Source organism: Pan troglodytes, chromosome X (assembly GCF_028858775.2).
Source record: "Pan troglodytes isolate AG18354 chromosome X, NHGRI_mPanTro3-v2.0_pri, whole genome shotgun sequence".
Lineage (NCBI taxonomy): Eukaryota > Metazoa > Chordata > Mammalia > Primates > Hominidae > Pan > Pan troglodytes.
The window spans coordinates 48,680,158-48,957,849 of NC_072421.2; the positions used below are offsets into that span (position 1 = coordinate 48,680,158).

Here is a 277,692-nt window from a genome sequence, read left to right on the forward strand (position 1 = left end):
AGCTGGGATCATGAGATGGGACGAGGGTAAGTTAAAATACCACAAAGCTTACTGTTCTTACGGAGACTCAGCTGGTCTGTCTGTCTTTCTTTCTTTCTTTCTTTCTTTCTTTCTTTCTTTCTTTCTTTCCTTCCTTCCTTCCTTCCTTCCTTCCTTCCTTCCTTCTTTCTTTCTTTCTTTCTTTCCTTCCTTCCTTCCTCCCTTCCTTCTTCCCTTTCCTTCCCTTCCTTCTTCTCTTCCCTTCTTCTCTTCCCATCTTCCCTTCCTGTCTTCCCTTCCCATCTTCCCTTCCCTTTCTTCCCTTCCTTCTTCCCTTCCCTTCCTTTCCCTTCTCCTTTCGCTTCCCTTCTCCCTTCCCTTCCCTTCCCTTCCCTTCTCCTTTCCCTTCCCTTCTCCCTTCCCTTCTCCCATCCCTTCTCCCTTCCCTTCTCCCTTCCCTTCTTTTTCTTTTTGACAGTTTTTCTCTGTCACCCAGGCTGGAGTGCAGTGGTGGGATCTCAGCTCAATGCAACCTCCCCTTCCCGGGTTCAAATCATTGAGTGAACCCAGGAGGTTGAGACCAGCCTGGGAAACATAGCAAAAGGCAGGGTGGTGCAGGCCTGCAGTCCCGAGGCCGAGGCGGGAGGATCACTTGAACCCAGGAGGTAGAGACCAGCCTGGACAACATAGCAAAACTGTCTCTACTAGAAAAATTAAAGATATTAGTGGGGGCTGGGTGGTGTGTGCCGGTGGTCCCGAGGCCGAGGCAGGAGGATTGCTTGAGCCCAGGAGGTCAAGGCCAGCCTGGCCAACATAGTGAAACCCCATTTCTACTAACAAGAAGAACAACAAAAAATAGCATGGGCAGGGTGGCTCACCCCTGTAGTTCCCAGGCTGAGGTGGGAGGATTGCTTGAGCCCAGAAGGTTGATACCAGCCTGGTCAACATAGCGAAAGCCTGTCTCTCCTAAAAAAAATTATCAGGGCAGAATGGCACACGCCTATGGTCCTGAGGCTGAGGTGGAAGCATTGCTTGAGCCCAGGAGGTAGAGGCCAGTCTGTGCAACATAGCAAAACCCGGTTTCTACTGAAAAACAAAAAAAATACCGTGGGCAGGGTGGTGCATGCCTGTGGTCCCCAGGCTGAGGAGGCGGGAGGATCCCTTGAGCCCAGGAGGTTGAGGCCAGCCTGGCCAACATAGAGAAACCCAGTTTCAACTAAAAAATAATAATAATAATAACAAAAACAAACCTGGGCAGGGTGGTGCATGCCTGTAGTCCCGAGAACGAGATGGGAGGATTGACCAAGGCGGATGTAACCAATACCACAATCACATCCCATAAGTAAATACATTTTCCTCTCTCCAGGGCTACAGGTAAAGGATGGTAATTGTGTGCACCACACTTAGATTCCCTTCCAAAAATGCGGCACTATTCACAATAGCAAAGACTTGGAACCAACCCAAATGTCCAACAATGATAGACTGGATTAAGAAAATGTGGCACATATACACCACGGAATACTATGCAGCCATAAAAAATGATGAGTTCATGTCCTTTGTAGGGACATGGATGAAATTGGAAATCATCATTCTCAGTAAACTATCGCAAGAACAAAAAACCAAACACCGCATATTCTCACTCATAGGTGGGAATTGAACAATGAGATCACATGGACACAGGAAGGGGAACATCACACTCTGGGGACTGTTCTGGGGTGGGGGGAGGGGGGAGGGATAGCATTGGGAGATATACCCAATGCTAGATGACGAGTTAGTGGGTGCAGCGCACCAGCGTGGCACATGTATACATATGTAACTAACCTGCACAATGTGCACAGGTACCCTAAAACTTAAAGTATAATAATAAAAGAAAAAAAAAAAAAGAAAACTACAAAAAAAAAAAAAAAGAAAAAAAATAAGAATAAAAGAGGTTGGAGGGCCTTGGACTGTTTTTTTAGTTCCAACAGATGTAGAAGCCACTGAAGAATGAACTCCACGACTAAGGACAGCAAACCTCCGCAAATGTGCTAGTTTGGAAAACATTGTGTCTTTCAAATAGAAAAATCACAGATCGACTATTTTTTCTTCCCACGGTTCAGACTAGAATCCAGATGTTTAACCCAAGATCCAGGGACGGTCTTCAGAGAGTTCAAAATCTCCTGATGGCGCCTGAGGACCACCCACTTTGTCGCACAAAGTGTGGCTGGAGGAGGCGACAACATTCTGCAATGTCACTGCCCAAGGATGATGGAGCAATCAGGGCAGTCAGTGAACTCCATCTGGCCAATTAGAAGTCAGAACAGTAGGCGGAACAAGCGAAGCTGATGTGGCGTCTGTCAGTCCAGGCTCTAGGGACAGAACCTTCCCAAGGCGGGGGGGAGGGGAGACTCTGATTTTCCCGCCGAAAGCGTCCCCTTGGATTGGCTACTTTAAATTCGGAGTACGCACACTCCGATTTGCTCTTTTGATTCTTCCACAATCAGGGTAAGCATGCGCTGATTTTCTCTTTCCATTCTTCCTACCCCTCCCCTCCCCCGTGGTGCATTTCTTATCTAATTTTAATAATGTATTTATGTGAGGCAGGTCGCCATCTCAAATTCTTCCTGTCAGTTTCTAACTTTTTCAGGTATGGGATTTTTCCTAGGAGCTCTGTAGTAACTTAAAAAATCTGGGCTGGGCGTGGTGGCTCACGCTTGTAATCCCAGCACTTTGGAGGCCCACAGGTGGTGGATCGCTTGAACCCGGGAGGCGGAGGTTGCAGTGAGCCACGATCGCACCACTGCAACACAGCCTGGGCAACAGAGCGAGACCCTGTCTCAAAAAAGAAAAAAAGCTCACTCAAATCATTCCTCCTGGGCTCAAGCGATCCTCTCGCCTCGGCCCCGGGACTACAGGGGTGCACCACCCCGCCCAGAGCACCAAAGGTCCTGAGGCTGGAAAGACTCAGGCTGTTTCTCTCGCAGGTGAGACTGCTCCCAGTGCCATGAACGGAGACGACGCCTTTGCAAGGAGACCCAGGGATGATGCTCAAATATCAGAGAAGTTACGAAAGGTGAGGTGACCTGGAGGGGGCAGGGTAGTGGCCCAGGAGACAGTGTGGGGTGACCAGGTTTCTGAGGAGGGGAGGACAGAGGTACTAGGGACAAGGAGCAGGGTCTCAGGGGAGATTTGGACCCTTGGGAGCCTCCCACCCTCGCTCTGTCATCACCTAGCATCCCTGGAGACAAGTCTCTGACCTTGCACTTCATTTGGTGACTCCCACTCCATTCTGGAAGGTGGGAAGAGAGCCAGCCAGCAGCATTAAAGCCCTACTGTGTGGCGGGGGAGAAGCTAGGGAAGTTCCCTCATGTTCTGTCAGTTAGCCATGGCATCAACCAGGACAGACTATCATCCCCACTTCTCAGATCCCGCACACAGGAAGCGGCTCCAGCTGAATGGCAGACATGCCTAGCTGAGTCACTGCCAGAATTCCTTTTTTTTTTTTTTTCCAGGCCTTCGATGATATTGCCAAATACTTCTCTAAGGAAGAGTGGGAAAAGATGAAATCCTCGGAGAAAATCGTCTATGTGTATATGAAGCTAAACTATGAGGTCATGACTAAACTAGGTAACAGAAAGTTCTAGAAACAGACAAGTCTGGGGACACATGAGCATCCCTTTTCCTGTTTTGGCTACTTCTTAGGCTGCAGAAAGTACCCCACATTTTCCTTTTGTGCAGGGAAAAATCACAAGGCAGCTTCTGGGTGTTCTCCTCTTCTGTATCCTGTCAGGGCTGAGGGCAGGGACTGGCCACAGTGGAGCTCATACCTGGATCCTGCACGTTTCTCTCCCATAGGCGTCTTTTCTGATGAGCCCAACTGTCTCTGTGGCATCCCGGCACCCCCCCACCCAACACGCACACCGTCCCTTCCTTCTCTTGGCTTGTCTCTCTCTCTCTCTCTCTCTTTTTAAGTCAGAGTCTCACTCTGTCACCTAGGGAAGAGTGCAGTAGTGCAAGCATAGCTCACTGCAGCCTCGAACTCCTGGGCTCTAGCAATCCTCCTGCCCAGCCTATGGAGTAGCTGAGGCTACAGGCACGTGCCACTATGCCCAACTAATTTTATTTTATATTTTGTAGATATGTGGGTCTCTCTATGTTGCCCAGGCTAGTGTTGAGCGCCTCGCCTCAAGCAATCCTCCAGCCTCAGCCTCCCAAAGGGCTGGTACTACAGACATGAGCCACCGTGCCAGGCCCAAGCTTGTCTCTTAAGAAATAAACATTTTGCTCCTTTCTAGGTTTCAAGGTCACCCTCCCACCTTTCATGTGTAGTAAACGGGCTGCAGACTTCCACGGGAATGATTTTGGTAACGATCGAAACCACAGGAATCAGGGTGAGTAGACTGGAAGGGGCTGGAAAGGGTCTCCTCAAGCCCAATTGCTTTTCAGCTCAGCTACCTGGGAAAGATCCTCAGGCATTTGTTCCCTCATACACATCGGGGCTGAGTGAAAAAAAAAAATTGCATGCAGAAAGTTAACTACAGAGGCCAATCACATAAAATTCTAAAACATGCAAAACAAGAAAATATATTTTTATGGATAATAAGTAAATGGTAAATGTATACAAACATGAATGTGAATAAAACGCCATCAAATTAAGGTGACTGGCTGTAAGTGGAGGAGGGAGGGAGGGCAGGGATTGACGAGTGCTGCACAGACAGCTTCAGCTGTGACTTGCTGATAGTGTGTTTTGTGTTTTTTGTTATTGTTATTTTTTTTTTGAGACAGAATTTCACTCTTGTCACCCAGCCTGGAGTGCAATAGCAAAATCTGAGCTCACTGCAACTTGCACCTCCCAGGTTCAAGCAATTCTCCTGCCTCAGCCTCCCGAGTAGCTGGGATTACAGGCGCTCGCCTCCACACCCAGGTAATTTTTGTATTTTTGGTAGAGACGGGGTTTCACCATGTTGGCCAGTCTGGCCTCAAACTACCTGACCTCAGGTGACCCACTCGCCTCAGCCTCCCAAAATGCTGGGATTACAGGCGTGAGCTACCACTCCTGGACTGTTTATACTATTGCTAATATTCTGAATAAATAAATCAGATCTAAGATAACTGTGGGGTAATGTTGAGACCCGACTGTACTCAGTTTTGTTCCCCATACTTTTCTGTGTTTTTGAAATATTTCTTTTTTAAATGACATGTTGTTCTTCCTAAGCACTGTTAATGAATCAAAGGACATTTAAGAAAATGTGAAAAGTGAAAAAATAAAAAAAAAGAAAATGTTAAAACTGTAGATCCGCCAAAAACTTCCAGAGTTTGTTTCATTAACAGCATGTAGGTATTGGATAAGTATCTTAGGAGTGAGGGTGATGAACACATTATGTAATAAGCACTGCTGTTTCCCTGTATTTTATCAAAACCAAATGGTCCTCACATTCCCCAACAACCCCAATTCTCCGTGATGAGCTTGGAAGAGAGTTTGAAAGAGTGATCCCTCATCCAACACACAGAGAGCTTTCCCACTTCTCAGTGAGCAGAGATAATATAGGGTGAAAAAAAGACAAGTTTCGCGTAGAGATCTTTGTGCATTTCAGGAATATAAAGGGGACATATGTGTTTACTTGCTCTTCTGCTCTGAGAACACAGTTACAAGACAAGGTCAGAATGTCCAAACTGTCTCCCATAGACCTATTACTTCCCAACTAAACAGGCCAGATTCTACGATCTCCCACAATCACTATAAGAGGTCTGAAAATCCAGTGCTTGAGTATCTGCCAAGTTTTTGACATTAAATGAGTGCCAAATATTTATACTGAAAATATTTCAGAGCCACTGGACTAAATCATCGATGGTTCATCACACAGTTAACAGCTTAATTGACATACCATAAGATTCACCCATTTGAAGTGTACAGTGATTTTTAGTTGTTGCACATCTTGAGTGATTACAGTTTAGATTCCCAACCAATCAATTTAACTATTTGGGAAAAAGTAAAAGATATGTAATGGAATAAGATGAGACTGTGATGGGGTTTAATACCCATGTGATAAACCACGAGATGGAAAATTCTGAATTGATGCCACAGATAAATGCACCAACCATGACTAAACATAATTCAGAAGCAAATCTCAAATAACTCCTCAACAACGAGTGGACTCACAACCTCTGCTGCAGAATGCCCTCATGCGACAGAAGTCTCTCTAGAGTTTGGAAATCTTTACCAACAAAGAAAAATTCTGATGTATTCTCTTTCAGTTGAACGTCCTCAGATGACTTTCGGCAGCCTCCAGAGAATCTTCCCGAAGGTGAGTGTCTCTCAAATCTAAAGGACCAGAGAACGTTTGTCCCTGCACGGATGCGAACACTGATAAGAGTGGGAGAATATCAAACATGCCCTCACTGCCTCCTTCTGCCCATGTCTATCACAACAACTTATGTGGCACCGACGGCTTGCTAATATTAACAGTTGTGATCCTTAATACTTCTTTGGTTTTCATAGTGATGCCAGATTACTATTTTAAGCAGTTCACATGGGTTAATTTATTTAATCCTTAAGAAGACCTCTATGACGATGTTTCTATTACTATCTCCAAATACTATCAAGCCACACACTTCAATTGTCACCCATATAAAAGACATGTAACTTGGTGCAAATCTTCTAAGTTCTCTGAGATCCAGACTCCTGGTCCATGAAATGGAAGTAAAGAATCATAGTTCATGTTTTAGATCATAGTTATCAGCAACATAATAATAAAATGAGGCTATCGGGGTACAGAGATGTTAAAGAATTTTCCTGAGGCACAGTGGCAGTGGTAGTCTAATCCAGAGCTCCAAGCCATTTAAAGCTCATTCACGTTTGCATTTGTTTATGAAGTTCAGATGTTGCTCACTAGGGCTTCACCCCATAGGGCCTCCTGGTGCTTCCATTGAGACACCCACTCTCGCAACAGGAAGGACCAGCTGGCCTCTCCTGTTACCGGGGCCACTCCCATGGCTTAGGAATCGCTTTGACTGTTGGCCCCTCCCTACTGTGAGCTCCTTGATGGCCTTGTCTGCACCTGGGGCATCCGGGCAGCCCCCGTCCCAGCCCAGGGGATCCCTCGAAGGCCCCTGAATGAGTGATCCCACAACTGCAGATCCAACTCTGGTTTGGAGGGTAAAGGGATCTGGGAGTTGGGTTGCCAGTGTGGAGACCAAATTCAAAGAAGGATCATGAAAAGTATTAGTTTTTTATTATTACTACATTTAAACAGTGTTTACAAGCTCAGAGAGCACTTTCTCTTAGCCTATTTTACATGTACTGTTGACTATTTCGTAAGTGAGGAAGCTGAATAAAAAGTAGCTTAAGGGCCGGGCGCAGTGTCTCACGACTGTAATCCCAGCACTTTGGGAGGCTGAGGCGGGTGGATCACGAGGTGAAGAGATGGAGACCATCCTGCCCAACATGGTGAAACTTTGTCTCTACTAAAAATAGAAAACTTAACGGTGCGTGTTAGAGCCTACCTGTAGTCCCAGCTACTCTGGAGGCTGAGGCAGGAGAATGGTTGAACCTGGGAGATGGAGGTTACAGTGAGCTGAGATCGCGCCACTGCACTCAAGCCTGGCAACAGAGCAAGACTCCGTGTCAAAAAAAAAAAAAAAAAAAGGAAAAAGAAGTAGCTTAAGGTTGTTGGTCAGTGACACATCCCAATGCAACCAGAGTTGGTATGGGTACCACCTCACTTAATTCCACATTCAATGTTGGCGCCTCGGTAGGGTAGTATGCCATGTCTGGTACTGCTTTCTTTGCTGCCTAGTTTAATTTCAGCAAACCATTTCTTTACCTCTCCTGTCCCTGTATTCATCTCCCCACACCACCTTTCCCAGCAGTGTTTTATCGCCTCTCTATGTTTTTACATTTACTCTCCCAGCAGCTGTCTACAAGCTTATATGGGATCCCTTGTATTTTATAGAAGCTCTTTCTTTTCTAGACCTTGTGAATTCTTAGAATGCTATTCTCCAAATCTTCTGTATACCAAACTCTCAATTAAATGGAGATTTTTGCTGTTTGCAAGAATGTGAGTCTTAAAAGAGTGTGAAGATAAGCATTCTAGCCCTGGAAAGCCCATTCATTTAGGCCACTCCTTTCCCTTCTAACCTCCCAGGTTTCTCCTAATTTAGGCCTGTGTAACTCTCCCAGTCTTGTTGAGAGCACTGAATAAGCTAATGCACGTGAAGACCCTTTGTAAGCTCTAAAGCACTGTAGAAATGTCACTGATACTGTTTATCTGCGACCTTCACATTGTAAAGATCATGCCCAAGAAGCCAGCAGAGGAAGAAAATGGTTTGAAGGAAGTGCCAGAGGCATCTGGCCCACAAAATGATGGGAAACAGCTGTGCCCCCCGGGAAATCCAAGTACCTTGGAGAAGATTAACAAGACATCTGGTAAGAGGAAAGAATTCGGGAACAACCCCTCTGGCTTCCCTGGCTGTGTTCGGGTGCGTGGACTGGGTGTGTGGCATGGACCCCAGACAAGCCAGGGTCCAGGCTGGGCTGAGGAGCTCGCCCAGCTCCAGATGAGATGTTAGACATGACTTCCAGAGACACAGACTGGAGTTGTCATCCATATAAAAAAAACCACGTGACTTGGGGAAAGTCTTCCAAATTTCCTCAGCTCCAGGTTCCTAGTCCATAAGATGGAAATAAAGAATCATAGTTCATAAATTGTTTGGAGACATTAAATTTAATCTAGAAGGCCTGATGACATGAAAGGTGCTCAAGCAATTCTATCTGTGATAACCTGGGATCATATCTTACTCAGCTCAATGCCTGTTACCCAATACAGGTGTGCTTCAGAGATATTGCAGGTTCGGTTCCAGACCACTGCAATAAAGTGAGTCACACACATTTTTTTTTTTTTTGTCTTGCAGTGCATGAAAACATTACGTTTACATTATACTGCAGTCTACTAAGTGTGCAATAGCATTAAGTCTGAAAATGCACATACCTTTATTTTAAAATAATTCATCGATAAAAAATGCTAACAATCTTCTGAGCCTTCAGTGAGTCACACTCTTTTTGCTGGTGGAGGGTCTTGCCTCGGTGTTGATGGCTGCTGGCTGATCAAGGTGGTGGTTGCTGAAGGGTGGAGTGGCTGTGGCAGTTTCTTAAAAGATGACAACAATGAAATTTGCCACATCGATTAGCTCTCCCTTTCATGAAGGATTTCTCTGTAGTATGTGACGCTATTGGATAGCATTTTACCCACAGTAGAACTTCTTTCAAAGTTGGAGTCAATCCTCTCTAGCTATGAAAGTTCTAGATGGCATCTCCTTCCAATAGAAGGCTATTTTATCTACACTGAAAATCTGTTGTTTCGTGTAGCCACCTTCATCAGTGACCTTAGCTAGATCTTCTGGATAACTTGCTGCAGCTTCTCCATCAGGGTTTGCTGCTTCGCCTTGCACTTTTATGTTATAGAGACGGCTTCTTTCCTTAAACCTCACGAACCAACCTCTACTAGCTTCACACGTTTCTCCTGCAGCTTCTTCACCTCTCTCAGCATTCATGGACTTGAAGAGAGTTCTGGTCTTGCTCTGAATTAGACTTTGGCTTAAGGGAATGTTGTGGCTGGTTTCACGTTTTATCCTGACCACTCAAACTTTCTCTATTTGAGCAGTAAGGCAGTTTTGCTTTCTTATTCGTGTGTTCACTGGAGTATTAGTATTATTATTTCCTTCAAGAACTTTTCCTTTGCATTATGTACTATTATTTCCTTCATGAACTTTTCCTTTGCATTCACAGCTTGGCTGTTTGGTGGAAGAGGCCGAGCTTTCAGCCTATCTTGGCTTTCAGCATGCTTCCTCACTAAGCTTAGCCATTTCTAGCTTCTGATTTAAAGTGAGAGACATGCGACTCTTCCTTTCATTTGAACACTTAGCGGCCATTGTAGGGTTCTTAATCGTCCTAATTTCAGTGTTGCTGTGTCTCAGGAAATAGGGAGGCCCAAGAAAAGGAGGAGAGATGGGGAAGAGCTCGTCGGTGGAGCAGTCAGAACACACACAACATTAATCGATTAAGTTTGTCATCTTCTATGGGTGTAGTTCATGGTACCCCAAAAACAGTTACATACAACAGGATGATTATAGTCAATAATAACTTAATCGTACATTTAAAAAAACTAAAAGAGTGTAAATGAATTGTTTGTAACACAAGGATAAATGTTTGAGGGGATGGATACCCTATTTTCCATGATGTGATTATTACGCATTGCATGCGTGTATCAAAACATCTCACGTACCCCATAAGTATATACACCTACTGTGTACCCACTAACATAAAAAACAAAAATTATTTTAAAAGACTAAAGAGCAACAAAACAATTGCAATAATAATGTCAAAGCTCACTAATGACAGATCCCTATAACAGATATACTAATAATGGAAAAGCATAAAATTGGTGAGAATTCTCCCCAAAAAATTGCAGTATCTGTGAAGCACTATAAAAACGAGGTGCAATAATACAAGGTATGCCTGTGTGCCCTTAACAAATACATGCTGAATGAAAGGAGGTATCGGTGAATGTTCCCATAAGTGAAGAGGTTGGGAATTTAACCTGACAACGGAAGGAGCCAGAAGCTAAAACTTTAATTTGCATTTGGCCTGTATTGGTGTGGATCTAAGGTCTCAGCCTCTCTAAACCAGGGAATGTGAAAAACTGGATAAAGAAGGTCCGGGGCACTTGGGAGGGGAGAGGCATCTCCTTCTTTTGAGAAAACAGAGCCTAACACTCTCCAATCTACCCAACCCTCATCTTCCAACTCTTCCCCATCATAGGACCCAAAAGGGGAAGACATGCCTTCACCCACAGACTGCGTGAGAGAAAGCAGCTGGTGATTTATGAAGAGATCAGCGACCCTGAGGAAGATGACGAGTAACTCCGTAAGTGAACCTTCGGCTCACCCCTCACATCCCTGCAGATGTGCTATTCTGTTATGGTACTGGTATCCCATCTTATCACTTGTTCCCCAAACCATTCCCTTCTCATAATTTTCTAGGGTACAGCATTGAGGCTGAATGATGAGATTTCCCATGCTCTTTCTTTCTATTTTTTTTCCTTTTTGAGAGGGAGTCTTGCTCTGTCGCCCACGCGGGAGTGTAGTGGCGCGATCTTGGCTCACTGCAACTTGTGCCTCTCAGGTTCAAGCAATTCTCCTGCCTCAGCCTCCTGAGTAGCTGGGATTACAGGTGCACACCACCACACCAGGGTAATTTTTGCATTTTTAGTAGAGACGGGGTTTCACCATGTTGGTCAGGCTGGTCTTGAACTCCTGACCTCGTGATCCACCTGCCTCGGCCTCCCAAAGTGCTGGGTTTACAGGCATGAGCCACCGTGCCCGGCCAATTTCCCGTGCTCTTTCTACTCCCTGCCCTGTATATCCAAGGTTGCTCCCTACCCAGGATGCTGTGGGTTCCCAAACCCCAGGTCAGCCCTGATATGCGGGCCACACCTTCCTCTAGCCTAGGAATTGAAAACCCAGGCGAAGAAGTCACTGTGGCATGAACAGACGGTTCACTTCGAGGAACCGTGGAAGGCGTGTGCAGGTCCTGAGGTAGGGCAGAATCAGAGTGTGCAGGGTCTGCAGGTCAGGAGGAGTTGAGATTGAGTTGTCACGTGGTGGGAACTCACTGCCACTTACTTTCCTTCTCTCTTCTTGCCTCAGCCTCGGGGATATGACACATGCCCATGATGAGAAGCAGAACGTGGTGACCTTTCACGAACATGGGCATGGCTGCGGACCCCTCGTCATCAGGTGCATAGCAAGTGAAAGCAAGTGTTCACAACAGTGAAAAGTTGAGCGTCATTTTTCTTAGTGTGCCAAGAGTTCGATGTTGGCGTTTCCGCTGTATTTTCTTGCAGTGTGCCATTCTGTTAGACATTAGCGTTTTCGTTGATGAGCAAGACATGCTTAATGCATATTTCGGCTTGTGTATCCATGCACCTACCTCAGAAAACAAGTATTGTCAGGTATTCTCTCCATAGAACAGCACTACCCTCCTCTCTCCCCAGATGTGACTACTGAGGGGAGGTCTGAGTGTTTAATTTCCGATTTTTTCCTCTGCATTTACACACACACCACACACGCACACACACACACACCAAGTACCAGTATAAGCATCTCCCATCTGCTTTTCTCCATTGCCACGCGTCCTGGTCAAGCCCCCCTCACTCTGTTTCCTGTTCAGCATGTACTCCCCTCATCCGATTCCCTTGTATCAGTCACTGACAGTTAATAAACCCTTGCAAACGTTCCCCAGTTGTTTGCACCTCTCATTATTGTGCACACAGCTCTGTGCACGTGTGTGAATATTTCTTTAGGAAAGATTCTTAGAAGTGGAATTGATGTGTCAAAGGAGTCATTTATTCAACAAAAAACTAATGAGTGTGTACTAGTGCTGAGAACTGTTCGAGGTGCTGGAGAGACATCAGGGAACAAGGCAGACAGATGTTCCTGACCACCATTCTAGAGGAAGATATTTCCAGTCGTTGGTATTGTTTGTTTGTTTGTTTCTTCTAGAGATGGGGTCTTGCTCTGTCCAGGCTAGAGTGCAGTGGCACGATCATAGCTTAATGCAGCCCTGAACTTGTGGGCTCAAGGGATCCTCCCACCTCAGCCTCCAGAGAAGCTGTGACTACAGCCACGCACCATCATGACCCACTAATTTTTTTAGGTTTTGTCAAGAAAGTCTCGCTATATTACCCAGGCTGGTCTCCAACTCCTGGGCCCAAGCAATCCTCCCACCTTGGCCTCCTAAAGTGCTGGGATTACAGGAGTGAGCCACTGCGCCTGGCCTCCAGTTTTTATTTTGATAGAGACTATACACTTCAGTCCTGGAGCAGGATTCTGCAGCAGGTGGTTGGGCATCTGGGCCTTTGCTCTCTGAATGATTTTCAAGTTCAAGGGCTGGGACGGTCCATTTGGGAGTATGTGGAAGGAGACACAGATGAAATCGTCATCTGGGGAACGTGGAGGAATGAGGAAGATGCGTGCACTGTAGACCGTGATGGACAGGGAATAGAAGAGTCCACTCAGTCTCCATGCAGGGGAGCAACGGTGGGAAAGTCCCCTGGACAGAAGCATGAGACTGCCCATCAAGGGTCTCACCAACCAAGGGCCTGGGGGCTGGGGTGGGGATGATGATTTCGGAAGGGGCCAGTTCTTTCTCACATGTACCATTGCACAGTGTGGAGGGGAAACAGGTCTGCGGAAGGGGAGCGCAGATGGGAGTCTATTTTCGAACCAACCATTGTGTGTGAATGGAGACATCAAGTCCTCCCGGTTCTCCCCAGCCTTGGAAGGAGGACACTATCATCTTTATGCTTATATGTTAGATGAGAGACGGAGTCCCAGCCAGATGGTAGGCGTCTTGTCTGAGGTCCCACAGCTGGCAGGTGCAGGAGGGGCTGAGTTTGGAGCTCACTGACTTCAGAAACATTAAGGAGGACAGGTGTGTGTGGTGGAGGGAGGGAGAATTGAACAAGCCCCGGCTTCTGTCCCCAGTCACAAGGTAGAGGTTGTGGGTTCATTTTCCCAAGACAAGGAGCCCTGGGAAAGAGAAAGTGCAGGCAGGGAGAGGCAGTCGTGATCACAGCAGGGACAGTGGGAGACAGAGATATGCAGGGTGGGCAGAAGAGGGGCAGGCAAAGAAGCAGGGGAGACCCAAGGCCAAGTGGGGGCTGCCACAGCCACCAGAGGGAGAGGGTGCCAGGAAGGAGGTTTTGGGGCTCCAGGAGCAGTAGAGGTTCCCCAGGTCTGTGAGCATGCCCTGCCTGGCACTGCAGGAAAAGGTGGCTGCCACTCAGGTCAGTGTGGACGTACCTCTACCTGTGTCTCAGAGGAAACAAATTCTATTTTATCCCAGTATAGTTCTGTATTACACAAATGTAACATTCGGCTACTAGATATTGAGTGCCTTATCCTCCATGCAAATACAGCAGAGGATACCCTAAAAGAGATACTGAAGCTTTTGATTTTTCTTTCTCCCTGGGATGATGGGATCCATAAGTTGGGTCCCCCAGCCCACAAGACAGGTGCAAGGAAGGGTGGTTGGAAGATTGTGAGTTATGACAGGGAACATTATTTCTTAGGTTCCTTGGGTATATAAAGCTCCCGACTATCTGTCTATCATGGATAAAGAGTGAACATGGTCCCCTCTCCACAAATGTGTTTTTCTCCTCGATTATTACTGTAAAGGGCTGAAGTTACACCAAGTTCTGATACATTACTTTTTCGTGTTATTTTTGAGACAGGATCACAGTCTGTCGCCCAGGCTGGAGTGCAGTGATGCAATTACAGCTCACTGCAGCCTCGATCTCCCAGGCTTAAGGGATTCACCCACTTCAGCTTCCGATCTAGCTGGGACTACAGGCACACGCCACCACACCCAGCTAGTTTTTGTATTTTTTTGTAGAGACGGCATCCACTATGTTGCCCAGGCTGGTCTCGATCTCCTGGCCTCAGGCAATCCTCCTGCCTCAGCCTCCCAAAGTGCTGGGATGACAAGTGTGAGCCACCTCGCCAGGCCTTCACTTTCTTTAATGAACAATTATCAGAGTTTCATCTTAGAGGCAAAAGTGGCTACTGCCAGCCAATCTGTCTGTGGTGTTGGAGGGGAATCTGGCTGATTCAGACGTTTCAGATGAACTTTTAAATTAACCTACATGATGATTATCCTAAGGCCGTTTCCTCCTCCGTGTTTTTCTGATTCAGGGTTTGGAGTTTTTCAGAGGCTTTGTTACAAAGAGCATCTCCTGGTCGGGCACAGTGACTCACGCTGTAGTGCCAGCACTTTGGGAGGCCGAGGCAGGCAGATCACTTGATGTCAGGAGTTTGAGACCAGCCTGGCCAACAGGGTGAAACCCCCGTCTCTACTAAAAATACAAAAATTAGCCAGCCGTGGTGGCGGGCTCCTGTGAATTCCAGTTACTGCAGGGGCTGAGGCAGGAGAATCCCTTGAATCTGGGAGACGGAGGGTGCAGTGAGCCGAGATCACGCCACTGCACTCCAGCCTGGGCGACAGAGTAAGTCTCTGTCTCAAAAAACAAACAAACAGCATCTCTCGCCTACAGTGATTTGAGCTGTGGTCTTGTCTCCTTGGGTTTCTCTATCAGTCTGACCCCATTTACTCTATCTCCCAGGAATGCCTCAATATTTCTGGTGGACCGCTGACACGCTTTCCTATTTTCCTCTACTGTCAAGAATTGACCCTTGAAAACCTTTTCTTTATTTTTTTTAATTTTTTTATTATTATACTTTAAGTTTTAGGTTACATGTGCACAATGTGCAGATTTGTTACATATGTATACATGTGCCATGTTGGTGTTCTGCACCCATTAACTTGTCATTTAGCATTAGGTATATCTCCTAATGCTTTCCCTCCCCCTCCCCCTCCCCCGTCCCCGCACCCCACAACAGGCCCCGGAGTGTGATGTTCCCCTTCCTGTGTCCATGTGTTCTCATTGTTCAAGTCCCACCTATGAGTGAGAACATGTGGTGTTTGGTTTTTTGTCCTTGCAATAGTTTGCTGAGAATGATGGTTTCCAGTTTCATCCATGTCCCTACAAAGGACATGAACTCATCATTTTTTATGGCTGCATAGTATTCCATGGTGTATATGTGCCACATTTTCTTAATCCAGTCTATCGTTGTTGGACATTTGGGTTGGTTCCAAGTCTTTGCTATTGTGAATAGTGCCACAATAAACATATGTGTGCATGTGTCTTTATAGCAGCATGATTTATAATCCTTTGGGTATATACCCAGTAATGGGATGGCAGGGTCAAATGGTATTTCTAGTTCTAGATCCCTGAGGAATCGCCACACTGACTTCCACAATGGTTGAACTAGTTTACAGTCCCACCAACAGTGTAAAAGTGTTCCTATTTCTCCACATCCTCTCCAGTACTTGTTGTTTCCTGACATTTTAATGATTGCCATTCTAACTGGTGTGAGATGGTATCTCATGGTGGTTTTGATTTGCATTTCTCTGATGGCCAGTGATGGTGAGCATTTTTTCATGTGTGTTTTGGCTGCATAAATGTCTTCTTTTGAGAAGTGTCCGTTCATATCTTTCGCCCACTTTTTGATGGGGTTGTTTGTTTTTTTCTTGTAAATTTGTTTGAGTTCATTGTAGATTCTGGATATTAGCCCTTTGTCAGATGAGTAGGTTGTGAAAATTTTCTCCCATTTTGTAGGCTGCCTGTTCACTCTGATGGTAGTTTCTTTTGCTGTGCAGAAGCTCCTTAGTTTAATTAGATCTCATTTGTCAATTTTGGCTTTTGTTGCCATTGCTTTTGGTGTTTTAGTCATGAAGTCCTTGCCCATGCCTATGTCCTGAATGGTATTGCCTAGGTTTTCTTCTAGGGTTTTTATGGTTTTAGGCCTAATGTTTAAGTCTTTAATCCATCTTGAATTAATTTTTGTATAAGGTGTAAGGAAGGGATCCAGTTTCAGCTTTCAACATATGGCTAGCCAGTTTTCCCAGCACCATTTATTAAATAGGGAATCCTTTCCCCATTGCTTGTTTTTGTCAGGTTTGTCAAAGATCAGATGGTTGTAGATATGCGGTATTATTTCTGAGGGCTCTGTTCTGTTCCTTTGATCTATATCTCTGTTTTGGTACCAGTAACATGCTGTTTTGGTTACTGTAGCCTTGTAGTATAGTTTGAAGTCAGGTAGTCTGATGCCTCCGGCTTTGTTCTTTTGGCTTAGGATTGACATGGCAATGCGGACTCTTTTTTGGTTCCATATGAACTTTAAAGTAGTTTTTTCCAATTCTGTGAGGAAAGTCATTGGTAGCTTGATGGGGATGGCATTGAATTACAGAGTAAGGCACCATGCCTGGCCTCTGCTACCACTTTGGGATTGTATGAAACACTATACTTCAAAGTGTGGGATCTGGCTTCCCAGACAGCTGTCAAAGGGGCAGATGATGCAGTCTAGAAGTGTGGGGGAGTTCATGCCTGTGGGGTAAATTTTGACCAATAAGAAAAGGAACCAGGAGTGAGAGTCAGTTACATAAATTGCCTCTCCTCTCCTCTCCCCCTGCACCATTCCAGGCATGGTTTCTCAGTATAGTCTGCCTAGATGTGTCCTGTATGGCCCAAAGCCTGTTTCCTTGGAAACCTGAGCTAAAAACAATGGGCATTCAAACACCCAAAGACAGTGTTAAGTGTTGTGGAGGACCTAGATCTGGGCAGAGGAAAATTATCCCAATAAGGAAATGGACAATTTGAGGATTTGGAATAGGGGGAAGGACTAGAAGAACCAGTGGTAATATAGCTTAGGGGTACTATTTTTGGAGAAAAAGGCAGTTCTGTTGATTTTTGCAGTGAACTGCTTAGCTCTGTAAAATATATACTTCTTTCTTTCCATCAGTCTCTCCTGTGAAATCTTTCATAAAGTATCCTTTTATAGCTATCTATTGCCTGTGATGTGAATTTTCTTTTTTCCTTTTTCTTTTCTTTTTTTTATTTTTTAGAGATAGAATTGCTGTCGCCCAGGCTGGAGTGCAGTGGGGTGATCTCGGCTTACTGCAATCTCCACCTCCTGAGTTCAAGTGATCCTCCTGCCTCAGCTGCCCTAGTAGCTGGGACTACAGGCGCGCACCAACAACGCATGGCTAATTTATTTTTTGTATTTTTAGTAGAGATGCGGTTTCACCATCTTGGCCAGGCTGGTCGCGAACTCCTGACCTCAGGTGTTCCACCCTCCTCAGTCTCCCAAAGTGTGGAATTACAGGCGTGAGCCACCGCTCCCAGCCTGTCAGTTTTCTTTTGGAGAATAAAACAGATTGAGTCTTGTGCCAAAATGCAGGGGAGGCTGCACCTAGACAGGTAACAAAATATTATATACAGTAATAGATAGGTTTTCTACATACCAATAATAACCACTTAGAAAACCAAATTGAGAAAAATTACACGTATATAGTGACAAAAGTACATACAATATCTAAAACCAGATGATTGGAGCAAGATGGCAGATAGATCCCGTGCCCTACTCAACATTCCATCGAACTGGGAAGAAAATGTTTTCAAGGGTCAATTCTTGACAGTAGAGGAAAATAGGAAAGCGTGTCAGCGGTCCACCAGAAATATTGAGGCATTCCTGGGAGATAGAGTAAATGGGGTCAGACTGATAGAGAAACCCAAGGAGACAAGACCACAGCTCAAATCACTGTAGGCGAGAGATGCTGTTTGTTTGTTTTTTGAGACAGAGACTTACTCTGTCGCCCAGGCTGGAGTGCAGTGGCGTGATCTCGGCTCACTGCACCCTCCGTCTCCCAGATTCAAGGGATTCTCCTGCCTCAGCCCCTGCAGTAACTGGAATTCACAGGAGCCCGCCACCACGGCTGGCTAATTTTTGTATTTTTAGTAGAGACGGGGGTTTCACCCTGTTGGCCAGGCTGGTCTCAAACTCCTGACATCAAGTGATCTGCCTGCCTCGGCCTCCCAAAGTGCTGGCACTACAGCGTGAGTCACTGTGCCCGACCAGGAGATGCTCTTTGTAACAAAGCCTCTGAAAAACTCCAAACCCTGAATCAGAAAAACACGGAGGAGGAAACGGCCTTAGGATAATCATCATGTAGGTTAATTTAAAAGTTCATCTGAAACGTCTGAATCAGCCAGATTCCCCTCCAACACCACAGACAGATTGGCTGGCAGTAGCCACTTTTGCCTCTAAGATGAAACTCTGATAATTGTTCATTAAAGAAAGTGAAGGCCTGGCGAGGTGGCTCACACTTGTCATCCCAGCACTTTGGGAGGCTGAGGCAGGAGGATTGCCTGAGGCCAGGAGATCGAGACCAGCCTGGGCAACATAGTGGATGCCGTCTCTACAAAAAAATACAAAAACTAGCTGGGTGTGGTGGCGTGTGCCTGTAGTCCCAGCTAGATCGGAAGCTGAAGTGGGTGAATCCCTTAAGCCTGGGAGATCGAGGCTGCAGTGAGCTGTAATTGCATCACTGCACTCCAGCCTGGGCGACAGACTGTGATCCTGTCTCAAAAATAACACGAAAAAGTAATGTATCAGAACTTGGTGTAACTTCAGCCCTTTACAGTAATAATCGAGGAGAAAAACACATTTGTGGAGAGGGGACCATGTTCACTCTTTATCCATGATAGACAGATAGTCGGGAGCTTTATATACCCAAGGAACCTAAGAAATAATGTTCCCTGTCATAACTCACAATCTTCCAACCACCCTTCCTTGCACCTGTCTTGTGGGCTGGGGGACCCAACTTATGGATCCCATCATCCCAGGGAGAAAGAAAAATCAAAAGCTTCAGTATCTCTTTTAGGGTATCCTCTGCTGTATTTGCATGGAGGATAAGGCACTCAATATCTAGTAGCCGAATGTTACATTTGTGTAATACAGAACTATACTGGGATAAAATAGAATTTGTTTCCTCTGAGACACAGGTAGAGGTACGTCCACACTGACCTGAGTGGCAGCCACCTTTTCCTGCAGTGCCAGGCAGGGCATGCTCACAGACCTGGGGAACCTCTACTGCTCCTGGAGCCCCAAAACCTCCTTCCTGGCACCCTCTCCCTCTGGTGGCTGTGGCAGCCCCCACTTGGCCTTGGGTCTCCCCTGCTTCTTTGCCTGCCCCTCTTCTGCCCACCCTGCATATCTCTGTCTCCCACTGTCCCTGCTGTGATCACGACTGCCTCTCCCTGCCTGCACTTTCTCTTTCCCAGGGCTCCTTGTCTTGGGAAAATGAACCCACAACCTCTACCTTGTGACTGGGGACAGAAGCCGGGGCTTGTTCAATTCTCCCTCCCTCCACCACACACACCTGTCCTCCTTAATGTTTCTGAAGTCAGTGAGCTCCAAACTCAGCCCCTCCTGCACCTGCCAGCTGTGGGACCTCAGACAAGACGCCTACCATCTGGCTGGGACTCCGTCTCTCATCTAACATATAAGCATAAAGATGATAGTGTCCTCCTTCCAAGGCTGGGGAGAACCGGGAGGACTTGATGTCTCCATTCACACACAATGGTTGGTTCGAAAATAGACTCCCATCTGCGCTCCCCTTCCGCAGACCTGTTTCCCCTCCACACTGTGCAATGGTACATGTGAGAAAGAACTGGCCCCTTCCGAAATCATCATCCCCACCCCAGCCCCCAGGCCCTTGGTTGGTGAGACCCTTGATGGGCAGTCTCATGCTTCTGTCCAGGGGACTTTCCCACCGTTGCTCCCCTGCATGGAGACTGAGTGGACTCTTCTATTCCCTGTCCATCACGGTCTACAGTGCACGCATCTTCCTCATTCCTCCACGTTCCCCAGATGACGATTTCATCTGTGTCTCCTTCCACATACTCCCAAATGGACCGTCCCAGCCCTTGAACTTGAAAATCATTCAGAGAGCAAAGGCCCAGATGCCCAACCACCTGCTGCAGAATCCTGCTCCAGGACTGAAGTGTATAGTCTCTATCAAAATAAAAACTGGAGGCCAGGCGCAGTGGCTCACTCCTGTAATCCCAGCACTTTAGGAGGCCAAGGTGGGAGGATTGCTTGGGCCCAGGAGTTGGAGACCAGCCTGGGTAATATAGCGAGACTTTCTTGACAAAACCTAAAAAAATTAGTGGGTCATGATGGTGCGTGGCTGTAGTCACAGCTTCTCTGGAGGCTGAGGTGGGAGGATCCCTTGAGCCCACAAGTTCAGGGCTGCATTAAGCTATGATCGTGCCACTGCACTCTAGCCTGGACAGAGCAAGACCCCATCTCTAGAAGAAACAAACAAACAAACAATACCAACGACTGGAAATATCTTCCTCTAGAATGGTGGTCAGGAACATCTGTCTGCCTTGTTCCCTGATGTCTCTCCAGCACCTCGAACAGTTCTCAGCACTAGTACACACTCATTAGTTTTTTGTTGAATAAATGACTCCTTTGACACATCAATTCCACTTCTAAGAATCTTTCCTAAAGAAATATTCACACACGTGCACAGAGCTGTGTGCACAATAATGAGAGGTGCAAACAACTGGGGAACGTTTGCAAGGGTTTATTAACTGTCAGTGACTGATACAAGGGAATCGGATGAGGGGAGTACATGCTGAACAGGAAACAGAGTGAGGGGGGCTTGACCAGGACGCGTGGCAATGGAGAAAAGCAGATGGGAGATGCTTATACTGGTACTTGGTGTGTGTGTGTGTGCGTGTGTGGTGTGTGTGTAAATGCAGAGGAAAAAATCGGAAATTAAACACTCAGACCTCCCCTCAGTAGTCACATCTGGGGAGAGAGGAGGGTAGTGCTGTTCTATGGAGAGAATACCTGACAATACTTGTTTTCTGAGGTAGGTGCATGGATACACAAGCCGAAATATGCATTAAGCATGTCTTGCTCATCAACGAAAACGCTAATGTCTAACAGAATGGCACACTGCAAGAAAATACAGCGGAAACGCCAACATCGAACTCTTGGCACACTAAGAAAAATGACGCTCAACTTTTCACTGTTGTGAACACTTGCTTTCACTTGCTATGCACCTGATGACGAGGGGTCCGCAGCCATGCCCATGTTCGTGAAAGGTCACCACGTTCTGCTTCTCATCATGGGCATGTGTCATATCCCCGAGGCTGAGGCAAGAAGAGAGAAGGAAAGTAAGTGGCAGTGAGTTCCCACCACGTGACAACTCAATCTCAACTCCTCCTGACCTGCAGACCCTGCACACTCTGATTCTGCCCTACCTCAGGACCTGCACACGCCTTCCACGGTTCCTCGAAGTGAACCGTCTGTTCATGCCACAGTGACTTCTTCGCCTGGGTTTTCAATTCCTAGGCTAGAGGAAGGTGTGGCCCGCATATCAGGGCTGACCTGGGGTTTGGGAACCCACAGCATCCTGGGTAGGGAGCAACCTTGGATATACAGGGCAGGGAGTAGAAAGAGCACGGGAAATTGGCCGGGCACGGTGGCTCATGCCTGTAAACCCAGCACTTTGGGAGGCCGAGGCAGGTGGATCACGAGGTCAGGAGTTCAAGACCAGCCTGACCAACATGGTGAAACCCCGTCTCTACTAAAAATGCAAAAATTACCCTGGTGTGGTGGTGTGCACCTGTAATCCCAGCTACTCAGGAGGCTGAGGCAGGAGAATTGCTTGAACCTGAGAGGCACAAGTTGCAGTGAGCCAAGATCGCGCCACTACACTCCCGCGTGGGCGACAGAGCAAGACTCCCTCTCAAAAAGGAAAAAAAATAGAAAGAAAGAGCATGGGAAATCTCATCATTCAGCCTCAATGCTGTACCCTAGAAAATTATGAGAAGGGAATGGTTTGGGGAACAAGTGATAAGATGGGATACCAGTACCATAACAGAATAGCACATCTGCAGGGATGTGAGGGGTGAGCCGAAGGTTCACTTACGGAGTTACTCGTCATCTTCCTCAGGGTCGCTGATCTCTTCATAAATCACCAGCTGCTTTCTCTCACGCAGTCTGTGGGTGAAGGCATGTCTTCCCCTTTTGGGTCCTATGATGGGGAAGAGTTGGAAGATGAGGGTTGGGTAGATTGGAGAGTGTTAGGCTCTGTTTTCTCAAAAGAAGGAGATGCCTCTCCCCTCCCAAGTGCCCCGGACCTTCTTTATCCAGTTTTTCACATTCCCTGGTTTAGAGAGGCTGAGACCTTAGATCCACACCAATACAGGCCAAATGCAAATTAAAGTTTTAGCTTCTGGCTCCTTCCGTTGTCAGGTTAAATTCCCAACCTCTTCACTTATGGGAACATTCACCGATACCTCCTTTCATTCAGCATGTATTTGTTAAGGGCACACAGGCATACCTTGTATTATTGCACCTCGTTTTTATAGTGCTTCACAGATACTGCAATTTTTTGGGGAGAATTCTCACCAATTTTATGCTTTTCCATTATTAGTATATCTGTTATAGGGATCTGTCATTAGTGAGCTTTGACATTATTATTGCAATTGTTTTGTTGCTCTTTAGTCTTTTAAAATAATTTTTGTTTTTTATGTTAGTGGGTACACAGTAGGTGTATATACTTATGGGGTACGTGAGATGTTTTGATACACGCATGCAATGCGTAATAATCACATCATGGAAAATAGGGTATCCATCCCCTCAAACATTTATCCTTGTGTTACAAACAATTCATTTACACTCTTTTAGTTTTTTTAAATGTACGATTAAGTTATTATTGACTATAATCATCCTGTTGTATGTAACTGTTTTTGGGGTACCATGAACTACACCCATAGAAGATGACAAACTTAATCGATTAATGTTGTGTGTGTTCTGACTGCTCCACCGACGAGCTCTTCCCCATCTCTCCTCCTTTTCTTGGGCCTCCCTATTTCCTGAGACACAGCAACACTGAAATTAGGACGATTAAGAACCCTACAATGGCCGCTAAGTGTTCAAATGAAAGGAAGAGTCGCATGTCTCTCACTTTAAATCAGAAGCTAGAAATGGCTAAGCTTAGTGAGGAAGCATGCTGAAAGCCAAGATAGGCTGAAAGCTCGGCCTCTTCCACCAAACAGCCAAGCTGTGAATGCAAAGGAAAAGTTCATGAAGGAAATAATAGTACATAATGCAAAGGAAAAGTTCTTGAAGGAAATAATAATACTAATACTCCAGTGAACACACGAATAAGAAAGCAAAACTGCCTTACTGCTCAAATAGAGAAAGTTTGAGTGGTCAGGATAAAACGTGAAACCAGCCACAACATTCCCTTAAGCCAAAGTCTAATTCAGAGCAAGACCAGAACTCTCTTCAAGTCCATGAATGCTGAGAGAGGTGAAGAAGCTGCAGGAGAAACGTGTGAAGCTAGTAGAGGTTGGTTCGTGAGGTTTAAGGAAAGAAGCCGTCTCTATAACATAAAAGTGCAAGGCGAAGCAGCAAACCCTGATGGAGAAGCTGCAGCAAGTTATCCAGAAGATCTAGCTAAGGTCACTGATGAAGGTGGCTACACGAAACAACAGATTTTCAGTGTAGATAAAATAGCCTTCTATTGGAAGGAGATGCCATCTAGAACTTTCATAGCTAGAGAGGATTGACTCCAACTTTGAAAGAAGTTCTACTGTGGGTAAAATGCTATCCAATAGCGTCACATACTACAGAGAAATCCTTCATGAAAGGGAGAGCTAATCGATGTGGCAAATTTCATTGTTGTCATCTTTTAAGAAACTGCCACAGCCACTCCACCCTTCAGCAACCACCACCTTGATCAGCCAGCAGCCATCAACACCGAGGCAAGACCCTCCACCAGCAAAAAGAGTGTGACTCACTGAAGGCTCAGAAGATTGTTAGCATTTTTTATCGATGAATTATTTTAAAATAAAGGTATGTGCATTTTCAGACTTAATGCTATTGCACACTTAGTAGACTGCAGTATAATGTAAACGTAATGTTTTCATGCACTGCAAGACAAAAAAAAAAAAAATGTGTGTGACTCACTTTATTGCAGTGGTCTGGAACCGAACCTGCAATATCTCTGAAGCACACCTGTATTGGGTAACAGGCATTGAGCTGAGTAAGATATGATCCCAGGTTATCACAGATAGAATTGCTTGAGCACCTTTCATGTCATCAGGCCTTCTAGATTAAATTTAATGTCTCCAAACAATTTATGAACTATGATTCTTTATTTCCATCTTATGGACTAGGAACCTGGAGCTGAGGAAATTTGGAAGACTTTCCCCAAGTCACGTGGTTTTTTTTATATGGATGACAACTCCAGTCTGTGTCTCTGGAAGTCATGTCTAACATCTCATCTGGAGCTGGGCGAGCTCCTCAGCCCAGCCTGGACCCTGGCTTGTCTGGGGTCCATGCCACACACCCAGTCCACGCACCCGAACACAGCCAGGGAAGCCAGAGGGGTTGTTCCCGAATTCTTTCCTCTTACCAGATGTCTTGTTAATCTTCTCCAAGGTACTTGGATTTCCCGGGGGGCACAGCTGTTTCCCATCATTTTGTGGGCCAGATGCCTCTGGCACTTCCTTCAAACCATTTTCTTCCTCTGCTGGCTTCTTGGGCATGATCTTTACAATGTGAAGGTCGCAGATAAACAGTATCAGTGACATTTCTACAGTGCTTTAGAGCTTACAAAGGGTCTTCACGTGCATTAGCTTATTCAGTGCTCTCAACAAGACTGGGAGAGTTACACAGGCCTAAATTAGGAGAAACCTGGGAGGTTAGAAGGGAAAGGAGTGGCCTAAATGAATGGGCTTTCCAGGGCTAGAATGCTTATCTTCACACTCTTTTAAGACTCACATTCTTGCAAACAGCAAAAATCTCCATTTAATTGAGAGTTTGGTATACAGAAGATTTGGAGAATAGCATTCTAAGAATTCACAAGGTCTAGAAAAGAAAGAGCTTCTATAAAATACAAGGGATCCCATATAAGCTTGTAGACAGCTGCTGGGAGAGTAAATGTAAAAACATAGAGAGGCGATAAAACACTGCTGGGAAAGGTGGTGTGGGGAGATGAATACAGGGACAGGAGAGGTAAAGAAATGGTTTGCTGAAATTAAACTAGGCAGCAAAGAAAGCAGTACCAGACATGGCATACTACCCTACCGAGGCGCCAACATTGAATGTGGAATTAAGTGAGGTGGTACCCATACCAACTCTGGTTGCATTGGGATGTGTCACTGACCAACAACCTTAAGCTACTTCTTTTTCCTTTTTTTTTTTTTTTTTTTGACACGGAGTCTTGCTCTGTTGCCAGGCTTGAGTGCAGTGGCGCGATCTCAGCTCACTGTAACCTCCATCTCCCAGGTTCAACCATTCTCCTGCCTCAGCCTCCAGAGTAGCTGGGACTACAGGTAGGCTCTAACACGCACCGTTAAGTTTTCTATTTTTAGTAGAGACAAAGTTTCACCATGTTGGGCAGGATGGTCTCCATCTCTTCACCTCGTGATCCACCCGCCTCAGCCTCCCAAAGTGCTGGGATTACAGTCGTGAGACACTGCGCCCGGCCCTTAAGCTACTTTTTATTCAGCTTCCTCACTTACGAAATAGTCAACAGTACATGTAAAATAGGCTAAGAGAAAGTGCTCTCTGAGCTTGTAAACACTGTTTAAATGTAGTAATAATAAAAAACTAATACTTTTCATGATCCTTCTTTGAATTTGGTCTCCACACTGGCAACCCAACTCCCAGATCCCTTTACCCTCCAAACCAGAGTTGGATCTGCAGTTGTGGGATCACTCATTCAGGGGCCTTCGAGGGATCCCCTGGGCTGGGACGGGGGCTGCCCGGATGCCCCAGGTGCAGACAAGGCCATCAAGGAGCTCACAGTAGGGAGGGGCCAACAGTCAAAGCGATTCCTAAGCCATGGGAGTGGCCCCGGTAACAGGAGAGGCCAGCTGGTCCTTCCTGTTGCGAGAGTGGGTGTCTCAATGGAAGCACCAGGAGGCCCTATGGGGTGAAGCCCTAGTGAGCAACATCTGAACTTCATAAACAAATGCAAACGTGAATGAGCTTTAAATGGCTTGGAGCTCTGGATTAGACTACCACTGCCACTGTGCCTCAGGAAAATTCTTTAACATCTCTGTACCCCGATAGCCTCATTTTATTATTATGTTGCTGATAACTATGATCTAAAACATGAACTATGATTCTTTACTTCCATTTCATGGACCAGGAGTCTGGATCTCAGAGAACTTAGAAGATTTGCACCAAGTTACATGTCTTTTATATGGGTGACAATTGAAGTGTGTGGCTTGATAGTATTTGGAGATAGTAATAGAAACATCGTCATAGAGGTCTTCTTAAGGATTAAATAAATTAACCCATGTGAACTGCTTAAAATAGTAATCTGGCATCACTATGAAAACCAAAGAAGTATTAAGGATCACAACTGTTAATATTAGCAAGCCGTCGGTGCCACATAAGTTGTTGTGATAGACATGGGCAGAAGGAGGCAGTGAGGGCATGTTTGATATTCTCCCACTCTTATCAGTGTTCGCATCCGTGCAGGGACAAACGTTCTCTGGTCCTTTAGATTTGAGAGACACTCACCTTCGGGAAGATTCTCTGGAGGCTGCCGAAAGTCATCTGAGGACGTTCAACTGAAAGAGAATACATCAGAATTTTTCTTTGTTGGTAAAGATTTCCAAACTCTAGAGAGACTTCTGTCGCATGAGGGCATTCTGCAGCAGAGGTTGTGAGTCCACTCGTTGTTGAGGAGTTATTTGAGATTTGCTTCTGAATTATGTTTAGTCATGGTTGGTGCATTTATCTGTGGCATCAATTCAGAATTTTCCATCTCGTGGTTTATCACATGGGTATTAAACCCCATCACAGTCTCATCTTATTCCATTACATATCTTTTACTTTTTCCCAAATAGTTAAATTGATTGGTTGGGAATCTAAACTGTAATCACTCAAGATGTGCAACAACTAAAAATCACTGTACACTTCAAATGGGTGAATCTTATGGTATGTCAATTAAGCTGTTAACTGTGTGATGAACCATCGATGATTTAGTCCAGTGGCTCTGAAATATTTTCAGTATAAATATTTGGCACTCATTTAATGTCAAAAACTTGGCAGATACTCAAGCACTGGATTTTCAGACCTCTTATAGTGATTGTGGGAGATCGTAGAATCTGGCCTGTTTAGTTGGGAAGTAATAGGTCTATGGGAGACAGTTTGGACATTCTGACCTTGTCTTGTAACTGTGTTCTCAGAGCAGAAGAGCAAGTAAACACATATGTCCCCTTTATATTCCTGAAATGCACAAAGATCTCTACGCGAAACTTGTCTTTTTTTCACCCTATATTATCTCTGCTCACTGAGAAGTGGGAAAGCTCTCTGTGTGTTGGATGAGGGATCACTCTTTCAAACTCTCTTCCAAGCTCATCACGGAGAATTGGGGTTGTTGGGGAATGTGAGGACCATTTGGTTTTGATAAAATACAGGGAAACAGCAGTGCTTATTACATAATGTGTTCATCACCCTCACTCCTAAGATACTTATCCAATACCTACATGCTGTTAATGAAACAAACTCTGGAAGTTTTTGGCGGATCTACAGTTTTAACATTTTCTTTTTTTTTATTTTTTCACTTTTCACATTTTCTTAAATGTCCTTTGATTCATTAACAGTGCTTAGGAAGAACAACATGTCATTTAAAAAAGAAATATTTCAAAAACACAGAAAAGTATGGGGAACAAAACTGAGTACAGTCGGGTCTCAACATTACCCCACAGTTATCTTAGATCTGATTTATTTATTCAGAATATTAGCAATAGTATAAACAGTCCAGGAGTGGTAGCTCACGCCTGTAATCCCAGCATTTTGGGAGGCTGAGGCGAGTGGGTCACCTGAGGTCAGGTAGTTTGAGGCCAGACTGGCCAACATGGTGAAACCCCGTCTCTACCAAAAATACAAAAATTACCTGGGTGTGGAGGCGAGCGCCTGTAATCCCAGCTACTCGGGAGGCTGAGGCAGGAGAATTGCTTGAACCTGGGAGGTGCAAGTTGCAGTGAGCTCAGATTTTGCTATTGCACTCCAGGCTGGGTGACAAGAGTGAAATTCTGTCTCAAAAAAAAAATAACAATAACAAAAAACACAAAACACACTATCAGCAAGTCACAGCTGAAGCTGTCTGTGCAGCACTCGTCAATCCCTGCCCTCCCTCCCTCCTCCACTTACAGCCAGTCACCTTAATTTGATGGCGTTTTATTCACATTCATGTTTGTATACATTTACCATTTACTTATTATCCATAAAAATATATTTTCTTGTTTTGCATGTTTTAGAATTTTATGTGATTGGCCTCTGTAGTTAACTTTCTGCATGCAATTTTTTTTTTTCACTCAGCCCCGATGTGTATGAGGGAACAAATGCCTGAGGATCTTTCCCAGGTAGCTGAGCTGAAAAGCAATTGGGCTTGAGGAGACCCTTTCCAGCCCCTTCCAGTCTACTCACCCTGATTCCTGTGGTTTCGATCGTTACCAAAATCATTCCCGTGGAAGTCTGCAGCCCGTTTACTACACATGAAAGGTGGGAGGGTGACCTTGAAACCTAGAAAGGAGCAAAATGTTTATTTCTTAAGAGACAAGCTTGGGCCTGGCACGGTGGCTCATGTCTGTAGTACCAGCCCTTTGGGAGGCTGAGGCTGGAGGATTGCTTGAGGCGAGGCGCTCAACACTAGCCTGGGCAACATAGAGAGACCCACATATCTACAAAATATAAAATAAAATTAGTTGGGCATAGTGGCACGTGCCTGTAGCCTCAGCTACTCCATAGGCTGGGCAGGAGGATTGCTAGAGCCCAGGAGTTCGAGGCTGCAGTGAGCTATGCTTGCACTACTGCACTCTTCCCTAGGTGACAGAGTGAGACTCTGACTTAAAAAGAGAGAGAGAGAGAGAGAGAGACAAGCCAAGAGAAGGAAGGGACGGTGTGCGTGTTGGGTGGGGGGGTGCCGGGATGCCACAGAGACAGTTGGGCTCATCAGAAAAGACGCCTATGGGAGAGAAACGTGCAGGATCCAGGTATGAGCTCCACTGTGGCCAGTCCCTGCCCTCAGCCCTGACAGGATACAGAAGAGGAGAACACCCAGAAGCTGCCTTGTGATTTTTCCCTGCACAAAAGGAAAATGTGGGGTACTTTCTGCAGCCTAAGAAGTAGCCAAAACAGGAAAAGGGATGCTCATGTGTCCCCAGACTTGTCTGTTTCTAGAACTTTCTGTTACCTAGTTTAGTCATGACCTCATAGTTTAGCTTCATATACACATAGACGATTTTCTCCGAGGATTTCATCTTTTCCCACTCTTCCTTAGAGAAGTATTTGGCAATATCATCGAAGGCCTGGAAAAAAAAAAAAAAAGGAATTCTGGCAGTGACTCAGCTAGGCATGTCTGCCATTCAGCTGGAGCCGCTTCCTGTGTGCGGGATCTGAGAAGTGGGGATGATAGTCTGTCCTGGTTGATGCCATGGCTAACTGACAGAACATGAGGGAACTTCCCTAGCTTCTCCCCCGCCACACAGTAGGGCTTTAATGCTGCTGGCTGGCTCTCTTCCCACCTTCCAGAATGGAGTGGGAGTCACCAAATGAAGTGCAAGGTCAGAGACTTGTCTCCAGGGATGCTAGGTGATGACAGAGCGAGGGTGGGAGGCTCCCAAGGGTCCAAATCTCCCCTGAGACCCTGCTCCTTGTCCCTAGTACCTCTGTCCTCCCCTCCTCAGAAACCTGGTCACCCCACACTGTCTCCTGGGCCACTACCCTGCCCCCTCCAGGTCACCTCACCTTTCGTAACTTCTCTGATATTTGAGCATCATCCCTGGGTCTCCTTGCAAAGGCGTCGTCTCCGTTCATGGCACTGGGAGCAGTCTCACCTGCGAGAGAAACAGCCTGAGTCTTTCCAGCCTCAGGACCTTTGGTGCTCTGGGCGGGGTGGTGCACCCCTGTAGTCCCGGGGCCGAGGCGAGAGGATCGCTTGAGCCCAGGAGGAATGATTTGAGTGAGCTTTTTTTCTTTTTTGAGACAGGGTCTCGCTCTGTTGCCCAGGCTGTGTTGCAGTGGTGCGATCGTGGCTCACTGCAACCTCCGCCTCCCGGGTTCAAGCGATCCACCACCTGTGGGCCTCCAAAGTGCTGGGATTACAAGCGTGAGCCACCACGCCCAGCCCAGATTTTTTAAGTTACTACAGAGCTCCTAGGAAAAATCCCATACCTGAAAAAGTTAGAAACTGACAGGAAGAATTTGAGATGGCGACCTGCCTCACATAAATACATTATTAAAATTAGATAAGAAATGCACCACGGGGGAGGGGAGGGGTAGGAAGAATGGAAAGAGAAAATCAGCGCATGCTTACCCTGATTGTGGAAGAATCAAAAGAGCAAATCGGAGTGTGCGTACTCCGAATTTAAAGTAGCCAATCCAAGGGGACGCTTTCGGCGGGAAAATCAGAGTCTCCCCTCCCCCCCGCCTTGGGAAGGTTCTGTCCCTAGAGCCTGGACTGACAGACGCCACATCAGCTTCGCTTGTTCCGCCTACTGTTCTGACTTCTAATTGGCCAGATGGAGTTCACTGACTGCCCTGATTGCTCCATCATCCTTGGGCAGTGACATTGCAGAATGTTGTCGCCTCCTCCAGCCACACTTTGTGCGACAAAGTGGGTGGTCCTCAGGCGCCATCAGGAGATTTTGAACTCTCTGAAGACCGTCCCTGGATCTTGGGTTAAACATCTGGATTCTAGTCTGAACCGTGGGAAGAAAAAATAGTCGATCTGTGATTTTTCTATTTGAAAGACACAATGTTTTCCAAACTAGCACATTTGCGGAGGTTTGCTGTCCTTAGTCGTGGAGTTCATTCTTCAGTGGCTTCTACATCTGTTGGAACTAAAAAAACAGTCCAAGGCCCTCCAACCTCTTTTATTCTTATTTTTTTTCTTTTTTTTTTTTTTTGTAGTTTTCTTTTTTTTTTTTTCTTTTATTATTATACTTTAAGTTTTAGGGTACCTGTGCACATTGTGCAGGTTAGTTACATATGTATACATGTGCCACGCTGGTGCGCTGCACCCACTAACTCGTCATCTAGCATTGGGTATATCTCCCAATGCTATCCCTCCCCCCTCCCCCCACCCCAGAACAGTCCCCAGAGTGTGATGTTCCCCTTCCTGTGTCCATGTGATCTCATTGTTCAATTCCCACCTATGAGTGAGAATATGCGGTGTTTGGTTTTTTGTTCTTGCGATAGTTTACTGAGAATGATGATTTCCAATTTCATCCATGTCCCTACAAAGGACATGAACTCATCATTTTTTATGGCTGCATAGTATTCCGTGGTGTATATGTGCCACATTTTCTTAATCCAGTCTATCATTGTTGGACATTTGGGTTGGTTCCAAGTCTTTGCTATTGTGAATAGTGCCGCATTTTTGGAAGGGAATCTAAGTGTGGTGCACACAATTACCATCCTTTACCTGTAGCCCTGGAGAGAGGAAAATGTATTTACTTATGGGATGTGATTGTGGTATTGGTTACATCCGCCTTGGTCAATCCTCCCATCTCGTTCTCGGGACTACAGGCATGCACCACCCTGCCCAGGTTTGTTTTTGTTATTATTATTATTATTTTTTAGTTGAAACTGGGTTTCTCTATGTTGGCCAGGCTGGCCTCAACCTCCTGGGCTCAAGGGATCCTCCCGCCTCCTCAGCCTGGGGACCACAGGCATGCACCACCCTGCCCACGGTATTTTTTTTGTTTTTCAGTAGAAACCGGGTTTTGCTATGTTGCACAGACTGGCCTCTACCTCCTGGGCTCAAGCAATGCTTCCACCTCAGCCTCAGGACCATAGGCGTGTGCCATTCTGCCCTGATAATTTTTTTTAGGAGAGACAGGCTTTCGCTATGTTGACCAGGCTGGTATCAACCTTCTGGGCTCAAGCAATCCTCCCACCTCAGCCTGGGAACTACAGGGGTGAGCCACCCTGCCCATGCTATTTTTTGTTGTTCTTCTTGTTAGTAGAAATGGGGTTTCACTATGTTGGCCAGGCTGGCCTTGACCTCCTGGGCTCAAGCAATCCTCCTGCCTCGGCCTCGGGACCACCGGCACACACCACCCAGCCCCCACTAATATCTTTAATTTTTCTAGTAGAGACAGTTTTGCTATGTTGTCCAGGCTGGTCTCTACCTCCTGGGTTCAAGTGATCCTCCCGCCTCGGCCTCGGGACTGCAGGCCTGCACCACCCTGCCTTTTGCTATGTTTCCCAGGCTGGTCTCAACCTCCTGGGTTCACTCAATGATTTGAACCCGGGAAGGGGAGGTTGCATTGAGCTGAGATCCCACCACTGCACTCCAGCCTGGGTGACAGAGAAAAACTGTCAAAAAGAAAAAGAAGGGAAGGGAGAAGGGAAGGGAGAAGGGATGGGAGAAGGGAAGGGAGAAGGGAAGGGAAAGGAGAAGGGAAGGGAAGGGAAGGGAGAAGGGAAGCGAAAGGAGAAGGGAAAGGAAGGGAAGGGAAGAAGGAAGGGAAGAAAGGGAAGGGAAGATGGGAAGGGAAGACAGGAAGGGAAGATGGGAAGAGAAGAAGGGAAGAGAAGAAGGAAGGGAAGGAAAGGGAAGAAGGAAGGGAGGAAGGAAGGAAGGAAAGAAAGAAAGAAAGAAAGAAGGAAGGAAGGAAGGAAGGAAGGAAGGAAGGAAGGAAGGAAAGAAAGAAAGAAAGAAAGAAAGAAAGAAAGAAAGAAAGAAAGAAAGACAGACAGACCAGCTGAGTCTCCGTAAGAACAGTAAGCTTTGTGGTATTTTAACTTACCCTCGTCCCATCTCATGATCCCAGCTTGGTTCTGTTTATTGTTGATGAAATACAGACAGGAGTGGCCAGAACTGGTAGATGGCTGGCTGTTGATCATGAAAATGTTAGGCCTGATATAGTCCTCTTTGGAAAGGCCCTTTCTGGGGGCTGATACTCTGTGTCTGCGGTGCTGTGGAATGATAACATAATGCTGACCATTAAGCCAGGGGAACGTGGGTCCACATACGGTGGCAATCCACTAGGCTGCCAAGTGGCCATCGCAGCCCTTGAAGTTTTAGAAGAAGAAAACCTTGCTGAAAATGCAGAAAAAATGGGTATTCTCTTGAGAAATGAACCCATGAAGCTACCTTCTGATGTTGTAACTGTTGTAAGAAGAAAATAATTATTTTATTTATGTATTCATTTGCTTAAGTCACAGGTTCACTCTGGTTGCCCAGGCTGGATTGCAATGGTGCGATCTTGGCTCACTGCAACCTCTGCCTCCTGGGTTCAAGTGATTCTCCTGCCTCAGCCTCCTGAGTAGCTGGGATTACAGGCACGCACCGCTATGCCCAGCTAACTTTTGTATTTTTAGTAGAGACGGGGGTTTCACCATGTTGGCCAGGCCGGTCTCGAACTGCTGACCTCAGGTGATCCACCCACCTTGGCCCCCCAAAGTGTTGGGATTACAGGTGTGAGCCACCACGCCCGGTGTGGAAAAGAATTATTAAATGCTATTGTTATTAAAGAAACCAAAGATTGTGCTGCTTGGAAAGTGTGTGTCTAAGACTTCGAGATAATGGACTTCTGGCCAAGCCAACCCATGGCGACATCATCAGGTTTCACCTCTGCTGGTGGTCAAGGAGGATGAGATTCCAGGGTCAATTGTTATCATTAACAAGACCATCTTGTCGTTCTGAGTGTAGCAGCCGTTTTCAGTGGTCCCTGGGAGCCGGCTGGAGACAGGTGGTCCTGTAAAAGCTCTGCTCTTAATGTGGGCACATTCCACTCCCATGTGTCTTCAAAACCTTTTCGTGGAATATATGTTTTTTGCAGTTGATACATACTAGAACAACGTTTATGAACCTGCCCGTTGCTTTGTAACGTAAGTAAGAGAATTTAATGGCATCTATATTCAATGAATGTTTTGATGTGCATGTGTACTTTCTAAGGTAAAATGCATCTATGTGTATTGACAGCCTTTAAATCACATCCTTCAGTATAATTTATATATGTTTTTATAATTTCCATGCTAGTATAAATGTTTTGTATTTGAAAATGTTATCTCTGGGGTATTACATAAATGGCTTCACCTTATAAAGTCAAATCATTGTTATCATTGAATTTTAGGAAGGATGAATGGTTAAGCATATATAAAATACTAATATTAAGTAAACTTCATGTTGGCTAACACCAGGATGTATTCTATGGATGTCATTATTTTCAATTAAGAATTAGGGTTTAACATTCCTGAATTGCTTTGAGTGCTTGATTAAAATTTGTAGAAAAATGTTTGTTTATTTTTTATTTTTATTTTTATTTTTTTATTTATTTTTAGCAGAGACGGGGTTTCACCGTGGTCTCGATCTCCTGGCCTCGTGATCCACCCGCCTCGGGCTCCCAAAGTGCTGGGATTACAGGCATGAGCCACCACCGCGCCTGGCCAAAGAATGTTTATTTTTAATAATTTTTTAAATTTTAAATAAAGCTTATATTTCAGAAAAAAATAAGATACAGATCATGGCCAGGTGCGGTGGTTCACGCCTGTAATCCCAGCACTTTGGGAGCCCGAGGTGAGTGGATCACTTCAGGTCAGGAGTTTGAGACCAGCCTGGCTAACAAGGAGAAACCCCGTCTCTACTAAAAATACAAAACTTACCAAGCATGGTGGCACGCACCTGTAATCCCAGCTACATGGGAGGCTGAGACAGGAGAATAGCTTGAACCAGGAAGACAGAGGTTGCAGTGAGCTGAGATCGTGTCACTGCACTCCAGCCTAGGTGACAGAGTGAAAATCCCTCTCGGGAAAAAAAAAGAAAGAAAGAAAAAAAAAGGTACAGGACATTTCCATCACCAAAGTGCTATCCCTTGTGCTGCTCATTTTTAGTAATACCCACTCTCCTCCCATCCACCATCCCTAACCCCTGGCAACTACTAATCTTTTTCATTTCTACAATTTTGTCTTTTCTACAATGCTGTACAAATGAAATCTTATAGTATATAACATTTTACAGGCTTATTTCACTCAGCATAATTCCATGGAGATTCATCCAAGATATTAATATTTTTGTATCAGTAGTTCATTGTTGTTTTTGTTGTTGAGACGGAGTCTCACTCTGCTGCCCAGGCTGGAGTGCAGTGGTGCGATCCCGGCTCACTGCAACCTCTGCCTCCCAGGTTCAAGAGATTTTACTGCCTCAGCCTCCCGAGTAGCTGTGACTACAGGCGCGTGCCACCACGACCGGGTAATTCTTTTTTTTTTTTTTTTTTTTTTTTTTTTTTTTGAGACAGAGTCTCACTCTGTCGCCCAGGCTGGAGTGCAGTGGCGCAATCACTGCTCACTGCAAGCTCCGCCTCCTGGGTTCATGCCATTCTCCTGCCTCAGCCTTCTGAGTAGCTGGGACTACAGGCGCCCGCCACCACTCCCGGCTAATTTTTGGTATTTTTTAGTAGAGATGGGGTTTCACCGTGTCAGCCAGGATGGTCTCGATCTCCTGACCGCGTGATCCGCCCGCCTCAGCCTCCCAAAGTGTTGGGATTACATGCGTGAGCCACTGCGCCCGGCCAATTGTTCATTTTTATTACGGAGTAGTATTCCATGGTATGGATGTACCACAGTTCAACCATTCGCTTATTGCAGGACATATTGATTATTTCCAGCTTTTGGCTATTACAAGTAAAGCTGCTATGAACAATTGTGTACAAGTTTCTGGATGGGCATACATTTTAACTTCTCTGAAGTGTAATTGTTGAATTGTATGGTCACTGCATGTTTAGTTTTATAAGAAACTACCAAACTGCTTTTACCTTCCCAGCAGCACTTAATGAGGTGTCCATTTTCTCTGCATCCTTGTCACCATTTGGTGTTGTCACTGTGTCTTTTATTTTAGCTATTGTAATAAGTGTGTAGTGATACCTCATCGTGGTGTTATTCTGCATCTAGTGAAGCAAATGAGTGTTGAACATCTTTTCATGTGCTTATTTGCTTATTTCCTCTTCAGTGAAATGTATGCTCATATCTTTTCGTAATTTTCTAATTGGATTATTTGTTTTTTTTTTACCTTTGAGTTATGATTATTATTATTATTATTATTTTTAAGGCAGAGTCTCTCTCTGTTACCCAGGCTGGAGTGCAGTGGCATGATCTTGGCTCACTCCAACCTCTGCCTTCCAGGTTCAAGCGATTCTTGTACCTCAGCCTCCCGCGTAGCTGGGATTACAGGCATGCATCAACATGCCTGTCTAATTTTTGTATTTTTAGTAGACATGGGTTTTTGCCATGTTGCCCAGGCTGGTCTCAAACTCCTGGCCTCAAGGGATCTGCCTTCCATCCACCTCGACCTTTCAAAGTGCTGGGATTACACGACTGAGCCACCACACCCGGCCTACGGTTGAGTTTTGAGAGTACTATACATATCCATTATATATTCTGGATGTGAGTCCTTTCTTGGATATGTGGTTTGCAAACATTTTCTCCCAGTCCATACTTTGTTTTTTCATCCTTTTAACAGGGTTTCTTGCAGAGCAAAAGTTTTAAATTGGATGAAATCTAATTTACTTTTTTTCCTTATGGATTATGCTTTTTGAACTGTTCACCATGCCCTAGATCTCAGACGTTTCTCCTATGTTTTCTTGTAAAAGCTTTTTTTTTAGTTTTATATTTCAGATTTAAATATATGATCCACTTGAGTTACTTTTTTGTATAAAGTTATGAAGATTAAGTCTTTTTTTTTTTTTTTTTTTTTTGCCTATGGATATGCAACTGCTCCAGCACTATTTGTTAAGCAGACGATCCTTCCTTCTTTCTGTCTCTTTGTAAAACATCAGTGTGTGGCTATTTCTAGGTTCTCTATTTTGCTCCAGTGATCTATGTGTCTATTCTTCTGCCAATACTACACAGTCTTGATTCCTGTAGCTATATAAGAAGTATTGAAATACGGTAGAGCCATTCCTCCTACCTTATTCTTCTTTTTCAAAAATTGTCTTAGCTATATAATTTTTTTTTTTGATATGGAGTCTCACTCGTGTCACCCAAGCTGGAGGGCAGTGGGGTGATCTCGGCTCACTGCAAACTCTGCCTCCCGGGTTCAAGGGATTCTCCTGTCTCAGCTTCCCGAATAGCTGGCATTACAGGCGTGCACCTCCACACCCGGCTAATTTTTGTATTTTTAGTAGAGACGGGGTTTCGCCATGTTGGCAAGGCTGGTCTCGAACTCCTGACTTCAAGCGATCCGCCCGTCTCGGCCTCCCAAAGTGCTGGGATTACAGGCGTGAGCCACCGTGCCCAGCCCAGCGTTGTCTTAGCTATTGACAATTTGTTACAGCAACAATAAAAAATGAATACATATAGAAACAGATTAGTGAAAAAAAAAAATAGAAAGTCAAGAAACAGACTAAGTTATGTGCAAAATTCAGCATGCATTTCCAAACACTGGGCAAAAGATGGGTTGTACAATAAACGATTGCTTGACAAGTGTCTATCCATTTGAAAAAATAAATATTAAAATACTTACTTTAAACCACATAAAATAATAAATTCTAAAAATTCACTGACTTAAATGTGAAAACGTGAAGCCATAAAGAACTAGACGAAAATTTAGGAAAATATTACAGTGTAAGACATTTTGAGTTGGCATAGGCACTTCCTGACATTACACCAAGGCTATGAACAATGAATCTGACATACTTAAAGATGTAAAAATTAAAGTATCATCTAAGTCAAAAGACACCATAAACAACTGTGTAAAGAGGCAAATTTTGGAGAAAATGGTGAAGCATCCGCAGTAAAAGTAACCATCTCTAATATATGACAAAGCTTTTGCATATCATAAGAGAAATTGGAACAACCCAGTGGAAAACTTCAGGCACGGCACTACTTCACTGTATAGTAGAAAACGATTACGAAATAGAAAGTATGAAAGTAAAATAATAAAGGAAATGGAGAATAGATCCCAGAAGTTTCACCGTTCATCTAGTAGAAGTTCCAGACATACAGAATAGAAAGACTGGGCCGGGCGCAGTGGCTTACGCCTGTAATCCCAGCACTCTGGGAGGCTGAGGCAGGCAGATCACCTGAGGTCAGGAGTTCGAGACCAGCCTGTCCAACATGGCAAAACCCTGTCTCTACTAAAAATACAAAAATTAGCCCGGTGTGGTGGCGGGCGTCTGAAATCCCAGCTACTTGGGAAGCTGAGGCAGGAGAATCAGTTGAACCTGGGAAGCGGAGGTTGCAGTGAGCTGAGGTCTTGCCACTGCACCACACCCTGGGTGACAGAGCAAAACTACGTCACAAAAATGAAAAAAATTAAAAAAAGAATATTAAGACTGGGGAGAAGGCAGTACTTGAAGAAATAATGTTCTAGAATTTTCTGAACTGAACAAAGACACTTTGGGAGGCCGAGATGGGTGGATCGCTTGAGGTCAGGAGTTTGAGACCAGCCTGGCTAACATAAACACTGTCTCTACTAAAAATACAAAAATTAGCTGGGTGTGGTGACGGGTACCTGAAATTCCAGCTACTTGGGAAGCTGAGACAGGAGAATCGCTTGAACACGGGAGGCAGAGACAGCAGTGAGCCGAGATCACCCCACTGCCCTCCAGCTTGGGCGACAAAAGTGAGACTCCTTCTCAAAAAATGTATATGTAGCTAAGACAATTTTTGAAAAAGAAGAATAAGGTGGGAGGAATGGCTCTACCATATTTCAATACTTCTTATATAGCTACAGGAATCAAGACTGTGTAGTATTGGGAGAAGAATAGACACATAGATCACTGGAACAAAATAGAGAACCTGGAAATTGCCCCACACTGATTTTCCCCAAGAGACAAAAAGAAGGAAGGATCGTCTGCTTAACAAATGGTGCTGGAGCAGTTGCATATCCATAGACAAAACAACAACAACAACAACAAACAAACAAACAACAATAAGAAAACACCTAATCTTCATATATATATATATATATATATATACACACATATATTAAAAACTCAAGTGGCTCATAGATTTAAATCTAAAATATAACACTAAAAAAACTTTTACAAGAAAGAGTAGGAGAAACGTCTGAGATCTAGGCATAGTGAACGGTTCAAAAAGCATAATCCATAAGGAAAAAAATAAATTAGATTTCATCCAATTTAAAACTTTTGCTCTGTAGAAACCGCGTTAAAAGGATGAAAAAACAGGGTGTAAACTGGGAGAAAATGTTTGCAAACCACGTATCCAAGAAAGGACTCACATCCAGAATATATAACGGATACGTATAGTACTCTCAAAACTCAACGGTATGCCAGGCGTGGTGGCTCACGCTTGTAATCCCAGCACTTTGGGAGGTCGAGGTGGATGGGGGGTAGATCCCTTGAGGCCAGGAGTTCGAGACCAGCCTGGGCAACATGGCAAAACCCATCTCTACTAAACATACAAAAATTAGACAGGCATGATGGTTCGCACCTGTAATCCCAGCTACGCGGGAGGCTGAGGCATGAGAATCGCTTGAACCTAGGAGGCAGAGGTTGGAGTGAGCCAAGATCATGCCACTGCATTCCAGCCTCGGTAGCAGAGCGAGACTCTGTCTCAAAAACAAAACAACGGTAAAAACAAACAAACAAATAATTCAATTAGAAAATTATGAAGATATATGAACATACATTTCACTGAAGAGGAAATAAGCAAATAAGCACATGAAAGGCTGTTCAACACTTACTTGCTTCACTAGATGCAAATTAAGACCACGATGAGGCATCACTACACACTTATTACAACAGCTAAAATGAAAGACATAGTGACAATACGAAATGCTGGAAAGGATGCACAGAAACTGGACATCTAGTAAAATGCTGCTGGGAGGGTAAAATCTTACAGCCACTCTGGAAAGCAGTTTGGTAGTTTCTTATAAAACTAAACATGCAGTGACCATACAATTCATCAATTACCACTTCATAGAAATTAAAATTTATCCCCATCCAGAAACTTGTACATAATTGTTCATAGCAGCTTTATTTGTAATAGCCAAATAGCCGGATATAATCAATATGTCCAACAATAGGTGAATGGTGAAACTGTGGTACATCCATACCATGTAATACTACTCAGTAATAAAAATGAACCATTGGCCATGCGCGGTGGCTCACACTTGTAATCCCGGTATTTTGGGAAGCCGAGGCAGGCAGATCATGAGGTCAGGAGGCAAGTAGATCATGAGGTCAGGAGTTCGAGACCAGCCTGGCTAATATGGTGAAACCCTGTCTCTACTAATAATACAAAAATCAACTGGGCGTGGTGGCGTGCACCTGTAGTCCCGGCTACTTGGGAGGCTGAGGCACGAGAATCGCTTAAACCCGGGAGGCAGAGGTTGCAGTGAGCCAAAACCGCGCCACTGCGCTCCAGCCTGGGCGACATAGTGAGACTCCATCTCAACAACAACAACAACAACAACAACAACAACAAAAATATGAACTATTGATACACAAATATTAATAGCTTGGATGAATCTCCAGGGAATTATGCTGAGTGAAACAAGCCTCTAAAATGTTATATACTATGAGATTTCATTTGTACAGCATTGTAGAAAAGATAAAATTGTAGAAATGAAAAATAGATTAGTGGTTGTCAGGGGTTAGGGATGGTGGATAGGAGGAGAGTGAGTATTACTAAAAATGAGTAGCACAAGGGATGGCATTGTGGTGATGGCAATGGTCTGTACCTTTTTTTTTTTTTTTATTCCAAGACTGAGTCTCACTTTGTCACCCAGGCTGGAACGCAGTGGCAGGCTCTCGGCTCACTGCAACCTCTGCCTCCCAGGTTTGAGCCATTCACCTGTCTCAGACTCCCATGTAGCTGGGTATACAGGCACGTGCCACCACGCCTGGCTAACTTTTGTATTTTTAGTAGAGACGGGGTTTCACCATCTTGGCAGGCTGGTCTCGAACTCCTGACCTCAAGTGATCTGCCTACCTTGGCCTACCAATGTGCTGGGATTACAGGCGTGAACCACTGCACCTGGCCATGTTCTGTATCTTTTTTTTTTTTCTGAAATATAAGCTTTATTTTAAATTTAAAGAAATATTAAAAATAAACGTTTTTTACAAATTATAATCAAGCACTCAAAACAATTTAGGAATTTTAAACATAATTCTTAATTCAAAATAATGACAACCATAGAATACATTCTGGTGTTCGCCAATATGAAGTTTACTTAATATTAGTACTTTACATATGACTAACCATTCATCCTTCCTAAAATTCAATGATAACAGTGATTTGACTTTACAAGGTGAAGCCTTTTATGTAATACTCCATAGATAACTTTTTCAAATACAAAACATTTATACCAGCAAGGAAATTATAAAAACATATATAAAGTATACTGAAGGACGTGATTTAAAGGCTGTTCTGTATACATAGATATGTTTTACCTTAGAAAGTACAGATGCACATCAAAACACCTTCACTGAATATAGATGCCACTACATTCTCTTACTTACGTTACGAAGCAAAAGGCAGTTTCATAAACGTTGTTCTATTGTGTATCAACTGAAAAAAATGGATATTCCACAAAAAGGCTTTGAAGACACATGGGAGTGGAATGTGCCTACATTTAGAGCAGAGCTTTTACAGGACCACCTGTCTCCAGCCAGCTCCCAGGGACCACTGAAAACAGCTGCTACCCTCAGAAAGACAAGATGGTCTTGTTAATGATTTCACTGGACTCTCGAATCTCATCCTCCTTGATCACCAGTGGAGGCGCAAACCTGATGATGTCACCATGGGTTGGCTTGGCCAGAAGTCCATTATCTCGAGTCTTAAAATCACCTTCCAGGCATCACGATCTTTGGTTTCTTTAATAACAATAGCGTTTAATACTTCTTTTCCTCACTGGGCATGGTGGCTCACGCCTCTAATCCCAGCATTTTGGGAGGCCTAGGCAGGTGGATCCATTGTTTTCTTAGTTGGAAATGATCCCAGCATTTAGTGAGTACCTATTACTTAATCTAACATAACACAACTTTAATATTTCATCTCCATATGGTAAGAGCAAGAGAAAAAACATTTCAAATTACATGAAAAGTTCACTTATAAACATGTATCTCACAGTTACCTCATTTATTCATTTTAACAGTTATACCTAGATTACCTATGAAAACTGACATATTAAACAAAGCCAGTCGGCCGGGGTCGGTGGCTCACGCCTGTAATCCCAGCACTTAGGGAGGCCAAGAAGGGCAGATCACTTGAGGTCAGGAGTTGAAGACCAGCCTGGCCAACAAGGTGAAACCCCAACTCTACTAAAAATACAAAAAATTAGGCGGGCGTGGTGGCGGGCGCCTGTAGTCCCAGCTACTCGGGAGGCCGAGGCAGGAGAATGGTGTGAACCCAGGAGGCGGAGTTTGCAGTGAGCCGAGATAGGGCCACTGCAGTCTGGCCTGGGTGAAAGAGCGAGACTCCGTCTCAAAAAAAAGAAAAAAAAAAAAAAAATACAAAAATTATCCAGGCATGGGGGCGCACGCCTAGAGTCCCAGCTACTTGGGAGGCTGAGACAGGACAATCTCTTGACCCTGGGAGGCAGAGGTTGCAGCGAGCCGAGATAGCACCACTGCACTCCAGCCTGGGCAACAGAGGGAGACTCTGCTCTAAAAAAAATGTTTAAAATAAATAAATAAATAAATAAAGCTAGTCATTTGGAGTTATTTTCCTATTAAAACATTATTATAGCCTGTAAATGTCAGGTATCCACCCGAGCAAAAACCTTAAATATATGAGTATTTTGCCAATAACTCAGAAAATACAGCTGTTTTATTACACTCACAATATTAAATTAGTCTTACTTATCAAAGAATTTCACATAAAAGACCATTCTGTTTTTAGGTTAGGTTTATGTTTCATAACCTTAACACATCCAACAGAGACAAATATAGAACCAGTAAACTCAGCCAAAAATGTGTGGTCACAATTTTGAAAACATTTCTCATTTTATTTTACCAACAATTTTAAAACCAGCTTATTTTTCAACTACTTAATTAAGTTGCATGAACTAAATGCGTTTTAGTTAATTACTGTGTATTTATATGAGTACCTATTTAAGCCAATCTGAATAGGATTCTTTAAATAATTGTTTGCCAACGATTCCGGATTTTACCATGTAGACACATTTAACATAACACATGTACATACGCAGGAATACGCCCAAACACAGATACGTACATAAACAAAGATAACTTTCATTTTAGAATTTTGATTATGGGACAGTAAACCATACAAACTCACCGATTTATAAAAGACGTTGGATCTAAATTATATTTCTGACAAAATGGAAGAAGGCTAAACTTTATTTAAGATTTTTCTCCTCAATAGGTAATCTTATGAAGGTGGTGACCCAAATTTTGGGTAAAGCAGTTTGAGTCAGTTACCAACATGTTGAATTAGACAAAGAATTGTTAACTGTAAAAATGTGACTGAATTATGTGAGGAGGCCCAAAAGATAAGAGGTATTCCAATAAGCTTTGTATAATGTTCTCTTGGTCTCAATTCCTCATCCTTGAAGATAAGAGTGTTGTCTTCCCTTTTAGTATAGGAAGGAGATCTTTTACATGGGAATTTCATCTTTTGCTTTTAAGAAACACTACAAAGGTCAGTGATTTTATTTTATTTGTATCTGATGTCTTTCAACTGTCTTTATTTTAATAGTCAGTATGCCAGAGTAGCTGAGGAGTTTTGGAAAAAGAGTTTTGCTTAAAGAAGGATAAAGAGGAAGAGGTAAACGAAGGAGAGGGGAAGGTGTTGGAGAAGAAAATCTCAGCTAGCTTTAGACAATATCTTGCAGTGAGGCAGCCTTTGAGTCTTGAATGTGTTCTGGAGCCTCAAGATACCAACTGAGATAGGAGTCCCATTTGGACTGTTTTATTTTAGTTCAGTTTGAGGAAAACAGACTGCGTGAATGATCCCCATAATGTTGGCACATATTACCAGCTGGCGTCCCAGAAAGAGGGAACTATGTTGGCACGCCTTTGAACTTTGAGAGCCTGTGTGTAAATAAATTAATCTAGGTGATTCGGTTTAATGCCTAATACACAAAAGCCAAATTAAACTCTAAGCATGCAAACGATTCAGAAAATAAAGTACAAACTTACCAGGAAGCATGAGAAGCCTTCTCTAACAGAAAAATCTCTGTAACCCGGCCTCATAACCAGGAGGGAGAAAATCCCTCTTAAACAGGCCGTCTCTGGCTGGGTGTAGTGGCTCACGCCTGTAATCCCAGCACTTTGGGAGGCCGAGGCGGGCAGATCACTTGAGCTCAGGACTTCAAGACCAGCCTGGCTAACAGGGTGAAACCACATGTCTACTAAAAAACACAAAAATTATCCAGGCGTAGTGGCGCACACCTGTAATCCCAGTTACTCGGGAGGACGATGCACGAGAATCACTTGAGCCTGGGAGGTGAAGGCTGCAGTGAGCCCAGATCACACCACTGCACTGCAGCCTGTGCGACAGAGCAAAACACTGTCTCAAAAAAAAAAAAAAAAAAAAAGAAAAGAAAAGAGAAAGACAAGATAAAAAAGACAAGACAAGAAAAGAAAGGAAAAGAAAAGAGGAGGTTTCATAACCAGGAGACAGAGAAAGACCCTTCCTAACAAATTCCCAAATAAAACTGAACTCAACTCCCCAACAAATGGCAGTTTGATCCAAGAAAGTCTCACCGGGGGGAAAGAGGCAACCAGAAAAGCAAAAGCTCAAGGGGACCAAGTGTGCAGACCTCACGCCATAGTTCCAGAGGTCATTGATATCTCCAAGGTGAGTCAGCTTCGGACCCGATTTCTGACACCACAAATATCAAAGTCAAAACCTATGGAGATGAATCTCTTTTTTAAATCGCAATATTAAGGATGTTATATTATGGTTTTTGTTTTTGTTTTTTAAGACAGGGTCTCACTCTGTCGCCCACCCCGGAGTGCAGTGGCACAATCTCGGCTCACTGCAACCTCTGCCTCCCCGACTCAGCCTCTGGAATAACTGGGATTACAGGCATGCACCACCACATCCAGCTAATTTTTTGTAATTTTTGTAGAGACAGGATTTCACCATGTTGCCCAGGCAGGTCACGAACCCCTGGGCTGAAGTGATCCGCCGGCCTCAGCCTCCCAAACGGCTGGGATTACAGGCGTGATCCACCACGCCCGTGAATCTCTAAACATTTTATTTGAGAATCATAGAATTGTAATCTGAAGCATACACACAAACTGGCTGGTCTTTGGTATGTCCAAAGAACAACGAGAAAGTTGAGAGTTTTATTAGAAACAGAAATGTTACCTATATTTTTTAAAGCAAGTCCCTTGGCACCAGAGAAGCTTTCAGGAGCTGGAAGCTCTGATTGGTGAGTGTGGACAATAGGTAAAACAAGCCTTAGAGTCATTGCAGGTTGTTTCAGCAGTTACTAGGTAAAAGTGCTCTTAGGGTGGCAGCAGGCCATTTCAGCCACCAGCTTTGCGGAAAATTCAATTCTTGGAGCAGGTGCAATGTGCCCTGATTGGTTTCTCCCCTAGCCACTCAACTCTGACCTAGTTGTGTATGTGGAAAATGACTCAATTCAGGTGGGTTTCAGTGGCACACGCCTGAAATCTCAGCACTTTGGGAGGCCAAGGCGGGCAGATGGCTTGAGGTCAGGAGTTCGAGACCAGCCTGGTCGACATGGTAAAACCCTGTCTCTAGTAAAAATACAAAATTAGTCCGGTGTGAGGCACATGACTGTAGTCCCAGCTACTCGGGAGGCTGAAGCAGGAGAATCGCTTCAACCCAGGAAGCTGAGGTGTCAGTGAGCCGAGATCACGCACTGCACTCCAGCCTGGGTGACACAGCGAGACTTCATCTAAAAAAAAAAAAAAAAAAAAAAAGAATGACTCACTTCTTTCACAATGGTTAAAGCAGAGTCCTGCTTAGCAATGCACAAAAATTCTCCTTTGTGATCCATTCATTTTACTGCTGTTGACTTTCTTGCTTATGCTTTCAGACAGAGACACTCTCCTTTGACCAAACTTGAATCGGGCTCCTCTGAGTCCTGTTTCTGACTAGGTCTCAACCTCAGGCTCTGTCCTTCATCCAGGGACTCTGCCCATTTAGCCTGTTTCAGCAAAAAACCTGTCAAGTCGGTTTAGCCAGAATCCCCCTGCACCTGAGGCTTCCTCCAAGTAATTTCCCATCTTCTGACCCCCGGCTCCTACTCCCTGACTACAAATCCCCACTTGTCCTTGTGGAGTTGAAGTCGATCCCAATATCACTCTCCCACCGCAAGACCCCATTACGGTGGTCCCTGTGCCTATCACAGTAGTCCCCCCTCTGAGTAAAATCGTCCTTACGATCTTTTTTTTATTTTATTTTCAGAGACAAAGTCTCACTCTGTAACTCAGGCTGGAGGGCAGTGACCCAATCCTAGCTCACTGCAGCCTCAAACTCCAGGGCCCAAGCAATCTTCCGGCCCCAGCCTCCTGAGTAGCTGGAACTACAGGTACGCACCACCACACCCAGGTATTTTTTTTTTCAGTTCTCTACAGATGCAGGAACTTGATGTGCCCGGCGGATTTTTCTATTTTTTGCAGAGACAGGGTTTCACCATGTTGCCCAAGCTGGTCTTGAACTCCTGGGCTCAACCAATCCTCTTGCCTCGGGCACCCAAAGTTCTGGGATTACAGGCATGAGCCACTGCAGCTGACTCTTCCTTACAGTCTTTAATAAGTGCAATAAATACTTGTTTGCTTTAACATTTCCCTGTGTCTTCAATCTCCTGAAGTCTTACATGCTTGACATTGTATTTTCCTCTGTAAGTAACCTGCTATTTCTCTCCGATCATTTTAAAATATTTTTTCCTTGTCTTTCACAATTTTACATTTCACTGTTCCTGTGTGTGTACTATAATACCTTTAAATCTTAAGTCATTTTTTTAAATCTGAGGAATTCTCATTGATTACTTATTTAAGTACACTCTCCTTTTTAATGACTATATTTTCTTCTTATAAGGCTACTATTAGATGTGTTTTGACATTTATTCTTCTATCCTCCCTATTAATTAACTTTTCTTTCATTTACTTCTTCTCTATCCATTACCGATTACTTTCATGAATTCTTTAGACGCATTTCCTCAGCTCAGTAATTGCTTTTTCAACTCTATCAGTTTTAATATCCAATCTATTCCACCGAATAATTTATTTGAGCAGTTAATGTTTTCATATCCAATCTATCCAATAGTTTTTCTTTTTATTTATTTATTTATTTATTCATTTATTCATTTGAGATGGAGTCTTGCTCTGTCACCCAGGCTGGAGTGCAGTGGTGCGATCTTGGCTCACTGAACCTCTGCCTCCTGAGTCCAAGCAATTCTCCTGCCTCAGCCTCTTGAGTAGCTGGAACCACAGGCATGTGACACTATGCCAGGTTAATTTTTGTATTTTTAGTACAGACAGGGTTGCACCTTGTTGGCCAGGCTGATCTCGAACTCCTGACCTCAGGTGATCCACCCGCCTCAGCCTCCCAAAGTGCTGGGATTACAGGCGTAAGCCACCGCACCTGGCCTTTTTTTCTTTATTTATTTTTACACAGAGTTTCACTCTTGTTGGCTAGGCTGGAGTGCAATGGTGTGATCTCGGCTCACTGCAACCTCCGCCTCTCAGGTTCAAGTGATTCTCCTGCCCCAGCCTCCTGAGTAGCTGGAGTTACAGGTGTGCACCACCACACCCAACTACTTTTATATTTTTAGTAGAGATGGGGTTTCACCATGTTGGCCAGGCTGGTCTTAAACTGCTGACCTCAGGTGATCCTCCCGCCACAGCCTTCCAAAATGCTGGGATTATAGGCGTGAGCCACCCTGCCTGGGCTGTCAGATAGTTTTTCTATATAACCCTTTCTTCCTGGGAAGATGTGTAAGCCCAGACACTCCATGTGAGTTTTAGGGTTTCTAGATTGATAGGTCGTAGGATAGGGAGCCTCTAGAGCTGAGCTGAGCCAATTCTTTCCAGTCCCTAGCCTATGAGCCCCCAGAGACCCTTACAGGATTTCTGCCTTACAGCGTGGAGGGAGTCTACGGGTGAGTGATACTGGTTGTAATTGCGTAGCTCAGAGGGCAGAGGGAGAGGTAGGAAAGGAATGCTCAGTTACTGACCAGCTTTGATGAGTCTGCACTTTTTCTAGGAGCTTCCCAAGCCCCTTATTCTTTAATGTTATCAGGCCACTTTGGGCTAGCACTGGGCCAGCCCTGCCAAGTTTCTGCTCTGTATGTTTACAGAACAGGTAATAAGCCTTCTAGAAAATAAGGAGAAAAAAAGAATGCAACTTAGAAGGCTCCACCTGGGCTGATCCTCCATCTGTGGCCTCTGACCTTTTCCCACTCTAAGCCATCTCATCCCCCAGTGGGGCTAAACCATCAAGGGTTTTGTTACTGGGAACTGTTCTGAACTCCAACCACTTCCCACCTCTTCTGTGGCATCTGCAGGGTTGGGTTTGGGAAGGAAGCCAGCAGCTATTCCTGGTTCACCATCTTCTTCTTGAACCAGATATGCCTTTACATTTTAAAAGTAATTTGAAGTCATTACTAACAACACCTAAAAGATATATACTAACTTAACCACATGACAGGCGCTATTCTAAGTGCTTTACACATACTTACCCATTTAATCATAGCAATCAAGTGAGTTAGATAGTGTGGTTATCCCCAGTTTACTCTTGAGTAGCCTGAAACACGGAAAGGTTATATGAGTTACACAAGGTCACATACCTTAATAAGTTGAGAAGCCAGAAACTGCACCCAAGCTGTCTGGCTCCAGAGTTTGCACTCTAAAATACTAGCGGTAAGTGGGCACAGTGACTCACTCCTATAATCCCACCACTTTGAGAGGCTGAGGTGGGAGGATTGCTTGAGGATAAGAGTTCAAGATCATCCTGGGCAACATAGGAAAACACTCTCTCTACCAAAAAAACAAATTTTTAATTAGCCAGCCTTGGTGGTGCACGCCTGTAGTCCCAGCTACATGGGAGGTTGAGGCAGGAGGATCACTTGAGCTGAAGAGGCTGGGGCTACAGTGAGCCATGATTGTGCTATGGAACTCTAGCCTGGGCAACAGAGTGAGGCCGTCTCTAAAATAAAACAAAATAAAATGCTAATGCTTTTAGCCCATCTACCATTCTATCATTCATTAGCGTCGGTATCCATTCCTTGAACAACAAAAGAACTTCTCTTTTTTTTTCCTGTCCCTCGTCCCATCTTCCATGTTTATAATACTGGGAATTTTATTTCAAGACTATAATTTTTTAAGTTTACAATCAAAAGTTTACACTGTTTAATAAATTTTACTATTTTTCTTCTAACAATTGCTTATTGAAATCACCTTCCTTTTAAATTTACTTTTCTTTTCTCATAGGGCTGTATACCAATAATTATTTCTGAAGGGTATATGTGTCATTAATTTTCTGAACTATTTTTTCCCTCATTCTGGATTATCCTGGCTGTATACAGATATCTAGGTTCAACTTTTTTTGTTTGTTTTTGTTTTGTTTTGTTTTTCTGAGACAGTGCCTGGCTCTGTCACCCAGGCTGGAATGCAGTGGCACCATCTCAGCTCATGGCAATCTCCACCTCCTGGACTCGGCGATTCTCCTGCCTCAGCCTTCCAAGTAGCTGGGACTGCAGGCACGTGGCACCACACCTAGCTACTTGTTGTATTTTTTGTAGAGATGGGTTTCGCCGTGTTGGCCAGGCTGGTCTCAAACTCCTGAGCTCAAGCAATCCTCCCGTCTCAGCCTCCCGAAGTGCTGAGACTACAGGCGTGAGCTACTGCACCTGGCCCAAACTTATTTTTAATCAGCTCCTTGAAAAACTTCTCCATTGCATTCTCTGTTCTCTCTTTCTCTCTGGGACCTTTCAGGATTTTATCTCTATCCTAGAAATTTTACTCCGAGGGTGTGTGTGTGTGTGCATGCACGCAGGTGTGTGTGCACATGTGTGTTAATCAGGCTCAGAACTAGATGGCTCTTTTCAGTTTGAAGATTCATGTCTTTGTTCAGTTCAGAAAATTCTAGAATGTTATTTCTTTAAGTAGTGCCTTCTCTCCAGTCTTTCTATTGTTTTGTTGTTGTTGTTGTTACTTTTTTTTTCATTTTTGACGGAGTTTTGCTGTGACACCCAGGTTGGAGTACAGCGGCAGGACCTCAGCTCACTGCAAGCTCCGCTTCCTGGGTTCAAGTGATTCTTCTGCCTCAGCCTCCCACATAGCTGAGATTTCAGGCACCTACCACCACACCTGGCTAATTTTTGTATTTTTAGTAGAGACAGGGTTTCACCATGTTGGACATGTTTTAGATCATAGTTATCAGCAGCGTAATAATAAAATGAGGCTATCATTGTACAGAGATGTTAAAGAATTTTCCTGGGGCACAGTGGCAGTGGTAGTCTAATCCAGAGCTCCAAGCCATTTAAAGCTCATTCACGTTTGCATTTATTTATGAAGTTCAGATGTTGCTCACTAGGGCTTCACCCCATAGGGCCTCCTGGTGCTTCCATTGAGACACCCACTCTCGCAACAAGAAGGACCAGCTGGCCTCTGCTCTGTTACCGGGGCCACTCACATGGCTTAGGAATCGCTTTGACTGTTGGCCCCTCCCTGCTGTGAGCTCCTTGAGGGCCTTGTCTGCACCTGGGGCATCTGAGAAGCCCCAGTCCCAGCCCAGGGGATCCTCGGAGGCCCCTGAATGAGTGACCCCACAAGTGCAGATTCAACTCTGGTTTAGAGGGTAAAGGGATCTGGGATTGGGTTGCCAGTATGGAGGCCAAATTCAAAGAAGGATCATGAAAGGTATTAATTGTTACTATTACTACACATAAACAGTGTTTACAAGCTCAGAGAGGACTTTCCCTTAGCCTATTTTACATGTATTATTCACTATTTCATAAGTGAGGAAGCTGAATAAAAAGTAGCTTAAGGGCTGGGCGCGGTGTCTCACAACTGTAATCCCAGCACTTTGGGAGGCTGAGGTGGGCAGATCACGAGGTCAAGAGATCGAGACCGTCCTGCCCAACATGGTCAAACCTCGTCTCTACTAAAAATACAAAACTTAGCCTGGCGTGGCAGCACCTGCCTGTAGTCCCAGGTACTCTGGAGACTGAGGCAGGAGAATCACTTAAATACAGGAGTCGGATGTTGCAGTGAGCCAAGATCGTGCCACTGCACTCCAGCCTGGCGACAGAGCAAGACTCCATCTCAAAAAAAAAGAAAAAAAAAACTAGCTTAAGATTGTTGGTCAGTGACATATCCCAATGCAACCAGAATTGGTATGGGTACCATCTCACTTAATTCCACATTCAATGTTGATGCCTCGGTAGGGTGGTATGCCAGATCTGGTACTGCTTTCTTTGCTGCCTAGTTTAATTTCAGCAAACCATTTCTTTACCTCTCCAGTCCCTGTATTCATCTCCCCACACCATCTTTCCCCACAGTGTTTTGTCCCCTCCCTATGTTTTTACATTTACTCTCCCAGCAGCTGTCTACAAGCTTATATGGGATCCCACAAAACGATGGGAAACAGCTGTGCCCCCAGGAAAACCAAGTACCCCTGAGAAGATTAACAAGACATCTGGTAAGAGCAAACAATTTGGGAACAACCCCTCTGGCTTCCCTGGCTATGTTCAGGTGTGTGGACTGGGTGTGTGGCATGGACCCCAGACAAGCCTGGGTCCAGCCTGGGCTGAGGAGCTTGCTCAGCTCCAGATGAGATGTTAGACTTGACTTCCAGAGACACAGGGTGGAGTTGTCATCCATATAAAAAACCACGTGACAGGGGAGAGGTTCCAAGATGGCCAAATAGGAACAGCTCCAGTCTAGAGCTCCCAGCATGAATGACGCATTTCTGCATTTCCAACAGAGGTACCGGGTTCATCTCATTGGGAATGGTTGGACCATGGGTGCAGCCCATGGAGAATGACCCAAAGAAGGGCGGGGTATCGCCTCACCTGGGAAGTGCAAGGGGTTGGGGAATTCCCTTTCCTAGCCAAGGGAAGCCGTGACAGATGGCACGTGGAAAATCGGGACACTCCCGCCCTAATACTGCGCTTTTCCGGTGGTCTTAGCAAACGGCACACCAGGAGAGTATATCCTGTGCCTGGCTCAGAGTGTCCCACGCCCACGGAGCCTCACTCACTGCTAGCACAGCAGTCTGAGATCGAACTGCAAGGCGGCAGTGAAGCTGGGGGAGGGGCGCCCGCCATTGCTGAGGCTTGAGTAGGTAAACAAAGTGGCCAGGAAGCTTGAACTGGGTGGAGCCCACCGCAGCTCAAGGAAGCCTGCCTGCCTCTGTAGACTCCACCTCTGGGGGCAGGGCATAGCGGAACAAAAGGCAGCAGAAACTTCTGCAGACTTAAGCGTCCCTGTCTGACAGCTTTGAAGAGAGTACTGGTTCTCCTAGCACAGAGTTTGAGATCTGAGAACAGTCAGACTGCCTCCTCAAGTGGGTCTTTGATCCCCGAGTAGCCTAACTGGGAGACACCTCCCAGTAGGGGCCAACTGACACCTCATACAGCTGGGTGCCCCTCTGAGACGAAGCTTCCAGAGGAAGGATCAGGCTGCAACATTTGCTGTTCTGCAATATTTACTGTTCTGCAGCCTCTGCTGTGATACCCAGGAAAACAGGGTCTGGAGTGGACCTCCAGCAAACTCCAACAGACCTGCAGCTGAGGGTCCTGACTGTTAGAATGAAAACTAACAAACAGAAAGGACAACCACACCAAAACCCCATCTGTACGTCACCATCAAAAAAGACCAAAGGTAGATAAAACCACAAAGATGGGAAGAAACCAGAGCAGAAAAACTGAAAATTCTAAAAATCAGAGCACCTCTTCTCCTCCAAAGGAACGCAGCTCCTTGCCAGCAACGGAACAAAGCTGGATGGAGACTTTGATGAGTTGAGAGAAGAAGGCTTCAGACAATTGGTAATAACAAACTTCTCTGAGCTAAAGGAGGATGTTCAAACTCATCGCAAAGAAGCTAAAAACCTTGAAAAAACATTAGACGAATGGCTAACTAGAATAAACAGCATAGAGAAGACCTTCTCTATGGATGGAGCTGAAAACCACGGCACGAGAACTACGTGATGCATGCAGAAGCCTCAGGATCCGATTCAATCAAGTGGAAGAAAGGGTATCAGTGATTGAAGATCAAATGAATGAAATGAAGTGAGAAGAGAAGGTTAGAGAAAAAGGAGTAAAAAGAAATGAACAAAGCCTCCAAGAAATATGGGACTATGTGAAAAGACCAAATCTATGTCTGATTGGTATACCTGAAAGTGACAGGGAGAATGGAACCAAGTTGGAAAACACTCTGCAGGATATTATCCAGGAGAACTTCTCCAACCTAGCAAGGCAGGCCAGCATTCAAATTCAGAAAACACAGAGAACACCACAAAGATACTCCTCGAGAAGAGCAACTCCAAGACACATAATTGTCAGATTCACCAAAGTTGAAATGAAAGAAAAAATGTTAAGGGCAGCCAGAGAGAAAGGTCAGGTTACCCACGAAGGGAAGCCCATCAGACTAACAGCGGATCTCTCGGCAGAAACTCTACAAGCCAGAAGAGAGTGGGGGCCAATATTCAACATTCTTAAAGAAAAGAATTTTCAACCCAGAATTTCATATCCAGCCAAACTAACCTTCATAAGCAAAAGGAGAAATAAAATCCTTTACAGACAAACAAATGCTGAGAGATTTTGTCACCACCAGGCCTGCCTTATAAGAACTCCTGAAGGAAGCACTAAACATGGAAAGGAAAAACCAGTACCAGCCACTGCAAAAACATGCCAAAGTGTAAAGACCATCGATGCTAGGAAGAAACTGCATCAACTAACGAGCAAAATAACCAGCTAACATCATAATGACAGGATCGAATTCACACATAACAATATTAACCTTAAATGTAAATGGGCTAAATGCTCCAATTAAAAGACACAGACTGGCAAATTGGATAAAGAGTCAAGACCCACCAGTGTGCTGTATTCAGGAGACCCATTTCACTTGCAGAGACACACATAGGCTCAAAATAAAGGGATGGAGGAAGATCTACCAAACAAATGGAAAACAAAAAAAAAGGCAGGGGTTGCAATCCTAGTCTCTGATAAAAAAGACTTTAAACCAACAAAGATCAAAAGAGACAAAGAAGGCTATTACATAATGGTAAAGGGATCAATTCAACAAGAAGAGCTAACTATCCTAAATATATATGCATCCAATACAGGAGCACCCAGATTCATAAAGCAAGTCCTTAGAGACCTACAAAGAGACTTAGACTCCCACACAATAATAATGGGAGACTTTAACACCCCACTGTCAACATTAGACAGATCAATGAGATGGAAAGTTAACAACGATATCCAGGAATTGAACTCAGCTCTGCACCAAGTGGACCTAATAGACATCTACAGAACTCTCCACCCCACATCAACAGAATATACATTCTTCTCAGCACCACATTGAACTTTTGCCGAAATTGACCACATAGTTGGAAGTAAAGCACTCCTCAGCAAATGTAAAAGAACAGAAATTATAACAAACTGTCTCTCAGACCACACTGCAATCAAACTAGAACTCAGGATTAAGAAACTCACTCAAAACCACTCAATTACATGGAAACTGAACAACCTGCTCCTGAATGACTACTGGGTACATAACGAAATGAGGGCAGAAATAAAGATGTTCTTTGAAACCAATGAGAACAAAGATACAACACACCAGAATCTCTGGAACACATATAAAGCAGTGTGTAAAGGGAAATTTATAGCACTAAATGCCCACAAGAGAAAGCGGGAAAGATCTAAAATTGACACCCTAACATCACAATTAAAAGAACTAGAGAAGCAAGAGCAAACACATTCAAAAGCTAGCAGAAGGCAAGAAATAACTAGGATCAGAGCAGAACTGAAGGAGATAGAGACACAAAAAACCCTTCAAAAAATCAATGAACCCAGGAGCTGGTTTTTTGAAAAGATCAACAAAATTGATGGACCGCTAGCAAGACTAATAAAGAAGAAAAGAGAGAAGAATCAAACAGACGCAATAAAAAATGAGAAAGGGGATATCACCACCGATCCCACAGAAATACAAACTACCATCAGAGAATACTATAAACACCTCTATGCAAATAAACTAGAAAATCTAGAAGAAATGGATAAATTCCTCGACACATACACCCTCCCAAGGCTAAACCAGGAAGAAGTTGAATCCCTGAATAGACCAATAACAGGCTCTGAAATTCAGGCAATAATTAATAGCCTAGCAACCAAAAAAAGTCCAGGACCAGATGGATTCACAGCCAAATTCTACCAGAGGTACAAAGAGGAGCTGGTACCATTCCTTCTGAAACTATTCCAATCAATAGAAAAAGAGGGAATCCTCCCTAACTCATTTTATGAGGCCAGCATCATCCTGATACCAAAGCCTGGCAGAGACACAACAAAAAAAGAACATTTTAGACCCATAGCCCTGATGAACATCGATGCAAAAATCCTCAATAACATACTGGCAAACCGAATCCAGCAGCACATCAAAAAGCTTATCCACCATGCTCAAATTGGCTTCATCCCTGGGATGCAAGGCTGGTTCAACATATGCAAATCAATAAACGTAATCCATCACATAAACAGAACCAAAGACAAAAACCAAATAATTATCTCACTAGATGTAGAAAAGGCCTTCAACAAAATTCAACAGCCTTTCATGCTAAAAACTCTCAATAAACTAGGTATTGATGGGACGTATCTCAAAATAATAAGAGCTATTTATGACAAACCCACAGCCAATATCATACTGAATGGGCAAAAACTGGAAGCATTCCCTTTGAAAACTGGCACAAAACACAGATGCTCTCTCTCACCACTCCTATTCAACATAGTGTTGGAAGTTCTGGCCAGGGCAATCAGGGAGGAGAAAGAAATAAAGGGTATTCAATTAGGAAAAGAGGAAGTCAAATTGTCCCTGTTTGCAGATGACATGATTGTATATCTAGAAAACCCCATCGTCTCAGCCCAAAATCTCCTTAAGCTGATAAGCAACTTCAGCAAAGTCTCAGGATACAAAATCAATGTGCAAAAATCACAAGCATTCTTATACACCAATAACAGACAAACAGAGAGCCAAATCATGAGTGAACTCCCATTCACAATTGCTTCAAAGAGAATAAAATACCTAGGAATCCAACTTACAAGGAATGTGAAGGACCTCTTCAAGGAGAACTACAAACCACTGCTCAATGAAATAAAAGAGGACACAAACAAATGGAAGAACATTCCATGCTAACGGATAGGAAGAATCAATATCGTGAAAATGGCCATACTGCCCAAGGTAATTTATAGATTCAATGCCATCCTTATCAAGCTACCAATGACTTTCCTCACAGAATTGGAAAAAACTACTTTAAAGTTCATATGGAACCAAAAAATAGCCTGCATTGCCAAGACAATCCTAAGCCAAAAGAACAAAGCTGGAGGCATCATGCTACCTAACTTCAAACTATACTACAAGGCTATAGTAACCAAAACAGCATGGTACTGGTACCAAAACAGAGATATAGACCAATGGAACAGAACAGAGTCCTCAGAAATAATGCCACATATCTACAACCATCTGATCTTTGACAAACCTGACAAAAACAAGCAATGGGGAAAGGATTCCCTATTTAATAAATGGTGCTGGGAAAACTGGCTAGCCATATGTAGAAAGCTGAAACTGGATCCCTTCCTTACACCTTATACAAAAATTAATTCAAGATGGATTAAAGACTTAAACGTTAGACCTAAAACCATAAAAACCCTAGAAGAAAACCTAGGCAATATCATTCAGGACACAGGCATTGGCAAGGACTTCAAGACTAAAACACCAAAAGCAATGGCAACAAAAGCCAAAATTGACAAATGGGATCTAATTAAACTAAAGAGCTTCTGCACAGCAAAAGAAACTGCCATCAGAGTGAACAGGCAACCTACAGATTAGGAGAAAATTTTTGCAATCTACCCATCTGACACTTTTACACTGTTGGTGGGACTGTAAACTAGTTCAACCATTGTGGAAGCCAGTGTGGGGATTCCTCAAGGATCTAGAACTAGAAACACCATTTGACCCAGCCATCCCATTACTGGGTATGTACCCAAAGGACTATAAATCATGCTGCTATAAAGACACATGCACACATATGTTTATTGTGGCACTATTCACAATAGCAAAGACTTGGAACCAACCCAAATGTCCATCAATGATAGACTGGATTAAGAAAATGTGGCACATCTACACCATGGAATAATATGCAGCCATAAGAAAGGGTGAGTTCATGTCCTTTGTAGGGACATGGATGAAGCTGGAAACCATCATTCTGAGCAAACTATCGCAAGGACAGAAAACCAAACACCTCATATTCTCACTCATAGGTGGGAATTGAACAATGAGAACACTTGGACACAGGGTGGGGAACATCACACACTGGTGCCTGTCATGGGGTCGGGGGAGGGGGGAGGGATAGCATTAGGAGATATACCTAATGTAAATGACGAGTTAATGGGTGCAGCGCACCAACATGGCACATGTATATATATGTAACAAACCTGCACGTTGTGACCATGTACCCTAGAACTTAAAGTGTAATTTAAAAAAAAACATGTGACTTGGGGCAAGTCTCCCAAATTTCCTCAGCTGCAGATTCCTAGTCCATAAGATGGAAATAAAGAATCATAGTTCATAAATTGTTTGGAAGCATTAAATTTAATCTAGAAGGCCTGATGACATGAAAGGTGCTCAAGCAATTCTATCTGTGATAACCTGGGATCATATCTTACTCAGCTCAATGCCTGATACCCAATACACGTGTACTTCAGAGATATTGCAGGTTCGGTTCCAGACCACTGCAATAAAGTGAGTCACACACATTGTTTTTTGTTTGACAGTGCATAAAACATTATGTTTACACTACAGTGTAGTCTACTAAGTGTGCAATAGTGTTATGTCTAAAAATATATATACCTTAATTTTAAAATAATTCATTGTCAATAATGCTAACAATCTTCTGAGCCTTCAGTGAGTCACACTCTTTTTGCTGGTGGAGGGTCTTGCCTTGGTGTTGATGGCTGCTGGCTGATTAAGGTGGTGGTTGCTGAAGGGTGGAGTGGCTGTGGCAGTTTCATAAAAGAAGACAACAATGAAATTTGCCACATCAATTAGCTCTCCCTTTCATGAAGGATTTCTCTGTAGTATGTGATGCTATTGGATAGCATGTTACCCACAGTAGAACTTCTTTCAAAGTTGGAGTCAATCCTCTCTAGCTATGAAAGTCCTAGATGGCATCTCCTTCCAATAGAAGGCTATTTTATCTACACTGAAAATCTGTTGTTTCGTGTAGCCACCTTCATCAGTGACCTTAGCTAGATCTTCCAGATAACTTGCTGCAGCTTCTCCATCAGGGTTTGCTGCTTCGCCTTGCATTTTTATGTTATAGAGACGGCTTCTTTCCTTAAACCTCACGAACCAACCTCTACTAGCTTCACATGTTTCTTCTGCAGCTTCTTCACCTCTCTCAGCTTTCATGGACTTGAAGAGAGTTCTGGTCTTGCTCTGAATTAGACTTTGGCTTAAGGGAATGTTGTGGCTGGTGTCATGTTTTATCCTGACCACTCAAACTTTCTCTATTTGAGCAGTAAGGCAGTTTTGCTTTCTTATTCGTGTGTTCACTGGAGTATTAGTATTATTATTTCCTTCAAGAACTTTTCCTTTACATTATATACTATTATTTCCTTCAAGAACTTTTCCTTTGCATTCACAGCTTGGCTGTTTGGTGCAAGCGGCCTAGCTTTCATCCTGTCTTGGCTTTCAGCATGCTTCCTCACTAAGCTTAGCCATTTCTAGCTTCTGATTTAAAGTGAGAGACATGTGACTCCTCCTTTCATTTGAACACTTAGCGGCCATTGTAGGGTTCTTAATCGTCCTAATTTCAGTGTTGCTGTGTCTCAGGAAATAGGGAGGCCCAAGAAAAGGAGGAGAGATGGGGAAGAGCTCATCGGTGGAGCAGTCAGAACACACACAACATTAATCGATTAAGTTTGTCATCTTCTATGGGTGCAGTTTATGGTACCCCCAAAACAATTACACATAACAGGGTGATTATAGTCAATAATAACTTAATTGTGTGTTTAAAAAGAACTGATAGAGTGTAATTGGATTGTTTGTAACACAAGGATAAATGGCTGAGGGGATGGATACCCTATTTTCCACGATGTGATTACTACGCATTTGCATGCCTGTATCAAAACATCTCACGTACCCCATAAGAATATACACCTACTGCGTACCCACAAAATAAAGAACAAAAATTATTTTAAAAGACTAAAAAGCAACAAAAACAATTGCAGTAATAATGTCAAAGCTCACTGATCACAGATCACCATAACAGATGTAATAATAATGGAAAAGTATAAAATTGGTGAGAATTTCCAAAAAAAATTGCAGCATCTGTGAAGCACTATAAAAATGAGGAGCAATAAAAAAAGTGTGCCTGTGTGCCCTTAACAAATGCTTGCTGAATGAAAGGAGGTATCGGTGAATGTTCCCGTAAGTGAAGAGGTTGGGAATCTAAACCTCACAATGGAAGGAGCCAGAAGCTAAAACTTTAATTGGTATTTGTCGTGTATTGGTGTGGATCTAAGGCCTCAGCCTCTCTAAGCCAGAGAATGTGAAAAACTGGATAAAGAAGGCCCATGGGCACTTGGGAGGGAGGAGGCATCTCCTTTTTTGGAGAAAACAGAGCCTAACACTCTCCAATCTACCCAACCCTCATCTCCCAACTATTCATCATAGGACCCAAAAGGCGGAAACATGACTGGACCCACAGACTGCGTGAGAGAAAGCAGCTGGTGATTTATGAAGAGATCAGCGACCCTGAGGAAGATGACGAGTAACTCCGTAAGTGAACCTTCGGCTCACCCTCCACATCCCTGCAGATGTGCTATTCTGTTATGATACTGGTATCCCATCTTCTCACTTGTTCCCCAAACCATTCCCTTCTCATAATTTTCTAGGGTACAGCATTGAGGCTGAATGATGAGATTTCCCATGCTCTTTCGTATTTTTTTTTTTTTTTCAGATGGAGTCTCGCTTTGTCGCCCAGGTGCGATCTCGGCTCACTGCAAGCTCCACCTCCTGGGTTCACGCCATTCTGCCTCAGCCTCCCCAGTAGCTGGGACTACAGGGGCCTGCCACTACGCCCAGCTAATTTTTTTGTATTTTTAGTAGAGACGGGGTTTCCCCATGTTAGCCAGGATGGTCTGGATCTCCTGACCTCGTGATCGGCCCACCTCGGCCACCCAAAGTGCTGGGATTACAGGCATGAGCCACTGCGCCCGGCCGATTTCACATTCTCTTTTTACTCCCTGGCCTGTAGGTCCAGGGATGCTCCCTACCCAGGATGCTGTGGGCTCCCAAACCCCGGTCAGCCCTGATATGCAGGCCACACCTTCCTCTAGCCTAGGAATTGATACCCTAGGCAAGGAAGTCACTGTGGCATGAACAGATGGTTCACTTCGAGGAGCCGTGGAAGGTGTGTGCAGGTCCTGAGGTAGGGCAGAATCGGAGTGGGCAGGGTCTGCAGGTCAGGAGGAGTTGAGATTGAGTTGTCACGTGGTGGGAACTCACTGCCACTTACTTTCCTTCCCTCTTCTTGCCTCAGCCTCAGGGAATATGACACATGCCCATGATGAGAAGCAGAACGTGGTGACCTTTCACGAACATGGGCATGGCTGCGGACCCCTCGTCATCAGGTGCATAGCAAGTGAAAGCAAGTGTTCACAACAGTGAAAAGTTGAGCGTCATTTTTCTTAGTGTGCCAAGAGTTCGATGTTGGCGTTTCCGCTGTATTTTCTTGCAGTGTGCCATTCTGTTAGACAGCGTTTTCATTGATGAGCAAGACATGCTTAATGCATATTTCGGCTTGTGTATCCATGCACCTACCTCAGAAAACAAGTATTGTCAGGTATTCTCTCCATAGAACAGCACTACCCTCCTCTCTTCCCAGATGTGACTACTGAGATCAGGTCTGAGTGTTTAATTTCTGGTTTTTTCCTCTGCATTTACACACACACCTCACATGCACACACACACACCAAGTACCAGTATAAGCATCTCCCATCTGCTTTTCTCCATTGCCACGCGTCCTGGTCAAGCCCCCCTCACTCTGTTTCCTGTTCAGCATGTACTCCCCTCATCCGATTCCCCTGTAGCAGTCACTGCCAGTTAATAAACCTTTGCAAACTTTCCCCAGTTGTTTGCTCCTCTCATTATTGTGCACACAGCTCTGTGCACGTGTGTGAATATTTCTTTAGGAAAGATTCTTAGAAGTGGAATTGATGTGTCAAAGGAGTCATTTATTCAACAAAACCCTAATGAGTGTGTCCTCGTGCTGAGCGCTATTCTAGGTGCTGGAGAGACATCAGGGAACAAGGCAGACAGATGTTCCTGACCACCATTCTAGAGGAGGATGTTTCCAGTTGCTGGGTGTTTGTTTGTTTCTTCTAGAGATTGGGTCGTGCTCTGTCCAGGCTGGAGTGCAGTGGCATGATCATAGCTCAATGCAGCCTTGAACTCCTGGGCTCAAGCGATCCTCCCTCCTCAGCCTCCGGAGTAGCTGTGACTACAGGCATGCACCATCACACCCCACTAAACTTTTTTAGGTTTGTCAAGAGAGTCTCGCTATGTTACCCAGGCTGGTCTCAAACTCCTGGGCTCAAGCGATCCTCCCGCCTTGGCCTCCTAAAATGCAGGGATTACAGGGGTGAGCTGCTGTGCCTGGCCTCCAGTTTTTATTTTGATAGAGACTATACACTTCAGTCCTGGAGCAGGATTCTGCAGCATGTGGTTGGGCATCTTGGCCTTCACTCTCTGAACCATTTTCGGGTTCAAGGTCTGGGATGGTCCATTTGGGAGTATGTGGGAGGAGACACAGATGAAATCGTCATCTGGGGAACGTGGAGGAATCAGGCAGATGTGTGCACTGTAGACTCTGTGATGGCCAGGGAATAGAAGAGTCCACTTAGTCTCCATGCAGGGGAGCAACGGTGGGAAAGTCCCCTGGACAGAAGCATGAGACTGCCCATCAAGGGTCTCACCAACGAAGGGCCTGGGGGCTGGGGTGGGGACAGTGATTTGGGAATGGGACAGTTCTTTCTCACAGGTCCCACTGCACGGTGCAGAGGGGAACATTTCTGGGGAAGGGAAAGGCAGAGGGGAGTCTATTTTAAAATCATTGTGTGTGAATGGAGACCATTAAGACTCACACCTATAATCCCAGCACTTTGGGAGGCCGAGACTAGCAGATCACTTGAGGTCAGGAGTTCAAGACCAGTCTGGCCAATATGGAGAAACCACGTCTCCACTAAAAATATAAAAATTAGCCGGGTGTGGTGGCTCACGCCTGAAATTCCAGGTACTCAGGAGGCTGAGGCAGGAGAATCGCTTGAATCCAGGAGGCAGAGGTTGCAGTGAGGCGAGATTACCCCAGTGCACTCCAACTTGGGCGACACAAGTGAGACTCCATCTCAAAAATATATATACATATGCATATATATATATATATATATATATATATATATAGCTAAGACACTTTTTGAAAAAGAAGAATAAGGTGGGAGGAATGGCTCTACCATATTTCAATACTTCTTATATAGCTACAGGAATCAAGACTGTGTCGTATGGGGCGAAGAATAGACACACAGATCACTGGAACAAAATAGAGAACCTAGAAATAGCCCCACACTGACTTTTTACAAAGTGACAAAAAGAAGGAAGGATTGTCTGCTCAACAAATGGTGCTGGAGAAGTTGCAGAGCCATAAGCTAATAAAAAAAGACCTAATCTTCATACCTTTATACAAAAAAAAAACTCAAGTGGATCATAGATTTAAATCTAAAATATAAAACTAAAACAGAAACTTTTACAAGAAAACATAGGAGAAACATCTGAGATCTAGGGCATAGTAAACAGTTCAAAAAGCATAATCCATAAGGGAAAAAAATTAGATTTCATCCAATTTAAAACTTTTGCCCTGCAAGAAACCCTGTTAAAAGGATGAAAAAACAGGGTATGGAATGGGAGAGAATGTTTGCAAACCACATATCCAAGAAAGGACTCACATCCAGAATGTATAATGGATATGTATAGTACTCTCAAAACTCAACAGTAGGCCATGGCTCACGCTTGTAATCCCAGCACTTTGAAAGGTCGAGGTGGATGGAGGGCAGATCCCTTGAGGGCAGGAGTTTGAGATCAGCCTGAGCAACATGGCAAAAACCCATCTCTACTAAAAATACAAAAATTGACAGGCATGATGGTTCACGCCTGTAATCCCAGCTACGTGGGAGGCTGAGGCATGAGAATCGCTTGAACCTGGGAGGCGGAGGTTGGAGTGAGCCAAGATCATGCCACTGCACTCCAGCCTGAGTAACAGAGCGAGAGGCTCTCTCAAAAACAAACAACAACAAAAAAAACTCAACGGTAAAAAACAAACAAACAATCCAATTAGAAAATGATCAAAATATATGAACATACATTTCACTGAAGAGGAAATAAGCAAATAAGCTCATGAAAAGATGTTCAACACTAATTTGCTTCACTAGATGCAAATTAAGACCATGATGAGGTATCACTACACACTTATTACAACAGCTAAAATAAAAGACATAGTGACAACACGAAATGGTGACAAAGATGCAGAGAAACTGGACACCTTGTAAAATGCTGCTGGGAAGGTAAAATCTTACAGCCACTATGGAAAACTGTTTGATAGTGTCTTATAAAACTAAACATGCAATGAGCACACAATTCAACAATTACACTTCAGAGAAATTAAAATTTATGCCCATCCAGAAACTTATACATAATTGTTCATAGCAGCTTTACTTGTAATCGCCAGAAGCTCGAAATAATCAATATGTCCAACAATAAGTGAATGGTCAAACTGTGGTACATCCATACCACGAATTACTACTCACCAATAAAAATGAACTATTGATACATAAATATTAATGCCTTGGATGAATCTCCAGGGAATTATGCTGAGTGAAATAAGCCCCTAAAATGTTATATACTATAAGATTTCATTTGTACAGCATTGTAGAAAAGACAAAATTGTAGAAATGAAAAACAGATTAGTGGTTCCAGGGGTTAGGGATGGTGGATGGGAGGAGAGTGGGTATTACTAAAAATGAGTAGCACAAGGGATAGCATTGTGGTGATGAAAATGGTTTGTAACTTTTTTTTGAGACAGAGTCTTGCTCTGTCTCCCAGGCTGGAGTGCAGTGGCATGACCTCTGCTCACTGCAACCTCTGCCTCTCGGGTTCAAGTGGTTCTCTTGTCTCAGCCTCCCATGTAGCTGGGATTATAAGCATGTGCCACCATGCCTGGCTAATTTTTGTATTTTTAGTAGAGACGGGGTTTCTCCATGTTGGCCAGGCTGGTCCCAAACTCCTGACCTCAAGTGATCTGCCTGCCTCAGCCTCCCAACGTGCTGGGATTACAGAGATGAACCACTGCACCCAGCTATGTTCTGTATCTTTTTTTTTCTGAAATATAAGCTTTATTTTAAATTCAAAGAAATATTAAACTTTCTTTTACAAATTATAATCAAGCACTCAAACAATTTAGGAATTTTAAACACTAATTCTTAATTGAAAATAATGACATCCGTAGAATACATCCTGATGTTGGCCAACAGGAAGTTTACTTAATATTAGTATTTTATATATGCTTAACCATTCATCCTTCCTAAAATTCAATGATAACAAAGATTTGACTTTATAAGGTGAAGCCTTTTATGTAATATGCTAGAGATAACTTTTTCAAATACAAAACATTTATACCAGCAAGGAAATTATGAAAGCATATATAAATTATACTGAAGGATGTGATTTAAAGGCTGTCTGTATACATAGATGCATTTCACCTTAGAAAGTACATATGCACATCAAAACACTTTCATTGAATATAGATGCCACTACATTCTCTTACTTATATTACAAAAGCAAACGGCAGGTTCATAAACGTTCTTCTATTATGTATCAACTGAAAAAAACATATATACACAAAAAGATTTTGACGGCACATGGGAGTGGAATGTGCCTACATTTAGAGCAGAGCTTTTACAGGACCACCTGTCTCCAGCCGGCTCCCAGGGACCATTGAAAACAGCTGCTACCCTCAGAACGCTAAGATGGCCTTGTTAATGAGTTCACTGGACTCTCGAATCTCATCCCCCTTGACCACCAGCAGAGGTGAAACCTGATGATGTCGCCACAGGTTGGCTTGGCCAGAAGTCCATAATCTTGAAGTCGTAGACACACGTTCCAAGCATCACAATCTTTGGTTTCTTTAATAACAATAGCGTTTAATAATTCCTTTCCTCGCCGGGCGCAGTGGCTCGTGCCTGTAATCCCAACACTTTGGGAGGCCAAGGCAGCTGGATCACCTGAGGTCAGGAGTTCGAGACCAGCTTGACCAACATGGCAAAACTCCATCTCTACTAAAAATACAAAAATTCGCTGGGCATAGCAGTGCGTGCCTGTAATCCCAGCTACTCAGGAGGCTGAGGCAGGAGAATCGCTTGAACCCGTGAGGTGGAGGTTGCATTGAGCCGAGGTTGTGCCATTACACTCCATCCTGGGCAACCAGAGTGAACCTCTGACTCAAATAAATAAATAAATAAATAAATAAATATTTTCCTCTTACGGCAGTTACAACATCAGAAGGTAGCTTCATGGGTTCATTTCTCAAGATAATACCCATTTTTTTTCTGTATTTTCAGCAAGGTTTTCTTCTTCTAAAACCTCAAGGGCTGCAATTGTCACTTGGCAGCCTAGTGGATTGCCACCGTATGTGGACCCACGTTCCCCTGGCTTAATGGTCAGCATTATGTCATCGTCCCACAGCACTGCAGACACAGAGTATCAGCCCCCAGAAAGGGCCTTTCCAAGGAGGACTATATCAGGTCTGACATTTTCATGATCAACAGCCAGCCATCTACCAGTTCTGGCCTATCCTGACTGTATTTCATCAGCAATATACAGATCCTGGTGCCTGGTGCAGAGCTCTCACACTCCCATTAAGTAACCTGGATCTGGAACAACACCTGCTTCACCCTGAATTGGTTCTACCATGAATGCAGCCACATTTGGATTCTGAAAAGCACTCTCCAGTGCAGGCAGATCATTGCAGGGAATGACGTCGAAGCCAGGCATAAACGGTCCAAAACCATCATAACTCGTCAGGTCTGTGGAACTGGAGATAGCAGAAAACGTCCTACCCCAAAAGTTTCCAGCTGCGAAAATAACCTTTGCTTTGTATTTCTGAATGCCCTTCACAGTATAGCCCCACTTATGAGCTAGTTTACAGGCAGTCTCTCCAGCTTCCATTCCTGTATTCATAGGAAGAACTTTGTGGTAGTTGAAAAGTTTAGTAATATACTCCTCATATTCACCAAGTACGTTATTATAGAAAGCTCTAGAGGTTAAGGTCAATTTCTTCCCTTGACTCTTTAGTGCATTCACAATCTTGGGGTGACAATGCCCTTGGTTGACAGCACTGTAAGAACTCAGAAAGTCAAAATATTTTCTGCCTTCTACATCCCATAAGAAAATACATTTTCCTCTCTCCAGGGCTACAGGTAAAGGATGGTAATTGTGCGCACCACACTTAGATTCCCTTTCAAAAATGTAGTCAGAGGTTGGAGGGCCTTGGACTGTTTTCTTTGGGTTTTTTTTGTTTGTTTGCTTTTTGTTTTGAGATGGAGTTTTGCTCTTGTTGCCCAGGCTGGAGTGCAGTGGCACAATCTCGGCTCACTGCAACCTCTGCCTCCCGGTTTCAAGCAATTCTCCTGCCTCAGCCTCCCAAGTAGCTGGGATTACAGGCATGCACCACCATGCCGGGCTAATTTTGTATTTTTAGTAGAGATGGGGTTTCTCCATGTTGGCTAGGCTGGTCTCGAACTCCCAACCTCAGGTGATCCACCAGCCTTGGCCTCCCAAATTGCTGGGATTACAGGCGTGAACCACCACACCCGGTCTGGATTTTTTTTTTAGTTGCAACAGATGTAGCAGAAGCCACTGAAGAATGAGCTCCACGACTAAGTACAGCAAACCTCTGCAAAGGTGCTAGTTTGGAAAACATTGTGTCCTTCAAGTAGAAAAACCACAGATCGACTATTTTTTTCTTCCCATGGTTCAGACTAGAATACAGATTTTTAACCCAAGATCCAAGGATGATCTTCAGAGAGTCCAAAATCTCCTGACAGTGCCTGAGGACCACCCGGGACACACACTGTCTACAAAGCACAGCCATGTTCTGTATCTTGATTACGGTGTTGGTTACAGGAGTCTACACATGGGATAAATAGGCATAGGACTATACACACTATTGCACCAATGTCAATTTCCTGATTTTGATATTGTACTATAGTATTTTTACACTACTATAATATAGAGGAAACTCAGTAAAGGGTATATGGGACATCTCTGTACTATTTTTGCAATTTCCCATAAATCTATATTATTCCCAAGTAAAAAGGGAAAAACATACAATTTTTTTTGAGACAGGGTCTCGCCCTGTCATCCAGGCTGGAGTGCAGTGGGGCAATTATAGCTCACTGCAGCCTCAAACTCCTGGGCTCAAGCAATCCTCCTGCCTCAGCCTCCCAAGTAGCTAGGACTACAGGCACATGCCACCATACCCACCTATTTTTTTTTTTTAGAGATGGGGTCTTACTATATTGCCCAAGCTAAAAATACATTTCTTAATGAAAGATCAGGATGAGAAACAACAGGCTTATCTGAACACCTGCACAATAACCAAATACAACTTCTAGAAGTGAAAATGGTGATTTAAATAATTAATAAACTTATTAAACTGCAGATTAGACACAAACGAAGAAATAATTAGCGAACGAAAATATAGCTCTGAGGAAAACACACCATTAGAGATAAAGAAACAGAAAATAGGCCAGGCATGGTGGCTCAAGCCTGTAATCCCAGCACTTTGGGAGGCTGAGGCGGGTGGATCACCTGAGGTCAGGCATTCGAGACCAGCCTGACCAACATGGTGAAACCCCATCTCTACTAAAAATACAAAACTTAGCCAGGCATGGTGATGCATGCCTGTAATCCCAGTTACTCAGGAGGCTGAGGCACGAGAATTGTTTGAACCTGGGAGGCGGAGGTTGCAGTGAGCCGAGATTGTGTCATTGCACTCCGGCCTGGACAAGAGTGAAACTCCGTGTCAAAAAAAAAAAAAAAAAAAAAAAGAAATGGAAAATATAAAGATATGGAGGATAGAATGAAAAGAGCTCACATATATTGAACACAAATTCTAGAAAGGGAGAATAGAAAGATTTATGGAGAACAATGTTCAAAGGAACAATGGCTGAGAATTTTCCAGCTTTGGTAAAAAGCACCAATGCTCCTTATGTGAGCTCACCCAGACCTATTACTTTATTATTTAAGGAATTATTCACTAAAACACATGCTGCTTTAATGTAGTTTAATTATAATCCAGTGTTCATAAAGATGATGTCATTTGGAAAAATATTGATTGGGAGCATTTGGGGATCATAAATTTGAAGTGGTACTAAAATACTAGGCCACATTAGAACATGTGGAAAAAGAAAGAAAAAGCAACAAAAATAAAGTTCTAGGCCACAACAACACAAACACTGAAAGAGAAGGAGATTAGAGTTAAAGTAATCAAAGGACATGTGAAAATGGAAACTAAAGTTATCATCAAATTTAAACCTTTTAATGTCAAGTAATGATATTTAAAATGTTTAATGTTGCTAACACAAAGTAAATGGTGGAATAGAGAACTCCAAAAATCTATGCCTCTATAAAAATCAGTGAAAAAACTGGCAAAAACTGTCAGGATCAACTTTTTCAGAACTTTGAAAACTAACCGAAAGCTTATAACAAGCAGAGGAATGTTTAATCAAGAAAAACCAGCTAAGTGGCTCACGCCTGTAATCCAGCACTTCGGGAGGCCAAGGCAGGCAGATCACTTGAGGTCAGGAGTTCGAGACCAGCCTGGCCAACATGGTGAAACCCCGTCTCTACTAAAAATACAAAAATTAGCCAGGCGTGGTGGCACGTGCCTGTAATCTCAGCTACTCAGGAGGCTGAGACACAAGAATTGCTTGAACCCGGGAAGTGGAGGTTGCAGTGAGCTGAGATGGCACCACTGCACTCCAGCCTGGGCAACAGAGCAAGACTGTCAAAAAAGAAAAAGGAAGAAAAAGGAAGGAAGGAAGGAAGGAAGGAAGGAAGGAAGGAAGGAAGGAAGGAAGGAAAGAAGGAAGGAAGAAAGAAAGAAAGGAAGGAAGGAAGGAGAAAAACCAGCTGAATCTCCATAAGAACAGTAAGCTTTGTGGTATTTTAACTTACCCTTGTCCCATCTCCTGCTCCCAGCTTGGTGGTAGCCCTGAAGACAATGATCCGCATTCCCAGTACAGGTACCAGTACCAGAGAGAAAAGAATGGACCTTATTCACAAAGAATTACAGTTGTTTGCTTTGACTTGTCTGGTGGTTCCCTGGAAGAACCCACTTGAAAGGCTTGTCTTCATTTGACCTCACTCAAACTGACGCTACAACCTGGGGTAGTGAATAGCAGTTGGGACAAACAATACATCAACCAGCAAGCTTAAAAGGAAAGGCTGGAGGCCAGGCATGGTGGCTCATGCCTGTAATCCCAGCACTTTGGGAGGCTGAGGCAGGTGGATCACGAGGTCAAGGGATCGAGACCATCCTGGCCAACATGGTCTCTACTAGACACCCCATCTCTACTAAAAATACAAAAATTAGCTAGGTGTGGTGGTGTGCACCTGTAATCTTAGCTACTCAGGAGGCTGAGGCAGGAGAATTGCTTGAATCCAGGAGGCAGAGGTTGCAGTGAGCCGAGATCGCGTCACTGCACTCCAGCCTGGCAACAGAGCAAGACTCTATCTCAAAAAAAAAAAAAAAAGAAGAAGAAGAAGGAAAGGCTGGAAAATGGGGCTTGAATAACTCCAACACATGCCTGGGAATCTAGAAGGCCACACACATACGCCCTGGGCCGCAGCTAGGCGAATGCCCACAGAAGAACTAAGTAGGCTTTAATCTCTCACCTCTGCAGACCTCGAGGCTCTGAGCAAGCAGGAAGAGAAAGATAAGGCAACGTTGTAAACTGCCAGGCTGAGTGCAGAAGGTATGTCCCAACACATACACAGATCCCCTTGGCAAAGACTGGGAGACATACTGGTTCCAGGCATTTAAAGAAATTTCTGTTCAATCATTAGTGGCCACTAAGCTAACCAAGAGACTTCAGTGGCCACAGAGGACAAGGAATAGAGACTACAGAATTTGTTCAGGAAAAAAACTAGACAAACTTGTGTTTTGAGACAGGGTCTTGCTCTGTCTCTCAGGCTGGAGTACAGTGGCACTAACACGGCTCACTGCAGCCTTGATCTCCCAGGCTCAAGCAATCCTCCAGCATCAGCCTCTGAGTAGCTGGGACTATAGGCATGCGCCACCACACCAAGCTAATTTAATTTATTTATTTATTTATTTATTTTTTGAGATGGAGTCTCACTCTGTCGCCCAGGCTGGAGTGCAGTAGTGCGATCTCAGCTCACTGCAAGCTCCGCCTCCCGGGTTCACACCATTCTCCTGTCTCAGCCTCCCGAGTAGCTGGGACTGCAGGGGCCCGCCACCACGCCTGGCTAATTTTTTTGTATTTTTAGTAGAGACGGGGTTTCACTGTGTTAGCCAGGATGGTCTCAATCTCCTGACCTCACGATCCACCTGCCTCGGCCTCCCAAAGTGCTGGGATTACAGGCGTGAGCCACCGCGCTCGGCCAATTTTTTTTTCTTTTTTAAGAGACAGGGTCTCACTCTGTTGCCCGAGCTGGTCTCAAACTCCTAGGCTCAAATGATCCTCCTGCCTTGGCCTCCCAAAGTGCTTGGATTACAGGCATGAGCCACCGAGCTCAGCCTAAACAAACATTGAAAACAAACAAACAAAACAGCAACAAGAAACCCTAGGGAAGGGACAGAATCTGGTTTCCAGAGTTGCCACATTATATTATTTGAAATGTCCAGTTTTCAATAAAAAATTATGACACATGCAAAGAAAGAAGAAAATACGACCCATCCACAGAATAAAGAAAAAAGACCACCTATAGAAACCGTCCCTGAGAAAGCCCAGATGTTGGGTTTTCCTTTTTTCTTAATGTATTTTATTTTATTTTATTTATTTATTTATTTTGAGACAGAGTTTCGCTCTGTCGCCCCGGCTGGGGTGCAGTGGTGCAATCTCGGCTCACTGCAACCTCTGCCTCCCAGACTCAAGCAATTCTCCTGCCTCAGCCTCCCAAGTAGTTGGGACTACAGGCACCCACCACCACACCTGGCTACTTTTTGTATTTTTAGTAGAGACAGGGTTTCACCATATTGGCCAGGCTGATCTTGAACTCCTGACCTCAAGTGATCCACCTGCCTTGTCCTCCCAAAGTGCTGGGATTACAGGTGTGAGCCACCACGCCCAGCCAGATGCTGGGTTTTCTAATAAAAAGACTTTAAATTAGCTATTTAAAATACGTCCAAAAACCTCAAAGAAACTATGTCTAAAGAACTAAAGTATAGAAACAATATCTCACCAAATAGAGAGTATCAATACAGACATAGAAATATAAAAAATGAACCAAATAGAAATTTCTGGAGTTTAAAAGTGTAATAATCAAAATGAAAAATTCATCTTCTGCTGATGCTAGGAGTAGGGACATTGCCCTCATCTCTTTTTGGGGTTTCTGTTAAATATGAAGACTTGCTTTTTTTTCTTTTTGAGACAAGGTCTCACTCTGTTGCCCAGGCTGGAGTGAGTGGTGCAATCACAGCTCACTGCAGCCCTGAACTCCTAGGTTCAAACAACTCTCCCACCTCAGCCTCCCTGAGTAGCTGGGACTGCAGGTGCAAACCACCATGCCCGACTAATTAAAAAAAAAAATTGGGGCTGGGCGCGGTGGTTCACACCTGTAATCTCAGCACTTTGGGAGGCTAAGGCAGGCGGATCACCTGAGGTCAGGAGTTTGAAACCAGCCTGGCCAACATGGTGAAACCCTGTCTCTGCTAAAAATACAAAAATTAGCTGGGCACGGTGGCGCATGCCTGTAGTCCCAGCTACTCAGGAGGCTGAAACAGGAAAATCGCTTGAACCCGGGAGGCAGAGGTTGCAGTGTGCCAAAATCGCGCCATTGCACTCCAGCCTGAGCAACAAAGCAAGACTCTGTCTCTAAATAAATAGATAAATAAATAAATAAATAATAAATAAATAAATATTGTGTAGAGACAGGATCTCACTATGTTGCCCAGGTTGGTCTCAAATTCCTGGCCTCAAGTCATCCTCCTTAGCCTCCCAAAGTGCCCGGATTATAGGCATGAGTCAAGACTTGCAGTTTTAAGGCCAGGTGCTGGAATTTCAGGTTACCATTATTATCAAAAAGAATGGTTTGTTGAGCTTAAGTTTAGTGGCAGTAAAGGGAGTGGACAAAGCTATATAAGAGCAATGTTTTGTATAGTATTGAAATTAAGTTGGTATCAATCTGAACTAGATTGCTAAAAATTAAGATGTTATTTTTAATCCCTAGTATGGTCTGAATGTGTCCCCTCCAAAACTCAGGTGTTGTCAATGTGACAGTATTAAGAGATAGGGTCTTTAAGAAGTGACTAGGCCATGAGGGGTTCTCCCTAATGAGATTAGGTATCCTTATAAATGAGATGGAGGGAGTTGCTTCTCTCATGTCCTTCTGCCTTCTGCCATATGAGAATGCAGCAAAAAGCGCTGACCAGATGCTGGTGCCTTGATCTTGGACTTTCCAGCCTCCAGAACTGTGAGAAAATAAATGTCTGTTCTATACAAATTACCCAGTCTGAGGTATTCTATCATAGCAGCACCAAAAGACTACTAAAATCCCCTAAGTAGGACTTGCATCCCAAGGAAGTGTAAGACTTCTGCACTGAAAACTACAAAACATTGCTGAAGGAAATTAAAGACCTAAATAAATGGAAAGATAGCCCATTTTTCATGGATCGGAAGATTTAATGAAGTACTGATACATGCTGTGGCATGCATAAACCTTGAAAATATGCTAAGTGAAAGAAGCCAGACACAAAAGGCCACAGTGTATGATTCCACTCATATGAATGCCAAGAATAGGCAAATCCGTAGGGACAGAAAGTAGATTCATGGTTCCCAAAGGCTGGGTGGAGTGGGGAGTTACTATTAATGGGTATGAGGTTTCTGGTGGGGGGGGGGGTTGTTGCTTTTTTTTGTTTTGTTTTTTTGTTTTTTTGTTTTTGAGACAAGGTCTCACTCTGTTGCCCAGGCTGGAGTGCAATGGTCCAATCCAGCTCACTGCAGCCTTGAACTCCTTAGTTCAAGCAATTCTCCCACCTCAGCCTCCCTGAGTAGCTGAGACTGCAGGTGCACACCACCATGCCCAGCTAATTAAAAAAAAAACTTAGGGACAGGATCTCATTATGTTGCCCAGGTTGGTCTCAAATTCCTGGCCTCAAGTCATCCTCTTGCCTTGGCCTCCCAAAGTGCTGGGATTACAAGCATGAGTCATCGTGCCCAGCCAAGACTTGCAGTTTGAAGGCCAGGTGCTGGAATTTCAGGCTACCGTTATTCTCAAAAAGAATGGCTTGTTGAGCTTAAGTTTAGTGGCAGTAAGGGATAAAGAACAGTGAAACAAGGAGCATATAGTATTAATCAACTACAGACAACTGCCCTATTTGTAAATAGAAGCAGGGAAATAATATATATGTGTAGTAGCTTATAAATGCATAAAAATTATCTGGGAAGATAAGCAAATGTCTCTCAAACATCTAAAAGCTTCCTTCAGGCTGGGTGCGGTGCTTCATGCCTATAATCTCAGCAATTTGGGAGGCCGAGATGGGTGGATCACTTGAGCCCAGGAATTCGAGACCAGCTTGGGCAACATGGTGAGACCCCGTCTCTACAAAAAAATACAAAAAAGGCCGGGCGCAGTGGCTCACACCTGTAATCCTAGCACTTTGGGAGGCTGAGGCAGGTGGATCACGAGGTCGGGAGGTGGATCACGAGGTCGGGAGATCGAGACCATCCTGACTAACATGGTGAAACCCCGTTTCTACTAAAAATACAAAAAATTAGCCAGGTGTGGTGGCACACATTTGTAGTCCCAGCTACTCGGGAGGCTGAGGCAAGAGAATCACTTGAACCCGGGGAACAGAGGTTGCACTGATCCGAGATCATGCCATTGCACTCCAGCCTGGGAGACAAGAGCAAGACTTCATCGAAAAAATAAAATAAAATAAAATAAAATAAGCCGGGTGTGGTGGCATATGCCTGTGGTCCCAGCTACTTGGGAGGCTGAGGTAAGAGAATCACTTGAACCCGGGAAGTTGAGGTTGCAGTGAGCTGTGATCTCACTACTGTACTCCAGGCTGGGTGACAGTGAAACCCTGCCAAAAAAAAAAAAAAAAAAAAAACCTTATTTCATAAATACGGCTCATGCCTGTAATCCGAGCACTTTGGGAGGCCAAGGTGGGAGGATCACTTGAGCCCAAGAGTTTGAGAGCAGCCTAGGCAACATAGAGAGATCTCATTTCTACTGAAAATTTTAAAGTTATCCAGGCATAGTGGTGCATGCCTGTAGTCCCAGCTACTCAGAAGGCTGAGGCAGGAGGATAGCTTGAGCCTGGGAGGCTAAAGCTTCAGTGAGCCGTGATGGCACCACTGCACTCCAGCCTGGGTGACAGAGCAAGACCCTGTCTCAAAAACAGTTAAAAATTAAAAATTAAAGAATTAGAAATATACACACACACACACACACACGCATGTGAAGTGTAATGGCAATACCATTTTTTCTATGAGGTTGACAAAAATCTGTTGCATTGCTCAGGCTGTTGACAAGGCTGTGGTGAAAATGGCACTCACATACTCATGCTAGCTTCTCCTTGCTCTTGCTTGGACCAGCCATGCTCGTTCCTACCTCGGGGCCCTTGCACCTGTTGCTCCCTCTGCCTGGAACACCCTTTGCCAAAATAACCATGAGGCTTTCTCCTTTCAGCCAACCTGGGACCAAATTCATTGTCCCCTCCTTAGTGAGGTCTCGCTGAATGCCTCCTCACCCACCACCTCCCCACACCACTCTCACATCGCTCATTTTCTTCATTGCACCATCTTTATGAGGAATGATTTCTCTTTTATTCTCTTTGTTAAGTCAGAGGTCAGCTAACATTTTCTGAAAAGGGCCAGAGAGTTAATAGCTCAGGCTTTGTAGGCCATATGGTCTCTGTTGCAAATCCTCAGCTCTGCACGAGAAAGCCACAAACAATATGTAAACGAAGAAGACACTGTAAATGATATGTAAATAATTTACAGACACTGAAATTGATATGTAAATGATTTAGACACTGAAATTTGAATTTCACATAATTTCCAAGTGTCACAGAATATTATTTCTTTTAATAATATTTTTTCATTTTCTTTTCTTTTTTTTGAGACAGAGGCTGGAGTGCAGTGGTGAGATCTTGGCTCACTGCAACCTCTGACTCCCGAGTTCAAGTGATTCTCCTGCCTCAGCCTCTTGAGTAGCTGGGATTACAGGCGCGTGCCACCATGCCTGGCTGATTTTTGTATTTTTAGTAGAAACGGGGTTTCACCACGTTGGCCAGGCTGGTCTAGAACTCCTGACCTCAGGTGATCTGCCCGCATCGGCCTCCCAAAGTGCTAGGATTACAGGCATGAGCCACCATACCCAGCCCCTTTTCTTTTTGAGACAGGGTCTCACTCTGTCACTCAGGCTAGAGTGCAGTGGCGTGATCATAGCTCACTGCACCCTCAATCTCCCTGGCTCAAGCGATCCTCCCACCTCAGTCTCCCAAGTAGCTGGGACTATAGGCTTGCACTATCACACCCGGCTATTTCTTTTAATATTTTTTGTAGAGATGGGGTCTTGCCGTGTTGCCCAGGCTGCTCTCAAATGATCCTCCTGCCTCAGACTCCCAAAGTGCTGGTGATTACAGGCATAAGCCACCATGCTGGATCCACCTTTTTTCAATCATTTAGAAATATGAAAGCCAGTCTTAGTTCAAGGGCCATACCAAAATAGGCAGCAGGATGGATTTGCCCACTCGTGTGTCAGAACATCAACTCCAGGGCACTATTGTCTGCTTGGTTCACTGCTATATCCCCAGCACCTAGAATAGTGCCTGGCACCCAGTAGGCTTTCAGGAGATGTTTACCAAGTGAATGAGTGAAGTCTTTTTCTGTGTGTGAGATGGAGTCTCACTCTGTCGCCGAGGCTGGAGTACAGTGGCACAATCTTGGCTCACTGCAACCTCCGCCTCCCGGGTTCAAGTGATTCTCCCGCCTTAGCCTCCCAAGTAGCTGGGACTATAGCGTGCACCACCACACCCAGTTAATTTTAGTATTTTTTAGTAGAGACGGGGTTTTGCCATGGTGGCCAGGCTGGTCTCAAACTTGTGATTTCAAGTGATCCGCCGGCCTCAACCTCCCAAAGTGCTGGGATTACAGGCGTGAGTCACTGCTCCTGGCCAAGTGGGTGAAATATTAAGTTGAGTAGCAAGTTACTGAAAGAGTGAAGTGAGTGAATGCATGATCAGGCACAGTCCCACTCGCAGGGCTTCAGTTTGCTCCAGCCTGGACTCCAGCAGGCTCCCCCAGCAAGACTAAGAGAAAGATCAGAAGGCTGAGTCCAGAGTGGTAGCTCAACATCTTTATTTTTCCTCTTTAGCCCGAGGGTAATCCTGACAAACAGCTTCAGCCAGGAGGAGGCAGAGAGGACTGGGCTGGGCAAAGGCTCCACCAGGACCTGGCCGCCGCCGCCGCCGCCGCCTCCTCCTCCTCCTCCTCCTCCTCCTCCTCTTCTTCCTCCTCCTCCTCCTCCCATGGGGTTGGGGTTGGGATTAGGGCCATGATCCAAGCTTGGCATCCCTGGGGAGGAGGGAAGTGGGCCAGTCTGCAGCCTCTGCTGTCCCCCGCCTCTGATAACCACGTTCATGGGAACCAGCCACCTCCACATGTTGGGCAGGAGGGACCCTAGGGAGCGGCCCTGACCCCTCCATGTGCATGCGCACAGGGACCTGGGCCAGCAGGGCCTGATCAGTGTCCAGACATGCGGCTCTGGCCTGTGGCCCAGTTGGCAAACATAAAGCCTAGACTGACGGCCATGAAGAGGACTCCCAGGACTCCAAAGCACAGGGCCTGTGGGCCAGAGAGACAAGATGGGGCTGGTTGGGACTCCTCACCCAGTTGCCTTCTGAGAATGTTCCTCAAGTCTTCCACCTCCTTCAGAGAGTGCTCCATCCATTCCTGACCCTCCTCTGTGTGCCCTCTCCTTCCTTACAGCCAGCCCCTTTCTGCGAGTCCTTCCACCTTCCCAGGACCCATGACAGAATACGTTCCTCCATCCTCCTTCTTCAAAGTGCTTCCAGCTCTCTTCCCAATAGTGCTCTTTCCATCTGTCTGGAGAATGCTCCCTCTATGCCAGCCTCTGTTTGAGTGCTCCCTGTCTTCCTGGACCCTGCTGGTGCTCTGTCTCCTCTGCCCCTTCCTAAGACAATCACCTTCATTCTTCCAGACCATTCTTTCAGATGCTCTCCCAGCCCCCTCCTATGCATGTCCCTTTCACCTCCAGCCATCCTGGAGTGAGCACTCCCTCCTTGGAGTGCTCCCGCTCTCCCTAGCTCTGCCCTGGAATGCTTACCTGGATCTTGGGCCAGGATAAGAAAGGCTCCACCTCAGAGGGTACGATGCGGAGGTAGAAGATGCTGGGGAGGATGAAGATGAGGCTGGGGGCTGAGGTGGACCCTGGAGAACAAGAAGGAGGGACAGGAGTCAACCTGACTTGGGGACAAGGCCCATATTAGATGGGGTATGGGACTGGGGTGAGGTTTACTGACCGATAACTCCAAAGATATCCCGGATGGTTGGCACACAGATGACAAGGACATTGACCAAAACAAGCAGGATCAGAGCTATGGCCACATGTCGTGGCCAGCTGAAGGCCTTGCCTGGGAAAAGCAGCTGCTGCAGGGCCCGGCGGATCTGTGGCCAGAGTAGGGTGGGACAGAAGTCAGGACCCAAGTGCTGCCCCCCTTCCACGTGATCATCTGTCTTTAGCTCCACCCTCTGGCTGAGATCCCTGATTTCCCCTCCCTCTGACTATCTATGGCTCCACCCTGCCTAACCCAACATCTGTGTCTCCATGTTCTGAACAGGCTTCCTGCCTCCATCCTCTGACAACCCACGTCTCTTCCTTCTGTCTGAACACCCATCGGCACCTGCACCCACTGTCTGAAATCCTTGCCTCCTCCTCTAGCTGACCATCTTTGCCTTCTCCTTCTGTCTGACCATCCACCGATCCTTCCACCCTGTGTGAGCTCCCTGCCTCTCTCCATCTGACCTCTACCTCCCTCCTCTGTCTAATTAGTTCTGCCTCCCCATCTGGGAGACTTGACCCTCCTACATCCCATCACTTCAGCCTCCACCCTTTTTCTGTCCATCCCTGTTTCTTAATTCTACCCTCCAACTGACCCTTCCTGCCTCCCTCTTCTTTCTAGCCATCCATCTGTGCCTCCTCCCTCCAACTGACTACCCTGTCCCCTGACCCTCTCTCTCCTGCTATCTATGTCCTCCCCACTTCTGTTTATCGATTTTTGCCATCTCTGTCCATCTGAAAACGCTGCCCTTTCCTGTCTGTCCATCCTTGCCTCCTTCATCCATCCATCCACTCCTGTTTCCAGCCTTGACCCACACATCCATTCCTATGCCCTCTACCCATCCATCCATGTCCCTCTGAGCCGTGGGCCCCACGCACAGGGAACAGCACGACTGGCACAGTGAGGGTCACCGCAAGCAGCACGGCCAGGCGCACACAGAGGATGAGCGGGTCCTTCTGGCTGTACATGTGCAGCATCTCCGCCTTCACACTGCCTGGGCCATGAGACAGAGGGTATGGGATGCAGGATGTGGAGAGAGCACCAGGACCAATGCCCCAGAAACCCATACATACATGCACAGTGACAAAATCCACACAAGTGAGGCACACCTTCTGTTTGGAAACTGACAGGTCCGTGGTCACAGAAGGAAAGAGCTCAGAGGCTCCTGCCCCAGGCCTTCCCCCTCCCCCCAGCCCTAGCCCCAGCCCCACTCACTGTAGAAGGTGAGGTATCCAAAGGTTGCTGTGAGCCCATACATGCAGAACATGGCCCCAATGGACACGTTGGCCACGGCCTGCATCCTGCGCTTGGAGGGCCTGAGGTGTAGAGGTCGTGGAACTGTCATGCCCAGACCCTGAGACTTGCCCCAGGTCCCTCAAAGCCAGCCTCCACCCTCCAGAGTCCCCTTCTCCCAGACTGACATTCAGCTGGCACACATGGGGACACCCGTCTCTGCCTCCCCTGTGACTAGCCAAAATCCCCTCTCTGACCATCCATATCTCCCCCCATATGACTGTCTCCCTCTCCCCTGCGTTTGACTGCCACTGCCTCTTCCATCTGACCATCCATGCTGTCCCTCTGTCTGATCATCCACACATCTCCCATCATATCATCCCTGCCTCCGCCTCTGTCTGTCCGTACCTCCCTATCCCCATATCACCAGCCATGCATATCACCCCCTCCATCTGATCATCTGATCTCTGCTTCCCAACTCTGTCCATCCACATTTGTGCTGGATATTAAAATAGGAGAATACTTAAGCCCCAATCAGCAAACAGTCACTACCCTGAGTGCCCCAAGACCTCCTGGCCACCCCAAACCCCTCCCATAACACAACCTAGCTTCCACCAAGTGACAGTCCCAGGACTGCTATAGGGAGTGTCAGACATTCTGGTTACCACCCCACTTGCTGGCCCATCATTCAGGCCCACTTGCCTGCCCACTCACCGGCAGAGCTCCGTATAGATGGGCAGCACCTCAGGGTGGCAGACAAAAGCAAAAGCCATAATGGGCACTGTGTAGGACATCTAGGGGAATGCCCGAGTACATGGGATTAGAGCCAACAGGGGTCCATCCCCTTCTTCCCATCCCCCTCCCGCCCCGTAATCGCCCTCCATATCAGACACATAGAAGCTCCCAATGTCCAATATCCGGCTCCACTCTGAGCAGGATGCACCATATGACAGAACCAGAGGGCCTGAGTGTGATGCAATCTCCTACATGCCTGCACACACACCTGTGAGTCAACTGTGAACATCTGGGCCTCACAGCTGCTGTTGAGTCCTTGGCTAGGGAGTCCCACGAGAGCTTCACTCTCCATTGCTGTTTCATTGCGGCCTATAGCACAGCCAAGTTGGAACTTCTTGTAGATGACCTGAGGATGGGGGCAGCAGGGAAGCCAGGTCATGGAGGAAGCTATGTCCCAATGTCCCAAACTCTCTCCCCGCTTCTCTGTGACTCACCGAAACAAGGAAAAACAGCATGCAGGTCAGAGAGAGACCACTGGTGTACCCCAGGTAGCCTAAGAGGGGCAAAACACAGAGTCTCAGAAATCAGCCAGGCGTGGTGGCTCACACCTATAATCCTAGCGCTTTGGGAGGCCTAAGCGGGCGGATCACCTGAGGTCAGGAGTTCGAGACCAGCCTGGCCAACATGGCAAAGCCCCATCTCTACTAAAAATACAAAAATTAGCTGGGTGTGGTGGCGCATACACCTGTAATCCCAGCTACTCGGGAGGCTGAGGCAGGAGAATCGCTTGAACCGGGAGGCAGAGGTTGCAGTGAGCCAAGACCACGCCATTGCACCACTCCAGCCTGGGTGACAGAGTGAGACTCGGTCTCAAAAAAACAAAACAAAACAAAAAAATCAATGGACCCCCGGAACAGTGAACTCCAAACACCTAGTCTAGCCTTCAAGGTCTACCCACCCCAGTTACCTTTGCATAAGCTTCTACTTCCACCCAGAAAAACCTCCCCTCCATAGCAAACTCCTACTAATCTGTTCAAGCCCACATCAAATAAGCTCTCTCCTAGTGTTCTGCAGCCCTTGAAAATGAATGGGGGTTTTCTCAGTCTGGCTTCTTCTGTCTAATCCCACTACCCAATGGCCAACCCAGGGAGCCTCTTACCCAAGTGTTTCATGAGGGCCAGGGGCAGGATGATTAACACACTGACAATGATGATGAGGAGGTTTCCCTTCAAGAACCAGTCCCTAGAGAGACAGGAAGACACAGTGCCTAGCTGCCAGCCAAAGGAAACTGTCAGGCAGACACTCACAGAAGACAGCTGGACAGGCAGTTTTCTGCCCTAAGTCAGGAGAGTTAAGCTGACAACCTCAGCTTGAGAAATCATTCAGGTGGTCACAGTGACAAACGGCACAATAGGGTTGACAAAAACAGTCAAGCTGATTATGAGATTGTCAGATACTATCAGTGGGACACAGCTAACACATACACAGCTGGACAAAACTTGCCATCAGACTTCGCAAGTGGTTGCACAACCAGAAGGTCAAACACCCCAAGTCAGTCAGACTCAATGTAAAAATCAGTCCAGGCCAGGTGCGGTGGCTCACGCCTGTAATCCCAGCACTTTGGGAGGCTGAAGCGGGTGGATCACCTAAGGTCAGGAGTTTGAGACCAGCCTGGCCAACATGGTGAAACCCTGTCTCTACTAAAAATACAAAACAAATTAGCTGGGCGTGGTGGGGAGTGCCTGTAGTCCCAGCTGCTCAGGAGGCTAAGGCAGGAGAATGGCATGAACCCGGGAGGTGGAGCTTGCAGTGAGCCGAGATCACGCCACTGCACTCCAGCCTGGGCGACAGAGGGAGACTCTGTCTCAAAAAAATAAATAAATAAATAAATAAATAGCCAGGTATGGTGGCGCGTGCCTGTAATCCCAGCTACTCGCGAGGCTGAGGCAGGAGAATCACTTGAACCCAGGAGGCAGAGGTTGCAGTGAGCCAAGATCGCGCCATTGCACTCCAGCCTGGGTGACAGATCAAGACACTCAAAAAAAAAAAAAGAAAGAAAGAAAGAAAAAAAAGAAGGAAGGGAGGAAAGAAAGAGGGAGGAAAGAAAGAGAGAGAAAGAAAGAGAGAGAAAGAAAGAGAGAAAGAAAGAAAGAAAGAAAGAAGAGAAAGAAAGGAAGGAGAAAATCAGTGCAACACAAGGTGCCAGACACAAAGAGAGTGAGTCACGATCGTGGTATGTCTGACAGGTAGAGCAACAGTCTGATGATCCAGTAGACAAGCCACGATGCAGAGTCCATCAAAAAGTCAGAAACACACATGCATGCTTGTTTGAACAGCTCAAGGTTTGTTGGATGCCTGAAAGTATGCCTGTGGACTGATTTGGCTGCACAGCCAAAGAAAGACTGAAATAGAAACGAAATCATCCAGCTGGCCACACTGTTGGAACCAAGCTCTGAGAAAAGGTGGGATCTGTACAGATATTGGAGGAAGGTGACCAGGCAAGACAGTCAGTTAAGACAGAATCAGCTGAACAACTGCTCATGCATTCAAAACAACTTGATTGAATGCCTATGTTCTAGACATTCACATGGTCTCTTTCTATCTCATATACAGTTACACAGAAATAAACCAATGGGAGCTAACTATAATAATGAGACATCTCTGGTCACACTATCAGCTATCTAGTGTTCTCAGAATCAAACCAAAAATCTAAAAGGATACACACAGAGAGTAAAGATCAAGCACTCAGTTAAAATTGTCAGACTGGCCGGGTGTGGTGGCTCACGCCTATAATCCCAGCACTTTGGGAGGCCAAGGCAAGCAGATCACCTGAGGTCAGGAGTTCAAGACCAGCCTGGCCAACATGGCAAAACCCCGTCTCTACTAAAAATACAAAAATTAGCCAAGCATGGGGGCTGAGGCAGAAGGATGGCTTGAACCTGGGAGGTGGAGGTTGCAGTGAGCCAAGATGGCACCACTGCACTCCAGCCTGGGCAACAGAGTAAGACTCTGTCTCAAAAAAATAAAATTAAAAAATTAGCCGAGCATGGTGGTGCATGCCTGTAATCCCACCTACTCAGGAGGCTGAGGAAGGAGAATCGCTTGAACCTGGGAGGCAGAGATTACAGTGAGCTGAGATCGTGTCACTGCACTCCAGCCTGGGCGACAGAATGAGACTCTGTCAAAAAAAAAAAAAAAAAACTGTCACACAGACCAGAGTCAGACTGACAAAACCAGAGACACATCTACACACCATGCAAAGCCCATGGGACCAGAGGCAGAGTTAGCCCATGGGACCAGAGGCAGAGTTAGCCACTGGACACACAGAGCTGTTCATGAAACACACAGAGGCAGCTACACACGTGCAGCTGGAGCACAAGCACTGCAACACACTGTGCATACACACTAGCCCTGCTGGAGTCCCATCGTGCACATGCCCCCCACACATACCGAGCCAGCACAGCAGATCCGGACTCACACACAGTCAGCCAGATGCATAATCAGAACAGTCCAGCATATATGGTTGCAACCATAATACAGAGGACACATAGCCACATTCAGGGATCACACACACACACACACACACACCAGAGAGAATTTGCCAGAACAGCCACCAAATCAAACACAGAGATGGAGTTGGCTGGACACGTACAGTCAGAGTGAGTCACACATAGTTGGTACCACAGCATACTACGTGCACACAGACACACTGCTGGAGTCAGCGATCACACACTCACAGCTAGATGGAGTCAGTGATCACACACTCACAGCTAGACAGATTCAGCCAGATGAACCTAGAATCAAGCTCAAACAATCAGCTGGACAGGGGAAGTCAGAGTGACCGAGGGTAAGACACATATGGTTGGAATCCCAGTATACGGGACACAGCTGTAGTCAATCACAGAGCTAGCCCAAGAGAATCAGCCAGGACAGCAGACGCAGAGTCAAACCCACAGGCAGAGTCTGAGTCCATTGGCTATGTACATTCACACACACATGGTCAGCAGCAGAGTAAACCGGACATAAAGAGTCAGCCTCCAGCCAGAAGCAGCCAGAATAAGTCACAAAATCAGCACACGGTCGACTGGACTCCTGTGGTCAGAGCAACAGGCACACAGAGGAATCAGTCTGACCCAAGTGGCCTGCCCAGCAGTCTCAAACTAGAACATCTGGAAGTCAGCTGCACACACAGCGCTGAAGATACTGACCGGGCCTCACAGGCAGAGTCAAGGGGCTGCTGGCCAGCCAAGGGGTGTTGCTCACTCACCCCTCGGGGTCCATGTACAGGAAGGTGCCGATAACCAGGGGGAGCTCAGATTTGATGATGAACAGGTAACTGGACATGGCTGGTGCAGGTGGGGGAGGTGTAAGCAGAAGGATTCTCTTCATGCCCCCACCCCGTCTTCCCCAGCCCAGCCTGGGGAAGCCCACCTCACTCCGCCCTCTCCCCCCAAGCTGACCCCCACCTCCCAGAGTCCTCACCCCCAACATTGTGCAGACAGATGACTGTGGCCACCACTACCTTCCCCGCAGGCCCGAATGCCCTCTGTCCCAGCTGCTCATAGGCTCGGATGCCTAGCGGGGGGAGTCAGGAACAGGGTTGAAGGTCCAGGAGGCCAGGCCAGAGGTGCAGGCCAGAGGGCCCGGGAGCTGGGGAGTTGGGGCTTGGGGGAACCGGCTTTGACTGATGGAGGATGAAGGTGGGGGTTAAGCAGTTGGGCTTGAGTTTGGGGGCACAGTCTGGGAGGTGGGATCTGAGGCCAAGGAAAAGGATGAGGGCTGGAGGTAAGAGTAGGGGTCTTGGAGCCAGACTATGAACTGAGACCATGGTAGGAGCTGGGGAACCGGGGACTGAGGGGTGGGGGTTAGAGGTAGAGTGTAGTGGTCTGGGGGTGGGTTCTGGGGTGTTGGGTCCGGGATCTGGGGTCTGCATTCAGGGAGCTGGGTCTGGGGTCTGGGGTCCAAGGTCTGTGTTGAGCTCTGGATGTGGCTCCAGAGTCTGGGGTCCAAAGGGGTGGAGTGGGGACTGGGATCCAGGCTCCGGGTCTCACCTGCAATACCAGCACAGGTCAGCAGGAGGTGGATGGAGTAGGACGACAGAAGCGCAATGCACAGCAGCAGGGCCCTGCGGCAGGTGGCACAGCTCAGACCTGGCCCCAGGCCTCCCACCTGCCCCACAACACCCCCGGCCCCGCAGGCCACCTATGGACTCACAGGAAGAAGATGACCCCCGTGTGGGCCATGGCATAGGCCAGCCCCAGGATGCCGCTGCCCATGATGGCGTTGCTGAGGTTGAACACTGACATTCCAAACGATGTCTTCCCCTCGAACTGCACGCAAGGAGCAAAGCCCGGGCACACATTGGGACGGGGCACAGGGTAAGGAGACTAATGCCAGGGCCAGGGAAAGACTGGAGAAGAAGCAAGCGGGGTGGAGAGAAGCCAAGGAGAGACCATCGGAGGAGGGAAGAGGCTAGCAGGGAAGAAGAGTTGAAGATGGAAGAGGCTGCGAATGGGGAGAGCTGGGAAGGGGGAAACTAGGACAAACTTTGGAGGGAGCAGCTGGAAGTGGAGAGGACCGGGGGAGGGTGAAGCAGCCACCAGAGGTAAAACAGCTGGGGAGGGGAGACGCTGCGGGTAGGGATAGGCTGAGGATGGGGAGTGCTGGAGGAGGAAGAACAGCTGGAGGAGAAAGGCAGGCCGGGAGGGGAGCAGCCAGGGAGGGCAGTCACTGGGCCGAAGAGCGGGTGGGGAGAAACAAGGCCAGGGAGAGAGCTGGAAAGGGCATATCTGGGGAAGAGGAGTATCTGGAGAGGGGAGCGACCAAGTAGTGTGTAGCTGCGCTGGGGAGATAGCTGGGCAGGGGAACAGCAGGGAGGAGGAGGAGTGGGGAAGAGGGAGCAGTGCGGGAGGAGATTAGCTGGGGAAGGTGCCACCAGGACAGATCCTGTGGGGCCACTCACATCCATGAACTGGACCGGCTTGCTCCCAGGAGCAGGACCACGACTGGGCAGGAAGCCCTCACGTTCTTGCCTGTAGCTGGATAGGGCAGGGAAATAGGGGCCGATAAGAGGGTAACTCTGACCCCTGATCCCTGAGCCCACCTCCTTGGACCCCTGACTCACCCCACAGCATCCGAAGGGAGGGCTCCATTCATCTTTGGATCCTGCAGTTCCATCCTGTGGGCAAAGAAATGGGGTGGGGGGATCAGAGATGGAACGAGCATGCTTCAAAGTGAGGGGAGCTGAAGAAGGGGGGAGGGGAGTCCCATAGAGACCGATGGAAAGACGGAGAAAGAGATAAGGCAGGGGAGCAGGAACAGACAGGGATAGAAATGGAGGCAGACTGACAGAGAAAGAGATGAGAGAGAGAGAAGAACAAAAATCAGAGAAGGAGAGAAGCCAACAGTTAGTTACTCAGAGAGACACAGAGAGAGCCAGTGAGAGAGAAATAGTGGGGGAGAGAGAGACAGAAAGCTACAGAGAGAGCCGGACCCCAGAGCAGATGAGCCGACCACGTGGAGAAGGGATAGCCTCTCCTCCCAGACCCCAGACTCACGCTGTCTCTCTTGCCATCTGTGTCTTTCATTCCCCGGTCCCCCGCGCCACCCCCCCTCCTTCCCTCCACCCTCACCGCGTGGCCAGGCGGCTCACTCCTTGCAGGGACACGTGTCGGCCTGGCTGCCCCACCCCTCCTAATGCCCTCACCCCCCTCCTTCCCGCCTGGGCCCCCAAGCCCGAGACCAGAGCTAATGCAACCTGTTGAGTGAGCTGAGGGTTGGGGACAGACTCGGAGACCCCTGCCCCAGACGCTGCAAACTGCTCTCTGCCACGACTCTGAATATCCTCACTAGAAGCCAAAGACCAGTGCCCGAACCGAGCCCCTTCCCAGGGACAGAAATGACCCAGGGACTCCCATTTGACCCCAATTCTAGGGCCTAGAGGTCTTTTCCAGGGCCCCTAGCAAGTCTTAAACACTCATCTTCTGGCAGAAGTCAATTTGGAGACACTTCCAGACTTGAGAAACTTCCTGGGTGTGGGGTGTGGGGTGTCTCAGGAACCTGGCCCGAGCCCTCATTTCCCCTCCGGAGGAAGAGCTATTTCTGAGACCTTCATCAAAGACCCCCTCCCGTGGCCTACCGAGTTTCCTGGGGTGGGGGTGTCTCTGCAATCCCCACCCGAGCCTGGAGCCCCTGTCTTGTGGGTACAGCGTCTCTGAAGAAACCCCAGCTCCCTCCCGCGCTTACTCCTTGGGAAGGAGGTATCTCAGAAACCCCCATTCAAGGTCCCCATTAGAGCTCAAACTGGCTCAGGAAATCCTTTTCCCAAGTCCTGAATCCCGTTCCTGGGACAGGGAGGGTCTCAAGGAGTCCCATCCCCCACCACCAGCACCCTCCGGAGCCTCCCACCCACACCTGAATTCACTTCCTGGGATCAGGGTACCAAAAGGACCTCCCCACACACGCCATTCCATTCCTCACTAGTGCTAAAATGTCTCCAAGGAACCCCGAGCCCCCTCCCAGGACCCCTACTCATATCTCAGGCCCCCAGGAACACCATCCCCGCAGCCCACGCTCCCTCCTCACCTACCTGCTCCTCTCAGCTCCTGAAGTGGCCGCAACTCAGACTCAGGTTCGGGCACCCTCTCGGCTGCCTAGGCTCCTGCTCTGGCGTGGTACTTTTTTTTTTTTCCTGAGAAGAAATGTTAATTTTAATTTCGTTTCCCTCCTTCTGGCCCTGGGCGGGGGAAGAGGTGGAGAAGGGGCGCCCCCTATCTGGACCCACTTGGAGGGAGACAGCGGTTTGTTTGTGTGTTGATGGTGGGGGAAATGGCCTGAAAGATTGAGGGTGTAGACCCACAGCTAGAGAGAGTGACAGGCAGACAGAGGGGATGGACTCACAGAGCAGACGGACAGCAGGATGGGATGGATGGCAGAAAAAGGTGCAGAGAGGAGACAGAGAGAGTAGGAGAACCGAAGTTACAAAAAAGCAGGCATGAGAAACAGCACAGGAACAGACAGACCACAGAAGGGACAGAAAGACAGATGGGCGGGAGGAGGGGATGCTAGGGGAGCTTGGAAGACAGGCAGAGACAGGGAGAAAGGGACACACAGGCAGACTCAGAAACAAACAGGTGGGTAGGGATAGGCTCGTGGAAACACCTGCAGAAAGGCAACAGGCAATTGGGCTCAGTCATAGACAGGAGACACAGGCTGGCCAAGAGGTGGGGGACAGAGCCAGACAGCTCCCCAAACAGAGGGTAGGACCAGACACACCAGCTCAGAGAGATGAAGGGGCAGAGAGAGTGGTTGAGGCAGAGAGACTCCTGGAGGGACAGGAGAAAAGAGGCAGAGAGAGGCAGATTCAGGCAGAGAGGCCTGGGGACAGCAGGGGAACAGGTGCAGGGGTAGTAGCCAGGCTATTCCAGGCAGACCTCAGGCAGACAGCCTAGTCACGAGAGGACCCTAGATCTTGGGGGCCCCCAGAGGGAGGCAGGGAGGGCATTTGTGGCTGGGTGGGGAATGTGGACTGTGAACTCACACTGTCCGCAAACTGGGCGGGCACTGTAGTCCTGGACCCCACCCCAAGCGTGGGGTGGGGCTTGTCCAAGCCCTGAGAAGTCCCACTATCTGTCTGTCCGTCTGTCTTCTATGGGAGTCCGTCTGTTCACTCCCCTCCAGGCATATGACAGGCATGCCTGTCCCAGGCAAGGCACGTGTCCGCTACAGGATGTCAGGCAGGGTGGACTTGGGGTCTGGGACCACCTCGACTGGGCTGCTTGAAGCCCAGGTGGACAAGAGGCCTCTGTCTGGGCCCCTCACCCGCCTGCCCACCCCCGACAGGGAACACAGAATTCCCGGAAAGGCCAGGAGCTGGCTGGGGCTTCAAAGCTGGCCTAGATGCCCTCACCCCACCCACAGTTAGAGGAGGACAAGGGATGGGGCGTTTACTTCCCCACAGCGGGAGAGAGACTCCTGCACACTCAGGAATCGCAGCTACACAACAGGAGCCATCACAGCCCCATCAAGGGGCTCAGATACGGGGGCCAACTCGCCATCACTCACAGAGGTGCACAAAGACTCACAGCCACACAAGAGAATAAGGACTGACAGACATGAACACACACAGACTCACCACTGCACGTTAAGAGCACAGGCTCATGGGACAGTCACACACGTGGCCACACAGAGTGACGATAGTCTTACAGCTATCAATACCGACAGGCTCAGAGCCACTCACAGAGAGCACAGACTAACACAGGGATAGGCTTGTGCCGATTTCCAGACACTCGAGACTCCTGAACATCATCGCCCGTGGACCCACAGCCATGCCAAAGACAATCAACAGGCAAATCACACACACAGATTCACAGCCACACACAGAGCACACAATTACACACAGCTGATGACATTGTTTGTGGGTCCTGGGTCTTTCCCACACACACGATCCAGGTTCAGATGGCCCTGGATCTGAACCTGAATCCAGGTTCAGATGACCCTGGAGGCAAACTTCCAGGTTCAAGCCCTAAAATGATATCTCTGTGTATGTGAATTTGAATGTGCACTTGTGACCACATGTAACCACATACAGCTCCAGTCACAGAGAGAGGCACTCATAGGCTGACATGATTTTTGTACAAACAGAAAAGCCATAGTCTCCTTCTCTCTCTCTTTCTTTCTCTCTCTCTCTCCTCTCTCTCTCTCTCTCACACACTCACACACACACAACTGCATTTCAGCAAATGGCTGCACACAGCCGTGTACACACACAGCTAGTCACAAATCAAGTCAGAAAAGAAACATATAGGGAAAGCATATACCTGCACACAAACACAAAGCACAGGAATGCAGAGTACGCTTACTATCGTTGCAAAGAAAAAATCCAGAAACCACACTGAAAGCTACACAAGGAAAAAACAAGAGAACCAGATAGTACTCATACCATGGCACCAGAAGAAACACCCCGAGGGCACACATACCTGCAGCCACTCGCTAAGAAGAGACACAAATACAGCAGCAGACACACAAAGAAAGATACGTGCGCATAGATACACATATAGGAGGGACAAGTACTCTGACACACTTGTCACCCACAACCATTACAAAGGAGACAAACACCCAAGCAACACACACACACAACAACATATAGATGAACTGCACCGACAGACAGTACCAATGCACACGGTTGCCAAAAAAAAAAAAAAAAAAAAGGTAAGAGTTGGGCCGGGTGCAGTGGCTCATGCCTGTAATCCCAGCACTTTGGGAGGCCAAGGTGAGTGAATCATGAGGTCAGTAGTTCGAGACCAGCCTGGCCAACGTGGCGAAACCCCGTCTCTACTAAAAATACAAAAAAAATTAGCTGGGCGTGGTGGCGGGTTCCTGTAATCCCAGCTACTCGGGAGGCTGAGGCAAGAGAATTGCTTGAACCTGGAAGGCGGAGGTTGCAGTGAGCCGAGATCGCGCCACTGCACTCCGGCCCAAGCGACAGAGTGAGACTCCATCTCAAAAAAAAAAAAAAAAAAAGCACAAGTTGGGCAGGCGGCCATAGACAGAACGCAGCACCAGGCAAGTTACATAGGAAGACGCAGGCACAGCTCACATACGTGTGGCTGTGGCGGAGAACGGGCAGGTGAGATACACTCAGCATATTCACACACACGTGCGCACACACTCCTGCCCAACCTCCTCCAGCCTCTGTCTCCTTTCCTATCTACTCTGATTTCTCTCTCCCCTCATACCCCTCCCCCACCCAGAGCCATTACACATCTGTGCTACCAGCTGGCCAGGGAAAGAGACACCTGTCACTAGAGGCTTTGACCCAGATGGCTAAAGGTCGGGGGGTGGGGGGGATGCAGGTATCCATATTTCAAGTCTGAAGTGTCCCGTCCAAATAACTAGCATACTTTATTTGGATTTAAAAAAAAAAAAAAAGACAACCCCCCTCCCCTCTGCATCCATTCGCCGCCTCCCTGCCACAGCCTCCTGCTCTGATTGCTCCCCTTCCCTCCCAGGGCCTGCCCCTACTGGCCTTCCAACATGGACCAACACAGGGCTACCAGGCACACAGCAGGTGCTCAACAAAGGCCACTTATCTAATGTCGTATTATTATCATTACTTTTATTTCTGCCAAAGGAACTCTTCTACGGGAGAGATGAACCTCCATCCAGCTCTGAGAACCCCACAGCTCTGCTAAGTTTCAGGGCACTGCAGATAGCAGGTGCTCAACATAAGCCGGTATGGCAGCGGGAAAACAAAGGGAAAGTGTGATCTGGCTGCTTAGAGGAATTTGCTTTAGAAGGAACAGATGTCTTTAAGCAGGACCGAGGCCTTGAGGCTGTGCCAGGGATAAGAACACTTTGTTAGTTCATCAAAGTAGGGCTCCTTCTCAGGGTCATTTAAGGTTTCTGTTGGTTCAGTAAACCAGACCCTTGTGTGACACATGGGAGTCCCGTGAAATCTGTTAAAAGTCACTTTGGGTTATCATCAGTTCTAAGGAGACATTTGATGAAAACAGCTCACTTCCCGGTAGCATCCAGGGGAGGGAGGGACACAGTGAAGCAGTTAACAGCAAAAGCTTTCTCAGCTCTGCCACTTATTAGCTGTGTGGCTAAACAAGCAAATTCCTAAACCTCACTGAGTCTCAGCTTCCTCAAGGGCCTAATAACGCCTAACTCATTGGGCTATCGAGACAATTGAATTAATTAACACAGGCAGAGCACTTAAGACAATGCTTTACACATAGTTATTGCTCAATACATATTTGTGGGAGGAATTAATGATTTCTTCTCTGCGAAAGCAAAGTCCCACTTGCTTGGCTGCATATGGGATTCCGATCTGTCCTTTCATGCAGGCTCCCCACGGAGTAACTCTCTCCAGTCACTTCCTTTCCTCAAAGCAGCCCCTGGGCAGCAAAGTCCTAGTCCCCTGCCCCTGGGCCACCCCCCTCGTTCCCTCACACTGCTAAGATGCCGCCACCGGGAAAGAGCTGGCCTGGCAGCTCCCCCTTCCTTGACCCCTCCAGGAGGCCAAGGGAAGGACACCTTTACACTCAGTGGGGTGCCGGGTGGGAGCTGCAGGCCGACACCCTACTTCGGGAAGAGCCTGGAGAGTTCAGAGCCTGGCTCCTGTCCCCCAAACCCCCGGCCCTGCTGGAGGAAGCAAGTTTCTTTGCTAAAAGTTAAACATCCTCTTCGTGAGCGACAAGAAAACAGGACGTGGGAAGCGTCCCACAGGGTGAACATGGGCCCCCAATGCCTGGCACCCCCTCCTCTCTTGTGGAGCGGAGGCCTGGTGGCTCGAACCCTTCCTTTCTCACACTCGCTCGCCTCTGCAGGGGAGTCATGTTCCCACAGTCCCACAATGCCCTTGAGTTCTGCTGACAAAGCTCTGGCTTCTTCCCTGGTTCTCAGAGTCTCTACGCCTCCACCCAGGGCTCCATAGAAATGCAGGACGCACCACTGGGGAAAAAATTAAGGAACGAAGCAACAAAAGGATGAATTCAACCAACATTTATTGAACACCAACTGTGCGCCACCCCTGTTCCAGGCACTGGGAGGCAGCAGTGAACATGACAGAACAGGAATCCCTGCCTGGTGAAGCTCGTGTGCTAAGGAATCAATCATTCTGTTTTTTTTTTTCTTTTCTTGAGACAGGGTCTCACTCTGTCGCCCAAGCTGGAGTGCAGTAGCACGATGTCGGCTCACTGCAACCTCCACCTCCCAGGTTCAAGTGATCCTCCCACCTTGGCCTCCTGAGTAGCTGGGACTAGAGGTGCGCATCACCACGCCCAGCTAATTTTTGTATTTTTAGTAGAGACAGGGTTGCACTATGTTGGCCAGGCTGGTCTCCAACTCCTGACCTCAAGTGATCCCCCCGCCTCGCCCTCCCAAAGTTCTGGGATTATAGGCGTGAGCCACTGCATCCAGCCCTTTTATTTTTTAAAGAGACATGGGTTCTCGCTATGTTGCCCAGACTAGATTCAAACCCCTGGGCTCCAGGGATCCTCCCACCTCAGCCTCTGGAGTAGCTGGGGCTAAAGGCGCATGCCGCCGCCCCTGGCTAATACTCATATGCATGTTGTCAGGATTAAAATGAATGAACAAAGGGAAGGACATGCTGGAGCCAACTTGTACAGGTTGGGAGGAGCTGTTCAATTTTCAGAAATTTTGCAAACTGGTTGTTAAACAGCTGGTTTAACAACTGGTTTTGTTTGTTTGTTGAGACAGGGTCTCACTCTGTCACCCACAGTGGAGTGCAGTGGCACGATCAAGGCTCACTGCAGCCTTGACCTCCCAGGCTCATGCAATCCTCCCACCTCAGCCTCCCAAGTAGCTGGAACTACTCGCGCACACCACCACGCCCGGCTATTTTTATTATTTGTAGAGACGGGGATCTCACCATATTGCCCAGGCTGGTCTTGAAGTCCTGGACTCAAGCGATCCTTCCACCTCAGCCCCCTAAAGTTAAACAGCTATGGTTAAAAATGAAATGATATAAACTTACTCAAAACTGGTAACTTCCTAATTTTACCACATTCCACTATTCTCTATGCTCTTGAGGTCATTTACCCCCATTTTATCTGTATGGTAAAAATAATACATGATAGTGCACTACTGCATCTCTTTTAAACTCCCTGTTCAGTGACCACAGGTCGGTACCTTGAAATCTAACAAGAAGATTGTACCTAAGCCATGGAAATTGGTAAATGCTAGAAACCAGCCTCCCTTCCCCCCACCCCTCCCCGCCACCACCCCCGCCCCAGCCAGTGGTTAACCATTTACCAGCACACCACTGAGGGCATTTAGAGCCTAGCACATGGTAAACACTATGATAAACGTTTTCATTATTTTTCCGTTTGTCCACTGGGTCAGGATGTATAGTCTTTTTTTGTGTCTGGGATGGAATTTAAAATATTTGAAGATCACAGAATTACAAAAGTCCAGAGAGTGGCTAAGCTACACCTATTTAACCCTCCCAATAATGCTGTTAAGTCTATACTATTGATTATCCCCACTTTCCAGACAGGGAAACTGAAGTTCTGAGGCAGTAAAACTCAGGCAGCGCCATGCATTAGCTGTAGTGCGATCTGAAATTGCAGCCGAGCAGCCTCCGCGCGCTCGCGCACTTCAAGAACGCATTTTCCTTACTGTCACGTTTATGCCCCGAGTGGTAATTTCGCTTCCAGGCACGCGAAAAATGAATGGGCGCCATCGTGCGCGTGGCATCTTGGGAAATGTAGTTTACAGGCTCAATAACAAGCACGGTCCAAGAAGGGAGGGGCGGGGGAGCAAATCGATCTTGGCCTCGGAAGAAAAAGAACAAAGAATCGCTGGCAACTTGCGCGTCGCGTCGCTGCAGCCACGCAGTGCGTGGATTCAGCCGCTTTGGCCGTGCCCGTTGCATGCCGGGAAACGCAGTTCGCGAGCCCCGGATACGTCGACAATAGATGACGGGACTCACGTTGTACGTTCACATCAGGTCCCGGCCCGCCGGAACCTGGGCGATCCACGATGCCGAGTTTGCCACGCTGCGACAGCCCATAGGCTTGCCCCCCCGGGCATTCGGGTGGACTACGAACACAAACTGAAGCCCTAGGACTTGTCGCCGGTTTGCGCTCTCGCCGAGGCACAGGCTGCTCGCGGACCACCCTGCTCCGAAAACTAAGGTGGGCCCTGGGGCGCGGAGGACAGGAATGCGGGCGGAGGCTATTGAGGCACGCCTGCACTGTCCCGCGTGCGGGGAAAGGAGGGAGGTCCGCCCTGGGCGCCGCAGCTGTGTATGGTTCGGGCGGCTGGCACCGGGTGGGTTCTACACCCAAGGTTTGTCTGCAGAAGGGGACCAGTAGACGGGGTGGATTCGAGGTGGGGACATGGGACGCAGCGGTCGGAGCCGCCTGGAGGGGTACCCGGTGGTCCCGATGGAGCTATGATCTTTGAGGTATTGATGAGGAGGGACGGGGAGTGTGGTCAGAAGGCTGTTTTGGGAGGTTGGGTGGAGCGTGAGGGTGGGGTGTTACTGGGGAATCAATGGGGGCTAATAAGAATATTTTAGTCGAAGTGTTGTTCATTGATTGATTAATGAGGGGATGGCAGAGTAAGCAACTAGAATATAACGAGTGATGGATGGGAAAATGATCCCCCAGGTATTGATGGAGGTATGATATTCAACGGGTTAATGGAAAGTGATGGGGCATCGTAATGGCAAGGATGATGGTGAGGTTGTGGGGGGAATAATAGATGGATGGAGGTCATGATCAAGGGGCCTTGGTGAAAGAAAAGATAATGAGAGGCTGATGGTGTTGCAGTCAGAGTCAGTAGTTGGGCTATGGTGGCATGACCGTCGAGGAATTAGGGGACAGAGTGAGCAAAGAGAGGGCAATAGTAAACTAGGGTTGGGGGGGTTAACTTCTGTTGATACATAGTAGGTGAATAGTAAACTGTTGGAGTGTGATCATCCAGTGATGGATCCATGGAGAGCAGGGTGGACAGTGAGGGGAGAATGGGGAACTGATGTGTGATCAGTTAACGTGTTTGTTAATGAAAGAGTTACAGGGCAGGAGGCTAGTGCTGTGATCTATGAAGGGTCTATTGGAGAAAACTGAGTTAATGGGGGCTGATAAATCAGTAATTGAATGCTTAATGGGGAGCTAATAGACCATGATTCTCCAGGCATTGTTAGAGGTTCATAAGGATGTAGTAATAAAGGGGGCCTAATCATCTAAGGGATTAATGGCGAATGGGGTGAAACGAGAGAGATATAGGGAGTGGGAGGTACAATGAAGTAGTATTAGGATAAAGGTGGAAAGCAAGGGATTAATGGGGGCTAATAGGACTATATGAATCTAGGGGCAATGGGGACAACTGGGGATACAGTCAGTGAGATTTTAATGGGCATGACATGGGCAGAGAAGGGTTGATAGTGACAGTTACAGGGTTTAATGTGTGGAGTGTGGGTGACAGTGATGGGAGGTGGACAGGTTCACAAGTGGGCCATCTATGGGATGAATGTTGGGTTTATGGGGTCTTTTGTGGGAACTGTGGGGTAAGTGATGGGGGCGAGGAGGGTCTGTGTGATAAGCAATGGAGCCTGAGAGTTCAGTGATAGGGTCCTTCAGGCCCTATAAGGTCAGTGGGGTCAGTGCCAGGGCTTCGGTCAGCCCATCTTCTGTGTGAGCTGTCATGTGGGTCAGATGAGCCCAGTTTAGTTTGTGTGGTTCTCTCCGCCCTACAGAGGTAGGTGGTAGCCCATTCATCTGGTTACTGATACTGGCCGGCATCAGCGGACTGTCGGCAGGTCCTTGAGCAACTGGTGTGTGAAATGGGACGGACGTCAAAGGACAAGCGGGATGTCTACTACCGCCTGGCCAAGGAGAATGGCTGGCGTGCTCGCAGCGCCTTCAAACTGCTACAACTGGATAAGGAATTCCAACTCTTCCAAGGTCCCTGACTGGTGGGCAGGTCACTGGGCGGTGAGGTGGGCACAGGAGGTAAACAAGTAGGCTGGGTCTGCAGAGCTCCCTGTGGTAGGTGGGCTGACTCAGAGGGTCTCTGGGGCAGGGAGACAGGCAGGAAGATAGGCAGAATACCGGAGAGGAGTTGGGCACCTGGGCAATGGAGATATGTGGGTGCTCCCCAGGGGAGAGGGGTGAATTTTGCAAGGGTCTCCAGGTTGGAGAAGTGGGTGCAGCTGATCAGGATGCTTTCACTATGTATGCCCAGGCGTGACACGGGCAGTTGACCTGTGTGCAGCCCCGGGCAGCTGGAGCCAGGTGCTGAGCCAGAAGATCGGGTAAGTGTGGGGGTCCCAGATGGGAGACCCAGGAGGGCCGGCTGGGTGGGAGGGGCCCGGGAGTGAAACTAGGCTGATGTGGGCCATGTTGTCCACAGGGGCCAAGGGTCCGGCCACGTGGTGGCTGTGGACCTGCAGGCTATGGCTCCACTACCAGGTGTGGTACAGATCCAGGGGGACATCACCCAGGTAAGAGCATGGCTGAGGGTGTTGGGGTATATCCTGGGTGAAGGCCCTTACCTGGGGTCTATGCAGAGTGGAAGAGAAACAGAGAGGTGATAGAAACAGAGAGAGAAAGAGAATGAGAGAGTAACCATGGAGAAACAGCCAGCAGGTCATCATTGCACAGACACAGCAGAAAATGATGATGCTGGGTCCCCAGAGATGGAGCCCAGTCTTAGAGAGGCAAAGCCTGGGAATTTGGCTGACCCAGGGGCTGTGGGCCAGGACCATGGGCAGGTGGGATCTGAGGGCAGCAGTGGAGGGCCGTGGGGCCACTCATCCTCCCTCTCTCCATAGCTGTCCACTGCCAAGGAGATCATCCAGCACTTTAAGGGCTGCCCTGCGGACCTAGTGGTGTGTGACGGGGCTCCTGATGGTAAATAGCAACAGAAAGTGGGAGGCCAGGCGGGGGCCCCTGTGTGTGTCCTTCTCTGTATCTCCCACCTTGGTTGACTTATTCACCTCTTCAGTTACTCCCTGCCTCTCCCTTCCGCACTCAGCTTTCTCCCACATCTGGCAACTTCTCCCTACCTCTGCTGCCTGCTCTCTCTCTGCCTCTCTCTTCCTCCCACTTGCACCCCACCCTTTGAGTTTCATGTCTGTTGTCTACCTTTCCCTGCTCTCATCTCTCTGCAACTGTCCAATTCCGTTGCACTGTTCATTCATTTTCAGCCAGCCAGCCATTCAACACACATTTACTGAGCACCTATTGTGTTGGGAAAACATTCATGAATAAAATTCCATTAATCTTTAACCTCATGGAGCTGATGTTCTAGTGGGAGCAAATGGGAAAGAAAATAAATGATTCAGCTCTGTACCATTAAAAGGGGATGGGGCCAGGCATGGTGGCTTCCACCTGTAATCCCAGTGCTTTGGGAGGATGAGGTGAGAGGAACACTTGAGGCAGGAGTTTGAGACCAGCCTTGCAACATAGCAAGACCCTGTCTTAAAAAATTAGCTGGCATGGTGATGCATGCCCATAGTCCCAGTTACTCAGGAGGCTGAGGTGGGAGGATCACTTGAGCCCAAGAGGTCGAGGTTACAGTACACTTTGATCGCACCACTGCACTCCAGCCTGGGCAACAGAGTGAGACCCTCTCTCTAAAAAAACGGGGTGAGGAGGCCGGGCACAGTGGCTCACGCCTGTAATCCCAGCACTTTGGGAGGCTGAGGTGGTCAGATCACCTGAGGTCAGGAGTTCGAGACCAGCCTGACCAATATGATGAAACCCCATCTCTACTAAAAATACAAAAATTAGCCAGGTGTGGTGTCATGTGCCTGTAATCCCAGCTACTTGGGAGGCTAAGACAGAAGAATCGCTTGAACCCGGGAGGCGGAGGTTGCAGTGAGCTGAGATCGCACCATTGCACTCCAGCCTGAGCAACAAGAGCGAAACTCCGTCTCAAAAAAAAAAGGTGGGGTGGGGGATGGGTACCATAGGGAAATCATTGAGCAGGAGGAAAGCAGGAGTACCTGTTAGAATTTTAAATCAAGTGGATGGGGAAGGCCTCACTGACTTAACAGCAGAGACTAAAGGAGGTGGGGGAGTAAGCTATGGATATGTCTGGAGGAAGAGCAATCCAGGAAAAATTGCAGCCCGTGCAAAGGTCCTGAGGCAGGAGGGTGCTTGCTATGTATGAGTAATGACAAGGAGATCACTGTGGTTGGAACAGAGTGAGGGGGGGAGAGTGGTAAAAGGTAACATCAGAGAGGTAACGGGACAGATCCTATAGGGCCTCGTGGGCCATGGTGAGGCTGTTGGCATTTTCACCGAGATGAGAGCTTGGAGAAAACCATGAGAGGGTTGTGAGGAGAAGAGGACTGTGCTGGGCTTGGGCTACTATGAGCTGTGTGAGGGCCAAGGGCAGAAGCAGGGGCTCCGGGGTGGAGTAGTCCAGGCAAGTGATAATGGGTGAGGGCAGTGGTGGAGAGGAGAAGATCAAGTCAGATCTTTTGAAAGTAGATGTGTTAATGGCTTCGATGTGGGTGTGAGGAGAGGATGCGGGGGGAGCATCAGAGGTGACTAAGGTTTTGGATTTGAACAATTAGAAAGCTCAGATAAGATGGGGAGGATGGTGGGAGGAGCAGGTTTGGGGAGGTAGGTCAGGAGTTTGGTTGTGGATGTATTGGAGATGTAGAATCTGATTTGTGAATCTGGAGTTCAGAGGAACAGTCTGGGCTGGAGGTGGAAATGATAATGATGCTTGTGTGTGAGGTTGTTTTAGAATTGAAATGAGTTCCTAAGGGTTAGGAGCTCAGAATATGCATCCAGTTGGCAGACAGTAATTTGCATCTGGAACCTTAGCAGTAAGACAGCCTGGAAAATGTATTTAGTGTCTGATCTGTGTGGTACAAGAAGATGCACAGAGCCAGATGGGCCCCCCCTAACGCTGTTCCTCTTGCCACAGTAACCGGTCTCCATGATGTTGATGAGTATATGCAGGCCCAGCTCCTCCTAGCTGTGAGTAACCCTGGCCACCCCTGACCCACTTTGGCCCCCTCCTGGCTGTCTCCACCTCAGCCTCAGCCGTTCTGTCCTGCCCACAGGCTCTGAACATTGCTACACATGTCCTGAAGCCAGGGGGCTGCTTTGTGGCCAAGGTAAGTCTCAAGGAACTTGGTGGAGTAGAGAGAGGTCGCTGAGGGCCACCCTTACCCGCTGTCTTTGCCTTCTCACCCTGCAGATATTCCGAGGCCGGGATGTGACGCTCCTCTACAGCCAGCTGCAGGTCTTCTTCTCCAGCGTGCTGTGTGCCAAGCCCAGGAGCAGCCGGAACTCTAGCATTGGTCAGTGGGGTGGAGGGGCCAGGCAGGCACAGGGGGATCTCTGGGACGCCGACTGCACGAGGAGGAAGCGGCAGTCATGCCTCACTCCACCTTCCCCTGGCAGAGGCCTTCGCTGTCTGTCAGGGCTATGACCCTCCCGAGGGCTTCATCCCGGACCTGAGCAAACCCCTGCTGGACCATTCTTACGGTGAGAGCTGGAGCATGGGCCACCCTGGGGGACTCTGCCACACCTTATGCAATCTAGGTCCCACGAGGGCCCACAGTCTCACCCCCTGGGGGAGGCTCTGTCCCCTCATGGGAATTTTTTTCCCAAGGGGATCCTTAGCCCCATTCTCTGATGGAAATCCCACCCCTTTATGGGTATTTTGTCCCGGGAGGAGCTTCAGCCCAGGCAGTCCTCTAGTGGTAACTCTTGGGCCTGGTGAAAATTCCATCCCAGGAGGATCCTGAGCCCTGCCCCAGTGGAGACTCCACCTGCCTAAGGACATTCTCTCCTAGGAAGATCTCAGTCATGCCCCAGGTGGAAACCTCCTCGGTGTGAAACTTTTGCCCCTTAAGCCTCTAGCAGGAAGAGACAGAGCCTGCCCCTGGGATGACATTTGAGTGAGGGAGACGTCATCCAGGCAGCATATAATCCAATATCAGGTGGACATAAATGCAGTGAAAAAGAGCAGGGCACCGATGTTTTAGAAGGGGTGATTATGGAGGGCCTCCCCGAGGAGGTGATCTGAACCAAATGAAGGATTTCTGGTGGGGTGGGAAGAGAGTAGCTGGTGGATATGTGGGGAGGGTTTGGCAGCCATACCGCCGCCTGTGTCATGACTGGCCCCAGGCATCCTGACCTTGTCCTCAGTTGTCTCCCCCTGTTCCTAAGACCCAGATTTCAACCAGCTGGATGGTCCCACCCGCATCATTGTGCCTTTTGTGACCTGTGGGGACCTGAGCTCCTATGATTCGGACCGCAGTTACCCACTGGACGTGAGTGCCCAACCAACAGTAGGTGGGTGGGAGGGAGGCTGTCCTAGGTTACCAGGTCCTCACCATCTCCCTACCCCTCTGTCCCTGCAGCTAGAGGGCGGCTCAGAGTACAAGTACACTCCACCCACACAGCCCCCCATCTCGCCACCATACCAGGAGGCCTGCACGTTGAAGAGGAAGGGGCAGCTGGCCAAGGAGATCCGCCCCCAGGACTGCCCCATCAGCAGAGTGGACACGTTTCCCCAGCCCCTGGCCGCCCCTCAGTGCCACACCCTGCTGGCCCCTGAGGTCTGGAAATGTGACTCTCAGCCTGCCTTGACCCCTTCCCCGTGTGCCTTTTTCTGACCCAAATCTCATGGTTTCTGGGGCCAAAATTCCCTTTCCTGCCTCCCAATAGCTATAAAAAATTGGTAAAGCCAAGCATAATGAATGGAAAAGTTTCGCCAAATATGTGAGTCACTTTTCTTTTTCTTGGGTAGATGGAAGACAATGAAATGAGTTGTTCACCTTAACCCATTACGGTAAGTTTGCCTTGTTATCTAAGAGTTTGAGTAAGGGCAACCTTTATGAAAAACCTCAGTAAAATTTCACCTTTGAAATTTTTATGTCAACTGATAAGATTTTAATCAACAAACCCTTTTCTAAACATCTGTTGTTGTATGCCAGGAACTGCTTTAAGCATTTTACATTTGAGGCATTCAGTAAACATTTATTGAGCATATACTGTATGCCAGGCGTTGTTCTAGGTTTGGAGATAGAGCAGGGAGCAAAACAGAAATATCTTGGCTCTCACAGTACTTCCAGTTTGGAAAAGAGGCAACAATCAAAACAGTCTGTAAGTGCAAGAGTTTACATACACACATATACTATATAGCTTGCATTTCTCAATTTACATATCTTGCAATATATATAATATATAAGAGTAATATGGGATATAAAAAATAGAAAAAAGTAAAGCAGGGTGAAGAGAATCAGGAATTCTAGGCATGGCAGTTTTCATCTTTTGGTGTTTTTGTTTTGAGACAAGGTCTCACTCTGTCGCCCAGGCTGGAGTTCAGTGGTGTGATTTCCCGGGCTCAAAAAATCCTCCCACCTCAGCCTCTCAAGTAGCTGGGACTACAGGCATGTACCACCATGCCTAGCAAATTTTTGTATTTTTAGGGGAGATGGAGTTTTGCCATGTTGCCCAGGCTGGTCTCGATCTACTGGGCTCGAGCAGTCTGCCGTCCTCGGCCTCCCAAAGTACCAGGATTACAGGCATGAGCCACTGCGCCCAGCCAGTTTGCACTTTTTAAAAGGGTTGTCATAGAAGGCCTCAGACATTCCTCAGAGGTAATGTTTGAGCAAAGACCTGAAGGCACTGCCGGAGGGAAGCCATGTGTTTATCTGAGGGAAGAGCATTCTGGGTAAAGGAAATAGCCATGTCCCAAAGGTGGAACTGCACGTGGTATGGGAGGAAAGTTTATCCATAGCCAAATGTTCTAAAATCACGATGTTAGAGGATGGCCCTTTCTGACAATGGCATAGCAGGTTATTCAGACTAAGTCAGCCATCACAAAAAGCCACCTTTTTTTTTTTCTTGAGACAGAGTCTTACTCTGTTACCCAGGCTAGAGTGCAGTGGCATGATCTCAGCTCACGGCAACCTCCATCTACCAAGTTCAAGCGATTCTCCTGCCTCAGCCTCCCAAATAGCTGAGATTACAGTGCCCGCCACCATGCATGGCTAATTTTTGTATTTTTAGTAGAGATGGGGTTTTGCCATGTTGACCAGACTGGTCTCAAACTCGTGACCTCAGGTGATCCACCTGCCTCGGCCTACCAAAGTGTTGGGATTACAGGTGTGAGCCACCACACCTGGCCTTTTTTGTTTTGTTTTTGGTTTTGTTTTGAGAACAGAGTCTCGCTCTGTCGCCCAGGCTGGGTGGAGTGCCGTGGCACTATCTCAGCTCACTCCAACCTCCGCCTCCCGGGTTCAAGAGATTCTCCTGCCTCAGCCTCCTGAGTAGCTGGGATTACAGACGTGTGCTCCCACCTCACCCGGCTAATTTTTGTATTTTTAGTAGAGACGGGGTTTCACCATGTTGGCCAGGCTGGTCTCAAACTCCTGACCTCACAAAATCTGCCTGCCTCAGGCCTCCCAAAGTGCTGGGATTACAGGCCTGAGCCACCACACCTGGCCACAAGAAGCCACCTTAAGAAAAAATTGAAACAGCAAATCATTGTATGAAAGAGATTTACAGTTTTTAATATTTAAAGGGTCCTGTAAATCAATAAGGAAAAACATGAGAGTGGCCAGTAAGCACATGAAAAGCTGCTCATCAGGAAAATGCAAGTGAAAACTCAAAATATCAACAACACTAAGTATTTGAAAGGATATGCAGCAATTGAAAGCCTCGTACATGCTACTGGGAAGGTAAAATGGTGCAGCCACTGTGGAAAACTTAGGCATTACCTACTAAAGCTGCATGTGTGCCAGTTCCACTCCTAAGAAATGAGTCCTAGAGGCCGGGTGCCGTGGCTCAACGCCTGTAATCCCAGCACTTTGGGAGGCCGAGGTGGGTGGATCACCTGAGGTCAGGAGTTCAAGACCAGCCTGACCAACATGGCAAAACCCCATCTCTACTAAAAATACAAAAATTAACCGGGCATGGTGGCGGGCACCTGTAATCCCAGCTACTCAGGAGGCTGAGGCAGGAGAATCACTTGAACCTGGGAGGTGGAGGTTGCAGTGAGCTGAGATCGTGCCACTGCACTCCAGCCTGGGTGACAGAGTCAGACTCCATCTCAAAAAAAAGGAAGTGAGTCCTAGAGTGTTGCTAGCAGCACTATCTATAGTATATGCCCATTAAATCGTGGTACATTCACCGTGGAGAACTGTACAACAATGACAGTGAACATCCTGCAATTACACCAAATAACACCTTGTAGTTATTCATTAAACTGAACATATATAGGTTTTATGCATTTTCTATATGTCATGGTTCACCATAAAAGTAGGAGGAAATGTCACAAAAATGTTAGCAGCAGAGTTAGCTAGGTGTGGTGGCACATGCCTGCCTGTAATCCCAGCTACCTGGGAGGCTGAGGTGGGAGGATCACTTGAGCTTGGGAGGTTAAGGTTGTCGTGAGCTATGATGGAGCTCCACTGCACTCCAGCCTGGGTGACAGAGCAAGACCCTGTCTCTAAAAAAACAAAACAAAACAAAAAAACTTTCTTTGACTTTTGGTTAGCTGGCAAACTGATACAACTCAGAAACTGCTCAATGTCAGGAAAACCGGAACTTGTTGATGAACTTGTTTTCAAAATATCATCTCATCAACGAGGCCTGGACAAACAAGCCCTGAGGAGGGATCTGCAACAACCCTGAAGACAACAAGGAAAGAAACCATGAAAGTCTGTCTGTACTGCAGTGGGAATTCTTGAGTGAGGTCTTACCTCTTCTTTAAACCTCTTCAGGAGTGTCCTGATTATATCCAGAATTTTCCCTAAAGGCAGGGATTCTTAACCTGGATAGAAGCCAGGGGTAACCATGAACTTGATGGAAGAAAATGTTACATCTTTATTTTCAGCAATAAAACTGAAATTTAGCCTTACTCCCAAGTTATAAATGCTGGCAACAAATCACAGTAGTAAAAGCAGTACCTGGGATTTTCCCACCAATACAAACCAGTTACAGCAACTGTAATGTAACATAAAAAGGGCATCTTGAAGTATTGTTCATATTTGTCACCTCTTGGAATGATAGCAAATCCTGTAAGTTGATGTATTAATTGAAAAGCCCATATATTACTGCATCTCAATTTTGTTTCAATTTAATATATAGTAATAATTGTAATTCAATGTAATCGGCTTCCATTGTAATTGTGTATGTGTGTGTATATACTTTTAAAAATATTCTGTGAAGGGGTTCACAGATTTAACCAGATGCCAAAGGGTTCTGCAGAACAAATTTATTTATTTATTTTGAGACAGAATTTCGCTCTGTCACCCAGGCTGGAGTGCAGTGGTGTGATCTTGGCTCACTGCAACCTCTGCCTCCTGGGTTCAAGCGATTCTCCTGCCTCAGCCTCCCGAGTAACTGGGATTACAGGCACCCGCCACCACGCCTGGCTAATTTTTGTATTTTTAGTAGAGACGGGGTTTCACCATTTTGTCCAGGCTGGTCTCGAACTCCTGACCTCAGGTGATCCACCCACCTCGGCCTCCCAAAGTGCTGGGATTACATGCGTGAACCACTGCACCCAGACTTCATAACAAATTTTTTAGGTTAAAAACCTGTCTTAAAGAAACGTCAGGGCCAGGCGTGGTGGCTCACGCCTGTAATCCCAGCACTTTGGGAGGCTGAGGCAAGCAGATCACTTGAGGTCAGGAGTTTGAGACCAGTCTGGCCAACATAGTGAAACCCGTCTCTACCAAAAATACAAAAATTAGCTGGGTGCGGTGGCACATGCCTGTAATCCCAGCTACTCAGGAGACTGAGGCAGGAGAATCACCTGAACCCGGGAGATGAAGGTTACAGTGAGCCGAGGTCGTGCCACTGCACTCCAGCCTGGACGACAGAGTGAGACTCTGTCTCAAAAAAAAAAAGCAATGTCAGAAAGTCTACCTGGACTGCAGTCGTAAATTTCTATAACTTAATGAACAGGAGCTGACAGAAACTCCCCAGCTACACGAACAGAACTGTTTTCTACAGCTTAATCCTGTGTCCTTAGAAATTCACGTACTCTGTGATCCAAGGACTATCCACGCCACAGTCCAGTGACCTCAAGAGTATCCACATACCAGTCTGCAACCCCAGCTGTTTCCACACCTGACTGTGACTCACCCCAGTTACCATGTGTGACCCCAGGAGTATACACACTCAAGTCTGGGACAACCATTGTCCAATCTCCAGTCAGAAATGGTGTTTAAATTCTGGAGCATGTGTTCGTAGGCATGTCTACACTCCGGTCTCTGACCACGAAAATAACCACACCCCAGTCTGTGTGACTCCAGGAATGTCCAGACCCCAGTTTGTGTCAGTCTAGGAGTGTCCACACCATGGTGACTTAACCCAGGAGTCTTCTCACCGAAGTCAGTGTGACCACAGGAATGCCCACACCCCAATCTGTGAATATGCACAGCCCAAGAATGTATGGCGGAAGTGTCCACACAAAAGGCCGTGTGACCACAGGCGTAGCCACACCCATTACAGTGCAAATTCAGCAGCGTTCACACGACAGCCTGTGAGACCTCAGGAGTGTCCTCACGCCAGGTTCTGTGAGTCCAGCAGTGGCAATGGCTTGGAGTTTCCATAGCCATCTTAGTGGTGCCATAAATGTGTACCTCAAACTGTGACCACAGAGGAGTCCACAGCTCAGTCTGTGGTGTCCTGGGAGTGGTTTTGCCCCAGTCCAGCCACCTCAGGAGTGTCCCCACCCAAGTTTTTATGACACAAGTAATGTCCAGTTCCCAGCATATGTGACCCTGGTGTTGTCCAAACCCCATAGTCTCTGGCTATTAGTGTGTCTATACCCATCTTGACGGCCTCAGGCAGGTGCACTCCCCCATCTGTACGACCAGAAGACTATCGACTCCCCTGTCATTGTGACCACAGAAGTGTAAAACTCCAGTGCCAGTGACTACTGGTGGGTCCACATTCCAGTCTGGGTGACCCAGGGGAGGGCACAGCCCTGTCTGTGTGACCATAGGAGTCTTCACACCCCAGTGTCTGTGAACACACAGGAGTCAATTCCCCAGTCAGTGTGACCAGAGGAATGTTCACACCAAATTGTGTGACCACAGGAGTGTCCACACCTATCTGCATGTCCTGAGAGGTGTCTATACTCCAGTGGGTATGACACCAACAGTGTCCACAACAAAGTCTGTGTGACTCCAGGAGTGTCCCTCCCCCCAGTCAGTGGGAGTCTAGAAGGATCTACACCAAGTCTTGGGAGCCCAAGGGTGTCCCTTCGCCAATCTTTGTCACTCAGGGGACATTCACCCCCCAGTCACACAGACGAAGCATATCCACAGCTGGGTCTGTGTGACCCCAGCAGAGTCTACTTCACAAGTCGTGTAACCACAGGAGTGTCCCCAGACGAACCTATGGGAATCCAGGAGTGTCCACATCACAGTCACTTGACCACAGTGGTGCTGACTTCCCAGTTTATGTATCCTTAGCCATGTCCTTTTTCCAGACTGTGTGACCCTAAGTGTCCACACCCCAAACTCGGTGATCCAAGTCACTCCAGTCTGCGTGACTCCAGTGTTGCCCACACACCAATCTGTATGACCCTAAGAACACATCCCGGTCTGTGATGCTTCAGGAGTGGCCACACCCTACTCTGTGTGACCCCAGGAGTGGCTACACCACAATCAGCATGACCTCAGGATTTCTTACTCCAAAATCTAGTAACATCATGAGTGTCTACACCCTCACCTGTGTGATTCCAAGAGGATCCACACCCCAGGCTGTGTGACCCTGGGAAGGTCCCTATAGCAGTCAGTGTAAACCTGGGAGTGCATTCTTCCCTGTCAGTGTGAGCTGGGAGGGTGTATCTAGAGGAAGAGTGATCCAGGGAAAGGCGAAGGGCCAGATGTGGTGGCTCACACCTGTAATCCCAACACTTTGGGAGGCCAAGGTGGGTGGATCACCTGAGGTCAGGGGTTTGAGACCAGCCTGGGCAACATGGTGAACCCCGTCTCTACTAAAAATACAAAAATTAGCCAGGCGTGGTGGCACATACCTGTAATCCCAGCTACTTGGGAGGCTGAGGCAGGAGAATCACTTGAACCTGGGAGGCGGAGGTTGCAGTGAGCTGAGGTTGTGCCACTGCACTCCAGCCTGGGTGATAGGCCAAGACTCTGTCTCAAAAAAAAGAAAGAAAGGCAAGGGCCCTGAGGCAATGGCCCTGAGGTGCCTGGCACATTTGAGGAACAGGCCAGTGGGGCAGGAGCAGAGTGAACAAGGAGCCAGTGGCGGGCGGTGAGGTCAAGGAGGGCCCGGAGGGCCTCGTGGGCCACGGAGAGGACTTTGGCTTTTTCTCTGAGAGAGATGAGAGCCATGGCAGGGCTCCGAGCAGAGGAGGGCCCTGGGCTGACTTGGGTTGCAACAGGATCCCTCTGGCTGCTGTGGTGGCGGCTACTCAACTGTTATTGTTTGTCAAAACTCAGAGAACTGTATGCCAAAAGGGTGAACTTTATCGTATGTAAATTATAACTCTTTACATTTAAGTTATAACTTTTGGAAAATGTGCAGTACTGGCCAGGCATGGTGGCTCATGCCTGTAATCCCAGCACTTTGGGAGGCTTGAGGTGGGAGGATCGTTTTAGCCTGGGAGATTGAGGCGGCAGTGAGCTGAGATCATGCTGCTGCCCTCCAGCCTGGACAACAGAGCAAGACCCTGTTTTGAAGAAAAAACAAAAAACAAAACAAAACAAAAAAAGTGCAGTACTTTGCAAGCAATAAAGATTTCTATTTCTGCAAGAGAGGCTGTGCTCATGCCTGTCCTTACCCCTCTCCTTTCTGCACAAACACATCTCAGGAATGCACCTGAGGAAAAGGAGGGAGCCGGGGCCTCCCTCAACTGCTCAAGGTAGCGCTCCCTTTGTTGTCTGCTGTGAACTGAATTGTGAATTCAGCAAATTCCTTTGTTGAAGCTTTAATCCTCAATGTGACTGTATTTGGAGATGGGGGTAATTAAGATTAAATGAGGCCATAAGGGCAGGGTCCTAATCTGATAGAACCGGTGTCCTCATTAGAGAGGGAAGAGATGCCTGAGCTCCCTCCCTCTCTCCCTGTGGGCGCGCAGAGGAAAAGCCACGTGAGGACAGAGAAAGAAGGTGGCTGTCTACGAGCCAGAAAGAGAAGCCTCACCAGAAACCAACCCTACCGGCACCTTGATCTTGAACTTCCAGCCTCCAGAACTGTGAGAAAATAAACATCTGTGGTTTAAGCCACCCAGTCTGAGGTATTTTGTTAAGGCAGTCTGAGCAGCTAATTGGCTCTCAGTTTCAAGGCTGATTTCAGGAGACTCGTGTTGACCAGGTATGAGGGGAGCCAGTGCTCAAGTGAAGGAAGGAAAATTCAGCACATCCTCCTCGTCTAGCTGAAGGGGGCTCTGGAGCAGCAGGAGGGGCCCAGGGCAAGCCTGGAATGAAATCCGTGGCACTCCTGCAGGTTCTGGGGGCGGTGTCCATGGAATATCCTCTGCCACATAACAAAATGACTAATAATTGCTTGGGGAGCTTTCAGAACTGCCCCGAGGCTTCCTCTAACACTCCACCCACACCTGGTTCATGCCAGGTTGCTCGATGCCTTGGTTTGGGAGAATAGGTGTGGTGTCATCTCAGGCTTGGTGGCAGCCCAAGGGAAGGGGCAAGTGTTCTGAGTCTCTCTAGATGACACAGGAGCTGAGGAAAGCTGGAGTGAATTATGAGTCACAGCCCGTACCTCACAAGAAAGTTCTGCCCGATGCCAGAGCTGGGAGCCATCACCAGTTATGCAGGGTTGGTGGAGAAGAGCCTCGGGATAATTGGTATGCATGCCCGCACATAGGTGTGTGCGTACCAGTACGTGTGAAGTTATGCAGGAGTGCGTGGTGTGCTTATGCCCGTGTGTGTGCACATTAGTCCTTTTGTGCATGCATGCATACATGGTACATGTGTGTGCATTCATGCTTTGCTGTTTTGAATGCAGGTATGGTTATAAGTGCATATGGGCAACAGAAGTTCAAGTGTGAATTCTCATGGAGATGCTAGGGTGTAGCAGGCACATGGGGACCTGTTCCCTGACAGGGGTGTTTGTGAAAAGCAACTGTGCATATGTGTGAGGGTGTACTTATGTATGAGATTCTATGTGCAAAGCCCTATGTCCGTGGGTGCTAGCCTGAGTGTTTGTGTCTGTGTATATACATGTGTATGCCAGCATGCACATGCATGGCTGTGTGTGAGTGCGTAAGTGAAGGGGAGCACATTGGCCCAAGCTGGTAAGTCTAGTATCTTATGCATGTATACCCCTGGGCACCGCCCCCCCCCCCCGCCCCGTGCAAGTGTGAGTGAACAGGTACACAAGGGCCTGGGCGTAGATGTCCGTGCACATGTACCCCTGGGACCCTGTGCGTGGGCATGCTGTATGCATGGCTGCAGGGATTTCCCACGTGTGTGTGTGCACAGATGCACAAGTGCCCAGGAACCTAGATTGTGGTGTCTGTACACATGTACCTCTGGGCACCATGCATGTGTGTGTGCAAAAGTGCAAGTGTGCCTATGGGCTCAGGTCTGGCTGTGTACATATACCCCCTGGATGCCCATAAAGGTGTGAGTGTGTACTGCAGGTGCATATTTGTCCGTGGGCCTCAGTCTGGTATTTGTGAACATATACCCTGTGTGAACGTGCACGGGTGTGTGGATGTGATCAGGTGTGCCCATGGACCCAGGCCTCGGTGTCTGTGTACAGGTACCTCAGGGTGCCCGTGTGTGTGTGTGTGTGTGCGTGCGTGTGTGTGTGTGCGTGTGCATGTGTGCATGTGTAACTCTGGAGGTCCATGCATGTGTGTGCGCATGGCTTCAAGTGTGTCCAAGGACCTGGGTCTGGGCATGTGTGTACATGTATCCCTAGGAACCCATGCATGAGTATGCTCACGTGTTCAGCGGTGCCAATGGCCTTGGATCTTGGTGTCCGTGTATGTGTACCCTTGGGGGACCACAGATGGCATTCATGCATGCATATGTAGCACCATGGAGGGATCTGTGTGCAGATTTACCTCTACCTACACCTGGCTGTGGATCATAAAGAAAATCAAGGGATGCGCTACCTCCATGAATCCAGGTTTCAGCAGAGCTAAGGGAGTGAAATTTGGGGCCATTTTACTTGTCTCAAACCTTGTTATCTGAGAGAAAGCTAGAACTTCCTTCTTTCAGCCCCCAGAGACAATGTGGCCAGGCCCGGAGGGCTGGGAAGATGAGCAATGCTTGTGAGTCACCATGATAGGAAGCAGAAGGGTCAGGAAGTCCCTGGGAGCAAGGCTTAGGGTTAGGGTTAGGGAGAAAACACTTGGGCCTGGAGGCTCGGGGCAGGCTTCCTAGAGGGGAGGGGTAGGAAGAGGCAGTGACAGGGCCCACAGCAATGGAGAGGAGTTGGACTGCAGGGATGGGGTAGGGGGACAGACGACAAGGGGCACTCAGAAGACTAATGTCTGGGAGTGGGAAAACAGTGTTTGCTCAGCCAGGAAGCTGCATCCAGCTCTTTTATCATTTGTAGAAGACCAAGTACCCAGGCCTGGGAGGAGCCCAGAGATGAACCAGAGTTTGGAGCTGGGGGCGGGGGTAGTTCTCTCTGTCCCTGTAACAGGCAGTTTAGGCTTAAAGAGCTGTCCAGGCTGGGCGCAGTGGCTCACGCCTGTAATCCCAGCATTTTGGGAGGCCGAGGCAGGCGGATCACCTGAGGTTGGGAGTTCAAGACCAGCCTGACCAACATGGAGAGACCCCCGTCCCTACTAAAAATACAAAATTAGGCAGGCGCAGTGGCACATGCCTGTAATCCCAGCTACTTGGGAGGCTGAGGCAGAAGAATTGCTTGAACCCGGGAGGAGGAGACTGCATTGAGCCGAGATCACGCTATTACACTCCAGCCTGGGCAACAAGAGTGAAACTCTGTCTCAAAAAAAAAAGAAAGAACTGTCCAGGATTCCACGGGCCCCTGGGGCCCAGGGTAAGCTGCCTGCCCTTTCTGGGCCTCGGTCTTCTCCATTGTCACATGGCCTGCCTGTCTGCAGCCCAGGCCCCGGGAAGCATTTAGCCTGAGAGAGGAGCCCATGGACAGTGGGCAGGCAGCTGGCTGCTCCCCAAGATTGGGCCACCCTCCTGCTCCTCTGCCACTTCAGAGTCTTTACACCCTGCCCCAGAGGCAAAGCTTGGAAATGGGCTGGGGGAGCCATGGCCACAGGCCAGTCAGCATGGGGGAAGCCTGGTGGGGTTGAAACCCTGGGCTAGGAGGGGGCACGTCCATCACGAACCCTGGTCCCCCACCAACCCACCCGACCATAGCAGGGGAGGCACAGGAACCCACAACCTTCCTCCTGACCCCAGCTGGAGAAGGATGTTGCTGCTCCTGAATTCCAAGCTGGCCCAGATGTAGAGTGGTCCCCCAAGGGTATACTTGCACAGACACCAAGATCCAAGCCCATTGGCACAGCTGAAAACATGAGCATTCCCATGCATGGGCCCCTAGGGGTACATGGACACAAATCTCCCCTTCCAGTCATGGCACCCCAGTCCTGATCAGCTTCACCCCAAAAAGCTCCCAGGTGCAGAGTCAAGACCTTCTTGTGCCCCCACTTCAACCCCAAGCCAATGGCTTCTTTTCTTTTTTTTTTTTTTTTCAGAGACTGGGGTGGAGGGGTTTCACTCTGTCACCCAGGCTGGAATGCAGTGGCACAATCATAGCTCACTGCAGCCTTGATCTCACAACTGATCCTCCGTCCTCAGCTACTGGTACGAGCTACCACACCTGGCTCTGAGCCAATGGCTTTCTTTTAGATCCTCCAGAAGGTCAACAATACTGACTGCAGAACGTCAGGCAGCCACAGGCCACTGGGCACAGTTGTGCAGGCTGTGCTCTAACAAAAGTTGCCTGGCCACAGAGGACACTGGGAGCAGGAATGCAACCTGGGCTCCTCTAGCATCACTGGGGCCTGGCCTGGGGCCGCGTCCATCAGGAGGAAGGGGCATCCTTTTCTAAAGTTCACGCAGGCATTATGTGAGCTAGTGGCGCCCCTCAGTGTCCAGGTTTTTAAAGGCAAAGGAAATCTGGACATGCGCAGAAAGTGAACATGGCCCCAGAGCCAGGCATACCTTCACCCGGGATGTCTCTGAGCTGGAAAAAAATACTCAGCCATTGTCTAGCGCAGCCCTATGCTTATCAGGAAAAATTGTAAAAAACTTTTAAATGCACAAAACTATTCCCAAGGTGTCCTTTCAATGGAACACTGGATGTGGTCTACCCAAGCCCCTTATGGCGTATCTGATTCTATAGCGGGCTGCACTTTTGTCTTTGGCTGGGCCATTTTGCACCTCTGTAGAGAGAAGTTAACCTGTGCAGGACTGATAATTCCCATCCATAATAAATGAATTTTGTCCTGTAGAGATACAGCTGATCTCTATCCTGTAGAAAAAGATTATTCCAGATATTATATTGCATCTATTGGCAAATCCATTGCAGTATCTCTAGGAGTTTATATATGCTTGTTCTTCAGATTCTCCTCTGAGCCTAGTGTAACATATTACCAGTTCCCTCATTCATAAATGATCTGGGCCAGGCATGGTGGCTCATGCTTGTAATCTCAACACTTTGGGAGGCCGAGGCGGGTGGATCACTTCAGCCCAGGAGTTCAAGAGCAGCCTGGGCCACAAGGCAAAACCCTGTCTCTACAAAAAGTACAAAAATTAGCTGGGAGTGGTGGTGAGCATGTGTAGTCCCAGCTACTCAGGAGGCTGAGGTGGGAGGATCATCTGAGCCCAGGGAGGTCAAGGTCTGCAGTAAGCTGTGATTGCACCACTGCACTCCAGCCTGGGCGACAGAGTGAGACTCTGTCTCAAAAATAAATAAATAAATGATCTAAAAATCCTTGACACATGTTCACTTTATATTTGTAGGAGTCGTGATGTTACCATTTTGGAAATAATTTTTTAATTGCATCTATCAGCTCACAGTACAGATGAGATCACCAAGCTGGGGGAGAAGGGACTTGCTTGAAGTGACCCTCATGGACTGGGACTGGAAGGCAGAGCTGAACTCAAGCTACTCTGGGTGCTGCCCTGCTCCTGGAAGGAGGGGGATATGCTGTGCCCAGGTGTGGAATGGAATGGAGGGCTGTGACACACCTCCACCATGGGGATATGGAGTGACCTTCTGAGATGAGGGGGTCATCTGTCAGGTCCCGCCCTCTGTGCTGTGCCTTGATTCAGACCCACGACACAACCAGCCGTCCACCCCACCCCAGGTGGTCCTGGCCAGGGGAAGTGCTGAAATGCCCCCATTGCCATCCTGAACTGCTATGCTGGTGATGACCATACGAAAGCTTTATTCTAGGTATACTATTTCAACTGCTGGGCCCCAGCTTCCTTATCTATAAAATGTAGTTAGTTCCGGTTCCTGCCTTATATGATGTGGAGAAGATTAAATGAGATTATGGACACGAAGCTCTTCAAATTGCCCGGCACAGAGTAAACGCTCAATATATATCAGCTGTTAGTCATTAGGTCTGTTTGACTTGCAGAACTTCCAGTGGTGGACATTTTTGAAGGGATGCTTGGGGCCCCCTCGAGATGCTGGCCTAGCAGGACCCAGCTGCTCCATCCTTGGATGAAACACCCAACAAGTGTTCCCCGGGTGATGGATCAGGGAACTCAGACTCCTGGCCAGGGAAAACAGGCCTGACCTGCGCTCTGGAACCCCCATGTTGCCATCCAGGAGATCCTGAAGCCCAAGGCACAAACGAGGAGGAGCACAAGGAGTGGTGAGTTCTTGACAGGAAATGGTGGGGTGCCCTAGGAGAAATCACCTCTTAGGGTCTCGGTTTCCCCATCTGTACAATGGGCACTTCGGAGCTGTGAGTTGCTGAGGACCTTTGCAGCCGCCTTTTGGGGAAGAACAAATGTTCTCCAAGGGTGTAACGGCTGGAGGCTGACCCTTTCCCAGCCCAGGCCCTGCCATTAGAGACAAAGTACACCAGACACAAAGGGAAAACCTAGTTCCCGCCACACAAAGGCAAAACCCAGTCCCCGCCACAGCATGGGAAGCTGCCCAGCAAGTTGAGAGTCAAGTTGCCCAAGTTTTGTGGCCAGTGAAGGGGAGGTTTGCAGCCAGACCACTCCTGAGGCCTACCTGGGGAACTTGTGGGGGTTGGGTCGGGGGGATGGACTCAGTGGCCTGTGGGGTGCCTTCCAGTCCAGACTCTCCTCTGTGGCTGGCATGCTCTGACCTCAGAGGTCCAATCTGCAAAATGGGACGATAACCCCATGTGGGCTGAGAGGGCAGGAAGGTGGATGTATTCTTCAGGGTTCTGTGAGTTGTAAGTGGCAGACACTCCAGTCAAACCAGCTTAAGGTAAAAGGGAATAATTACTCAGGTAATGGAAGAGACCTGGGACAGAGTGAGCTTTGGCCATGCACAGCGTGTCTGAGGACTCTCTCTCTCTGTCCAGGAGGTCTGATTTATCTTTGAGAGCTTGGCCCTCGGCAGGCTCTCCCAGGTGGTGGCTGCCTCGCCTATCCCTAAACAGCAAGGAGTCCCAGAGGACAGCAAAGCCTCTTTCCCTTCAGTTCCAGCTTTAGATAATGTGGCCTGGCTTGAGTCACACCCATTCCTGACCCTGTGGTCACAATGACAGATTGCTCTGATTGGCTGGTCTAGTCATGAGTCCACTCCTGAAGATATAGGTGGGAGCAGGGAGGTGGGGGAGTTAGCCCCACAAGAACAACATGCACTGGAGTGAGGTGAGGAGGAAGGGGGTTGCTAAAAGAAAATGGAGGTCCAGCCGGGTGTGTTGGTTCACACCTGTAATCCCAGCACTCTGGGAGTCTGAGGCGGGCGGATCACAAGGTCAGGAGTTTAAGACCAGCCTGGCCAACATGGTGAAACCCCATCTCTACTAAAAATACAAAATTAGCCAGGCGTGGTGGCACGCGCCTGTAATCCCAGCTACATGGGAGACTGAGGCAGAAGAATTGCTTGAACCCGGGAGGCAGAGGTTGCGGTGAGCCAAGATCATGCCACTGCACTCCAGCCTGGGTGACAGAGCGAGACTCCATCTCAAAAAGAAAAAAAAAAGAAAAAAAAGAAAATGGAGGTCAGACATGATGGTTCACATGTGTAATCCGAGAACACTGGGAGGCTGACTTGAGGCCAGGAGTTCAAAACCAGCCTAGACAACATAGTGAAACCCCGTCTCTACAAAAAATACAAAAATTAGCTTGGTGTGGTGGTGCATGCCTGTAGTCCCAGCTACTTGGGAGGCTTATCTCTTGAGCACTGGAGTGAGAGGCTGCACCTCTCACTCCACTGCACTCCAGCCTGGGTGACAGAATGAGACCCTGTCTCAAAAAAAAAAAAGAAAAGAAAAGAAAGAAAGAAAGAAGGTGGTCTTTCTTTTTTTTTTTTTTTTTTTAGCCTAATTTTACTTTTATTTATTAGATTTTCTATACTACAGAAAGAATATGAAAATAACATCTAAAAAGCCCATAATTCTGTGACCCAGGTAGCCCATTTATTCTTTTTTTTTTTTTTTCTTTTTTTTATTTTTTTATTTTTTATTTTTTATTATACTTTTAAGTTTTCGGGTACATGTGCACATTGTGCAGGTTGGTTACATATGTATACATGTGCCATGCTGGTGTGCTGCACCCACTAACTCGTCATCTAGCATTAGGTATATCTCCCAATGCTATCCCTCCCCCCTCCCCCCTCCCCACCACAGTCCCCAGAGTATGATATTCCCCTTCCTGTGTCCATGTGATCTCATTGTTCAATTCCCACCTATGAGTGAGAATATGCGGTGTTTGGTTTTTTGTTCTTGTGATAGTTTACTGAGAATGATGGTTTCCAATTTCATCCATGTCCCTACAAAGGATATGAACTCATCATTTTTTATGGCTGCATAGTATTCCATGGTGTATATGTGCCACATTTTCTTAATCCAGTCTATCATTGTTGGACATTTGGGTTGGTTCCAAGTCTTTGCTATTGTGAATAATGCCGCAATAAACATACGTGTGCATGTGTCTTTATAGCAGCATGATTTATAGTCATTTGGGTATATACCCAGTAATGGGATGGCTGGGTCAAATGGTATTTCTAGTTCTAGATCCCTGAGGAATCGCCACACTGACTTCCACAATGGTTGAACTAGTTTACAGTCCCACCAACAGTGTAAAAGTGTTCCTATTTCTCCACATCCTCTCCAGCACCTGTTGTTTCCTGACTTTTTAATGATTGCCATTCTAACTGGGGTGAGATGATATCTCATAGTGGTTTTGATTTGCATTTCTCTGATGGCCAGTGATGATGAGCATTTTTTCATGTGTTTTTTGGCTGCATAAATGTCTTCTTTTGAGAAGTGCCTGTTCATGAAAACCTAGGCATTACCATTCAGGACATAGGCGTGGGCAAGGACTTCATGTCCAAAACACCAAAAGCAATGGCAACAAAAGACAAAATTGACAAATGGGATCTAATTAAACTCAAGAGCTTCTGCACAGCAAAAGTAACTACCATCAGAGTGAATAGGCAACCTACAACATGGGAGAAAATTTTCGCAACCTACTCATCTGACAAAGGGCTAATATCCAGAATCTACAGTGAACTCAAACAAATTTACAAGAAAAAAACAAACAACCCCATCAAAAAGTGGGCGAAGAAGGTGGTCTTTCATAGAAGAGGAAAGAGGTGCTGAGTTGGTAAAAGGAATGCCTGCCCAATACAGTAGGCCACCGCTGAATCCTTAAGTAAAACCACTGGCAGCCTTAGTCCCTCTCTGCCTACCACTTTCAGGTGCTCAGCTTTATGCTGTAAAGTTACCCCATCACTCCTAAACTCGGAAATTCTGCCTCCCATGACAGATTAAAAGGCAATTTATATAAAATGTCAATGACTACCAGATTCTGAAGAAGGCAAAGCCTCGCTGGATGTGACTTAATCTTCTAGTGAGATTTAGGGCCGTGTGGCAAAAGGATGGGGAGATGTCAGGGAGTGTGCCAAGTACTCAATGGACCAGGCAGCTCAAAGGCAGCCCCGGGAGGAGAGAGCAACCTCCTTCCCATGTTCTGTCTCCATTCAGAGCAGATGGCCCTCCCAGGCGCATCTGAGCTCCCGGCTCTTCTGCTCCCCCCCTCTGAGGGACCTGTCTGTCTAGCTATCAGCCTGTCAGTTCAGCTCTGCTGCAAAGCTGTTGTGTAGGTGTATATTCATCGAGTGTCTGTTCCTAACACTGATTTCTTGGCAGAGAGAAGTCAGTTCATCCAACCATTAAGGATGAGTTCTGTGTGAGAGGGTCAGAGAAGAGGATTGGGAAGCAGATGGAGCAGGTTAGAACATTAGAATTGTTATCAACCCACTCTTTCTTGTAGATACCCACAGTTCATCTACTCAACCACTCACTTAGCCTTGCGCCCAATCATCCACCCATGATTCACCCACTTACCCACTATTCATTCATCTGTTTATCTAGCCACCCATCCGCACACCCACATAACTGATCACTGCTGTGGCTCCAGCTTTGTGCCATGCATTGGGAGCACAGAGATGAGTCATATCCCCTCCTGCTCTTTCAGCCCTCCCAGTTTAACTGGAGAGACATCCACAGGCAAATCTCGCTGCATGATTCTGTGATCAATGCTGTGGTTACCCCAGGGAGCATTTGATTATGACCCTGACATTTTAGCCGAGTGCTGACAGATCTCTTGGTGTTGCCAGGAGAGAGGAGGAGGAAGGACATTCCTAGAAGTGGGAACAGCGTAGATAAACCCTGGGAGGTGTAAGAGAGAATGAGTGTGGTTAAAGCACAGGGTGGATGAAGGGCTGAGGCAGAAGAAGTTGGCACTTGGGCTGGGTGCAGTGGCTCATGCCTGTAATCCCAGCACTTTGGGAGGCTGGGGTGGGCAGATCACCTGAGGCCAGGAGTTCGAGACCAGCCTGGCCAACATGGTGCAACCCCATCTCTACTAAAAATACAAAAATTAGCCGGGTATGGTGGCGGGCACCTGTAATCCTAGCTACTCCAAAGGCTGAGGCAGGAGAATCGCTTGAACCCGGGAGGCGGAGGTTGCAGTGAGCGCCAAGATCACGCTGCTGTACTCCAGCCTAGGCGACAAAGTGAGACTGTCTCAAAAATAATAATAAAATAAAAGAAGCTGGCATTTGGAAGCTGAGCAGGGGCTTTAATTCCTAGTCCTGGGGTACCAGGGATGGCTTTTGAGCAAAAGAGCCAGCACCCAGAGTGTGGCCAGAGGCCTGGGGTAGCTGGCCTGGGGTAGCCAGCCCGCTTTTGCTCCAGGCCCCAAAGAGACACATGTGCCAACCCCCAGCCTGCAATTCAAAGAAAGAAAAAGACTTCAGGAAGAACGCCATTTACAGAAACTGTCCCTGAGATGGATGGACAGATGGACAGTGGGATGCTGAGATGTCTGGTGGGTGTACAGATCCAAGCATAAACTCTGGTCCACACCACACGCTTTGGGGACACATACCAGGGAAACAATGTGGTCAGGGGAATCAGGCATGTGCACCCCAATTTACCTGGCTCTGCAGGGCTTGGAGGGCTTGCAGGATGCATGGCCACGTTGCTGAGGGAAGAGGGCCAGAAGGTCAAAGCCACTTCCAGTTGGGACTCTAAGAATTTCCTCAAGGGGGCCGGGTGCGGTGGCTCATACCTGTAATCCCAACATTTTGGGAAGCCAAGGCAGGTGGATTACTTGAGGTCAGGAGTTCAAGACCAGCTTGGTCAACATGGTGAAACCCCGTCTCTACAAAAATACAAAAATTCATCTTGCGTGGTGGCGGGTGCCTTTAATCCCAGCTGCTTGGGAGGCTGAGGCAAGAGAATTGCTTGAACCTGGGAGGCAAAGGTTGCAGTCAGCCAAGATTGTGCGCCACTGCACTCCAGCCTGGGTGACAGAGCAAGACTCTGTCTTCAAAAAAAAAAAAAAAAGAATTTCCTCAAGAGCAGCAGCTTCTGAATTTTCCTGAGTGTAGCTGAATCTTTATGCTAAGAAACCATCCCAAGACCTCTGCCAGGAGCACTGGGTGCTGTTAGCTCTGTCGAATGATGTTGTCCTTCACAGGGAGTAAGAGCCAGGAGGACAATTGAGGATGTGTCCTAAGAATGACACCCCGGGCAGGGGATGGGGCTCAGTAGTGAACCAATCCCTCTGCCCAGGGCTGCCAGCCTTCCAGGTGTCAGACTTGGTCAGGAAAAGTCCTCAGCCTTGATAGCTTGGTGTGAGAGTAGTGCAGTCAGATCTCAGGGTGCCAGAGGAAACTGGGTCAGCAGATGATATGCCAGGAGGCCCTAGGGTGCCAGGAGCTGTGGAGAGACCTCAGCTGGCTCTAGAAGGAAGAAGGGCAGCAGTTTGCAGGTAGGATGGGGTAGAAAACCAAGGGCGGCCGGGTGCGGTGGCTCATGCCTGTAATCCCAGCACTTTGGGAGGCTGAGGCAGGTGAATCACCTGAGGTCAGGAGTTCGAAACCAGCCTGACCAACATGGAGAAACCCCATCTCTACTAAAAATACAAAATTAGCTGGGCGTGGTGGCACATGCCTGTAATCCCAGCTACTTGGGAGGCTGAGGCAGGAGAATCGCTTGAACCTGGAAGGCAGAGGTTGCAGTAAGCCGAGATCGCGCCATTACACTCCATCCTGGGCAACAAGAGTGAAACTCTGTCTCAAAAAAAGAAAGAGAGAGAGAGAGAGAACCAAGGACAACAGGGCTGCAGGGTGAGGAGGAGCCCCCCAAAACCCAAAAGTCCTATGGCGGCCCCATTTCAAGCACTCTCCAGGCAGGGAGAGGCCAGCACCCAGCCCTTCGTCACCCCTGCTATTCATTGGTTGATGGAGTCCTGTAGTCAACGCTTGCCAGACATCGTCTAGATGCTGAGCCTAGTGCAGGCACTGGAGGCCACAGACAGCAGAGATGCAGCACTGCCTAGTGGGGAGACAGACACTTTTGTGTGATAAGGTTTATGAAGATAGGGTCTGCCCAGGGTGTGGGAATCCCAGAAGCAAGAGGTAGGAAGGGTCTCCCCGACCTGGGAAGTGATATCAAACTGGATCTTTTTTTGCTTTATTTTAGAGACAGGGTCTTTCTCTGTCACTCACGTTGGAGTGCAGTGGCACAATCACAGCTCACTGCAGCTTGGAACTCCTAGGCTCAAGGAATCCTCCCGCTAGAGCCTCCCGAGTAGCTGGGACTACAGGTGCATGCCACCATGCCTGGTTAATTTTTTCTTTTTTTCTGAGATAGTCTCACTCTGTTGTCCAGGCTGGAGTGCAGTGGTGCAATCTCAGCTCACTGCAACTTCCGCCTCCCAGGTGCAAGTGATTCTCATGCCTCAGCCTCCCGAGTAGCTGGGATTACAGGCACGTGCCACCACACCTGGCTAATTTTTTTTAATTTTTGGTAGAGATGGGGTTTCACCATCTTGGCCATCTTGAATTCCTGATCTCAAGTGATCTGCCCGCCTTGGCCTCCCAAAGTGCTGGGATTACAGGCATGAGCCACTGTGCGCAGCCAATTTTTAAAAAAATTTTTTGTAGAGATGTCGTCTCACTGTGTTGCCCAAGCTGGTCTCAAACTGCTGGCCTCAAGCAATCCCCCCACCTTGGCCTCCCAAAGCGCTGGGATTACAGGCATGAGCCACCTGGCCTGGCCGGAACTCCATACTGTTTTCCACAGCTGTTGCACCATTTTACATCCCCACTGACAGTAATTTCCCCTATCCTTGTTGATTTTATTTATTTTTAAGGTATTTGAAACAAGATGGTTTCAAAAGTCAGAACTAGGCCAAAAAGTCTACTCAGAGAAGTGTCACTGTCACTTCTCCGTTCTATCTCTCTCACCCATTCCCTCTAGGAAACCAATCTCAATAGTTTCTGCTTTATCCTTCCAATGTTTCTTTTTGTAAAGATAAACAAATGCATGTATGTTTTCTTATATCATCTTGTTTCTTACATGAATGCTTGCATCCTATATTTACTTTTTTGCACTTTGCTTTTTCCACTTAACAGCATGTCCTGGCCGGGTGCAGTGGCTCATGCCTGTAATCCCAGCACTTTGGGAGGCCGAGCTGGGTGGATCACCTGAAGTCAGGAGTTCAAGACCAGCCTGGCCAACATGGTGAAACCCCGTCTCTACTAAAAACACAAAAATTAGCTGGACGTGGTGGCAGGCGCCTGTAATCCCAGCTACTCAGGAGGCCGAGGCAGGAGGATCACCTGAGGTCAGGAGTTCAAGAAGAGCCTGGCCAACATGGAGAAACCCCATCTCTACCAAAAATACAAAAATTAGCCCGGTGTGGAGGCGTGCACCTATAGCCCCAGCTATTTGGGAGGCTGAGCCAGGAGAATCACTTGAACCCGGGCAGCGGAGGTTGCAGTGAGCTGAGATCATGCCAGTGCACCCAGCCTGGGCAACAGAGCAAGACTCTGTTTCAAAAAACAAACAAACAAAAAACAGTATGTCCTGGAAATCATTCCTCATCCGTTCATAGATGTCTTCCTCAATCATTTTACAGTTGCACAGAACTCCATTGTGTGACTGCACCACAGTTTATTCAATCACTGCCTATGTATAGGAAGTGATATTGTTTTCAATATTTTGCAATTATAAACCGTGCCACAATGAATAACCTTGTGCATTTGTATTTTCACAGTGTCTGGGGGAGTATCTTCAGGGTAAATTGCTGGAAGTGGGAGCGCTGGTGCAAAAGAAAAATATGCATTTTTGTTAGATGTCAAATTCCCCTTCATCGGGGTTATAAAAATGACTTTTTAAAAAGCACAAATAAGAAAAGCTGATCTTTGCAAAAGAAACCAAATAGTCTTTCTTACTGACATCTAATAGTCTGCGTTGGTTTTAAGACTGAGGCATTTAATTTCACAAAGACTGTTTTTTACAGAGTGATTTAATTTCACCATTGTCACAGGCTCTGCTGGTGCCTACGCCACACACACACACACACACACACACACACACACATGACCTCACATCGCCATAGGAGCTGCTTATCCCATCTGAGCCTCAGTTGTAGCCTCTGTAAAATGGGCGGCACCTGTCTGGCTACAAGTGGTTTTAGAGACTAAGCATTTGGTTCTCTGTGAGATTCCAGATTTCCCAGAAAATCTGATGAAAGCTGAGAGCTCGCTCCCTAGGAACATGCTGAGAAAGAGACAAGCAGCCCCTGACATCCCAGAGCTGGCTTGGTACCCACGGCTAGACCTTAGTGCCCTCCTGTTGAACACGGACAATTTCACAAAACATCAGTATCAGACAAGGCCACTCTGACTGTGATGGATCGAGACAAAAACAAGATCAGTATGTCATCTTGTCTTAGCACAGACACATGAATACATTGTCCAAACCACAAAAATGATCAAGTATTCCCCGACTTGGCTATACAATGCACTTTTTTTTTTTTGGGGGGCCAATGACAACTTTAGCCTCCACTCTAGTTAGTCTGCCCTCCTTCTAGATAAAATTTATTGTGATATCCAATCATAGAATTAGCCCCACTTCCTATCCAGAGCAAAGCCCTGCTTCCTTAAACCATCCCCCAAATCACTGAACACAAGCCCCAATCCTATTATAAGTTCTAACTCCCTTTTACTGAGACACCCCACGGTTCCCCACAGTGTACACCCTCCCTTGTTGCAATGAGCAATAAACCCAACTTGTTCAACCACACACGTGTTCCTGGGGGGTTTTGGCTAGAGGACTTTGACAGCACTTACAGAGTTGGCTGTAAGCTCAAGGACTCTTTGGAACCCCATCTCTGCATGCCCCTAGTCCACAGACTCCTAATTAAGTGGCCTTGAGTCTAGAGCATCAGTAATACCATTAAACAGATGGAGAAACCGAGGTCTAGAGAGATTGACTTCTTCAAAGTCCCATTGTGAGCCAACAGCTGGGTAGGAACTGGAAACTGTGGCTGCTGGTCCCAAGGTGAGGTATGTCCAGCAGACATAGAACCCGTCCCCAAGCTCCCCTTGGCCACAACAGTGTTCTCCCTGCACAGGCCACAGAACTAACCGGCAAGATACGCACATGCGCATCTCTGAAGGATGGCTTCATTCTCTCCCTGTCCTGCCTTTCTCTCTGTAGAATGGGGCAGTGAGATCCCAGGTTGAGGGATAAAGGAATCCCCACACCGGGGCTACCCTCAAGGACGCTCACACACTGAGGTCTCAGCTTAAAGGAGCCTCATCTTCCCTGTCCAGCTGCTGTGTCCCAGAGTGTGCACCCTCACAGACCCTGTCACCAGTAGCACCTCATTCCCATCTCTCAATTTCCCTCTGCATTTGCCCAGGTCAGGCGAGCTACCTAGAACCCCCCTCCCTTCCTTTCTTGACCTTGAGTTCTCATAATTTTTCTTCGAGATCTAGCGTGGGGCCAGGCATGGTGGCTCACACTTGTAATCCCAGCACTTTGTGATGTGGCAGGATGGCTTGAGGCCAGGAGTTCAGGAACAGGCTGGGCAACATGGCAAGACCCCATCTCTAGAAAAGAATTTTTTTTTTTTTGAGACGGAGTATTGCAGTCTAGCTCTGTCACCCAGGCTGGAGTGCAGTGGTGATCTCAGCTCACTGCAACCTTTGCTTCCCAGATTCATGCGATTCTCCTGCCTCCACCTCCTGAGTAGCTGGGATTACAAGGCGCCCACCACCACACCTGGCTAATTTTTTTGTATTTTTAGTAGAGATGGGGTTTTACCATGTTGGCCAGGCTGGTCTCAAACTCCTGACCTCAGGTGATCCACCCACCTCAGCCTCCCAAAGTGCTGGGATTACAGGCGTGAGCCACTGTGCCCAGCCAGAAAAGAATTTTCTTTTTTTTTTTTGAGACGGAGTCTTGCTGTGTCGCTCAGGCTGGAGTGCAGTGGCGCGATCTCAGCTTACCGCAAGCTTCGCCCCCTGGGTTCACGCCATTCTCCTGCCTCAGCCTCCCAAGTAGCTGGGACTACAGGTGTCCACCACCACGCCCAGCTAATTTTTTGTATTTTTAGTAGAGACGGGGTTTCACCATGTTAGCCAGGATGGTCTCGATCTCCTGACCTCATGATCCACCCACCTCAGCCCAAAGTGCTGGGATTACAGGCGTGAGCCACCGCGCCCGGCCCAGAAAAGAATTTTTAAAAGTCCCAGCTACTCAGGAGGCTGAGGCAGGAGGATCACTTGAGCCCAGGAATTGTAGGCTGCAGTGAGTTATGATTGAGCCACTGCCCTCCAGCCTGGGCAACACAGTGAGACCCTAACAATCAATCAGTCAATCAACAAAATAAGAATCTGGCCGGGCACGGTGGCTCATGCCTGTAATCCCAGCACTTTGGGAGGCTGAGGCGGGTGGATCACCTCAGGTCAGGAGTTCGAGACCAGCCTGGCCAACGTGGCAAAGCCCGTCTCTACTAAAAATACAAAAATTAGCCAGGTGTGGTGGCGGGTGCCTGTAATCCCAGCTACTCGGGAGGCTGAGGCAGGAGAATCCACTGAACCCAGGAGGTGGAGGTTGCAGTGAGTGGAGATCACGCCACTGCGCTCCAGCCTAGGTGACAGAACGAGACTCCGTTTCAATAAATAAATAAATAAATATAAAAAATAAAATAAAATAAGAATCTTATGAGTCCCAGAGAGAGAGAGAGAGAGAGAGACAAAGCTCTTCCTCACAGTAAAATCCCAGGTATATGTGTAAAAGAAAAATCATTATTTGGCCACCATCAGAGTAGTTATTGCTTCAGGCAAGAATCACCAATGAATGCTAAAGTAGTGAGTAAAAGTTTGATTTAAAAAAAATTGCAGAGTTACAGTCTCAAAGTATCTCCCGAAAAGCTACTTATTAATTACAAAAGGGGATCATGCCTGTAATCTCAACACTTTGGGAGGCCAATGCAGGAGGATTGCTTAAGCCCAGGAATCCGAGACCAGCCTGGGCAACATAGTGAGACTGTTTCTACAAAAAATTTAAAAATTAGCCGGGCATGGTGACTCACACCTGTAGTCCTTGAAGATTACATGAGCCCAGGAGTTCAAAGATGCAGTGAACCATGATTGCGTCAATGCCCTCAAGCTTGGGTAATAGGGCAAGACCCTGTCTCCAAAAAAAAAGAAAAAAAATTACAAAGGGAAAAATAGTAAATTTATACTGGTGAAAACTAGAAGACCACTTTAAGCAAAAGATCAATGCTAATACTAACAATTTCGAGACTAACTGAACCCTCCTGTCTCCTGATAACGCTGAGAACACAGCGTCACTTCTGTGGAATTCCTGCCAAAAATGCAGAATTCAAATCTAATCATGAGGAGACATCAGATAAACCCAAATTGAAGGACATTCTTCCAAAGAACTGGTCTGTGCTCTCCCAAAACATCAAGATCATGAAAGTTAAGTGAAGATGGAGACATTGTTCCACATTGGAGGAGACTAAAAAAACCTGATAACAGAATGTATCTTGTGACCCTATGATTCCCTTTTCCTATACAAGGACACTATTGACATGCCCACCAGGGTGGCTAGAACCAAAAAGTCAGATAACAAGTATTTGTGAGGATGTGGAGCAATGGAAACCTCATACTATGCTGGTAGCAATGTAAAAAAAGAAAAAAAAGTCCTTGCTCTTAGGATATTCATACTGAAGTGTTTAGTTAAAAGGGTGTCATATCTGCAACCACTAACAAATAATTCAGAAAAATCACTGTATATCATTCAGAAAAATTATATATATGTAAATTACATATGTATATACATGGGGAGAAAAAAACGGACAGAGACAGAGAGAGAGCAAATATGTTATCATTATAAGGCTTGGCATTTTTGTCAGTCCCATAAGTGAAAAATAGTATATCATTGTTTTTAATTTGCATCTCTTTAATTATGGAGAGGGTCATCTAAAACACCCCAGAAGCCACAACCTAGAATGACCACAGACATTTATTGAGTGTCCACCCTCTACTAAGCTCCAGTGATAAAAATATGAAGCACAACATCTGGTAGATGTAAAATGGTATTATATCTCACTGTTGTTTTAATTTTACATTTCCCTGAGCAGTAAAGAGATTGGGTTATCTTTTCATATATTATACATATTGACCATTTTAGGTTTCTTCTGCTGTGAATTACCTATTTGTACCCAATGTCTATTGCCAAGTGTATTGTTTGTCCTCTTCGGATTTGTAGATGTTCGTTATATATCCTAAAACCTAGATCCTACTTCTTTGTGACACAGGTCAAAAGCCTAGATGGAAACAATCAAGTCCGCAAAGCCCAGGAGCACATGTGGTAAGAATCTTCCAGTTTTAAATGCCAAGTCTTGCAATTGAGGGAAGTATTTCTGGTAGGTGCTGTGGGTCATTGTTGACTCAACTTGAGTGGGTTTGACAACTGAGAAAAAAATTAAAATGAAATTTAATTCATAAAATGTATGTCCTGTATTCTGCTGTTAAGGAAAAGAATTGATATTTGTGCATCTGGTCTAAGCTATTATTCCTTATATATACATATTCTTACCGTATTAAATGTTTTTTGTTTGTAATACATGAATACTAATTTATGAGCTAGAACTCCATTTAACTTCATGTTAAAATAGAGAGAAAATATACATTTCTCTTCAATTACCATTGGTGTTTCCCAGCAAAAACCTGCCAAGCCCACTCTTTTGTTTAACAGAAAAGGACAATGGAGACGGGTGAGTGAACATGACTTGCCCAGCTCCATACAGGCCATTGTTAATCTGATTAAAATCTGTTTCAGTTGGCTGCCCAGGTCAGGGTGGAGTCCAGTTTGACCTGGGCTTCCTTCTCCCTTCCACGTCACAGCTAAGCATGTAGTGCAGTAAGTGCCCAGTAAGTGCTCTTTTGGAAAAATAGGCCCTTCATCAGCCTAGGTACAAAGGGGAATGCCTAGAAACTGCAGCAGTAGGGTAGGTAGAAGGCGGGTGCTACATAAATCTTTAGTGTTGGTGCAGATAGAGGTGCGGATGGGGCCAGTGTAAGCGCTTTCTTTTTTATTTTATTTATTTATTTATTTAGAGAAGGAGTTTCGCTCTTGTTTATTTATTTATTTATTTTGGAGAAGGAGTTTTGCTCTTGTCACCCAGGCTGGAGTGCAATGGCGTGATCTCGGCTCACTGCAACCTCCGTCTCCTGGGCTCAAGTGATTCTCCTGCCTCAGCCTCCGGAGTAGCTGGAATTACAGGCGCCCAGCTAATTTTTTTGTATTTTTAGTAGAGACAGGGTTTCGCCATATTGGCCAGCCTGGTCTCAAACTCACGACCTCAGGTGATCCATCCGCCTCGGCCTCCCAAAGTGCTGGGTTACAGGTGTGAGCCACCACGCCCAGTCTTTATTTATTTATTTTGAGACGGAGTTTCGCTCTTGTAGCCCACAATGACGCGATCTTGGCTCACTATAACCTCTGCCTCCTGATTCTCCTGCTTTAGCCTCCCGAGTAGCTGGGATTACAAGCGTGCGCCACCACGCCTGGCTAATTTTTGTATTTTTAGTAGAGACGGGGTTTCGCCATGTTGGCCAGGCTGGTCTCGAACTCCTGACCTCAAGCGATCCTCCTACCCTTGGCCTCCCGAAGTGCTGGGGTTATAGGCGTGAGCCACCGAGCCTGGCCCTTAAGAGCTTTATAAATGCCCCCCTTTTAAGTGCTCGGTACTAGCCTCCCTCTAGTTCACAGAGAACATTTACTAGTCGCTGGGGTCACCTTCGAAGCAAAGAGTCTGCTGGGGAATTAAGCATGCAAATCACTTCTCAACGACGACACGCCAAGTGCTCACAGCTCGTCCCCAGGGGAAGCACAGGCGCCTAATTTGTGTTCCTAGGTGACACAGTCATTACTTATAAATGTTCCTGGCCGGTCCCAGGAGGTGGGAGGGTTGGGAGTTACTTCGGTTCTCTCAAAGGTTGGGGAAGGAGAGATCTCGGTTTGTTTTCCCATCTGTGAAACGGGGACACCACGGTATTTAGAGGACGTGCGCGGGTGACTATTTGGGGGTGCAGCGGCTTCCCTCCTCCCTCCCCCATCTTTCCCTTCTCACTTCCAAGGCTTGGAAATTTGGAGATTCGGAAGTTTGTTCTTGGATGGCCAGAAATCCTCCGGACGCAAACGGTCTGGGGCTGAAACCGCCACAGGCCGGAAAGGTGCGGGCGTGAACGTCCTGCGCGCCGACGTCCCCCCGCGCCGGTCTCCCCTCAATCCTCCTGCTCCCCTCCTCCGCGTCCCCGTCCCCGCCCCCCTCCTGCTCTCCCATTGGCCGAGCCGGCGGCCGGGCCGCCCCGGGATTTAAAGGGCCCGCTCGCCGCGCCGCTCTGGGAGCCGCTGCTGGTCCTGGCCTTGCGGCCTGCGGGGGAGGCTGCCCGGAGGAGGCAGCGGCGGCGGCAGCGCGTCCTCGGTCCCCAGGACCACGGCTTCTTTCCTGCCAGGTAGGTCGCCAGTAGTGCGCACGCGGCTCCCCAGCTCCCATCCCTGGGCCGGCCTCCCCAGGCGGATCTGTAGCGCGAGTGCTAGGACCCCCTCCCCATCACCTTTCCGACTCTCCCTCAGGCTATGTCTCCTACCACCACCTCCTTGCAGCCCCCGGACCTGGGCAGGACTTTGTTGGCGGCCTCTCGCCGGGTGGGGATGAGATGAGGGGCGCGGAGGATACAGGACACCCCCCCTCCCCGCGCCGCCGCATCCATACAAGGAGAGATGCACACGGCCCCCAAGTGTCACAGAATCCCCCTCTCTGCCCTCCACTCAGAGCGACTCTACCTTGGAAACCAGGGATTCCCCTTCCCGTCGCCCGCCCCATTTGATATATGGGCCTGAAATGTATGCCATCCCATCACCATCGGACTGGACTGTTCACAGCACTGGAGAGACAGAGGTCCTTCATTCACTCCAGGTCACAGGCTGTGCGTGTGCATGCCGAACACCCACATGCACACAGTTGGTGGCTCAGTCTGATGTACCTGACTTCTCACGCCTTCCCCCAGTCCTCCAGTACCGTGCCTCTACATGGGCTGGGCAGCCCCAAACTGAAATGTGAGTGCCAGAGTGCATCCTTTAAGCGAGGTCTGCCCCACGGACACCCGCTCCCTCTGTGTCCCTGCTTTGACAGATCTATCCATCTGGCCATCCATCCGTGGGGGTCTGCAATGGCCACCTTTAGCCGCCAGGAATTTTTCCAGCAGCTACTACAAGGCTGTCTCCTGCCTACTGCCCAGCAGGGCCTTGACCAGATCTGGCTGCTCCTTGCCATCTGCCTCGCCTGCCGCCTCCTCTGGAGGCTCGGTAAGTGCCTGCCATACCGTGTGCCACCATGCCAGGCCATATCAGACCTCCCACATTCATCCATATCGAGCCACACCTTACCCTGTCACATCCTGCCAGGCCCTAGCATGTCCAAGCTGGACCCCAACATGTTCAGCCCCACCACATCCCACCAGGCCAAACCCCATTCCACCATACCACATCCTACTATGCCAGCCACCCCATGCCATGCCACACCGAGCCACATCCTGCCATGCCAAGCCATGCCCTTCAGTATTCCTGAGTTCTGGGATTCCAGAAAGCTGAGATTCTTGGATCTTGGGATTCTGAAATGTCTACATCCCAAGGTTATAAGACATTGGCATGCTGATGTCACAGGGTTATGGAATCCCAAAGTACCATGATTACAGCGTTTGGAGATTCTGACAATTTGAAATTCTCACATTCTAGACTTCTAAAATGTTGGCGTTGTGGATTTCTATAATCAGGGCATGATGCGATTTCTGGATTCTAGGATTCTGAAATGTTTCCACAGTCATAGCAGGCCTGTATCTTAATGAAAGATTCCAAGTCCCCAAGATTCCTATAGGAGGCGGAGATTTCTGGAAATCTGAGATCCGAAGGTTCTACACTTTCTTTTTTCTTTCTTTCTTTTTTAATTTTAAATGGATGTTCTATTTTTTCCCAGGTTTATTATTTTGAAATTTTTCAAAGCTACTGAAATGTTGAAAAAATAGTACAGTGAGCACCCACGTATGCATCACCAGATTCTCTAACTGTCAACATCTTGCCATGTTAGCTGGCTCTATCTGTCTATCTATCTATCTATCTGTATATCTATCCATCTATCTATCTATCTATCCATCTATCTATCTATCTATCATCTTCCTGAATTGCCTGAATAACCTGCTGACATCATGACACTGTACCCCACATCCTTCAGTGTGTGGCCCCTGAGAACAAGGACATCATCTCCCACAACCACATCCTCCACCATCACCCCACAAGACATTGAATCTGGATACAATAATGTTATCCTATATAAATTGATATTTGAATTTCTTCCAAGGTCCCCCAAATGCCCTTTATAGATGTTTCTTTTCTTTAAACCCAGGCCCTGCCACCCTCTCCAGCTCCCCAACACCTGCTTTGGGCCCCTCCAATCCCACTACATTCCAGCCTGAAGGCCTTTGCCCTGGCTACGCCCTCTACCCAGGTCATCCTCCCCTTCCTACTAGCCCACCAACCTTCTCTTTCTTGTTCTCCCTCTCTCCCTCCCTCCCTTCCTCCCACTCCCTCTCTTTCTCTCTCTTTCTCGTTCTCTCTCTCCCTTTCTTTCTCCCTTTCACCCAAAGGGTTGCCATCCTACCTGAAGCATGCAAGCACCGTGGCAGGCGGGTTCTTCAGCCTCTACCACTTCTTCCAGCTGCACATGGTTTGGGTCGTGCTGCTCAGCCTCCTGTGCTACCTCGTGCTGTTCCTCTGCCGACATTCCTCCCATCGAGGCGTCTTCCTATCCGTCACCATCCTCATCTACTTACTCATGGGGTATGAGTATGCATCCTTATCCGCACACTGTTGGCTGAAGCGCATGGGTGGGTCCCCAGGCCCCAGATGAAGTTGTCCAAGACAGGGAGGGTGGTGAGATTCCCCGGAGAAAGAAGGGAGTCTGGGAGAATCATTTGCCTATGAGGAGACACAGAACAGGTAGGACGTGGAGTGTCCCTGGAGAAGGGAATCTGGGAGATTTGTCCTTTCACAGGACTGTAAGGGACAGGTTGGGCATGGGCTCCCCCTGGAGGAGGGAGCCTGGGAGAATTTTTCCGCCATGAGACTGTTGTAGGACAGGAGGAGGCAGAACCCTCTGGGCACCTTGGACCCCCTTCCCCTGTCCCCCGTGGTCTCAGAGGCCATGAGTGTCATGGGACCAAGACCAGCACCTTTTTCCTCAGTGAGATGCACATGGTAGACACCGTGACATGGCACAAGATGCGAGGTAGGTAGCCCTGCCCCTCTCACCTGCCCAACCCCCCTGCCCCACTCCTCGTCTCCTAACTGCCCCCACCCTGTGCCTTTCCTCCCCTGCTTTTCTCCCTCACCTGCCCACCCCACTGGACGTGCAGACCTCACATTACTCTCGGGTCCGTGTCTCTTTCCACCGTGCATTTTCCCGAAGTCTGTCTGTCTCGTGTCATGTATGTGCCTGACTCTCTGGAGTAAGGGCATCTATCTGTCCTGGGCTTCCTTGCCCACCTGCCTATCTGTCCCATGCCCACCTATCCATCCTTGTGCCCGCTTTTCCTACCACATCTCACCTGGTGCACCTCCTCCTTGCCATGCTGATCTGCTCTCTGCCCATCCACTTGACCATGGGCACCACACATAGGGGCACAGATGATTGTGGCCATGAAGGCAGTGTCTCTGGGCTTCGACCTGGACCGGGGCGAGGTGGGTACGGTGCCCTCGCCAGTGGAGTTCATGGGCTACCTCTACTTCGTGGGCACCATCGTCTTCGGGCCCTGGATATCCTTCCACAGCTACCTACAAGCTGTCCAAGGCCGCCCACTGGTGAGGTCCTGAGTGGATGGGTGGGCAGGGACTGTGGGAGCCACCCTGGGGCAGCACTCATGGAGTGCTTGATCCCTACAGAGCTGCCGATGGCTGCAGAAGGTGGCCCGGAGCCTGGCACTGGCCCTGCTGTGCCTTGTGCTGTCCACTTGCGTGGGCCCCTACCTCTTCCCGTACTTCATCCCCCTCGACGGTGACCGCCTCCTTCGCAAGTGAGCACAGCCTTCGAGGCCCCTGCCCAGCAATGAGGGGGTTGGGTAGGGACCCGCGGTTTCCCCAGTTCTGAGCCTGTCTCTTAATGCTTCTTTCTGTCTTCTGTTACTACAGCAAGAAACGCAAAGCCAGGTAAATGAGGGCAGGTGTGAGGGCACGTGGAGTGGGGCTGACATGAGTGGGGGCAGAGCCCATGACCAATGGGTTCTGTGTGTCCAAGTGTGTCTGACCGTCAACTCCATGACTAGACAGAGACTGTGGTTGGCTGGCTGGCTGACGAAGCTTGGCTCTGTGACTCTGTTTGACTGACACTCCAACACATACTGTCTCTGGCTGTCCATCTGTTCAGCTGTCTCGCTGTTAGAAGCAAGTCATATTAACTGTCATGGAGAGTGACAAGTATGTGTTGGTTGGGTGACTTTAACCTGTCAGTGACTCTGTCTAGGGATATGTATGATGTATGTTTGTCTATTGGCCACTGACCCCCGAATGTAAGCCTGTGAGTGGCTGTCTGGCTGTGCCATCATCAGTGATAGGGTATGTGGCTGTCATTGGATAAGATAAATCTGTGTTCAAGATTCTGACTTTTTGTAGCTTTGGCCAGGAATGGGTCTGACTGTGGCATGTCATATGCCTGTCTGTGGAGTTCATGGACTACCTCTGCCTGTGTGTCTGCCTTCCCTGATGGCTTGGTGTTGTCTAGCTGAGGGGTTGTACCCGACTCTGGTCTGTGCCTGTCTGCAGGACTGACTGCCTCTAGTTTGACTATAGGGTTTGATCTGGCTCTTTGGTTGTATGGCCCCTCCCCTACTCCCTGGCTGCTGATTAGGTCTAATGCCGAATGAGTCTCCAAAAGGTCAAGTGACTTGACCAGTGTCACCCAGCTAAGCAGCCAGGCATGAATCCCAGGCCTAACTTCAGAACCTATGCTTTTTCCAACGCAGGATGCTGCCTGTTTTTGACCATGTCTGATTACAACTAGTAGGGGGGGTGTGTGTGTGCACAGCAGGGTGTTTGATGGTCTCTGCGCCCAGCTCAGGGATTTTTGGCTGTCCTGTAGTCGCTGAGTCAGGTTAGAGCATTGCAAGGCTGGGAGTCTGATAAGATTTGTGTCTGGCTGTTAGAGGGTGCAGGTCTGTGAAGTCGGGCCTCTGATGGTGGCTAGCTTTGGCCGTCTGGCCACATGAGCCTGCAGGGCCATGCCATATTATAGGACAGCTCATGCATCCATTTGAGCCACATAAGACTAACTGCCTGAGGGTGGATGTCTGTGTGTGACTATCATAGTTCACCTTTTTTGCGGCTACATTTCGTCTGTCTTGTCTGAACAATTCAGACCAGCCTCCAGGGCCTCTCTGACTCTCTTCTTTCTTCTCTGCTGCCTTCCTGACCCCTGGGGGCCCTAGGGGCACCATGGTAAGGTGAGTCTACAGAGCGGGGCCCAGGATGCTGACATGTGGTGGGGTATCATGTTGGGACCTGAACGTGATGCCTCTCACCCCTGCCCCTTTCTCCCCAGGTGGCTGCGAGCCTACGAGAGTGCTGTCTCCTTCCACTTCAGCAACTATTTTGTGGGCTTTCTTTCCGAGGCCACGGCCACGTTGGCGGGGGCTGGCTTTACCGAGGAGAAGGATCACCTGGAATGGTGGGGGGGCTTGGGGACCCCCTCTCCCACAGGGTGCTGCCTAGAGGAGCTGCAGGGAGGAGGGCGGGTGCTCCCAGGGGAGGGAACGGCCAAGACAGAAGTGTGGCAGTCAGATGAGTTGAGATCCCAAATGGATTTGCATATCTCTTCTGCCCACAGGGACCTGACGGTGTCCAAGCCACTGAATGTGGAGCTGCCTCGGTCAATGGTGGAAGTTGTCACAAGCTGGAACCTGCCCATGTCTTATTGGCTAAATAACTGTGAGTCACCAAGTCACCACTCCAGCTGTGTTTGGTAATCCAGGCCCTTTCATACATTCATACAACATTTACTGAGCACCTTCTGTGTGCTAGGCACCCAAAATCCCTACCCTTGTCGAGCTGCAGTTCTCCTGGGGGGGCAGATGATAAATACGAGAAAAAAAATACATAATAGCTCAGGTGTTGATAAGTGCTATGGTTAAAAAAAAATTTTTTTTTTTTAAAGCAGGTAAAGGTGATCCAGGAGTGCTGGCAGGAGATAGGAGTGGGGAGGGGAGGGTATTGCAATTGTAAAAAAATTAGCCAGGGCAAGTCTCCCTGAGGAGGTGACATTGGAGCAAAGATGCAAAGCAGGTGAGGGAGCAGGGAGTGCAGATATATGGGGGAGGAGTGTAACAGATGCGGGGACAGCAGGTGCAAAGGTCCTGAGGCGGGAACTTGCCTGGTGTGTGGGGAACAGCAAGAAGGCCAGCAGGGCAGGAGCAGAGTGAGCCAGGGTCCAGTGGCAGGCGGTGAGGTCAGGGAAGGCCCGGAGGGCCTCATGGGCCATGGAGAGGACTTTGGCTTTTTCTCTGAGAGAGATGAGAGCCACGGCAGGGCTCTGAGCAGAGGAGGGCCCTGGGCTGACTCGGGTTGCAGCAGGATCCCTCTGGCTGCTGTGAGGACAGACTGAGGAGAGGGATCGAGGATGCAGCAGTGAGGAGGCCACTGCCATCATCCAGGCCAGTGATGGTGGTGGTGGCAGTGGATGTGGAGAGGAGAGCTCAGATTCTGGCATATTCTGAAGGTGGAACTCACACAATTTGCTGAATTTGGATGTGGGAGTTTGGGGAGGGCAAATCAAGGGTAATTCCCAGGTTTTTGCCCTGAGGAACTGGAAACGTGGAGTTGACATTGACTGAACTCGATGAGACTGGGAGGAGCAGGCTGGGAAGATCGGGAGCTGGGCTTTGGGCATGTGAAGTTTGAGGCCATCTAAGGACTTTATCCTGGGGGCTCCAACAGGTTGTGGGTATTCTCATCCTGCTGATGGCCCTCCAGGAGGGGCTGGGGGACTCTCAGGAGAATTTTATCCCACATCTCTTCCCCTCCAGATGTTTTCAAGAATGCTCTCCGCCTGGGGACCTTCTCGGCTGTGCTGGTCACCTATGCAGCCAGCGCCCTCCTACATGTGAGCAGGGTGGAGCAGGATCAGGGTGGAAGCTGGGTGGGGGCGGGTGGCAGGGCCTCTTCCTCACTCATTTCATTGTCATCTGCACTCCCCCAGGGCTTCAGTTTCCACCTGGCTGCGGTCCTGCTGTCCCTGGCTTTTATCACTTACGTGGAGCATGGTGAGTGCAGGGCCCAGCCCAGCCGTTGGATAGAAGGTTGGTGGGGGGGCTGGAGACAGCCTCCCCTGAGGCTAACCTGACCCCCTTACCTCTCCCCACCACCCCAGTCCTCCGGAAGCGCCTGGCTCGGATCCTCAGTGCCTGTGTCTTGTCAAAGCGGTGCCCGCCAGACTGTTCGCACCAGCATCGCTTGGTGAGGGTTCAGCCTGGGCAACCTTGTGCCCAACACTCCCTGTCAAAAATGTTCCTTCTATCTCTATCTTGTATGTGTCTCAGGGTGCCCACCTTCTTCTTTTGGTGCCTGAGCCATCCCCATAACCTCTCCTCTATTCGCTGGCATCCGTTTCCCTAACAGGCATTTATCAAGCATCTGCTGTATACACACCTGGCATTCGTTTCCCCCAGTGAACATCCGTTGAGTGCCTGTTGGTGCTGTAGGTGCTGGAGACACGGTGAATGAAACAGACTGAAGTCCCAGCCCTATGGGACAAACATTTTAACCGGGCAGACAGTAGATAAAAAATGAGTCAGTAAAGTCTAATAATAGTGTGTCAGATTGCAAGTAGTGCTAAGGAGAAAATGTGTAGGGCAAAGGGGACGGGAAGTATGGGGGTGATTTCCGTTTGAAATAGGGAAGTCAGAGAAGCCTCCCTGGTGAGGTGATGTTTGAGGCCTTTAACTGAAGGAGGTGAGAGAGGGAAACGTCCCAGGCAGAGAGACACCCAGTGGAAAGGCCCTGAGGTAGGAGAGGGCCTGGAATCTTTGAGGAATAGCAAGGCAGCCAGGGTGGCTTGAGCAGAGGTAGGGTGAGGAGGGGAGATGGGTGGGAGGCATGGGCCCTCTAGATCATGGTGGGGATTTGGTTTTGTTGTGTGTTTTTCATTCTGTTTGCAATAAGAAGTACAGACAACTTCATATTTGTCTCCCACCCGACTCCCGTTCATTACTATAAAGCCCTGACTCAAAGCCCTGCCACTCTTCCTCCTCTGCCTGGAGACTCGCACCTCCTCCAACCCAGGATGCCCTCACTGTGAACAGTACCCTCATCTTGGATGCCTCTGCATAGGAGGCTCCCTGAACCATCTCTTCCCTATCTCAGGGGGTACCCTGGGCATCCTCAGTCCTGGAACCCACTGTGCCCTGTGTGTCCCCTGGGCTCCCCCGTGCAGGAGGAGGTGGGACACAGTGAGTAGGTCCAGTTGCCAAGTATATCCATCTGTCCCCCACAGGGCCTGGGGGTGCGAGCCTTAAACTTGCTCTTTGGAGCTCTGGCCATCTTCCACCTGGCCTACCTGGGCTCCCTGTTTGATGTCGATGTGGACGACACCACAGAGGAGCAGGTGAGGTGGGGCCCTGGGCTGTGTGGTTAACCAAGGGTGGCGCTATCTGGCGGGGGGAAACCATGAGGACAAAGGCTGGGAAGCTGAGGCCTGAGCTCCTCAGACTGTGCTGCTTCGCCTGGGCAGCCAGTGCTCCTCGGTCCTTTCCCATAGTCCCTCTGCTTGAGTCACACTGTTAGGTCTTTTATTTGGGTGAAGTGTGCAAAATATGTTTATTTATTTTACTTATAAAATAACTTTTAGGCTGGGCATGCTGGCTCACGCCTACAATCCCAGCACTTTGGGAGGCCAAGGTGGGCAGATCACTTGAGGTCAGGAGTTCAAGACCAGCCTGGCCAACCTGGCGAAACCCCGTCTCTACCAAAAATATAAAAAATTAGCCAGGCGTGATAGCATGCGCCTGTAATTCCAGCTACTCGGGAGGCTAAGGCAGGAGAATCACTTGAACCCAGGAGGTGGAGGTCACAGTGAGCCCATGCCACTGCACTCCAGCCTGGGCAACAGAGCGAGACTCTCTCAAAAAAAAAAAAAAATCATTTTATAGAGATGGAGTGGAAAATCCAGGTTTTACTTGTGTTAATTATTTCACTTCATTATTGTTTAGGTAGAATTTGCAAGACTTCTTAATTTTTTTTTTTTTTTTTGAGACAAGGTCTGTCACCCAGGCTAAAGTGCAGTGGTGTGATCACGGCCCACTGCAGCCTCACATTCCTGGGCTCAAGCCATCCTTCTGCCTCAACCTCCTGAGTAGCTGGGACTACAGCTGCATGACACTAAGCCCGGCTAATGTTTTTTTAATTTTTTTTGTAGAGACAGGGTCTCCCTATGTTGCCCAGGCTGGTCTTGAACTCCTAGGCTCAAGCAATCCCCTTGCCTCAACCTCCTAAAGTGCTAGGATAACAGGCATGAGCACCCTGTTTTATTTAATTTATATATATATATATATATATATATATATATATTTTTTTTTTTTTTAGACGGAGTCTTGGTCTTGTTGCCCAGGCTGGAGTGCAATGGTGCGATCTCAGCTCACTGCAACCTCCGCCTCCTGGTTTCAAGCAATTCTCCTGCCTCAGCCTCCTGAGTAGCTGGGATTACAGGCATGCACCACCATGCTGGGCTAATTTTTGTACTTTTAGTAGAGATGGGATTTCGTCATGTTGGCCAGGCTGGTCTTGAACTCCTGGCCTCAGGTGATCCACCCGCCTCAGCCTCCCAAAGTGTTGGGATTACAGGCGTGAGCCACCACGCCCGGCCAAAAAAATATATATTTTATTTTACTTAGGTTGAGTGTACAAACCCTGGATTCTGCACTTTAAAATTTTGCGTTAAAATGTATGCACTATTTTTGTTCATGTTGAGTATGCAAATACCAGATTTTACTCCTTTTTAAATTAAGAACAATTTAAAAATAACATTTATTCATATGGCTCTTGCAGAATCCAGGTTTTTGCTTCTCTTTTAGTTAGGTTTCAGTCAAAAACAAAACTTTGTGTTTTTTGATATTAAAAAGTTTTTAATTCAGGTTAAGTGTGCAAAATCTGGGATTTGCTTTTTTTTTTTTTTTTTTTTGAGACACGGTCTCACTCTGTTACCCAGGCTGAAGTGCAGTGGCACAATCATAGCTCACTGCAGCCTCAAACTCCCAGGCTCGAGCAGTCCACCCACCTCAGCCTCCCAAGTAGCTGGGACTAGAGATGCATGCCACCACACCTGGCTTTTTGCTTCTTTTTAAATAAAGTTTTTGTTTTGTTTTCATTAAAATATTTTTAAATAGTGAATGCCTATCATGTGCTTCAAAAACCAAACAGTATTCAAGATATTCAGAGAAAAGATTTGCTCCTACCCTCTGCCCCCTACCCTCTTACAGGTTACATGGTGAGACGGGGTTTCACCATGTTAGCCAGGCTGGTCTCAAACTCCTGACCTCAGGTAATCCACTCACCTCAGCCTCCCAAAGTGCTGAGATTGCAGGCGTGAGCCACCGCACTGAGCCCACTTTTATCCTTTTATTAAAATATCTTTCCAAAATTTAAGCATATCAAATATAAAAATATATTTTAATTCTACCCCCTTGCCAGTTTTTACCCTAAAGATAACACATGAATGATACTGTTCTGCAATTTTTGAAAATCTTCCACATCAGGATATAGTGTCCTCATTCATTTTTTCCACTATGAGGAAGTGACACAGTTTATTTTTTCTCTTATTTGTGGACATCAGGTAATTTCTAGTCCTTTCCTATTGCAAGTGATGCTGCAGCAGGAACTCTGTACCCAAGTGGATCCACACAGGTGTGGACAGATCTGTAGGATCTGTTGATAGTCTCAATGGAGTAGTACTTTTGTGCTCTCCCACCAGCAATGCCTGAACGTGCCTGCTGCCCCACCAGTACAGAGTGCCTCTCAGACTTCCTGGATATGTTTGCCACTTCAGTAAAGAGGAAGATGGCCGGGCGGGGTGGCTCATGCCTGTAATCCCAGCACTTTGGGACGCCCAGGCAGGCAGATCACTTGAGGTCAGGAGTTCGAGACCAGCCTGACCAACATGGTGAAACCCCATCTCTACTAAAAGTACAAAAATTAGCTGGGCATGGTGGTGCAGCATCTGTAATCCCAGCTACTCAGGAGGCTGAGGCAGGAGAATCTCTTGAACCTGGGAGGTAGAGGTTGCAGTGAGCTCAGATCGTGCCACTGCACTCGAGCCTGGGTGACAGAATGAGAGCCTGTCTCAAAAAGAAAATAAATAAAATGAGGAAGATTATTAATGAGGCTGAGCATCTTTTCATATGTTTAAGAGCCATTTGTTTTTCCTTTACTGGAATGACCTATTCACCTTCTCTGGCAATTTTTCTTTCCAAAAAATTAATTTTTAGGAGCTCTTTATATATTAGGGAGATAACAGGTCAGAGAATGGGATCACTTTGTTTTTAAAATGATTTTTAAAGAAGAAGACAAAAACTATATCTGGTCACCTTTCATATGTACCTAGGCCCTTCTGCGGGGCCTCGCCTAGAGCAGTCACAGAAATGTCCTTGGGCAAAGGATGGGTTTTCCTAAGAACTTCTTTGTCCTTGCTAAGTGGGACCATCACCTCTTTCTCTCCCACAGGGCTACGGCATGGCATACACCGTCCACAAGTGGTCAGAGCTCAGCTGGGCCAGTCACTGGGTCACTTTTGGATGCTGGATCTTCTACCGTCTCATAGGCTGACGCACATCTGTGGACCCTCATAACCCTCTTAAGACCCCTCTCAGGGTGCCACTGATGGGGGATGAGGGAAGGCCCTCTCTCTACTCCTTGACCCCCTCCATCCTTGACCCCCAACACCTCAACACACACACACACACACACACACACACACACACACACAATCACACCATTTTCATGCCTGTCAATCCCCACCCCACCACAAGGCAGGAAGGGGGTGGTGCCTGCTGGGGCCTAGAGGGGGATGCTTGGGGAAACAGAGAGGGGGAGATCCAGGGCCTCCCCGCCTTCCTTCTTCCTTTTTATATACAATTTGTTATTGTCAAATAAAAGTAGGAAATATTCAATAGGCTTCTTCTTCACTGCTCAGAGGGGAATAGGAATGAGTGAGGAAGGGAGCACAGCATGGATAAAGGTTTGGAAGCTGGAAACCATGAAGAGAGAGCAGACTGTGATTGGTTCATGGTTAGTTTATGATTGATTAGATGATGAGCCTGAAGATGGCAGGATCCTGGTCCTGCTTGGTTTGATCAGGGCAGGGACAGATTGCATAGTTGGATGTGGGGGAGGCCTGATTGGCTGGAAAACTGAAGGATCCCCATTCTGATTGGTTGCTCTGAGTGGGACACAGAGGAGAGAAAGCAAGAGAGATGAAGGGTTGGTGCCTATTTATCCTTAGGACTGAGGGTTGTGGGTTCTAATTGGATGGGAGGTCTGGGATGGGTCTGGATTCTGATTGATTGCTCCATCTGGGGGCCCACTGGTGGTTAGGCGTTTGATTGGCTTTTTAGAACTGGCATATGGAGATTGAGGGTCTTCATGCCAATTGGTCAGTAGGACTGAGAGGCCTGGGTTCTAACTAGTTCTTCTGACTTGAGGTCGGGAGAAGAGAGAATGACCGCTGCTATTAGGACTGAGGAGTTCTGAGCACTGAAGAGCTGGGGAGGGGGTGGTTGCAGTGTATAGCGTGTGATCTGCTTGTAACAGTTTCGTTGCATTATACTAAGGGTTACTCTACCTAGAAAAGGGCGGAGGTGAAAGGATGCAACGCAACGCTAATTTCACCAGCGGAAGAAGCGGGTACAGACCTTAATGAGTCCCCGTTTTGATCGACTGATAAGGGAATGGGGAAATTGAAGCCAGGACTCGATGCAGATTGGCTACGGATCCAAAACGCCCACTAAGCTTGGCCCGTCCCAGTCTCCACCCCAAACCTGACTCAGGTGAAAATGGCGCCACGCGCGGGGGCGGGGCCAGAGGTACAAAGAGAGTGCCTATTGGTTGGGAGCGGCACGGGCCGCCTTCTTCGCTTCACCATTGGCTCGCTCCGTAAGGCAAGAGAACCCACTGGGGGATGAGCCCGAACTAGGGATGTGACAGAGCGCGAGACCCAGCCTAGAGAGAGCCCGGAGCCAGCGTGGGAGGCCGCTGCCGTCGCGCGCCTTGGTGAGTGCCCTCCACCCGGCCCCCTGCTCCCTCCCCCAGCTCTCCCCGGCTACGCGGCCAGCCCTCGGCGTGCCAGCGCGAGACCCTTTGCCACCCGCCCCCCCCCCCCGCCACCGCCCTTTTGCGCCTGCGCGAGACCCCCAGCTACCGCACGGTTGTCCAGAGGACAGAAGATCCGCCTTCTCATTGGGCAGCGGGACTGGAGGGTTCTGGTTCGGATTGACCGGCTTTGTGTTCCGTTCTAGCGCTGCACGCCAGACACCGGCCTTTCAATATCCGTCTCTTCCCTGCAGGTTGACGGCGTTGCACGCTCTCGCGGGGAGGCTCTGGCTTTCCAAACGCTGGCACCGAGGGTTGCAGTTCTGATTCGTTTTCTTTCCTCTGTCCCCCAGTTGCAGTTTTCAGGACTACGTAGGGGAGGGAATAGCTTTTTGTTGAACGGTTTAAGACGCTGACCTGTGCAACCGGACCACGCCTGGTTCCTGTGTCTCTTACCAAACCGTGACCCCGGAGCACAGGACTGGGTTTGGTGGTCGTGAGCAGTTTGTGACCCTTGAAGGAAGACACCAGGCCTGGTCCTGTATCTCCCTCGCCAGACTGTGACCAGGGAGGGCTGGGATCAGACTTTGACCCCCGAGGGCTGAGACCGGGACTGTTTCTACCACATCATAATATGGTTTCTAAAGGGCTGGAACAAGCTTTCAGTCTTTCTGTGGCCTTGTGTTTCAGTCATGTTCTTTTTCTTTTCTTTTTTATTTTATTTTGAGACAGAGTCTCGCTCTGTTGCCCAGGCTGGAGTACAGTGGCATGACCCCGGCTCACTGCAGCCTCTGCCTCCCAGGTTCAAGCGATTCTCCTGCCTCAGCCTCCTGAGTAGCTGTAACTACAGGCGCACGCCACCACACCTGGCTAATTTTTGTATTTTTAGTAGAGACGGGGTTTTGCCATGTTGGCCGGGCTGGTCTTGAACTCCTGAGCTCAAGTGGTCCACTCGTCTTGGCCTCCCAAAGTGCTGGGATTACAGGCGTGAGCCACCGCGCCCGGCCTTCTTTTTTAGAGGCAGAGTCTCAGACTGGAGGGCAGTGATGTGGTCACTGCTCACTTCAGCCTTGAAGTCCTGGGCTCAAAGCGATCCTCCTGCCTCAGCCTACCTACTAGCTGGGACTACAGGCCTTTGTCACCACACCCGACTGATTTTCTTATTTTTTTAGAGACAGAGTTTCGCTGTGTTGCCCAGGCCGGACTTGAATTCCTGGCCTCAGGTGCTGCTCCTGCATCAGCCTCCCAAAGCACTGGAATTACCTGCCACGGTGCCTGGCCTTTAGTCATGGTCTTAAAACAGAATGTAGGCCGGGCGCAGTGGCTCACGCCTGTAATCCCAGCACTTTGGGAGGCTGAGGCGGGCGGATCGTGAGGTCAGGAGATCAAGACCATCCTGGCTAACACGGTGAAACCCCGTCTCTACTAAAAATACAAAAAATTAGCCGGGCGTGGTGGCGGGCGCCTGTAGTCCCAGCTACTCGGGAGGCTGAGGCAGGAGAATCGTTTGAACCCGGAAGGCAGAGGTTGCAGTGAGCCGAGGTCGCACCACTCCACTCCAGCCTGGGTGACAGAGCAAGACTCCGTCTGAAAAAAAAAAAAAAACGGAATGTAATTAGAAGTGTTACAGTCCTGTCTGTTAACTGGTAAATTCGGTCCATTTACATTTCTCATGATAATAAACTATTTGAATTTGATTTTATTATCTCATTCTGTACTTTCTATTTGTCCAGGTTTTTCTGTTCCTTTTTTTTTTTTTTTTTTTTTTTAACTTCCTGCCTATACACACGCAGCCATCAACCCACAAAGACATGACTACCAACGCGGGCCCCTTGCACCCATACTGGCCTCAGCACCTAAGACTGGACAACTTTGTACCTAATGACCGCCCCACCTGGCATATACTGGCTGGCCTCTTCTCTGTCACAGGGGTCTTAGTCGTGACCACATGGCTGTTGTCAGGTCGTGCTGCGGTTGTCCCATTGGGGATTTGGCGGCGACTGTCCCTGTGCTGGTTTGCAGTGTGTGGGTTCATTCACCTGGTGATCGAGGGCTGGTTCGTTCTCTACTACGAAGACCTGCTTGGAGACCAAGCCTTCTTATCTCAACTCTGTGAGTCCTGATTTCTTTCATATGCTGTGGGATGGGATTTGCTGGGCAGGGATTGGCTTGCATGTTTACCTATCCACCTATTCTTCTTCCATTGATTTATTTTAAATTTTTATTTAATCTTTTAAAAAATTTATTATAGGCCGGGCGCAGTGGCTCACGCTTGTAATCCCAGCACTTTGGGAGGCCGAGGCAGGTGCATCACTTGAGGTCAGGAATTTGAGACCAGCCTGGTCAACATGGCAAAACCCCATCTCTACTAAAAATACAAAAATTAGCCAGGCGTGGTGGCTCACGCCTGTAATCCCAGCACTTTGGGAGGCCGAGGCAGGCAGATCACGAGGTCGGGAGTTCAAGACCAGCCAGGCCAAGATGATGAAACCCCATCTCTACTAAAAATACAAAAATTAGCCGGGTGTGGTGGCACACGCCTGTAATCCCAGCTACTTGGGAGGCTGAGGCAGGAGAATTGCTTGAACCTGGGAGGCGGAGGTTGCAGTGAGCCAAGACCATGCCATTGCACTCCAGCCTGGGCAACAGAGTGAGACTTCGTCTCAAAAAAAAAATTATTATGTATTGTTATTATTATTCTTTTTGGTTTTTGCCCTTCTCCAAAACTGGTAGATAACTTATTTTTGAGACAAGGTCTTGCTCTGTTGCCCAGGCTGGAGTGCAGTGGCATGATGATTGCTCACTGCAACCTCCAACTCCTGGGTTCAAGCGATCGTCTTGCCTCAGCCTCCCCAGTAGCTGGGACTATACTATAGGTGCACACCTTTATGCCTTGCTAATATTTTCACTTTTTTGTAGAGACAAGGTCTTGCTATGTTGCTCAGGCTGTTCTTTAACTCCTGGGCTCAAGCAATCCTTCCACCTCAGCCTCCCAAAATTCTGGGATGACAGGTGCGCACCACCGTGCCCAGCCTTATTTAACTTTTTTGTTGCATGTATATTCACGTGGGTCAAAAAACCATTTAAAGAGATTTGCCGTGAAAATCTGCTTTCTATCCACTAAGTTTCCTCAAACGCTGTTAGGCACTGTTGATAGTTGTTTATGTTTCTTTTCAGTTTATTTACACACGTAAGTCTCAATTTGCTCAATTGTAAAAGGAGGATAATAGTAATAACCAACTATATGTAAGATACTTAGAACAGTGTTTGGCAAACAGTGGTTGCCATGTAACTGTTCACTATTATTATCATTATTTGCACTTTTTCCTTTTTACACAAATGGTAATATGCTATATATACTTCTAATCTTTTCTCTTTTTCTTTCTTTCCTTACAAGAAAACCAAAGAAGCCATTTTCTTTTTTGAGACGGGGTCTCGCTCTGTCACCCAGGCTAGAGTGCAGTGGCATGATTATAGCTCACTGCAACCTTGAACTCCTGGGCAATCAAGCAATCCTCCTGCCTCAGCCTCCCTAGTAGCTGGGATTATAGGCATGTGCCACCCCACCAAGTTATTTTTTTTTTTAACAACTTTTTTTTTAAGAGATGGCGTCTTGCTTTGTTGCCCAGGCTGTTCTCCAACTCCTGGCTTCAAGTGATCTGCCCACCTCAGCCTCCCAAAGTGCTAGGATTACAAGCATGAGCCACCGCACCCAGCTGCTTTTTTTTAATGAGGTCACTCCTCATGATTTCATAAAGAGCTTTCGAAGCATGGACATTGTACAGTTACTTGACTTGTGTAGTATTGATGGGCATTTTCCCTCAATCTTCTGCCATTATAAACAAGGCCGGGCAGAGTGGCTCATGCCTGTAATCCCAGCACTTTGTGAGGCGAAGGCGGGCAGATCACCTGAGGTCAGGAGTTTGAGACCAGTCTGGCCAACATAGTGAAACCCCGTCTCTACTAAAAGTCTAAAAATTAGCTGGGCGTGGTGGCAGGCGCCTGTAATCCCAGCTACTCAGGAGGCTGAGGCAGGAGAATCTCTGGGACCCGGGAGGCGGAGGTTGTGGTGAGGTGAGCTGAGATTGCGCCACTGCACACTCCAGCCTGAGCGATAAGAGCAAGGCTCCGTCTCAAAAAAAAAAAAAACATTACAGGCATGAGCCATTGTGCCCGGCTGGTCAGATGTTTCTTAAATTTTAGTCATTCCAGTAGATGTGAGTGATATCTCATTATGGTTTTAATTTGCTTTTCCTTAGTGACTAATGGAAGTTTGAACATCTTTCATATACTTATTGGCCATTTAGAAATCCTCTTTGTGAAGAACCTATTCAAGTCTTCTGCCTATTTTATATTGGATGATCTTTTTCTTTCTTTCTTTTTTTTTTTTTTTTTTTTTTGAGACAGGGTCTTACCCTGTTGTCCAGGCTGAGCACTGTGGTGCTATCATAGCTCACTGCAGCCTCAACCTCCTGGGCTCAAGACATCCTCCCACTGCAGCCTGGGACTGTAGGCACGTGCCACCACGTCCAGCTAATTTTTGTATGTTTTATAGAGTTGGGGGTCTCACTATATTGTTCAGACTGGTCTTGAACTCCTTTATGCAAGCCATCATCCCACCTCAGCCTCCCAAAGTGTTGGGATTACAGGCATGAGCCATCGTGCCCGGCGGTCTTTTTCTTTCTGATTCTCTGCTCACTCTTGTATTCACTCATCTGTTCACCTACATTCTCTCTCTCTCATTGGCTACTTCACTCACTCCATCATCTACACCTGCTTCCTTTTATACCACACACACTTCTTGAGTACCAATCACAGCCACACTGTTTTGTGTCAGGCTTTACACATATTACCTTGTTTTAGAGAAATAAACCACTAGAATCCAAACAGTTACCCCATTTCACGGATGAGGAAGCAGACGCATAGGAAGGTTATGAAGTCTGTCTTCTTGCAGGGACCCCCAGCTCTCACAAGTGTGTGTTCCTTTCACTGCCTTTATTCTTCATATCTCTCTCTTCTTTTCTTCAGGGAAAGAGTATGCCAAGGGAGACAGCCGATACATCCTGTAAGTGTTTGCCTCTGTCAATGGAGACTGGCATTGGTTTTCGGGGGGTGGTGAGTTGAGGAGCACTAATGGGCTAACCTGTAGGAAGAGCACACCGATACCAGTGTCCCCTCATGCTTTCTCCTGCAGGGGTGACAACTTCACAGTGTGCATGGAAACCATCACAGCTTGCCTGTGGGGACCACTCAGCCTGTGGGTGGTGATCGCCTTTCTCCGCCAGCATCCCCTCCGCTTCATTCTACAGCTTGTGGTCTCTGTGGGTAAGGAAAGGGCACTAGAGGGGCACTGGGCACTAGAGGGGTTGATGGGGGATCCACAGACACAGATGTATCCCTGTGGGTGGGATCTCTCAACGGTGCCCTTCCAGGGGTAAGTCAGACTGAATGACAAACCCCCTGAGGCTCTGGAAAGGTTGTGCCCTTCTCTGAGCCTGCACTCTCAAGTGGGGAGGGTTCATTTTTCTTCCTCCTCCTCCTTCTCCATCACAAAGTCTCCTGTGAAGGTTACATGAGGTGGCCCAGGGTGGCAAGAAGCCCCTGGAACCTCCAGGATCAGGGCTCTGAGATCCCTTCATGTAAGATTCTGTCATATTTTTTTTAAAACAGGGTCTGGCTCTGTCACCCAGGCCAGAGTGCTATGGTGTGATCTCGGCTCACTGCAACCTCCACCTCCCAGGCTCAAGTGATCTTCCTGCCTCAGTCTCCTGAGTAGCTGGGACTACAGGCATGTGCCACCGTGCCTGGCTAACTTTTGTATTTTTAGTAGAGATGGGGTTTCGCCATGTTGCCCAGGCTGGTCTCAAGCTCCTGAGCTCAAACAATCCTCCTGGCTTGGCCTCCCGAAGTACTGGGATTACAGGTGTGAGCCACTGTGCCCGGCCTCAGTCATCTTGTGTTATTAAATTGTTAGCTTTCTTTAGTTCTAGCGATATGAGTTATCTTTAGTCCCAGAATCCTAAGCTGTCTTGGATTTGAGGATTTTGAACTTCCTTAAATCTGAAGGTGTGAGCTCTCCTGAGTTCTGAAATTCTCAGCTCTCTGGTGTCTGGAATCTCACTTTTCTGATTTCTCAGATTTTCAGCTCTGTGATTTCAGAATACTTAGCTCTGAGACCGTGAATGATGACTTGGAAAGTGCTTTGGAATAGAGAATTGGGGAAAGTGTCCCCTTCCTCACTGGGGCTTCTCCTTCCCCTCCTGCCACCCACAGGCCAGATCTATGGGGATGTGCTCTACTTCCTGACAGAGCACCGCGACGGATTCCGGCACGGAGAGCTGGGCCACCCTCTCTACTTCTGGTTTTACTTTGTCTTCATGAATGCCCTGTGGCTGGTGCTGCCTGGAGTCCTTGTGCTTGATGCTGTGAAGCACCTCACTCATGCCCAGAGCACGCTGGATGCCAAGGCCACAAAAGCCAAGAGCAAGAAGAACTGAGGAGTGGTGGACCAGGCTCGAACACTGGCCGAGGAGGAGCTCTCTGCCTGCCAGAAGAGTCTAGTCCTGCTCCCACAGTTTGGAGGGACAAAGCTAATTGATCTGTCACACTCAGGCTCATGGGCAGGCACAAGAAGGGGAATAAAGGGGCTGTGTGAAGGCACTGCTGGGAGCCATTAGAACACAGATACAAGAGAAGCCAGGAGGTCTGTGATGGTGACGATTTTTAAAATCAGGAAATAAAAGATCTTGACTCTAACACTGAGAGATCCTTAATTACTAACCCCAGAGATGCGCTATGACTGACCCCACAGATCCCACCATCATTCACTTATTCCAGACCCCCATCAGCATCTAAAGACCTCCCACCTCTGACCTCACAAACCCCTATCACTGACCCCCCGCCAGACCCCATAACTCACTACACAGACCCTATCACTGGCCCCACAGTCCCCTGGTCTTAACTCGAGCTGCCATAACAGAATGCCACAGACTAGGCTTAAACCACCGAAGTTCATTTTCTCACAGTTCTGGAGTCCAAGATCAAGGTGTCAGCAGGTTTGACTTCTCCTGAGGCCCCTGTCTGTAGCTTGCAGGTGGCCACCTTGTCAGTGTCCTCACATGGTCTCTATGAACTAGCGTCCCTGTCCCTGGTGTCTCTCTGTGTGTCCAAATTTCCTTTTTTTTTTTTTTTTTTTTTTTTTTTTGAGACAGGGCCTCACTCTGTGTCAGGCTGGAGTGCAGTGGTATGATCATGGTTCACTGCAGCCTCTACCTCCCCGGCTCCAGCGATCCTCCTGCCTCAGCCTCCTAAGTAGCTGGGACTACAGGTGTGCACTACCACACATGGCTATATTTATTTTTTTTATAGCAATAGACTCTCACTATGTTGCCCAGGCTGGTCTCAAACACCTGGGCTCAAGTGATCCTCCCACCTCAACCTTCCAAGTAACTGGGACAACAGGCACATGCCATTATACCTAATTTTTGTTTTGTTTTTTTTTTTTTGAGACGGAGTTTCACTCTTGTTGCCCAGGCTGGAGTGCAATGGCACGATCTTGGCTCACCGCAACCTCTGCCTCCTGGGTTAAAGCAATTCTCCTGCCTCAGCCTCCCGGGTAGGTGGGATCACAGGCATGTGCCACCATGCTCAGCTAATTTTGTATTTTTAGTAGAGACGGGGTTTCTCCATGTTGGTCAAGCTGGTCGCGAACTCCCGACCTCGGGTGATCTACCTGCCTCTGCCTCCCAAAGTGCCAGGATTACAGGTGTGAACCACCATGTCCGGCAGTATTTTTTCAATTTTTTGTAGAGATGGGGTCTCACTATGTTGCCCAAGCTGATCTCAAACTCCTAGGCTCAAGTGGTCCTCCCACCTCAGCCTCCCAAGTAGCTGAGACTACAGGTGTGAACTACCATGCCTAGCCCAAATTTCCTTTTATGAGGACACCATTTGACCAGCCTGGGCAACATGGTGAAACCCCATCTCTACAAAAAAAATTTTGAAAATTAGCTGGGCATCATGCGGCCACGGTGGGAGGATCATCTGAGCTAGGGAGGTGTAGGCTGCAGTGAGCCATGATCACGGTGAAAGCCTGTCTTAAAAAAAAAAAAGGAGGTGGGGGGTGGGCACCAGTCAGGCACGGTGGCTCATGCCTATAATCCCAGGCTGACACAAGTGGATCGCCTGAGGTCAGGAGTTTGAGACCAGCCTGGCCAACATGGTAAAACCCCATCTCTACTAAAAATACAAAAATTAGCCGTGCATGGTGGCACATGCCTGTAATCCCAGCTACTTGGGAGGCTGAGGCAGGAGAATCACTTGAACCTGGGAAGTTGAGGTGGCAGTGAGCCAACATCATGGCACTACTGCACTCCAGTCTGGGCAACAGAGTGAGACTCTGTCCCAAAAAAAAAAGTGGGGGGCACCATTTGTATTGGATTAGGCCCACTCTATGAGTCCCATTTTAACTTAACCACCCTTTTAAAGTCCCTATCTCCAAATATAGTCACATTCTGTGGTATTGGGGGTTAGGGCTTTAACATATGAATTTGGGGAGGACACAGTTCAGTCTATAACATTCTGCTCTCTCTGGCCTCCCAGAATTCATGTCCTTGCATGCAAAATACCTTCACCCCCATCCCAGCAGCCCAAAACTCTCTTGTTTTTTTGGAGACAGGGTCTTGCTCTGTGGCCCAGGCTGGAGTGCAACGGCACGATCTCAGGTCACTGCAACCACAGGGTTTCACTATGTTGGCCTGGCTGGTCTTGAACTCCTGGCCTCAGATGATCCACCCACCTCAGCCTCCCAAAGTGTTGGGATTATAGGCATAATTCACTGTGCCATAAGCCACTCTGAAAGCTCTTAATCAAGTCTAGCATTAACTTTCAGTCCCAAGTCTTACCTAAATATCATCCAAATCAAGTGTAAATGAGACTGGAGGTATGATTCATCCTGATGCAAAAATTCTTCTCTAGCTGTGAACCCGTGAAACCAGATAAATCATCTGCTTCCAAAATTCAGTGGTAGGACAAGCATAAGCTAGATAGATATTTCCATTCCAAAAAGGAGAAATCAGAAAGAAGAAAGGGATCACAGTCCAGGCGTGGTGACTCACGCATGTAATCCCAGCATTTTGGGAGGCTGAGATGGGAGGGTCACTTGAGCCCAGGTATTTGAGACCACCCTGGGCTACATGGTGAAACCCCGTCTCTACAAAAAACTAAAAAATTAGCCAGGTATGGTGGTACATGCCTATAGTCCCAGCTCCTCGGGAGGCTGAGGTGGGAGGATTGATTAAGCCCAGGAGGTCGAGGCTGCAGTGAGCCCTCTTCTCACCAGTGCACCCCAGACTGGGCGACAGAGCAAGACCCTGTCTCAGGAGAAAAAACAGGGATCACAGGTTCCGAATAAGTTTGAAACCGAATAGGGCAAATTCTATTACATTTTTAAGGCTTGAGAATAATCCTGTTTGGCTCTATGTTCTGTCCTCTGGGCCCACCAGATTGGGGGCCCCACTTTCCTGGTTCACTGGAGAGGCGGTGTCTCTCCCTGAGCCCTGGGTGGCAGCCTGGCCCACTGAAACAGAGGAGGCCTCTTTGCCCTCTGGAACTGAGGAGGAGACAGCCCCACCTTTGGGATCATTCTCCCTTTTTCTTGAAGTATAATGCATGTTCACAACCAGAAAGCTCTGTTGTCGTGTCCTGTTGAATCCCAGAAGTCCTACAGTCTTCTTTCATTTTGTCCCATCTCTGTCCTCTTTAGTCCCAGCTGGCCGTGTTTCTGCTGGTATTACCCATCTGTATTCCTGGCTTCTGCCAAGATGGCTGATTAGGTCAGTGAGTCACACCCATGATCTCTTTGTGGCATGATTGTTTAGCCACACCCTTTGTCTTCTCACCAGAACACATTCTCAGCTTTTGCAGTGTTGGATAGGCTGAGAACTTTTTTATCTTCACATTCGAGTTCCCTTCTGCCTGACAATTTCTTTTGCAATTTCTCTCTTTCCTCTTGTATTCTACTAGAAGCAGCAAGGAGAAAAAGGCCACATAATATGCTGCTTAGAAATCTCCTTAGCTAAATCTCCCAAGTTCGCCTCTCACAAGTTCTACCTTCCACAAAACACTAGAATACAATTAACCAAGTTCTTTGCCTTCCCTCCGTTTTCCAATAACATATTCCTCATTTCCTTCTGAGGCCTCACCAGAAGCACTTTCAACATCCATATTTCTACCAGTAGCCTTCAAGATAATTGTCTTAGTCATTTGGACTGCTCTGACAAAATACTATAAACTGGGTAGCTTATAGGCAACTGAAATTTATTTCTCACAGTTCTGGGGTCTGGGAAGTCCAAAATCAAGGTGTTGGCAAATTCAGTGTCTAGTGAGGGCCTGCTTCCTCACAGATGGCTCCTTCCCTCTGTACCCTCATATGGTGGGAGGGTAGAACTCCGGTCCCTTCATCCCTTATAAGGGAATGACCTAAGGGAATGACCTAATCACCTCCCAAAGGCCCCACCTCCTAATATCATTACACTGGGGATTAGGTTTCAACATAGGAATTGGAGGTTGGGGGGACACAAATATTAAGATCATAGCAGCAACATAGGCTTTTTCTAACATGCACCTCAAAACTCTTTCAGCCTCTACCCATTACCCAGTTCCAAAGCTACTTCCATGTTTTAGGTATTTATTATGGCAGTACCCCACTTCCCAGGACCAAATTCTGTGTCAGTTTTCTAAAACTGCCATAACAAAATGCCACATACCTGGTGGCTTAAACAACAGAAATTTATTTCCTCAGAGTTCTGGAGGCGGAAAATCCAAGTTCAAGGTGTCAACCAGTTTAGTGTCCCCTGAGGCTTGTAGATGGTCACCTTCTCGCCGTGTCCTCACAGTCTTCCCTCTGCCTGCGCATGTCGGTGTCCTAATCTCTTCTTATAGGGACACCAGCCAGAGTGGATTGGGACCCGCCTTCACCAACTTCATTTTAACTTAATCACCTCTTGAAAGGCCCTATTTTCAAATACAGTCACATTCTGAAGTATTGGGGGTTAGGGCTTCAGCATGAATTTTGGGGAGGTACCATTCAGTCAGTAATATCGCTCTGTGCTCACCCCACTCACTCCCCAATACTTAGCCTCACAGATCTTCCATCATTCACCCCACAGACCCCCATCACATGCCCTGATTACTCAGCCCACAGATTCCCCTGCATTGCTGCCACATGGACGCCCCCAACACCCACCCTATAGACTTCCCATCACAAACCCTAAAGATCCCCCATCACTCACCCCACAGGCCCTATCGTGAACCCTACATATTCACGTCATTCACCTCACAGAGCCACATTACTCATCCAACAGACTCCACCCCTGGATCATTCAGCTTATTGGCCCCTAATCACTTCACTCACTCTACAGACTCACTCATCACTGACTCTACAGAGCTCTAATCACTCATCCCATTGACACCCCATTACTAACCCCACAGGTGCCTCCCACTCATCTCACAGGCCCTCCATCTCTCACACCACAAAGCCCCCTCACCTTACGAGCTAGCACATCAGCACCCCTACAGACCCCCAGTCATTCCCCCACCCCACAGATGCCCCCGTCACCCCATAGATCCTCATCAGTCATCTACAGATCCCCCATTCCTCAAAGACCTCCTTCACTCCCCCTACAGACTTGCCCCACAGCCCCCATCATTAATCCCACAGAATCCTGCCACTCGCCACTCAATACCCCATTCACTCCACAGGCTCCTCATGACCCTACAGACCCCGTCACTACCCCACAGATCCCTATTACTCAGTTTATTGTCCCCTGATCATACCTTCCAGAGAGGCCCCATCGCTAACCCCACAGACCCTAATCCTCCCCTGTGTTAGTCGGCTCTGGCTTCCGTAACAAAATGCCACAGACCAGGTGGCTTAAACAACAAACAGTTTCTCACACTTTGGGAGGTTGGACAGTCCAAGTGCAAGGTGCCATCAGGGTTGGTGTCTGGTGGGGTTTCTCTCCTTGGCTTGCAGATGGCTACCTTCTTGCTGTGTCCTCACGTGGCCCTTTCTCTGTGCATTCATGCCCAGTGTCCCTCTTCTTATAAGGATACCAGTTCTACTGAATTAGGGCCCCACCCTTATAATCTAATTTAACCTTAATTACCTCCTTAAAGGCTCTATTTCAGATATAGTGACATTACGTTGAAATATTGGGGGCTGGTTCCCCTGATATTAGGGCTTCAACATATGAATTTGGGGAGGAGGACATCATTCAGTTCATAACACTCCCCATCACTCACCCCACAGATGCCACAGCTCTCACCTCACAGAGCCCCCAACACTCCTACCACATATATTCCATCACTCAGCCTCTTGGCTTCTGATAAGCCACCCCACAGATCCCCCATCACTCTTCCCACATACCCCATCAACTCCTAAGATACCCATCACTCTCCCTACCAACACACATTCATTCGTTTCACAGATTGCCCATTATTGACCCCACAGAAACCCCGTAACTCACCACACAGACCTCAACCCCATCACTCACCCCCACAGGCCCCTATCACCCCCAAAATCTTCACTCTGAAGATCCCATAACTCACCCCAGAAGCCCCTCATCAGTCACCCTAGCAACCCCTATCACTGACCCCACAGACCCACCACTCATCCTACAGATGCCCCTTTACTAACCCTATAAGCATCCCATAACTCACCTTGCAGAAGCCATCACTCAACCCACAGAGTCCATCTCTCATCCCACAGACCCCTTATCACTCACACCACCATCCCATCTCTCAACTCACGGTCCTCCACCATCCACCATATACACCCCATCACTCACCCACAGATGCCATCATTCACCCCTCAGACCCCCATGACTTACCTCATAGTGCACCTATCATGTACCCACAGACTCCCATCCACCCCAGGGATCCTCCGTCACTCTCCACAGACCTGCTATCATTCACCCAACAGACACCCCTCACTTACTCTACAGACCCCCATCACTCATCCTGCTGTCTATCATTACCTTATAGACCCTCCATCATAAAACAATTGGGTACTTGAGAAGTTTTGAAGAGATGGAAAAGAATAAATAATAAAACCACAGATACCTGTAGACTGGCTTCAAGTGACCTCTGTAAGGCCGGGCGCAGTGGCTCACTCCTGTAATCCCAACACTTTGGGAGGCTGAGGCGGGCAGATCACCTGAGGGTTGGGAGTTCGAGACCAGCCTGGCCAACATGGTGAAACCCCTTCTGCACTAAAAATACAAAAAAATTAGCCAGGTGTGGTGCCAGGCACCTGTAATCCCAGCTACTTGGGAGGCTGGGGCAGGAGAATCACTCGAACCCGGGAGGCAGAGGTTGCAGTGAGCTGAGACTGCACCATTGCACTCAAGCCTGGGCAACAAGAACAAAACTCCGTCTCAAAAAAAGAAATATCAAGTGACCTGTGGACTTCAGTTCAAATCCTGGCTCTGCTTAGGCCTACAGTATATAGCTTTGGAGAAATGCCTCACTATTAAGGTCAAAGCCCTGCATGATCTCACTCCATTCTCACCTCATCTGCTGTCACTCACCTATCATTCACTCTACTTAAAGGCATGCTGACTTCCTTGCTTTTTCTCAAACACAACAGGCATAGCCCCAAGTTCCATCCATTGCACTGCCTACTCTCTGTGACACTACCCCCTTTGACCTTGAGCTTGTTTCTCCCTGGCTTTCAGTACTCTAATCTGTAGAATGCTTAGAGTAATAACACCTACCTGCTATGGTTCAAATGTTTCTCCCCTCCAAAACTCATGTTGAAACTAAATCTCTATTTTAACAGTATTAAGGAGGTGGGAAATCTGACTACGGTATTTGAGAGATGGGACCTTGAGCGGTAATTAGGATTAGATTAGATGAGGTCATAAGGGTGGGGCATTAGTGGTTTTCTAAGAGGAGAAACAGATCTGAGCTAGCAAGGTCACCACCCTTACCATGTGATGCCCTGCTCTGCCTCGCCACTCCACAGAGAGGCCCCACCAGCAGAAGGCCCTCACCAGATGTGACTCCTTGACCATGGACTTCCCAGCCTCCAGAACTGTAAGAAATAAATTTCTTTTCTTTCTTTTTTTTTTTGTGGGGGGGGGTGTTGTTGTTGTTGTTGTTTTTAGAGACAGGGTCTCACTCTGTCACCCAGACTAGAGTGTAGTGGCATGATCACAGCTCACTGCAGCCTCAAACTTCTGAGCATAAGCAATCCTCCTGCCTCAGCCTCCTAAGTAGCTAGGACTACAGGCATACTGCCACGCTCAGCTAATTTTTAAATTTTTTTGTAGAGACAGGGTCTTGCTATGTTGCTGAGGCTGTTTTGAACTGGCCTCAAAGCAATCCTCCCACCTCAGCCTCTCAAATTTCTTTATAAATTACCCAGTCTTGGGTATTTGATTATAGCAACAGAAAAATGGACTAAGATACTACCTCATAGGGTTTTTATGCAGATTATAAGAATTAATTTATGTAGACTGCCTAGCATATACTTTATATTTGTTGAATGGAAGAATGAATAAACAAAAAAGAAAGTTCTCCCCAGGACTATGGCAAGGACCTCCTTTTTGATCTCCTTGCTTCCAGTATCTTTCCATCCAAAGCTCTCCCCAGGACCAAGACAGAGGCATCTGACCACATCATACCCCTGTCTAAACCTTTGCCCCAGTGTCCTTAGGATCGATTCCAAACTCCAGGCTAATGGTTTGCACATCCCACCCTATGATAAATGAAAAGCAGGCTCTTACTCCTTGTTTCCATCAGAAAATCCAGCAGTGCTATAAGTGATTTTGACTCTAAACACATGGGGCAAGAGAGACATGCCAATAATCCTTTTCTGGCTTTCAGAGAAAATCCCCATTATTTATACCTTCTAAAAATAGAGATATCTATTTAATATTAATACCAAGGCAACATGTTGTCTTAAAAGACACCAAAATAGAATTGCAGACTTACCTAAAAAGTTAACCTTGAGGGTTGCATCCATATGACACGGACACAATAGTTGGAGTGCTAGTATCTTAAAGACTCCTTTGTTGGAAATAACATTTGTTTTTGTTTTTTGTTTACTTTTTTTTTTTGAGACGGAGTCTCGCTCTGTTGCCCAGGTTGGAGTGCAGGCTGGAGTGCAGTGGCGGCTCACTGCAAGCTCCGCCTCCCAGGTTCACACCATTCTCCTGCCTCAGCCTCCCGAGTAGCTGGGACTACAGGCGCCCGCCACCACGCCTGGCTAATTATTTTGTATTTTTGGTAGAGACGGGGTTTCACCGTGTTAGCCAGGATGGTCTCCATCTCCTGACCTCGTGATCCGCCCACCTCGGCCTCCCAAAGTGCTGGGATTACAGGCGTGAGCCACTGTGCCCGGCCAGAAATAACATTTGTAAGTGCAGCCTGTATTTTGTCCAAACCGCACGGATGTTGTGCAATTAAGTGGGAAGACTGCCTTTTTGCATTTTGCCACGTATAAAGTTTCTCAGAAGAGTCTAAGATATATTCAATAATTCAGCCAATATCTAGTAGACATACACCATTTAAGAACAGGACCAACCTTAACATGTTATGAATATTAGGTAAGACAAAAGCAAAGTTTTGTGGGCTTTTTTTTTTTTTTTAATCAGGTTCTCACTCTGTCACCCAGGCTGGAGTGTAGTGGCGTGATCACAACTCCATTGCAGCCTGGACCTCCCAGGCTCAAGTAATCCTCCCACCTCAGCCTCCCGAATAGCTAGGAGCACAGGTGCGCACCATCAGACCCAGCTAATTTTTTTTTTTTTAATTTTGTAGGGACAGGGTCTTCCTATGTTGCCCAGGCTGGTCTCAAACTCCCCGGCTCAAGCGATCCTCCCACTTCGGCCTCCCAAAGTGCTGGGATTACAAGTGTGAGCCACTGTGCCTGACTCAGTTTATTTTTTAAAATTTTTCTTCATTTATTCTTGGCTTCTTCCATTCATTGTTTTGATCACTAACTATGTGCTCAGCACATTGCTGAGCCTTTTGCATGCTCTGCTGGGCATTCCCCATTTGCTCTTCCGGATCCATTATCCACCCTGCTCTGGGACCCCAGAAAGCTGATCTTTTATAGATGGTATCATTTGGGCCCCATCGATTGGTTCGTAGTTGAGCCTGGCCACTTCTCTTTCAATTGGTCCCTGGCAGTCAGTACCAACATTTTAGTCAGGTTTCAAAGAAATCTCTAGACCAAGCTGGACAGAGGGCTTTTCCAGTGATTCAGTGATTCCCCAAGATCTGAGAATGTGAAACTTGGAAAAGGGACACAAAGACTGGGGATCCTTTGAGCTGGTTCAATAATGGCAGAGCTTTAGAGATATGCTGCTGAGCTCCCTGGGTCTGTCTCGCTTTCTGCCTTCTGAAGGCTTGATTGTTAACTTCTTCCTGGGTTTCAATTAGAAGCATTAGTGTCCTTCCTGGAGTTGAATTACCTGGAAGTTTGCCTCCTAGATGTATAAACTTGGGAAAGTATGATCTCGTCAAGTTTCAGACAAAGGCAAACTAAAAAGCTAGAACTCCAGAGAGCATAATAGTGTTTTTGGGGGGCAAATTATTTAATGAAGTATAACATTCATACAGGAAGTACAAAAATCATCAGTGTACAAAATCTCCATGAATTTTCACAATGTGTAAACCATTTTCCTGTTTTTTATCTGACCTTACTAAGTCAGGGTATAAATTATTAAATTTTTTTGAAACAGGGCCTTGCTCTGTGGTGCAGGTTAGGGCAGTGGTGTGATCACCGCTCACTGCAGCCTTGACTTCCTGGGCTCAGCCATCCTGCCGCTTCAGCCTCCCAAGTAGCTGGGACTGCAGGTGTGCGCCACCACGTCCAGCTAATTGTTTAATTTTTTGTTAGAGACGGGGTCTCGCTGTGTTGCCCAGGCTGGTCTAGAACTCCTGGGCTCAAGCGATCAGCCCGCCTCGGCCTCCCAAAGTGCTGAGATTATAAGGCGTGAGCCACTGCACCCTGCTGAGTATATTTTTAAAAACACTTTACCCGAGGGCTGTGGCTCACACCTGTAATCCCAACACTTTGAGAGGCCAAGACGGGTGGATCACTTGAGGTCAGGAGTTCGAGACTAGCCTGGGCAACACGGCTAAACCCTGTTTATACAAGATACACAAAAATTGGCTGGGCGTGGTAGCACGCGCCTGTAGTCCCAGCTCTTGGGAGGCTGAGGCAGGAGGATCGCTTGATCATAGCTCACTTTGAGGCTACAGTGAGCTGTGATCGCGCCATTGCACTCCAACCTGGATGACAGAGCGAGACCCTGCCTAAAAAAATAAAAAAAAAAAGAAATTTTTTCTGTTCAGTGGATTCATTTGAAGCGAGGGCCACTGGTATTTGAAATAGATGACATCATCTGCCAGCAGAGGCGTGAGGCAACTTGAGGCGGGGTGTGGGCCTGACGTCATCACGCAGCCTCTTCCTTTCCCCGCCCCCTTCTCTTGGCGAACGAGGTGTCAGTTTAACACCTCCGTGAATCCGGAAGTATGCTGTCAAAACAACCAAACCACGGGGCTGGGGGAGGCGGGGCCTCAGTAGGCGTCTGCACGCTAGCTGAAATAGAGCAAAATGCCCGACTTTTGGGGGCGGGGCTCCTGGCAACAGCACTCTAGGCGCAGGCGCAGAGGCGACCTCCAGGCAGGGCCAGGTGGGAGGGACGGTGGGGGGGGTAGGGTCGCGCGGCGCCCTCTGCGCCTGCGCCCCGGCACGAGGTGGGGCGGCGGGCGTCAGTACAGTAGAGTGTGCGCCGGGTTGGGGGGCAACGGTCAGCCGTCACCCTGAGACGGGCGGCGGCGGGATGGCAACAGCCTCCGGGGCCTCGGACTTGTCTGGCTCCGGAGCGCCCCCGCCCGGTGTGGGAGCTCAGGCGGCGGCGGCCGCTGAGGAGGAGGAGCGAGAGGTGGTGCGGGTCCGAGTCAAGGTGAGGCTGGTGGCCCAGCCGCCGAGGCATCCCAGGGGAGGGGGAGGGGGAGGCGGTGGCTGTCATAGGATGGAGGAAGGGACCTGAGATTTCGGACATAACCTGAGTGGCGAAGCTTGAGGGCCAAGTGATGGTGGCGAGGGGTAGGGAGGGCCTGAGAGCCTGAGAGCGTTAGCGACGTACCTTGGGGCGTGGGACTGAAAATGGAGGGACGAGGCGGGGGTCTACGGGATGAATGGGTGGAGCTTATAGACAAAGGGGAGGGGCTATGGGGCTGGAGGAGGGGCCGCAGTAGTTGAGGGTGGGGCTCTGAGGAATGAGAAGGTGCTGGCTCTGGAGTCAGTCAACCCATGTGTTGAGAGTGCACTTATGTGCAAGTTCCCACTTTGATGAGCTGACAGGCTCGTGGGTGGAGACAACTAAAGAAATGAGATGCTTCGGACACTAAAATAATGAAAAAGGTTATGAAATAGGGAGTCACGTTAGCCAAGGTTGTACAGGGAAATCCCCAGAGGAGGTATTGAAGGAGCAGAGACCCGAATAAAAGGAGTCAGCCATGTGCATATTAGAAGGGAAGAGTATTCTAGGCAGAAGGAATAGCAAGGGAAAAGACTAGAGGATGGGAATGAGCCTGGCATGTTCCCGTAGGTTCCTGATTGCTGGAGTGGAGAGAATGAGGGGAAGAGTGGTAGGAGGTGAATCAGAGCGCTAAGACAGAGACAGATCGCCAAGGGCCTTTGGTGTGTATGCTGAGGAAGAACGCTGTTGCCATAGTTCCAGTAAACAATGATGGTGGCTCCGACCAACCAGTGGCACTGGCAGTGCTAAGAGGGTCCACACATCACTTCAGTGTAATAGAGCTCTAAGGTAGAAGTTTGACATTCAGAAAAAAGATGATGCCTGAGCTGGGCGTGAACCACGTGAAGAAAGTGGGAGGGATGTTCCAGACAGGGGATCAGCACAATCAATGGCCTGGAGTCAGGATGGTTTCAAGGTAACTTCTAACAGTTTGGTACTACTAGAGTGTAAAGTTCAAAAAACCTGGTGAGAGGCTGGCTGGGGCCCCATAGGCCCGCTTGCTGGGACTCTAGGGTTGCCATTGAAGAGATTTAAGCATGGGAGTGTTGTAGGTAGATGTGTTAGGTTGGTTACAGCACCATAGAGGACTGATTTAACAGGAGCCAGACTGACACGGTGATTCTGGCAACCATAGTTGAAGGGATATAGAAGGATTGGGGGCCTGAACCCTTGCAGTAGCCTCCTCCTCACTGGACCCTGTGGTCCAGAACACCTGCCTTGATCTGGCCCCTGGCACCTCTCTGACTTTGCCTTCTACCACTCTGCACCTCACTCTTCAGCATGGTGATGGGGCCCCTGGTGGCCTACCCCATGTCTTCTCTCCCCAGAAATGTGAGAGCGTCTTGCCGCCAGAGTTCCGCTCTTTTGCTGTAGATCCCCAGATCACCTCGCTCGACGTGTTGCAGCACATCCTCATCCGAGCCTTTGATTTGAGTGGGTGAGTGGGAAGATGCTGGGGACTGGCCAGTGGGCCACCGACCTCTACAGTGGCTATCTGGCCTTTGTTTGGTAGGGTTTTTGTTTATTTTACTACTACAAATAATCCCACAGTGAACAGCCACGTATGCATGTCTTGGAGCACAGTAGTCTACTTTTATCTGTGGTTTCGCTTTCTGCAGTTTCAGTTACCCATGGTCAACCTCAGTCTGCAAATATTACATACAATAAGATATTTTGAGAGAGAGAGAGAGACCACATTCATATTACTTTTATTACAGTTTACAGACAGTCCCCAACTTACAATAACTGGACTTAGGATTTTTCAACTTTACAATGGTGCAAAAGCGATACGCATTTGGTAGAAACTGTACTGCAAGTGCCCAGCGATTCTGCTTTTCACTTTCAGTACAGTGTTCAATAAATTACATGAAATATTCAACACTGTTGTAAAACAGACTCTGTGTTAGATGATTTTCCCAACTGTAGGCTAATGTGAGCGTTCTGAGCACGTTTAAGGTAGGCTAGGCTAACCTGTGATGTTTGGTAGGTTAGATGTGTTAAATGCATTTTCCTTTTTATTTCTTTTTTTTTTGAGATGGAGTCTCACTGTCACCCAGGCTGCAGTGCAGTGACATCTCCCAGGTTCAAGTGATTCTCCTGTCAGAGCCTCCCAAGTAGCTGGGACTACAGGCATGCACCACTATGCCCGGATAATTTTTTTTTTTTTTTTTTGAGACGGAGTTTTGCTCTTGTCCCCCGGGCTGCAGTGCAGTGGCGCAGTCTCAGCTCACTGCAACCTCCACTTCCCGGGTTCAAGTGATTCTCCTGCCTCAGCCTCCCAAGTAGCTGGGATTACAGGCACGCACCACCACGCCTGCTAATTTTTGTATTTTTATTAGAGACAAGGTTTCACCATGTTGGTCAGGCTAGTCTCGAACACCTGACCTCAAGTTACCTGTCCACCTCGGCCTCCCAAAGTGCTAGGATTACAGGTGTAAGCCCCCGCACCCAGTCCCAGATAGTTTTTTGATCTTCTCTTTTTTTTTTTTTTGGAGACAGAGTCTCACTCTGTCACTTAGGTTGGAGTGCAGTGGTCCGATCTTGGCTCATGGCAGCCTTTGCCTCCCGGGTTCAAGTGATTCTCATGCCTCAGCCTCCAGAGTAGCTGGGATTACAGGTGTGCACCACCACACTCAGCTAATTTTCATGAGGTTGGTCAGGCTGGTCTCAAACTCCTGATCTCAAGTGATCTGCCCACCTCGGCCTCCCAAAGTGTTAGGATTACAGGCACGTGAGCCTCTGCACCCGGCCAATTTTTTGTATCTTTAGTAGAGACAGGGTTTCGCCATGTTGCCCAGGGCAGTCTCAAGCTCCTGAGCTCAAGCAATCCGCCCGCCTCAGCCTCTCAAAGTGCTGGGATTACAGGTGAGCCACTGCGCCCAGCCAAATGCATTGTCAACTTACAGTATTTCCAACTTACAATGAGTTTATTGGTACATAACCCTGTCATAAGTCAAGAAGCATCTGTATTGTCATAATTGTTCTATTATTGTTAATCTCTTACTGTGCCTAATTTATCAATTAAACCTTATCATAGGTATGTATGTATATGAAAAAAAACATAGTATATATAGGGCTTGGTACTATCTGCAGTTTCAGGCATCCACTCGGGGGGTCTTGGAATGTATCCCCTGTAGATAAAGAGGGACTACTGTATTTGGAAACATCTAGTCATAGGATAAATTCCTAGCAGTGGTATTGCCAGGTAAAAGGGTATTTGCTTTAAAACAATTTTTTTTTTTGAGACAGAGTCTCATTCTGTCGTCCAGGCTGGAGTGCAGTGGTGTGATCTCGTCTCATTGCAACCTCCACCTCCTGATTTCAAGCAATTCTCCTGCCTCAGCCTCCTGAGTAGCTGGTACTACAGGCGTGCGCCACCATGCCCGGCTAATTTTTGTATTTTTAGTAGAGATGGGGTTTCACCGTGTTGGCCAGAATCATCTCGATCTCCTGACCTCGTGATCCACCCGCCTCTGCCTCCCAAAGTGCTGGGATTACAGGCATGAGCCACCGCACCTGGCCTGCTTTTTGAACTATTAATGGGTGTTTCCAAAATGCTCTCCAGACAGGTTTTATCAATTTATGATCTCAGCCGGGCACTGTGGCTCATGCCTGTAATCCCAGCACTTTGGGAGGCTGAGGCGGGTGGATCACGAGGTCAGGAGATCAAGACCATCCTGGCTAACACGGTGAAACTCCGTCTCTACTAAAAATACAAAAAATTCTCCAGGCGTGGTGGTGGGCGCCTGTAGTCCCAGCTACTTGGGAGGCTGAGGCAGGAGAATGGCATGGGCCCGGGAGGCGGAGCTTGCAGCGAGCCGAGATCGCACCATTGCACTCCAGACTGGGCGACAGAGTGAGACTCCGTCTCAAAAAAAAAAAACAAACGAATTTATGATCTCATCAGCAGCACATAAATGCCTGTTTCCCTCACACCCTCGCAAACACTGGTTACTGTAAAACTGCAAAATTTGCCAATCTGATAGCTGAAAAGTGGTGTCTCTTGGGGGCAGATGTGATAGTCATTTTGTTGTGGTGGTGATTTTGGAGGAATACATACACATGGTAAGAAATTCAAACAGTACACAATTGTTGGGTATTTAGGATGTTTCCATGGTTATGATGAGCATCACGCAACAAACTTCTTTACATAGTTGCACAAGTATAGCTGAAAAATTCTTAGTTGTTATTAGACTTTCTTACATAAACATTTTTGTTGTGAAAAATAACAAACACAGATTGCTTTTTTTTTTTATGTAGTAAGAAGGCTGCTTTCTTCCCACTTCTGTCCCACATCTACCCCAGAGGGGACCAACTTTTTTTTTTTTTTTTTGAGATGGAGTCTTGCTCTGTCACCCAGGTTGGAGTGCAATGCCACAATCTTGGCTCACTGCAACCTCCACCTCCCAGGTTCAAGCGATTCTCCTGCCTCAGCCTCCTGAGTAGCTGGGATTACAGGCACCTGCCACCACACCCAGCTAATTTTTTTTGTATTTTTAGTACAGAAGGGGTTTCACCATGTTGACCAGGCTAGTCTCAAACTCCTGACCTCAGGTGATCCACCCACCTCGGCCTCCCAAAGTGCGGAGATTATAGGCGTGAGCCACTGCACCCGGCCAACATTTTACCAGTTTCCAATGTGACCTCCAGATACAGGCAGGTGTGTACCTGCTTGTATGTGTTTGTGTAACAAAGTGGGTATAAATGACCTGATCTCAGGCTGCCCATAATCCTTGGCACAGTACCTTGCACATAGTAGGAAGTTGTTTTCAACACCTTCTATATTACCCTCCTTGTTTTGGAAACTGTCCCTGAGGCCTCCAGGGCACCAGGGGCCCTGAGAGCTCCCTCGTATCCCCTGTCCAGGAAGAAGAACTTTGGCATCAGCTACCTGGGCCGGGACCGGCTAGGACAGGAAGTTTACCTCTCACTTCTATCTGACTGGGACCTCAGCACAGCCTTTGCCACTGCCTCCAAACCTTACCTGCAATTGCGTGTAGATATTCGGCCCTCGGAGGACAGTGAGTACTCAGTGCCCCCAGGAGCACTGCTCTGGAACCCCTTTACCCCATAGGGTGATGCTACCCCTCACAGTACACTCCCTCATGGTGGGATGGGTAGCAAGGTATCCTAGCTATAGATCCTGGCTCAGCCACTAGGCCACAGTTTCTTCACTTGTAAAGAGATAATTGTATCTTAGAACCATTGTGAGGCCTTGTATCTTAGAACCATTGTGAGGGGAAATTCATATAAAATGCCTGGAACAGTGCATGACTGCATAATGAAGGCTCAGAAAGTGTTATCTCTAATAATGATAATTATATTGTATTATACTATTATAACATATAACCGAGTAATGTATGTAATAATTAGATATAATGCAGATTTATAATATATTATAACGGTATAGCTTTAGCATTATGTATTTCAGTTATAATACCTAAATATAACAATGCGTATTATAATAATGCTAGTTGTGTTTATTCATTCAGTCATTCTGCACCCATATTCATTTGTTTGTATTCTTGCTCACTCATTCATTTGTTCCCTTGACCTCTCAGCCACTTTTTCTCTTCTCATCTTTGTTCTTCCACTCTTGCCTATTCTGGTCCCTGCGAGCACACAGATAAATTAGGACGTGGTCTCAAAATTTGATTACAGACCATACATTAGATAATTGTATCAGTATTAAATTTCCTGGGTGTGTGTCTTAGTCGTTATGTGCTACTATAACAGAATACCACAGACTGAGGAATTTGTAAAGAAGAGAAATTTATTTCTCACAGTTTTGGAGACTGGGAAGTCCAAGATCAAGGTGCTGGCAGGTTGTGTGTCTAGTGAGGGCTTTCTTGCTGCATCCTTACATGACAGAAGAGCAGAAGAGAGTGAGCCCACACCCTCAACCTCTTTATAAGAGCCCAAATCCGCTGGGCATGGTGGCTCATGCCTGTAGTCCCAGCACTTTGGGAGGCTGAGGCAGGCGGATCACCTGAAGTCAGGAGTTCGAGACCATCCTGGCCAACATGGTGAAACCCTGTCTCTACGAAAAAAAATACAAAAATTAGCCGGGTGTAGTGGCACATGCCTATAATCCCAGCTACTCGGGAGGCTGAGGCATGAGAATCGCTTGAACCCGAAAAGCAGAGGTTGCAGTGAGCCAAGATCTTGCCACTGCACTCCAGCCTGGGTGACAGAGCGAGACTTCATCTCAAAAAAAAAAAAAAAAAAAGAGGCTGAGCACGGTGGCTCACGCCTGTAATCCCAGCACTTTAGGAGGCTGAGGCGGGCAGATCACAAGGTCAGGAGATAGAGACCACCCTGGCTAACACGGTGAAACCCTGTCTTTACTAAAAATACAAAAAAATAGCCGGGCGTGGTGGCGGGTGCCTGTAGTCCCAGCTACTCGGGAGGCTGAGGCAGGAGAATGGCATGAACCCGGGAGGCGGAGCTTGCAGTGAGCCAAGGTCGCACCACTGCACTCCAGCCTGGGCAACAGAGCAAGACTCCATCTCAAAAAATAAATAAAATAAAAAATAAAAAAAGAGCCCTAATCCCATCTGTGAGAGCTCTACCCTCAGGACTTAATCACCTCTTAAAGGCCCCCACCTCTTAATATGATCACATTGGTAATTAAATTGCAACACATGAATTTGGAAGGACACATTCAAACCATAGCAGTGTGGTAGTGGTATCATATCTATTGAAGGAAAATATCCTTGTTCTTGGGAAAAACACAGTTAAGTATGAAGGGGTAAAATGTCATGATGTCTGCAAATAAGTTGGCAAAAATAATGTGTTTATATACAGAGAGAGTGACATAAAGCAAATGTGGCCCAAAAAAATGTTAATAGAGGATCTAGATGAAGTATGTATGGGTGTTCAGTGTATTCTTTTAACTTTATTGTAGGTTCAAAATTGTTTTAAATAGTTGTGGAGTGGAAGATGTGGTTCCCAGCCTCAGGGAACTCACGTGCCCATTTGGGATGAGTCGAGCACTTTATTGATGTCATAATAACATATAAATAGCTAATGTGTAGTGAACACTTAGGGCCATTCTGTGCACATAATATTTTTTCATTGAATTGTCAAAATAATCCTATAGAGTAGGGACAATCATTTTCCCCATATTATAGATGAGGAAACTGAGGCTCAGAGAGGTGACAGGACTCGTCCCAGTTATACAGACAGTAAGTTGAAGAGCAAGATTTGAACTCAGGCAGTGGCTGAACTGGCTCCAGAGTCCTTGTTCTTAACCATTTAACTCTACAACATTTTGGACTTGTTAAAATTGGCAGCTTTGCAAAAGAGAGACAGAGGAGAGAGAGAAACAAGAGTCAGAGGGAAAGATAGTGACAGAGATGGGCAGGAAGCCAAATAGGAAAAGCCAGGTAGCCAGACACACAGGAACCTCTGCCACTGAGTAGCCATATGTGCTTATGTCAGTCACTTAATTCCCTGGGCCTTGTTTTCCTCACCTGTTAAAGAGACACAGCACTATTTCAGGAAAAAAATCAAATCTGCATGGCTACGAAACATGTGGAGAAAACCCCAAGTGCATGAGAACTGGGACGAATGCCAGTAAAGCAGAGAGACAGACAGAAAGACACCCAGCAGTCTGGCAGGAATACATCTTCAAAAGGTTATCTTTTTAGGCCAGGCGCTGTGGCTCACGCCTGTAATCCCAGCACTTTGGGAGGCTGAGGCGGGTGGATCACCTGAGGTCAGGAGTTCGAGACCAGCCTGGCCAAACATGGCGAAACCCTGTCTCTACTAAAAATACAGAAATTAGCCGGGCGTGGTGGTAGGCGCCTGTAATCCCAGCTACTCGGGAGACTGAGGCAGGAGAATTGCTTGAGCCTGGGAGGCGGAGGTTGCAATGATCCGAGCTCGTGCCACCGCACTCCAGCCTGAGTGACAGAACTAGACTCCATCTCAAAAAAAAAAAAAAAAAAAGAAGCCCTCTGTCTTATTTACCAAATTCCTGCACAACATCGGTCTGTTTCTGAATTCCTGATTCTCTTACGTTGATCTATTTATTAAATTCTAAGCCAATTCTATGTTGTTTTAATCATTGTAGTAGTTTGTTTTCTGTTTGTTTGGTTTTGAGATTTTTTTTTTTTTTTTTTTTTGAGACAGGGTCTCACTCTGTCATCCTTGCTGGAGTGCAGTGGCCCAATCTCAGCTCACTGCAGCCTCCGCCTCCCAGGCTCAAGCAATTGTCCCACGTCAGCCTCCTGAGTAGCTGGGCCTACAGGCACATGCCCCCATGCCCAGCTAATTTTTGTATTTTTTGTAGAGACAGGGTTTCGCCGTGTTGCCCAGGCTGGTCTTGAACTCCTGGACTCAAGCAGTCTGCCCGCCTCAGCCTCCCAAAGTGCTGGGATTACAAGCAAGAGCCACCGCACCCAGCCTTAATCATTATAGTTTTATGATATGTTTTCATGTTTTCCTTTTTAAAAAATTTTCTTGAATATTCTTGTTCACTTACTGTTCTTTTTATTTAATAAATTAGCTTATTATTCCATTAAAATCCTGACGGGAATTTGATTGGAGTCATATTTTTAAGAGAAACTAATCTTTCATTACCCAGTAAATACATTCTTATTAAAAATAAAAGCATTTTAAATAATGCTGAAGTCTCCTGGGAACGCTATGCTTAATCTCAATCCCCTACCCTACCCTTTTTGCCCTGAGGGAATCGGTTTGATGTGTAACTTTGCATGTCCTTTACTTATTTACACTCCCTACACACACATTTATCCACATATGTGAGTATATTCATATTTGTGTGTCTGTACACATAAATGGTATGTGTTTAACATAAGGTATTCTACACATTAATATGTAAGTGTCCAATATATGGAGCTATCATTAGACATATTAATGGCATTCTCATGATCATTTTCATGGCTGTGAAAGCAACAGACATGTTGGGACTGTTTGGATGGCCCAGTCCCTCTTTCTGGGAAAAAGCCAGTTTCTGTCACCTCTACAGTTGGGAGATTACAAAGCCTAGACCTTTGACCAATTTGTACTTTTCCGATATGAATCTTTTTTTTTTTTCTTTTTGAGACTCTCTTTGTCACCAAGGCTGGAATGCAGTGACGCAAATATGGCCCACTGCAGCCTTGACCTCAAGCTCTCCTCCTGCCTCAGGCTTTCAAGTAGCTGGGACTACAGGTGTGCACCACCATGCCCAGCTAATTTTTGTATTTTTTGTAGAGACATGGTTTTGCCATGTTGGCCAGGCTGGTCTCGAACTTCTGACCTCAAGTGATCCACCCACCTCGGCCTCTCAAAGTGTTTGGATTACAGGCGGGAGCCACCGTGCCCAGCCCCCAACCTCCTTTCTATCATACGTACTGCAAATATTTTTCCCAGTTGATCTTTTGTTTTTTGGCTTTGCTTACGGGATGGATCTGTTTTGTCCTATCAAAATTAAACATTTGATTGCACGCCTACACAGATATCTATCTTTTTCTTTATGATTTCTGAGTTTCTCCTTTTTATTGCAGGTGGAGGGACAGAGTTTCACTCTCATTGCCCAGGCTGGAGTGCGATGGCGCGATCTTGGCTCACTGCAACCTCCGCCTCCTGGGTTCAAGTGATTCTCCTGCCTCAGCCTCCCAAGTAGCTGGGATTACAGGCATGTGCCACTACACCTGGCTACTTTTGTATTTTTAGTAGAGATGGAGTTTCACCATGTTGGTCAGGCTGGTATCGAATTCCTGATCTCAAGTGATCCACCTGCCTGGGCCTCCCAAAGTGGTGGGATTACAGGCATGAGCCACTGTGCCTGGCTGAGTTTCTCCTCTTACTTTGGAACATGTTCCCCATCCATAAGCTTATACAAATATTCTATATTTTCTTCTACTATGCTTATTGTTTTCTTTTTTACATATAAATCTTTTCTCTGTCAGCATTGTGATAAGCAGACCTAGCTTTAAAAAAATCAAGATAGTCAATTATGCCAGCATCATTTTTTTTAATTTAATTTTTTTTTTTGAGACGAAGTTTTACTCTTATTGCCCAGGCAGGAGTGCAGTTGCACAATCTCAGCTCACTGCAGCCGCCGTCTCCTGGGTTCAAGCAATTCTCCTGACTCAGCCTCCCAAATAGCTGGGATTACAGGTGCCCGCCACCATGCCTAGCTAATTTTTGTATTTTTAGTAGAGATGAGGTTTTGCCATGTTGGCCAGGTTGGTGTCGAACTTATGACCTCAGGTGATCCACCCACTTCAGCCTCCCAAAGTGCTGAGATTACAGGCATGAGCCACTGCGCCCGGCCTGCCAGCATCATTTATTAAATAATCACCTTTTCTGCAGTGATTCGAAATGCCACGTTTGTCACATATTCAGTTCCCATATATACAAGCTTGGATTTATTTCTGGGCTTTCTATTGCATTCTACCAATGGGCTCTATTTGTCTACTGCTGTGCTAACACCATGTTATTTTTATGACAGTGGTTTTGTGGTCAAATTTTTTTTTTTTTTTTTTTTGAGACGGAGTCTCGCTCTGTCGCCCAGGCTGGAGTGCAGTGGCGCAATCTCAACTCACTGCAAGCTCCGCCTCCCGGGTTCACGCCATTCTCCTGCCTCAGCCTCCCTAGTAGCTGGGACTACAGGCGATAAGCTTTTGCCATCCTCCCACTGTTCTTTGTCTTAACTTTTTTTTTTTTTTTTTTTTGGAGATGGAGTCTTGCTGTGTCGCCCAGGCTGGAGTGCAGTGGCACAATCTTGGCTCACTGCAAGCTCCGCCTCCTGGGTTCACGCCATTCTCCTGCCTCAGTCTCCCAAGTAGCTGGGACCACAGGCGCTCGCCACCACGCCCGGCTAATGTTTTGTATTTTTAGTAGAGACAGGGTTTCACCGTGTTAGCTAGGATGATCTCGATCTCCTGACCTCGTGATCCACCCACCTCGGCCTCCCAAAGTGCTGAGATTACAGGCATGAGCCACCGCGCCCGGCCTGTCTTAGCTATTCTTAAATGTGAATTCTTCTATAGAAACCTTAAGATAATTTTATCCGGTTCCAGGAAAAACCCCCATTCAATTTCTGACTGGCATTGCACTGAGTTTATATATTAATTTAGGGTTTGGGAAGTTTGACAATTTTATGATAAGGAAATGCGCGTATCATGAATATTATGTAATACCACAAGCAGGGTCTGGGCCAGCAGCCCAGCAGCCCACAATGAAACAGTTGGATGTTTCTTCAGGGAAATGTGTGCATATTCACACTACGTGGGTTATATAAAGACTATATATAGTCTCCTGTCAGTTCAGATCAGGTTTTGCTACTAGGTGAGTTTGTGTTTGTAGACATTCTTTGCCTGTTTTTTGTTTGTTTGTTTGTTTGTTTGTTTGAGACACTCTGTTGCCAGGCTGGAGTGCAGTGGCACAATTCCGGCTCACTGCAACCTCTGCCTCCCAGGTTCAAGCGATTCTCCTGCCTCAGCCTCTTGAGTAGCTGAGATTACAGGCACGCGCCACCACGCCCAGCTAATTTTTGTATTTTTAGTAGAGACGGGGTTTCACCATGTTGGCCAGGACGGTCTCGATCTCTTGACCTTGTGATCCGCCCGCCTTGCTTCTCAAAGTGCTGGGATTACAGGTGTGAGCCACTGCGCCCGGCCTCTTTTTCCTTTTTTTGAGAGGGAGTCTCGCATTGTTGCCCAGGCTGGAGTGCAGTGGCGCAATCTCAGCTCACTGTAACCCCTGCCTCCCAGGTTCAAGCGATTCTCCTTACCTCAGCCTCCCAAGCAGCTGGGATTACAGGCACCTGCCACCACACCTGGCTAATTTTTTTTTTGTATTTTTTAGTAGAGATGGGGTTTCACCATGTTGGCCAGGCTGGTCTCAACCTTGTGATCCGCCCACCTCAGCCTCCCAAAGTGCTGGGATTACAGACGTGAGCCACCGCGCCTGGCCTCTGCCTGTTTTATTAGTGGGATTGAGGGGGTTGTTTTTTTAATCAGTATAAAATGTCTCTTTGTGTTAAATGCTTTTGGCCTTGAGTGATGCTTTTTCTGACATTCTCATGGCTACTATTTTTTTCTGTTTGTGTTTACCAGATATACCTTTAGGATTCTTTAATTTTTAACCTTTTTGTGTCACCTAGTTTTAGGTATGTCTCTCATACCTCTCGTAAAAACGTCATAGCAGAATTTATGCTTTTTAAGGCAACTGACAGTGAAATCTTTTTTTTTTTCTTTTTGACACGTAGTCTCGCTCTGTCGCCCAGACTGGAGTGCAGTGGCACGATCTCAGCTCGCTGCAACCTCTGCATCCTGGGTTCAAGCAATTCTCCTCCCTCAGCCCCCCGAGTAGCTGGGATTACAGGCACACACCATCATGCCCGGCTAATTTTTTTTTTTTTTTTTTTGAGATGGAGTCTCGCTCTGTCGCCCAGACTGGAGTGCAGTGGCACGATCTCGGTTCTCTGCAACCTCTGCATCCTGGGTTCAAGCAATTCTCCCTCAGCCTCCCGAGTAGCTGGGATTACAGGCGCCCACCATCACACCTGGCTAATTTTTTGTATTTTTAGTAGAGACGGAGTTTCACCGTGTTAGCCAGGATGGTCTCGATCTCCTGACCTCATGATCTGCCTGCCTCGGCCTCCCAAAGTGCTGGGATTATAGTCGTGAGCCACTGCACCCCGCCCCAACAGTGAAATCTTTAGGCCACTTTTTCTCCTTTAATCTCTCCCACTTTTTCTGGCCTTTAAAATGGAGCTTTGGAACACTTGTAATTCTTATTCGTTTTCTGGTCCCTAACCCTTAACTTCTAGCTTTTGCTTAGACAACTTTTTTTTTTTTTTTGAGATGGAGTCTTGCTCTGTTGCCCAGGCTGGAGTGCTATGGCACAATCTCAGCTTACCGCAACCTCCTCTTCCCAGGTTCAAGCAATTCTCCTGCCTCAGCCTCCCGAGTAGCTGGGATAACAGAAGCGCGCCACCACACCCGGCTAGTTTTTTTACATTTGGTAGAGATGGGGTTTTACCATGTTGGCCAGGCTGGTCTTGAACTCCTGACCTCAAGTGATTTGCCTGCCTCAGCTTCCCAAAGTGCTGGGATTACAGGCATGAGCCACCACGCCCAGCCAATTTTTTTTCTTTTTAAATTCCAGGTTATCATTCTGTTTTCTTACTAACACACTAAGTCACCTATGTTTCAGGAATCCTAATGTAACATATAATATTACAAACCCCCAATCATGTTATCGTTGTCATTTTAACTATAAATATTAAATATGTAATATATATAATATATAAATATTACCATTTACCTTCCCCTTTGTCTCTCCCTATCTTAAGCCCTTCTAGTCATGCAGGAGTCATTTGCTCAGAGAACTTCTTTGTTCTCCTCCAAAAGTGCATGGGTTAGATGTACTCTAATGGCCAAAGATGTTTTTATTTGGCTGAATAGATCTGTACTGTCTTGGCTGGGTGTGGGGCCCTTGGATCTCAGGTCTTTCTTCTTAGTGCTCCATAGGTGCTGTGAGCTACTGTCTTATTGCCTCCAGGGTTGTGAAGCAGAAGTCTGTTGCTTGTCTGACCTTCTTTCCATTGTAAGCAGCCGTTTTTTGTCTCTGGAAGCTGCAAGAGTTTTTCTTTTTCTTTGTTTTTTTTTTTTTTTTTTGAGGCAGGGTCTCTATTTCCCAGGCGGGAGTGCAGTGACGTGATCTCAGCTCACTGCAACCTCTGCTTCCCAGGTTCAAGCGATCCTCCCACCCACCTCAGCCTCCCGAGTGGCAGGGACTACAGGTGTGCGCCACCATGCCCAGCTAATTTTTATATTTTTGGGTAGAGACAGGGTTTTATCATGTTCAGCCCAGGCTGGTTTTGAACTCTCGGGCTCAAGCAATCCGCCCACCTTGGCCTCCCAAAGTGCTGTGATTAGGCCGGGCATGGTGGCTCATGCCTGTAATCCCAGCACTTTGGGAGACCGAGGTAGGCGGATCACTTGAACTCAGGAGTTCGAGACCAGCCTGGCCAACATGGTGAAACCCCGTCTCTACTAAAAATACAAAAATTTGCCAGGTGTTGTGGCGCACACCTGTAGTCCTAGCTACTTGGGAGGCTGAGACAGGAGAATCGCTTGAACCCGGGAGGCGGAGGTTGCAGTGAGCCAAGATCACGCCACTGCGCTCCAGCCTGGGCAACAGAGCAAGACTCTGCCTCAAAAAAAAAAAAATTGCTGGGATTACAGGCATGAGCCATTGCGCCCAGCCTAAGAGTTTTTCTTTATTCTTAGAATTTGGGCATTTCGGGCTGGGCGCAGTGGCTCACGCCTGTAATCCCAGCACTTTGGGAAGCTGAGGCAGGCAGATCACTTGAACCCAGGAGTTCAAGACCAGCCTGGCCAATGTGGCAAAACCCTGTCTTTACTAAAAATACAAAAATTAGCAAAAATTAGCCGGGCGTGGTGGTATGCCCCTGGAATCCCAGCTACTTGGGAGGCTGAGGCAGGAGAATGGCTTGAACCCAGGAGGCGGAGGTTGCAGTGAGCCGAGATCATACCATTGTGCTCCAGTCTGGGTGACAGAGCAAGACTCCATCTCAAAAAAAAAAAAAAAAAAAAAGAATAGGGTTGGTGGGGGGCCTGTTGTGTGTTGTTAGTTAATTAATCCTATCTAAGACTTGGTGAGCCATTCCTTCATCTCAGGGAAATTTTCTTTCATACTTGTTTAATTCTGACATCTCCACCTGATCCCTTTTCTCCCCCTGCATTTCCTATTATTTCCATATTTGGTCTCCTGGACTTGGCATCCAGGTCTCTCTACTTTTTCACTCAAATCATTGAACCTTAGCTCCATGCCTTGCAGTGGTTCTTCTGTTCAGACTTTCAGACCATTACTGATTTTTCATAATGTGACCTTCTTCATTTTACCTGTTAAGTGTTTTAATGCTCTGATTAATGTTTTAGAAAGACCATTCTGGCAGCTGTTGGGAGAGATTGGAGAGGAATACAGAGGAAGTGAGGACTGGTTAGGAGGCAGTTTCAGGTGAGAGATATGGTGGCTCAGACAGGGTGAGAAGATGGAGATGAGAGAACAGTTAGGATGGAGGAATGCTTTACATGCAGTAGCCGTAGGACTTGGCGGTGGTTTGGACCTGGGAGTTAAGAGAGTGGGAGGGGGACAAGGATGTCTCTCAGGTTTCTGGTCTATTAAACAACTGAACAGATAGAGATGCTGTTTGTTGAGATGAGGAGTAGAGGAGGAGGCCATGTCTAGAGTGGATCTTGGGCTCCTCTCTTTGGACCCCTTAGGTTTGCAGTACCCCATGAGACATCCAGGGAAAAGCAGTGACATGCAAACATGGCCTAGGGTTTGTTTCCCCCTCAGCTCTATGGGAGAATTGGGCTCCATGGGAATGCGGTTTAGGGATGGCATTTGCTTGCAAATGACAGTGGCTTAAACAAATAGAAGTTGATTGGTTTCACACAAAAGAGTTTGAAAGTTAGCCACTTGGGCCGGATGCAGTGGCTCACGCCTGTAATCCCAGCACTTTGGGAGGCCAAGGTGAAGGGGGCCTGCCCCTCCACACTTGTGGGTATTTCTCGTCAGGTGGAGACGAGAGATTGAGAAAAGAAATAAGACACAGAGACAAAGTATAGAGAAAGAACAGTGGGCCCAGGGTACCGGCACACTCAGCATGCAAGGACCTGCACCGGCGCCGGTCTCTGAGTTCCCTCAGTATTTATTGATCACTATTTTTAGTATCTTGGCAAGGGGAGTGTGGCAGGGCAACAGAGTGTTGGTGGGGAGAAGGTCAGTAGGGAAACATGTGAGCAAAGGAATCTGTATCATGAATAAGTTCAAGGAAAGGTACTGTGCCTGGATGTGCATGTTGGCTAGATTTATGTTTCACTTTACACAAATATCTCAGTGTAGCAAAGAGTAACAGAGCAGTATTGCTGCCAGCATATCTCGCCTCCAGCCACGGGGCAATTTTCTCCTATCTCAGAATGGAATGAATGGTCGGCTTTACACCGAGACATTCCGTTCCCAGGGACAAGCAGGAGACAGAAGCCTTCCTCTTATCTCAACTGCAAAGAGGCCTCCCTCTTTCACTACTCCTCCTCAGCATAGACCCTTTATGCGTGTCGGGCTGGGGGATGTAAGGTCTTTCCTTTCCCACGAGGCCATATATCAGGCTGTCTCAGTGAGGTTTGAAACTTTGGACAATACCCAGGCTTTCTTGGGCAGAGTTCCCTGTGGCTTTCCACAGTGCATTTTGTCCCTGGTTAATAGAGAATGGAGAATGGCGATGACTTTTACCAAGCATACTGCCTGCAAACATATTGTTAACAAGGCACATCCTGCATAGCCCTAAATCCATTAAACCTTGATTCAATACAGCACGTTTCTGTGAGCACACGGTTGGGGCTAAAGTTACATACAGATTAACAGCATCTCAAACCAGAACAATTTTTCTTAGTACAGATCAAAATGGAGTTTCTTATATCTTCCTTTTCTACATAGACACAGTAACAATCTGATCTCTCTTTCTTTTCCCCACACAAGGCGGGTGGATCACCTGAGGTCAGGAGTTGGAGACCAGCCTGGCAAACCCCATCTCTACTAAAAATACAAAAAATTAGCCAGGCGTGGTGGCAGGCACCTGTAATCCCAGCTACTCGGGAGGCTGTGGCAGGAGAATTGCTTGAACCTGGGAGGCAGAGGTTGCAGTGAGCGAGGATCACACCATTGCACGCCAGTGTGGGTGACAGAACAAGACTCTGTCTCAAAAAAAAAAAAAAAAAAAGAAAGCCACTGGACATTGCCATTGTTGGCTTAGTAGCCCTCTCGTATCAGGGCTGTAGGAGAGGATCTCTGAAGATCCTCTCGAACCTACTCTCAGATGGCCACTGCTGCTTCAACCACCACATCTTATGTGAGGTGGGAAGAAAGAATGCGGGGCAAAATGAAAAAGAAAGAGAAACGGTCAGGTGCAGTGGCTCACACCTGTAATCCCAACACTTTGGGAGGCCAAGGCAGGAGGATCTCTTGAGCCCAGGAGTTCAAGACCATAGGCAATATAGTAAGATCCCATCTCTACCAAAAAAAAAAAAAAAATCATCCACGCATGGTGGCACACGCCTGTAGCCCCAGCTACTCAGGAGGTTGAGGCAAGAGGATCGTTTGAGCCCAGGAGTTTGAGGCTGCAGTGAGCTATGATCGCACCACTGCACTCCAGCCTTGGGGGACAGAGCAAGACTGTCTCAAAAAAAGAAAAAAAAGATGCCTGTAATCCTAGCACTTTGGGAGGCCAAGGCGGGCTGATAACCTGAGGTCAGGAGTTCGAGACCGGCCTGGGCAACATAGCGAAACCTCATCTCTACTAAAAATACAAAAATTAGGCCAGGTGTGGTGGCTCACGCCTGTAATCCCAGTACCTTGGGAGGCCGAGGCAGGTGGATCACCTGAGGTCGGGAGTTCGAGACCAGCCTGACCAACATGGAGACACCCCGTCTCTACTAAAAATACAAAATTCACCAGGCATGGTGGTACATGCTTGTACTCCCAGCTACTCGGGAGGCTGAGGCAGGAGAATCACTTGAACCCAGGAGGTGGATGTTGCAGTGAGCCGAGATCCCGTCATTGTACTCCAGCCTGGGCAACAAGAGTGAAACTCCGCCTCAAAAAAAAAAAAAAATTAGCTGGACCTGGTGGCAGGCACCTGTAATCCCAGCTACTTGGGAGGCTTAGGCAGGAGAACTGCTTGAACCCAAAAGGTGGAGTTTGTAGTGAGCCAAGATTGCACCACTGCACTCCAGCCTGGGCGACAGAGTGAGACTCCGTCTCAAAAAAAAAGAAAAAAGAGGCTGGGTGCGGTGGCTCACGCCTATAATCCCAGCACTTTGGGTAGGCCAAGGCGAGTGGATTACGTGAGGTCAGGAGTTCAAGACCAGCCTGACCAACATGGTGAAACTCCGTCTCTACTAAAAATACAAAAATTAGCTGGGCATGGTGGCAGGCACATGTAATCCCAGCTACTCGGGAGGCTGAGGCAGGAGAATCACTTGAAACCAGGAGGCAGAGTTTGCAGTGAGCTACGTTCACACCACTGCATTCCACCCTCGGTTACAGAGTGAGACTCCGTCTCCAAAAAAAAAAAAAAAAAAAAGCATATACGGCATACCTGTTCCACTTTTGCACAAATATTTTACTTCTAAAGTATGTCTGGGCTCTGGACTAGGGTGAATGAAGTTCAGATCCCAGCCCTACTATTTCCTGGCTGTAGAATCTTGGTCACTTACTATTTGTTCCAAACCTTTTTGTCATCGTCTGTAAAATGAGAATGGTAATATTAGTGTGCACTGTTTGTGGGAGGAGGACTGGCAAAAATATGAGAGTAGGAGTTTGGGCTCTTGAGCTTTGGGCCTGGCCTTCAAATTTCCACTCTTTCACTCACTAGCTAAGGGGCCTTGGGCAAGTACCTTATCATGACTGTGCCTGTTTCCTCAAAGAGAGTCATGGTAGTAGTAGTACTCAACCGATAGGACTGAAGTGACTATTGCATGAGTCAGTATTGGCAAAGAATTCAGAATAGTTCCTGGCATACAGCACTGTGGAAGCATTAGCTAGTATTATTATTTCTTATATTGCTGTTGAGCGCTTGTCCTAGTGCTTGGCACATAGTAACTGCTCAATAAATATTACTTTATATCATTAAAATATTAGCGGCTGCCCAGCCAGTTCCTGAGACATCTACTACAAAAGAATTGTTCATGGTTTGATTTTGTTTTTTACATGATTTGGATGATACAGGAAGAGGGACTGGGAGTTGTTTGTTCCCCTGCAGGTAGCCCAGCTTCAGTAGAAGGAGAGGAAGCCGGCCCTGAGGTCTGGGTTATCATCCCCATTCTTATAGCACTTTGTTCTGTTTGCCCAGGCCCATTGCTAGAAGACTGGGACATAATCAGCCCCAAAGATGTCATTGGCTCCGACGTGTTGCTGGCTGAGAAACGGTCATCACTGACGACTGCCGCCCTGCCCTTTACACAGTCCATCCTCACTCAGGTGTTTTCAGGGACCCTGGGGACCCAGCTGTGGTTGGAGGGCAGAGCCTTCCTGGCACCCTGGTTCTGAGCATGCTGGTTGGCATCTGCCCCTAGTCCACACAGCTGATGGTGGCCTCCCTCCCTCCTCATAGGTGGGCCGTACCTTGTCTAAGGTCCAACAAGTGCTGAGCTGGTCGTATGGGGAAGATGTCAAGCCCTTCAAGCCACCCCTGAGCGATGCTGAGTTTCACACGTACCTGAACCACGAGGGCCAGCTCTCCCGACCCGAGGAGTTGCGCCTGCGGATCTATCATGGCGGTGTGGAGCCCTCGCTGCGAAAGGTGAGCATCCTCAGTCATCTGTTGGGTCCATCACTGCTGCACTCATTAACAGCTCCTGAGACACATGCAGTCAGCCACACTGCTGTGGGCAAGGGTGGAGATGTTCCAGGGCATGAAGTTCTCTTTAAGGAGGGGCGAGCAGTCGGAGGCCTAGTAGACTTAGAAGGAAGACAGAGGCCCAAGGGGGGTGGGTGGGTGGCAACTGATAGACATTGGGGTATGGTTTATCTGGAGAACTCCAGCCTCATCCCTTTCACCCCTGGGCAGGTGGTGTGGCGGTACCTGCTGAACGTGTATCCAGATGGACTGACAGGCCGAGAGCGGATGGACTACATGAAACGCAAGAGCCGCGAGTATGAGCAGCTCAAGAGCGAGTGGGCCCAGCGAGCGAGCCCTGAGGACCTGGAATTCATCCGCAGCACGGTCCTCAAGGATGTACTGCGCACTGACCGGGCCCACCCCTACTATGCGGGACCTGAGGATGGCCCACATCTACGGGCGCTGCACGACCTGCTCACCACCTATGCCGTTACCCACCCACAGGTGTCCTACTGCCAGGGCATGAGTGACCTTGCCTCACCCATCCTCGCTGTCATGGACCATGAGGGCCATGCCTTTGTTTGCTTTTGTGGCATCATGAAACGCCTGGCCGCCAACTTCCACCCTGACGGCCGCGCCATGGCCACCAAGTTTGCACACTTGAAGCTGTTGCTGCGACACGCTGACCCTGACTTTTACCAATACCTGCAAGAGGCAGGCGCTGATGACCTCTTCTTCTGTTACCGCTGGCTGCTGCTGGAGCTCAAGCGTGAGTTCGCCTTCGACGATGCCCTCCGCATGCTTGAGGTCACTTGGAGTTCGCTGCCCCCTGATCCTCCTGAACATGAGGTAGAGCTGGTTGGACCCCCCAGCCAAGTGGCAGACACTGGTTTTGGTGGCCACAGGGGGTGGCCCGTGCGACAGAGGCACATGCTGAGGCCTGCTGGTGGAGGAGGTAGTACCTTTGAAGATGCTGTTGACCACCTGGCCACAGCCAGTCAGGGGCCTGGTGGTGGGGGGCGTCTCCTGAGACAGGCCAGCTTGGATGGCCTCCAGCAACTCAGGGATAACATGGGCTCCAGGAGGGACCCTCTGGTCCAGCTGCCCCACCCAGCTGCCCTTATCAGCTCCAAGTCCCTCTCTGAGCCTTTATTGAACTCCCCAGACCCACTGCTCTCCTCCTTTTCCCACCCTGATTCCCCATCTTCCTCATCTCCACCATCCACCCAGGAGGCCTCTCCCACTGGTGATATGGCTGTAGGATCCCCCTTGATGCAAGAGGTAGGCTCCCTGAAAGACCCTGGAAAGTCCCTGCCACCTGTACCACCAATGGGCCTGCCCCCACCCCAGGAGTTTGGCCGGGGGAACCCATTCATGCTGTTCCTCTGCCTGGCCATCCTGCTGGAGCACCGCGACCACATCATGCGCAATGGGCTGGATTATAATGAGCTAGCCATGCACTTTGACCGCCTTGTGCGAAAACACCACCTGGGGCGCGTCCTGCGCCGGGCCAGGGCTCTCTTTGCTGATTACCTGCAGTCGGAGGTGTGGGACTCAGAGGAGGGGGCTGAGGCCACAGCCGCATCTTGATCAGGCTTTCTCAAGCCCTCCATCGGCCCCACCAGATCTCCATTCTTTGCCATGAGGGCCAACACATGAGACCCCACCTCCCTCCCTGCCTGCCAGCCCTAGACTTGTTGGAGCATAGAGCCCTTCCTCCCCAGGCCTAAGTATGTGGAGCTCTGCTTTGGCACTGCCCCGCAGAGGCCACGCCTATTTATTCTGTTTCTGTTGTTTTGTTTTTAACAACTATACTTTGCACACATGAGGGTCACTGGTTTGTGTGTTTCTGTGCCTCCTCCCTGGGTTTTGCTGTAGATGGAGTCCTCAGGGGCCCTTTACCTGATGGAGGGGAAATACTTCACTTGGTGGAGAGAGGCTCCAGCTTCCCCCTTGTGATGGGGAGAGTGGATGCTGACAATCAGTTCCCAAAGGTGAGCCCAGGTGGAGCACTGCTTGAGGAAGGCCTGAATCTGTTTTTTTGGTACATCCATCGGCCTGTGAGGGTCTTTATTATGGCTGTGAATATATGTTTTCAGGACAGCCCCCTGGATGAGAGATAAGAGAGTTCCTGGCTCAAAAAAGGACAAGATTCTTTACTGAGATTGGGAAGCATGGGCTACTCAGAAACGTTGGAGCAGCCACCCCTGGCATTCCACACGTCACCATTTCTAGGATCTTGGCCTCTCTGTGAGGTTTATGCACCAATGCTGGCAGCCCTGGGCAGGGGCCTCGGCCTCCTTTTTGTTTTCCACTTCAGACAGGTACCGTGCAGATGTTAACAAGGTTTGAGCGAGGCGCATCTCACACAAGTGTGAAAGCCCAATCATCACATTGTTGAATTACAAAAGGATCTAGGGCTCCTATTCTTGTCACTTGCTTTGGAGCCAGTTTGAAAGACTGGCCTAGCCCATGCCTAGCGGCCCTAAACTGGGATTCCAGCTCACAACACCTGTCTTAACCATTTCAGCAGTAGAAACCACTTATTTACCTTCTCCATCTCACTAATATGGACAAACAACAAGCACTGATAAAACGCAGGCCCTAATAGAATTCACTTCGTTATTTGGAGGATAATGATCAAAAAAAGGTCCTTTTTCCCACTGACATGCTCAGAGGGTGGGATTCTCTCACAGGCCAGGTGCTGTCATCCACAAAGGATGGGTGAAATAACTGGGGTCCTCAGGTCACGGTCTAGCCACACCAGCTTCTCCCAAGTACTAACCAGGCTTGACCCTGCTTAGCTTCAGAGGTCAGACAAGATCTGGCATGTTCAGGATGGTATGGCTGTAGACCAGGCTGGGTTCTGGCCAGAGCTGTTGCACTAGGCAATGCTGCCAGAGATGAGGAGGCATCAGGGCAGTCATCCCTTCTGCTGTTTGCCCCAAGAATGCCATACAAACCTGGGGATGACCCTTAAAAGTCTCCCGTCACCCCCAGTATTGGGGGGAAGCTGACTATTCCTCAGATGATAGCCCAGTCACTTGAAGAACAGGACAAGACTATTCTGTGTCTAGGGGGCTCAAGCACTGTGTGTGGGTCTAACTAATGCATTTTGTGGAAATGGGCTCAGACTCCCCGAAGGGCCATCCAACCTATGGGAGTGTCTGGCCTTCTGAGGTCCTGAAATGTCTCTTTTGTCAGTAAACAGCTAATACCCTCTGGGATGCATTCTGTGATTTATGAGCTCAGGTGTTTGAAGGACCAGACAAGCCAATTCTGTGGATAGTAGTTTGGGACCTCTGAGAGATAGAAGAGTCCTTTCTGTGAATAGGAGGCTCAGATACCCTGAAAGGCAGAAACCTCTAATATCCCTCTAGGATACTTGGGGTTTCTGGTTCCTGCAAAGATGGCAGACAGCACAAGCTACTGATTCCTTTGCCCGAAACCAACTCTGGAGAAACTAGAGAGGGAAACATGGGTTCCAGAAATTGCAACATAGCAATGAGGGACCCATGGGGAAATGGAAGGCTGTCTTTAACTGGTGTGTGTTTTGACGGGCGGATGGCCAGAGGCAGTAAATAGAGGATAGGTTAGGGAAAAAGATATTTAAGTTCTGGCTCTCACCTCTCCCCTATATTGCCTTGGGGAGGTCCTTGTTTGCCCCCTTCATTGCATTAATCATCCAAACCACTGGTACACATGTCTGGGGGACTAGGATCAGGGCAGCAAGGGCCCTGCAGGGGAAAGAAATAGGCAGCCAGAGGAAATCAGTCCTCCACCTGTCTCCCTCCAGACACCCGGGCTGGTGGATTACACCTAAGGAGACTGCCACCTCTTTTTTTTTTTTTTTTTTTTTTTTTTTTGAGACAGAGTCTTGCTCCATCACCCAGGCTGGAGTGCAGTGGCGCGATCTCAGCTCACTGCAACCTCCGCCTCCCGGGTTCAAGGAATTCTCCTGTCTCAGCCTCCTGAGTAGCTGGGACTACAGGCGCCTGCCACCATGCCTGGTTAATTTTGTATTTTAGTAGAGACGGGGTTTCACCTTGTTGGTCAGGCTGGTCTCAAACTCCCGACCTCAGGTGATCCACCCGCCTCGGCCTCCCAAAGTGCTGGAATTACAGGCGTGAGCCACCGCACCCGGCCAAAACTGGCACCTCTTAAAGCGGTTTTCCTCCGACGGTTCAAAGATGAACCCCACGCTAGGGGGATTGTCAGGTGTCCAAAGGGCAAGTGAGCGGGATAACTGTGCTTCTGTGGTACCTGTGGCTGTCCAGCCTCTGGCTCCTCTCCCACACATCCTTTTACCCCTGGAGCTCCAGGTCATTAAGCTGACTCGAGTCAGGCCTTCAGCCTTTCCTCAGTACGTTCTATCAGCCAGGAGAGCGGATAATTTCAGGGGCATGTAAGTTCACCGCCAAAATAACCAGACACCAGGGCAGTATGACTTCCACCAAAGAAAAAATAAACTGGACATTCTCTAGTGCTGGATAACAAATTACCCCAAACTTAGCCACTTAAAACATCACAATTTCTGGGCTGGGTGTGGTGGCTCACACCTGTAATCCCAGCACTTTGAGAGGCAAGGCGGGCAGATCACCTGAGGTCAGGAGTTTGAGACCAGCCTGGCCAACATGGTGAAACCCCGTCTCTACTAAAAATACAAAAAATTAGCTGGGCATGGTGGCGCACCTGTAGTCCCAGCTACTTGGGAGGCTGAGGCAAGAGAATCGATTGTGACCCTGCACTCTAGCCTGGGTGACAGAGTGAGACTCTGCCTCCAAAAAAAAAAAAAAACAATAAAAACCATCACAGTTTCTGAGGGTCAGGAATCTGGAAGCAGCCTAGCTGGGTAGTTTTGACTCATGGTCTCTCCTGACGTTTTACTCAAGTTGGCAGCCAGGACTGCAGTCAGCTGACGGCTTCACTTGGCTGACAGACCCACTTCCAACATGGCCCACTCATCGGGCAGTTGGCAAAAGGCTTCAATTTCTCACCACCTGAGCATCTCCATGGGGCTCCTCACAACATGTCATCCTAACGAGCAGGTGAGACCGTGACCAAGACGGAAGCCACAATGTCTACCTTAACCTCAGAAAAGACAGACCATCACTTCTGCTGTGTTACTGGTCACATAGACCAACCCTAGCACAACATGGGAGGGGACTATACAGGGTGTGAATACCAGGAGGCAGGAATCATGGGGGGCTATATTGGAGGCTGCCTCCTACACTGGGTAACATATAATATCTGAAGCAGAAGTATTGAGACAGATGAAAAATTTTAAATAAACATAATAAATAAAAACTATTAGAATATAGGGCTGGGCGTGGTGGCTCACGCCTGTAATCCCAACACTTTGGGAGGCCAAGGTGGGCGGATCACAAGGTCAGGAGATGACACCATCCTGGCTAACATGGGGAAACCCCGTATCTACTGAAAATAGAAAAAATTAGCCAGGTGTGGTGGCACACGCCTGTAGTCCCAGCTACTTGGGAGGCCGAGGCAGGACAGTCGCTTGCTTGAACTTGGGAGGCGGAGGTTGCAGTGAGCCGAGACAACGCCACTACACTCCAGCCTGGGCGACACAGCGAGACGCCATCTCAAAAAAAAAAAAAAAGATTAGAATACAAAACAGGAACTAGAGATTATAAAAAGGACCCCCAAAAATGTTAGGTGTGAGTATGATGGTAGAGAAAAACAAAACAGCCCAGCGTGGTGGCTCACGCATGTAATCCCAGCACTTTGGGAGGCCGAGGCAGGAACATCACTTGAGCTCAAGAGTTTACCAGCCTGGGCAACGTGGCAAAACCCCATCTCTACATAAAATACATCTCTACATAAAATACGGGTGTGGTGGTGTACCCCTATGGCCCTGGCTACTTGGGAGGCTGAGGTGGGAGAATCACTTGAGCCCAGGAGGTTGAAGCTGCAGTGAGCTGAGATCGTGCCATTGCACTCCAGCCTGGATGACAAAAGCAAGAACCTGTCTCAAAAAAATAATAATACAAATAAAAAAACTGTAAATGGAGAATATGGAATGAGATGCCCCAGTAGTAATTACAAAAATATTTGAAACACAGAGACCCTCATTGGATTAAAAAAAAAAGTCCAACAGCATACACACACACAAAGATTTAGAAATGTTGAAAATGAAAGGATGGCCGGGCGCAGTGGCTCATGCCTGTAATCCCAACACTTTGGGAGGCTGAGGCGGGCGGATCATGAGGTCAGGAGATCAGGAGATCTAGACCATCCTGGCTAACATGGTGAAACCCCATCTCTACTAAAAACACAAAAAATTAGCTGGACATGGTGGCAGGCGCCTGTAGTCCCAGGTACTCGGGAAGCTGAGGCAGGAGAATGGCGTGAACCCGGGAGGCGGAGCTTGCAGTGAGCCGAGATCGCACCACTGCACCACTGCGATCCAGCCTGGGCAACAGAGCGAGACTCCGTTTCAAAAAAAAAAAGAAAAAAAAATTAGCCGGGCGTGGTGGCGGATGCCTCTAGTTCCACTGTAGTCCCAGCTGCTCAGGAGGCTGAGGCAGGAGAATGGCGTGAACCCGGGAGGCAGAGCTTGCAGTGAGCCGAGATCAGGCCACTGCACTCCAGCCTGGGTGACAGAGCAAGACTCTGTCTCAAAAAAAAAAACAAAAAACAAAAAGATGAAGAAAGGATATGGCACATTAAAAGCCCAAAGAAAGCTAAGATAGCTATCCTAATAGCTAAGAAAATAGGTCGGCTGCAGTGGCTCTTGCCTATAATCCCAGCACTTTGGGAGGCCGAGACGGACAGATCACTTGAGGCAAGGAGTTCAAGACCAGCCTGGCCAACATGGTGCAACCCCGTCTCTACTAAAAATACAAAAATTAGCCTAGAATGGTGGCATATGCCTATAATCCCAGCTACTTAGGAGGCTGAGGCAGGAGAATCGCCTGAACCCAGGAGGCGGAGGTTGCAGTGAGCTGAGATTATGCCACTGCATTCCAGCCTGGGTGACAGATGGAGACTCTCAAAAAGAAAAAAGTTGGTAAAAGAGCAGAGGAACAAACCCAAAGGATTGAGTCATGGAGGAAATAATACGAGGAAGGAAAAAGATACAATAGAGAATTGTAAAGTAATAATAAAGATTAACAGAATAGGCCAGGTGCGGTGGCTCACACCTGTAATTCCAGCACTTTGGGAGGCTAAGGCAGGCCTATCACTTGAGGCCAGGAGTTCGAGACCAGCCTGGCCAACATATGAAACCCCATCTCTACTAAAAATACAAAAATTAGCTAGGCATGGTGGTGCATGCCTGTAGTCCCAGCTACTCAGGAGGCTGAGGCAGGAGAATTGCTTGAACCTGGGAGGCGGAGGTTGCAGTGAGCCAAGATTGTGCCACTGCACACCAGCCTGGGTGACAGAGTAAGACTCCATCTCAAAAAAAAAAAAAAAACACCAGGCACAGTGGCTCAGGCCTGTAATCCCAGTGCTTTCAGAGGCCGAGGCAGGTGGATCACTTGAAGGTCAGGAGTTTGAGACCAGCCTGGCCAACATGGTGAAACCCCGTCTCTACTAAAAATACAAAAAAAAATTAGGTGGGCGTGGTGGCTCACGCCTGTAATCCCTGCACTTTGGGAGGCCAAGGTGGACAGATCACCTGAGGTCAGGAGTTCGAGACCAGACTGACCAATATGGAGAAACCTCGTCTCCTAAAAATACAAAATTAGCCGGGTGTGGTGGCGCATACCTGTAATCCCATCTACTCGGGAGGCTGAGGCAGGAGAATCATTTAAACCTGGGAGGCAGAGGTTGTAGTGAGCTGAGATTGCACTCCAGCCTGGGTGACAAAGCGAGACTTCTCAAAAAAAAAAAAAAAAAAAAAAGCTGGTACTTTGAAAATAATAATGACAGACCTTTGCCAAGACTGATTTAAAACAATGCAATGCAAAATGCATAACAAAGGAAAATTATAGATACAAAAAGGCTACAAATTGTAAGCTAATACACTTGAAAACATAGATGAAAAACAAAAATTTCAGGAAACATTAAAATGTGCTCAAATGAATGCAAAAAGAAATAGAAAGCTTAAATATAACTTGAATATACAATAAATTTTAGGAAAAATTAAAATGATAATCAAAGATACCCCATCTTATTGTAATAAACAGCCTCAGGCCCAGCCCCAGACGGTTTTGCAGATTATAGTTGTATCAAACTTTCAAGGAACTGTAATTCCCATCTTATACAAATTGTTCCAGAAGATAGGAAAAGAGAAAAAGCCATACACCTCATTTTATGAGGCTAAAATAGTCTTGATTCTAAAACCAGATAAGGAAAATACTAAACAGTAAATTTATAGACCCACTGGACTTATGAATATAGATGCAAAAATTCTAATAAAATATTAGCTACCTGAATTCAATAGTGCATTTTGTTTTAAATCATAAGTAGGGTTTATCCCAGGAATACAATTGATCCAAATTAGAAAATTAGTGAATGCAGGCCGGGTGTGGTGGCTCGCACTTGTAATCCCAGTACTTTCGGAGGCTGAGGCGGGCGGATTACGAGGTCAGGAGTTCGAGACCAACCTGGCCAACACAGTGAAACCCCGTCTCTACTAAAAATACAAAAATCAGCTGGGTGTGGTGGCAGGCGCCTGTAATCCCAGCTACTCAGGAGGCTGAGGCAGGAGAATCGCTTGAACCTGGGAGGCGGAGGTTGCAGTGAGCCGAGATCATGCCACTGCACTCCAGCCTAGGTGTCAGAGGTAGACTCCGTCTAAAAAAAAAAAAAAGAAAAGAAAATTAGTGAATGCAATTTACCATATTAATAAAGGAGGAAATTATATGATAATCTCAAAGCAGAAAAGGATTTGATAAGGTTCAGTGCCTGTTTATGATATTTAAAAGGGGGCTGGACATGGTGGCTCCGTGCCTGTAATCCTCATACTTTAGGAAGCTGAGGCAGGTGGATCACTTGAGCCCAGGAGTTTGAGACCAGCCTGGGCATCATGGCAAAACCCCATCACTACAAGAAAAAAAAAAAAAGAACTCTTTGCAAACAAAAGTAGAAGAAAACTTCTTTAACTTCATACATAGCAAAATATTACAGCAAAAAATGCTTAATAGGGAATTTTTTTTTTTTTTTGAGATGGAATCTCACTCTTGTTGCCCAGGCTGGAGTGTGATGGCACAATCATGGCTCACTGCAACCTCCGCCTCCCGGGTTCAAGCAATTCTCTTGCTTCAGCCTCTCAAGTAGCTGGGATTAACAGGCGCCCACCACCACACCCAGCTAATTTTCGTATTTTTAGTAGAGACAGCGTTTCACCATGTTGGCCAGGCTGGTCTCAAACTCCTGACCTCAGGTGATCCACTGGCCTCAGCCTCCCAAAGTGCTGGGATTACAGGCATGAGCCACCAAACCTGGCCAATAGAGAATTTTTAAATGCATTTCCCTTTAAGATCAGGGACAAGGCAAGGATGTTCACTCAATACTACTCTTTAATATAAAACCAGCTAATGCTATGAGGAAAAATAAATGAGGTATACATTGTAGAAGGAATTGATAAAACTCATTTGCAAATTATATGAGTGACTACCTTAAAGAACCAACAGAGTCGGGCGCGGTGGCTCACACCTGTAATCCCAGCATTTTGGGAGGCCAAGGCGGGCGGATCACGAGGTCAGGAGATGGAGGCCATCCTGGCTAACACGGTGAAACCCCATCTCTACTAAAAGCACAAAAAATTAGCCAAGTGTGGTGGCGGGCACCTGTAGTCCCAGCTACTCAGGAGGCTAAGGCAGGAGAATGGTGTGAACCCGGGAGGTGGAGCTTGCGGTGAGCCAAGATTGTGCCACTGCACTCCAGCCTGGGTGACAGAGCGAGACTCCATCTCAAAAAAAAAAAAAAAAAAAACAGAATGACAAAAACAACTAATAGGACTAATAAGAGAGTTCAGCAGCCAGGCGTGGTGGCTCACACCTGTAATCCCTGCACTTTGGGAGGCTGAGGCGGGTGGATCACCTGAGGTCAGGAGTTCGAGACCAGCATGGCCAACATGAGGAAACCCCATCTCTACTAAAAATACAAAAAATTAGCTGGGCGTGGTGGCACGTGCCTATAATCCCAGCTACTCAGGAGGCTGAGGCAGGAGAATCACTTGGAACCCGGGAGGTGGAGTTTGCAGTGAGCCGAGATCGCACCACTGCACTCCAGCCTTGGCAACAATAGTAAAACTCCATCTTAAAAAAAAAAAAAAAAGGGTTCAGCAAGGTTTCCCAATACAAAATCAACATCAACCTGTAAAAATCAAAAGCATTTCTGTATAGCAGCAATAACCAACAAAAAAAAAAGTAGGAATGAATTTAATACAAGAGACCTCTATTTTAAAGAATTTAAACTCTAACAATAGAAATCGATCTGAATAAAAGAGAGACATTTTATGCTCTTTGCTGGAAAGATTTTGGTAATATGTAAGTTATTTTTAACAAATTATCCCAAAACTTAGTGGCTAAAACAATACACATTTATTATTTCACATGGTTTCGGAGAGTCAGGATTCTGAGAGTGGCTTAACTGGGTGGTTCTGACTCAGAGCCTCTCATGAGGCTACAATCAGGATGTTGGCCAGGACTGCAGTTATCTGAAGGCTGGGATCCACCTTTAAGAAGGCTTGCTCACATGGCTGTTGGCAAGAGGCCTTACTTTCTTGCCACCTAGATCCCTCCATAGGGCTGCTCATGACATACCAGCTAATGTCCCACAGAATGAGCAGTCTGTGTGACAGAGAGCAGGAAGCAGATGTGCCTTTTACAGCCTGGTCTTGGAAATGACACACTATCACTTCCACCTCATTCTGTGCTTTACAATTGAGTCACTAAGTCCAGCACACATGCAAGTGGAAGGAAGTTACGCTCCAACTCTTGACAAGTACAGTATCAGAGTGTGACCATATCTTAAAACCTCCACAGTTAATATTATTAAGATGTTATTTTGGCCGGGCATGGTGGCTCACACCTGTAATCCCAGCACTTTGGGAGGCCGAGGTGGGTGGATCACCTGAGGTCGGGAGTTTGAGACCAGCCTGACCAACATAGACAAACCCGACCAACATAGACAAACCCCGTCTCTACTAAAAATACAAAATTAGCCGAGCATAATGGTGGGTGCCTGTAGTTCCAGCTACCCAGGAGGCTGAAGCAGGAGAATTGCTTGAACCCGGGAGGCGGAGGTTGCAGTGAGCCGAGATTGCACCATTTTACTCCAGCCTGGGCAACAAGAGCGAAACTCCATCTCAAAAAAAAAGACGTTATTTCTCCCAAAATGTAAAAATTCAATGCACTCCCAATAAAACTTCCATTACTTTTTTTTTTAATGTTTTGAAACAGGGTCTCACTTTGTTGCCCAGGCTGGAGTGCAGTGGCACGATCATAGCTCACTGCAGGCTCCAACTCCTGGGTTCAAGCGATCCTCCTGCCTCAGCCTCCCAGGTAGCTGGGATTTGGGCGTGAGCCACCATGCCTGACCTCATTACTTCTTTTTGTTAGAACTGCAATACACTTACATTAGAATTTAGAATAGTAATGAATCATGGACAGTTAAGACAGCCTTCAAAGAAAGCGTTATGATGGGGATTTGCCCACTAGATATTAAGACATATTAAAGGCGTTAGTAATAAAAGGGAAAAAAAAAAAAACAACAAACCTATATTGGCCCAAGAGCTAAGAAGTAGACCAATTAGAAGAGAAGGCCGGGCACGGTGGCTCACACCTGTAATACCAGCACTTTTGGAGGCCGAGGCGGGCAGATCACAAAGTCAGGAGATCGAGATCACGGTGAAACCCCGTCTCTACTAAAAAATACAAAAAAAAAAAAAATTGGCTGGGTGCGGTAGCAGGCGCCTGTAGTCCCAGCTACTCGGGAGGCTGAGGCGTGAACCTGGAAGGCAGAGGTTACAGTGAGCCGAGATCGTGCCACTGCACTCCAGCCTGAGCGACAGAGCGAGACTCCGTCTCAAAAAAAAAAAAAAAAAAAAGACCATCCTGGCCAACATGGTGAAACCCCATCTCTACTAAAAATACAAAAATTAGCTGGGCGTGGTTGCACGCGCCTGTAGTCCCAGCTACTCAGGAGGCTAAGGCAGGAAAATCACTTGAACCCAGGAGGTGGAGGTTGCAGTGAGCCAAGATCGCGCCACTGCACTCCAGCCTGGCGACAGAGTGAGACTCTGTCAAAAAAAAAAAAAAAAAAAACAGCTCAGAAGTCAGGTACAATAGTGCTCCCCTGTAATCCCAGTTACTCAGGAGGCTGAGTTGGGGAGAATGCTTGAGGCCAGGAGTCAGCCTGGGCTCATCTCTTAAAAACAACAATAACAACAACAAAACCAGCAACAAACCACCTCAGAGACAGACCCATATATCTATGGAACTTGATACATGATAGAGGTGGTAAAACACACACAGGGATGGGACAGATTGCTTAATAGATGGTGATGGGGCATCTGGCTCATGACACAGAGAAAAATAAAATTGGAGCTCTATCTCACACCATATACAAGGACGAACTCTACATGGATTAAAGACCTAAATGTGGCCGGGTGCGGTGGCTCATGCCTGTAATCCCAGCACTTTGGGAGGCCGAGGCAGGCGAATCACTTGAGGCCAGGAGTTCAAGACCAGCCTGGCCAACATGGCAAAAACCTGTCTCTACTAAAAATGCAAAATTAGCCAGGTGTGGTGGCACACACCTGTAATCCTAGCTACTCAGCAGGCTGAGGCAGGAGAATTGCTTAAACCCAGGAGGCGGAGGTTGCAGTGAGCCGAGATAGTGCCATTGCACTCCAGCCTGGGCAACAAGAGCGAAACTCTGTCAAAAAGAAAGAAAGAAAGAAAGAAAGAAAGAAACTGTAGGGGAACATTTTGTGACCTGGGGAAGAGAATGATTTCTTTAAAAGCACAGACCAGGCCGGGCGTGGTGGCTCATGCCTGTAATCCCAGCACTTTGGGAGGCCGAGGCAGGTGGATCATGAAGTCAGGAGTTTGAGAACAGCCTGAACAACATGGTGAAACCTCATCTCTACTAAAAATACAAAAATTAGCTGGGCATAGTGGCACACGCCCGTAATCCCAGCTACTCAGGAGACTAAAGCAGGAGAATCACTTGAACCTGGGAGGCGGAGGTTGCAGTGAGCTGAGATCACGCCACTGCACTCCAGCCTGAGCGACAGAGTGAGACTCCATCTCAGAAAAAAGCACAGACCATAGGGGGAAAAATGATTATATCAAAATTATGGATCTTTATTCAACTAAGTTTACTGCTTACAAAGTTAATAACACAAATGCCAGAGCTGGAGAGGCTATTTCCAACACCTAAGGGATTAATAATTAGACTATGTGAGGAATCCCTGACAATAACAGGAAGATAAATATGGGAATTACCCCAACAGGAATATGGATGTACTGTATTCTGTATGTTAGCAAATTTGGCCTGTGTTGGGCAAATTCATTCTATGGATAAGAAATTTAGCCTCTGAGGGCAAACTAACTTATTCTTCGTTGATGTGGCGCTCAGAAGTGAAAAATCTGTCAAATCCATTTATTGTAAAGGTGGCCAAGACACTGAAGACCAAATTGTGAACAGTGGGCTCAGACACTACTTGATTGGGATAAGTCTATTGTGTATTGCGAAAGTCCCTTCTGTGAATCAAGGGCTCAGTTACTTTTTTTTTTTTTTTGAGACTGAGTCTTGCTCTGTCGCCCAAGCTGGAGTGCAGTGGCATGATCTCAGCTCACTGCAACCTCCACCTCCCGGGTTCAAGCGATTATCCCGCCTCAGCCTCCTGAGTAGCTGGGACTACAGGTGCCTACCACCACGCCCGGCTAATTGTTTTTTTTTTTTTTGTATTGTTAGTAGAGACAGGGTTTCACCATATTGGCCAGGGTAGTCTTGAACTCCTGACCTTGTGATCTGCCCACTTCGGCCTCCCAAAGTGCTGGGATTACAGGCGTGAGCCACTGCGCCCGGCAAGGGCTCAGTTACTTTCGAAGAGAGCAAAAATTGCTCTATGGATTGGGATTTACAACCTCTGAAGATCGTAGCATCCTCTTTTGTTTTGTTTTGTTTTCACCCAGGCTGGAGTGCAATGGCGTGGTCTCGGCTCACTGCAACCTCCGCCTCCCGGGTTCAAGCGATTTTCCGGCCTCAGCCTCCCGAGTAGGTGGGACTACAGGCACGTGCCACCACACCCGGCTAATTTTTTTTTCTTTCTTTTTTTTTTTTTTTTTGTATTTTTAGTAGAGATGGGGTTTCACCATGTTGGCCAGGCAGGTCTTGAACTCCTGAACTCGTGAACCGCCCGCTTTGGCCTCCCAAAGTGCTGGGAATACAGGCGTGAGCCACCGCGCCCGGCCAGCATCCTGTTTTGTAAAAGCCATCTCAGGCAGTCTATTGGTGAGAAAATTAAGGGGCTGGCTTCACGCCAGCAGTCAGACAAGGGTGAGGGCTGAAGTCAGAGATGAGATGGAATGACGCCAGGGAAAAGGGTCCCATGACAGGCGGCTAGATGTTGAGCACAGAGGAGAAAGAGTAGGAGTCAGGGTCAAACCTTAAAACGTTGGGTCTGACATCATGGACTGTGAAGGGTGATGACATCAGTGACGGTGGGGGATAAAATGTCAGGCCTTTAAAGGGTATGAGGTTAAAGAACTAGAAGGTGAAGGAGGTTAACATCAGAGAATGGCAGGGACCTAGAGGAAGACGACTACGATGGTGAGGAAGACATCCGATCCAGCGGGGGAAATGATGGCAAGGACGGGAGGATGATGTCAGGGACAGCAAGTAGTATGAGATTGAGAAGGTTCCTTTGTGGAAGGGATCAAGGCAGCTCAGCCGGTTGTGGGGGGGATGCTGACGTTTAGGGTGCACCAGCTGTTCAAAAGTCGACCCCATTTCCGGAAACAGCCCATTTCCGGAAACACCCCATTTCGCGGAGAACACTGCTCCCTTCGCTTTGCTGTCCCTTCCTCTCCCCACCACTCCGCCCCTGCTGGCCTCAGCCAATCAGCACGCACGCCGGGACGCGCAAGGGGAACGTTCCGGGACGTCCTCGCTACGTACTCTTTATCAATCGTCTTCCGGCGCAGCTCCGTCCCTGTTTTCTGTGCTCCTCCGAGCTCGCTGTTCGTCCGGGTTTTTTACGTTTTAATTTCCAGGTAAGTTGCGTATGTCCTGCGGAACGGCGGCTCCTCGCCACACACGCGCCGCGCCGGCCGTGACCGGGGAATAGCGAGTGGGGAGAGTAATGGCCACTGACACGTAGGCTTGGCTTTCTCTGGGGCGGGCGGGTCCCGTGCTCGGAGGTGAAACATTTCGGTTGGTGGGAGGCCGGCGCGCTGTATCTGAGTGTGAGGCCTACCGGGAGGGACTGATGGCGTCGGTGGTGGCAGTGACCACGCGACAGCCGACACTTACTTTCCTTATCCCACGTGGCCGCCGCCATCTTGTTCTGCCGGCGTTAAGGGAACGCAGGGATGTTCTGGGCTTGCGCAGTGGCACAAAATGACGGGCGTGGCGGCTATGAATGTGAGAGCATGCGCAATGTGGCCCCCTAATGGTGGCTGCGCTGAGCCATTTCCTCAGATTACCACCTTATTGGCCGCCTTTCTCAGCTTTTCTGTAGTTACCCATATTTTGTTCCTCTTTCTTGTCTATTTTCTGTGCTTTTTCTCTGCCTTCCGTCTCGCTATTTTCTCACATCTCCATTTTCTTTCTCCTTCCTGCCACCATTCTTCATGTTCTTCCCACAGGACTTGAAGTGCCATGTCCTCTGAAGAAGGAAAGCTCTTCGTGGGAGGGCTCAACTTTAACACCGACGAGCAGGCACTGGAAGACCACTTCAGCAGTTTCGGACCTATCTCTGAGGGTGAGACGGGCCATACTCACAATGGGGGTTGGTGAGAGAAAGTCTGGGATCCTTGCATTTCAAGGAGTATTAACTGAAAAGTTAGGACCCACGCCTCCAAATTCTTTTTCTTCCTAAGCCTATGGTGTAGACTAAGGATGAGGGGAAGCGTCTTTGGGATTAGTGGGAGGGCTCCGTTTTCCCTACCTATGCCATCTCCTTTTCCGGCCACCCTTTGCTACTTAACCTTTGGGGTACTGACTGGTCCACATTGCTCCATCTTCTCTCCCTCTCACAGTGGTCGTTGTCAAGGACCGGGAGACTCAGCGGTCCAGGGGTTTTGGTTTCATCACCTTCACCAACCCAGAGCATGCTTCAGTTGCCATGAGAGCCATGAATGGAGAGGTGGGGCCTCCTATCTGCAGAGGGACCTTGTCCCTGTCTGCGGCTTCCTTCATTCTTTTTGTTTTTCCCTCTGTGTCTGCTCGGGGCAGCGTGGCCACCAAGCCCCGCAGTGCCCACTCACAGGAGCATGACTGCCTTTTGTTCTAGGGGGTGGAGGGCAGCGGCAGACAGAGCCTGGCCGCCTGGGAGGCGACGACTGGTCCTGCATGAGGCCGAGAAGCCACCTGTGGATGGTTGACCTGCCTTGGGCTTAGGTAGTAGAGTCTGCAGACCTGTGGGCCTGGCCCGGAGAGGACCTCGTGAGTCTTCTGACATGGACTCTGAAGCCTCAAACCAAGAGAGGTGTCTGTCTAGCCCTGATAGTCGGGCAGCTTAGAGGAGTGGGGAGGAGAACTCAGCCTGAGTTCAGTCAAGATGTAAGTAGTAGCAAGGGGAACATGGTGCATTCAGGTCATTTTGTGTGGGATTCTATAGCTCCTGATGAAGCCATTCTGGGGTAAAGGAGCTTATTCTGGAACATGGCACCCAGAACCTGGTGCCCAGCAGGAATTTTTGGCCTCTTTTGCCCACTTACCCTTGCCTGCTCTTCCCTCACCATTGCCCTGACTGACTGCCAACCCATCATCCTTGTGTCTCCCACACTTAGTCTCTGGATGGTCGTCAGATCCGTGTGGATCATGCAGGCAAGTCTGCTCGGGGAACCAGAGGAGGTGGCTTTGGGGCCCATGGGCGTGGTCGCAGCTACTCTAGAGGTGAGTGCAGTGATCGTTTTGATCATGGGGTGAGAGGGAGAGTTGCCTATGTGTGGACAACTGCCATTTAAATATTTTTCTGCTCTAGGTGGTGGGGACCAGGGCTATGGGAGTGGCAGGTATTATGACAGTCGACCTGGAGGGTATGGATATGGATATGGACGTTCCAGAGACTATAATGGCAGGTGGGTAGCCAAAGGGCTGGGATGTTCTCCTATTGCTTCCCTCTCCTTAAGAACTCAGCGCCTGGGTGTTCATGCATACCACACCTTGCTGTTACTAATGTGTACCTAAAATGAGTATGAAATTTAGCATTTTAAGTTAATTGTGTGGTCATATAGTTGCGACATGGTAAAGTATACTATATATGTTGTGGTGTGTGGGTTATATAACTATATTGCTTTAACATGTAATATGATTTAATATACTGCATATAAATCGTATGCCATAAAACTGTTTACTGTGATACTCATATGCTTAACATATCCTGTTTTTGATATGTAAGGTTTATGTTATGACCCATACTATAAAACGTGACGCATATAATTACAGTGGTATATATAATGCAGTCCCAGAAAACTTTTGTGTGTTTTTTTTCCCCCCAGAAACCAGGGTGGTTATGACCGCTACTCAGGAGGAAATTACAGAGACAATTATGACAACTGAAATGAGACATGCACATAATATAGGTGAGACTTGGATATCGGCATTGAGTGAACCTGTTTGTCACACTCTGTCATGACCCTCTCACCTTTTCTGGCAAGACTGCTCTGCATTTCTGCTGCCCTCATACCTCACCCAGCCAACCTACCAAACATTCCTAGCTAGGCCTTCCTTGCTCTCAGGTGCATATCAGAGCAAGTTTGCTAGGGGGTGGGATCTGAAAACCCATCTCCTATAATCTTCTACTCTTGTGTGGGATGGAGGAAATGAAGGTGTGTCCCTGTTGTCCAACCCTCAGCATCTTCATCAGCTCTAGGAGGTGAGCATGTTGTCAGCTGTTACTTCATGACATCACAATTCTCCCCCTCTTGCTGTTTCCCAGATACACAAGGAATAATTTCTGATCCAGGATCGTCCTTCCAAATGGCTGTATTTATAAAGGTTTTTGGAGTCGCACTGAAGCATCTTATTTTATAGTATATCAACCTTTTGTTTTTAAATTGACCTGCCAAGGTAGCTGAAGACCTTTTAGACAGTTCCATCTTTTTTTTTTAATTTTTTCTGCCTATTTAAAGACAAATTATGGGACGTTTGTAGAACCTGAGTATTTTTCTTTTTACCAGTTTTTTAGTTTGAGCTCTTAGGTTTATTGGAGCTAGCAATAATTGGTTCTGGCAAGTTTGGCCAGACTGACTTCAAAAAATTAATGTGTATCCAGGGACATTTTAAAAACCTGTACACAGTGTTTATTGTGGTTAGGAAGCAATTTTCCAAATGTACCTATAAGAAATGTGCATCAAGCCAGCCTGACCAACATGGTGAAACCCCATCTGTACTAAACATTAAAAAATTAGCCCGGCGTGGTGGTGTACGCCTGTAATCCCAGTGACTTGGGAGGCTGAGGCAGGAGAATCGCTTGAACCCGGGAGGCGGAGGTTGCAGTGAGCTAAGATCGCGCCACTGTACTCCAGCCTGGGCAACAGCGAGACTCCATCTCAAAAAAAAAAAAAAAGGAAATGTGTATCAAGAACATGATTATCCAGGGGTATTTTCTAATTCAGATCATCAAACTGATTATATAGAAGAGTTGGCTTTAAAATGTTTGCAAATGTCTTTTTTTTTTTTTTAATACTGGAAGAAAAAATATTCTGTTGTGTCTCATACAGTGCTTAGGATGTCTTTCACAGAGCTTATTAAAAAGATGAAACCTGAGAACAAACTGCTTTTTTCTTAGCCCATTTTGCAAATTAAAAATGGGGACAGAGGTGGGCGGATCACCTGAGGTCAGGAGTTCGAGACCAGCCTGGCCAACATGGCAAAACCCCGTCTCTACTAAAAATACAAAAGTTAGCGGGGCATGGTGGCGGGTGCATGTAATCCCAGCTACTCGGGAGGCTGAGGCAGAATTGCTTGAACCCAGGAGGCGGAAGTTGCAGTGAGCTGAGATTGTGCCGCTGCACTCCAGCCTAGGTGACAGCAAGACTCCGTCTCAAAAAAAAAAAAAAAAAATGGCACATCAACGAGAGGGAGGCTTGGAGAATATTTGGTTGGTGGGTGGGCAGGGACTGCCAGAGGGTTAGGTGTACATTGAGGCCTGAGGCCTGCTGGAATTGGGTTTCCTTAACTGGTCTCTTATCTTAGTCCCATTGTTCTGAAAACATAAGCACCTAATCTCATGGCGTGAGCTAATCCCTATCATAAATAGTGGTACCAGTTCATTCCTTCCCCTGAAATGATGGGGGTTGGGCAGAGATGCACTGAACTCATCTTTGTGTATGAGGGCCATGAGAGAGGCCTGGTTTGAAAACAATGCTAAGAGCTCAGATTCCAGGACTTATGTAGGGGCTCTTCTACTTCCCAGGTATTTGACCTCGGGTGAGTCATTTAATTTCAGCCTTATGCCATTTTCCATTTTCTGTGGAGGGTTAGGTTAATTGGCATATAAAGCCACTGAGAAGAGTTGGCAAAGCTCTCAGTCACGGGGATTTGATCTTTTTTGGTGTGTGTGTGTCTTGGGTGGTAAAGTGGTGGTAATTTTGTAATTCTAGCTGGTCTTAGTTCCTCAGTTCTGCTCCCTTTAGTCATGGTTCTTTCTAGTGGCTGTATTGAGGCCCCATGGGTGTTATCCCTCCATTGGTTCTAGTTTGGAACAGAAAACTCTGTTGTATTCATGGCTTTCACCTGGCTAATACTGAGCTAAGTTACCACCAGGTTGCAAACTCCAGGACATTATTGTCCTGAGCTGCCTATTCCCTTGCTGGTGCGTTGTGGAACCCTGTATTATGAGTTCCAGTCCTGGAGGCCTGCCTCCTGAGTTTCCCAGCTAGTTGGGACAGGCCCCAATATCCCTTCTTCCTGTAACCCAAACAGTCATGAATTTGCTTTGGCAGGTGGATGGAGACTTGGGAACTTCCACCTCACCCACTAAGCCAGGCCCAGGCTATGGGGCATTGTGGCTAACCCCACCAGGTGGATACTTGGTCTGAGGAGGCATCTTATTCTGGGCCTTTAGGGAGCTAAGGCAGTGAGAATTGGCAGGAGGACTGCTGTGAATGCCTTGTAGGTCGGGGGATTGGAGGGGGTCCTCTGCTCCCTGTCTCTCAGGATGGCAATGTACCTCTCACCCCCAGTGTCAGCTGAGGTAGGATCCATAATCAGTAATATTCCTGCAACAAAATGTTCCTAAGTGGAATCAATGAAGACCAAAATTTATTTGTATAACAACTCTAAACCTGCTCTGCTCTGCTGTGTTTACAATGTGCTTTGTGATCATCCAGCCCAGGGAGTCCCAGTCTCTGGCTGTCTATCTGCTCTAAGGAAGAGAGCCCACAGTTTTCTATAGTGCCATAGTCCGTGATGAATAAAGTTCCAGATTTGAGGTCAACCCCCGACCACCCTTAAAGTGCTTGTTGGTCTCCTACTTTGGTTTGTCTTCAGCATCCAACTGATGCACATTTGTCAAGAACCCACTGAGGCTAGAAACCCCCCAAACACTCAAGGTACCTTGAGAACATGTATCCCAAGACCTGCAAAGACCAAACACATGGCCTGTAACTACTTTTCACTTTCAAGCCCTGGAACTTGTCTGTACCAAAAATCTTTCTGAACCATTCACCAAATCTCTTGTCAAGGGCCAGAATAAATTAAGAGATTGGCTTTTGGTTTTCAATTAGGCTTTCAAGTCCTAAGCCCCACCCCTCCTATCCCACCTAGGCAGAAATCACTTCAGATCCTTGCTTCCTAGTTTAATTTCTTCTCTGCCTCAGTTATAACATCCATAAAATGGAAATAATAATACCCACCTCACACAGGGGTTAGGAGTGTTTTTTTGTTGGTTTTTTTCCAGACAGGGTCTCACTCTCTCCCAGGCTGGAGTGCAGTGGCGCAATCTCAGCTCACTGTACCCTCCGCCTCCCAGGTTCAAGCAATTCTCATGCCTCGGCCTCCCAAGTAGCTGGGATTACAGGTGCCTGCCACCACGCCCGGCTAATTTTTGTATTAATAGAGACAGGATTTCACCGTGTTGGGCAGGCTGGTCCTGAACTCCTGACCTCAAGTGATCCACCCGCCTCGGCCTCCCAAAGTGCTGGGATTACAGGCGTGAGCCACCACACCTGGCCTAGGGTTTAAGAGTATTAAATGTTAAATGTTAAGAACAGACCAAGTCCATCAAACACCTCCACACCCTTGTTCCATGTTCTGGATTGGGGAGTTGTGGGGGTGGAGGTGTAGAACTTTTAAAAAGCTTCTTAAAATAAGTTGCTGTGAATACTTCAGGTATATAAAAAAACATTGGCTGACAATAAGCCAGTGTTCTGCCATTCTTACCTGCTTATCAAGATAAAACCTGCTCAAGTCCCTGCCCAGCTGCATTCCAAGTGTTTTCAAGTTTGGTGGTAAGACCTGACCTGAGGCTTCTTATAACCTTTACTCAGTGGGAATATGCATACAGTTCACTACAGAAATATTTGTGTTTACTTAGAGGAAGTGCCCTGGATCTGGGGGCGGGGGGGGGGGGCGGGGGGAATGGGTCTTTTCTAAATTGTTAAAAGCAGTTCATGCCATTATTCTTAATAAACATTTCTAATATGCTGTGAAAGAGTATATTCGTTTTTTTAATGCATATATCCATTTACTCATTGTTCCCATGAAAGAGCCTTGTATGCAAACCTCCAAATGCCGAAGGAGCCAAGAAACAAGGCAGACAAAAATTGTTAGTAAAGGGTTCTTTACTGGGGGGACTTAGAAGCATGACGGCACGGGCGCAGTGGCTCACACCTGTCATCCCAACACTTTGGGAAGCCGAGGTGGGTGGATCACCTGATGTCAGGAGTTTGAGACCAGCCTGGCCAACATGATGAAACCCCGTCTCTACTAAATACAAAAATTAATCGAGTGTAGTGGCGCACACCAAGTAATCCCAGCTACTTGGGAGGCTGAGGCACAAGAATGGCTTGAACCCAGGAGGTGGAGATTGCAGTGAGCCCAGATCGCGCCACTGCACTCCAGCCTGGGCGACAGAGCACAACTCTCAAAAATAAGCATGGCCTTGGGTGGCAGCAAGATAACCATGCTGTTGTTGCTCTTCAACCCCCGGCTTACATACCATAGGGAAAGTGTGCTCCAGCAAGATGAAGGCAACTCCAGAACAGGCATAATACTCTATGCATCATCATCTAATTTGTGCGATAATGTAAAAGTTGACAAGCTCTTTTTTTTTTTTTGAAACGGAGTCTCGCTCTGTGGCCCTGGCTGTGGCGCGATCTGGGCTTTCTGTGGCCCAGGCTGGAGTGCTGTGGCGCGATCTGGGCTCACTGCAAGCTCCGCCTCCCGGGTTCATGCCATTCTCCTGCCTCAGCCTCCGGAGTAGCTGGGACTACAGGAGCCCGCCACTACGCCCGGCTATTTTTTTGTATTTTTTAGTAGAGACGAGGTTTCACCGTGTTAGCCAGGATGGTCTCGATCTCCTGGCCTCGTGATTCACCCGCCTCGGCCTCCCAAAGTGCTGGGATTACAGGCGTGAGCCACTGCGCCCGGCCCCTGACAAGCTCTTAAACTAGGGATGGCAAAGGAGGAATCAGGCATTTACAGGACTGGCGCTAGTCAGAAGTAAACGTGGTGGATTGGCATCCAAGATGGAGTAACTTTTGTCTCCACACTCTTGCTGAAGGCTGGAAAATCAGCATGTGAGTCTGTCTTGTAAAAGGTAATTGGGCATGCGCTACTCAAAAAATCATTTGGGGCCCGGTGCGGTGGCTCACGCCTGTAATCCCAGCACTTTGGGAGGCCCAGGCAGGTGGATCACCTGAGGTCAGGAGTTCAAGACCAGTCTGGGCAACATGGTGAAACCCCATCTCTACAAAAGTACACAAATTAGCCAGGCCTAATTGCAGGCACCTGTAATCCCAGCTACTCGGGAGGCTGAGGTGGGAGAGTTGCTTGAACCAGGGAGGCAGAGGTTGCAGTGAGCCGAGATTGCGCCATTGCATTCCAGCCTGGGTGACAGAGTGAGACTCTGTCTCAAAAAAAAAAGGAAAACCATTTGGTAAAGGAGAAAGTGGAGTCCTAGACGGGGGAGTTCAGTGTCAGCCTGCATTGAAATCATCCGGTTTATGGGACTTGGTTGCCTTGTGTGCTGGCTTGGACTCCATGGTATCCAAAGTGCACAGTGCATGAAACATGAAGAATTTGCAACTTAACATCAGTTTATATGTTGCTATCCAAGTTTATCTACCATGAGGCTTAACTCATACAAAAACCTTTACTTAGGGAATGTGCCTACTTGAGAAAGCAAGTTCACCTACTCATCATCCAGCTATTTTCCTTGCTAGTTATCATAGATAACATGAAAAGATTTTTTAGAGTTTACCCATGTCCTTCAAATTATCCCACACAAAACTGCTTAGAATGTGTTAAACTATATTGATGATTTAAAAACAAGCACAACAACATAAAGACAATCTTCCTCTATTTCAGGAGAAATGATTTACTGTGAATTTAACCTTTTAACATCATTGGTGTTAATTGTGGGTGAACCAGGATGGCTGCTTCCTGTCTCGTTCTATGATCCTCACCCTGATCTTGTTCAGACAGCGTCGCTCCCATGTACAACACCATAGTCTCTACAGTGGGAGCCTTAAAAGGGCCCTCTTGTTTCCCTATCTGTCGTCTGACTTCTGCAGTGTCCTTGCCCACCTTCTCATAGCAGTGGCCCCAAAGGACATGTTTCTGTTACAGGTGATCACATTCAGAACAAATGTCTATATTTTTTAAATGTAAGTACATCTGGGCTGGGTGCGGTGGCTCACACCTGTAATTCCACCACTTTAGGAGGCTGAGGCAGGAGGAACGCTTGAGCCCAGAAGTTCCAAACCAACCCGGGCAACACAGTGAGGCACACCCGCCACCTGCCCCCTGCCCCTGTTAAACCAAAATAAAAATTAGCCGGGTGTGATGGTGCACGCCTGTGGTCCTAGCTACTTGGGAGGCTGAGGTGGGAGGACTGCTTGAGCCTGGAAGGTCTAGGCTGCGGTGAGTAGCATTTTGGCCTGGGTAACAGCGAGACCCTGTCTCAATAAAAAAACAAAACAAAACAAAACAAAACCGCATAAGTCCATCTGTCAATATTCACACTATAAGATCAATTAATGCCCCTACTATAAGCTTGTTTAGCAAATCTTTTCTTTTACTTTTTTTTTTTTTTTTTTTTTTTTTGAGATGACATCTTGCTCTGTCATCCAGGCTGGAATGCAGTGGCATGATCACAGCTCACTCTAGCCTCGACCTCCCAGGCTTAAGCAATCCCCCCACCTCAGCCTCCAGAGTAACTGGAATTACAGGGATGCATCACCCATGCCCAATAATCTTTTTTGGTTTTTGTAGAGACAGGGTCTCACTATATTTATGTTGTCCAGGATGGTCTCAAACTTCTGGACTCAAGCAATCCTCCTACCTCGGCCTCCAAAAGTGCTAGGATTACAGGTGTGAGCCACCATGCCCAGTCTTATTTAGCAAATCTTTTCTGGATTATTAGTCCTTTTTTGATGGAAACTTTTCACATTAATTTTTTGCCCAGCTCTTTTGAGGTGTGGTTAACCAAAAAAAAAAAAAAAGTGTATTTAAGATGTATAGGCCAGGTGCAGTGGCTCACGCCTATAATCCCAGCACTTTGGGAGGCCGAGGTGGGTGGATCACTTGAGGTCAGGAGTTCGAGACCAGCCTGGCCAACAAGGTGAAACCCCATCTCTACTAAAAATACAAAAATTAGCCAGGTATGGTGGCGCATGCCTGTAATCCCAGCTACGCGGGAGGCTGAGGCAGGAGAAATTCCATGAAGCCAGGAGGTGCAGGTTGCACTGAGCCGAGATCGTGCCACTGCACTCCAGCCTGGGCAACAAAGCAAGACTCCATCTCAAAAAAAAAAAAAGATGTATAACAGGGTGTTTGATAAATATACAAATTTAAAATGATCACTACAATAAAGCAAATTAACACATCTATCACCTTAGTTACCTTTATTGTGAGTGAAATGAGAACACTTAATCATCTACTTAGACAATTTCAAGTATACACCACAGTGTTATTAACTATAGTCACCATGCTGTACATTGGATCTCCAGAACTTATTCATGTTATAACTGAAAGCTTGTACCCATTGACCAAAAATTCCCCCAGCCCTTAGTAACCACCATTGTACTCCATTTCTATGAGTTTGACATTTTTAGGCTGCAGATACAAGTGAGATCATGCAGTACTTGTCTTTCTACGAGTGGCTTATTTCACTTAGCATAATGTCCTCCATCCATGTTGCAAATGGCAGAATTTCCTTTTTTAAGGCTGAATAATATTCCACTGTACATATACACATCATTTACTTTATCCACTCATCTGCCATGGACATTTGGGTTGTTTCCACGTTTTAGCTATTGTGAGTAATGCTACAATGAACATGGAAATGCATATATCTCTGAGATAGTAATTTCGTAACTTTTGGATATATACCCAGAAGTAGGATTGCTGGATGCTATGGTAGTTTATTATTTATTTTTTATTTTTTATTTTTTAGACAGAGTCTTGTTCTGTCGCCCAGGCTGGAGTCCAGTGGTGCAATCTTGGCTCACGGCAAGCTCTGCCTCCCGGGTTCACGCCATTCTCCTGCCTTAGCCTCCCGAGTAGCTGGGACTACAGGCGCCCACCACCATGCCCGGTTAATGTTTTGTATAGTAGAGACGGGGTTTCGCCATGTTAGCCAGGATGGTCTCCATCTCCTGACCTCATGATCCGCCCGCCTCGGCCTCCCAAAGTGCTGGGATTACAGGCATAAGCCACCATGCCCGGACTTGGTAGTTTATTTTTAATGTTTTGTGGAACCTCCACACAATTTTCCCTACTAGCTGTACTAATTTACATTCCTACAATAGTGTATAGGGGTTCCCTTCAGCACTTGTTATCTTTCCTATTTTTTTTTTTTTTTGACATGGAATCTCACTCTCTCACCCAGGCTGGAGTGCAATGGTGCAATCTCAGCTCACTACAACCTCCGCCTCCTGGGTTCAAGCGATTCTCCTGCCTCAGCCTCCCGAGTAGTTGGTGTTACAGGTGCCCACCACCACACCCAGCTAATTTTTGTACCTTAAGTAGAGATGGGGTTTTGCCACGTCAGCCAGGCTGGTCTCGAACTCCTGAGCTCAGGCAATCCACCTGCCTCGGCCTCCCGAAGTGCTGGGACTACAGGCATGAGCCACCATGTCTGGTCCTTTCCTCATTTTTATAGTGACCATCCTAATAGGTATGAGTTGATATCTCATTGTGGTTTTGATTTGCATTTCCCTGATGATTAGTGATGTTGAGCCCCTTTTTGTATACCTGGTGGCCATTTGTATGTTTTCTTTGGAGAAATGTCTTTTCAGGTACTTTGGCTATTTTAAAATCAGTTTATTTGGGGTTTTGCTATTGAGTTATATGAGTTCCTTATATATTTTGGATATTAATCCCTTATAAGATAAATGGTTTGAAAATATTTTCTTCCATTCCATAGGTTGCCTTTTCATTTTGTAGATTGTTTTTCCTTTGCTGTGCAGAAATTTTTTAGTTTGATGTAGTCCCACTTGCTTATTTTTTTAAGACAGAGTCTTGCCCAGGCTAGAGTGCAGTGGCACGATCTTGGCTCAACCTCCGCCTCCCAGGTTCAAGCGATTCTCCTGCCTCAGCCTCCTGAGTAGCTGGAACTACAGGTATGCACCACCACGCCCGGCTAATTTTTGTATTTTTAGTATAGATGGAGTTTCACCATGTCAGCCAGGCTGGTCTCGAACTCCTGAGCTCAGGCAATCCACCCACCTCGGCCTCCCAAAGTGCTGGGATTACAGGCGCGAGCCACCACACCTGGCTGTTTATTTTTGCTTTTGTTGTCTGTGCTTTTGGTTTCATGTCCAAAGAATCATCGATAAGACCAATGTCGAGGAGTTTTCCCCCTTGGTTTCCTTCTAGGACTTTTATGGCTTCAGATCTTATGTTTAAGTCTTTAATCCATTTTTAGTTTTTGTGTATGGTGTAAGATAAGGGTCCATCATTTTTCCCAGCACCATTTATTGAAGACTGTCTTTCCTCCATTGTGTATTCATAGCACTTCTGTCAAAGATTAGTTGATAATAGCTGGGCGCGGTGGCTCCCCTCTGTAATCCCAGCACTTTGGGAGGCCAAGGCAGGCGGATCACGAGGTCAGGAGTTTGAGATCAGCCTGGCCAACATGGTGAAACCCTGTCTCTACTAAAAATACAAAAAAAAAAAAATTAGCCGGGCATGGTGACACATGCCTGTAATCCCAGCTACTTGGGAGGCTGAGGCAGGAGAATCGCTTGAACCCAGGAGGCAGAGGTTGCAGTGAGCCGAGATCGCACCTCTGCACTCCAGCTTGGGCAACAGAGCAAGACTCTGTCTTGGGTGGCGGGGGATAAGATTAGTTTATATTGTATGTGTGGGTTTATTTCTGGGCTCTCTTGGGTTTTGGGGGTTGGTTTTTGTTTTTTGTTTTTATCAGGCAGCCTCCCAAGCCAGAGTAGGCTCAGAGAGACTCCCTATTTTCTGGGCCCTTGATTCTGTTCCACTGGGTGTGTGTGTGTGTGTGTGTGTGTGTGTGCGCATGTGTGTGTGTGTGTTTAAAGAGGGTCTTGCTCTGTTGCCCAGGCTGGAATCCAGTAACACAATCACAGCTCACTACAGTCTCAAATTCCTGGGCTCAAGCAGTCCTCCCACCTCAGCCTCCCCAGCAGCTAGGACTATGAGCACACACCACCATGCCCAGCTTTTTTTTTTTTTTTTGAGACTGTTACACTCTTGTTGCCCAGGATGGAGTGCAATGGCGTGATCTCGGCTCACCACAACCTCTGCCTCCCAGGTTCAAGCAATCCTCCTGCCTCAGCCTCCCGAGTAGCTGGGATTACAGGCATGCACCACCACGCCTGGCTAATTTTGTATTTTTAGTAAAGATGGGGGTACTCCATATTGGTCAGGCTGGTCTCGAACTCCTGACCTCAGGTGATCTGCCCACCTCGGACTCCCAAAGTGCTGGGATTACAGGCGTGAGCCATCGCGCCCAGCTTATTTTATTTATTTTTAAATGTACAATTAAATTTTTATTGGATATAGTCACCCTATTGTCCTGTCAAAGACTAGATCTTATTCATTCTTTCTATTTTTTGTACCCATTAACCATCCCCACCTCCTCCCACCCCCACTACCATTTATCTGACTTTGGTATCAGGGTAATTCTATTCTCATAAAATGAGTTTGGAAGTGTTCCCTCTTCTTCAATTTTTTTTTTTTTTTTCCTTTTTTGAGACAGAGTCTCACTCTGCCGCCTAGGCTGGAGTGGTTTGATCTCGGCTCTCACTGCAACCTCCACCTCCCACGACCAAGCAATTTTCTTGCCTAAGCCTCCTGAGTAGCTGAGATTACAGGCACCCACCACCATGCCCGGTTAATTTTTGTATTTTTAGTAGAGACGGGGCTTCACCATGTTGACCAGGCTGGTCTTCAACTCCTAACCTCAGGTGATCTGCCCACTTTGGCCCCCCAAAGTGCTGGGATTACAGGCGTGAGCCACCATGCCCGTCCTGTTGGGAGATTTTTGATGAATGATTCAATCTCCTTACTTGTTATCAGTCTGTTCAGATTTTCTATTCCTGATTCGGTCTTGGTAGAGTGTATATTTCTAGGAATGTGTCCATTGTTTCTAGGTTATCCAATTTGTGTAACAACTGTTCATAGTAGTGTTTAGTAGGCTTATTATTATTATTTCAGATAGGGTCTCACTCTGTCACCCAGGCTGGAGTGCAGTGGCACAATCACGGCTCACTGTAGCTTCAACCTCCCAGGCTTAAGTGATCGTTCCCACCTCAGCCTCCTGGATAGCTGAGATTACAGACACACATCACCATGCCTGGCTAGTTTTTGTATTTTTAGTAGAGATGGAGTTTCGCCGTGTTGGCCAGGCTGGTCTCGAACTCCTGACCTCAAGTGATCTTCCCACCTCAGCCTCTCAAAGTGCTGGGATTACAGGCGTTAGCCACTGTGCCTGGCAGGTCCTTTGTTTTTCTGTCGTTTCACTTGTAATGTTTCTGATTTTATTTACTTTGTTCATCTTTTCAAAAAACCAACTCTTAGTGTCATTAATCTTTTATATTTTTTTCATCTATTTCATTTATTTTTGCCCTGATTTTGTTATTTCCATCTTTCTGCTAACTTTGGACTTCATTATTTTTCTAGTCCCTTGAGGTATAAAGTTAGGTTGTTTATTTGAGATCTTTATTTCTTTTATTTCTTTTTTCTTTTTTTTGGGGGGGGGGGACAGGGTCTTGCTCTGTCACCCAGGCTGGAGTGCAGTGGCAAGATCACAGCTCACTGCAACCTCCACCTCCTGAGCTCTAGGGATCCTCCCACCTCAGCCTCCCAAGTAGCTGAGACTACAGGCGCACACCACCATGCCCAGCTAATTCTTTTATTTTTTGTAGAGACAAGGGTCTCACTATGTTGCTAAGGCTGGTGTTGAATTCCTGGCCTCAAGAGATCTTCCTGGCGGGGTGCAGTGGCTCATGCCTGTAATCCTAGCACTTTGGGAGGCCGAGGTGGGCAAATCACTTGAGGTCAGGAGTTTGAGACCAGCCTGGCCAGCATGGTGAAACCCCTCTCTACTAAAAATACAAAAAATTAGCCAGGCGTGGTGGCAGGCGCCTGTAATCCCAGCTGCTTGGGAGGCTGAGGCAGGAGAATCGCTTGAACCTGGCAGGCAGAGGTTGCAGTGAGCAGAGAGAGTGCCACTGCATTCCAGACAGAGTGAGACTCCGTCTCAAAAAAAAAAAAAAAAAACAGCTCTTCCTGTCTTGGCCTCCCAAAGTGCTGGAATTACAGGCATGAGCCACCGTGCCCAGCCAGAAGTGTATTGTTTAATTTCCACATATTGGTGAGTGTTCTGATTTTCCTCCTTTTATTGATTTCTACTTTTATACCATTGTGGTCAGAAAGGCTCTTGATATGATTTCATTCTTCTTAAATTTGTTAAAACTTGATTTTGTGAAGTTTCATTATATCATGCATTGGTGGGGTCCACCTACAATAAGCTAAAACATTGCCGTGTAATGTAATGTTAGGGAGTGGGAAGCATTAAGGGAAATAAAGCAGGGTGGGGGTGGAGAGTGAGATGTGATGGTTTACACATGGCAGTCAGGGAAGGTGACTCTGAAAAGGTGCCTTTCAACAGAGACCCGATGTTCCAGGGAGAGCAGTCAAGGAGGATATCCAGTGGTCTAGTTCGTGGGAATGGTTCCTCCACAGCGCTCTGGCTCCGTTGCACGTCTCCACATGGGCCACGTAGGTAAGCTGATGTAAGTCTTGGCAGAACGCCCTGTAATCCTCGGAACACAGAGCACGGAAGGTTTGTGGGGAGTTCTCACGAGGCCATTTACCATTCACCTCCCTATCTACCAAGGTGCCTGTTGTGAGACAGTTTTCTCCCCACCTCCTGAGGTTCTGGTGGGGTTTGAGGCTTTCTACCCCTCACCTCTGGGCTATAGAACTGCTTAGCTGCAGCATGAAATTAGCTCCTCAGCAACAAGGTGTCCTGCCACCTGGTGTGTGGTCATCTCGCCCCTTTCATTTCGGTGTTGCCCGGCACAAGGGACATGAACCAGAATCTGTGGATGTTCTTGCTTTCATGGTCCACGTAAGTAACATCTGAATGTAACTAGGGCTTGTTTCATTTCCAGCCAAACCTGTCAGCCTTACCTTGCTTCGACATCTGGAAGAGGAGAATTAAAGGCAGAGGGAAAAGCAAACAGGTGCAAAGGCCCTGAGGCAGGAGCTTGCTTGTTGTGTGGGGAACAGCAAGAAAGCCAGCGGGGCAGGAGCAGAGTGAGCCAGGGGCCAGTGGTGGGTGGTGAGGTCAGGGAGGGCCCGGAGGGCCTCGTGGGCCACGGAGAGGACTTTGGCTTTTTCTCTGAGAGAGATGAGAGCCACGGCAGGGCTCTGAGCAGAGGAGGGCCCTGGGCTGACTTGGGTTGCAACAGGATCCCTCTGGCTGCTGTGAGGACAGATTGAGGAGAGGGGGCGAGGACGGCAGTGGTGAGGAGGCTGCTGCAGTCATCCAAACCAGTGATGGTGGTGGCGGCAGTGGACGCCGAGAGGAGAGCTCGGATTCTGGCATATTCTGAAGGTGGAACTCACAGGGTTTGCTGACAGATCAAGCAAAGCGAGGGCGGGATGACAAAGTACTTGTTAGGAATCCACACTAGATGAGCTCACAAAAAGTAACTTGACAGTTGGTGTTAGTGTTGTGGTTAAGAACAGGGATTCGGAGCCAAGTGGCCTACATATAAATCCAGTTCCATTGCTTACTGGCTGTGTGACCTTGGGCAGGTCACTTCCTCTCTTTGTTTTCATTTCCTCACCTGTGAGATGAGATGGCAATAGTATCTACTTCACAAGACTGCTGTTGTAAGGATTACACAAGGTTTTCTATTAATGTAAAGTGCTTCAGGCTGGGCACAGTGGCTCATACCTGTAATCCCAGCACTTTGGGAGGCCGAGGCGGGTGGATCACTTGAGGTCAGGAGTTCGAGACCAGCCTGGCTAACAAGGAGAAACCCCGTCTCTACTAAAAATACAAAAATTAGCTAGGCATGGTGGCGCATGCCTGTAATCCCAGCTACTCGGAAGGCTGAGGCAGGATAACTGCTTGAACTCGGGAGGCGGAGGTTGCAGTGAACCGAGATTGCGCCATTGCACTCCAGCCTGAATGACAGTGAGACTCTGTCTCAAAAAAATAACAAATTAAAATGAATAAATAAATAAATAAAGTGCTTCAAAGAGTGCCTGGCATAAATAAAGTGCTTGTTATTAGTGACATGACCACGGGATGAGAAGTGTCAGGGAAGTGAGTCATAGCAAAGAGCATTCCAGATACCAGGAACACTTTGTACAGTTTTCAAAGCATGTGACAGGAAGCCAGCGTGGCTGGAACATAACCTGATGGAGTAAGAGTGCCAAGAGGTGAGGTTGGAGAGGAAGCCTAGGAGGAGATCAGCCCCTCACGGTAGCTGGACGCCATTGCAGACCTTGGTGCATAGAGCAGTCCTGGAGGTCAGAAGAGACCAGGAACAGAACTAGATCTGGGACTTAGTGCTGGGGGTGCACAGAGCTAGGAGAAGGACGGGGCATTATTGTCAACAATGCTGGCTGGTTACCAGGGGTTGGTGGTTTCTGGTGTCCAGGATAAGAAACAGTCCAGTTCGAGCAGTAGGACAAATACCTAACGCATGCGGGGCTTAAAACCTAGATGATGGGTGGATAGGTGGAGCAAACCACCATGGCACATGTATACCTATGTAACAAACCTGCATGTTCTGCACAGGTATCCCAGAACTTAAAGTAAAAAACAAACAACAACAACAAAAAAAAAACAGTTCGACTTCCCACTGGAGTCCAAATACTAGTTCTAATATTGTCTACATCTGTGGCCATGGGCAGTAAACCCCTCTAGAGTTCACTTTCCCTATCTTCAAAATGGGGCTTAAATGTCATACCTACCTCCTTAGGTTTGTGACAGTACATATAAGATCAGTATAGTCAGCACTCAGTAATGCAGGCTATCACCACAACCAGGTGGGACCTATCCCAGGACAGCAAGGGTGGCTTGACATTTGAAAAGCATGAGATGTAGTTCAACATATTAGCAGGAAAGAAAGAGAATCAAGGGCTGTAATTGCCTGGGACTGTGATATCAGATGCAAGGGCTAAACACTCCCAGATCTGCAATCTAGCCCTGAATGCCTCACTGGGCAAGCTGAATTGAGATCTTAAGACCAGAGTGATCCTAGTCCTACCCCTGTGAAGTGATTTCCGCTGGCTCTGAATCCGTGGCCGACAGGCTTTAACGTCCGCCTTATCCTCACGCTCAGCAGTCCAAGGCTTTGTGCATTCTGGTTTCAGTTCAAATTTATTTTTCACACCTGCCCCCCAGCAACAATAACCAAACTACTATTTTTTTTTTTTTTAAGAAGAGTCTCACTCTGTTGCCCAGGCTGGAGTGCAGTGGCGTGATCTCGGCTCACTTCAACCTTCACCTCCCAGGTTCAAGCGATTCTCCTGCCTCAGCCTCCTCAGTAGCTGGGATAACAGGCACACACCACCATGCCCAGCTAATTTTTCTACTTTTAGTAGAGATGGGGTTTCACCATGTTGAGCAGGCTGGTCTCAAACTCCTGGCCTCAAGTGATCCACCCGCACGGCCTCCCAAAGTGTTGGGATTACAGGCATGAGTCGCCATGCCCGGCCAAACTACTATTTCATTTACAAGTTTACCAATTTCTTACATTATTATTTTCTTACTATTGATCTTGGCAGTTAGAATCATAGCTCCAGGGACTGAAGAAGTATCTGTCAGAAGGCTGGCTTGCTAGTTCAGCATGCTGGGGACCGCACAGTGCTCTGTTTGAGGCTTTTTCCAAAGGCAGAAATTTTATTTCTGACTTAGGGCATAGAGAGTTGTCACCAACCCCCATTTGGGGGTTGTGAGAACTTTGGCTTCAGAGGCAAATGTTTTCCCATCAGGAAATGATGAAAGTTATGAACTCATATCCCAACCCCCACTCACCCCATTTAGGAAGAAACTTCAGGGATGAGATAAGTGAATGAGGATTCCGTGTCTCCACTCCAATTACACCTCAGCTCCATGGCTCCTCCCGTTTCTCTCTCTGGCCTTGATTCTCAGCACACCTGTACTCTGAACCACCTACACTTTCCCACCTACACTTTTACTTTGTCCCCTGAAGTTGGGGCCCAACTTGAGATTTTATTTCAGCCTGTGGTAGCAATGAAAAGCAGACACAGCCAATGTGGTCCACTGCATTCCTTGTTTTTTTTTTTTTTTTTTTTTTTTTGAGACAGGGTCTCACTGCGTTGCCCAGGCTGGAGTGCAGTGGTGTGATCACGGTTCACTGCAGCCTCAACTTCGCAGGCTCCAGTGATCTCCCACCTCAGCCTCTTGAATAGCTGGGACTACAGGTGTACACCATCATGCCTGGTTATTTTTTTTTATTTTGTAAAGATAGAGTCTCACCATGCTGTCAGGCAGGTCTCAAACTTTGAAAACTAACCGAAAGCTTGTAACAAGCAGAGGAATGTTTAATCAAGAAAAACCAGCTGAGTGGCTCATGCCTGTAATCCAGCACTTCGGGAGGCCAAGGCAGGCAAATCACGTGAGGTCAGGAGTTCGAGACCAGCCTGGCCAACATGGTGAAACCCATCTCTACTAAAAACACAAAAATTAGCCAGGCATGGTGGTGCACGATTGTAGTCCCAGCTACTTGGGAGGCTAAGGCACGAGAATCGCTTGAGCTGGGAGGCAGAGGTGCCCATGTTGGCGAGGCTGGTCTCTAACTCCTGGCCTCAAGTGACCCACCCTCCTCAGCCTCCCAAAGTGGTGGGATTACAGGCGTGAGCCACAGTGCCCAGCCAACAAACCTTTCATCAGCTTGTTTTGTCTAGTATCTTATAGCCTTATAGGAAGAGGTTTTAAAAATAATTTTTATAAATTTAATACGTTAATATTGAAAAACAACAATAAAAGAATTCATTCCAATGGTGAAACAGAATTTCCCAGGTATCCCTGACTCGAATTCCTGACTCTTCTGTTATTTCATTCCATCATATTTCTTTGGAAGCAGAGTGGTGGGATGAAGGGGCAGGGCTCTGTTGAGAGAAGGTGGAAGTGAATGGGAAAGGTATTTATCACAACACTCTTTATGGCGAAAAAAGAACATGGAAATAAACCCAATGCCAGTCACAAATAGGGGACCAGTTCAGGGCTGGGTGCAGTGGCTCATGCCTGTAAATCTCAGCTCCTTGGGAGGCTGAGGTGGAAGGATGCCTCAAGGCCACGAGTTCGAGACCAGCCTGGGCAACGTATCAAGATACCCCCATATCTCTCTTTTTAAAAAAAACAAAAACAAAAAAACAAAAAAAAAAACAGGGTCTTACTCTAACATCCAAGCCAGAGTGCAGTGGCATGGCTCACTGCAGCCTTGACCTCCCAGGCTCAAGCAATCCTCCCACCTCACCCTCCTGAGTAGCTGGGACTATGAGCACACACCACCACACCCAGCTAATTTTATTTTTGTAGAGATGTAGTCTCACTGTGTTGCCCAGGCTGGTCTCAAACTCCTAGACTCAAGTGATCTTCTTGCCTTGGCCTCCCAAAGTATTGGGATTACAGGTACGAGCCACCATGCCCAGCCGACCCCATGTCGCTCTCTCTTTTTTAATTAATTTATGTTTGAGATGGAGTTTCGCTCTTGTTGCCCAGGCTGGAGTGCAATGGCACGATCTCAGCTCACTGCAACCTCCGCCTCCAGGGTTCAAGTGATTGTCCTTGCCTCAGTCTCCCAAGTAGCTGGGATTACAGGCTCCTGCCACCATGCCCGGCTAATTTTTTGTATTTTTAGTAGAGACAGAGTTTCACCATGTTGCCCAGGCTGGTCTCGAATTCCTAACCTCAGGTGATCTGCCCGCCTCAGCCTCCCAAAGTGCTGGGATTACAGGTGTGAGCCACCACATCCGACCTCTTTTTTTTTTTTTAAGAGACAGGGTCTCGCTCTGTTGCCCAGGTTGGAGTGTAGTGGCATGATCACAGCTCACTGCAGCCTTAACCTCCCAGGCTCAAGCAATTCTTCTGCCTCAGCCTCCCGAGTAGCTGGGACTACAGGCATGTACCACCATGCCTAATTTTTGGTAGAGATGGGGTCTCACTTTGTTCCCCAGGCTGGTCTCAACTTCCTGGACTCAAGTGATCCTCCCACCTCAGCCTTCCAAAGTGCTGGGATTACAGACATAAGCCACTACGCCCAGTTGACACCATGTCTTAAAAAAAAAAAAAAAAAAAAAAACTTAAGGGAACCAGTTCAATAAAATGTCACCCTTGAATTCCCTGGGCTTCAGATATCCTCATCTGTAAAATGGGGATAGTAACAGGACCCGCAACCTTCAGTTATTATGATTAAATTGGCTGGGTACAGTGGCTCACGCCTGTAATCCTAGCACTTAGGGAGGCCGAGGCGGGCGAATCACTTGAGCTCAGGAGTTTGAGACCAGCCTGGCCAACATGGTGAAACCCCGTCTCTACCAAAAATAGAAAAATTATCCGGGCGTGGTGGCAAATGCCTGTGGTCCCAGCTCCCGGGAGGCTGAGGTAGAACTGCTTGAGCCCAGGTGGCAGAGATTGCAGTGAGCCAAGATCGTGTCACTGCACTCCAGCCTGGGTGACAGAGTGAAACCCCATCTCAAAAAAAAAAAAAAAGATTAAATAGATTAATATATGTATAAAATACCTTGAACAGTACCCAGCACATTGTCTCATAAATATTAGTTGTTCTTGTTAAGGTTACACGTTTGTGCAGTGAAATAGAGTTTATTCTTTATCAATCATGTTACAAAAGAGTATTTAATATGAAAAGACACTGATAAGCTTGTTACAGGGACAAGGGAGATGCTGAGTCAACACAATACAGTGTGATCTTTCGGTGACTTTAAAACATTGTTGAATTGATTGTATTTGTTATAAAAATAATGTGGAAAATAACAGCTTTGAATTTTATGTCAGTTGATGTTAAGATCCAACAGGAAGTTTACCCTGATAACATTAAGATGAACAGTTTGAAAGCAGCTTCCTGCTGGAAGTTGAAATAGAGATGATTCAGATAGCCTCTTTGGATCCAAACTCCAAAGCTTCTTTTGCCTAATTCTATCTTCTGTCTTTAGAAACTCAAGCCTCGACCGGGCTCGGTGGCTCACGCCTGTAATCCCAGCACTTTGGGAGGCCGAGGCGGGCGGATCCTGAGGTCAGGAGATTGAGACCATCTTGGTTAACACGGTGAAACCCCCTCTCTACTAAAAACACAAAAATTTAGCCAGGCGTGGTGTCGGACGCCTGTAGTCCCAGCTACTTGGGAGGCTGAGGCAGGAGAATGGCGTGAACCCAGGAGGCGGAGCTTGCAGTGAGCCGAGATCGCGCCACTGGACTCCAGCCTGGGCGACAGAGCGAGACTCCCGTCTCAAAAAGAAAAAAAAAAAAAAAGAAAGAAAGAAACTCAAGCCTCAAGCTTTCTGGGGGCATCCAAGTCCAACCATCCCAGTCACACACACACAACCGACCTTACTCATCCCAGGGGTGTGCAGAGGCCCACTGCAAGAACTGGTGAACTTTCAAGGCGTCTTTGCATATATGATGATTTTTTATTCTATTATTCAAGTTTTGCTTGGACAAAATTGTGCTGCTAAAAAGTGGCCTACACCACTTTTTTTGTTTTCGTTTTTGAGACAGGGTTTCACTCCCGTCGCCCAGGCTAGAGTGCAGTGGCGTGATCTCAGCTCACTACAACCTCCGCGTCCTGGGCTCAAGCAATCCTCCTGCCACAACCTCCCGAGTAGCTGGGACTACAAGCGCCCGCCACCATACCCGGCTAATTTTTGTATTTTTAGTAGAGACGGGGTTTCACCATGTTGGCCAGGCTGGTCTTGAACTCCTGGCCTCAAGTGATCCACCTGCCTCGGCCTCCCTAAGTGCTGGGATTACAGGCGTGAGCCACCGCGCCCGGCCCTACACCACTTTTTAAAAGTCGTGTTTCTTCTCTTTTTTATAATGTTGTACTTCTGATTTCTAGGGAATGATTAGCAAACTCACCCCTGACGCTATGTCCCTTGGACATTATCCTTGTATATACAAAAAGTGCAATTAACGAGTGGGTAGAAGTCAAGGGGTGGAGCCTCCGTCCTTGGGCTTGAAGCCAATGTCCTTCAATGCGCCTGCGAGACTCCCACGCCCTGGGAAGGATGCCTATCGATTCGCTCTGGGCTCGGCAGCTCTTTCTGATAGCAGGCAGCCATCTTGCCTGGAGCCTGAGAAAGGGAGGAGAGACAGAAGGAACCGGCGACAGTGGTCTCAGGGCCGCTCCGGGGGGCCTCAAGAACCGGAGGCAGCCCCGGAGGTGGTCCCCGATCCCGGGCTATGCTCTTGGATCTGAGACGGGAAGGCGGAGGGCGGCGGGGACAAGATGGGTGGAGAATGTCAAGCAGGGAATGCTAGGCGGGGGAGGGGCGTTGCTATGGCGACTGGGGAGGGGCGGTGTCTGTTCTGAATCGCTGTGTGTCACCCGGGCGCTGCCCAGGAAGGGCAGGGCTGGGGTGATGACCATGGTAACACCCGGGTGGGAGTTCGTGACATCTCCGGCGCGGAGGGACTCGATGTCTATGGCAATGGTCGCCTGGTGGAAGGGACGGAACTAGATCCCTTCGCTCGGGACGCTCACATTCCAGGCCCTTGTCCTGCAGGCTGCCGCGGGCGGACACGCCAGAGGAGGAGGCCGGGGAATGGCCGCGGTGTGGCAGCAAGTCTTAGCAGTGGACGCGAGGTGAGGCGTGGGGTCAACGCCCATGGGAGCAGAACTTACTGTGGTGCATGCGCAATGGCGATAAGTGAGGCTGGGCGGAGAACTTGCCTTATGCGGCTGCGTGGGCATGCCGGAGGTGAGCATGCGCAGTAGCGGGGGCGGGCACGCCCGCGGTGAGTTGGCTGGGCCGGAGAGGATTCTAAACAGCAAGCTGGGAAAATGTGGTCAGATGTGGGCATGCGCAAAGCGGCTACCTGTGAGAGGGAGGTGGGGCTCAGGCAGGTGACATCCTATTCCCTATGGGTGTCCCCTAGACTTTTTTTTTTTTTACATCATCACTTCCCCATTCTGACCCCATCACCTCCCAACGCTGACCCCCATAATGTCAGTCTGACTTCTGTCGCCCTGGTATACTGACCCTAATTATTGTCTGCGCTGACCCAGTCACCCCGTAGGGACCCCAGCACGGCAGCAGACTGACTCTGTTGTCTGCAAACTGACCTCATGACCATGCTCATTATTACTGCAGACTCACTCCCACCACAGGACCAAGAGGTCCCTCATCACCACTGCTAGTCATTCTTACCACCTAGGCCCCAGTCACTGCCACACACCTCACTCTTCTGCCGTACCCCCCCCCCCCCGAGCTGATTGATTCCCTCTGTCCTGTGCCTGCTGCCTGCCCTGCATCCTGACCCTGCAGGTACAACGCGTACCGCACACCAACGTTTCCACAGTTTCGGACGCAGTATATCCGCCGGCGCAGCCAGCTGCTGCGGGAGAATGCCAAGGCTGGGCACCCCCCAGCGCTGCGTCGGCAGTACCTGAGGCTTCGGGGGCAGCTGCTGGGCCAGCGCTACGGGCCCCTCTCCGAGCCAGGCAGTGCTCGTGCCTATAGCAACAGCATCGTCCGCAGTAGCCGCACTACTCTTGACCGCATGGAGGTGAGCTTCTGGCCACATTCACCCCCTGGGCATACCCTGCCTGCACACATTCACTCCACTGACTTTCATCAAGCACCTGCTCTTTGCTGGGCACTGTTCTGCATCAGCAGAGGACAAAAAAATAATATGCCAAGTAAACCAGTAAACACACAAACTTTGTAAACAGGTCAGTAAACATATAGCAAGCCCTGTCTTTAGTATCTGCTGAGCCCGGGGAGGGCAGGAACAGCAGAACTCGTGAGGAAGCCACTGCAGTAGTACAAGTGGGCAGCGGTGGTGGTGGCAGGGGACACAGTGAGAAGTGATCTGACTCTAGGTAGATTTTCAGGGCTCCACACCTCAAAGGTTCTCGGGCTTTTTGCAAGATGCACCCACCCTGACCCTCTCCATTTGCAGGACTTTGAGGATGATCCTCGGGCCCTGGGGGCCCGTGGGCACCGTCGTTCTGTCAGCAGAGGCTCCTACCAGCTGCAGGCGCAGATGAACCGTGCCGTCTATGAGGACAGGTATGCACCAGAGGCAGCCAAGGCGGGGGGCGGGTTGCGAGGAGGAGAGGGGCCCTGGGGCAATGGCAGACTGAACACTCTCGCATCTACCTCCTGTCACCCCTCACTTCCTATTGGGGCCCAGGCCCCCTGGCAGCGTGGTGCCCACGTCAGCAGCAGAGGCAAGTCGGGCCATGGCCGGGGACACGTCACTGAGCGAGAACTATGCCTTTGCGGGCATGTATCATGTTTTTGACCAGCACGTGGATGAGGCAGGTGAGCCAGTGGGTAGCGGGTTCCATCACCAAGCATTTTCCCAAACTGTGACAACCAACCAAGGCATCCTTTTCTGAATCCAAGGCCCCTGGCACACTCCAAAGGAGGAATAACCATCCATAAAGCCTTTTGTAGACTGAAAATCCCTCTGCAAAGTGGTCAGTGCTTCGTCTACTGGAAAGGGCCTCAGAAGCCTAAGAGAGAGCCCTTTGCAGCAGGCTGCCTGGGTTCCTGAGTCACTTGGAAGAGTTCAAAGCCTTTGCTGATGATAAATCCCCTTGCAGAGGGCAGAGTGGGCTACAGTGTCAAGGGTTTTGCAAATTGCCAAGACCTTGATTATAAAGTGTTCGCTAAGACAGGAACTTTTTCATGTTGCAGAAGAATTTTGCAATCTGCAAAGGAGCTGCTAAGACTTAGGGAGCTTTGGCAGAGGGTCTTCAGGGGTTACAGTTCCCTTTGTCAGCCAAGGAAAGCCCTTTGCTGAGGCCACTGTGCCTCATGCAGTGGGGCCCCAGCCCCAGCCCCAGGCACACACGTCAGAGCCTTTTAGAGAGAAAAGTGCCCAGTGAGTGTGCAGATTCCCACTAATGGCTTCTTGGCATTGCAGTCCCAAGGGTGCGCTTCGCCAATGATGACCGACACCGCCTGGCCTGCTGCTCACTCGACGGCAGCATCTCCCTGTGCCAGCTGGTGCCTGCCCCACCCACAGTGCTTCGCGTGCTACGGGGCCACACCCGTGGTGTCTCCGACTTCGCCTGGTCCCTCTCCAATGACATCCTCGTGTCCACCTCACTGGATGCCACCATGCGCATCTGGGCCTCTGAGGATGGTCGCTGCATCCGGGAGATCCCTGACCCCGATAGCGCTGAACTGCTCTGCTGCACCTTCCAGCCTGTCAACAACAACCTCACTGTGGTCAGGCTCCAGGACACCCACTCACCAAGGGCTGGTGGGCTGGGTCAGGAAGGCTATCTGAGGGAATCAGAGTATAAGGAAGGATAGCCAGGGGGGCCTAGGACCCCCCCACCCCCCACCCAATCTCGTCAGAGCAGTCCTAGTGTGGTCAGACTTAAAAGGGAAGCAGATCAGAAGACGGGAGTGGGCCAGGCACAGTGGCTCACGCCTGCAATCCCAGCACTTTGGGAGGCGGAGGCGGGCGGATCACGAGGTCAGGAGATTGAGACCATCCTGGCTAACACGGTGAAACCCCGTCTCTACTAAAAATACAAAAAATTAGCCGGGCATGGTGGCGGGCGCCTATAGTCTCAGCTACTTGGGAGGCTGAGGCAGGAGAATGGCGTGAACCTGGGAGGTGGAGCTTGCAGTGAGCCGAGATGGCACCACTGGGCGACAGAGCGAGACTCCGCCCCCACCCCCCCAAAAAAGGGGAATGCCGTTCTTGGTCTGGGATGGCCTTGCTGTGGTACACTCCAGGGAGCACGGGCCAGGGTCAGGGTTCTGGCTCTGGGGCCCCTTTGGTCCCATCAGCTGCAGTCCTACAGTTTTCCAACTGCAGGGGCTACCTCTGAGGAGCAGGATGATGAGGCTGAGCCTCGTCTGGTCTGTCAGTGGCCCCACCGTGTCAGACTCCAGGGTAGATTGGTCAGAGAGCAGGGGAAGGACATTAGAAAGTCTGGCGTGGCCCGGGGTGTAGTGGGGTGAACTGCAGAGGAACAGACCAAGAGTGAGCTTGTGGGCCGGGATCCTCCCCGCATTAGCAGCAGCCCCACAAGTTCCAGAAAGGAGCAGCCAGGGAGCAGGGGAAAGCTGGGATCACAGGCCTAGGCAGGCCCTATGGTTCTCACACTGTAGGAGGACTGGCCAAGGGGCAGCATGATGGCTCTGAAGGCCCTTTAGTCCCATAGGCAGGTGGCCTACTCTGGGCAGATTGCAAAAGGGGCTGGCTAGGGAGGTGGATTCATGCCTGGTCACCTTGTCTACCTGCCACAGCCCTATTGTGAATAGACTCTAATAGGGACCAGCCAGTCGCATCAACAGCAGCCCCACTGTGGTCAGACTCAAGGAGGGCCTGGCTGGAAGCAGGATGATGGTCTGTGCATTCTCCCCACAGGTGGGGAACGCCAAGCACAACGTGCATGTCATGAACATCTCCACAGGCAAGAAAGTGAAGGGGGGCTCCAGCAAGCTGACAGGCCGTGTCCTTGCTCTGTCCTTTGATGCCCCTGGCCGGCTGCTCTGGGCGGGTGATGACCGTGGCAGTGTCTTCTCTTTCCTCTTCGATATGGCCACAGGTAGGCAGACAGCAGGCCTGCATCTGGGTGCTCGCCCTCCAGCCCTCCCAGGGCACAGCCCTCACCCTCACCTTTGCCTTCCCTCCCTCTGCTGCTGCAGGGAAGCTGACCAAAGCCAAGCGTTTGGTGGTGCATGAGGGGAGCCCTGTGACCAGCATCTCAGCCCGGTCCTGGGTCAGCCGCGAGGCCCGGGATCCCTCACTGCTCATCAATGCTTGCCTCAACAAGTTGCTGCTCTACAGGTGGGTCCCCCATCAGGGCCTCCTGGAGACGGAGGACCTGCCTCCTCCAGCACACTGGGACAGTAGCTCATCTCCTCCATCAGGTTAATTTAATTGAGGGAGCAGTAGTAGCAGTAACAGTAATAGCAGTAGTGAGCGCGTTTCCAGCCATCACTGTGGCCAGGCCCTGTTCGAAGCAGTTTCCACGTATCACCACATTCAATCCTTGCACCGACCTGTGAGGTAGGTGCTGTTATTATGTCCATTTTGCAGGTGAGCAAACTGAAGCATAAAATAGATTAGGGCTACTTAAAGCAGAGGCCTGTTTTCCTTTCTTCCTTCCTTCCTTTTTTTTTTTTTTTGCGGGGAGTAGTGTGGGGGTTACTGTCCCCACTCACATCTGTCATGTTACCCAAATGCAGTTCTCAGCCTGGGCCACACATTGGAATGACCTGAAGAGCTTCAAAAACTCCTGTCTGGGCCCCTCTATAGGCCAGTAATTTCAGAAGCTTTGGGATGGGCCTGGGCATTGGTAGATTGAGAAATTCCCTAAGCAATGTCTGGCCAGTCCTGAAAACCACTGCCTAACAGGATGCTTTTTATTCTACCCCTTTATTTCTCTCCTCCTTTTTAAACAATTTCTGTATATATACTTAACAATTTTTTAATTTAAGTGTACCCTTAAGTTTGCCCATTTCCCACAGCCTCTCCTTTCTTCCTCCTGCCACCTCTGGCCTCCTCCTGCCACAGTAAAGCCCATTAACGATCCACATCTTTCCACATATCCTTCTCTTTCCACAAATCCTAGGCGTGTACATATATCCATGTATGTTTCTGTTTGTTTGTGAGACAGGGTTTTGCTGTTACCCAGATTGGAGTGCAGTGGCATGATCATGGCTCACTGCAACCTCCAACTCCTGGGCTCATGCGATTCTCCCACCTCAGCCTAAGTAGCTGAGATTACAGGCACACACCACCATGCTCGGCCAACCTTTTTAATCTATTTTTTGTAGAGATGAGGTTTTGCTCTGTTACTCAGTCTGGTCTTAAACTCTTGGCCTCAAGTGATCCTTGTACCTCGGCCTCCCAAAGTGCTGGGATTACAGACGTGAGCCACCTTGCCTAGCTCCCACCACAGTTTTGAAAGAAAGACGTTTTAAAGAAATGGCCTTTTCCGGCCAGGCACAGTGGCGCACTCCTGTAATCTCAGCACTTTGGGAGGCCAAGGCGGGTGGATCACCTGAGGTCAGGAGTTCAAGACCAGCCTGGCCAACATGGTGAATCCCCGTCTCTACTAAAAATACAAAAATTAGCTGGGCATGGTGGCAGGCGCCTATAATCCCAGCTACTTGGGAGGCTGAGGCTGGAGAATTGCTTGAACTTGGGAGGCGGAGGTTGCAGCGAGGCGAGATCGTGCCATTGCACTCCAGCCTGGGTGACAGAGCCAGACTCCATCTCTTAAAAAAAGAAAGAAAAAAGAAATGGCCTTTCCTACATTTCGAGTTTCTCACCAGGCAATGCCTTGTGGAAACCCCCCAGGTTACCTGTGGGGACAGTTTTATTCTCTCTAAGGGCTGTGCAGTTTTCCACAGTGTGGGCATACCATGGTGTGTTCATTTCCTCTCTTTGTGCTTATCTTAACACCAGGATCTTTTAGAGACCCTTATAAAGAAAAACTAGTGAATGAAACTGCAGAGGCTCCCATTTATATCAACAGAGACAGTTTCTGAACCATCAGTAACTCACACATCAGCCCCTACTTATAGTTTATGTAGTCATCTCAGAATTGGGTTTCATAAGCTGGGTGTGGTGTGTGCCTATAGGTAGTCCCGGCTACTCGGGAGACTGAGGCGGGAGGATCACTTGAGCCTAGGAGGTTGAGGCTGCAGTGAGCCGTGATCGCACCACTACACTCCAGCCTGGGTGACAGAGTGAGATCCTGTCTCAAAAACAAAAAAAAAAAATATGGGTTTCATGAACCCTGTAAAGAACTTAGGCACAGGGGTGGGGACACAGGCCCACAACTTGTCTCCCTGCTAGGGCTGGGGCTGTGTTTTGACTCACTCTCTCATCCTCTCAGGGTGGTAGACAACGAGGGGACCCTGCAGCTGAAGAGAAGCTTCCCCATCGAGCAGAGCTCACATCCTGTGCGCAGCATCTTCTGTCCCCTCATGTCCTTCCGCCAGGGGGCCTGCGTGGGTGAGTCCTGTAGGGACAGGGGATCTGGGTGGCTGGGGAGGGGCAGGAACCAGGGCTGGTGCCAACCTGGCTCAGACATCACGACACCGATGCCCTGACTTCCTGGACCTCATGACCCCTCCTGCCCCAACAGCCTCACTGTGGAACTCACAGCTCCAAACAGCTCAGAGAACTCACAGTTTGCACTTGATCTCGGCCAAAAGGCCGAGAAGTGATGAAAACTCACACTTTGAATGCACTTACTCCCCAAACAGCCCAGAGACCTCGCATTCTGCACACAGTACCAAAACAGCCAGGTGACCTCCCATCTAGGGATGGGGCCCCCTCAAACCTCCCCAAGCCATGCTAGGACCTCACACCTCGGACATACACCCTTCAACACCTCAGACACCTCAGGGACTTCCCACCAGGGGCACCCCAGGCGCCTCCCGATGGCCTCTCCCTCTCACCCCGACAGTGACGGGCAGTGAGGACATGTGCGTGCACTTCTTTGATGTGGAGCGGGCGGCCAAGGCTGCTGTCAACAAGCTGCAGGGCCACAGTGCACCTGTGCTTGATGTCAGCTTCAACTGCGACGAGAGCCTACTGGCCTCCAGTGACGCCAGCGGCATGGTCATCGTCTGGAGGCGGGAGCAGAAGTAGGGTCCTGTCGGCCCTGCTGCTGTCCTCCATCCCACTGCTCTTACTCCAGCCTCGTGTTGTAAATAAAGTTTCGGTGGTCATGCTGAGGGCCGGCTCCCAGCTCTGCCGGGGACGGACAGGGCAGAGGGCAGCGGGCAGCTCCAGGAACACGGTGGAACGGGGTTCATTGACTCATTTGTGCATTCATGCATCGACGGATTCATTCATTCCACAAGCATTGATTGAATGTCTGCTGGGTTACAGGCCCTGCCTTAACTGTTTTACACACTTATGCATTCGATAGACATTAGTGAGCCCTGACCGTGTGCCAGGAACTGTTCTAGGCACTGGGGATACTGCTCTGACCTAAACTGACGGAAATGCCTGCCTTCATTGGGCTTGCATCATAGCGGAGACAGTAGACAAAAATATGGAACAGGCCAGCTAATGATGAGTGGTATGAAGAAAATAAAGCAAGGATGGGAGACAGAGCTGCAGAAGTTGGGGGAGTGGGCTCTTTATGGTGACAGCATCAGGGAAGATGATCCTGACAGGGTGACTTTTTTGTTTTTGAGACAGGGTCTCACTCTGTCACCCAGGTTGGAATGCAGTGGCATGACCATAGCTCACTGCAGCCTCAACCTCCAGGGCTCAAGTGATCCTCACTTAAGCCTCCCAAGTAGCTGGGACTACAGGTGTGCGCCACCACACTCGGGTAATTTTTGTATTTTTAGTAGAGACGGGGTCTCGCCATGTTGCTCAGGCTGGTCTCGAACTCCTGGGCTCAAGCGATCCACTCGCCTCAGCCTCCCAAAGTGCTGGGATTACAGGCATGAACCACCATGCCTGGCTCAGGATGACATTTAAAGACCTGAATGAAGTGAGTGGGAGTCATAGTGTAGGGGGAGAACATTCCAGGCAGAGAGAAAGCCAGCCTAAAGGCACTGAGGCTGGAGCGCTCCAGAAGGATCATTGTGTATGCCAGAGTCTTGCTGGACCAGAGTGTGACAGTAGATGAGGTCAGACAGGCCAGATGCTTCATGGGCCACAGTTAGGACTTTGGCTTTTTTTCTGAGTGGGGGTGACCAGAAGGTGTCAAGCAGAGGAGGAACATGATCTGACTTGGTCATAGAGGCTCCCTCTGGCTGCTGAAGGGAACAGATTGGGGGTGGGGGTAGAAGCAGGGGACCCAGCAGGAGACCCCTCTGAGCGCAGTGATGGGGACTTGCACCAGGGTAGTGACAGTGGAGGAGTTGGCGGGGGAATGTTGGGTCGGACCCCCAGGGGGTTCACTATGTTAGGCTGCAGGACTCTGCTGCCTCCTCAGGGGGCGATATTCCCAACCCTTCTGTGCATTGTGTTGTTCATTGAAAGCAGGGAGCAGAGGTGTTGAGTCCTGGAGCCCCAAGCTGGTGCAGGAGCAACCGGAAGTTAAGGCTGACCTGGGGCCTCCTGCTGTGTGGCGGAATCTCCATCCCTCAGACCACCCCTGTCTCCTCCCAGCCCCATCCAGGGTACAAATTCCAGCCCTGGAACAGCTCAGAGACCAAAAAGTGATGTTAAGTATTTGATGGGAGCCCCAAGAGAGGAGAAAAAGCTTTGAGTATCGATGGGGGTAAATAACCAAAATCACTTATCAGTGGCCTGCGTCACCAGAAAATGTCAAAGTTACCTGAAGCAGCAAAGAGGCTCTTGCTCCGGCCCCTCCCTTCCTTCTCAGCTCCATTTGTTGCCACATATGCGTTGACTGGAACTGCGACTGACATCTTGGGACCTTAGGGTCAGTGCACAGCGTGGTAGAGACTCCAGCTTGGCCCAGCGTTGCTGAGCTGCTGAACTCGCACCAACAGTCTTGTTGGAGGGAAATAATCTCCCGTTTGTTCAGTCCAGTTATTTGACAGTGTGGTTACTTGCACCCCAAGCATTTCTAACTGGCACTTCCATCTAATAGACCTCAGGGTACATGGTGGTGAGATAGGGACATCAGTGAGCTGGATTGTTCCCATGGTAAAGGTCATGTATGTGTGTGTGTGTCATGGTCCTCAATACCAGTCCCAAGCCCAGTGATTTGCTAGGAGGACTCCCGAGACTCAGTATGTGGTTGTATTCATGGCTACGATTGACTTATTACAACAAAAAGATATGGAGCAAAATCAGCAAAAATAAATGGTGTGCAGGACCAACTCCCAGAGAGACCCAGGCACAAGTTTTCAGGGCTTCTCTCTCATTGGAGTCACACAAGATGTGCTCGGTTCACAGTAATGGGTTGTGACAATACATGCGAAATGTTGCTGACCAAGGAAGCTCAATTAGAGACTCAGCACCCAGAGGTTTTTTTTTTTGTTGTTGTTGTTTTGGTTTTTTTTTTGGGGGGGGGGTCTTGCTCTGACGCCCAGGCTGGAATGCAGTGGCATGATCTTGGCTCACTGCAGCCTCCACCTCCTGGGTTCAAGCGATCCTCGGGCCTCAGCTTCCCGAATAGCTGGAACTACAGGCGCGCACCAGCAAGCTCGGCTAATTTTTGTATTTTTAGTAGGGATGGGGTTTCACCATGTTGGCCAGGCTGATCTTGAACTCCTGACCTCAAGTGATCCTCCCACCTCAGCCTCCCAAACTGCTGGGATTACAGGCGTGAGCACCTGGCTGGTATCAAGTTTTTATTGGGGCATGGTCACATAGGCACCCCCTGCCTGGCACCTACCCAAATCCCAGGCTCCCAAAAGGAAAGCAGGAAAGCAGGGGCTCAGCATAAACCACCTTTTTTTTTTTTTTTTTTTTAATTGAGACGGAGTCTCGCTTTGTCGCCAGGCTGGAGTGCAGTGGCGTGATCTCGGCTTACTGTAACCTCCGCCTCCTGGGTTCAAGCAATTCTCCTGCCTCAGCTTCCTGAATAGCTGGGACTACAGGCGCCTGCCACCACCACACCCAGCTAATTTTTGTATTTTTAGTAGAGATGGGGTTTCACCATATTGGCCAGGCTGGTCTCCATCTCTTGACCTTGTGATCCGCCTGCCTCGACCTCCCAAAGTGCTGGGATTACAGGCATGAGCCACCGCTCCTGGCCCACTTTTTTATACAAACAGCTTAGGTAGAGTAAGCCATTCTTTTTTTTCTTTCTTTCTTTCTTTTTTTTTTTTTTTTGAGACAGGGTCTCACTTTGTTGCCCAGGCTGGAGTGCAGTGGCTCAAACATGGTTCGCTGCAGCCTCAACCTCCCAGGCTCAAGCGGTCCTGCTGCCTCATCCTCCGAAGTAGCTGGGACCACAGACATGCACCACCATGACCCCAGCTGATTTTTGCAGAGATGGGTTTTGCCATGTTGCCCAGGCTGGCCTTGAACTCCTGGGCTCAAGTGATCCTCTCACCTTGGCCTACCAAAGTGCTGGCATTACAGGTGTGAGCCACCACACCCGGCCTGAGTGAGCCATTCTTATCTCTTAGGGAATGGTGGGAACCCTCCTGGAATCTATGTTCTTAGACACCACCCAAGGGCCAACCTTGAAGCAGGCCTTTCCAAGGATCGCAGTCGAGGCCTGCTCTGTTACTGTTTTTCTGCACAGTGTGCAACACCACACAGATGCCCAGTTTCTACCAAGGTCTGTGGATGGCAGGATAATTTTGAGGAACCTCCTTTTTCGCTAACACTTTCTTCTTTTGTTTACACTCTTCACATTGTCTATTGAGTCTGGATTCAAGATGATTGATTGTGAATATTGTGCATGATTTTGGGGGTTTCTCCTTGTGAAATTTTGAGGTGGCAGATTTGACATTCTACTTTAAACTCATCTTGGTGGTACTTTTCTTGACTCACCACCTAAGGGGGAATAAATAATGAAGAAAGAATAAAAATAGTGTTATCAGTCACATTTGGGCCTCGGTTAACTTGTTCAGCATCACTGGTTTCACATCAGATCTGAAGCTCTGTCAATCATTCCACTATCAATTCCACTCTGGTCTTGCCTCAAATCGAGGCTTCGATTAACTGTTCCCTGCCCTTTGTCTGACTTTCAACCTGTGTGTTTGTCAACTACTTTACCATCAAGAGCCTCTCTGGGCCAGGCGCAGTGGCTCACACCTGTGATCCCAGCACTTTAGGAGGCCAAGGCAGGCGGATCACGAGGTCAGGAGATCGAGACCATCCTGGCTAACACGGTGAAACCCTGTCTCTACTAAAAATACAAAAAAATTAGCCGGGCGTGGTGGCACGTGCCTGTAGTCCCAGCTACTCGGGAGGCTAAGGTAGGAGAATCACTTGAACCCGGGAGGCGGAGGTTGCAGTGAGCCGAGATCGCGCCACTGCACTCCAGCCTGGGCGACAGAGCGAGACTCCGTGTAAAAAAAAAAAAAAAAATGGCTGGGCTCGATGGCTCACACCTGTAATCCCAGCACTTTGGGAGGCCAAGGTGGGCAGATCATGAGGTCAGGATATCAAGACCATCCTGTCCAACATGGTGAAACCCCATCTCTACTAAAAATGCAAAAATTAGCTGGGTGTGGTGGCGCGTGCCTGTAATCCCAGCTACTCGGGAGGCTGAGGCATGAGAATCACTTGAACCCAGCAGGCAGAGGTTGCAGTGAGCCGAGATCGCGCCACTGCACTCCAGCCTGGCGACAGAGCGAGACTAAAAAAAAAAAAAAAAAAAAAAAAAGCCTCTCTGGTCTCAGAACGAAGCTGGGCCTTTGTTAACTATTACCCCACTGGTGTACCACTGGTCAAATCTCAAACCAGGGCTACTGTATAATATTTCACTAGCAATTGGCTTCTGATCTGACCTTGAACTGAACTTGGGTTTCTATTAACTACTGTATTTTGTGACGGTGCCCTTTTGCTCCATTCCAACCTCAAGGACCCTCAGTCCTGACGTTACATCTGGGCCTCTGTTAATTATTTCACCACCAATGCCCTTATGGTGTCAATTCCAGTCTGCACTTCTGTATTAACGGTTGTACCACTGGCTGGGCAGGCACAGTGGCTCACGTCTGTAATCCCAACACTTTGGGAGGCCAAGATGGGCAGATCACCTGAGGTCGGGAGTTCGAGACCAGCCTGACCAACACGGAGAAGCCCCATCTCTACTAAAAACACAAAATTAGCCAGGCATGGTGGTGCATGCCTGTAATCCTAGCTACTCGGGAGGCTGAGGCAGGAGAATTGCTTGAATCCGGGAGGCGTAGGTTGCAGTGAGCCAAGATCACGCCATTGCACCCCAGCCCTGGGCAACAAGAGCGAAACTCCGTCTCAAAAAAAACCCCAAACGACACCACCACCACCAACAACAAAACAGTTGTACCATTAATGCCCATGGAGTCTAAACTTAAGCCCAGGCCTCTGTTAACTAGTCTACTATCACTGACTCTTTGGTCTGATCTCAGACCTGGGCATCTCTCTCTCTCTTTTTTTTTTTTTTTTTTTTGACACAGAGTCTTGCTCTGTCGCCCAGGCTGGAGTGCAGTGGTGCCATCTAGGCTCACTGCAAGCTCCGCCTCCCGGGTTCATGCCATTCTCCTGCCTCAGCCTCCTGAGTAGCTGGGACTACAGGCATGCACCACCACGCCTGGCTAATTTTTTTGTATTTTCTAGTAGAGACGGGGGTCTCACCATGTTGACCAGGATGGTCTCGATCTCCTGACCTCATGATCCGCCTGCCTCGGCCTCCCAAAGTGCTGGGATTACAGGCGTGAGCCACTGTGCCTGGCCCTGGGCATCTCTTAATGTTTCTTTCACCAGTACCTATGACCTCAAACCCAGGCACTTTATTTATTTATTTATTTATTTATTTATTTATTTATTTATTAAGACAGAGTCTCACTCTGTTGCCCAGGCTGGAGTGCAGTGGCACGATCTTGGCTCACTGCAACCTCTTGCTCCTGGGTTCAAGTGATTCTCCTGCCTCAGCCTCCCGAGTAGCCAGGATTACAGGTGCCCGCCGCCAAGCCCGGCTAATTTTTGTATTTTTAGTAGAGATGGGGTTTCACCATGTTGGCCAGGCTGGTCTCAAACTCCTGACCTCAAGTGATCCTCCTGCCTCGGCCTCCTAAAGTGCTGGGATTACAGGCATGAGCCACCACGCCCGGCTGACCTTCATTTGATATTCTAGCTTAAAGGTCCTTCTGGTCTCGGATCAAACCTGGACCTCGGTTCAGTTTTCATCCAACAATGCCACATGGGTAATGCCTGGTCTTCTTTTTAACTATTCAACCTTCAGTCTCCTCTGATCTGACTTTGAATGTAGGCCATTTTAACTCACACCGTCAATTGGTCTGATCTCAAATCTGGTATACTGTTAAGCATCAATGTTCTTCTGGTTTGTTCTCAAAACCTGGGTTCTCTTTTCTTTTTTTTTTTTCAGACGGAGTCTCGCTCTGTTGCCAGGGCTGGAGTGCAGTGGCATGATCTCGGCTCACTGCAGCCTCCGCCTCCCAGGTTCAAGCAATTCTCCTGCCTCAGCCTCCCAAGTAGCTGGGACTACAGGCGCATGCCACCACGCCCGGCTAATTTTTGTACTTTTAGTAGAGACGGGGTTTCACCATGTTGGCCAGGATGGTCTCAATCTCTTGACCTCGTGCTCTGCCCTCCTCGGCCTCCCAAAGTGCTGGGATTACAGGCGTGAGCCACCGCGCCTGGCCACTGGGTTCTCTTTTCTAGTCATTCCACATTCAATATCATCCTGGTCCCTAATCAGAGCTCTTCCACTATCCTTGCTCTCTAGTCTGTCTGATTCTTAACCAGGACTTAGATTTCCTATTTCATATTTAAAGATCTACTAGTCTAGTTAGCCAACACAGCCATTTAACTATCCCCAAATCCTTCCACTCCAAGCCTTCTCAAACCAGTCTTCTGTTAAATACACCACCAACTCCCATCTGGTTTGACCTTGAATCTGATCCTCTGATAACTGCTCCATCGCCAGTGTCCTGTGGATCTGTCATTGAACTTGTACAGTTATCTCTTCCAACACCAGTGCCCCTAGAGTGTGAACTCAAACTCCAGGCTCTGTTAAGTATTCTAGACTCGAGTCCACTCTGAACTGACCTCAAACCTAGATATTCATTCGATTGTCCTCATCCCTTTTTCTCTGGTCTGACCCTAAACCAGGGTCTGTGTTAACTATTACGCCTGGAATGTTCCTCTAGTCTGAGTTCAAGCATTTTCTAACTATCCCAATATCAAATCCCACCTCTTTGTCTATATATTTAACAGAATAATTAAAGCAGAACTAATTAAAACTCCTTGCCCCTCTTACTTGACCTCAAATCTGGGTGTCTTTATTCTATCATCAGTGCTTTTCTTGTCTATTATTGAACTCTGTGTATTAACTCTCCTAACATCAATGTCCGTGTCTGACTTTAAACGATGGTGTCTGTTCATTCTTCCACTATAAATTCCTCTCTGGTAGTGTTGCCTTCCACACAGGCCTCTGATAAAACTACCATTGTTAATGCCCCCTTAAACAAGGACTTTGGTTAGTGAGTTTACCATCAATACCTTCCCGTTTGATTTTTTTATTTTTATTGAGACAGAGTCTTGCTCTTGTCACCCAGGCTGGAGTGCAGTGGCACGATCTTGGCTCACTGCAACCTCTGCCTCCCAGGTTCAAACGATTCTCCTGCCTCAGCCTTCTGAGTAGCTGGGATTACAGGTGCATGCCACCACATGTGGCTTTTTTTTTTTTTTTGAGATAGTCTCGCTGTGTTGCCCAGGCTGGAGTGCAGTGGCACGATCTCAGCTCACTGCAACCTCTGCTTCCTGGGTTCAAGTGATTCTCCTGCCTCCGCCTCCCGAGTAGCTGGTATTACAGGCATGCGCCACCATGCCCAACTAACTTTTGTATTTTCAGTAGAGACAGGGTTTCGCCATGTTGGCCAGGCTGATCTCGAACTCCTGACCTCAAGTGATCCGCCTGCCTCAGCCTCCCAAAGCGCTGGGATTACAGGGGTGTGCTATCATGCCCAGCTGATACCTTCCTGTTTTAAAGCACTGACCCTGGCATGTGTTAACTAGTCCATCACCCATGCCCTATTTTCTGACCTTGAACTTGGACCATTGTTTTGTTTTTGAGACAGAGTTTATTTATTTTTGTGTGTTTGTGACGGAGTCTTGCTCTGTCGCCCAGGCTGGAGTGCAGCGGCGTGATCTCAGGTCACTGCAACCTCCGCCTCTGAGGCTCAAGTGATTCTCCTGCCTCAGCCTCCCAAGTAGCTGGGACTACAGGTGAGCGCCACCAGGCCTAGCTACTTTTTTGTATTTTTAGTAGAGACAGGGTTTCACCATGTTGGCCAGGCTAGTCTGGTACTCCTGACCTCAGGTGATCTGCCCGCCTCAGCCTCCCAAAGTGCTGGGATTACAGGCGTGAGCCACCGCACCCGACTGGACAATTGTTAAGTGTCTCTATATCCATGCCTCTTCGGTTACACTTTAAACCTGGGCTTATGGCAAATACTTCAGCATTAGTGGCCTTCAGATCTGAACTCAAATATAGGAGATTAAATTACTGGACTTATAAGGACTTCAGAGTGGTCACTATTAAGGAAATGCAGACTGCAGTCAGGATATAATGGGGTGAGAGACTGCAGTGTGGACATAAGTGTTCACAGAAATAAATGTGAGTTCTAGTGGAGTCACAGACTGGCGTATGGACACTCCTGTGATCTATACCTGACACTGTGTGACCCCAGGAGTTTCTGCACCCTGCTCTGTGTGACACCAGAAGTAGTCATGTCCCAGTATGTATGTGGCCAGGAGTGTCCACATTCTAGTCTCTGTGGCCTGAGGATTGTTGGCATCCTGGTCCCTGAACCCGTAAGTTCACACTCCAATCTGTGTGACCCATAAGTGTCCAAATTCCTGTCTGTGTGACCCCAGAAGTGTTCATATCACAGTCGATATGAGTATCTATACCTAGTCTGTCTGACCCCAGCATTTCCAAACTGCAGTCTGTGTGACTCATGGGGTTCACATCCCAGTCTGTTATCCCAAGTATGCCTACACCCAGCCTGTGTGACTCTCAGAGCATCGAAACCCCTCTTTGTGTGATCTCAGAAGAGTTCACATCCTATTCACAAAGGAGAGAATAGATATTCTTTCATTTCTGCTGCTGATAATTAGAGAAATGTACATTCAATTGTTTTTTTTTTTTTTTTTTTTTTTTTTGAGATGGAGTCTCGCTCTATCGCCAGGCTGGAGTGCAGTGGTGTGATCTTGGCTCACTGCAACCTCTGCCTCCCGGATTCAAGCAATTCTCCTGCCTCAGCCTCTCGAATAGCTGGGATTACATGCGCCCGCCACCACGCCCAGCTAATTTTTGTATTTTTAGTAGAGACAGGGTTTCACCATGTTGGCCAGGATGGTCTCGATCTCTTGACCTTGTGATCCGCCCGCCTCGGCCTCCCAAAGTGCTAGGATTACAGGCGTGAGCCACCGCACCTGGCCTCAACTGTATATATTTTTTTAACCTAAAGGTAACCACAAGTGGAATTTAAAACAGGGATAGGTTGGCGCAGCGGCTCACACCTGTAATCCCAGCACTTTGGGAGGCTGAGGTGGGTAGATCACTTGAGGCCAGGAGTTTGAGACCAGCCTGGCCAACACAGTGAAACCTTGTCTCTACCAAAAAAATACAAAAATTAGCCAGGCATGGTGGTGTGTGCCTGTAATCCCAGCTACTCAGGAGGCTGAGACAGGAGAATCGCTTGAACCTGGGATGCAGAGGCTATGGTGAGCCGAGATCGTGCCACTGCACTCCAGCCTGGGTAAGAGTGAGACTTTGTCTCAGAAAAAAAAAAAAAAATGACAAGGGCACTCAGACTGAATGAATACTCCCAAGAAACAACCAAATGATATCTGAATCAATATGATTCAGAAAGTTTTTTTAATGATGCATAAAAATGCATGAGAAAAGTAAAGAGACAGAGAAAACAGCAGTTGCAATAGAAATTCAAGATAAAATTAGGGAAAAAAAGCATTAGACAGTCAAAGAGGACCCTTTTTATTGATGAAGGGCATGATCAACATTGAAAATACAAGTCTTGAATTCCTGTATTCCATACAAGAGATCGAATCTTTAGCTAGAGGAATGGAAGACAGCCAGTTGGATCCTAGCCAAACTTATGCATATGGTCGGATCAAATTGAGGAATCTTCACAGCAGACACTAAAAATTGAAATGGGCCTATCAATTAGGTTTAGTGGACAATGGAGGAAAAGCGAGGAAGTGGACACATGGTTTACCCATTTTCTCTCCCTGGACCCAAGAAAGGATACTTTGGTGACCTTGGGTGTTCTCCCTTGCAGTGAATATAAGTGGCTACAGTACAATGTTGAGCGCCCCTATGAGACCTTGACATGACTACACTAAGTTCATTTTCAGGTGCTTATTCAAAGGGGAAGTCACTGATGGCAAATTCTACCTCACAACCTCATCTGTATAGAAAAGATGTGCCATGATCGTGCCACTGCACTCTAGCCTGGGCAACAGAGTGAGACCTTGTCTCTAAATAATAATAATAATAAATTCCAAAACAAAACAAAACAACAACTTATAGTGGCCATAAGCTCAAGACCACAATGCAATCATGGTTAGAAATTAGTACTCAATTATACAGAAGAAGCCATTAAGCCCCTCCTACCACAGCTAACTGAGGTTCCGGCTGGTGGCTCTGAGGCTTTGTCCTCCATCTGTCCATGGTGATGCTCTAGCATTTCATAACAGGGTTGGTCTGGTCAGCTCTCAACACATCAACATAACTTACTCTTGCATCCGAGAGATTATTCAAGTGCCAAGTACCATCACTTTCTTCTTCTTCTTCTTCTTCCTCTTCTTTTTTTTCCTTGAGACAAAATCTTGCTCTGTCACCCAGGCTGGAGTGTAGTGGCGCCATCTGGGCTCACTGCAACCTCTGCTTCCCGGGCTCAAGTTATTCTCGTGCCTCAGCCTCCCGAGTAGCTGGGACCACAGATGCATGCCATCACGCCCAGCTAATTTTTGTATTTTTAGTAGAGACAGGTTTTCCACATTGGCTAGGCTGGTCTCGAACTCCTGGCCTCAAGTGATCCACCCACCCTGGCCTCCCAAAGTGCTGGGATTACAGGTGTGAGCCACCACACCTGGCCACTATCAACTCTTCATTGTTGAGTTTTTCTAAGTTAAAACAACCTGTTTCTTGAGCTATGCCGCATATTACATGTTTCAGGAACTCCCCATAGACTGATTTCCCAGCTCCAGAAACATGCAAACCATCTGCTATTCCCTTGGGCTTTTTGCTTTCTTCTTTATTTTAGAGATGGGGGAGGGTCTCACTGTGTTGCCCAGGCTGGACTTGGCCTCCTGGGCTCAAGAGATCTTCCCACCCCTGCCTCTCAAGTAGCTGGGACTATAGGTGTGAGCCACTGTGCCCAGCTTTTTGATATCTTGATTCCCTCAGAACCAGGTGGAAACATGTTCTGAATAAAAGCCAGTCCTGGGTATTCTTGCTCTACTCACCGGCTTGGTTGTGTTGGGCTGAGCCTTATAGAACACAGTGCTGGAGACCTTCTCAGGGTCACTTCCTGTACCCTTGACTTTGAGCTGCAGCCCTCTGGTTTTCTCAGGTGAGCTTTCTTGACTCTTTCCACTACTCTTCAGCCGATAAAGTGACCATTCCACTCATGTGCTTTCCCCTGGGGTAACTCCTGGTGGATGCAGTGTTGGGACCCCTTAGTTTCACTGGGCAGTGTCACAGGGCAGGCTCTTTAGAAGCAGAATTTGAGCTGGAGTTTGGGGCACAGGAGGTTTATCAGTTGATGTAAAGGGAAGGAGGAGGAAGCAGGAGCGGGCAGGGGGAGAGCTGAGTATGATGCAAGCCACACAAAGCCTTGGCCAGCCCAGCGGGGAGCTCTGGAGCAGGGATGGCGTGGCAGAGTGTTTTGGGGTAAAGGGCATGAGCTTGGGGAAGTGACTTTCTGCAGACCCTGATGGAGCTGACATCTGGAGGCTGCCTGCCCACCGCACTCCCTGCAGCTGCGCAGCGAGCCTTTCCTTGAAAAGGGGTCTCAGTGGTGCACATTTTTTTTTTTGAGACAGAGTCTTGCTCTGTCGCTCAGGCTGGAGTATAGTGGCATGATCTCTGCTCATTGCAACCTCTGCCTCCCGGGTTCAAGCGATTCTCACGCCTCAGCCACCCAAGTAGCTGAGATTACAGGCGTGCACCACCACACGTCTCTACTGTTTTTAGTAGAGACGGGGTTTCAGCATGTTGACCAGGCTGGTCTCAAACTCCCGATCTCAAGTGATCCGCCCGCCTCGGCCTCCCAAAGTGCTGGGATTCCAGGTGTGAGCCACCGCACCCAGCCAGTGGTTCACATCTTTGTCTCCCACTGTCAGGAAAGGTATGGGGAGGAGCTGTGGAAAGAAATGGGTGGCCACTGGGTAAGTAACTGGGGACCCAGGGAAAATCCTGTTACTCCCATGACTCGCCCACATGGTCCTGAGCCAGTCACTTTACCACTCTGTGCCTCAGTTTCCTCAAGACTCAGTTGAGGGTTGGGGAGTATATCCATTCATTCTTCTGACCTATATTGACTGAGTACCTACATGTGCCAGGCACTGTGCCAAGTTATAACAGTCAACAAGGCACACAAAACCTCTGCCCTCAGGGAGCTGACATTGCCAAGAACCCCTCAAATCTACCCAGTGACCCAGACTGAGGGCAGATGTCACCCCTGGCCTTGCTTGCAATGATCATGACGCACAGTGAGCACCGTGGCCTCGTTGCATATTCAGACAGATGACAGCCTGACATGGAAGCTGAGGATCTAATCAGTGGCATCCACATGGTAACAGGAAGGAGGGAGCCACTGTGGGTCCTTGAGCAGGAGCACGGAGATATCAGTGCAAAACTTCAGAAGGGCAATTCCAGTGGCAATCAATAGAAAAAGACCTTTTTACTGCATGTCACCCTGCCCCTTAGGTGAGTCAAATTAAGGCAAATAGCCGAGGCCAGGCCACCCTGTCTGTCCCCTGTTATATTTTTGGTTTTGGTTTGTTTATAGCTGAGTTATTCCCTAGTGGTGGCAGTGATGACTGGGAATTTGGCTTTCTGATCTGACCATTTGGTGACTTCTGGGAATGAATGAACGGATGTTGGCAGAGAACAGCAGGAGTCAGGCATGTTATCCTGTGTCTCTTGAATCTCTTGCCCTGTGGCTAACGGTGTGAAAATGAAGCATTAATCTCCCTCTGTGGCTGCAGTCAGACTCCTGGGGTGAGTGAGTAATGTTTTCCCATCTCTGGAGGGTGTCTATACATTATTTTGTAATGTCACTTGAATTAAAGGAACTCAGTTCTGATTGGCTGATAGAGATAAATAAGCACTTATACAAATCAAATATTCCTAAAATTTAGGAAAATGAGGAAATCAGACTTTTTAAATGGCTGTCCTCTGTAGTCCAGGAAGAAACTGAACTTTTAGTACCGTAAATGCACTAGTCTTGAAAAAGATTCCTCCTTCAGAAACTAATTCAGAGACTTTAAGAATCCAAGTTCTCATAATTAAGATAAATCTTTGGCAAATGACACTAGTTTAATTATTTGAGTTTAATAAAAACAGTATAGGACGGGTGCAGTGGCTTACGCCTGTAGTCCCAGCACTTTGGGAGGCCAACGTGGGAGAATCCCTTGAGCCTGGGAGTTTAAGACCAACCTGGCCAACATGGCAAAACCCTGTCTCTACCAAAAATACAAAAATTCGCCATTAGTGGAGGTGTGCGCCTGTAGTCCCAGCTACTCGGGAGGCTGAGGTGGGAGGATGGTTTGAGCCTGGGAGGCAGAGGTTGCAGTGAGCTGAGATCATGCCATTGCACTCCAGCCAGGGTGACAGAGCCAGATCCTGTCTCAAAAAAAGCAAAAACAAAAACAAAATTATGCTATTATTAAGTAATTATCCTGTAATTATTATGGATGCTTTCTCTCTGATTTGTTAGTGTTAAGTATAATACAAGTGTGCATTTATCTACTTAAGTTTGTATTTTCCTAAATTGATGAAGGTTTACTGATCAAATAAGCTACCACTTCTCCTCCATAATGTTGAAGATTACAAAAAATGTATCCTTGCATTTGACTAAAATAAATCATTAATCTAATAAGTTTATTTCAACGTAATTATGTTTTGTAGTACGTCATCTTGAAGATAACTTCCAAGATCTTTAGGTAATTGAAAATTCTGACTGATACTCAATTGACTTAATTAATGGATGTTCACTGGATGCCCAGAGCATTTCTAAGTAAGGAAGAAAACGGAAACACTGATTACTAAGCACAATTTTAAATTTGTATAATTTTGCTTCTTATTATTATTTTAAAATTTAATTCAATTTATTTTAATTGAGACAGGGTCTTACTTCATCGCCCTGGCTGGAATGCAGTGGTGTGAACACAGCTCATTGTGGCCTTGACCTCCCAGGCTCAAGCGATCCTCCCACCTGAGCCTCCCAAGTAGTTGGGACTACTGGCGCATGCCACCAAGCCCGGCTAGTTTTCGCTTTTTGTTTTTTGAGACAGGGTCTCACTCTGGTTGCCCAGGCTGGAGTGCAGTGGCCTGATCTTGGCTCACTGCAGCCTCGAACTTTCAAGCTTAGGTGATTCTCCCACCTCAGCCTCGCGAGTAGCTGGGACAACAGGCACACACCACCACACCCAGCTAATTTGTGTTTTTTGTTGTTGTTGTTATTGTTGTTGTTTGAGATGGAGTCTCACTCTGTCTCCCAGGCTAGAGTGCAGTGGCGTGATCTCAGCTCACTGCAAGCTCTGTCTCCCGGGTTCACACCATTCTCCTGCCTCAGCCTCCCGAGTATTTGGGACTACAGGTGCCTGCCACCATGCCCAGCTAATTTTTTGTTGTTGTTGTTGTTGTTGTATTTTTAGTAGAGATGGGGTTTCACCGTGTTAGCCAGGATGGTCTCAATCTCCTGACCTCGTGACCTGCCCACCTCGGCCTCCCAAAGTGCTGGGATTACAGGCGTGAGCCACTGCGCCCGGCCTAATTTGTGTATTTTTTTTTAGAGAGAGGGTTTCACCATGTTGCCCAGGCAAGTCTCGAACTCCTGAACTCAAGCAGTCTTCTCGCCTCGGCCACCTGAAGTGCTGGGATTACAGGCCTGAGCCACTGCACCCAGCCATATTTTTGTATTTTTTGTAGAGATGGGGTTTCGCCATGTTGCCCAGGCTGGTCTGGAACTCCCAAGCTCAAGCAATTCACCTGCTTCGGCCTCCCGAAGTGCTGGGATTACAGGCATGGGCCACTGTGCCTGGCCTGCTGCTTGTTTGTATGTGCTACAGAGAGGCCCTGTTTTGGGGTCTATCAATCAACATATCCATTTTTGCCACATCAAGATGTCATATAAGGGATGTGGGCCATTCTAGGGAGCTGGTTTAAGTGTAGCCCTGAGCTTGGCTAGTTGACTAAAATGACATTTCACAATTATCCACACCTTGGTGAAGTCAAAGTTAGTTCTATTTAATCTCTTAGGGCTTATTAAAGACCCCAAAGAGCTTTGATTTACGTGGGTTATGGCTATTGATACTTACTGGGTTAGAAATTAAAACAGAAAATTGTAAATATTTATTGAGTCATAGTAATAACAAATGCATTAACATGTTTAACATAAAGAATATCTTAGGGCCGGGTACAGTGGCTCATGCCTGTAATCCCAGTACTTTGGGAGGCTGAGGTGGGAGGATCACTTGAGGCTGTAGTCAGACTCCTCAGGTGAGTGAGCAATATTTTCCTGTTTCTGGAGGGTATCCATAAATTATTTTATGAAGTCACTTAAATTAAAGGAACTCTGTTCTGATTGGCTGATAGAAATAAATAAGCACATATACAAATCAAATATTTCTAAAATTATAGGAAAATTAGAAAATCAAACTTTTTTTTTATTTCCTGGGCAACATAGAGAGACCTTGTCTCTACTTTTAATTTTTATTTAAAAGTAAAAAATGTTGGGTGTGATGGTGCATACCTGTAGTCCCAACTATGTGGGAGGCTGAGATGGGAGGATTGCTTGAGCCCAGGAGTTTGAGGCCATAGTGAGCTATGATGGTTGCTACTACACTCAAGCCTGGAAGACAGAGCAAGACCCTGTCTCATAAAACAAAACAAAACAAAAACATATCTTGGTATTACTATGAAATCAGTTCTGACCTTTGGGCCCTTGACATCTGTCTTCAAGTAAAGTGTCAGTTTGTTCCATGATATGAAACTTGGAAAGTGAATGTTATTTGCCTTGGTTGATAACCCCTGAGTTATGGAGGAAGCTATGCAATGTATTCATGTCTTAGGTTTGTTTCCTTGGCTTACAACATACATGGTGATTCTTTTTTTTGTGTGAGACGGAGTCTCGCTTCTCTGTCGTCCAGGCTGGAGTGCAGTGGCGCAATCCCGGCTCACTGCAACCTCTGCCCCCTGGGTTCAAGTGATTCTCCTGCATCAGCCTCCCGAGTAGCTGGGACTACAGGCACGCGCCACCATGCCCGGCTAATTTTTGTATTTTTAGTAGAGATGGAGTTTCACCATGTTGGCCAGGCTGGTCTCCATCTCCTGACCTCGTGATCTGCATGCCTCGGCCTCCCAAAGTTCTGGGATTACAGGCGTGAGCCACCGCGCCCAGCCTGTTATTCTTTACTTTATATTTAATCTGCCTAGAGAGCAAAGAATGTTTTACTAGAATAGTTTTCTGTGCTTTATTTTGGCTTTAGTATGTCCTTAATTTTTTTTGGGGGGGGGCGGGGCGCAGTGCGGACAGAATCTTGCTCTGTCACCCAGGCTGGCGTGCAGTGGTGCCCATCTTGGCTCATTGCCACCTCTGCCTCTCGGGTTCAAGCAATTCTCCTGCCTCAGCCTCCCGAGTAGCTGGGATTACAGGTGCGTGCAACCATGCCTGGCTAATTTTTGTATTTTTAATAGAGATGGGGTTTCACCAGTTGCCCAGGCTGGTCTCGAACTCCTGGGCTCAAGTGATCACCCCGCTTGGCCTCCCAAAGTGCTGGGATTACAGGTGTGAGGCACCGTGCCTAGCCAATTTTTTTTTTTTTTTTTTTTTTGGAGATGGAGTCTCGCTCTGTTGCCCAGGCTGGAGTGCAGTGGCGCAATCTCAGCTCACTGCAACCTCCGCCTCCTAGGTTCAAGTGATTCTCCTGCCTCAGCCTCCCAAGTAGCTGGGATTACAGGCACACACCACCAGGCCCGGCTAATTTTTGTATTTTTTTTAGTAGAGATGGGGTTTTACCATGTTGGCCAGGCTGGTCTTGAACTCCTGACCTCAGGTAATCCACCCACCTTGGCCTCCCAAAGTGCTGGGATTACAGGAGTGAGCCACTGCTCCTGGCCTCGTGCCTGGCCTATTATGTCCTTAATTTTTGTTTTGTTTTGTTTTGTTTTGAGACAGAGTCTTGCTCTGTCACCCAGGCTGGAATGCAGTGGTGCGATCTCGGCTCACTGCAACCTCTGCCTCCTGGGTTCAAGCAATTCTCCTGCCGCAGCTTCCTGAGTAGCTGGGACTACAGGTGCCTGCCACCACGCCCGGCTAATTTTTTGTATTTTTAGTAGAGACGGGGTTTCACCGTGTTAGCCAGGATGGTCTTGATCTCCTAACCTCGTGATCCACCCGCCTTGGCCTCCCAAAGTGCTGGGATTACAGGCGTGAGCCACTGCACCTGGCCCATATTATTATTTATCTTTTGAATATACTGTACTATTATTGAGAACCATGCAAACACAGTATCATTGTATAATCATTATTATATAAAATTATGTATTATTTAAAAATTGCATCATATCAAAAGGAAGTTATAGATTACTGGGGTCATATCAAGCAAGTTTCAAAGGCTCCCATTGGCCAAAGATGGGGCAATTTGAGCATCAAAAAGAACAATAACTGCAATAGATTGAAATACATCACCTAGCCCTCAGGGCAGAATGATGCCACAAAATCTCCCTGGCCACCTTTGGAGGATGCTAGTGAACCAACTCATTCTGAAAACTGATAAATAAAGAGAGAGACAAAGTAACTGACTAGATAATTGATTAAAGAATTATTATTTTTGAGATATGATCATGATTTACTGCTAACTTGTTAAAAGCTCTTATCATTTGGGCCGGGCGCGGTGGCTCACGCCCGTAATCCCAGCACTTTGGGAGGCTGAGGCGGGCGGATCACAAGGTCAAGAGATGGAGACCATCCTGGCCAACATGGTGTAACCCCGACTCTACTAAAAATACAAAAATTAGCTGGGCGTGGTGGTGTGCACCTGTAGTCCCAGCTACTCGGGAGGCTGAAGCAGGAGAATTGCTTGAACCTGGGAGACGGAGGTTGCAGTGAGCCGAGATTGCACCACTGCACTCCAGCCTGGCAACAGAGCAAGACTCTGTCTCAAAAAAAAAAGAAAAAAAAAAGGAAAAGTTCTTATCATTTACAGCAACATCTTGAGAGATTCATGGGTAAAATGATGTAATATCTGGGTTTTGCTTCAAAATAATCCAGTGGGGATGTGGGTAGAGGACATAAAAGAAACAACATTGGCTGTGAATTGATAAATGTTGAACTAGGTGATGACTACATGGAGATTTATTGTATTGTTCTCTCTACTTTTTTATACGCTTGAAATTTTCCATAACAGAAAAATAATTTTATGGAGTCAAAAGCTGTAAACAGTGTTCTATGCCTATATTGAGAGTATGACTCATGACTTTTTTTTAAAAAAAGCCAGACCTGACCTTAAAAATTTCTTTTATTTTAATTTAATTAAAAAAATTTTTTTTAGAGACAGCGTCTCACTTTGTTGCCCAGACTGGAGTGCACTGGTGTGCTCATAGCTCATTGTGCAGCTTCAAACTCCTGGGCTCAAGCGATCCTTCCACCTTAGCTTCTTGAGTAGCTGAGACTACAGGCACGAACCACCACACCCAACTAATGTCTTTATATTTTATATTATTTTATTATAATTTTATTTTACTGTATTTTATTTATTTGTTTGTTTTGAGACAGGGTCTTTGCTCTGTCACCCACGCTGGAGTGCAGTGGCATGATCTCAGCTCACTGGAGCCTTGACTTCCTGGGCTCAAGTGATCCTCCCACCTCAGTCTCCCAAGTAGCTGGGACTACAGGCATGCACCACCACACCTGGCTAATTTTAAAAAAATTTTGGTAGCGATGGGACCTGAACATGTTGCCCAGGCTGGACTCAAACTCCTGGACTCAAGCAATCCTCCCTCCTCAGCTTCCCAAAATGTTGGGATTAGAGGCATTGAACCACTGCACCTGGCCTATTTTGTTTTTGAAAATAGAGACGGGTGTGTGGGGGGGGGGGTGTCTCCCTATATTGCTCAGGCTGGTCCCGAACTCCTGGTCTCAAGTGATCCTTTTGGCTTCCCAAAGTGCTGGGATTACATGAGCCACCACTCCTGGCCACTGTGCTGGGTTTAATTGTGGAGAACTATAACTAAGCATTGTCTTTAAAAAACGAGTACATTGGCCGGGCGCGGTGGCTCACGCCTGTAATCTCAGCACTCTGGGAGGCGGAGGCGGGCGGATCACGAGGTCAGGAGATCGAGACCATCCTGGCTAACACGGTGAAACCCCCATCTCTACTAAAAATACAAAAAATTAGCCGGGCGTGGTGGTGGGCGCCTATAGTCCCAGCTACCGGGGAGGCTGAGGCAGGAGAATGGCGTGAACCCGGGAGGCGGAGCTTGCAGTGAGCCGAGATCGCACCACTGCACTCCAGCCTGGGCGACAGAGCGAGACTGTCTCAAAAAAAAAAAAAAAAGAGTACATTTTGGGCCGGTTGCAGTGGCTCACATCTATAATCCCAGTACTTTGGGAGGGCGAGGCAGGCGGATCACCTGAAGTCAGAAGTTGGAGACCAGCCTGGGCAACACGGCAAAACCCCGTCTCTACTAAAAAAACATAAAAACTAGCCAGGCATGTTGGCGGGCGTCTGTAATCCCAGCTACTCGGGAGGCTAAGGCAGGAAAATTCCTTGAACCTGGGAGGTGGAGGTTGCAGTGAGCCCGGATCACGCCACTGCACTCCAGCCTGGGAGACAGAGGGAGACTCCATCTCAAAAAAAAATTAAAATTAAATTAAAATAAAAAAAGAACATTTTGGCCTACAATTCCTGACAAAGATGGAATGTGGGCAAATGCATGATGACCTGGATTATTTCTGGGAGAATTGTAAAGAGTTTCTGTAGTCAGCAGAAATGCTTTGAATACTTTCCATATATTAGTTCATTAATCCCCCATGAAGTACAAGTAGGGGAAACTGAGGCACAGGGAAGTTGACTAATTTGCCTAGGGTCACAAAGTGAGTAAGTGGCAGAACCGCTATTTGAACCTAGCTGCGCTCATAGTGCTTTAATCTTCAATCAGCGAGGATCGTCAAGTTGGCTGCTGGATCTTTCTGGATCTTTTTTTCATTACCTCGCCTTTCATGTTGTTTGTCCACATAGCTTGAGGCTTTATTACAGATTGCTCTTGGGGGCAGTGTTACTCCAGAAATGCCGGAAAGCTCCGCTATTCCTCACTCCACCCCTAAATATACAGCATCTCCTCCCGCCCTTAGGCTCTGAAAAAAATGCTGCGGAGCCAGAAAGGCTGCAGACAGCCGGGTGTGACCACTGGCTCTGTAGCCAACCTGTTCGCTGCTGCTGCGGCGGCGGCGGCGGCTGCTGCTGCTGCTGCTGTCGTTTGGTTTCCTCTTTGAATCTGAGATGATTCTGAGGTCTACACTGCAAACTCTTGGCATATATCATTTCTAGAATTCCATTCCTACTCGACCTAGGCTGTGAGTCTGCACTAGTTCGCGGCACGTTAGATCGCGCCCATTTCCCTTATTGGCAAGTTGTCAGGTTGAGGAAGCTCCAGGCCTGGAGGACGGCATCTCCAGCCACCAGCCATGAAGCCCAGGGCCTCAGGCACCTTCTGGCCTCCGGGTGGCCTCCTCTATTCGCTGACCCAGACACTAGTCCAGTGGTTCCCAAAGTGGGGTTCCCTGGCAGGCAGCAGCTGCCTCGCTGGGAATCTATTAAAAATGCATACTCCCGGGCCCCACCCATGACCCATTGAATCAGAAGCTGTGGGCCTGGGGCCCAGCAGTTGGTGTTTTCAGAAGCCCTCCAGTGGACTCCAATGGTTCCTAGAGTTTCAAAAGCACACTGGGCTAGGCCAGGTGTGCCAAGAGAGAAGTAGCTTTTTGGCTCAAGTCCTCACAGGAATGGTCAGAGGGTTCCCATCAGTCTATCAGTGTGCACCATACAACGCTCACAGAGGGACACACGTGTGCCCGTGTGCATGCGTCCCTGTATGGACTCCAGTTGGAGGGGGAGGGACAGTTTTGCCTTGTGGTTTTGTCACTCGCCATTGGAAAATAGCCCTTTCCCCTACTACTAGCTTCCCATTGTTTTCTATTCCCTTTACTTTCATTTCAGAGAGTGTTTTCTCTTCTGTGTTTTTTTGTTTGTTTGTTTTTTGAGACGGAGTCTCACTCTCTCACCCAGGCTGGAGTGCAGTGGCGCGATCTTGGCCCATTGCAACCTCCGCCTCCGGGATTCAAGCAATTCTCCTGCCTCAGCCTCCTAAGTAGCTGGGATTACAAGTGCCTGCTACCACACTCACCTAATTTTGTATTTTTAATAGAGATAGGGGTTTTGCCATGTTGGCCAGGTTGGTCTCGAACTCCTGACCTCAGATGATCCACCTGCCTCGACCTCCCAAGTGCTGGGATTACAGGCATGAGCCACCATGCTGGGTCCCTCTTCTCTTTGGAAAAGTCATCCACGTTGGTTGCAAGTTTTTCAGAAAAGAGGGAACTACATTGTAGAAATAAATGGCAAACAGACACCCAACACCCAAGGAATAATTTCTCATCTCTGTCCTTTCAATGTGTATATTTCTAAATGTCCATGTTTATATTTACATAAATTTAAAAAAACGGTTTACTTGTACGTGTCATTTTGTTTTTATCTTAAATTTTTGTGTTTTTAATTTTGGTGATATATCATTTTGGTTGTACTTTTTCACTTCTGTACATACTGTTACATAACATGCAGTTTTCCAGTAACGCTAACTTGTGAATGCATATTTTACAATTTTATTTATATTTATTTATTTATTTACTTTTGAGACAGTCTCACTCTGTCTCCCAGGCTGGAGTGCAGTGGCTTGATCTCGGCTCCCTGCAATCTCCACCTCCCAGGTTCAAGCAATTCTCCTGCCTTAGCTTCCCGAGTAGCTGGGATTACAGACCCGCCACCGCGCCTCGCTAATTTTTGTTTTTTTAAGTAGAGACGGGGTTTTACCATGTTGGCCAGGCTGGTCTCAAACTCCTGATCTCAGGTGATCTGCCTGCCTAGGCCTCCCAAAGTGCTGGGATTACAGGCGTGAGCCACCGCGCCCGGCCCCCCCCTTTTTTTTTGAGACTGAGTTTCCATCTTGTTGCCCAGGCTGGAGTACAATGATGCGATCTCAGCTCACCACAACCTCCGCCTCCCGGGTTCCAACGATTCTCCTGCCTCAGCCTCCCCAGTAGCTGGGATTACAGGCATGCACCACCACACGCGGCTAATTTTGTATTTTCGGTAGAGACGGGGTTTCTCCATGTTGGTCAGGCTGATCTCAAACTCCCAACCTCAGGTAATCCACTCACCTCCACCTCCCAAATTGCTGGGATTACAGGCATGAGCCACCGTGCCTGGCAGGATAGAAGCCATTTTAACTGGGGTGAGATGGTATCTCATTGTAGTTTTGATTTGCATTTCTCTGATGATCAGTGATATTGAGCACCTTTTCCTATGCCTGCTTGTCATTTGTAGGTCTTCTTTTGAGAAATGTCTATTGAGATCTTTTGCCCACTTTTTGATCAGATTATTAGATTTTTTCCTCTAGGGTTGTTTGAGCTCTATATATTCTGGTTATTAGTCCCTTGTCAGATGGGTAGTTTGCGAACATTTTCTCCCATTCTTTGGGTTGTCTCTTCACTTTGTGGATTGTTTCCTTTGCTGTGCAGAAGTTTTTTAACTTGATGTGATCCCATTTGTCCATTTTTGCTTTGGTTGCCTGTGTTTGCCAAATTCATTTTACAAGGCCAGCATTACCCTAATGCCAAAGTCAGACACTACAAGAACACTACAGCCAATATCCCTGATGAACATAAATGCAAAAAGCCTGCACGAAATACTAACAAACAAAATCCAACAGCACATTAAAAGGATCATACATCATGACCAAATGGGATTAATCCCTAAGATGCAAGGATGGGTCAACATACATAAATTAATAAATGTGATATGCCACATTAACAGAATGAAGGATAACAATCATCTCAAAAGATTCAGAAAGAGTATTTCACAAAAATTCAATGCCACTTCATGATAAAAACTCTAAATTAGGTATAGATGGAATTTACCTAAGCATAATAAAGGCCATATATGCCTGGCTAATTTTTGTATTTTTAATAGAGACGGGGATTCACCACGTTGGCCAGGCTGGTCTTGATCTCCTGACCTCAAATGATCCTCACCTCGGCCTCCCAAAGTGTTGGGATTACAGGCGTGAGCCACCGCACCCTGCCACAATTTTCTTCTAAGATAAAAAAGTTTACATAAGGGTTCTCTGGGATGGAAACAAAAGTTGGACAGAGCCAGGATTATTTTAATAAAATACAATTAATAGGAGTTGTGATAAATGAAATGATGCCCCACAAAAGTGCCCATGTCTTAACCCCCGGGTTCTAGGAATATATTATGGTATATGACAAAGAATAGAGGCTGTAGATAAAATCAAGGATGATAATCAGTTGACTCTAAAACAAAGAGATTAATTTGAATTATGAGATTGGTGTCTACAGCCATACCACCCTGAATGCACCTGATCTTATCTGAATTATAAGTGTGAGCCTAGGGTAATCACAAAAGTTCTTAAATGGGAATGAGAGGCTAAGAAAATTAATGCTGTGATATGAGAGTCAGATTTAAAAAAAATTTTTTTTAATTATGCTGGGCTGGGCACGGTGGCTCACGCCTATAATCCCAGAACTTTGGGAGGCCAAGGCGGGCAGATCACCTGAGGTCAGGAGTTTGAGACAAGCCTGGCCAACATGGTGAAACCCCATCTCTACTAAAAATATAAAAATTAGCCAGGCATGGTGGCAGGTGCCTGTAATCCCAGATTCTTGGGAGGCTGAGGTAAGGGAATTGCTTGAACCTATGAGGCAGAGGTTACAGTGAGCCGAGATCACGCCATTGCACTCCAGCCTGGGGGACAAGAGTAAAACTCTGTCACAAAAAAAAGTATGTATACACAGCCAGGCACGGTGGCTCACGCCTGTAATCCCAGCACTTTGGGAGGCCAAGGTGGGTGGTTCACTTGAGGTCAAGAGTTGGAGACCAGCCTAGCCAACACGGTGAAACCTTGTCTCTACTAAAAATACAAAAATTAGCCAGGCATGGTGGTGCACACCTTTAGTCCCAGCTACTAGGGAGGTTGAGGTAAGAGAATTGCTTGAATCCGGGAGGTGGAGGTTGCAGTGAGCCGAGATCATGCCACTGCACTCCAGCCTGGGCGACAGAGAGACTCCATCTCAAAAAAAGAAAAAAAAAAAAATATATATATATATATATACACACACACACACACACACACAATTATTCTTAGAATATATATATATACTATGTATATAGTGTAAAAATAATGCTGACTGTACTTTTGAAAATTTATGTAATAGAATTAATCAAGAATTTTATGAGATAAAAAAGTGATGATTTTGAACATACAATAAATAACATTTATGAGGTAAAGTCTATTTTTTTTTTTTTTGAGACAGAGTCTTGCTCTGTTGCCCAGGCTGGAGTGCAGTGGTGCGATCTTGGCTCACTGCAAGCTCCACCTCCCGGGTTCATGCCATTCTCCTGCCTCAGCCTCCCAAGTAGCTGGGACTACAGGTGCCTGCCACCACGCCTGGCTAATTTTTTGTGTTTTTAGTAGAGATGAGGTTTCACCGTGTTAGCCAGGATGGTCTCCATCTCCTAACCTCGTGATCCGCCCACCTTGGCCTCCCAAAGTGCTGGGATTACAGGCGTGAGCCACCGCGCCGGGTGTAAAGTCTATTATTTTCAGATATTCAAAATATGCTTCTCTTTTGCAATTTACATTATTACATTCCACTTATGTTTTCATTGAAAAATGCCTCTTTTTTTCAAGCTGGCATTGGAATCTTGACCCTCAGCTTCCTCATTTTCTTCCTCGTCTTCACACTTCTTCTGTAATGCAGGCCTGAGCCCACAGACCTGACCATTTATCACCTGGTCTTCATCCACATAGTGATCCTCCTTACTCTGGTGTCATTGTTGTCTCCAGGTCTGCCTGAGTCACTGTATTTTCAGAATGACTTCAAGTGTAAAGGATTTTTTTTACCTGAACAAGATGATGAGAAGTTTCTCCATCTGCACCACCTGCTTCCTGAGTGTGCTTCAGACCATAATCATCAGCCCCAGAAGCTCTTGGTTAGTGAGGTTTAACCATAAATCCACCATTTTCACCTGTCATTTCTTGTTGTTTTTACATTTTCTCAGTTTTTTTTTTTTCAGTAGTAATCTCATCTTGTGCACTGTGGGGTCTTCTAATGTGACCCTGAGCAATCTTCTGCATACCAGTAAAGACTGTTCACTTTTCCACCATGAACTCCATCATCAGAAGACTGTTTCTTACTCTGTTTCTTACTCCAGATATGTTTTTCTTATAGGAACAATGCTGCTTTCAAGTGCATACAGGGTGGTCCTTTTGTTCAGGCACCAGAAGAAATTCTGATACTTTCACAGCACCAGCCTCTCCCCAAGACCTTCCCCAGAGAAAAGTGCCACTCAGACCATCCTGCTGCTAGTGAGTTTCTTTGTGGTCATCTACTGGGTCGATTTCATCATCTCATGCACCTCAACCTCGCTATGGGCATATGACCCTGTTGTCCTGGGTGTCCAGAGGCTTGTCAGTCTTTTGGTGCTACTCAGATCTGATAAAAGGATAATCATTGTGACACAAACTGTGAGACAGAGGGTTAACAAGTTATTTTTATTGAAAATAGATTATTCTGTCACCAGTTAAATTACGTAAGTAGTACAGAACTTGCTATTTAATTTAACTTAAATGTATGGATTTACACTTTCAATATGTCTAAATACTTTTGAATCAAATGCTGCCAATTCTCTGCGGGTTTTTTTTTAGTTTAACATACATGATGGATAGATACTCCCATATGTTTACAAGTGTCTTCTTTTTCATTTTGATTTTCAGGCCTTAATACAGAGAACATTTTTCTTTCTTTTTGAAGTATAATATTAAGAATATCCTCCTGGTAATATAATCTCTCTGTCTTCGTATTTTTGAGAATGTTTTATTTTTATTTATTAAAGATATTTGACTAAATATTAAATTCTTACACTCAATATTTACTTCTCCTTGTTCTGGCTTCTATCAAGGCTGTGTGGATGGTGCCTACAAATTTGTGGCTTACCTCTGTTTTTTATCTCCCTAATTTTAAGATTTTTCTTTCTTTTTAGTGTTATACAGCTTGACTATTATTTCTGTATAAATGATCACCTGTATTTACCTTTTTTTTGAAAACTATGTACTTCTGAATTCGAGAATTTTTTCTGGCTTTTAATTTTACAAAAAATTATTTCTTTTTAAAATTACATTTGTGTCTTATTCTTTGTATATATTTCAGTGAAACAACTGAATATACTTTATTCCTTCTAATCTTTGTCTTTATAGATCTATAAATATATTTACATCTTATATCACTTTACTTTTATTAGCATCGATTTTCTCTCCTTAATCTTCCAGTGCACTATTTATCTCATTAGCTTATTCTAAGTTAATAGTTTCCCAATACAATGTATATTGAATTTATAGATTTTTATTTCTCATTTATTCAATTTACAGTTAGCTCTTTCCATGGATGCTCTTCAATTTTAAAGTTTCTTCCTCTTTAAACACTATTTGTCTCTTATTTTATCACTGAATTGATGTAAACATTTTAAATACAATTCCAATTATTATTAATTTATGTAGCATCCAATTTCTTCTTACTCTAAATTGTGGTAGCTTATTTTGTGTGTGTGTGTACTTCATAACTTATAATTTAGCTGTCATGATTGGGAGATCTTTCCCTGTAAATGTCTTCAATCAGTATATTTGTTTGTTCTACTTAACCTGGCACAATATTATCAATTTTGCCTTGTGATCAGCCATTGGCTTCTCACGTTGATAAAGCCTTTGAATCTTTTCTTGACTCATTTGTGTTCCTGGAAAGTTCTGATATTTTTCCTTTCAGCCCCATTGGGCATTCTAGAGATTTTTGTAACTTTTGATGCACAAACTTTCACATTGCACACATAAAATATTTTAGTTATGTAATGCTACCACACATCAGCATCTTATGAGAAATCTTGAGTCTCTTTACTTGAAGCACCCCCTCTCCAATATACAGTATGATACACTGATGTGTAGAATGTGATTAGTTTATTAATCATATGTGAAAATATTAGTAGCTACATATGGCCAAAATAGATTTTTCTCTCTACAAATGTAAGTTAGTGTTGGTAGAATTTGTTATGCGATATTTGGTTCTTTGCTTTCAGTCTCAATGCTTTCTTCTTGGCATTTTATTGACTCTGTAAATTAACCTCAGCATCAATTTTCTTTTAAATTCAATAGTTATTCAAATTGATCGAAAATTAAACTTGTATGTAGCTAGTTATCACTTGTGGGTTACACTTTAATTGACAGTTTCTGATGTCATTTCATAGTGTCTAGAATATAGGACCTATTGGAGATCTACTTTCATGAAATTACTGACATAATTTTGGGTCCAAAATTTCAAAATTTTAAATATTTTTATTTGGAATTTTAAAATAATTTATATGCTCTTTTTACTGGCTAATAATGCTATTCATTATAATCTGATATTCAAACTGTCTAAAAAAGTTAACAATCATTGATTTATTTGTTGTATATACAGTTTATTTCTATGACAGTTTTAATGTCACCTAATATTATTTTTAATGTTTCAATTTCTCATTTAAATACATTTTGTGTTATTTTAATCTCATTCAATCTGTATGTGCAAATGGCTTAGAAAAAAAGGCCATATATGACAAGCCCACAGCTAACATCCTATAGTCAACAGTGAAAAACTAAAAGCTTCTCCTTTAAGATCAGGAACAAGGCAAGGATGCCCATTCTCACCACTCCTATTCAACATAGTACTAGAAGTCCTAGCCAGAGCAATTAGGCACGAAAAAGAAATAAAAGGCAGCTGGGCGCAGTGGCTCACACCTGTAATCCCAGCACTTTGGGAGGCCAAGGCAGGCAGATCACGAGGTCAGGAGATCGAGACCATCCTGGCTAACATGGTGAAACCCTGACTCTACTAAAAATACAAAAGATTAGCTAGGCGTGGTGGTGGGAGCCTGTAGTCCCAGCTACTCGGGAGGCTGGGGCGGGAGAATGGCGTGAACCCAGGAGGCGGAGCTTGCAGTGAGCCGAGATCACGCCACTGCACTCCAGCCTGGGTGACAGAGCGAGACTCCATCTCAATAAATAAATAAATAAATAAAAAAGAAAAAAAAAGAAATAAAAGGCAACAGGCCAAGTGCAGTGGCTCATGCCTATAATCCCAGCACTTTGGGAGGCTGAGGCAGGCTGATCACTTGAGGTCAGGAGTTCCAAGACCAGCCTGGCCAACATGATGAAACCCCGTCTCTACTAAAAATACAAAAACTTAGCCAGGCGTGGTGCCACGCGCCTATAGTCCCAGCTACTCAGGAGGCTGAGGTGAGAGAATTGCTTGAACCCGGGAGGCAGAGGGTGCAACTCCAGCCTGGGCAACAGAGCGAGACTTCATCTCCTAAATAAATAAATAAATAAATAAATAAATAAATAAATGGCAACCAAATCAGAAAGAAAAAAAATTACCTGTTTACAGATGATAGAATCTTATATCTAGAAAACTCTAAACACTCCACAAAATAACTGTTGAGAACTAATAAACAAATTCAGTAAAGTTGCAGGATACAAAATCAATATTAAAAAATCAGTTGTGCCGGGCACGGTGGCTCACACCTGTAATCCCAGCACTTTGGGAGACAGAGGTGGGTGGATCACCTGAGGTCAGGAGCTCGAGACCAGCCTGGACCACATGGCGAAACCCCGTCTCTACTAAAAATATAAAATATTAGCTGGGCTTGGTGCTGAGTGCCTGTAATCCCAGCTCCTCAGGAGGCTGAGCCAGGAGAATCGCTTGAACCCGGGAGGTGGAGGTTGCAGTGAGCCGAGATTGCACCACTGCACTCCAGCCTGGGCAACAAGAGTGAAACTCTGTCTCGAAAAAAAAAGTCAGTTGCATTTCTATACACTAGCAATGAACTATCTGGAAGGGAAATTAAGAAAATAATTCCATTTACAATAGCATCAAAAAGAATAAAATACTTAGGAATAAATTTAACCAGAGGTGAAAGACATGTACACTGAAAACTATGTAACATTAATTAAAGAAACTGAAGACAATACCAATGAACAGAAAGACATCCTGGGCTTGTGGATTGTTAGACTTAATATAGTTAAAACGTCTATACTACCCAAAGCAGTCTACAGATTCAATGCAATCCCTGTCAAAATCTCAATGACATTTTTTACAGAAATAGAAAAAAATCCAAAAATCCATATGGATCTACAAAAGGCCTCACAGCCAAAACAATCTTGAGAAAGAAGAACAAAAAAGTCATCACACTTTCTGATTTCAAAATCTATTACAAGGCTTCAGTAATTAAAACAGTATGCTACTGGCATAAAAACAGACAGACATAGAAACCAATGAAACAGAATCAAGAGCCCAGAAATAAACCTCACATATATGGCCAACTAATCTTTGACAAAGGTGCTCTGAATACACAAGAGGAAAAGGATAATCTCTTCAACAAATGGTATAGGAAAAATTTGATATCCACATGCAAAATAATGAAATGGACCCTTATCTTACACTACACACAAAAATAATTTGGAATTTATTTTAATTATTCCATTATTTTAATAAAGAAATTTATTTTTAAATAAATGTAAATAAATACATTTTATTTTATTTTATTATTTATTTTTTTGAGACAGATTCTCGCTCTGTCGCCTAGGCTGGAATGCAATGGCGTGATCCCGGCTCACTGCAACCTCTGCCTCCCAGGTTCAAGCGATTCTCCTGCCTCAGCCTCCCGAGTAGCTGGGATTACAGGCATGCGCCACCACGCCTGGCTAATTTTTTGTATTTTTAGTAGAGACAGGGTTTCTCCATGTTGGTCAGGCTGGTCTCGAACTACCGACCTTAGGTAATCCTCCCACCTCGGCCTCCGAAAGTGCTGGGATTACAGGCGTGAGCCACTGCGCCCGGCCTACATTTATTTTTAAATAAATGGATTTAAATGTTAAGACCTGAACCTATAAAAATGGGATACCTGCATAGGGCATTAACCATGAGTAGAGCTTGCAGGACTGGAAGTTGCTCTGGGTGACTCAGTGTGTGAGTGGTGAGTGAATGGGAAGGCCTAGGACATTCCTGTACACTACCATGGACTTTATAAATTCTGTACACTTAGGCTACACTACATTTATTTAAAATATTTTTCTTTTTTGGGCCAGGTGAGGTGGCTCACGCCTGTAATCCCAGCGCTTTGGGAGGCCGAGGCAGGCGGATCACCTGAGGTCAGGAGTTCGAGACCAGCCTGACCAACATGGAGAATCCCTGTCTCTACTAAAAATACAAAATTATGAGTGAGGTGACACATACCTGTAATCCCAACTACTCGGGAGGCTGAGGCAGGAGAGTCACTTGAACCTAGGAGGCAGAGGTTGTGGTGAGCTGAGATCGCACCATTGCGCTCCAGCCTGGGCAACAAGAGCGAAACTTCGTTTCAAAAAAAAAAAAAAATTCTTCCTTTTTTTTTTTTTTTTTTTTTTTGAGACAGAATCTCACTCTGTCTCCCAGGCTGGAGTGAGGTGGCACGATCTGGGCTCACTGCAACCTTCGCCTCCAGGGTTCAAGCGATTCTCCTGCCTCAGCCTCCTGAGTAGCTGGGATTACAGGCACCCGACACCATGTCTGGCTAATTTTTGTATTTTTAGTAGAGACGGGGTTTCACCATGTTGGCCAGGCTGGTCTCTAACTCGTGACCTCAAGCGATCCGTCCGCTTCGGCCTCCCAAAGCGCTGGGATTACAGGTGTGAGCCACTGCACCCGGCTCATTTAAAATATTTTTCTTGGCTGACTCTGGGCACACTACCTATGAGTTAGCCCTGCTTCTCAAGGAGCAGTACCATTCAAAAAATTAAAATTAAAAAAAGAGAGAAAAAGAAATTTAAAAAATTTTCTTTCTTCGATAATAAATTAACCTTTGTTTACTGTAACTTTATGGACTTTTTAGTTTTTAAAAAACTTTTTTACTCTTTTGTAATAACACTTGGTCTAAAATTAAAGACATTGTATAGTTGTACAAAAATATTTTCTTTCTTTATATCCTTATTGTATAAGTTTTTTCTATTTTTAAAAATATTTTACATATTGCTTGAGCCCAGGAGTTTGAGACCAGCCTGGGCAACATGGTGAAACCCCATCCCTACAAAAAATTCGCTGGGCATGGTGGTGCACACCTGTAGTCCCAGCTACTAGGGAGACTGAGGTGGGAGGACTGCTTGAGCCGGGGAGATTGAGGCTACAGTGAGCTGAGATTGCACCACTGCACTCCAGCCTGGGTGAAAGAGTGATACCCTGTCTTCACTCCCTCTCTCTCTCTCTCTCTCTCTATATATATATATATAGCTATATATCTAGTATATATATATGCCATATATAGGTATGCTATATATAGTATATATGCTATACAGAGGCATGCTATATATAGTATATATATGCTATATAGAGATATGCTATATATAGTATATATATGCTATATAGACATATGCTATATATAGTATATATGCTATATATAGTATATATATGCTATATAGACATATGCTATATATAGTATATATGCTATATATAGTATATATATGCTATATAGACATATGCTATATATAGTATATATGCTATATATAGTATATATATGCTATATAGAGATATGCTATATATAGTATATATATGCTATATAGAGATATGCTATATATATAGTATATATATGCTATAGAGAGATAAATATATATATACTATATATATATATTTTTTAACATTTTAAACTTTTTAGTTAAAACTGAGACAAACACACACGTTAGCCTAGGCCTACACAGGGTCAGGATCATCAACATCACTGTCTTCCACCTCTGTATCTTTTCCCACTGGAAGGTCTTCAGGGGCAATGACAGGCATGGAGCTGTCATCTCCTGTAACAATGCCTTCTTCTAGAATGTTTTCTGAAGATCTGCCTAAGGGTGTTTTACAGTTAACCTTTTTGTGTACATAAGAGTACACTCTAAAATAATGATTAAAACTATGGCATAGTAAACACATAAACCAGTAACAGTTGTTTATTATCATCAAATATTATGTACTATACATAATTGTATATGCGATTCAGTATTTTTATTTTATTTTATTCTATTCTATTCTACTCTTATTATTTTATTGGAAACAAGGTCTCACTCTATTGACAGACTGGAGTGCAGTGGCCCAATCCTAGCTCACTGAAGCCTCAATCTCCTGGGCTCAAGTGATCCTCCCACCTCAGCCTCCTGAGTTGCTGGGATTACAGATGCCTGCCACCGTGCCTCGCTACAGTACTTTTATAGGACTGGCAGCACAGAAGGTTTACACCAGCATCACCACAAACACGTGAGTAATGTGTTATGCTATGGTTAGATGATAGGAATTTTTTTTTTTTTTTTGAGACAGAGTCTCACTCTGTTGCCCAGGCTAGAGTGCAGTGGTGCAATCTTGGCTCACCGCAACCTCTGCCTCCTGGGTTCAAGCGATTCTCCCTGCCTCAGCCTCCTGAGTAGCTGGGATTAAAGGCATGTGCCACCACACTCGGGTAATTTTTGTGTTTTTAGTAGAGATGGGGTTTCGCTATGTTGGCCAGGCTGGTTTTGAACTCCTGACCTCAAGTCATCCACCCACCTTGGCCTCCCAAAGTGCTGGGATTATAGGCGTGAGCCTATAATCTGGCCAGATGATAGGAATTTTTCAACTGTATTATAATCTTAGGGGACAACTGTCATATATGTGGTCTGTCATTGACAGAAACATCATCACTTGTTGTATGACTATGGCATGATTCCACTTATATGGGGTATCCAGAGTAGTCAAACTCATAGAAACAAAACACTAGGATGGTGGTTGCCAGGGGCTGAGAGGATGGGGAAATGGGGAGTTGCTGTTCAATGGATATTGCACCCGGCCAGCCACACCAATTCTTACACCAAGAAGTGATGGAGCACAAGTGCTGATGGGCCTTAACACCATCATAAACATCTTTTGTTTGTCCCGGGGAAGAAATTCCCAACTCCTTCCAAAGGTCTGCCAAAGTCTACCAGTATCCCAAGCTGATTTCCTTATCCCCTCAGCAGATGCTGGAAAGCTGGAAGTCTCCTTCCTTCTCAGTCTCCTGCTTGACATCTGCACAGCCATTCTTCTTCCTCCCCTTGCTCCCCTTCCTCCCCTTCTCCTTCTCCTACTTATTGAGACAGAGTCTTGCTCTGTCGCCGAGGCTGGAGTGCAGTGGTGTCATCTCGGCTCACTGCAACCTCCGCCTCCTGGGTTCAAGCAATTCTCTTGCCTCCACCTCCTGAGTAGGTGGGATTACAGGTGTGTGCCACCACAGCAGGCTAATTTTTGTATTTTTAGTAGAGACGGGGTTTCACCATATTGGCCAGGATGGTCTCGAACTCCTGACCTCAGGTGATCTGCCTGTCTTGGCCTCCCAAAGTGCCGGGATTACAGGCATGAGCCACCGGCGCCCGGCCCTTTTTATTATTATATATTATTTTTGAGACTGGGTCTCACTCTGTAATCCAGGCTGGAGGGCAGTGGCGTGATCACAGCTCACTGCAGCCCTGACCTCTTGGGCACAAGCAGTCCTCCTGCGTCAGCCACCCAAAGTGCTGGGGCTACAGGCATGAGCTACTGTGCCCAGTCTACGATTTTTTAAAAATTTACAATTATTTTGTTTATTCAGGCAGTACAACATGATGTTTTGATTTATGTACACATTATAGAGAGTCAAGCTAATTAACACACCCAATACCTCACCAATTTATCATTTTTGTGTGGTGAGAACGTTAAAAATCCATTCTTTCTCCTCTGAAGCTGTAGAGGATGGGGTGTCCCTGCTTTCCTTTTTAACGATAAAATCATGTTTGTTATTTCATAAAATGATGGCAAGAATAGTTAGACAGTGAGGCTTTGTTAGTTTGTTTAATGTCCAAACTCAGCAAAATTGAAAGGTGGCAACACTCTGCCCCTCTCCCATGCACCATGCATACACACATATGTTTACAGCTAGGTTTTTTTGGGGGGGGGAGGTAGTATCCATATCATGTATTAATTTTCTTACAATTTATTTTTTCTTTTCTTTCAGTGACGGGGTGTTGCTCTGTCACCCAGGCTGGCGTGCAGTGGTGTGATCATAGCTCACTATAGCCTTGACCTCCCGGCCTCCAGCTATCCTCCCATCTCAGGCTCCCAAGTAGCTGGGAATACAGACATGCACCACCACACCCAGCTAATTTTTCTTTTTCTTTTTTCGTAAAGACAGGATTTCGCCATGTTCGCCAGGCTGGTCTCGAACTCCTAGCCTCAAGCCATCCTCCCAACTTGGCCTCCAAAAGTGCTGGGATTATAGGCAATGAGCCACCATGCCCTGCCTAATTTTCTTACAATTTCAAAATGTAAATATCATATCTTAATAATTTATAATGACGTCACCAATATTCTCCCTATTGTCTCAAAAAAGTGGCAACCTTTGCAGAAGGGAGGATCTTCTAAAAGAACAAAATGAAAAAAGATAAGAATTCTAACTTGGGTCTTGTGCCGGGCATTGCCTGAAGCAGACAGCCAGAGGCAATCTTTCAGGAATGGAGTGAGGAAGAAATGGGGAGGGAGAGGTAAGCCTGGGGGTTCTGTGGGCAGCAGGAATCTTCAGCTGCTGGGAGGTAAGGGGACTTCTAAGAAAGTGGATGTCCTCTGTTTGACTTTGTTATATTTTCTGCTGTGTGGCCCGGGCTTGTCAGCTTGTCATCTTTCTCCCTTGGCCCTATAAACACAGAGAAACAGAGAAAAGAACAAGAATTCTGGGGACAGTGGAATTAGAACCAGAGGTGACCAAAGGGACATATTATCCAGGTGGTAACTGCCGGAAGTAGATGTTCTTTAACAGTTTAAAAAGTGATGATGAGGCCAGGCACAGTAGCTCGTGCCTCTAACCCCAGCACTTTGGGAGGCCGAGGTGGGTGGATCACCTGAGGTCAGGAGTTCAAGACCAGCCTGGCCAGCATGGTGAAACCCTGTCTCTACTAAAAATACAAAAAATTAGCCAGGCATGGTGGCATGTGCCTGTAATTCCAGCTACTTGGGAGGCTGAGGCAGGAGAATCGCTTGAACCTGGGAGGCAGAGGTTGCAGTGAGCCGAGATCGCACCACTGCACTCCAGCCTGGGCAACAGAGTGAGACTCCGTCTCAAGAAAAAAAAAGTGATGATGATGATGACAGAAAGAATACAATGTAGAAAAGCTTAGACCCTTGGCTAATGGGGCTTTGTTTAACCACATAGGATTTAATCCCAACCACTTCTGCCAAAATTTTGTTCTCTAGAGGCCCTATTCTTTGCTTTCTTTATTATTATTATTATTATTATTATATTATTTTTTTTTGAGTTGGAGTCTGGTTCTGTCGCCCAGGCTGGAGTGCAGTGGTGTGATCTTGGCTCACTGCAACCTCTGCCTCCCAGGTTCAAGCAATTCTCCTGCCTCAGCCTCCTGAGTAGCTGAGATTACAGGCGTGTGCCACCACGACTGGCTGATTTTTGTATATTTATTTATTTATTTATTTTCTGAGACCGAGTCTTGCTTTGTTGCCCAGGCTGGAGTGCAGTGGTGCGATCTCGGCTCACTGCAACCTCTGCCTCCCAGGTTCAAGCAATTCTCCTGCCTCAGCCTCCCAAGTAGCTGGGATTACAGGCACCCACCACCGTGCCTGGCTAATTTTTGTATTTTTAGTAGAGACGGGGTTTTACCATGTTGGCCAGGCTGGTCTTGAACTCCTGACCTCAGGTGATCCACCCACCTCGGCCTCCCGAAGTGCTGGGATTACAGATGTGAGCCTCCGCACCCGGCCAATTTTTGTATTTTTAGTAGAGACGGGGTTTCACACTGTTTCTCCCAAAGTGCTAGGATTACAGGTGTGAGCCACCTCACCTGGCCCCATTCTTTTGCTTTCTACCCTTTCTTAACCCTGTTCCCAAAATGTATGCGTCTGTGGCTGGAATATGTTAAAGGGAAGTAGCTTTCCACCTCTGTATTGGTTCATTCTGACTCTGCTTTTTCTTGCACCTGTGCTCTTCTTTTTAAAATGTTATTGAGTGTTTTTATTTAACACTAATACACATTGGGTTTGGCCAAATAGATGTCTTTTCATCCCTGTGCCCCTCTGCAATGATACATTTCTGGAGAGGAGAGGCCAGGCAGGTTTCATTATCCTTACACATTACCTGGCAAGCTGCTATGTGCAACAGGTATTTAATACATATTTTTTGAAAAACAATCTCTCATATCTTTGGAATCATTGGGAACTACAACCAAGTGAAGGCAGTAGAAGTCGGTGGCTGATGAAGTGCCTACAATGCATGCTATTTCTACAGGGAAGATTCCAAACGTATGTCAATTGTTAGTAAAGGAATTGATAGAGGCCAGGCATGGTGGCTCATGCCTGTAATCCCAGCACTTTGGGAGGCCGAGGCAGGCAAATTGCTTGAGCCCAGGGGTTCAAGATGTAGCCTGGGCAACATTGTGAGATTCCGTCTCTACTAAAAATACAAAAATTAGCCACATGTGGTGGCTCACACCTGTAGTCTCAGCTACTTGGGAGGCTGAAGTGGAAGGATCGCCTGATTCCAGGAGTTCAAGACCACCCTGGGCAACATAGGGAGACCTCGTCACTACCAAAAATAAAAAAAATTATCTGGGCGTGGTGGCTCATGCCTGTGGTCCCAGCTACTTAGGAGGCTGAGGTGGGAGGATTGCCTGAGCCAAGGAGGTCGAGGCTGCAGTGAGCTGAGATCATGCCACTGCACTCCAGCCTGGGTGACAGAATGAAAGCCTGTCCCCAAAAAAATAAAATAATGAAATCATGAGGTAAACCAAGTACAAAATTAATAAATAAAAAGATTAAAAATAAAAATAAAATAAAGGAATGGATAGAAGGGATGAATTGTCAACAAGATCCCAATATGTTTTCCCTTCTGATTTCAAGTATCTAATTCAGTTATTCATTTTACCCTGAGGGTGGCAGCAGGAGTCTCTTCTATCGCCCAAGCGTTGCCAAGAGGCAACTTTTAGGTCACTCTGACATGAGCTAACAGATGCAGTTTCTGGTTAGAGAGCTTGGACAGATCCATGCCATTTCCTCTCCCTTACAAGGTTGGGGGGAAAGGCTGCGTGCGGCCTCAGGAAACCCTGGGGAGCAGCAGGGATCCTCCCCAGCTGTCGCCCAATTAGAAAGCCAGTGATTTAACAGAAGGCCAAGAAGACTCACAGGGCCAGGTCTGGGGTTCTCTTTGTTCCACCTTTTTTCCCATGCTGAGAAATGAAAGAGAAAAACATTGCATGACAAGAATTAATGGTGTCAAACAAATAGCATCAAAGACAATTTAAGTATTGCTCTTCTCTCTCAGAAATGGATGAAGACAAAGAGTAGTGGCTTCCTTTTTACCCATTAACTGCTCTACATTTGGAAAGAGCTGGTGGACAGTGTTTTCATACTGTATCCATTCAGCTTGATGCTTACAAATGTACAGTTCACAAATTTTTCAAGGAAACAGTTTGCTACAAAGCACATAGTTTCCTCTGATCATAACCATGACCTCGTTTATAATCATAATCTTGTTTATAATCTCAGGATGCCAACATGCCCAAAATGACTTTGGAATCATTGTTTTGAAATTTCATCTTTTTTTTAAGACTTTATTTTTTAGAGCAGTTTTAGGTTCATGGCAAAATTGAGCAGAAAGTGCAGAAATTTCCCAGATAACTCCTGCCCCTACACACCCACAACCTCTGTCACTATCACCACCCCTAACCAGAGCTGTACAGTTGTTGCAACTGATGAACCTGCAATTGACGCATCATCATCACCCAAAGTCCATAGTTCACATTATGACTCACTCGTGTTGTATATTTTATGGGTTTTGACAAAGATACAAGGACACATATCCATCATTGCAGTATCATACAGAGTAGTTTCACTGCCCTAAAAATCCTCTGTGCTCCACTTATTCATCTCTCCTTCCCCTCAACTCCTGTAAACCACTAATCTTTTTACTGCCTCCTTAGTTTTGCCTTTTCCGGAATGTCATATAGTTGGAATCATACAGTATGTAGCCTTTTCAGATTGGCTTCTTTCACTTAGTATATCAGTCTGTTCTCATGCTGCTTATAAAGACATACCCAAGACTGGGTAATTTATAAAGAGGTTTAATGGACTCACAGTTCCACGTGGCTGGGGAGGCCTCACAATAATGGTGGAAGATAAAAGGCATGTTTTACATGGTGGCAGATAAAAGAGAATGTGGACCAAGCAAAAGGGTTTTCCCCTTATGAAACCATCAGATTTTGTGAGAGTTATTCACTACCATGAGAACAATATGAGGGAAACTGCCCCCCATGATTCAGTTATCTCCCACTGGGTCTCTCCCACAACGCGTGGGAATTATGGGAGCTATAATTCAAGATGAGATTTGGGTGGGGACACAGCCAAACCTATCACTTAGTAATATGCATTTAAGTTTCCTCCATTTTTTTTTTTTTTTTTTTTCTGAGACAGAGTCTCGCTCTGTCACCCAGGCTGGAGTGCAGTGGCGCGATCTCGGCTCACTGCAACCTCCGCCTCCCGGGTTCAAGCGATTCTCCTGCCTCAGCTTCCTGAGTAGCTGGGATTACAGGCGTGTGCCACCACGCCCAGCTCATTTTTAGTAGAGATGGGGTTTCACCATGTTGGCCAGGCTGTTCTCAAACTCCTGACCTCAAGTGATCCACCTGCCTCCGCTTCCCAAAGTGCTAGGATTACAGGCATGAGCCACCGCGCCTGGCCTCTTCCATGTCTTTTTATGGCTTGGTAGCTCAGTTCTTTTTCTCACTGCATAATATTCCACTATCTGGATGTACCAGTTTATTTATCCACTCACCTACCAAAGGACATTTTGGTTGCTTCCATGTTTTCGCAATTATGAATAAAGCTGCTATAAACATTCCTGTGTGTAGATTTACGTGGGGACATAAGTTTTCAAGTCATTTGGGTAAATATCAAGGAATGCAATTACTGGATGGTATAGTAAGAGTATGTTTAGTTTTGTAAGAAGCCGCCAAACTGTCTTCCAAAGTGGCTGTGCCATTTTGCATTCTCATGAATGAGAGTTTCTGTTGCTCCACATCCTCGACAGCATTTGGTGTTGTCAGTGTGTTGTTTTCACCATTCTAATATGTGTGTAGTGGCATCTCACTGTTGTTTTATTTTATTTTTTGTTTTTTTATTTTTTTGAGACAGGGTTTCACTCTCGTTGCCCAGGCTGCAGTGCAATGGCGCGATCTTGGCTCACCGCAACTTCCGCCTCCCAGGTTCAAGCAATTCTCCTGCCTCAGCCTCCCTAGTAGCTGGGATTACAGGCATGTGCCACCACGCCCAGCTAATTTTGTATTTTTAGTAGAGACGGGGTTTCTCCATGTTGGTCAGGCTGGTCTTGAACTCCTGACCTCAGGTGATCCGCCCGCCTTGGTCTCCCAAAGTGCTGGGATGACAGGCATGAGCCACTGCGCCCAGCCTCACTGTTGTTTTAATTTGCAAGTCTCTAATGACATATGATGTTGGGCATCTTCATATGCTTATTTGCCATCTGTCCACCTTCTTTGGTGAGGTGTCTATTCAGGTCTTTTGCCCATTTTTTAATCAGGTTGTTCATTTTCTTACCGTTGAGTTTTAAGAGCTCTTTGCAATTTTGGATAATAGTCATTTATCAGACACCTCTTTTGCAAATATTGTGGCTTGTCATTTCATTCACGTTTGTGGGGAGGGGGGAACGGAGTCTCACTCTGTCACCCAGGCTGGAGTGCAGTGGTGCAATCTCGGCTCACTGCAACCTCTGCCTCCTGGGTTCAAGCAATTCTCCTGCCTCAACCTCCAAGTAGCTGGGATTACAGGTGCACACTACCACACCTGGCTATCATCTCATTCTCTTGATCATCCTTTTTTCTTAAACTAAAAAGTGAGCAATTTCTTTGCAGTCAGAACAACATTTCTGTTGGCAGTGTGTGGTGGTAAAGAGGGGGACTCTGGAGTTAGCTTGGATTTGAATTCCAGTTCTGCCACTTACTAGCTGTGCCAGTTACTGAATGTCTCTGTGCTGCACTTTCCTCATCTTTAAAATGGGTATGAGCTGGGCGTGGTGGCTCATGCCTGTAATCCCAGCACTTTGAGAGGCAGAGGTGGGTGGATTGCTTGAGGTCAGGAGTTCAAGACCAGCCTGGGCAACACGGCAAAATCCCGTCTCTACAAAAAATACAAAAATTAGCTGAGTATGGTGGTGCACACCTGTAGTCTCAGCTACTTGGGGGACTGAGGTGGGAAGATCGCTTGGGCCCAGGAGGAGGAGGCTGCAGTGAGTGGAGATCGTGCCATTGCACTCCAGCCTGGGCGAGAGAGTGAGACTCTGTCTCCAAATTAAATAAAACAAGATGGGGATAAACCCGTACTCATTTCTGCAATATTTATTATTAAATTATTTGATTAGAACAAAAGATATAGTTTGCACAGTGGCAGAGACATGCATGAAAAGCAATGGTAGACATTTCTGACATGAAGGGCATGCCTTGGCAGCCTTTTAAGATCATTCTCCACTGAGCAGCAGCAGTTTCGTTTTAGAAGTCACATCAAAGCTACTTTGGCTTTTGCAAGGCGATTTCTGTGCATTATGCACAGAATGACATACCAACCTAAGAAAATTGATCTACTAGCAATTAGTGAGATGGAGCAGGAGAAGGAGCTAGCTTGCTATGGAAAAAGTGACAAAGAGATGGACTGAGTTGAGACACTTAGAGGTCTCTGCCACTAACTGGCTGCCTCACTTTGTACAAATCACTTTATTCATCTGTTTCAGGTTTCCACTTGGTTTTGTTTTGTTTTTTGAGATAAGAGTCTTGCTCTGTCACCCAGGCTGGAGTGCAATGGCGTGATCTCGGCTCACTGCAATCTCTGCCTCCTGGGTTCAAGCGATTCTCCTGCCTCAGCCTCCTGAGTAGCTGGAATTACAGGCATGCACCACCAGGCCCAGCTAAATTTTTTTTTTTTTTTTAGTAGAGATGGGGTTTCACCATGTTGGCCAGGATGGTCTTGAACTCCTGACCTAAGGTGATCAGCCTGCCTGGGACTCCCAAAGTGCTGGGATTACAGGCGTGAGCTACCACGCCCGGCCCAGGTTTCCACTTTTGTTATGAAGGTGTTACAGTTATCAGGGCTGGGGATGGATATGCACATTAATCGTGTTTTTTAATTTTCTGTATTTCATGATGCTTTGACATCTTGGGGCCTTGCTAATCTTGGAGAGACTGTCCCTCCCAGGGCTAACTAATTCCTACAGAACTTGACTCTGAGCATGCTTTTGATATGCAAACCAACAATCATGAGACCATACCCAAACCACCTCCTTTTTCTAACTCTCACACACCAGCCAATATTCCCCCTCCAGGGCCAGGTACTGAACAACTAGGGGCCACCCTGTAGCCCACCAAAATCATTCAAACTATCCAGTCCTAAGGTTTCTCAGCTTGCCAATCCTGTCTCATCCATTCCTTCCCATGAAACCTACAATAAAGGCTCTGGGCCCATGCTTTCTCCTCACTCCTGACTCCTGACTGACCCTGGTGCCTCCCATGTGGCCCTTGCATGGCCATGGCTTGGCAAGCCCCCTCCTCTTGAGAACTGTGAGTAACAAACTATCTTTTCAATGGCAGTTGCCTTGTGATCTGCTGGGCTCACCATACCTCAATTTTTAAAGATTCTTGGTTATATTTTAAAACAATCTAACCCCAGGTGCTAACTCTGGTGGCTGCTTAATAGCTGTCCCAAGTGAGGGATGAGAAAAATCTTCAGGTTGAGTCAAAATATCAATGTCTGCCCTGAGCATGGGTGTGAGGAATAAAGATGTGAGAGAAAGGGTTTGTCCTCCCTGACACAGATGATCTCTAGGGGCCCTTGCAGCTCTAATATCTAAGCATTTTAGAAAGTATTTTAAGGCCAGGCACAGTAGCTCATGCCTATAATCCCAGCACCTTGGGAGGCTGAGGTGGGCAGATCACTTGAGGTCGGGAGTTCGAGACCAGCCTGGGCAACATGGCAAAACCCCCATCTCTACTAAAAATACAAAAATTAGCCACGCATGGTGCCACATGCCTGTAATCCCAGCTACTCGGGTGGCTGAGGCAGGAGAATCTCTTGAACCCAGGAGGTGGAGGCTGCAGTGAACTGAGATCACACCACTGCACTCCAGCCTGGGCAACAAAGCAAGACTGTCTCAAAAAAAAAAAAGAAAGAAAGAAAGAAAGGAAGAAGAGGAACAGGAGGGAGGAGGAGGGATCTGAGCTAGCACGCTCAGCCCCTTGCCAAGTGATACCCTGCACTGTCTCAGGACTCTTCAGAGTCCTCACCAGCAAAAAGTCCCCCACCAGATGCAGCCCCTTGACCTTAGACTTCTCAGCCCCCACAATTGTAAGAAAGAAATTCATTTCCTTTAAAATTACCCAGTTTCAGGTATTCTGTTATAAGCAACAGAAACTGGACTAAGACAGGAAAACACAAACATTCAGTCCATTGCCTTCCAACACCTGCCTGCCCCCCGACAATTCATGTGCTTCTCACATGCAAACTACATTCAATTCCATCCAAACATCCCCCTAAATCTTAACTCATTCCAGTATGAACTCTAAAGTCTAAAGCCAAAAGTCTCATCTAAAGATCATCTAAATCAGGTATGGGTGAAACTCACCCTGAAGCAAAATTCCTCTTCAGCTGCTTAAAAGAAACCAAAGTATTTGCTTCCAAAATACAATGATGGGATGCAAAGAGGGTCTATAAACATTCCCATTCCAAAAGGGAGAAACAGGGAAGGAGGACGGGGTGACAAGTCCCAAGCAAGTCCAAAACCTAGCAAGGGAAGTTCTGTGAGATCTTGAGACTCAGGTAATCTTCTTTGGCTTGAAGCTTTGCCTCCAGACCTACTGGGGTGTCAGTCCCTCATGCCAGACCCACTGAGGGGGCAATGTCACCCTCACAGTGAGAGACAGGACTAGCTGGATTTCCTAGGCTGACTAAGAATCCCTAAGCCTAGGTGGGAAGGTGACTGCAATCCACCTTTAAACACGGGGCTTGCAACTTAGCTCACACCCGACCAATCAGGGAGTAAAGAGAGCTCACTAAAATGCTAATTAGGCAAAAACAGGAGGTAAAGAAATAGCTAATCATCTATCACCTGAGAGCACAGCGGGAGGGACAATGATCGGGATATAAACCCAGGCATTCGAGCCCGCAACGGCTACCCTCTTTGGGTCTCCTCCCTTTGTATGGGAGCTCTGTTTTCACTCTATTAAATCTTGCAGCTGCACTCTCTTCTGGTCCGTGTTTGTTACGGCTCGAGCTGAGCTTTCACTCGCAGTCCACCACTGCTGTTTGCCGCCGTCGCAGACCCGCCACTGACTTCCATCCCTCCAGATCCGGCAGGGTGTCCGCTGTGCTCCTGATCCAGCAAGCCGCCCACTGCTGCTCCCGATCGGGCTAAAGGCTTGCCATTGTTCCTGCACGGCTAAGTGCCTCTGTTTGTCCTAATCGAGCTGAACACTAGTCACTGGGTTCCACGGTTCTCTTCCGTGACCCACGGCTTTTAATAGAGCTATAACACTCACGCATGGCCCAAGACTCCATTCCTTGGAATCCGTGAGGCCAAGAACCCCAGGTCAGATAACACGAGGCTTGCCACCATCTTGGAAGCAGCCCACCACCATCTTGGGAGCTCTGGAAGCAAGGACCCCCACCCCCCGGCCCGGTAACAACAGTTTGGCAGCACTCACTGCTCATGCTGCGGTTGTCAGGGCAGGAGTTGTAGCCTCAGGGCTCTGCTGGGAGCCTCCATCCCCACCGCTCTACTGGGCATTGGTCTCACCCTTTGAAATGGAAGTGGAGGCTGGGAGTGGTGGCTCACACCTGTAATCCCAGAACTTTGGGAGGCCAGGACAGGCCAGTCACAAGGTCAGGAGATTGAGACCATCCTGGCTAACAGGGTGAAACCCCGTCTCTACTAAAAATACAAAAAATTAGCTGGGCGTGGTGGTGGGCGCCTGTAGTCCCAGCTACTCGGGAGGCTGAGGTGGGAGAATGGCATGAACCTGGGAGGCGGAGTTTGCAGTGAGCCAAGATTGTGCCACTGCACTACAGCCTGGGTGACAGAGCGAGACTCTGTCTCAAAAAAAAAAAAAGAAATGGAGGTGCAGGTAGTCCTATGCCCTAAGCCCATGTACTCTGGGCCTCTGATGGGAGTGGTGACCTGGACGGTCTCTGAATCACCTTCAGGGTTCTTCTTCCCTTATCTTGAAGAACAGTGTGTGTTCACAGCCGAATAGTTCTATGGTTTGGTCCTATAGGATCTAAGAAGTTTAATCATCTTCCTTCATTTTGTCCCATTTTCTTTTTTTCTTTTTTTCTTTTTTTTTTTTTTGAGACAGAGTCTCCCTCTGTTGCCCAGCACCCAGGCTAGAGTGCAGTGGCGCAATCTCAGCTCACTGCAACCTCCACCTCCTGGGTTCAAGTGATTCTCCTGCCTCAGCCTCCCAAGTAGCTGGGATTACAGGCGTGCACCACCGCACCCAGCTAATTTTTGTATTTTCAGTAGAGACAGGGTTTCACCATGTTGGCGAGGCTGGTCTTGAACTCCTGATCTCAGGTGATCCACCCGCCTCAGCATCCCAAAGTGTTGGGATTACAGGCATGAGCCACTGTGCCCAGCCATTTTGTCCCATTTTCTCTGTTTCCTTTAGTCCCAGTCAGCAGTGCCATTTCCAGTACAATCCCATCGCTATTGCTGTTTTGTTGAGATGGTTAATGAAGTCCACAGTTCACATTCACAGTAATCTCCTTGTCAAATAGTCCAGCAGACCCTTAGTGTTCTCTTCCAAACATGCTTTGTCATGTTTTGTAATATGGACAGGGACAGGCTGAGAATTTTCCAGACCCACTGAGGGAGCAATGTCACCCTCATAGCTTGGGTAAGTTTAAGTTCTGGTTCCTTTTTGCATAACAATTCTGTTTTCAATTCATATCTCTCTTCTCAAATTTTACTATAAGCAGTCAGGAGGAACCAAGCCTCTCCTTTCAACACTTTGCTTAGAGATCTCCTCAGCTAAATCTCCATTTCACTGTTCACAAGTCCTACCCTCTACAAAACACTAAAACGTAAACACAATTCAGCCAGGTTCTTTGCTACTTTATAACAAGGATCACCTTTTCTCCATTGTCCAATAACACGTTCCTCATTTCTACCTGAGACCACATCAGAACAGCCTTTAACCACCCATATTTCTACCACCAATCTGTTCATGATTACTTATGTATTCTTTAAGAAAGCAGAAGCTTTCTCTACAGCTCTCCTCATTTCTTTCTGACTGCTCATCAGAATCACCTTTAAAGGTCCATTCAATGGCAATACAGGATTTTTCTTTTTTTCTTTTTTCTTTTTTTTAGATGGAGTCTTGCTCTGTTGCCCAGGCTGGAGTGCAGTGGCGCAATCTTGGCTCACTGCAACCTCCACCTCCCTGGTTCAAGCAATTCTCCTGCCTCAGCCTCCTGAGTAGCTGAGATTACAGGTGTGTGCCACCACGCCTGGCTAATTTTTTTTTTTTTTTTGTATTTTTAGTAGAGATGGGGTTTCACCGTGGTGGTCAAGTTGGTCTCAAACTCCTGACCTCATAATCCATCCACCTCGGCCTCCCAAAGTGCTGGGATTACAGGTGTGAGCCACCGCACCTGGTGGCAATATAGGATTTTTCTAGCGCATGCACCCACATTTATGTCTTAGTCTGTTTTCTGTTGCTATAACAGAATACCACAGACCAGGTAATTTATAAAGAAAAGAAGCTCAGCCAGGTGCAGTGGCTCACACCTATAATCCCAGCACTTTGGGAGGCCAAGGTGGGTGGATCACTTGAGGTCAGGAGTTTGAGACCAGCCTGACTAACATGGTGAAACACCATCTCTACTAAAAATACAAAAATTAGCTGGGCCTGGTGATGAATGCGTGTAATCCCAGCTAGTCGGGAGGCTGAGGCAGGAGTATTGCTTGAACCTGGGAGGCAGAGGTTGCAGTGAGCAGAGATTGTGCCACTGCACTCCAGCCTGGGTGACAGAGTGAGATTCTGTCTCAAAAAAATAAAAAATAAAAATAATTTTAAAAAGAAGCTTAACAAGCTCACAGTTCTGGAGGCTGGGAAGTCTAAGAGCATGGTGCTAGCATCAGATGAGGCCTTCATGCTGCATCATCCCATCATGGGTAGACAGAATGGCAAGAGGGTGCATGCGAGAGACAGCTCACTTTTATAACAAAGCCACTCCCACAATAACAGCATTAGTCCATTCATGAAGGTGACAGCCCCATGACCTAATGTCTTCTTAAAGACCCCACCTCTCAATACTGTTACAATGGCAATTAAAGGTCAACATGAGTTTTGGAGGGAACATTCAAACCATGGCACTCTTCCAGCCTCTAGTCATTACAATTACAAGGCCACTTCCACATTTTTAGGTATTCGTTACATAGCACCCCTCACTTCTCAGTACCAATTTCTGTCTTAGTCAGTTCTGACTGGTATAACAAAGTGCCATAGACTGGGTGGCTTATAAACAACAGAAATTTCTCTCTTAACACTTCTGGTTGGAAGTCTGACATTACGGTTCCAGCATGGTCAGGTTCTGGTAGGGATGCTGTTTAGGGTTGCTGACAGCTAAATTTTCATTGTATCCTCACATTGTGGAAAGAACTCTCTGGGGTCCCTTTTATTTATTTATTTATGTATTTATATTTTTCTGAGACAGAGTCTCACTCTTGTCGTCCAGGCTGGACTGCAGTGGCACCATCTCCATTCACTGCAACCTCCGCCTCCTGGGTTCAAGCGATTCTCCTGCCTCAGCCTCCTGAGTAGCTGGGATTACAGGCAAACACCACTATGCCCAGCTAATTTTTGTATTTTTAGTAGAGACAGGGTTTCGCCATGTTGGCCAGGCTGGTCTTGAACTTCTGGCCTCAGGTGATCCACCTGCTTCAGCCTCCCACAGTGCTGGGATTACAGGCGTGTGCCACTGCGCCCAGCCTGGGGTCCCTTTCATAAGGGCACCAATCCCATTCATGAGGGCTCCACTGTCATGACTTAATCACCTCCCAAAGGTCCCACCTTCTAATACTATCACATTAGGGGTTAGGATATCAACATGTTTGGGGAGACACAAACATTCAGTCTATTGCACAGCCTTTTACCTTCTGCAAATAAAACTGCTTCCAGTATACCCAAAGCTGTACTAAAACCTCTTTCTTTTTTTTTTTTTTTTTTTTTCTGGTTTTCCTAGGCAGAGTGTTTGTGTCCCTGGGTACTTGAGATTAGGGAGTGGTGATGACTCTTAACGAGCATGCTGCCTTCAAGCATCTGTTTAACAAAGCACATCTTGCACCACCCTTAATCCATTTAACCCTGAGTGGACACAGCACATGTTTCAGAGAGCACAGGGTTGGGGGTAAGGTCATAGATCAACAGGATCCCAAGGCAGAAGAATTTTTCTTAGTACAGAACAAAATGAAAAGTCTCCCATGTCTACTTCTTTCTACACAGACACGGCAACCATCCGATTTCTCAATCTTTTCCCCACCTTTCCCCCTTTTCTATTCCACAAAACCGCCATTGTCATCATGGCCCGTTCTCAACGAGCTGTTGGGTACACCTCCCAGACGGGGTGGTGGCCGGGCAGAGGGGCTCCTCACGTCCCAGTAGGGGCGGCCGGGCAGAGGCGCCCCTCACCTCCCGGACGGGGCGGCTGGCCGGGCGGGGGGCTGACCCCCCCACCTCCCTCCCGGACGGGGCGGCTGCCAGGCGGAGACGCTCCTCACTTCCCAGACGGGGTGGCTGCCAGGCGGAGGGACTCCTCACTTCTCAGACGGGGCGGTTGCCAGGCAGAGGGTCTCCTCACTTCTCAGACGGGGCGGCGGGACAGAGACGCTCCTCACCTCCCAGACGGGGTCGCGGCCGGGCAGAGGCGCTCCTCACATCCCAGACGGGGCGGCGGGGAAGAGGCGCTCCCCACATCTCAGACAATGGGCGGCCAGGCAGAGACGCTCCTCACTTCCTAGATGGGATGGCGGCCGGGAAGAGGCGCTCCTCACTTCCTAGGTGGGACGGCGGCCGGGCAGAGATGCTCCTCACTTTCCAGACTGGGCAGCCAGGCGGAGGGGCTCCTCACATCCCAGACGATGGGCGGCCAGGCAGAGACGCTCCTCACTTCCCAGATGGGGTGGCGGCCGGGCAGAGGCTGGAATCTCGGCACTTTGGGGGGCCAAGGCAGGCGGCTGGGAGGTGGAGGTTGTAGCGAGCCGAGATCACGCCACTGCACTCCAGCCTGGGCACCATTGAGCACTGAGTGAACGAGACTCCATCTGCAATCCCGGCACCTCGGGAGGCCGAGGCTGGCGGATCACTCGCGGTTAGGAGCTGGAGACCAGCCCGGCCAACACAGCGAAACCCCGTCTCCACCAAAAAAATACGAAAACCAGTCAGGCATGGCGGCGCGCGCCTGCAATCGCAGGCACTCGGCAGGCTGAGGCAGGAGAATCAGGCAGGGAGGCTGCAGTGAGCTGAGATGGCAGCAGCACAGTCCAGCTTCGGCTCGGCATGAGAGGGAGACCGTGGAAAGAGAGGGAGACCGAGAGGGAGAGGGAGAGGGAGAGGGAGAGGAAACCTCTTTCTTTAGCACTATTCATGTTCTCTTCTCCTGGACGTCAGTACCTTAAATAGAGTCATCCTCCCTCATGAACTCCACACTTCTCTCTCTCTCTCTCTGTCTCTCTCTCTCTCAGACAGGGTCTCACTCTGTCACCCAGGCTGGAATGCAGTGGCAAGATCATGGGTCACTGAAACCTCCACCTCCCAGGGCTCAAGTGATCTTGTCACCTCAGCCTCCTGAGTAGCTGGGACTACAGGCATGTGCCACAGTGCCTGGTTAATTTTTGTATTTTTTGCAGAGATGGGGTTTCACTATGTTGCCCAGGTTGATCTCCAATTCCTGGGCTCAAGCAATCTTCCTACCTCGGCCTCCCAAAGTACTGGGATTATAGGCATGAGCCACTGTGCCTAGCCATATATCCTTCTCTCTCTTATCCTACTCCAGTCTGGCTTTGGTCCGCACTTGTTCACTGACATTCCTCTCTGTGACATGATGAGTTCTCTGTGGGCACACTGAGTTTGAGGTGTCAAAGCACATAAAAATGGAAAGGTCTACTAGGCAGTTGTTTATGTGGTCCAACTCTCTTTTGGTTCATATTTGCTTGGTGTATCTTTTTCCATCCCTCTATTTTCAACCTTTCTTTGTGGTTTTATTCTAAGCGTGTTTCCTGTCACAGGTCTGTAGTTGAATTAACAACAACAACAACAAATCCAATCTGATAACCTCTGTTTTCAACAGGCATGTAATCATTTATATTTATTTTGATTACTTATGTATTGGAACTTATTTCTACCATCTTATGTTTGCTGTTTACTACCCCATTCCCCCTCATCTTTTCCCATTATATGTTAGATGGATAAAGTTTTTGAAATTGCCCCATTACACATTTTATTTTTTCCTTTGCTGGTTCTGAAGTTATAGATGGTATTTCTCCTCATTTAGTGGTTTCCATTAATTTTTAAAGTTCCTGAATCTCATGCTTCCAGTATCAACATGCCTAACCAGCAGGGCCTCCATTAATTTTTAAATATATGTTCTAAATTATAAATTTAAGAGCCAGGCACAGTGGCTCACACCTGTAATCCCAGTGACTTTGAAGGCTGAGTTGGGAGGATCGTTTGAGGCCAGGAGTTTAAGATCAAACTGGGTAACATAGAGAGATCCCATCTATACAAAATTTTTTTTTCAATGAGCCAGGTGTGGTGGCACATGCCTGTAGTCCTAACTACTTGGGAGGTTGAGGTGGGAGGATCCCTTGAGCCCAGGAATTTGAGGCTATAGTGAGCTAGGATTGCAGCACTGCACTCCAGCCTGGATAACAGAGTGAAACAAATAAAAAATAAATACTTATGTTTCTATAAATTTACATACATAGATAAATATTAAAAATATATTAAAGCCAGCTATAGTGGCACACACCTGTAGTCCCAGCTACTTGGGAGGCTAAGCTGGCAGGATTTCTTGAGTCCAGGATTTCGAGGCCAGCCTAGGCAACATAATGAGACCCCATTTCTTTAAAAAAAAAAAAAAAATATATATATATATATAAAAATATACATACACACATACACACACAAACCAATATCCAAAAAATATATCTTTAAAAATGTATTGTCTCAGCCAGACATGGTGGCTCATGCCTGTAATCCCAGCACTTTGGGAGGCCGAGGCAGGTGGATCACGAGGTCAGGAGATCGAGACCACCCTGGCTAACACGGTGAAACCCCGTCTCTACTAAATATAAAAAAAATTAGCCAGGCATGGTGGTGGGCGCCTGTAGTCCCAGCTACTTAGGAGGCTGAGGCAGGAGAATGGCGTGAACCTGGGAGGCGGAGCTTGCAGTGAGCCGAGATCGTGCCACTGCACTCCAGCCTGGGCGACAGAGCGAGACTCCGTCTCAAAAAAAAAAAAAATGTATTGTCTCCAGTTCATCAGTATATGTATTATCTACCTACTCTTAAAAGAATAAAGGCCAGGCGCAGTGGCTCACGCCTGTAATCCCAGCACTTTGGGAGGCCGAGGCAGGTGGATCACGAGGTCAGGAGATTAAGACCATCCTGGCTAACATGGTGAAACCCCGTCTCTACTAAAAATACAAAAAAATTAGCCAGGCATGGTGACAGATGCCTGTAGTCCCAGCTACTTGGGAGGCTGAGGCAGGAGAATGGCGTGAACCTGGGAGGTGGAGCTTGCAGTAAGCCAAGATTTCGCCACTGCACTCCAGCCTCAGTGACAGAGCAAGAGTCCGTCTCAAAAAAAAAAAAAAAGAATAAAGACACAGTGAATCAAGTTCTTTAAAAGCAGAGCCAAGAAGAGGCCTGTGATAGGCAGCTTCTGACATGGCCCCAATGATTTCTGCCTTCTGAAATTTACACCCATGTGGAAATCCTTGCACTTGAGTGTGGGCTGAACCTAGTGACCAGCTTCTAATGAATAGAATATGGCAAAAGTGATAGGATGTAGGATGTCACTTCTATGATTAGGCTCCAAAAGATTGTGACTTCTGATGTGCTAGTTCTCTCTCTCTGTCACTATCTCTTGCCCTCTTCTTTGCTCCCTCTGATGAAGCCAGCTGCCACAGTGTGAGCTGCCCTATGGAGAGGCCTCTATAGCAAGAAAGTGAGGCCTTCAGTCCAGCAACCCTCAAGCAACTGAAACCTGCCAACAACCACATGAGTCAGCTTGGAAGTGGATCCATTACCCATCAAGCTTTCAGATGAGACCACAGCCCCGGCTGCCACCTTGATTCCAACTTCATGAGAGATCCAGAGACAGAGAACCTAGCTAATCTGTGACTAGATTCCTGACTCACAGAAACTATGAGATAATAAATGTCTGTTGTTTTAAGCTGCTAAATTCTAGGTAATTTGTTACACATCAATACATGGCTAATACAAAGATTTTTTTTTTCTGACAACTTTTTTATCATATGGAGAGGCAAAGGTGGCACAGACTCTACAATCAGCCAAACGTGGCTGTCTCTTGCCTTGGGCAGGTTATGCAATCTCTGAGCTCAGTCTTCTCACTTGTAAATCTTTT

The 277,692-nt window shown here is 47.3% G+C and overlaps 9 protein-coding genes, 1 long non-coding RNA gene, 1 other non-coding gene and 3 pseudogenes across 65 annotated transcripts; 8 read left to right on the forward strand and 6 right to left on the reverse strand.

Annotated features, from left to right (window-relative positions):
- The window catches only part of LOC112207857 (ornithine aminotransferase, mitochondrial-like), a 3,365-nt pseudogene extending 873 nt beyond the window's left edge, over positions 1-2,492 (reverse strand).
- Positions 2,259-12,251, forward strand: LOC107966478 (protein SSX4). The gene is made up of 8 exons (XM_016947675.3): positions 2,259-2,463; positions 2,943-3,031; positions 3,471-3,585; positions 4,254-4,349; positions 6,214-6,263; positions 8,248-8,383; positions 10,775-10,879; positions 11,662-12,251. The coding sequence occupies exons 2-7, from the start codon at positions 2,963-2,965 to the stop codon at positions 10,873-10,875; spliced, it is 567 nt and encodes a 188-aa protein (XP_016803164.3). The 5' UTR covers positions 2,259-2,463; positions 2,943-2,962; the 3' UTR covers positions 10,876-10,879; positions 11,662-12,251.
- An 8,740-nt stretch (positions 12,252-20,991) lies between these two features.
- On the reverse strand, positions 20,992-30,986 carry LOC737267 (protein SSX4). The gene is made up of 8 exons (XM_054677010.1): positions 30,782-30,986; positions 30,214-30,302; positions 29,660-29,774; positions 28,894-28,989; positions 26,980-27,029; positions 24,860-24,995; positions 22,364-22,468; positions 20,992-21,581 (listed from the first exon to the last, which is right to left on the reverse strand). The coding sequence occupies exons 2-7, from the start codon at positions 30,280-30,282 to the stop codon at positions 22,368-22,370; spliced, it is 567 nt and encodes a 188-aa protein (XP_054532985.1). The 5' UTR covers positions 30,283-30,302; positions 30,782-30,986; the 3' UTR covers positions 20,992-21,581; positions 22,364-22,367.
- On the forward strand, positions 30,753-34,120 carry LOC107970987 (ornithine aminotransferase, mitochondrial-like; annotated as a pseudogene).
- A 7,932-nt stretch (positions 34,121-42,052) lies between these two features.
- On the reverse strand, positions 42,053-67,325 carry LOC737325 (ornithine aminotransferase, mitochondrial-like; annotated as a pseudogene).
- A 9,915-nt stretch (positions 67,326-77,240) lies between these two features.
- Positions 77,241-88,966, reverse strand: SLC38A5 (solute carrier family 38 member 5). Of its 15 annotated transcripts, none has more exons than XM_063804304.1 (17): positions 88,881-88,966; positions 88,037-88,138; positions 86,573-86,626; positions 86,411-86,486; positions 85,663-85,778; positions 85,500-85,573; positions 84,931-85,023; positions 84,716-84,794; positions 81,608-81,690; positions 80,943-81,001; positions 80,717-80,854; positions 80,428-80,507; positions 79,696-79,796; positions 79,359-79,474; positions 78,442-78,586; positions 78,246-78,349; positions 77,241-77,743 (listed from the first exon to the last, which is right to left on the reverse strand). In XM_063804304.1, exons 3-17 carry the CDS (start codon positions 86,623-86,625, stop codon positions 77,642-77,644), a joined length of 1,419 nt encoding a protein of 472 aa, XP_063660374.1. In that variant the 5' UTR covers position 86,626; positions 88,037-88,138; positions 88,881-88,966; the 3' UTR covers positions 77,241-77,641. The 15 variants fall into 15 exon arrangements, 13 of the variants coding, with proteins under 13 accessions (XP_063660374.1, XP_063660373.1, XP_063660370.1 ...); XM_063804303.1 differs by lacking the exon at positions 88,881-88,966 and adding an exon at positions 88,232-88,487; XM_063804300.1 differs by lacking the exon at positions 88,881-88,966 and adding an exon at positions 88,232-88,483 and having other exon boundaries at positions 77,241-77,473.
- A 4,877-nt stretch (positions 88,967-93,843) lies between these two features.
- Positions 93,844-94,849, reverse strand: LOC129138863 (uncharacterized). The gene is made up of 2 exons (XR_008542098.2): positions 94,594-94,849; positions 93,844-93,903 (listed from the first exon to the last, which is right to left on the reverse strand). It is a non-coding gene; the product is annotated as an uncharacterized LOC129138863 (long non-coding RNA).
- Positions 94,736-105,069, forward strand: FTSJ1 (FtsJ RNA 2'-O-methyltransferase 1). 7 transcript variants are annotated; one of them, XM_054677015.2, is made up of 14 exons: positions 94,885-95,111; positions 95,278-95,383; positions 96,677-96,884; positions 97,165-97,234; positions 97,333-97,423; positions 97,754-97,832; positions 99,865-99,917; positions 100,004-100,057; positions 100,141-100,243; positions 100,347-100,430; positions 101,118-101,221; positions 101,312-101,509; positions 101,701-101,742; positions 104,455-105,069. In XM_054677015.2, the coding sequence occupies exons 3-13, from the start codon at positions 96,764-96,766 to the stop codon at positions 101,731-101,733; spliced, it is 990 nt and encodes a 329-aa protein (XP_054532990.1). In that variant the 5' UTR covers positions 94,885-95,111; positions 95,278-95,383; positions 96,677-96,763; the 3' UTR covers positions 101,734-101,742; positions 104,455-105,069. The 7 variants fall into 7 exon arrangements, with proteins under 7 accessions (XP_016799400.1, XP_016799401.1, XP_054532988.1 ...); XM_016943913.3 differs by having other exon boundaries at positions 101,124-101,221; XM_016943911.4 differs by lacking the exon at positions 95,278-95,383 and having other exon boundaries at positions 94,736-95,111.
- Positions 105,070-128,814: 23,745 nt separating this feature from the next.
- On the forward strand, positions 128,815-141,140 carry PORCN (porcupine O-acyltransferase). Of its 24 annotated transcripts, none has more exons than XM_063804460.1 (16): positions 129,239-129,395; positions 129,716-129,999; positions 130,076-130,248; positions 131,583-131,775; positions 132,180-132,223; positions 132,614-132,795; positions 132,877-133,007; positions 133,123-133,140; positions 134,415-134,429; positions 134,528-134,653; positions 134,813-134,913; positions 136,008-136,084; positions 136,181-136,244; positions 136,352-136,437; positions 137,474-137,584; positions 140,695-141,140. In XM_063804460.1, the coding sequence occupies exons 2-16, from the start codon at positions 129,785-129,787 to the stop codon at positions 140,794-140,796; spliced, it is 1,638 nt and encodes a 545-aa protein (XP_063660530.1). In that variant the 5' UTR covers positions 129,239-129,395; positions 129,716-129,784; the 3' UTR covers positions 140,797-141,140. The 24 variants fall into 24 exon arrangements, with proteins under 24 accessions (XP_063660534.1, XP_016798577.1, XP_063660531.1 ...); XM_054676815.2 differs by having other exon boundaries at positions 129,273-129,395; positions 129,716-129,869; positions 131,654-131,775; XM_063804461.1 differs by lacking the exon at positions 134,415-134,429 and having other exon boundaries at positions 129,120-129,395; positions 130,185-130,248; positions 131,654-131,775.
- Positions 141,141-142,116: 976 nt separating this feature from the next.
- On the forward strand, positions 142,117-149,034 carry EBP (EBP cholestenol delta-isomerase). Of its 3 annotated transcripts, none has more exons than XM_016943093.3 (5): positions 142,117-142,239; positions 144,072-144,390; positions 147,307-147,343; positions 147,473-147,603; positions 148,552-149,034. In XM_016943093.3, exons 2-5 carry the CDS (start codon positions 144,090-144,092, stop codon positions 148,773-148,775), a joined length of 693 nt encoding a protein of 230 aa, XP_016798582.1. In that variant the 5' UTR covers positions 142,117-142,239; positions 144,072-144,089; the 3' UTR covers positions 148,776-149,034. The 3 variants fall into 3 exon arrangements, with proteins under 3 accessions (XP_016798582.1, XP_016798581.1, XP_063660535.1); XM_016943092.4 differs by having other exon boundaries at positions 142,128-142,239; positions 144,012-144,390; XM_063804465.1 differs by having other exon boundaries at positions 142,167-143,080; positions 143,777-144,390.
- A 7,275-nt stretch (positions 149,035-156,309) lies between these two features.
- Positions 156,310-182,949, forward strand: TBC1D25 (TBC1 domain family member 25). Of its 3 annotated transcripts, none has more exons than XM_054676813.2 (6): positions 156,310-156,375; positions 161,666-161,775; positions 165,204-165,358; positions 179,239-179,366; positions 179,500-179,688; positions 179,956-182,949. In XM_054676813.2, the coding sequence occupies exons 1-6, from the start codon at positions 156,352-156,354 to the stop codon at positions 181,315-181,317; spliced, it is 1,968 nt and encodes a 655-aa protein (XP_054532788.1). In that variant the 5' UTR covers positions 156,310-156,351; the 3' UTR covers positions 181,318-182,949. The 3 variants fall into 3 exon arrangements, with proteins under 3 accessions (XP_054532788.1, XP_016798583.1, XP_016798584.1); XM_016943094.3 differs by lacking the exon at positions 156,310-156,375 and adding an exon at positions 159,951-160,259; XM_016943095.4 differs by lacking the exon at positions 156,310-156,375 and adding an exon at positions 159,960-160,259 and having other exon boundaries at positions 161,666-161,846.
- Positions 182,042-182,141, reverse strand: LOC112207236 (small nucleolar RNA U13). Its single transcript, XR_002941687.1, has one exon. It is a non-coding gene; the product is annotated as a small nucleolar RNA U13 (small nucleolar RNA).
- Positions 182,950-194,700: 11,751 nt separating the features above from the next.
- Positions 194,701-198,652, forward strand: RBM3 (RNA binding motif protein 3). Its single transcript, XM_521047.9, has 7 exons — positions 194,701-194,924; positions 195,519-195,634; positions 195,912-196,018; positions 196,665-196,770; positions 196,859-196,955; positions 197,376-197,459; positions 197,816-198,652. The coding sequence occupies exons 2-6, from the start codon at positions 195,532-195,534 to the stop codon at positions 197,434-197,436; spliced, it is 474 nt and encodes a 157-aa protein (XP_521047.2). The 5' UTR covers positions 194,701-194,924; positions 195,519-195,531; the 3' UTR covers positions 197,437-197,459; positions 197,816-198,652.
- Positions 198,653-206,561: 7,909 nt separating this feature from the next.
- WDR13 (WD repeat domain 13) lies at positions 206,562-225,549 on the forward strand. Of its 8 annotated transcripts, none has more exons than XM_016942610.3 (11): positions 206,562-206,666; positions 210,191-210,304; positions 218,311-218,390; positions 219,073-219,313; positions 219,710-219,819; positions 219,944-220,074; positions 220,682-220,989; positions 222,146-222,326; positions 222,427-222,568; positions 224,628-224,746; positions 225,204-225,549. In XM_016942610.3, the coding sequence occupies exons 3-11, from the start codon at positions 218,350-218,352 to the stop codon at positions 225,386-225,388; spliced, it is 1,458 nt and encodes a 485-aa protein (XP_016798099.1). In that variant the 5' UTR covers positions 206,562-206,666; positions 210,191-210,304; positions 218,311-218,349; the 3' UTR covers positions 225,389-225,549. The 8 variants fall into 8 exon arrangements, with proteins under 8 accessions (XP_016798099.1, XP_016798098.3, XP_063659846.1 ...); XM_016942609.4 differs by having other exon boundaries at positions 219,107-219,313; XM_063803776.1 differs by lacking the exon at positions 206,562-206,666 and having other exon boundaries at positions 218,311-218,505.
- Positions 225,550-277,692: the final 52,143 nt, after the last annotated feature.

Bases quoted from the DNA above. Each gene is read 5' to 3' on its own strand.
- LOC107966478 (XM_016947675.3), top strand. From the start codon at position 2,963: ATGAACGGAGACGACGCCTTTGCAAGGAGACCCAGGGATGATGCTCAA. The intron at 3,032-3,470 runs GTGAGGTGACCT...TTTTTTTTCCAG, and splicing joins TATCAGAGAAGTTACGAAAG to GCCTTCGATGATATTGCCAA. The intron at 6,264-8,247 runs GTGAGTGTCTCT...CACATTGTAAAG, and splicing joins TCCAGAGAATCTTCCCGAAG to ATCATGCCCAAGAAGCCAGC.
- LOC737267 (XM_054677010.1), bottom strand. From the start codon at position 30,282: ATGAACGGAGACGACGCCTTTGCAAGGAGACCCAGGGATGATGCTCAA. The intron at 27,030-28,893 runs GTGAGTAGACTG...ATTCTCTTTCAG, and splicing joins TCGAAACCACAGGAATCAGG to TTGAACGTCCTCAGATGACT. The intron at 22,469-24,859 runs GTAAGAGGAAAG...TCCCCATCATAG, and splicing joins GAAGATTAACAAGACATCTG to GACCCAAAAGGGGAAGACAT.
- SLC38A5 (XM_063804299.1), bottom strand. From the start codon at position 87,726: ATGGGGGTTTCTGAGATACCTCCTTCCCAAGGAGTAAGCGCGGGAGGG. The intron at 84,795-84,930 runs GTGAGGACTCTG...CACCTGCACCAG, and splicing joins CTGTCTGCACAATGTTGGGG to CCATGTCCAGTTACCTGTTC. The intron at 78,350-78,441 runs GTCAGTAAACCT...CTTGTTCTCCAG, and splicing joins GGATATCTTTGGAGTTATCG to GGTCCACCTCAGCCCCCAGC.
- FTSJ1 (XM_054677013.2), top strand. From the start codon at position 96,764: ATGGGACGGACGTCAAAGGACAAGCGGGATGTCTACTACCGCCTGGCC. The intron at 96,885-97,164 runs GTCCCTGACTGG...ATGTATGCCCAG, and splicing joins GGAATTCCAACTCTTCCAAG to GCGTGACACGGGCAGTTGAC. The intron at 97,833-99,864 runs GTAAATAGCAAC...CTCTTGCCACAG, and splicing joins GTGTGACGGGGCTCCTGATG to TAACCGGTCTCCATGATGTT.
- PORCN (XM_016943082.4), top strand. From the start codon at position 129,774: ATGGGCCTGAAATGTATGCCATCCCATCACCATCGGACTGGACTGTTC. The intron at 134,654-134,812 runs GTGGGGGGGCTT...TTCTGCCCACAG, and splicing joins GAGAAGGATCACCTGGAATG to GGACCTGACGGTGTCCAAGC. The intron at 137,585-140,694 runs GTGAGGTGGGGC...TCTCTCCCACAG, and splicing joins ACGACACCACAGAGGAGCAG to GGCTACGGCATGGCATACAC.
- EBP (XM_016943093.3), top strand. From the start codon at position 144,090: ATGACTACCAACGCGGGCCCCTTGCACCCATACTGGCCTCAGCACCTA. The intron at 144,391-147,306 runs GTGAGTCCTGAT...TCTTTTCTTCAG, and splicing joins AGCCTTCTTATCTCAACTCT to GGAAAGAGTATGCCAAGGGA. The intron at 147,604-148,551 runs GTAAGGAAAGGG...TGCCACCCACAG, and splicing joins ACAGCTTGTGGTCTCTGTGG to GCCAGATCTATGGGGATGTG.
- TBC1D25 (XM_016943094.3), top strand. From the start codon at position 160,137: ATGGCAACAGCCTCCGGGGCCTCGGACTTGTCTGGCTCCGGAGCGCCC. The intron at 160,260-161,665 runs GTGAGGCTGGTG...TTCTCTCCCCAG, and splicing joins TGGTGCGGGTCCGAGTCAAG to AAATGTGAGAGCGTCTTGCC. The intron at 179,689-179,955 runs GTGAGCATCCTC...ACCCCTGGGCAG, and splicing joins TGGAGCCCTCGCTGCGAAAG to GTGGTGTGGCGGTACCTGCT.
- RBM3 (XM_521047.9), top strand. From the start codon at position 195,532: ATGTCCTCTGAAGAAGGAAAGCTCTTCGTGGGAGGGCTCAACTTTAAC. The intron at 195,635-195,911 runs GTGAGACGGGCC...TCCCTCTCACAG, and splicing joins TTTCGGACCTATCTCTGAGG to TGGTCGTTGTCAAGGACCGG. The intron at 196,771-196,858 runs GTGAGTGCAGTG...TTTCTGCTCTAG, and splicing joins TGGTCGCAGCTACTCTAGAG to GTGGTGGGGACCAGGGCTAT.
- WDR13 (XM_016942608.4), top strand. From the start codon at position 210,521: ATGAAATTAGCTCCTCAGCAACAAGGTGTCCTGCCACCTGGTGTGTGG. The intron at 220,990-222,145 runs GTCAGGCTCCAG...TTCTCCCCACAG, and splicing joins TCAACAACAACCTCACTGTG to GTGGGGAACGCCAAGCACAA. The intron at 222,327-222,426 runs GTAGGCAGACAG...CTGCTGCTGCAG, and splicing joins CCTCTTCGATATGGCCACAG to GGAAGCTGACCAAAGCCAAG.